The 288,358-nt window shown below is 29.8% G+C and overlaps 19 protein-coding genes and 3 long non-coding RNA genes across 44 annotated transcripts in view; 12 read left to right on the top strand and 10 right to left on the bottom strand.

The window, feature by feature from the left end:
• Positions 1 to 2,125, bottom strand: part of LOC107065834 (Kinesin heavy chain 73) — a 136,767-nt gene extending 134,642 nt beyond the window's left edge. For all 8 annotated transcript variants that reach the window (XM_015319870.2, XM_015319876.2, XM_015319873.2 and 5 more), the window contains exon 1: positions 1,628 to 2,125. In XM_015319870.2, coding sequence (XP_015175356.1) covers positions 1,628 to 1,682 — 55 coding nt within the window. In that variant the 5' untranslated portion in view covers positions 1,683 to 2,125. The remainder of the gene's footprint in view (positions 1 to 1,627) is intronic.
• Positions 2,126 to 2,318: 193 nt separating this feature from the next.
• XRCC1 (DNA repair protein XRCC1) lies at positions 2,319 to 4,278 on the top strand. The gene is made up of 3 exons (XM_015319869.2): positions 2,319 to 2,489; positions 2,588 to 4,039; positions 4,120 to 4,278. The coding sequence occupies exons 2-3, from the start codon at positions 2,730 to 2,732 to the stop codon at positions 4,256 to 4,258; spliced, it is 1,449 nt and encodes a 482-aa protein (XP_015175355.2). The 5' UTR covers positions 2,319 to 2,489; positions 2,588 to 2,729; the 3' UTR covers positions 4,259 to 4,278.
• A 634-nt stretch (positions 4,279 to 4,912) lies between these two features.
• tank (EI24 domain-containing protein tank) lies at positions 4,913 to 7,244 on the bottom strand. 2 transcript variants are annotated; one of them, XM_015319921.2, is made up of 7 exons: positions 7,085 to 7,244; positions 6,907 to 6,976; positions 6,569 to 6,744; positions 6,224 to 6,479; positions 5,787 to 6,130; positions 5,634 to 5,708; positions 4,913 to 5,549 (listed from the first exon to the last, which is right to left on the bottom strand). In XM_015319921.2, exons 2-7 carry the CDS (start codon positions 6,922 to 6,924, stop codon positions 5,471 to 5,473), a joined length of 948 nt encoding a protein of 315 aa, XP_015175407.1. In that variant the 5' UTR covers positions 6,925 to 6,976; positions 7,085 to 7,244; the 3' UTR covers positions 4,913 to 5,470. The 2 variants fall into 2 exon arrangements, with proteins under 2 accessions (XP_015175407.1, XP_015175408.1); XM_015319922.2 differs by having other exon boundaries at positions 6,907 to 6,973.
• Positions 7,245 to 7,430: 186 nt separating this feature from the next.
• LOC149031478 (uncharacterized) lies at positions 7,431 to 11,516 on the top strand. 6 transcript variants are annotated; one of them, XR_016177726.1, is made up of 5 exons: positions 7,431 to 7,656; positions 9,337 to 9,497; positions 9,578 to 9,698; positions 10,416 to 10,480; positions 10,555 to 11,516. It is a non-coding gene; the product is annotated as an uncharacterized LOC149031478 (long non-coding RNA). The 6 variants fall into 6 exon arrangements; XR_016177727.1 differs by lacking the exon at positions 7,431 to 7,656 and adding an exon at positions 7,666 to 8,554; XR_016177725.1 differs by lacking the exon at positions 7,431 to 7,656 and adding an exon at positions 7,666 to 8,721.
• A 122-nt stretch (positions 11,517 to 11,638) lies between these two features.
• LOC107065855 (uncharacterized) lies at positions 11,639 to 12,853 on the bottom strand. Its single transcript, XM_015319908.2, has 4 exons — positions 12,500 to 12,853; positions 12,280 to 12,426; positions 11,986 to 12,135; positions 11,639 to 11,898 (listed from the first exon to the last, which is right to left on the bottom strand). Exons 1-4 carry the CDS (start codon positions 12,560 to 12,562, stop codon positions 11,767 to 11,769), a joined length of 492 nt encoding a protein of 163 aa, XP_015175394.2. The 5' UTR covers positions 12,563 to 12,853; the 3' UTR covers positions 11,639 to 11,766.
• A 1,594-nt stretch (positions 12,854 to 14,447) lies between these two features.
• On the top strand, positions 14,448 to 18,087 carry LOC107065854 (uncharacterized). Of its 2 annotated transcripts, none has more exons than XM_015319907.2 (5): positions 14,448 to 14,829; positions 15,203 to 15,507; positions 15,583 to 15,648; positions 15,801 to 16,061; positions 16,154 to 18,087. In XM_015319907.2, the coding sequence occupies exons 2-5, from the start codon at positions 15,312 to 15,314 to the stop codon at positions 16,348 to 16,350; spliced, it is 720 nt and encodes a 239-aa protein (XP_015175393.1). In that variant the 5' UTR covers positions 14,448 to 14,829; positions 15,203 to 15,311; the 3' UTR covers positions 16,351 to 18,087. The 2 variants fall into 2 exon arrangements, with proteins under 2 accessions (XP_015175393.1, XP_015175391.1); XM_015319905.2 differs by having other exon boundaries at positions 14,450 to 14,829; positions 15,583 to 15,696.
• A 251-nt stretch (positions 18,088 to 18,338) lies between these two features.
• Positions 18,339 to 22,589, bottom strand: LOC107065781 (radial spoke head 1 homolog). Its single transcript, XM_015319763.2, has 6 exons — positions 21,882 to 22,589; positions 21,547 to 21,766; positions 20,668 to 20,894; positions 20,472 to 20,588; positions 20,225 to 20,410; positions 18,339 to 19,340 (listed from the first exon to the last, which is right to left on the bottom strand). The coding sequence occupies exons 1-6, from the start codon at positions 21,939 to 21,941 to the stop codon at positions 19,176 to 19,178; spliced, it is 975 nt and encodes a 324-aa protein (XP_015175249.2). The 5' UTR covers positions 21,942 to 22,589; the 3' UTR covers positions 18,339 to 19,175.
• A 5-nt stretch (positions 22,590 to 22,594) lies between these two features.
• Positions 22,595 to 32,772, bottom strand: LOC107065861 (uncharacterized). Its single transcript, XM_089175878.1, is given in 6 exon segments — positions 22,595 to 22,721; positions 31,475 to 31,669; positions 31,773 to 31,847; positions 31,850 to 32,146; positions 32,234 to 32,472; positions 32,596 to 32,772. Coding segments are annotated over 6 exon segments (972 nt in total). The 5' UTR covers positions 32,637 to 32,772; the 3' UTR covers positions 22,595 to 22,596.
• Positions 27,715 to 31,469, top strand: LOC107065862 (uncharacterized). Its single transcript, XM_015319917.2, has 4 exons — positions 27,715 to 28,550; positions 29,820 to 30,146; positions 30,611 to 30,855; positions 30,920 to 31,469. Exons 2-4 carry the CDS (start codon positions 29,917 to 29,919, stop codon positions 31,090 to 31,092), a joined length of 648 nt encoding a protein of 215 aa, XP_015175403.1. The 5' UTR covers positions 27,715 to 28,550; positions 29,820 to 29,916; the 3' UTR covers positions 31,093 to 31,469.
• A 611-nt stretch (positions 32,773 to 33,383) lies between the features above and the next one.
• On the top strand, positions 33,384 to 34,813 carry EMC7 (ER membrane protein complex subunit 7). Its single transcript, XM_015319915.2, has 4 exons — positions 33,384 to 33,625; positions 33,756 to 34,014; positions 34,097 to 34,171; positions 34,567 to 34,813. Exons 1-4 carry the CDS (start codon positions 33,417 to 33,419, stop codon positions 34,693 to 34,695), a joined length of 672 nt encoding a protein of 223 aa, XP_015175401.1. The 5' UTR covers positions 33,384 to 33,416; the 3' UTR covers positions 34,696 to 34,813.
• Positions 34,814 to 35,049: 236 nt separating this feature from the next.
• LOC107065858 (DNA-binding protein D-ETS-6) lies at positions 35,050 to 42,403 on the top strand. Of its 2 annotated transcripts, none has more exons than XM_015319914.2 (5): positions 35,050 to 36,023; positions 36,409 to 37,156; positions 37,247 to 37,492; positions 41,381 to 41,645; positions 41,822 to 42,403. In XM_015319914.2, exons 2-5 carry the CDS (start codon positions 36,805 to 36,807, stop codon positions 42,126 to 42,128), a joined length of 1,170 nt encoding a protein of 389 aa, XP_015175400.1. In that variant the 5' UTR covers positions 35,050 to 36,023; positions 36,409 to 36,804; the 3' UTR covers positions 42,129 to 42,403. The 2 variants fall into 2 exon arrangements, with proteins under 2 accessions (XP_015175400.1, XP_089031900.1); XM_089175774.1 differs by having other exon boundaries at positions 35,050 to 36,528; positions 36,635 to 37,156.
• A 290-nt stretch (positions 42,404 to 42,693) lies between these two features.
• On the top strand, positions 42,694 to 44,079 carry RpS12 (ribosomal protein S12). 2 transcript variants are annotated; one of them, XM_015319888.2, is made up of 5 exons: positions 42,694 to 42,816; positions 42,901 to 42,937; positions 43,222 to 43,356; positions 43,560 to 43,764; positions 43,980 to 44,079. In XM_015319888.2, exons 2-5 carry the CDS (start codon positions 42,921 to 42,923, stop codon positions 44,046 to 44,048), a joined length of 426 nt encoding a protein of 141 aa, XP_015175374.1. In that variant the 5' UTR covers positions 42,694 to 42,816; positions 42,901 to 42,920; the 3' UTR covers positions 44,049 to 44,079. The 2 variants fall into 2 exon arrangements, with proteins under 2 accessions (XP_015175374.1, XP_015175375.1); XM_015319889.2 differs by having other exon boundaries at positions 42,737 to 42,816; positions 42,901 to 42,946.
• Positions 44,080 to 44,084: 5 nt separating this feature from the next.
• Zmynd10 (zinc finger MYND-type containing 10) lies at positions 44,085 to 46,199 on the bottom strand. The gene is made up of 8 exons (XM_089175772.1): positions 45,940 to 46,199; positions 45,748 to 45,856; positions 45,381 to 45,667; positions 45,108 to 45,313; positions 44,870 to 45,033; positions 44,661 to 44,798; positions 44,305 to 44,537; positions 44,085 to 44,225 (listed from the first exon to the last, which is right to left on the bottom strand). The coding sequence occupies exons 1-8, from the start codon at positions 46,035 to 46,037 to the stop codon at positions 44,150 to 44,152; spliced, it is 1,311 nt and encodes a 436-aa protein (XP_089031898.1). The 5' UTR covers positions 46,038 to 46,199; the 3' UTR covers positions 44,085 to 44,149.
• A 590-nt stretch (positions 46,200 to 46,789) lies between these two features.
• Positions 46,790 to 49,056, top strand: LOC107065839 (serine/threonine-protein phosphatase 2A regulatory subunit B'' subunit gamma). Its single transcript, XM_015319887.2, has 7 exons — positions 46,790 to 46,950; positions 47,049 to 47,179; positions 47,264 to 47,650; positions 47,724 to 48,049; positions 48,124 to 48,337; positions 48,414 to 48,541; positions 48,641 to 49,056. Exons 1-7 carry the CDS (start codon positions 46,905 to 46,907, stop codon positions 48,750 to 48,752), a joined length of 1,344 nt encoding a protein of 447 aa, XP_015175373.1. The 5' UTR covers positions 46,790 to 46,904; the 3' UTR covers positions 48,753 to 49,056.
• A 405-nt stretch (positions 49,057 to 49,461) lies between these two features.
• LOC107065838 (anillin) lies at positions 49,462 to 58,353 on the top strand. Of its 3 annotated transcripts, XM_089175905.1 has the most exons (18): positions 49,462 to 49,949; positions 50,120 to 50,142; positions 50,505 to 50,631; positions 50,715 to 50,915; positions 51,212 to 51,384; positions 51,474 to 51,650; positions 51,882 to 52,431; positions 52,512 to 52,795; positions 53,118 to 53,211; positions 53,311 to 53,534; positions 53,615 to 53,731; positions 53,877 to 54,079; positions 54,156 to 54,285; positions 54,377 to 54,623; positions 54,714 to 54,878; positions 54,952 to 55,370; positions 55,461 to 55,683; positions 55,928 to 58,353. In XM_089175905.1, the coding sequence occupies exons 3-18, from the start codon at positions 50,508 to 50,510 to the stop codon at positions 56,176 to 56,178; spliced, it is 3,582 nt and encodes a 1,193-aa protein (XP_089032031.1). In that variant the 5' UTR covers positions 49,462 to 49,949; positions 50,120 to 50,142; positions 50,505 to 50,507; the 3' UTR covers positions 56,179 to 58,353. The 3 variants fall into 3 exon arrangements, with proteins under 3 accessions (XP_089032031.1, XP_015175371.2, XP_089032030.1); XM_015319885.2 differs by lacking the exon at positions 50,120 to 50,142 and having other exon boundaries at positions 51,951 to 52,431; XM_089175904.1 differs by lacking the exon at positions 50,120 to 50,142.
• Positions 57,724 to 60,143, bottom strand: CPR28 (cuticular protein 28). The gene is made up of 3 exons (XM_015319904.2): positions 59,988 to 60,143; positions 58,856 to 59,103; positions 57,724 to 58,760 (listed from the first exon to the last, which is right to left on the bottom strand). The coding sequence occupies exons 1-3, from the start codon at positions 59,994 to 59,996 to the stop codon at positions 58,700 to 58,702; spliced, it is 318 nt and encodes a 105-aa protein (XP_015175390.2). The 5' UTR covers positions 59,997 to 60,143; the 3' UTR covers positions 57,724 to 58,699.
• Positions 60,144 to 77,346: 17,203 nt separating this feature from the next.
• Positions 77,347 to 78,723, top strand: LOC107065852 (endocuticle structural protein SgAbd-6-like). The gene is made up of 2 exons (XM_015319903.2): positions 77,347 to 77,541; positions 78,064 to 78,723. The coding sequence occupies exons 1-2, from the start codon at positions 77,533 to 77,535 to the stop codon at positions 78,376 to 78,378; spliced, it is 324 nt and encodes a 107-aa protein (XP_015175389.1). The 5' UTR covers positions 77,347 to 77,532; the 3' UTR covers positions 78,379 to 78,723.
• Positions 78,724 to 81,663: 2,940 nt separating this feature from the next.
• Positions 81,664 to 84,464, top strand: LOC107065813 (endocuticle structural protein SgAbd-6). Its single transcript, XM_089175902.1, has one exon. It carries the CDS (start codon positions 82,693 to 82,695, stop codon positions 83,038 to 83,040), a length of 348 nt encoding a protein of 115 aa, XP_089032028.1. The 5' UTR covers positions 81,664 to 82,692; the 3' UTR covers positions 83,041 to 84,464.
• Positions 84,465 to 89,403: 4,939 nt separating this feature from the next.
• Positions 89,404 to 104,110, bottom strand: LOC107065812 (ubiquitin carboxyl-terminal hydrolase 3). Of its 3 annotated transcripts, none has more exons than XM_089175901.1 (7): positions 101,898 to 104,110; positions 94,333 to 94,483; positions 93,389 to 94,181; positions 92,871 to 93,113; positions 92,547 to 92,740; positions 92,269 to 92,338; positions 89,404 to 89,885 (listed from the first exon to the last, which is right to left on the bottom strand). In XM_089175901.1, exons 1-7 carry the CDS (start codon positions 101,986 to 101,988, stop codon positions 89,844 to 89,846), a joined length of 1,584 nt encoding a protein of 527 aa, XP_089032027.1. In that variant the 5' UTR covers positions 101,989 to 104,110; the 3' UTR covers positions 89,404 to 89,843. The 3 variants fall into 3 exon arrangements, with proteins under 3 accessions (XP_089032027.1, XP_015175293.1, XP_015175292.1); XM_015319807.2 differs by lacking the exon at positions 89,404 to 89,885 and adding an exon at positions 90,487 to 92,144; XM_015319806.2 differs by lacking the exon at positions 89,404 to 89,885 and having other exon boundaries at positions 90,487 to 92,338; positions 101,898 to 102,077; positions 102,153 to 104,110.
• LOC149031477 (uncharacterized) lies at positions 94,761 to 101,459 on the bottom strand. The gene is made up of 2 exons (XR_016177738.1): positions 101,327 to 101,459; positions 94,761 to 100,900 (listed from the first exon to the last, which is right to left on the bottom strand). It is a non-coding gene; the product is annotated as an uncharacterized LOC149031477 (long non-coding RNA).
• A 151-nt stretch (positions 104,111 to 104,261) lies between the features above and the next one.
• Positions 104,262 to 105,197, bottom strand: RpS17 (ribosomal protein S17). Its single transcript, XM_015319811.2, has 3 exons — positions 105,109 to 105,197; positions 104,674 to 104,825; positions 104,262 to 104,571 (listed from the first exon to the last, which is right to left on the bottom strand). Exons 1-3 carry the CDS (start codon positions 105,109 to 105,111, stop codon positions 104,334 to 104,336), a joined length of 393 nt encoding a protein of 130 aa, XP_015175297.1. The 5' UTR covers positions 105,112 to 105,197; the 3' UTR covers positions 104,262 to 104,333.
• A 655-nt stretch (positions 105,198 to 105,852) lies between these two features.
• LOC107065811 (uncharacterized) lies at positions 105,853 to 287,830 on the top strand. Of its 3 annotated transcripts, none has more exons than XR_001475646.2 (3): positions 105,853 to 106,048; positions 106,115 to 107,149; positions 125,571 to 126,772. It is a non-coding gene; the product is annotated as an uncharacterized LOC107065811 (long non-coding RNA). The 3 variants fall into 3 exon arrangements; XR_016177736.1 differs by adding an exon at positions 287,765 to 287,830 and having other exon boundaries at positions 105,872 to 107,149; positions 125,571 to 126,771; XR_016177737.1 differs by adding an exon at positions 209,869 to 209,931 and having other exon boundaries at positions 105,873 to 107,149; positions 125,571 to 126,771.
• The last annotated feature ends 528 nt before the right edge of the window (positions 287,831 to 288,358 follow it).

Raw genomic sequence — 288,358 nt, 5'->3', positions numbered from 1 at the left:
AACAAACAAAACCTGTATATAAATATATCTTTTTTTTTTTTTGCACTTGATAACACGAACTTTATATTTAACCTTGATGAAAATGTTTCGTCGAATGCATTGGCGTATTTTAACAAAGCTAATATCGGGGGGTACGAGGAAAAAAGTCTTTTGCAATTGTGTTGGAAGAAATAAATCGTGTAAAAAGAAAGAACGGTTTGTTTTGTTCCTTTCTTTCTTCTATTTCAAAATGTTACAATTGAAAAATAGTGAAGAAATACAAAAAAAAAAAAAAAATTAGGTTGAACACATGCAAGTAGATCTTATTTATCTTGATAAATATTAATAAAATCAAATTTCTAAATTTCACTGTGTATTTTTCATTTTTCTAATAATTAAAATTTCATTTGACTTTAATTATAAGATTCAAATATACTTCTTATGTATCTATTTATCTTTTTAATCTATCCTTGCATTGATAAATGTTATTTAAAATCAACATTTCGAAATTTCACTGTACATAAAACCTTTAAGTTTCTTATTTGAAAGAAATAGAGTACAAAGTGCCATTTTGAAAAAAGTCAAATTAAATTGAACACAAACAAATTATTACAAAAGACAATTCCAACACACATTTAAATATTTATCTTATATATATATATATACATATGTGAATACATTTAATAGTAGATTATAACGCAAGAAGTATCTCAGCAAGTTCGAATCTATTTTTCGAACAAAGAACCGCCAGGCTATGGGATTTGCTCTGTGTAAACACGGAATCCATTCTTCTTAGTGCATACTTGCAACAACACAAGTTACATAGTTACACAGTTACTAACATATAATAAAAAGATTATAAATTCCTAACAATTAATGTTTTACCAATACGATAATGCACAGTATAAAAAAAATCGTAATAAACATAATCTTCCATTGAAAAAAGAAAAGGAACAAAATAGTAAACAAATTTTTAGACGAAAACATCGACGATAATTTTACTTAAAAAAAGAAAAACGTTTAACGTCAAACTTCTCTCTCTCTCTCTCTCTCTCTCTCTCTCTCTCTCTCTCTCTCTTTTCTCACTGTCATTTTAACGCACGCGTTCGGAGCCCGTTTGTTCCGCTCTTTAATACTTCGGAACGATCGAATCGGAAAATGGAGAGTAGGGGAATAAGTAAAAGAGAAAGAGAATATAATAAATTGTAAGAAAGAAAGATAAAGAGGGGGGAGGGGGAGATAGAGAGTTAAAGGTAAAAAGAGAAGGTTTGTAAAGAGAGACGTCGACGTGGATCAGGTGAGCAAGCGGTCAAAGATAAAAGTGTCATTCGTCATAATCATACTAACTCCAATCAAGAGAAATCGAAGGTCGATCGTTCCGAGACTACTCTACGATCATTAAATAAAGAAAGAATGCAGGTATGAAAAAAAGAATGAAAAGGAAGGAAGGAAGGAAGAAAGTAAAAAAGGAAGGAAGGAAGGAAGAACGACGCATCGTCGTACCTCGTCATCTTGACGTCTTCCCTCAAAAAAAAAAAAATAATTAAAAAATAATACTGTACCTAACGAATTCATTCGATTCCATACGATTAATTGACATAATTAAAAATATATGTATATGAATATATATGATCTTTGTAAAACATACCTCTTCGATTAAACGGCCGGACCCGAACGGCGACCTTTATCTTATCCGTGGCCATTTCGTGTATATGTATGTATACGTGTGTGTATTTAAATGTATGCGTGTGATGCGTGCAGTGCTACGCGCGTGTACTCAATGTATATATGATATATGTATGAACTATGTATGTGTATGTATGTGTAAGTGTGTGGGTGAGTGTTTTCACACCGGTAACAACGCGCACACCGTCGTGTCGTATAACCTGATCACTCGTAACGGCTCGTTTCAGCTAACGCGCGCGCACAATTTCGACTTTCACAGGAACCTCATAACGCTAGATTATCTTCAACCCATACCGCGAACCTTTCATCTTTCAAACGGCACTACGTCTCACCGAGCCCATGACACACTTCGCCATATTGCTCGTAACTCGTCGTGCACCGCCGGACGACGATGATCGTCCTCTTACTATCGAGTGAACGTACTTACGAAGACTGCCGCCAGGAACGCTTCTCGCGATTTCCAACGGCCTTCGATTACTCTCGGATTAATTCGGTTCTCTCCGCTATGACGTCACGACTACCTGCATGCACCATCTAGTAAAATGCAATTGTACTAAGCGTGTCAAAAGTACGAGCGATCGATAGCGCTACCATCGCATGGCGCGAATCTTTAAACTGTTTTTATTGATTTGTTTATTTTTCTTCACTCCTTTGTTAACTATCGTTCGATTCAATTACCGAATCGCAATTGCTACAGATTTGTTGATTTTTAATTCATTTGTAATTTGGATTATTTCAATGAAAAAATTTATGCTTCTTGTTTAGGTTATTTGAAATTGTCACGTTTCTCCAATTTGTATATAAAAAGATACGAGTTGGCACTGGTAAGGTTATGTTATACTACATTTGACGTTATGATTAAATTACATTGCTTTAATATTGTCTTATTACTTTGACATATCGTGTTATTTATTATTTTTAGATATTAACTAAATGAAAGGAACGAATTTATCTGAAAGTATATCTTATACAATATTTAATTGTCTAAAAGCTATATGTAAAAATTAAAATATTGAGAATAAGACAGAATCTAACATTTAAAGAATTAATCAAAGATTTTCAAAATGATCATTAAATTTACAAAAATAATTCACTGCTCATCTGAACATCCATCTTATCCTGCTTCTAATCTATTGGATCACCGTAAAAACACTTCATGGAGATGTGCAAAGCCTGGAGAAATGTTAGCAACGGTTACCTTTCAATTAGCTGAACCTTCTACTATAACAGGAATTGATATTGGTAATTATCGGTCTTGTGTGGTTATTGTTACTGCATCTACATCTACAGATCCAGACACTTGGCTTCCTATCGTACAACATCAATTCATGAATAACGATGAGGCTGCGAATGGTAAATTCAAAGATCAAGTACAGTTGTTCACTAAAAAGGAATTAAATCCAGATAAAATAAAAACAAAATTTGACCGAATTAAAGTTACTTGTATGCAGTCAGCTAACTTGAAGGAATTATTTGGTCTAATGTTTTTCATAGCAAAAACAGAAGTAATGGTTGATTTAGGGCTAGACGTTTTTGGGCGATTCAAATTAAAACAAAAAGAAGAAAATGATGGCAAACCTCCGATAGATGAATTCAAAGAGAAATATCTTAAAATGATGGCGAAGAAGAAAACGGAACTAAATCTTAAGGATGATTTACTTAAAAAAGCTAAAGAAAGTGGTATAATGGCTTTCTCTAAACGCCAAGAAGAAAATAGGGAACCAATGAAAAGACCATTATTGGAAAAATTAGAGGCTGGTAAGACTGAAGAAGTATTTGGAAATCAAAATAAAACTCCTCCATCAAATAAATATGAATTAACTACAGATATAGCAATAGCTAATGCGACAGAGATGAAGGATAAACAAAATGAAAATATTATGCGTACTCCATTTGGAGACATAATACCTTCTTCAAATTCAAAGAGAAATAGTATTGATAATGTAGAATCTAAAAAACGTCCTTTGACTTCGGAGGAAAAGAATATACAGAAAAAAGTGAAAAAGGAATGTCCAAAATGTACGATAGAATCAGATGATAAACCATGTGCACAGTGTGGACGCTTGGCACAACCTGTACCACTTTCTCCTTCTATTACTAAAGTTACCAAAAATAAACCTAAGAAATTATTTTCTCAACTTTTTCAAGATATAACTTTTTCTCTTAGTGGATATGTTAATCCTCAAAGGGACGAAATAAGAAGAAAGGCAATTAAAATGGGTGCCACATATATTGCTAATCCAAACACTACTAATAATTTATGTACACACTTAATCTGTGCTTTTACTAATACACCAAAATTTCAACAACTGAAGAATCATTCTAAAATAGTATCACATAAATTTATCGAAGATTGTTATAATGAAAGAAAAAGGTATTTTACAAATTACATAAATATTTATTATACTATAAATTATCTATCTTTTAAATGAATAATTTTATTGTTAATTATAGATTACCATGGAGAAGGTATGCTATGGATAATAAAGAGAAAAAGAAACCTGAAAGCGAAGATGAAATTGAAGCTGATGAATCTCCACAAGGAACACCTAATCCATTCGAAGAGGACACAGATTCTGAAACCTATTATTAATTAAAAATAGAGATAACAAATCGTTTTTTATAAAAAAAATATTGAAAGTAAATTAACTATAGTTTATCTTAGTACATCACAATAAAAAGAATTTTAATTATTTAACTAACAATAAGAAAATTCTATTTACTGATGTACTGTATTTAGTATGTATAGAAGGGCTGAAAAGTTGAGAATTTTCAAAACACAAACTTTTAGTTCTACAAGATTTACTGTCATGAGATTCACTCTCATTCTAAGATAAAACTAATTTATTTTAATTATTCATTTGATAATTCTGTAGATTTTTATTTACTTTTCAAATTTAAACCTACAGATATTATAAATATTTTCTTGGACACAAATATCTTTTTATATTGTCTAACAAAACTTAACTACATAAAAATATACTAAAAAGATGTATCATTATATTTGATCTGTATAATATTCTATATTGTACATTCTATATATTCTTATATATTTTATTCGAAATAAAAATTATTTTTTTCTAATTTTTTTTCATTTTACTTTGTTCAGGATAGAGGATTAATTTTTTAATATACATGTTTGGATCGGTTTTTAAATATCTTTGATATATATATATATATATATATATTATACATTATAATATATATTGTTTATATTTATTTTATTTTGCATAATATAATTACTGACTTAATATACTAAATTGCATAATTTATTTATCATAATCGAATATCTATACAAAAAGTATAAAATTTTTGCTTCTATCTTATTTCATAAGATAATGTACAATTATATTATATTATGTGCATCAAAGTGTAAAAATTTTTTTTAAATAATTACTAAATATCTAAAACAATTATATTACTTTTTTTTCTCGTCTCTTTCTTTTTTTTTTTTTTAAAGGGAGTAATTTATATTATATTAATTTATATAATTTTATTATGAACATTTGATAATTTTCTGACAATCACAGTTTCTATATATTGTTAATTGATATTTTTAATATTTACAATTGCAATAAAATATTATATCTCAGTAAGAGTACAACTTACTTACTCTTTACTTTTATGAATATTTTATATATTCAAAACAATTGAGATATCACAAAATACTATAGGACAAAAGTTTAACCTCATTTTATATAACGTTCTGCATAAAAGCCTTAAAAAAATTAAATATCAAATCCCAATGATATTTTAAATTCAAGAATTATAGTCAAATGTTTAATATTTTCTCTTGATATTGCAATTAACGAGCCCCGATGGTTTTATTAAAAAGAGTATTAGCAATAGCAATAACTGGAGAGAACAATTTTAATGGATAATTGCTGCAAAGTATTCAATAAATATTAGATTAAAATGAAAATATAATAGTAATTATATACAAGTATAAAAATAAGAAAAAGACATACCCAACTCCAGTTACAGGTTCTGCTTCGATTCCACTTATAATAAAAAATGGAAATAGAACAGAAAAAAAGCAGCCACTGTGAAAAAAAAGAAAGAATTGTTTTTATATAACAAAAGACAATGATTATTTTATTTTATTTTATTTTATATCTTACCTCATTACATATGATGTAAACATTCGAATAGTTAGTGCTAATGGTAATCCAAAGCCCAAAAAATATGGCCAATTTTCTTCTATAAAAGTCAGTCGTCTATGCAATTCCCAACCCATATTGTACCATTTGTATTCAAAAGCATAAAGAGCATATAAAAGGCACGTATGTACAAGGGAAAGTATATCACCTAATAAAGGTAATGGCATTTTGGATACTAGCGTTGATTGTCCTAGAAATAAAGTTGCCACTAATAAACTGAAAAGATAGTCTGCTACCAATTTGGCCCAATTGGGTGGATTTGATGGTTTTCCTTGTCTATACCTATACGCACTATCAGCTATATCCTAAATTGATAATAATAATAATAATAATAATAATATGAAATATAAAAAATGAATATGTTCATAGTTATAGATTAAATTAGAATTGATTTTTACCTGAAACCAAAAACTGCTGACTATGCGACTCAGTAGAAAAAATGGTAATACCCAAACAGTTTCAAAAGTAAAAGATAAAAATGGTTGTGTCCAGGACCATACTGTTGCTGCCATATCAGGCGAATGGCCAAATATAATTGTCAGTAAATACTTAATGAATGGAAGAAGTCCACTTTCAAAAATTGTTATACTGACCCAAAAGACCATGCCATTTAGTACGCAGCATTCAATTGTGCGTTTTAACACTGTAGACCCTCTATTACATATAAACTTATTATTATATTTTGGTTAATTAAATTAATTCAATGATCATTAATCAATCTCAATTTGAATGTAATAACATACTGTTGTTGATTAGAATGTATTGCAGAGCTACGTGTAGGAGTACTTCTTTTGTGTTTGTCAGTTTTGGAAGGTTGTCTATTAATTAATCTTTCATTAATTTGTCTTTGTATATGAAAAAGAACGATAGCTCCTTTCAAACTGTCTATAAATCCTTTGCACACAGCATGGATTATCCCCTAAAACAATAATTTTAATTTAAAAAAAGAAAACCTATACATTGCCAACTTAAATACATGTATGTCAAAGAGAATACATATCAAACAGAAGAACAAAGCAATTGTTAATAGGTAAAATAATCATTTTGAAAATAATGAATTACAATTACAACTATTACTTACAGTTAGGTTATCCATCATGTTATGCCGAATTTGTGGATTAATCTATTGTCTAAGTGCATGGAGTGATCTGCTAAAATAATATTACTCAATATTTATATCTGACATGACAATAGAATTGGAAGAAAAGATAATTCATATATAATAAAGGAGAGAATAAGTTAGTGATTACAATACTTACATAGATGATATGAAAACTATTACGTTTATCAAATTTCTAATTAAAAATGTACTACAAATTTCCATCATAATCAAAAGTTAAATAAGATAAATCTTACAAAATCTATAAGTTTATTTTTTTCGATCAATTGTAACGAGTAAAAGTGGGAGAAGAAACAATTGCAACGATATACATCTGTTTGCAATAACTGTTTAGTTGTATAAATTCTGACCAGAGGTCGCGCATATATCAATGAGAGTTAAAAGATCATGGCTATCTTTGATCTTATTTTGTTTTTCTTTGTAGAAAGTAGAAATTAAAATCCAATTATAAATAAAATTAAAATATATCAGATAATGAAACTTGTATAATTTTTATTTTGATTATTAACGAGTATTATTTAAATAATCCATTATTCCACCACATTGCTACTAATAATTGTGCTTTGTTAGATAAACATTTTCAAAATTGTGAATAAGTTCTATACGCAATTTAAATATTAAATAAAATGACAATCGCTTTATATAATCGATCAAATGTTTCATCTTTATTTGCATAAAGAATTAATTCTTTTGAATTAATTAACCTATTATGTATGTATAGATTTGCATAATATAATCAGTATAATCATCAAGTCACGTTCGTTGAATCTATTCATTGTTAGGATTGGTATGCAAATATTAGTCCAATGAAACGTAAGATTTATATTGTTAGAAATAGAGAAACAATTTAATACTAAAATATATAGATATTTAAATATGACTCTTGCCAATCTTTTGCGATAACCTTCTATATATATAGATATAGATATATTCATACATATATTTCATAATTTACAATTCAAAGTATATAAATACTTGTACATACGTTAAAAATAAATCTTGGGAAATTGAACTCAGAAACTTTTCAACAATTTCTTTTATAAAGAAACATTTTTAGACAAATTTCTTTTATAAATCTTTACGTTCCTAGATACAATTCCAATTATGTTTTTCTTTTTTTTTTATACAGTTTCAAAATAATACAGTTTAAGAAAAACCATTCCATTATTTACAAAGTTTATTTCATTTAACGCAATTTTAATATTATTAGGTCGAGTCATAAGTAACTTCTGATGCGGCTATGTAACACATGGGCTGAGAAGTACCAGGCCTAACAAAGACAACACGGTTTTTTTTTTCGTTCAAAATTGGCTTTATTCATCAATATAATCTCTATCAAGAGCAACACAATCATTCCAAGGCCGCTCTAACATTTCAATACCACTTTTGTAGAACGATTTATCTTTTGCCTATCTTAAAATAGGTCTCAGTTTCAGCAATAACTTCTTCATCAGTGCTGAATTTTTTTTCAGCGAGCACTCTTTTGAGATCTGTAAATAGGAAAAAGTTCACTGACGGCCAGATCTGGAAAATACGGTAGATGGGAAAGCAATTCGAAGAACTCATAGCCCAATTCATAGAACTTTGCCATCGTTTTTTTGGATCAATTGTGAGCACGCGCGGCATCCACTTTGCACACAGCTTTCGCATGTTCAAGTATTCATGTATTAATGTCCTACACGTTCCTTTGATATCTTTAGAGTCTCAGCTAACTCAATCAACTTTATTTTACGCTTATTTCAAATTATTTTGTCGACTTTCTTGATGTTTTCATCGGTAACAGCCTCTTTCGATCGTCCGCTGAGCTCATCATCTTCGACGCTCATTTTGCCTCGTTTAAACTTAGCAAACCACTTCTCAACGATTGATTTTCCTGGTGCAGAGTCCGAATAATGTTTATCAAGTCAAGCTTTGGTTTCAATAATATTTTTTGTCAATAAAAACCAATGTTTTATTAACACACAAAAATCTTTTTTCTGTATCTTTTTGAAACTAACAAAAGCTGCTTCACTCAAAATGTTATATCTCACGAACCAACTATTCGACAGTTGGGAAATTTATACACATATCTTTTGAAGGTTAGTACTTACTAAAAATGAGATGAATGCAATAAAACTAGCGCCATTTATGTGTTAGGCCCGGGACTTCTCAGCCCATGTGTTAGAATCTATTTTTCGTATTTACCTACTATAAGTCACTGAAACAAACGGATTTTCGATATCACTATATAGATGAGGATTCAGTTAGTCTTCTGTTAACTTTTTTATGCAATCAATGTTACATTGTCTTGCACTTATCAGTCACAGAAACGCCATTCTTTGTCTCGTAAAAAACGGAAGTTATTTATGACTCGACCTAATATTTTCATTCTAATGTAATAATCTTTTTTAGGCAATCATTATTACGAAAAGATATCAACGAGAAAGAATAGATCGATTAATAAACAAAAATACAATATTGGAATTTCACGTGTGCCATTGACTGACGTTCAAGAAATTACCGAATACGAAGATTCCACGGACAATTATTTTACATCAATAAATAAATCAAAGGTACAAAGATAAACTATTTTATTTTTTAACAAATTCTATATCGATATATATAAGCATTAATATCTTTTACAAATTTTTAGGAAATTATATCGAAGAATGAAAAACTTGGATGCAATACTTTGTTAAAAAAGAAATTATTCGACAAAGGAAAGAAAAATCAGATTATTAGGAAAATAGAATCATCTAAATCTTCGATTGATAGTAAGATTTTATCCGATCATTTTCCAATTTTTAACCCTTTGCACTTTGCTGTCTCACCGTATGAGACATTAAAGTTTATTAGTGATTACGAGGAATGAAGTTATTTCAGCACAACTTTTTGAGACATGCATGTTTCCCTGATGTTTTCTCTTAAAATAGCACAAGACAATGAATCAAAATATAGTCAAATAACAAAGATATATATAAAAGAAATGTCAGCGTGTTTTGTGTTCTAAGAAAATGCGAGACGCGTGCTCACGACGGTTCGAGAACTTTTTGGCGAAACTTGAGAAGAGCGATAAGAAGAATTTGTAGAAGAAAGGTTTTTATAAGAGCATATCTCGCATTTTATAATGAGATTTATAATGTATAAAAAAATATTATCAAATAGTGTCACATTTCAAATACAATGGAACGCGCTCGCTTTTTGTTCAATTGCAACGCTATTACACATATACATTCTCTTGGTAAATAAGATCTTTTGGTAAAAGTTCTTTAAGTAAATATGTTCCTTGATGTCTACAGATTAATATAAGTCCAATATCATTAGAATCCGTTACATGGTTCCAAAGTTATACTAAATAATACGAGGTTCTGTAAATGTGCCGTTTCTGCCTCGAAGTCGCGCGGAGTTGCTGCTACCCAGCATCAAAAGTTGTACAGAGTGCAAAGGGTTAATTATTATTTTTAGATAATCTAAATCCCATTATATTACAGGTTCATCCAGTACAAAATTATCTATACGTTTACGTGGTGGTACAGATTTTCTTCAATCTCAATCAGTAAGTGAATGATTGTACCAAAAAATTCACATATATACACAATTACTGTTAAATAATTATTGTATGCATTATAGAAAACAAAAACGATTCTCGATGATTATAAAGATCGTTTTCTTCGAACGAAAAATATTCAGAAACCAATCGTAACAAGAAAACAAAGTGAATTCAATGATCGTAAGATTTACCAGCATAATTTCGATTAATTATACAAATTATACAGATGATTTGTTAATAATACAAATATTTGTATATTTACATAGAAAAATTTGTCTATGGTAAAGCAAAAGAATAAATCATCATTAAAGTTGTCAAGTTTCCAGAAAGAAAGACAAAGTGTTGAACAAACGAAGACATTAAAAAACGTCAGTAAACTAACAGTTCTTCTCTTATATCTTCACTTTTTATTATCATATTACTTATCTTTTTCTAAAAGTCAACGATTTCAAGAAATGTTGGAAATGTGTTAAAAACTAAATACAAATAAATGATTACAGCTTTATTAAGAGCTTAATTAACAATAATAATAATATAGAAATTATAAATACATTGATTTAACCCTTTCATTATAACATAATTTATACGACCAGTATATGGATTGCTGATAACGAAAGGGTTAAGTTATTATATAATTCGAGTTAGAAGTTGGTTCTTGTTAAATGAAATAAATAAAAGGATTAGGTAGTGAGGTTAGGTAACCAAATATCGGAAGATTTTAATATCCATTGCGGGTTAAAACAAGGCAACGCATTGTCACCCCTTTTGTTCAATTTAGTACTGGAATTCGCTGTCAAAGAACTACAGAAAAGTAAAGATGGTCTACAATTGAACGAGACAACACAATTGACATACGCGGACGATATTGCTTTATTAGGGAACAATGAAGAGTCATTAATTAATAACGCAAAAATATTAATAGATAGTACTAAAAACGAAGGGCGCACAAAATATTGGTCGGTATACCAAACAGGAAAAGACCACTAGGTAGACCAAGACGTAGATGGGAGAATAATATTAGAAGAGACCTGAAAGAAATAGGATACGAAGACCGCGAATGGAAGGATCGCGTTCAGGGACGGGAACAATGGCGGGATTTGGTATTTGTGGTAATGAACTTTCAAGTTCCTAATGCCAGTTAATAATAATAATAATAATGAAGAATTAATCATGCATCAAAATATAATATAATAAGTAAATAATTACATAATTAAAAATGAAGCGTGCTATAATAATATAGCTGAAATGTTATTATGCATTATTTTCTACAAGTAACAATTATATATTTTATACTAAGCGATTTCAACATTACATTGTACACGGAATATCATACTTGGCCCATCTAATATTTCGAAAATACCCGAATATTCTCCTTCAGGTGGATCATCAATTTCCACATCAAATTGACCTGACCCATAAGTACCCTAGAAAATGTTCGATCGATAAAATTATTACGTAAAGAATTTAAATGATAATGACACAATCATTGAAATTAATTCTTTAATACTTACAGCAGGTATTGGACAATTTCCTTCATTAAAATCAGGATCATCGAACGATAAGAAATAACCTTTGAATATGTCGCTCGAACTCATACTACATAAATCAACATTTTGTTCCATCATTGAATTGCCATCTTCATCGTTTATTATAACGTGCACCTACAATGATATTAAATTTATTTATTATTATTCGTTCGTTAAAAAAAAAAAAAAATCGAAATAATTTGAATAGAAATTTTTTCTTTATTACAAATTACTAAAAAAAAAAACAATATTAAAAGATATTTATATAAATGAAAATACCGCTACAGTACTCGGACTCAGTTCAGAATTAAAAGTCAATTTTGAATTCGTTACTCCTTTATCGGATACATTTAATTCGTCTAATGATAATTGTCCTGGAGCTAAGTTTTCTATGTTACAACTTTTTATTTTTAGTTCTGTTGCTTCCTGTAAACATGATAAACAATTATTGAACTATATTTATTGATCATATTTATATATATGTGAAAAAGAAACTCACAACGTAATATGGAAGTAATAGAGCGCACAATATCGAAACTGAAAATGCAAAATACATTTTCATTATTATTCACTTTTCGAGAAAGAATATTATTTCGTTGGTACTGACTAACTTCTCACGTTCCTTTAAAAAAATCTTTTTATATAGTCGTTGATGGATGTGCGTGCATAGTTCTAATAAAATGATTAAAGGATACCTAATCTATAAAAGATCTTTTTTTTTATTCATAACTTCACTACTACTATTATATATTTATATTATACGTTCGAATAATTGAAAGCGTGAGAACAGGAAATAACAAAAATAAGACAATAAAAGTAATTTAATTATTTTCCAGAATTCAGATACATTTATTGTCAAGGAATAATATTTATTTGTGACATTGCACGTTTGTGACGTTACTTGTTATCAAATGGTGAGAAAAAAATAATATATATATATATATATATATATATATATATATGTTACGATTAATTATTTCTATCAAGTTAAAAGTAATGCGTAATATTTATTCTATCTTTCCTGTTACGATAATAAAAAAAAAATGTTATTCGGTTGATACGTGAGAAATGAAGAATTAAAATGAGATTAAATATTAAAATAAAAATTCGAGTATAGTGCTACTCAGTATATTCAGTATATTCTATATTCATTCGAGTATAGTCGAGTATAGGCGAGTATAAGAGAGTATAGTCGAGTATAGACGAGTATAATAGAGTATAGTCGAGTATAGACGAGTATAATAGAGTATAGTCGAGTATAGACGAGTATAATAGAGTATAGTCGAGTATAATAGAGTATAGTCGAGTATAGTCGAGTATAATAGAGTATAATAGAGTATAGTCGAGTATAGACGAGTATAGACGAATATAATAGAGTATAGTCGAGTATAGTCGAGTATAGACGAGTATAATAGAGTATAGTCGAGTATAATAGAGTATAGTCGAGTATAGTCGAGTATAATAGAGTATAATAGAGTATAGTCGAGTATAGACGAGTATAGACGAATATAATAGAGTATAGTCGAGTATAGTCGAGTATAGACGAGTATAATAGAGTATAGTCGAGTATAATAGAGTATAGTCGAGTATAGTCGAGTATAATGGAGTATAATAGAGTATAGTCGAGTATAGACGAGTATAATAGAGTATAGTCGAGTATAGACGAGTATAATAGAGTATAGTCGAGTATAGACGAGTATAATAGAGTATAGTCGAGTATAATAGAGTATAGTCGAGTATAGTCGAGTATAATAGAGTATAATAGAGTATAGTCGAGTATAGACGAGTATAGACGAATATAATAGAGTATAGTCGAGTATAGACGAGTATAATAGAGTATAGTCGAGTATAGACGAGTATAATAGAGTATAGTCGAGTATAGTCGAGTATAATAGAGTATAGTCGAGAATAGTCGAGTATAATAGATTATAGTAAAGTACAGTCGAGTATAGTCGAGTATAGTCGAATATAGTCGAGTATTTTTGACCGGGACTACCGGTTGACCTTAAAGATGCTTTAACTGTGCACTCTCCGCCCTCTATCTCGAAAACGATTCAACGTATAAAAAAACTTTTTAAACAAAAGTTGTAAGGAATTTAATCCTCTAAAATATTGATAATAAATACAAATAGCGAAAAACCCACAGGAAACGAGATATTTGCAAAAAAATCGATTTTTGTGACTTTTGACCTTAGATTTTAATAGTCGCGTACACCCTATAATATGTAGGTTTTGAGATAACATTTAAAATGTCAAAATAAAAGTTTATACAAGTTTATAGCTTGGTATTTCCAATTTCGAGATTTTTTCCTAATTTGACTGGACTATTCACACGAGCTCTTGTTCTATTACATTTGTAATCTTTCGAGATAAGATTGTTATCGATATTTTTAAAGTATCTATATCCTTTATCGATAATATCGATTGGTCGAAGTTATGCTTCAAGTTCGATTGGTGTACTGCACATGGTTCATCATGGCGCATGAGTAAATGTTATCGTCGGATAATAATCATTTCGTGCTGATTAATTAAAAGGAAAAAGAAAGAAATAAAGAATTTATTTATAACGTTTATAAAGTGAAACAATTGGATGAAGTTAATTGAATCAAAGTTAAAGTTTGAGATGTGATTGATTGTTTTGCCCAGTTTGACAGCGGGGGTGTGACGACTTAAAGGGCCATCTCTTAAAATTCATTTCTTTTATAAATTAGTATTAAATTGTATTATTAATAGAGTGCTCTTGTTCGTGCCTTTTATAGTTTTACTCAAATTTTGATTTGTATTACTTTCATCTTTCTACGTTACTCTGTTCAAAAATAACAATTCTACGTAAGTACAAAAAAAAGTCAAACAAACATTCACATTATTTTAAATCGTAAATTACTTCTCTTACTTCAATTGTTATAAATTTGTATTCTTTTCAATTATTGAATTATTCATTTATACGATTTTAATGTTATTCTTGTAATATTCATTGTCAATCAAATTTGTATTATTAATTTTATGACGTTTAAGTCCAATATATTACATATACGTTTTTAGGTTAATTTTGTTTTTTAACTATGATACATATATTATGCATAATGTATAAAGTACATATAGTATAAGATACATATATTATGCATAATGTATAAAGTTTGATAAAGATTTAATGTACAAAGTTAACTATAAATATTAATATTTAAAATGTCTTTGTTTTTAGGTTATTATACAAGCATTTGTTATTATTAATCTTTGGTACAATTGCATTGTCAAGTATTATTAAATGCAAAGTATTGTGCTGAAATCACGTGTCAAATATTAAGATAGAAATGCCGTTGAGTCCAATGAATCATAATACAGCAACAATGGATGTTAGAGAAGGTGCTGGTGCATCTGTTCATGTAACCACTACTTCCTGTACTCCACCTCCATCATATAACATTAATGTACCTCTTGAACATCCTTGTACGATACCCAGAGACTGTGGTGCGCCACCTTCTTATCAGGAAGCCATAAATAACTATGGTAAGTACAATTAAATGTTAATATTACAAAATATTTCATTGAAATGTTTAAACAATAAAAGTACTTTTCTTTCAGTACCTCCTCCTCCTTCATATGATTCTTTGTTTGGTCGAATAAGAGAGGTACGAAAAGTCTCCAAAGGTATATTTGATTTCATCAAAAATATTATCATTCTACTCATTTGTACAAGTACGTGATTAATTATATTATTTTAAATAACAATACGTTTAAAATTAATTTCTTTATATCATATAATATATATATATATATGTGTGTTTTTCATTTTGTTTCAGTTGGATTCACTATTATATTTGTTATGACAATTGCAGTTCCAATATCCATGGTTATTATTGGAGGGATGTATCTATACAAGTGTCCGCAGGGTGAATACATACCTGTTTATTTATTAGTAGGTGGAATAATTGGCATATTTAAACAATTATTACATTTATCTGCATATGTGAGACGACGAGAACAAAGAGATGAAGAAAGGATTAGGCAATCAACAACGCAAACAGTTATTAATTGCTTCATGCTTGCCTGGCTTATAATTGGTAAATAAATTTATCATAATGTTTAATTGTCCAATATATTAAGTCAATTTTGACAAGTTTATATTATCGTTATTTCTTGTACTATTTGTCAGGTACTACATGGGTGTACCAGGCATACGAACCAAATTATGACTCATCCAAGGCGTTATATTGTAACAAAACTTTATATTTATTTGCATTTTGGTTGATAAACTCTATTTATATATGTTTTGGTATTTATATAGCAGGTTATTGCATTTTTACAATAGCTAGTATTGCGTTTCAAAGGCCACTACCTAATTTCATGTAAAAGACAATTGAAGTCATTTGAAATAAGAAAAAAAAAGAACCATTGTTAAATATTTTGGCTTTTTGGGAGCAAAAAAAGAAATGAGAAAAAAGGCATTTATGACGTGAGTCACTCGATATTGGGGCACAAAAAATTCGTCCACGTTTATGTACCTGAGATACTTAAACGACAATTTATGCACAGATTATTTGCGTGTTAGAAATACCACTAAAACACTTATATGTCTCATACTTATGAACTTAAGGTTGGTTATGAACAAATTTTTCATACTTATTGATACATTTATTTATAATCATTAAAAATAATACTCATTCTTTCTAATTTGTAATCGGTTTACAAAACTTTAATCGATAATGATGTAAAAGAAGTACTCATTCCTAATTTGTCAGTGGCTGAATGACTTTTATCTGAGAAAAGAAAAAAAAAAGGATGCTTTAATCACTTTAGGCTGTGGATATTTCGTGATAAACACGGATCTTAATCTTGTGCCAAGAGAAAGCAAGGTCGTAGGAGAAAACTATTTTGTTACTGCAGTATTGAATACAAGAAAAAACAAATGTCGAATGCAATTCGTATTTGTGTGTACGTAAAATTGATATTTACAATTTGGCATTACGTCGCATATATGCTTTGACTTTAAAAATTCGATCTCTCATCTCTCGAATAAACGTTTTTTTTTTTAATTAGTATTAAAAATATCTTATGAATAACAACACTGTTATAACTTTTGTAACAACAAAAATAATAGCTGTTCTTAAACCCATCATAAAATAATTGTAAATGATCAAAGATCATCTCTTTCACTTAGATGTGAAAAGAGTATTTATTACTTATGGTAAACAAGACTGCGATATTTCGCGTTAACTTAACATTATTTTGCCCTCTTATTCGTCCTTTTAAGCCTTTAATCACCTCCAGTAGGCCTTCATTGTTAATATGATAAAATCTGATCTTATACAGTTATCTTTATTGTATAATCTCTGTATCATGCGCTTGAAGATTTCCAATTTTTGAAAATATTATATTGTAATATTAAAATACCTTTTTTCTTTCGATATTTCGAGTTATACGACACAATCATTATAAAGGCTGTAGTTATTCAAGACCATAATATTTTGAAAATAAGTACAGTATATTCAATTGGTATAAACATTTGATATACAGTGGAGGAATATTAATTTAAGAATAATGTATTATAAACATAATGTTGTAACATTTTTTTCCACTTTCATACATTTTTAGCTACTTTGTCTTCCTATTAAGTAAGTTATCAAATTAACTTTTCTACAAATGTGTGTATGTGTGTGTGTCTATAATAATCTCATTACTGTATATCGATTGACTAACACGCGCTTGCATTATGCTGCATTTATGAATGTTGAGAGCAAGCTTGTGCTTTTCAATATAAAATCAAGTATATTGTCGGTATAAAAAAACTTGATGTTGAAACAAGTTCAATAATAGATTTGTACATATATATACATATATATATATATAAAATGTGATTTTAATGCACGTTTATTATAAATGAGTATATTACTCGTATTGCATTTATCGCTAATTAAATAACATTATACTATATTAATTATCCTAGTAAAACACATATTTAATGCAAAAGCAGTGTGTATCTGTAAAAAAAAAAAAAAACAATTCCTCAATCATATTATGTGCATTATTGTCTATGCACTTACGTACATTTCTTATTACAATTTTCTAAATAAACGGCTTAAAATTTCCCATTTGTATTATCTCTTCAACATGAAACGATAAATGTTCTTACTTTTGTAATGTATTATTTGCAATCTCAAAGTTCATTAAGTCTTTTTTTTATTGTGTTATATTTGTAATCATTAAAATCTTATAATTTCTAGAAATGTTTGTTAATTACTATAGAGATAAATATTTAATAAATCAAATGCACTTAAATATATTAAGTTACATTAATATGTATTGTAAATATTTCTAAATAGATTTATTATAATCTAATAACTTATTATATTATGCTACTACTATGTTATATTACGTTAATATTAACTCTTTCGTTATGGTATGCGTCATTACAAAGTGTAACTCCATACTGATAGCTAATAACGAAAGGGTTAATACGTAGGTTGGAACTTAAATAGTGGCAACCTATTTATTCACAACCGATACAAAAGAGTTACATGTTTGCACCTGTTACTGTCCTTCAAAGTAGTCACCAGCGATGTGGAAGGCGTAAAATACCGTCAGCAGAGTTTGTTCTGTTGATGGTGCGAATGGAGCTGTCTACTGCCATGTCTCATCCCGTGTTACGATACGGCGTAATAAGAAAGCCTCTCTTTGGAGCTCATAGCGCTCCAAGTGCGTCTGAGCAGCTTTGTAACGCATCCATTTCTGCATTTCCGTCAATTCATGCGGAACCCATCGTGGCATTCGCTTCAGAACTGTTCCAGGGATTCGACAGGCAGTAGACCACTCCATTCGCACCATCAACAGAACAGGCTCTGCTAACGGTATACTACACCTTCCAAATCGCTGGCAACGGGTTCTACACAACGCTGGTGACTACTTTGAAGGACAGTAACAGGTGTAAACATGTAACTCTTCTTTTGTATCGGTTGTGAATAAATAGGTTGCCACTATTTAAGTTCCAACCTACGTATAATAAATTTAATAAAATATGATAAGCATAATATAACAAGTAAAAAAAGAAAAGAAAATGACCGTTGTTATACTCAATTTTTTTTTTTTAAATATTATGTACTCAGTATTCAATAACTTGTCTGAAACATTTCAAATAAAATAAGCAAATGAGAAATAATTTGAAAGAGCAAACGTATATTTTATGTATCTTCTAGGTGAGTAATGAAATCGGATGGTGGCCTTGGGGAAAAATGTTCTGCATTTTCGTAATCTTCGTAATCGTGTAAATGATACTTTAAATATTCTTCCGGTTCCATCCAAGGCTCGTCATCGAGACACTTATCTGTTAAAGACTGCAACGATACCTGGAAGATAAGAAGGAATGAATAAATTTGAAACAAGGATGGAAAGAAAGAAGGAAACACAGATTTGAAATCTTAGAAATGTACCGGATATACATCGAATGTAATCAACGACAACTTAAAACAAATCGAAATGATGATCGAACGGAACACTCGACCCGGATATCGTGATTCTATTAATGAACATCCGAGTTGAATTGTCTGGCAAAAAGGACGAAAATAGAAAGCCGGAAATTCTCGTTAATATGAGAACAATCGAATAAGTTTCAGACGACCGTTTACAGTACTACTTTACTTCCGCTTTCTCCATTTTCAGACATCGAAAAGTATCCGTAATATATTTTCGTATTTTTTAAAATAATATTTGAATGATTTATAAAAAAAAAAAAAAGAATATATTAGGTCGAGTCATAAGTAACTTCCAATGCGGCTATGTAGAATCTATTTTTCGTATTTACGTACTCTAAGTTACTGAAACAAACGGATTTTTGATATCACTATATAGATGAGGATTCAGTTAGTCTTCTGTTAACTTTTTTATGCAGGATAGTAAAAAGTGCATATTCGACATGTAATGCTTTAAGAATTGAAACAAAGCAATAACACTAAAGTGGCAACTGATAACTGATAGGGTAGACAGAAATTGGTTTGTAAAATTCCGTTCTGGAGATACGATCTTAAAAGATGAACCGAGTGTAGGACGTATTTCCGACCTTGATGAACCTTTTCAAGGTAATATTGGAACAAAATCCAATAGATACGTTGAACAATTGCAAAGAGTGCAAAAAAAACTCATAAAAGGGTCAGTAAAGCCACTCTTTGTCTCATAAAAAATGGAAGTTATTTATAACTCGACCTAATAATTATGATTTTTTAGAATAAAATACCTCTTCCTGCAAAGGTACAGCTTCAGGTGGTAATAAATTAGGATTATATGGAGTTATGCAACGTGCACGCCATACAGGTAGAATACCCTTTTTCAATGGAACGGGTTGTTGTTCATCAAGAGGTATTCCTTCTGCAGGTTTATCTACGATCGTTTCTTCTTCTGTCTTTGTATCTGCTTCCGTAGCCTTATCAAATATGCATATTTTTTTATGGATTAATGTTTGAGAATATTTAAAAATGACTTACAGTATCAAAATCTTTTATTTCTTCCTTAGTTTCCTCATAATCAGGATCTCGTAGATGTACGTAATGTCCATGTTGCATGCACGCGTTTTCAAAGGTAAAACAACCGCGTCCTAATGGCTAAGATATATAGCAGAAGGTATAATATTAGAATAAGAAAAATGACCATTTCTTTGTCAATTCGATTTACGTGAGTTACCAAATTTAATTCCCAAAATCCATGATATCGATGACGTGGGTATACAATTTGACCGGGTCCTTGCATGCGATCTTTTATCCAAGTACCCATAAATTTAGTCCCAGTTGCGGCGTAGAGATACGTTCCCAAACCATGACGAAGATTCTTTTTCCAGGAACCTTCGTAAACGTCGTTATTCTCGTAGAAATATACACCAAATCCATACTTAGTATCACGCTTCCATTCGCCTGTTTTTAACGACATTCTTTTAGAAAGGTTTTTATCATTCATTTTCTTCTTCCTTTCTTTCTTTCTTTCTTTCTTACCACCCCTCCTTCTACGTTTTGATCTATCATCCTACGTAATATTTATAAAAATATCAGACACTATAATTACAGATTTACGTAATCGAGATATCAACAGACTGTTTTTTTCCTTGGAATATCTTCTAACTTGTTATTAGAAATAAAAAAAAAAAAAAACACCTTCATTCTATTATGTCTCGGATCTCTCAGGAGGAGGAGGAGGAAGTGTCAATGGTCGGCTCGTAATATAATATCGTATTATATTTAGCAACGATGAATAAAAGTTTGATATCTAGTCGAACTACTTTCTTTCTTTCTTTCTTTCTTTCTATTTTCTTCCAATTAATCAAATATTATTGTACCACTTATGTAGAAGAAATAATAAAGTTACACGCATATCGTGTAAGTATACGTGCACATGTGTGTTTGTGTGTATACGTAACGTACGTTCGTTGATGATTTGGAAAAATATTTCTTCGAATTTCTAAGGTACGAAACAAAAATAATTGTGTGGATACACGTGTTGAGTGTCGACCCACGTCAAGTGGCTTCTTTGAATCTGAATCGGATCCTATTTTCGTACATTCTTCCGTACCTTCGTATCGCGTTCCATCGGGGTACCAAAAAATCCCTTGGCCGTATTTAAGTCCCTGTCTCCATTCTCCGTCGTATCGAGCACCATTCTTGAATACATAGATACCTTTGCCATTTCTTAGTCCTTCGCAATATTGACCAACGTACATGTCTCCATTGGGTAACAAAGTTTTACCGAAACCGTGTCGACTACCTTGCTCATTTCTCTCCCCTTCGTACAACTAAAATTACAAATACATTTTCTACGAATTTTCTATTAACGAATTAACATTCAAAGATAAATCGTGTATATATATTTCTTGTTGAATTCCATTAAAATAATAAAAAATTAATTACGCCGAGAGGATTTTCTTCAACTTCTCCGTATTCGCCGGGAGTCAGCAGAGGTTCTGTCATTTTTTACTAACACAAAAACAAACTATTATATTATAATTATCGAAACTTACATAAACGATTCTAATTTGTTTTTTTTTGCAATAAAATATACTAGATTAATGTAATGACGCCTTTACGTCATCATTGTCAATGTAATAGCATGAAAGGTGCTCTCATTGCTTTTATAAATAGAATAACATATATTAGAATGATATAAAAATATAAAAATCAAATAAAATAATAGTTAAGAAGAAATACTTTTTCTTCACGTTCTATTTTGCGTGGGTACAAAATATTTCTTTTTAAATTTAATTAGCATCTACAGGTTTTACTTGTTTGATCTCTGATATTTTTCTCTCTTATGAGCTTTTATTTTTATTTTTTTGTTTTAATTACTCGCTAATAAATTAATCTTATTTCTTAATTTTTATCAAATAAAATCATACAAAACAAGGTATCAAAAGATAAACACGAATTTGACGTATATTTAAGGGTATATTTTTTGTTTGATTATTTTCTTCTTATTCTTTTTTCTTTTTTTTTTTTTTTTATACAGACACTAACAATAATAAGATATTATAAACATAGTTGTACAATAAATTCATTCTTTCAATTTTCTTAGTATATTCTTTTAATAACACAGAAAAATTCTCACAATTGTACTCTCCTCAATACGTCACCGACCGGTTAACAAACCAATCAAAGCTTGCTTCTCTTTTTCCTTTTTTCGTACAGTTTCCAAATTTCGTTGCTTCCATGAACTTTTTCGTAATTTTATTGGCCGAGATCCCACGTATCGTCCTTAAATAGAAAAGGATATGATTAAACATGTTATTATCATAATTAACAACTAATTATGTGTTAAATAATATAATTTAAGTGAAAACTTCTTTAAAATGGGTGTGATTTGAAAAAATGTAACGGAGCGGTAGGCGGCGATGTAACGGAGCGGTAGGCGGCGGTGTAACAGAGCAGCGGGCGTCTATGAAACGATCAAGATACTAAATAAGAAGAGAAAAAGAGACAAACATATCGGATTAAACCTGCGAGAGAATGAGACAGAATATAGCTATACACTTTTTCCTATTCTCGGTCTTTGACTCGTAGTTCGCACCGCACCGCATTCCGCATATATATACATATACATATATCCCTCCAACAACACGGCTTCTCCTAACATGGTTTCGCAATTACACGATTTACAATTTGCGGCAATCCTCCTACAACACGGCATTGATATATATATATAATGATATATAATATATGATTTATATCAATATGATGATATAATAATATAATTAATGATATTAATAAAAAAGGTTGGAGTACGCTTAACCCAAAACGCGAAACACGAAACTTGTAATACTAGTACTTAGTATACTAGTATACTATTACTTAGTTAAGTTTTATTTGTTAGTATTAGTATTACTATACTTAGTATACTAGTACTTAGTATACTACTATACTATCACTTAGTTAAGTTTTATTTAGTAGTATTAGTATTACTGTACTTAGTATACTAGTATACTATTACTTAGTTAAGTTTTATTTAGTAGTATTAGTATTACTATACTTAGTATACTAGTACTTAGTATACTACTATACTATCACTTAGTTAAGTTTTATTTATTAGTATTAGTATTACTGTACTTAGTATACTAGTATACTATTACTTAGTTAAGTTTTATTTATTAGTATTAGTATTACTATACTTAGTATACTAGTATAATAATACTTTGTGTAAATATATCTACAATTAATAAAATAAACGAGAGATAATAGTTAGATAAAAATAATGTTAATAAATAAATCATTGAAATGTTAATAATATCAATAAAGTTGAAATGATATTATTTCGTACAATTGTATATTATTAAATGAAGAATTTAATAATGTGATATTATTTATCTATAAAAGTATAATAAAATTAATTAAATGCAATAAACTTTTGAAATTTTGCACGATCAAAGAGAATGAATAGAATGAAACACAGAGAATATAATGGTGAAATCAAAATTTAATATATGTTTTTGTTTGAATAAAATTTTATCTGTAAACATTCTTGAAAAGAACAAATAAACTATGTCACTTAAGAAGAGAGAGAAAGAGAGAGAAAGAGAGAAAAAGAAAACATTCTAGCAGCAACAGGTGATAACTACGACGTATCTATTTCATATTTTCATCTTTCATTCTCAATTATATATTTCAATAGAAATTTTATATTGTAAAAAAGTCTTTTATAAACGTCCCCCACACGTATCTGCATGTCTAAAGGAGAATATTTCTGAAGCATCCATTTACTGCGACATATTTTCTACTTTTATATAGCAATTTTGATCATATATTCTACGACATCCTTGATATTCTTTTATATACAAATTTACCTTGAAAAGAATTTTATTTATTTCCTTTTTTTTTTTTTTTTTTTTTTTTTAACAATTTACAATGGAGGAAGGTGGAAAAAGAATTGATTGATTCGAAACTACTCTCTCTTACTCGATAAAACACGTACAAGCACATCATTGTACATTTTTTTTTTTTTATTATTATTTTTATTTTTTTTTTTTATAAAAATCTAAAGAAGAAAAAGAATATTTGTTAAATTGACCACATACCAATGTAATAGAAAAAGACAAAATTAATAATACGTGTTTCGAATATAAAAGTACGATGTGATATTTTTTTTTTTTTTTAGATAAAAATCTTTCCTGAAATCAATAATTTTGATTTAAGTTAAAAACAAGTCTCATATTTTCGTTCTAACGTTAATAACAAATAATTTAATCGAACAATATTTCGTAAGAAAAGAAGAAAATGTAAGAAGGTTGTTGAAACATTTGTTAAATAGAAAAGTTCGTTAATTAAATTCAACCTTCTGAACTTGATACTACGAACTCGGCTGACCCGAAGAGGATGATCTGGTTGTTCAGATTAGAGGAGGGTTCAAGAACAAGAAGAAAGAAGAAAGAAGAAAGAAGAAGAAGAAGAAGGAAAAAAGGGACACGAGATATGACGACAACGGGTCTGCGTGAAAAAGAATTTGTGCGATGCCAACGCAACTTGGTTAAAAAAAAGTCTCGAGATCCGAAAATACACAGCTTCGCAGAGTCATCAATGAGAATTCCCTCAATTTAACACACCCATACTTTTCTCTCTCTCTCTCTCTCACCCCTTCTATATTTGTCTTTCGTTTTAGAACAAACAAAAAATAACAAGATAAGAGTTTTACGACACCTACAACAGTTCACTAAGAAATGAACAATGACAAATTCGTGTTAACTTTTCTCCCTTATCATAAAATAATCAAACAAACAAATACTTTCTTTTTTAACTAACTTTTTACAAGATCTTCATTTAATTATTAGAAAAAAAAAGAAAGAAAATAAATACAAGATCGAGAACACAGATCAGAGATGTGTGTGTAAATTGTTGTAATCAATGATGCGCAAGGTTTCACCCAGGACTATAAAACAAATTCATTCCACGTTGGTACCTCAAACGCATTTCAAATATCCATTCAAAATTCATCATTTCTGTATCTCGATCTGATTTATATATTGTTTATTATATAATTATATATTATATGTTTATGGTCTTATATTTTTTTATTTTTATGTATATTATATATTTTATTTTTTTTTTAAATGTATTTATATATTCTTTATTATATGTTTTGGGATTATATGGGGTATATACATAATATAATAACTATATATCATAAAATAATACATATATTGGATATTATATGTTTATGGCATATGGTATTATATATATATATATATATGTTTATGATAATCTAAGGTTAAAAAATACAAATGATGGAGAATGAGAGAAAAGTGTTAAAAGTATTCATTAAAAATCGCTTACCAATGAGGTAACCAATATGAGATGTAAATAGGTCAGGGTATGATGTGACCCATGGTCACGTATTCCATTAAGTAAGGAAGATGTAATTAATTTAATCGTGAAAAGGACTGCTTAAAAACGACAGACCCATGAAACGTGTCCTTTCCTTGTTTGGTGTCAGCCGATAAAAGGGTAAAGAAAATAGAGAGAGAGAGAGAGAGAAAGAGAGAAACAAGGAGGGTTAGAAAGTAATTAGTTCAGATATTCGTAAATAAGAAAGTATCTTAACTCCAATTGATTATTTCGAAAACTAATCATCATCATCATCATTGAAGAAGAAAAAACATTGAACATTTGTCTACTTCTAGGATTGTCTGTTTTTCTTCTAATCGATGACACACATTGGCAATATTCGATCATCATCATTGAAGAAGAAAAAAACATTGAACATTTGTCTACTTCTAGGATTGTCTGTTTTTCTTCTAATCGATGACACACATTGACAATATTCGATATTTTTTAATATCAAATCTATAATAATCTATCGTGATAATAATGGCGATGATAAAGAAGACGACGATATCTCGTGTCGCGTTTATATTTTATAATACTTCCTGTGGTTGTGGATCGATAAATAGTAGATAAAAGTACACGTTAAACGTTTAATATTGAACGATATTACCGGAAAACGGGATATTTTGATGATTGAATTGAACAAATGTATTAGCATAATTTAAACGATCCTTTTGATACACGAACGACGATAATTTGAAAAGAAATTGTGGATTATTTTTTTTTCTTGTTCGCGTGTCTTTTTATTTTCTTACTTTCTTTCTTACTTTCTTATACTTTCTTTCTTTTTTTGATTCGTTGTACGAAATAATCAAATATGTTTTCTATATTTTACATTCGAGAAATCTTACGTCGCCCACGCAATTTCAAATTCCTTTCTAAATTCTTCTTCGAATTCCAAGAATAATCTGGGCTGTTACATTCCTCACCCCCCTCAGTTTATTATATGAAAACTTCTGTCAACGGCAACGAATGTTACAAACATTCAAAGATTCATACGTGCCAACGTGTGGCATCAGTATTTCTTCCTTCTTAAAGATCTTGGTAATAGGTGCGAGAGACAACACATCGTCGTTTTAAAATAAATCATGTTACTCGAATTGTTTATATTCTTTGCTCGGAAAAATAGACTCCCGATGAAAAAGAGAAAAAAAGAAAAATAGCGAAAGAAACACACACACACACAATGAGAGAAAGAAAGAGAACAATATCTTCTTTCTATTTTAAAATACATTCGATTGTAATTTTAATTAATTGTAAATAATTTTAATTAAATTTCACTTACGATTAAAAATTCATTTTAAAAATCTTACGAATGATGATGATCTTTTCACGTAGATATTTATAATATTAAAATTACAACAATCGAAGATAAATTTAGAAGAAATAAATTATAAAAGGATCTCTCTGTCTCTGTCTCTCTCTCTCTCTCTCTGTGTGTGTGCGAAACCGTCCGATCGTACGATCACTCGAACTACTTGTTGCGTCTGACTAATATCGGAATGTACCACTTAGCATAGGATACTAGAAATACGTGACTTCAGTTTTTTTTTTTTTTTTTTTTTCGTTATTTTTTTTCTTCTATTTTTTATTTTTTCATACGCCCACGATGATATATATATATCGAAAGAAAGTTCCCTAGAACGATCTCTCCCTTTCTCTCTCTCTCTTTCTCTCTTTCTCTCTCTGTGTTTTTACAACGAATCCAAAGTTTATTTATTGTTCCTGTTCGAATCGAGATTATTACGAAATATAGTTGACACGTAACAATAATAAAAGTTTTTGATGAACTTAGACTTAGTTTAGTTTGCAAAAGAGAAAGAGAAAGAGAGAGAGAGAGAGAGAGAGAGAGAAAATGTTAATATATTTTGCGTGAACAATTGTTATCAAAGAATATAAACAGATATTATTTGTTGTTATTTGAAAAATGAACGATTTATTGAACGATCATTAAATAATTATTGAATTGATTTGAATTTAACCGAGGAATGACAATTTGTATGAAAAAAAAAAAAAACAAGGAAATTAATAATTCGAAAAAAAATGTTAGACATTCTTGTTGACAGAAGAAGAAGCTAGGAATATATATTCGTACGTCATTGAACTCTTAAGTAGAGTAAATGAGATCCTAGAGAATAAGATATCGCGTCGCAATAAGTTCCATGACGGTTAATAAAGATTTCTACGGACATCCGCAAGTTTATTTCGTGTTGCGAGTGGCAAAGCATGGGAGAGATAGAGATGATCTGATTCATTCGATGGCCGCAAACAAGAAGATGAAGTGGAGGATACACGTCGTTCGTTGTAGTTGTGTTGCCTCTTTCGAAACTTGACAAAATGAGAGACAAAAAGGAAAAGAAATCAAATCGAAAAAATGAAAAAATATCAGAAGAGAGAAAACGGCGGCAAACGGGCAACACTTCAATGTGATTGGCTAGAAGTTGATAGGGTGGGAGGTACGAAGGCGATATCCGAAGGGTAGGGGTTGTTGAATGAGTACCACAGGACGCTCGACGTCGCGATGCATTCCGTCGAAGTTACCCTGACACGATATCATCGGTATCTCTGGGATGACTGAATTATCCCACGGGACGGAAACGAAACGAGTTCGACTAATTAACGACGAGTAAAAAGAATTTGTTCTTGAGAATTATTACTTTTACCTAAGACGATCGAACGAACGACCAACCGACCGGTACTCTGTTTCCAAAGGTACGATTATTATTACTTTATTTACTTTTTTTTTGATTCATTATTAAAACCACTTTTTCAAGAATACTGCTATTATACGTGGATGGGTTGACAAGTTATGTGAGCTCACTTTTATTTGAAGAATAAAATGACATATTTTTTCGTTGCGACTCAAATGACTTTTTAACTCATTCTTGTATATTCAAATTTATATACTAACATTTTGTTTATCATTAAAACCTTTTAAAGAAACCAACATGTATGTTTATGTTAAAATTATTCTATGGGGACATAGTTTAGTCCTTTTGTTAAATTGGTTTTCAAAAATTCATCCCCTAATAGGCCCAACAAATTTGTTTCTTCTTCTTCTTCTTCTCTTTTATCATTCTTATATCTTTTCGTTGCAGCTCAAATGATTTTTCAACTCTTTTTCGTATATTAAAATTTATACACTAACGTTTTTTTTTTAATTATTAAAACCTCTTAAAGGAAACCAACATGAACAAAATTTACTCTCTTTGTTAAATTGGTTTTCAAAAATTCATCCCTTAATAGGTCCAACAAATTTGTTTGATCTTTTTCTTTTCTTTTTTCTTCATCTTCTTCTTTTTCTTCTCTTTTATCACTTTCTAATAATTTCATTTATTCTATTTTTTTCTTCTAAGTGTTCTTCCTGTAATCCAAGAAACTGGAAACTTCAATAATCTCGTTCATATAAATCGATATGAATTATTTAAAAAATTCTAATCATTTAAATGGATTTTATATTGCCGTAGGGATAACAAAATATCCTAGTTTCATTCCGAGTATTACAAATTGCATCGAGATATTTCTTCTTTCGTGGAAATTCAAGCATCAAATATGGAAAATAAAATGTAAATCATATAAATCGATTAGGACTGATGATTGAGTTACGCGATGCGTGATCGTATAAAAGTTCCATCGTATAATTCGCGTTCGTATAATTTATCGACAAACGTATAATAACTCCACGTATTCGCATAATCAAAAATTGTATCCCTTTTTTTCTTTTTCTTATTCTTTTTTTTTTTTTATATCGTAAATTCATGCGTTTGTTTACTCTGTGATTGAGAAACACACGAATATAAACTTACTAAAATTAGAAAGAATTTCTTATAAATAGAATGCTCATTACTGAAATATCATGAAAACGTAAACAACATTTATCTTCATCGTTGACAGATATTTTTTAATCATTTAATTAATTAATTGTTCAGCGTATTTTTATTTGACGAAATGAAATCACGCAAAATTTTTTAATTATTGCAGAGAGACATAACCGAGGAAAGTTTTAAGCACTGATTTTTCTGATTAACAACTAAATATTCTTAACGATTTTCCAAAACGAGAAACGAACAACGAGATAATGAGAACAATAGAGGATATCTTTCTTATCTTAGGACTGAATATATTTCGGTTGCTAACGATTTATGGTGCACCCTTATCAAACCCAAAAATTGATTGGGAAAAAGGAGACAATTTGACACCTGTTATCACAACTGATTGCGCGACAAATCTACGATGCTTGGAAGTGTTACCACTTGAACCAGTTTCTAGCGATGCGATCATTATTCCCGAGGATATATCAGAGACAAGGTATTTTAACAAATGTTTAAATTAAAAACATGATTCATTAAAGTAAAATCTCCCCGAGATGTTTCGAAATAAATTGCTTCGATAATAAATGAACTGAAAGTAAAATAATTTGACTGTGTTCTAAAACAACAACAACAACAACAACAATAACAGTTGCATCGATAACAATCTCGTAAAATCTTTGATTTGAACAAAAAAAAAAAGAAAAAAAAAATAAGAACACACCACTTTTCAGCGAGTACGTAACGAATTATTTTTAATTCGGTTGGTATCACGAAATCGATATGGAATTTACAAAACAGGTCAATAAAAATGTTTCAACTGATAGACGGTCTTAAGTAATTGCACAAATGCAATGTGTGAATGTATTCAAGAGCGCATATATTTGATTATAATGACAGCCTGATATACCCACGCACGATCTTTCCTATGCCAATGAAATAACTACTCTATGACATTTTCAGATTACCAACTAGACGACAGATTACAAATGCAGGAACTGACTCAGTATTACAATCATGGAAAGACAGTGCTCCTATTTTGGAGAACGAATCTCGGCCATTATTACCGGTTAAACGAGTCTCAAATAAAATGATTAAAAAGGATTCATTGTTGTCACATGGTTGGGGTGCGGGTGGTATGCCATTTTCTGTTCTTTACATGACACCACATGGATCTAGGCTCAATCATGGTAGCAACACCGCAACGGGTAAGATATTGAAGTATAAAAGACTATTGTGACATATTTGAATATATTGTTTTGTAAATTGTAGGAACGAGTCATCAACAAGATGTTGGAAAAACTATTGAAAATCCTACAGTGCCTTTAGTACAACCCAATTATCGAGTCGTTTCTAGAAATGGACCATCTGTGCAATCGAGACGACAATATCCGATAATACCTCAGCTCTTTATATCATACGGATGGGGATCACTTGGAAAATAGACGACATAGACTCTCTTGACGATTTAATAGATAATTCTGAAGAACAAGACTATGATCTCATTACATTTTAAAATCATTCTGCGATCGCTTTATATTTAGAAAACATTGTGCCGATTTCATTCTAATTCTATATCATAAATATATTTATAGATATAAATATATATAACATATATATATATATAGATAATCGTTATAGCTGAGAATAATTGCTAATAGTCGATTTAATTTATGTTACACCTAATTCTTTGTAGATAAATACGTTAGAATGATTTAAAGAGATGTAATACATTTTTCCAAACCTCATATATCGTAGAATTCAAATAAAAGATAACATTATAAGATATTCCTCGATTAAAATAAAATCATTTTTGGTTGTACTCACCATTCATTTCTTTCATAGCTTTGATAAAATCTTGTGGATCTTTAAAAGACACAAATCCAAAACCTTTAGTCTTGTTTGTTCGTTTGTCTCTAACTACTTTTGCTTTTTGAAAACTAGGATATTTGCCAAATACCCTTACAAGCATTTCATCAGTAACATCATTTCCCAAATCACCACAAAATATTCTGAAGTCATCTAAATATAATTAAAAAAAAAAAAAACAAACGACAAAAATTAGAAATGATTGCACACACATGTTTTTTTTTTTTTTTTGTTAATAAATATTTCAAACACCTACCTTCGTCCCATTCTAATAAAGAAGGATCTTCCCAAGTTTGTCCACCAGCCATCCTGATAATTTTTTTATTTTTTTTCCTTTACCTTTAGGATGACTTTCCTCGGCACTAGCGTTTGCCATAATGGAACTAGCCTTTCCTTGACTAATGGCCAATTCTGCCGCCGTACTGACTCCTTTAACCTTTGGTTTCTTTTTACCTTCATCTTCTGGTATCTTTGTATTGATAATCTGTTCAATAATTTCTGGATGAATCATGGGTGCAGACGTAGATTCGTAAGTTTTTGGAGTTGCACTTAAACACGGATCCACCATATTTGGTAAATACGGATTACTTATCTGTGCAGGTGAAGAATATGTTGTGATAGGAACCGTACCTGTAAATAGAAGAAGTTAATGTTAAATAGAATCATCTCTATGAACAAAGAAATTTGCATATATTTAACAATGTTTAATATATTTACCTTGTCTAGCAACTTGTTGTGGTATTAACATTGGCGGTGGTGGAGGTGGTGGTGGCGGTGGAGGTGGTGGAGGAAAACCTATCATCGGTGGAAATGCTAACGTTGCTGCAGCTGCTGCAACAACCGGTGTTGGAAGTTCATGTTGTTCTAATTGACGAGCTACCTGATTATATGTATTGGCTCCTATTACAGGTCTAACCATTGGAGTAACCAACTGTCCACCAATTTCAGCTTCAAACCTATGGATTTTGATTTATTAAATATTTTCATTTACAAAATCAAATGAAAAAGTTTCACACACATATCTTTGAAAATGATCTGAGGTTAAGTTAAATGATGTATGTCTTTCTCATTTTTATTACCTGCTCATTTCATCTTCCATTTGTCTGAGTTTGTCTTCCATTTTTATAAAATTTCTTCTACACTTTTTGCACAAAAAATGTTCTGAAAAACTTTTAAAACTTTAATTAAATATAAATTAACAAGTAAACTTAAGGGAATAACGTGAAGTAGAATATAAATGCCGTTTGGCTTGAAGTTGGTTTCAATAAGGGTTCTCAACCGTTTGATTTTAAAATTACCATTGCGACAAAAGCGCCAGCTAGTAGTAGAGTCAAGAACTAATATTAAATGAAATTGTGTGTTTTATACATAAAGATACTATACATAGTGCAGCAAGCCAGCATAAAACCTGTCAGTGAAATAAAAAGAGATAGAACATGAGAGGTTGATGTTGTCTCTCTCTAACTTGCGCTGAGCGGTACATGCGCATTAGTCTGCTAATAGAGGTAAGGTAGCTGGTATCGTATACATACGTTATAGTCTAATGCGTATGCGCCGATACCGCATGAGTTAGAGAGAGACAACATCAACCTTTCGTGTTTTGCTACTATATTCATACAGAGACATTTCCACTTACACAACCGCCTATGGTTTATCTACTCTATCTGTAATATCTCTATGGTTTTATTGAAATCAAACAATTATTTCAACTATTACGTGATTGTAACCCAAAAGCATTAAAAAATTAATTTATCTGTAAAAAATATTATAGAATATTTTGAATTATATCAACTGTTGCTTGAAGTTATAGGAAATATTAAAATTACTAGAAATTTGATTGGTAATACTGAGATCAGCTGATAAAACAGTAACAAACTTCAGTAGACATAAAAGAAGAAACATGAATTCTTCGTTGAAATTAGTTTCAGTTATTTTTATAATTATTAATTTAATTAGCGATCATATTAATGCAGAACATGATGAGGATCAATCAACCGATCTTTATGTCATCGAAGGGAAAGTATTCCCATGGGAAAACACTGCTTCAAGTGGTTGGCAGTTAATGACTCATGTTATGGCTAACGGCGGTGAACATTATGGATTTTTAAGGTAAATAATAATAATGTATTTATATAAAATATAAAATTAATAATTAAATATTTACATTTTACATTTAATGTTGTCCATGTAAATTTGCAATCTTAATTAATTCATTTAATAATGCAATACATTTTTTCAGGGAAGATGGAACATTTGTCATTTCTAACGTGCCATCAGGTTCATATATAGTAGAAGTTGTCAATCCTAATTACTTTTATGAGCCTGTCAGAGTAGAAATTAATTCCAAAGGAAAATTCAGGGCACGTAAAGTTAATTTAATTCAAACTTCGCAAATCATTCAAGTACCATATCCATTAAAAATGAGACCACTTTCTCCGTTCCGTTATTTCCAAGTTAGGGAGCAATGGAGAGTAACAGATTTCTTATTTAATCCAATGGTAATTGTCAATAACATTCTGATTAGATTTATGTTTAATGTAACATTATAATTTTTTTACCTATTAACTATATTTGTTTTAGGTTTTGATGATGATCTTACCATTGGTTCTAGTTATGATTATACCAAAAATTATAAATGATCCAGAAACTAGAAAGGTTTGTTAAACACGAATTATAAAATTGTGTACAGTAGATTCCTATATAACATGATTAACCTTTGCTTACCACCCTTCCTGGAGTAACACGCTTACCACACCCGGGACCAAAGGACCCGGGCAAGGAAAATCATTATAAAAAAGAAACTATTGCATAGATTTACTTCAACATTTTTTTGATACTTCTTTAATACTTATTTAAAAAGACTATACAGGTTTTATAGCTTTAAATTAAATTTAAATATGTTTTAAAAAAATTACCAAAGTTGAGTACAATTGAGAAAAATGACTCAAGTTGCAAAAAAGGTCTGGGTCCTTTCGGACCAAGTGTGGTAAGCAAAGGTTAATATGTTAAGCTTCGTATGAATATAATCTATTTTTTTTATCTATTTTTAGGATATGGAACAACTAAATAATTTAACAATTTATAACATGCCTGAAATGTCAGAAGTAATAACGTCATTTTTATCTGGTGGAGAAAAACCAAAACCAAAGGCAGTGAAAGCGGCTAAGAAAAGACAATAATGAAATAAGAAAATTAGTAATAAATATATTTATACCTTTTTTTTTTTTTTTAGTCTTCAAATTTTCAATGTTTCATAAAATTGATTTTTAAAAGAAAAAAAAACAAAAACAAAAATAACACACTTAAATACACATTTGTAATCAAAGCCAGCAATGAATGTGGGTTACAGAGAAAATTGTGCATTGTTGATATATTAAAAATTTCACCAAAAATGTATATTTAATTATAGGGTTAAATATTTCTACGTTATATTTATTTGTGATATGTTTTTTTCTTTTCACATTTATCTTGTTTATTTATAATATTCTATTAGATAAAAAAACTATATCCTAATATTTTCTCAATTATATATACATTCTTTCATGATAAAAGTATGAATCATAGTGACACGAATATCGAATCCGGAAAGAAATTGATTACAAAAAAGTTCAGCTGTCTTTCTTGGAATTTTACTAAAGATACAGACAAAAACTATTCACTAAGGATGACACATTAATGTTATCGGATGTGAACAAAAATAAATCTTTACTATACTTAAGTAAAATTTAATATATATATATTAAGTCTTGTATACAAGATCATCTACCATAAAATGACGTGAAATATGAGACGGTTAATATTAAGATATTCCAGATGTTACTATACCACACGTTTATTAATAAATAATTAAACTAAAAAAGGACTCTTCGTTATACCCAAAGAAACAAATTCTGTAATAAACAGAACAAAAAAGTGAATTATAAAATTATTTTATTTTTACGAACTATGAATAATAATCGATGTACAAATATTTACACAAAAAGGTTTAAACATAAAACATTAAAATTAATATTAAATTATTGCATCTAACAATAGTTGAAATAATTTATAAGTAAATATAAATAATTAGAAGATGTTTGTATTCACCTACGCGTTTTGAATTAATCCTTTCTTATTACAAATATTTATCGTTAGAGTAGTTACAACATCGGACGATGATCGTATACATATTCAGGCGGATCTGAAAGCCCGAAGGTGAAAAAAAATGGGTAAAGATGGCTGGTCTTGACTGTGATTCAGCGTTGGACGATGCGAGCTCCGAAACCCGCCGGTCTCTCCTTCTTCCTTCCAGGAATTCGTACACTGCCAATTGAGAGAACCTTCGGCATCACGACTTCATTCAACAAGAGTAACCCATACGTGATACGGTTCGACAAGCCTATCCAAACTATAACTGTATTTTAATACTTGTGAATACGCACACGCACCAAATAAACTATAATCGAAAATTCTACGATTTATTATTGCTTAAAACAATTCATTGATAAGAACATTATTATTTAGTTCAGTACGTATTCTCTTTGTATATTTTTAACATACGTTTAAATAATTATACTAAGAGATATAATTTCGTTAAGACGTAAGCAAGTAAATAATACGTTTATCAATTTTTCAAAAATAATTTCGATACGTTTGATATAATTTAGTTTAGTTTAGATCAAAACTTGTTATACATTATATTCATTTTTTTTAAATGTCATAACAAATATATCGATGAGTGTATAATTCTATCGTCGCACAGTTACACACAAATTAATAAAACTAAATTCTATTATTTACACATTTTTTTAGTTACTCCCGGAAGTAGAAATTTTCCTTCGCCAAATTATACGTTTACTGATAACATAATCGTGTTTTAATGTTGACTAATTAAAAATTGTAATTTTTTACAGTATTAACAAAAAGGAAAAGAAACAAACACAACGAATGGGTTGAAAATCTTTCAGTTGCCGACGATCAGTCGAACGAATCTGATCAATCTCAAGTGTTCCAAAATCCAATAAATCACAAAGGTAAAGAAGAAGGAGGATTGAGGAAGCTCAAACTCTTTCACTTAGTCACTTTCCACATCGACTGCACCGAACTGAATCCGTGAGAAACCTGTGTTCTTCAAACTAGGAAGAGCTTGATGACGCACGCAAATTACCAGGAAGAAATCGTCTTGTAAGTCGAAAGATACGCGACGACGAGTCAGCCGATGCGTGTGTCGTTGGGATACAACACACGATTCCTCGTTTTTCTTCTCGTCCAAATTATTCAAGTCGTCTTTGTGATTGTTTTTATCGTTGATGTCAATGTCCATGAATCATTTGCGATCTACCACCAATGCAAAGATCAAGATCGAAGATCGAGAACGTTACTCAACATCAAACAAGACGGTACAAATCACCCGATTAATCCTCAAAAACGAAGATCGGAAAAAGATAAGCGAATTGACGAAAAACAAGGATGAAAAAACAAATCATGACATTAGTACAAAGCTCGAAACACTTCGAGTATCTACGGAAAACTCTACAGAAGAGATCTCGAAAAAGAAGATTGTACGTCGTACTGATGATTCTCAAGAAAATGACGTGGATAAACAATTGGAATTAGAGGAAGGAGGATCGACTGATTCAAGTCCTGTTATGGTTCCATATGGCAAGTATTTTGTTTATCAAAATTGTGTTGCATTTTGATTAAACAAATTATTATTTCTATCAGAATTTCCAAAAATGTTGATCTTTTCAGATCCATCCGAATGGAATTCGAATCACGTAGCATCGTGGATTTCATGGTGCTGTCGAGCATTTGCTATAAAACAACCACCGATACCGAAGACTCTTCCATCAACCGGAAAAGAGTTGCTGAAGTTGTCATTGGAGGATTGGCAAGGTATTCCGGGTGGTCGAATTTTGGCGAGGCATTTGGGTTACCTGCGTTTACAGGCAACCGGTGTGCACAGTCCGGCATTGCTTCAAGATGAGAAAGTGGAAGGTGAGTCAGATGTGCTCGCAAATGCATGTTGCGTAATCAAATTACACGAATCGATTGAAAGTTTTTTAAATCTATCTTCTCTCTCTCTCTCTCTCTCTTTCTCTCTTTCTAAAAAAGAAGAAGAAAAAAAAATACCTGTCACGTAACAGGAGAATCGACGGCAAGTAATTTCGTTATATTCCGGAATTATCCTCAAACATTTCTCATTGAAAATTATAAAACAAAATAAACGATTCCTTCTAAATGAAAAAAAAAAAATAAATAAATAGTCTTTTAAGTTGTAAACGATTATTCGATTCGTTTATTTTATTCTTAATGCATTTCCCAATGTAAAGAAACTTCAACGATGGGAGCATTAACACGTTCCATGCAATAAATCTAAATGGCACAGGGTTGGTAGAGTTCAGGAGGGGTTAATAAGAGTTTCGATTCGGACCAAGAGTGACCGGAAGAGGTTAACCGTTCCCCAGGGGTTGGTTCTGAGCTCTCAATGACCTTATCTGAACTCTTAACGAGGGCGCGATCTATTAGAGATAAAACCGGTCCAGCGGAAAAGTAAATATGGAGGGAGATAATGGTTTTATATCCGTCCGTTTCCATTCACACCCTCAAACTAAATTCGATCAAAAGGGAAAAGACTTATGTCGATCGTTTGTACGTTTGTGACTGTGACTTTGAAATTCATTACAATCGATAAAAGACCGTTCAATGAGATAAATAAAAAGATAGACGTGAAGAAAGACAAGAAAACATTCATTTGAGAGAAAAATAAAAGATTGAAATACTATCAATAAGAAAAAGGAATTTACGAAGAAGATATCAAAGACAAACGGCATAGGAGATTTCATTCAATGATTTGTAAATGGATCAATTAATAACCAAATAATTTATCTTAAGATAATTACAATAATAATACAATATTCTAACCATTCCAATAAGACAATTCAATCGAAATTTTTAACATACTTAAAATATAACACAAGTGACATAAAAAGTAACATAAAAAAATACTATAAGCAGATAGTAACTCAAAGTATAGTCAAAGTTAGGAACATGGAAATATAGACTCATAAGAGGAGTCGAAGGGGGTGACCTAAGTCAAAAGGTATTCCAGAAAGACGAAAAGTTCAAGCTTTAGTTGTTGAAAAAGGAAAAGAATAGAATAGAAAAAGAGAAGGAAGAGAAGAAGAAGCAGCAGCAGCAGTAATCTTGGCATGGTAAGCCCAAGAGATATATCGTCCGTTTGAATAACGTTGTACGTTCACGTTGAGAGTGAAAGAGAAAGAGAGAGAGAGAGACAGAGAGACAGAGAGAGGTACCCGTTTATTAAACGAATCAGTGTTATCGCGGTGAGAGTGTCCTCATGAATAAACCATCGAGTGTTTAGGGCGGTGGAAAGATGGTGCCATGAGGGGTTACGGCCTTACGGGGCAAACTGAACCCCTACCTCTCTAACTTCTCTTCTGCTCTTTCCTTCCTCTTCTTACCATCATTTCATTCTCTCTCACTTCACCACCACCCACTCTCTATCTTTCTTTATTTCTCTTTCCCTCTCCCTTACACTCAGAACCTGGGGAAATTTTGCGGACTTGGGGGTTGACGCTAAGCTCGCCACAGGACGCGACTATATTGTTTTCTTGATGAGCGCGAAACATCCCTCTTTGGTCTTCGACGTATGTGAAATGATTTTATGCCACGTGAGAACTTCGCGAGAATTTTTACTTCCGCTAAATGAACGCATAGATTCTTAACTTTCATCTCATTTGCATTTTCTCTCTATTCGATTCTTATAAAAAGAAAACATTATTTGTTCTCATTGAAATTCAGAAATTCACTTAATCAATTCAACTTTTCATTAAGGATGTTTGACCTCTTTTCGAGCTTTAAGCATTTTTTAAATATTGTATAATATAAGTATAATCAACCCCTAAATTATTTCTACGTGTATGCAACATTTAGATGCAAATATTTTATAAGCACACCAATTGATCGATCATCTTTTTGAATAACAAAAAATATAAGAGAAACAATTTGATTATGAGTATCTTTTTATCAAACGATGAATCATCTCAGGTACCAAAAAAAAAACTTAAATCAATTGTACATTTCTTGTTTCTTTTTTTGGAGTATGAAAGGTCACGAAAAGGAAGTTGAATGGCGATGGGGGTTGAAGAGAAAAAAAAGGAAACAAAAAAAAAAGAATACGCGAAGGAAAGTCTGAACGCGTGGGCTGGCAGTCTGAAGTTCGGGGGGTGACAATAGTCCTCATGACGATGCAGGAGGGGGCGTAGAGGGTGGAGACAGTTTCGCTATGTATATACGTGGAGAGAAGTGCAAAGGTATTTTCAGAGAGTGGGGACGATAAGGGCTGAAATCAGAAGGGGGCATAGGTCTCTCAGTCTCATTCTATCCACCGACTAACGTGTCCGATTTCACTGATATTTTCCATTCATTTTCAACTTTTCCTTATAATCGTTTACTTCCAATTTGACGATTTTTCCGAATATATACCACTAGGATTTATTTAATATTAAAGTTTGCTTTTATTTGTGAAATGTGAGTTGTTCATTAGTTTTGTATTTTTTTCCTGTGAAAAAATTACAAACAATTGTTGTCTGTTTCAAATGGAAAATTTAGAAATACATTTAAAAGAACCCCCCAACCATTGAATAATATGAATTGTTGAAATTATTTATTAAACAAAAGCTATGGGTGATGCAATTAGTGCTTTTCGTTATGTTTTATTATATGCATTTTAAATGATGTACTAAGAAATTACTATTCTCGTAGTGTCATTTTCTCATAACTTGTGATGTTTAATAATAACTATGAGAATGAGTTTCCGTCTTACAAAAACGTCCATTTATTCAGGGAATATTATAATAAAAAACAAAAGGTTCTATAAACTGCCTATTAATTTTTGAAACTAGAACATGGTGCATAAGTTGTTGGATTGAGAAGTGTTAAGCCTAACTTAGAAACAATTTTTCATTTTCCTACATCTCTAATCTTTCAGGTAAACATTAAAAAACATTTGTGTCCTAAAAAAACAAACAACATTTGTTTACATATTTCTTGTATTGTGTCTATCATTTTACTTATCACTTGTTTTCCTGGTTAAGCGTAAGATTGAAACTTCGTACATGGTAAACATTTTAACAGATTACTAATATAAAAAACATTCAAGTCAAATTGGAAGAAATTAATTTCAAAGGAACATCAATCGATGTATTTAAAAGGAAAAGAACGATGGGCCTATCATCCAGTGGTGTTTACAAGGTGAATGATTAGGCAAACGTAATGTGGAGGATTCAGACTCACCCGCTGCGTCTTGAGCAGGACAGTGGATTACATCCTTCGGCAGCTGCACTTATTTATAATGGTACATCATTTGATATAGTCGTCTTGAGTGTTTTCTGATTTATTACTGAAACAAAAAAGATAAAAAAGGAAAGACAAAACCACAGAGTACGATCTCTTGCCGTCGATTCTTACACATCATTTCGAGGAATACATTTATTATACATAAGATAGATCGATGAGTCGTTTCCGTTTTTTCATATAAATTCTAAGAGTCCCGATCTTCTCTTACCCTTTGACCACCTCATCTTTCTCTACAATTTATTTTCTTCTCGGTTATTATAATCGGGACATGTTTGATACTCAATGACGTAAGTTTTTCAATGTATTAATAGGAAAGTTAGCATAGAAGAGAATGAGATAGAAAAAGAGGAAGAGGTGGAAGAGAAGAAAAAGAGATAATGATAAAGATAAAGATAAAAAAGGGATGAGAGATCCGACATGGCACTTGTAACGAATTTAACAACTCGACCTCGGACTCAAGGAGAAATATCAGATCGCATGCGTATTTCTGTTTCCTTCTCGTAGAAAGGTTCGGCCTCCTACAACGGACTTGCTCGCTGATTGGATCGACAGCTGGAACCGGGGCTTCCGGGGCGGTCGGAGGCGGACAGGTTCAACTCTGGCAATTCCTGCTGGAGCTACTCTCGGATTCGTCCAATTCTTCCTGCATAGCGTGGGAGGGATCTGACGGGGAATTCAAGCTCACCGATCCGGACGAAGTCGCTAGAAGATGGGGAGAACGCAAAAGCAAACCTAATATGAACTATGACAAACTTTCGCGGGCACTCAGGTATTATCTAAATATCATTTTATTCTTTTCTAATAACAAATATCTAATTCGTTAATAATCCTTATCATTTTAAGTAAAAATAGTCAACAAGTGCGTGGGCAATATAGTTGGTTTTAGAAATGCAAATAATTAAATATGTTCAATTGTTTCAATACTTGATTAATTTTTTGTTACAGGTATTACTATGATAAAAACATTATGACAAAGGTGCATGGGAAACGTTACGCGTACAAATTCGACTTTCATGGTCTAATGATAGCGTGCCAAGCACAAGCGGGAATTTCGATGGAACCACCCGTGTCTTCTCGAGGAACTGGACCAAATTGTCATCCTCATCATACGCATCATACTCATCATCTTTATTCAACAGGAAGTACAACCGGAACTCAACATCATTCTATACCACCGCCTCCTCCTCTACCACCTCCACCACCACCACCACATTATTGTTGGCCATATCATCGATATTCGCCACCAACGTAACGCCAACTCTTATTATTCCTCGAATTTATGAAGAACAACGTGAATCTTTACAGAACTTTTTAACGAATCGAAGGAAACGTGTTTGATCATTGTTGTTAAATAAACATAAAGGGAATAACTCTTAATTCAATTTGATATGAACGCAATTATTGTGTTCAAGTTCGCATGTACAATTTTGGTGTATATTTTGTAAAACTCTACTTTCTATATCTAATAAAAATCAACTTGTGATCAAGTAATGCAATACGTATGTGTAAGGCTAAGGTATAATAAATAATAAGAAACTAAAATGTCAGCGGTTTTCTATTTAAAATCTTATTAACAAAATGTTTAATGATAATTAATGTTTAATTTAATTAATAATTTTTACTTTCTTTAATATTTTAAATATTATTTTTTGAGGAAAAATAAAATCGATGTTAATAATTTCATTTTTTCAAATTTAAATTTAAACTGCATTATCGACTATCGAATAGGTAGATAGCATACAAGTTAAATACTAATAGTTAGTTCTACTTTACTACATGTAGATGTCCACCCATTCTTAAAATCTAAAGGCGAATCTACAAGTCGATGACATGAAGCGACAGTTTATCTAATTGTAAAGAAGATCTTTCTTTTTCTGTAAACGTAGAAATCGAATGAAGGCACGCTGAAATTAGGTGCTTGAAAAATCGTTTTTACTAAGGTATCATCGTTTAGTTTTTGTTATAAAAAAATATCAAACTATAACCGATAATGTAAAAATATTAATATTTTATATTTATTTCAGCTTTTTTAATAAATAAAAACATGTCGGACGTTGAAACGTAAGTGTGGTTAGTTGTACATAAATAATTACATTCTTAAAATGTTTAGGTTAATATTTTACGAATAAAAGTGAGTAATTATTAATTTGTGATTCATGTTTTTTTTATAATTCTGTGTTGTAAGGAAATTAATTATAATAGTTACATAGAGATTTCTTAAAGCGTTAACCTTAACCTAACTTTTTCTTGAGTCAACAATGTACGGCTTTTTGTTAGATAAACTTATTTCAAATTATTTCATTATTTATTTTTACATTTTATTAATTATCGAATATAATTTACAGGAATGATGGGCCCTCCCCAATTACAGCAGGAGGTCCCATGGATGTAAATACCGCTTTGCAAGAAGTATTAAAAAATGCCCTAATTCACGATGGAGTCGTTCATGGTCTCCATGAAGCAGCAAAGGCCCTTGATAAGTAAGTTTAATGCAATTATTACTTGTACAAAATTTGAGAAACAATGAATGATGATATTTATGGCTCCCTCTTCTGAGAAGAACCCATATAAAATATCCATGCTGTTTCATGGCTTTGATTTCTGATAAAACAGTAAAAAAAATAATTTCATTTTAAAATTGATTAAGTCCATTGTTTAATTAATGTTTCCTTTTACTTAATAGGAGGCAAGCAATGCTATGCATTTTAGCTGACAATTGTGACGAACCAATGTACAAGAAACTTGTCCAAGCTCTTTGTAATGAACACCAAATTCCACTTATAAAAGTAGATAATAATAAGAAATTGGGTGAATGGGCTGGTTTATGTAAAATCGACAGTGCCGGTAAAGCCCGCAAAGTTGTTGGATGTTCTTGTGTTGTTATCAAGGTAAATATTAATAATGTTACTTATATTTAGAAATAACTTGAAATATTAATTGTTAAACAATTTTATATGATGATAATTATGGCTCCCTCTACTGAGTAGAACCCGTAATATTAAATTGCAATGCTGTGAATCATGCCTTTCTGATATGTTATAATAATTGTTACACTTTTATTAAAGAAATAGATCAAACGTTTACAAAAGTTTAACATTTGCAGGACTTTGGCGAAGACACACCAGCCAAAGATGTTCTTATGGAATATTTGAAGCAAAGTTCTGTACATTAAAACATTTTTAATAAAATATTAAAAGATATAATCGTGGATCATTTATCATTCATATCATAATAGGTATGAATTATTAAATTATACTTTTCTTAATCTCAATCTTAATTATCACCTCTACCATTAGTAATTTTCTCACAAATATCTTTATGATTAGACCAATCTTTTACTTGACATTCTCTGCAAAGAATATTCAATTTTCAATTTAATCATTTAAGTATTCAAATATACTTTGCTTTAATCAATCATTAAAAATTACCGTCCACAGTACCACGCCTCTTTGCATTTGGAACAACGTTTTTTAGCTTGCTCTTGACAAGAGAAACATTTTTTAACATCAATACAATCCAATTTATCCAGATCATAAGCATCGCTTAAAATTTGTGCTGAGTTTTTAATATAATCTGTGTCTTTGGTAAATATTGACTTAGCTTGATGTTTGGCTAATTTCTTCCACTTTTTATTATATTTTTTTAAGATCATCTCTTTCATCTACAATACAATTAAATTGATAAATGTAAATTGGTAAATTGAAAAAGTTTGCTTCGTACTTTATCAATAAATAACTTCAAGATTACTGAACTTTGGTAATATTAATCGGAACGATATTTTTACCTGAGGAATTACTTCAACATAAATAGGACGAGATGTGGTTGACGAAGTTGATGACATACTTAAATAACTTAACCATCTCTTAAGATCAATTAGAGGTGCAATTTGATCCAATACGATTTCGTGCAAATATTTTTGTAACTGAAAGACAATAAGATTGTTATGTTATAATTAAATCTATGTCATTTATAAATATGGGATAAACAAAATACCTTCAGTAAATTCGATAATCTGTATTCAGTAATTTCATAATATGGAGCACATTTAGGATTGAGAAGTAATTCACGCAAACCAAACCATATTTGTGCTTCTATTTTTGAAATTTTACCTTCATCTTTAACTTTGTTCCATTTTCCATCGTATAACAGAACATTTCCTGTAAAAAGTAATATAAAATAATTAATTAATTTCATGTAATAACAACACTTAACTTGCATGGAAAATAATTACCTTCAGAATCATTTTTTGACCAGGGATGATTTTCTATTAATTGAACAAGTAAATAAGGAATATCATGTATGGATAACATTCGTAAAATTGCACTAAGTGGTAAACTATCTAAATATTCAGCTAAATATCGTAAAATTGAAATGCATCTCATTCCAATGTCAAATTCAAGTTCTCTTTTCTTTTCTAATATTTCTTCTAAACAAGAACTAAAACAAAACGATTAACATAATGACCTTGATGTTGTAATTAAATGATTATGTTTTTTTAATTTACCTAGAATCTTTTAAATTTTCATATATTTCAACGTCATTTCTATTAAGAAGAACAGTCACACATTTAACTGCATAATCAATTAGATCAAGAACTGTATCATCCATCGTAATTGCACTCTCACAATGAAATAAAACATTTTCTAATAATGAAGCTGCTACATCCTCATGATAGAATACGCTAAATAACATGAATGTATTTTCTGGTTCGTTGTTTAATTCAATTAAAATTGGAAATACTTTGTGTTTCCATATATCTATTTGAATTGCTTCGTAAATTAAAATTGGTATCTAAGAAGATAATAATATTGAGATAAATTAATTTATAATTTTATAATTTTTAATACATTGTTTCCAAAATAATTGTTTACCTTTTTTAAACAAACAAACCATTCTTTGATGCTCTCCTCTCGAAATTCATTAATTTCAAGAACACTTTGTTGATTTAATAGGATCAATCTTTTATGAAATTCAAACCATCTAAAAACATCATGTAAATGTTAATTAGATCAAGAAATACGTATGACATATTTATTGATAAATTAAAAAATAGTGTTATTTACTTTTTTGTACAAATATCATGCAAATCCGTCATTTCTAAACTTTGTACATAAGTTTCTGCTTCCCATGGTGCAATTATGTATTCACTAGTTAATGACATTATAAAATTATTTTAATTCAATGATTTTTAACAATTGATACTTGTGTATCAATATCGTTATAAACTGTAAACCATTTGTAAATAATTTTGTACATTTCTGTAACCCTGGCAATGCACATTGATTGATCAATAACTAAAACAAATTTTTATTTCTGTACTTTATTTGTTTTATTTATAAAAAAAATTAATTATATAAATGTTAAAAAAAAAATTGTTAATATCTCCAATTTAAAGTTCAAAATATTATTCAAAAATTATATATCCTAAGATAACTATCGGTAATATGTTACCATAAGTCAAGATTCCTGCCATCTAGCGTTGTATGTAGGAACTAGTTACTGAATATAAGGAGTAAAATGTGTTATCAGTGCTCACTAATACCACTAGATTAAAGATATACAAAATGATTAACGTGTATAGATAACTTTATTGATAAATCTGCATTTTTAATATGTATAACAAGTAGTTAAATTCAGTCTTAAAAACATGTGGTAAGTACAATGCGTTGTGTGTTGTGTAGTGTGTATACGCCATTAACTATTGTTCTTTTTGTTTTATATGTTTATTGGTCTGTTTTATCATTTAAGGTATAGTTGTATAAGCGGCCTGTAGAGGCGTGACTGTAGATACGTGTCTGTCTCAAAAAAATTAATTCTCCTACCATCTAGCGTTAAAAGAGATAGATGTAATATAATATAGTGTAATATCATGTAATGTATGTATATAAATATGCATTTGTATGCAGTCTTCTGAATGGTAATGTAGGAAACTATTTTATCACATTGGATTTTCTTTTTAAAGGATTTCTGTACACAGTCAAAATATTATGATTTCTTCTATTTAAACAATATTATATATTATGTTACAATGGAATTAGAGACGTTGTTGCGAAAAAGTGCCTTAACAGATAAAAGTAAGTATTAAAAAGAAATAAACAATTATATTTTGATTATATATTTTATTATTTAAAATGTATTACATTAATATCACTTTATTTATATTCTTTTACAGCTGAAACTAACCTGGAAGAGAGTGAAAAAATAGAGGATGAATATTTTCAAGAGATTTATGATCAATGGAAAGGAACTAAAGCAAAAGATAAAGACTTAACCTATAAAGTGATACCTAAGTTTTATTTTAAGGTATATAGTTTAATAAAATTATGATAAATATAATAAACCATAATGAATAGTTTAATAAAAGAAAAAAAATATGTGCATGCATAGTTACCTAAAGAAGATGAGATACTACCACAAAAATTAAGAGAAGAAACACGTGCATTATTTTTACAAAGACGTTCACGTCAATTATTAGATAATAATGAATTAAAAGCACTATGGGTCTTGTTAGACAAATATCATAGTCCACCATTGTCAGGAGAAGAACAATTGATTAATTATGAGGATTTTAAAAAAGTTGGACAATTGGCTGGTACCAAATGTAGTCCTTACTTTACTGCAGTAGTTTTTGCTAAACTTCAACAAGGTGATCAACATGGAAGAATAAGTATAATGGCATTATTTAATTATGTCATGAGAAAAGTTTGGTTACATCAAACACGTATTGGTCTTTCATTATACGATGTCACAGGACAAGGATACCTCAGAGAATCTGTAATTTCAATATTGTATTTTATCATTCACAAACTTGCCCTTTCTCTTTTTTATACATTTCTCTTTTATACAGGATCTGGAGAATTATATTTTAGAACTTATACCAACACTGCCACAATTAGAAGGTCTAGAAAAATCATTCCATTCATTTTACGTGTGTACAGCTGTTAGAAAATTTTTATTCTTTTTGGATCCTCTTAGAACTGGAAGAGTTCGCATTCAAGATATTCTAGCATGCAGTTTTCTCGACGACCTATTAGAATTACGAGACGAAGATTTACCTAAAGATTTACAAGAAGCTAATTGGTTTTCAGCACCGTCTGCACTTAAAGTTTATGGACAGTATTTAAACCTTGATAGGGACCATAATGGAATGCTCAATAAAGAAGAACTTGCTGGGTACAATTTTATAACATTTATTTCACGCTTGTCTTGTTTTAATGGATAATAAAATAATTTCATTTATTTTGTAGATATGGAACAGGTACTTTAACCGGTGTATTTTTAGAAAGAGTATTTCAAGAATGTTTAACATACGAAGGAGAAATGGATTACAAAACTTATTTAGATTTTGTCTTGGCTTTGGAAAATCGTCACGAACCACAAAGCTTGCATTATCTCTTTCGAATATTAGATATTAATAATCGTGGTTATCTCGATACATTTTGTCTTAATTATTTTTTCCGAGTAAGTTTGTAATTGATTGTTACTTTAACAAAATGATTAATTTATTAATAGTAATAATAATATTCTTAATTAATAGGCAATACAAGAACAAATGACAACGCATGGTCAAGAACCAGTAAGTTTTGAAGATGTAAAGGATGAAATATTTGATATGGTTAAACCAGCTAATCCATGTAAAATTACACTGAAAGATTTATTATCTTGGTAAGAGATAAAGTTATGTTCAATTTTGCATGGAAGATTCATGTAATAATGAAAAGATTTTAATTCATTTTTAAATTATGCTTTTACATTCTTTTTTAGTGGTCAAGGTGATACAATGGTGAGCATTTTAATAGAATTTCATGGTTTTTGGGCTTATGAAAATCGTGAAGCTATGGCTGCTGACACAGGAGATGAGTCATCTCATGTTTGATAAATTAGAAATATGAAAAAAAAAATATGTTAATCTGTAATCAAAGTTCCTTTATGACTTTGCTTCAGTAAAAGTGATAATATAGTATGATTGATATCATATCAGGGATGATATTGTACTATAACTATGCAGACTATATCCTAAAGTCTCTCAAATTTTAAGGGAGCATACTTAAAGTCTGTACTTTGACAAAACTATATAATATAAATACTAATTTTCGAATATATTATTCCAATATTATTCTAATAAATGCAAGACTATATTATATAAATGATATATAAATAAAGTTATTTTTATAAAATTACTTTATCTACTTTTGTCACACATATAAATCAATTGTTAATATAAAAAATATGAAATCTCAAATTCTATTATGTTACCATTCTTATATATCAATTATATTACAATTTTTAAGTATAGAAATGTATATGTGAAGAATTATTTAATTTAAATAAGATCAATCAATTGTTTTCATTGATAAATTTGTTTACTACTTCGTTTAACTATGAATGAATTTACTACGATGGTCAAAATGATTTACACTCGATTGTATTACACACACTCATTTATTTAATGTTGAATCGTGTTTGATTCAAAATATTTTAGCCAATCAGAAGAGTCAATTTTAAATGCCGACTAGTTGAATACAGCGCCACTCTACGTTGCTTGAGGAAATCAGTTAGGGCGTCGCAGTCTCTCAAATGCGATTGAACGTATCAGTTGTGTGTTTGTCGACGGACGCTAGTTCAAATATTTAAATATTTTTAACAATTTAATTCGTTCGGCACGTGTTTTTTTTTGTGATCGTTAATTTTACGCATATTCGAGTTATCAAGAATAATCTTTTAGTTTTTTTACTATCGACGTAATTGTGAAATAAATAATATCATTTAATTTTTGAATTGACAAATTCTTTTTAATAGTTTTTGACGAGCGTCGTATTACAGTATGGCGGTCGCGTTTAAATGCAACGGTCAAAAATAACGAATTGTTGTGTGTAAAGTATTACGTGTTATACATTAATTTGTTAAACATTTATTAATTTTGTTTGTTAAAATATTAGAAGCAAATAAATATAAGAAATAGGTTATTTCAAGTATTAGTACCACGTTTCTCTATTTTGGAAATAACTCTTGGTCATTCATCCATAAAAAGGACTAAAAGAGAAAGTCACGAACAATGGACCCTTGGATTCAGGTAAAAATTTACAATAGAATATAAAGTGTCTTTGCTGTCTAATACAATAGATACCAACACGTGTAAATTTAAAAAAAAACAATTAACCTTAGAATTTTCTATTTCCTATTCCAGTGTGTATTGTTAATATTTTTATGAATTCTTTTTTAATTTTCATTCCTGCTGTACAGGAATCTTAGAACTTTGAATTCAGGTAAAAATTTACAATAGAATATAAAGTGTCTTTGCTTTCTAATACAATAGATACCAACACGTATAAATTTAAAAAAAAACAATTAACCTTAAAACTTTCTATATCCTGTTTCAGTGTGTATTGTTAATATTTTTATGAATCCTGCTGTGCAGGAATTTTAAAACTTTCCTTAGCATTTTACAATTCTACTAAAAATTCTTTTTCTAGTTTTGTAGAATTCTTTTGTATTTGATTTCTAAATTGGTTTCCCCCCCCCCACAAAAATATTCTGTCAATTATTATAACCGTACAATTCAAATTCACATTGAAATATCTTTCGTGTTTACACTTTTATTCATATTTTTCTATTAAATTATTTCTAGAGAATGTTAGAACGTGCTAAAGCAAGAGGAGAAAAATTGAATATGCAATTGTCCAATGCTGGCCATGATGTTAGAAGACGACGAAGTCCTTTAAAAGATGCCAATGCAATAATAGCACAAGCAGCAGGTATATTCTTTTATTACAATAATTACATTGATCTTAATTATTATTTTACAATTGAGTTATTTTTAATGTTTGATATTTAATAGTAAACAATAATAAAAGTCCTGCAAAATCTCCAATAAAATCGAAGAATGAAGAATCTCCTAAAAAATCAGCAAGGAAGTGTAGTCCTCAGAAAGAAACAGTCGAAGATGAAAAAGAAGCGAAACAAATTGATAAAGAAAATGGTGAAATAGGTATAAGCAATGTTAAGTCGAAGCTACAAAGACTGGGCAAGCTGTATTCTGGTAAGCATGAACGTATAAACACCACCCACACAGTTCCTTTAAAACCGGTTTCTGATACCATCTCATTGTGTTTGTATATATGGTATCTGTGGTTAATGCACACAATATAACTCTTTTCATTTGATTTGTTTCCTGTAGCATGAGAAACTCCCTACAATATTATCAAATAATTTGAATCATTGAAGTCTTTTTTTTACATTACAGCATCACACATTTTTTATTTACTTAATTTTGAATTTTGTTTTTTTTTGTTTATTAAGAAATTATTTTACTATACATTTATTTGTTATATTTAGAAGACACTTGTGAATTAAGTTCACCAATTCACAAGACAGAAGAGAAATTTTATGCTGAAGAAAATAATCAAACAGAATTGAAATCAGCCAAAAAAGGTGCCAGACTCGACAGATTGGCAGCTCTTGCTTCGACCATTAATAATTGGGAAGATGATTTGTCACATCCAGTTATTGTAAATATAATTAATTTTATTAATATTTATTATATACAAACATACAATATATTTAATAAAAATTTATATTTTTTTTTTTTTTTTTTAAGGCAAAAACATCGTCTAACAAGGCAGAACAAATACAAGCTAAATTTAATGATAAAGTGAAGAATACGACAGAACCACAGCCAAGTACAAGTGGATGCAGTAAATGGAATAGTGGTAATAATTCTGAAGGAAGTTCGACCAAACAATTGAAGTGGGACAAATCTGTTTTACAGAGCTTGGTAAGTTTTGCTTTTTTTTTTCTTTTCTTATTATTATATTAAAAAATAAAAACTTAAAAAAATAGTATAATGATCTTATAAAAATAAAAAATGACTAAAGCTTTAGAAGGTTTTTCTGTGAAATATATAAATGCATATTATCTTTTATTACAAATATATGTATATATATATAGAACATAATTATAGATGCAATAAAAAAAGATATTAGATTTATTAGATGGATATTTACAGGAGGCTCAAGGCTTTAGTCGTACGAAAAGCAATTGTCGTCTAGTGTATGACTTTAAGAGTTGTTCTCAGGAAACCGGAGGAGGATCGTCAAGTTCTTCACCCAAAAAAGAGAAAAATATATCAAGTTCGAAACTAAACGTTGTATTAGAAGGCAAGGTGACGAATGATGACAATGTGCATAAAAGTGCAAATAGGACAACTAAGGAGAATGCAAATTCAAATACACCAGAAAAGACAGTAAGAACTACAAATGCAAATACAAACAATTCTAGAATAACATCTAGACTTGGTTTTAATGGTTCACCCAAGAGTCCGATATCTGGTTCATCACCTGGTTCTGTATTGAGTAAAGCTTCCATGTTTGAATCACGAAATAATGATACTAAGGTAAAAGATCCAGCACAGATGAGCCTTTCTGAAAGAAAAGCTCTTTTCGAGAAGAACAAAGATGAAGCTCCGTTAATCCCAAAAGCACCACTTACTATGTCTATACCACCCAGTAAATTACACGAAAAAGAGACATCTAATTCGCCACATGGACATGGCGCAGGTATGTTATATAAATATTATTTAATATTTTAAATAAAATACCATTTATTATATATTTTTTTTTATTTATTTATATTATAGATCCGTCAGCAAATAATCGTAAAGTTGAAAATTCGAATAGAGTCGTAACTCAGCGTGCAATATTTGAACATGGTCACACACAAGAATTGGAAAACAATATATTGCGTTCTGCACAAATTGAAAGACAAAAAGAATTAGATATGTTACGTTCACGTTTCAATACCAATAAAGAAATAGCACAAGCAGCTGCTGGTTCCTGTATCAGAACAAGCGAAAGTAGCGAAGGGAAATCTAATTCACCAAAGAATTCTCCTATTTGTCCAGTTAAACCTACACCAGCACTCGTAAATATATTTTCATTTTTTACATTACCTTAAGATTTATACATAAATTAGTATAGTGGTTCACAATCAGTCCGATACACACGTCTTTAAGTCAACTAATTACTTTATACCGCCATTTGTTAGAATCTTATCGAACTAAATTAAGATATAAACTATCCTATCTTTCAAGTTGAATGAAACTGCACAAAGTTTGCAAAATTTGATTAAAATCTGTTCAGTAGTTTAGGAGTCCATTGCGGACAAACAACGTGACACATAATTTATATATAATAAGAAGAAGTTCATAAGTTATTAACTATAATAGAATAATGTTATTCCACAGCCACCTCCACCACCACCACCTCTTCCACAATCATCAAATTCGAATCAGAAACATCATTCAGAGCAAGAAAAATCTTCACCAGTTAAACGACAAGGTAAATGAGTAATTAATTTTCCATCATTTTTTTCTTTTTTTTTTTAATACAGTTAATTTTTCAAACTAATGAAAATACATGATGTATATTAAATTACAGGAAATTTGCCAAAAGTAGCACAAAATGTGACTTTATCGGATGTTAAACGCATACGTGTATCCCCTCCGAAACCTGGACACCTATATCCTTCACTTTCAGATATTGAAAGCAGTACAGAAACGGAGACAGAGTACACCGTTGATAGCACAGAACCAATAACCGCTACTTTAGATGAAAACACTACTGAGAGTGAATCAGTTACGGAAGCTGAATATTATATTGAAGTATGACACTATAATGCAAAAAAAAGAAACTATACAATTAAAAAAATAAAAGTATACTAATACTGTAAAACTTTTTTTAGAGCAACGAAACCCAGTTAGATAGCGAAGATGAAATCGAAGATGAAGTCGAAGATGTAAATACTAGCTTGGGAAGAAGCATTTTACATGAAGTTAATCGAAAAATAATAAGAAACAAGGTACTATTAATATTAATTAATTGAACCCTTTCGTACACGCACATTCTTTCATGGGTCACTAGCAACTAAAGGATTAATAAAATAAAATTTTGTTATTTTTGAAAAGTATGATAGAAATTTTGATGATTGCATGTCGTATTTGTAGAAGAGATCGATTGAACCTGATCCAGATAGTACGACATCTGATATATCTGTATTGGATGAAATGGATGAATATTTGGACGAATGTCTTGCGGCGCAAGATAGAAATGCGAAAAATTATTGTCAAGATGGACCAACACCACCAAAACTAAATAGAGGTGACAAAAATCTCGGAGCTTCTTGTGATAGTTTCCAATATACCCGAGGGTAAGATTTTCATTGCAATAAATAATCGTTATTTTCGTGATTACGTATTCAATTAAATTAATCTTATTATTTTTAGATCGTTGTATCGTTCTCCTATCGTTAAACCAGTGACTCCAGAAAAAAGTGAACAACCATACATTGTAGAAGGTGATCAGCATACTCCCTTGTTACGCACTGTCAGCAGCTATAGGCGTCAACAATCAGAAGTGAGTAAATAATATTGCAAGTTTAAGTCATTCATTTATACATACATTCATTTCTTTAATTAATTCGCATGTATTTTATTCAAAATTATAGTTACGAACACCGAAAGGTAACCTTCTTTCGGTATCCAAAGTTATAGAATCTTCTTCCGATTCTATGGAACCTTCGAAGGATGAAACAATTTTGGTACAAGAAAAAGTGAAACATTTATTGGACGAAGTTAGCAAGCAGCAAACGATCATTGGTCAAGCTAGTCAAGCTTTAAATTTATGCAGTTCTACGATCGAATTTAATGAATCACAGGAACAAGTTGAAGTAGAAAAACTTCTACTAGTTGCCAGTAATTTCATCATTTTATTATATATTATTTAAATAGAAATTTTGTATTATTTTAATTCTCCTTGTAATCGAAATATGATTTTTAAAACAGCTCACAGAAGACAAGCTGCTATAAACGAGATTCAAAGATTAAAAATCCAGGGTACATTGAGACCTTCTGCACCAGGTTCTCCGGAAATAGATGATACTGGATCACTTACAATATCAGCCATTACATTACCATTGAGACGTGAATACTTAAGAAGTATTGCTCCAAGTGAGTATCAATAATTGTTTAACTTTGAGTATATTTTTCTGAGTAATAAATTTAAACATACAAATTTTTCTAGCTACTTGTCTTCATTTCGTCTGTTTGGTACTGCATTTGGATGAAGTATTAGCAACTCCCGTGGTTGTTGCTGAATCTGGCGATTCTTGTCTACGTTTTCCTTCGACATTAAAATTACAGAATTTATATAGCGATTTTAAAATAACCGTTGAAATTTATTCCCTACGAACACAAGCCGAAATGCTTCCCCATGAAGTTAAATATCACATTCATAATAATGGTAATGGACATAATGGTAATAACGGCAAAGATAAGAAGAAAACACCGAAAAAGTGTTCGAAATTTGATAATCGTTTAGTGATGCCAAGTGTTCAAAGTCCTGCAGGACCTTCTGCAATTCAGTCTTCTGCTTTTCAACTATCTGGTTATATTGTTTTCAGTCTTAAAGAAATAAACCGTCAACAGTTCACTTTAAATAAGGTACGTAAAAACATTTGAAATTTACATTCTCAAGAACAGAAGAATGTGTTTTATTTTTAGTGTTCTTACTGTACTTCAATTGTATTACAGGTTCCACAGCAATCTCCATTGGAGGGCAGGTTGCAGATGCACATGTCTTGTGAACCATCAATAACAGTGGAATATCGTAATTTCTTAACAATATTTGAATATGTCTCTGGTTTTGGCATCTGGCAAAGAAGATGGATGGTGCTTAAAGGAACTACATTATCTTACTACAAGTATCCTCATCACGAGGGTAAAAAGACTCCTTTAGGAAGCCTTGATTTGCGTGGTAATTATTATTTCTCAGTCATTATAATTATGTATTGTGGGGACGAGCGCGCCTCCATGCCAAACTTATCGGGTATTCGTGAGAAGGATTGATCGGTGGGCCCTGGATAGCTCAATTGGTTAAAGAAAGATCCATGGTTCGAGTCCCGGTTCAGTCAGTCCAGCGGTCCAATTTTTTTCACCAATCCCACATTATTGAATTGTATGGAAAGTAATTTCGTTTGTTTGTTTTTTTGTTATCGTAGGTGTTTCTACAAAAATAGTAGATTTAGCACCTTTTAGTATTTGTATGCGTGCCAATACGGTTTTACTTGAATCAAAAAGAGCAGCACAACCTGGGGATACCGATAGTCTCATCATGGTTACAAATGGATCTGAAACAACAATTAGACATCTTTACTCGGCCGATACAAAAGAAGATAGATTGGAATGGTGTTCAAAACTTAACAAAGTATTACATATATTACAAGTCTGGGGTAATAGCTCTGGAATGTAATACTGTATAAAATAATGAATGTGTTGTTACGTTGTAAGGTATATTTAATCATTATTTTTAGTTAAATGCAATTAGTCTTATTTTAATGTGCGTATGCATTTGAAAATAATGCAATAAATAGTTAAATTCTATTATCATTTGTTACAAAATAGTAATTATTTTTTAACAATTTTTAAATATTACAACTTTCTCTTAGATCACATTGATGAAACATTGATATATATATATACATATACATATAACATTTAAATTACAAAAATAATGTATTATTTAAACATGACTTAACGTGCATTAATTATTTCGTTGGTGTCTTTTAAGCTTTACAATGTTGTGTTCATTTATTATTGCATAAAATATAAATAAAAATCATAACGAGTTCTTGTTGTATAAGAAAATCTTGCTGTTGATAAAATAATACAATATATATTTTATATGATATTAAAAAAATAATATAATTTTTTAAAATAGAACTCTTGCCAACTCACACGTAATAAACGAATATCATATGAATATATATATATATATATATATTGCACGAATAAAACAAATTTTTCTTTGCATTCAAAATGACTTCGTAACGTTCTTAACAATTTGATTTTTATTTTATTTTATGCAAATTAATTTTTTCAACTTTATTTGTATCAAACAAATGTAACATTACACGTGTTAGCTAAAGACACCTATTCTATCAATTTTTAAGCGTATTCAAAAATTACGCTATTATTATGCTGCTCTCTCTCTTTTTTTTTTTATAATGTTTTCGAACAAACGTAACGCGTTAAAATTTTATATTAATTATTTTACTTAACGTATATTTGTAAATAATCAAATTAAAAATGATTTATAATGTAGTATAGTAATTACTATTTATATATATATATAATACATATATTATAATATATCTATACACATATATGTATTTATTATATTTCATGTATATGTGTATAGATATGAATGTAATTACATATATTCATAAATATTGACATACTTTATAATTTTTTATGTAATCTCACAAATTTTTGTACCTACGCCTTTACAAGTGTACACAGATTTTTTTTTATTACAAATGTTAGATATAAGCATATATATATATATATATATATATATATATTTTACTTTTATATTCACGACTAAGTTAGTGCTTGTTTTTTTTTTTTTTTTTTTTAAATGAGATTAATTAAATATTGTTGTAAACGAGTTGTTTTTTTTGGTGTATAATAATATTAGCAATGAAAAAAAAAATAATTGGATTTTTGTAACCCTTTTGTTACAGGTGCTTTGCGCACAAGTATCTTCCCTTATTAATTTACTTTTACATGCAAATTGTGTTGTAACGAAAGGGTTAATATAAATAATATAAATAATTATGATCTACCCTTATTAATTTGCTTTTACATGCAAATTGTGTTGTAACGAAAGGGTTTAATATATAATAATACAAATAATGATGATCTTATTTTTAAGAAATTTAGGAAGGACAACTGCAATATATATATATATATATACATACATACATATATAATATAAATAAAAGTGAATAACATATACAAGTTTATATGCATTTACTGCATTGTTTATTATAGATACAACAAGTTGGTTGTAGGTGTGTGTGTGTGTGTGTGTGTAAAAAAAAAAAGAAAGAAGTAAGGTATCTCTCTTAGTAGATGTAATTTAATCTGCGACGTTGTAATGAACATTACGCCGTCGTCGTCTCGCGCTTGGTTTTGTTGCTTAGAACGAACTCTTCATTGATGATGTGTCTTTCTCTCTCGTTCAAAATGTGTTTCTGTCTGTCTGTCTGTCTGTCTGTTGTTTGTTTGCTGCTGGCAGTTTATAAGTATTACATCATGTATTATATCTGCGGAATGGACACGTTTTTCGCGAGAAGCACGTGACCCGTGTTAGATCTCGTAAGACAACATTTGCATAGAACTACTACTACCATGCTTCTTTACACGAAATAACTCAAATGTTATTCGTGAAAAGTTAATCTTCTTAAATTTAATAATACCATCGAGAAATTATCGGAATTTTTACTATCATTCATTATTCTTTCTTTTCTTTTTTTTTCTTTGTCAGAGGAGGAGGTGGAGGAGGAGGAAGAAAAAAAAAGAAAAAATAGAAATCGTCGAGATCTCTCGATCGTTGATTAAATAATCTTCTGCAAGTGAAAATTAAATCCTAAACAAAAAATAAGAAGAAGAAGAAGAAGAAGAAGAGTAATGAGAAGAGTGAAGAAGAAAAAGAAAGAGAGCAAATTTGTAATCGAAAGTAACAACGACTTTTTACGAAGCCTTAAATAAGAAGAAAAACTTAACACGTTTTGAGTTTAAAACCGAGTTGTGTCTCATCCGCAGCGTGAATACATGAGAAACAAACGTTACATGTTAAGACGAAATTATTGTTTATGATGCGCTTTTATCTATGCGAAGTTTGTCGAAAAATCCTAAGTGACGTGTTCTTGTAGTTTAGCGTAAGATTCCTTCGGCTTCTTGAGTAATATTAAGTCGTCCTTTTGAATTTATTTCGATACGAGCTGAATGTTAGGATGGAAACCGTCCTTGTCGGCAGTGTAATCAACCCTTAAAATCAAAATCAAATTGTATTTTTATCTCAATTCTTTATTGTCAGGTATTTAGATTGATTTTTCAATCGAATATAATGCAATTTATTTTACCTGTACGTATGACCATCCGGAGAGATGAATGAAAAACTACCCGTGACGGCTAATTCTTCATCGTCAGTACCCTCGTTTTTCAATTCGGCAGTTTCGTCTCTTTTCTGTCCATCGCTTTGTTCGTAACTGAAGTGATATCCACCAACCCCGATATTGTTAACTTCCTCCTGCTTTACAATGGTGATGTCATTGGGATTACCTTGCGGTTTACCAAAAGTTACGACTAAAAGAGCCGCCAGTACAAATACCTGCGTATTAAAAGACCAATTATCAAAATTTGTTGTTTCTTTTCTTCGTTTAGAAGAATTGTATTAATTAATTATCAATCGAATTCACTTAATCAGTCCCAAGGGGAAAACAAAGTAAGAAGAAAAAAAATAAATAAATAAATTCCTTCGCGAAGAAGTTCTTGGTCAAAATGGTGTCGTCGGTGGTTTACGGTAGAAAGATTGATCGATCGAAGATGATTTTCACCGAGAGAATTTGATAAGAGGCTATTAAAAAAAAAAGAAGAAAAAAATTTATCTCTCTCTCTTTCTCTTTCTCTTTCTCTTTCTCTCTCCTTTTTCGAATGTCTGGGATTACACGAGAGAAGAGCTCATGTCCGCCCGCCCGCCCGCACGCACAGAACGAACGTCACAGATCCTCTCTTCACTTTCACTGTTGCGTAAAAAAATAAAAAAGAAAAAAAAATAACAAGGTAGAAAAAAAAAGAATAATAATAATAATAATAATAATAAAAATTTTAGATGCTTGGTGCTTCGGATAACCGAAATCGAAAATCGTCTTCTCGCGTCTTGTATTTGTTTGTTATGTGTTATGTGTGTGGTGTTGTAGGTAATAGTAGTAGTAGTAGTGCCTGCGGTTTTCGTTCCCACGACTAATTTTTTCTTTTTTTTTTTCCTAAATTTTTTTCTTTTTTTTTTTCTAGACACACGATCCATAAAATTTTTTAACTTCTCTAATGGAATATATTATATAATGATTTTTTTTTTTATGCAAATGTCTTCTCTTCTTTTAAATTTGATTTTTATCTCAATCGTATTTGAATTTTGTATATTATTTTGTCCTGTGTTTAAAAAAAAATAAAAATAAAAAAAAGATAATTTTTCTGATTCGTAATGGCACGCACCGTCTTCATGATGATAGATTTAGTTGTTTTAAAAGTGTTCGTAAGCGAATGTGTTTTCCTTGCACCCTTTCGTCCTTTAACGATGAACTGATACGTGATATACCAGGGATGTGCAGTACATCTGCCTTTATATAGTCGGAAAAACCCAATAGATGCATACCCCCCTCCACTCATCGGATAGTCTTCGAGATTCATTTGATCATGTTACCCTCCCCCTCGTACTTCTTACTCTCTCACTCGTTTATGCGCCCAGGATGCATCCGCGATGCACCAACACTGATGCTGCATCACTATGCAATGCTGCCGCGTTCGTTCATTCGTTCCTTCGTTCGTCGATGTTACAAACATCGTTTGTTTTATCTTCTTCCTTAAATCCTCTTGTATTTTTTTGAAGTGAAGAAAACTTCTTTAGAATCAGGGTGATTTGAATATCGTGAAACGGAAAAACGTGAAACGGAAGAAACCGTGAAACCGATGAAACAAAAATAATTCATTAATTAATCAAATTCAATATATTATTTAATTCTATATATTAATTAATTAATTAATAAAATTCTGTATATAAAAATTCAGTGTCACAATATGTTTGTCCACTAATAATTGCGAAACTACTCAACTTATTTTAATGAAATTAATTTTATTTCAAGTTCATTTTTCCAACTTAGCAAATAGCACAATTTTTATCGCGACTTTTTTTATTATTATTATTTTTTTTTATTACTAATTTAAAGATTTTTATGTAGAGGTTATCTAGGTTTTCTAAAGTTCTTTCAATAGATGGCACTGTATTACAATTCAATTATTTCGATATATTCACGTCTCGAAACTTGGTTTTTTTTGAAGGTTTCACTTCTACCGTGTGTGATTTGCACACATCTATTTTTTTTTTATTATTTTTTGTTACTAATTTAAAGATTTTTATTTAGAGGTTATTTAGGTTCTGTAAGGTTCTTTCAATAGATGGCGCTGTATTACAATTCAATTATTTCGAAGCTTGGTTTTTTTTGAAACTTTGTGTGATCTGCACACATCTGTTTTTTTTTCTAATTTATCATCAATTTTTATCATCATTGTTTTTCATGTGTACTTGCATCGATTATTATTATCAAATTAAAAAAAAAGGTAATAACAATGGGGTGACCTCAATTGAAATGTTTAATCACAGAAGAGTTTATCACGAGAAGTGTGTAATTTGAAATAAAAATTCCTTTTTCTTCTATCGTGAATATTTAAATAAAACAATTTGTGTTATCTAATATTTAATAATAATACGTATTTATGAGTAACAAGTTGGCATAAGCTTAATATTAATATTCACATTATTGTCATTAAAAATAAAATAAATAATTGATTATTTTATGAATTACAACAGTGTAAGGAAATGAAGGAACACGTCAGGAGGTTTATAAAAAAAAACAAAAAACGTCCTTCAACTTTTCAATCGAATAAGAGAAAAGAAATTCGTGATATAAACGAATGCCAGTTGCATTAGGGGGTTAAAATGTCAATGCACTTGTTCGTCCTTAAAAAAAAAAAAAAAAAATCCTTCGAACGTACTCCATATAGATGAAATGTCGAGATAACGAGCAACCTCCTCATGAGGTGGTGGTGGTTACGAGCCTAAGAGCTATGGAAGAGAACTATGATGCAACTGCAGTGTTATTACCGGCTGCCAATGATACCTCTTTTGATTTGTATTATTAATTGATCAGAAAATAAATAAATGAAAGATTTCAAACATTGGTAGAATATAAAAATAACCAGGACAGAATTATATGGATGATTTGTACTGTAATTTTTCGATTGCAAAGTCACCCACCACCCCCTTGTTTCAAATTTAGTTTATCGAAAGCGGTAATAATACTCGCACACACCAATTTACGTTCTCGAACGTCCTTGGTTATTGTGACATTTAGTTTTCTCTCTCGACGTAGTAAAGTACGTTTACGTAGATGTTGAGGAAAGTTAATGACGTAACACTACCGGTGACCTTGCCATTTCCGAAGATGCGCTGCTGTAGCTGCTGTAGCTGCTGTTGCTGCTGCTGCTGCCGTTGACGAGGACGCCTCCGGCTACCGTGTTTCTCATCTTCAACTATCTCTCCTTCCCCATATTTAAACGACCTATCGTAGGATGATCCACTTATTTTATTTATCTCTATGTGATGATCTCTCCAATGAAAAAATGAATCATTCATCATAGGTGTCAAAAAGGATTAACGATATTTAAAAATATACCAAACAGTTATATAATTGATCCCTGATTTTATCAATGATTAAATAAAAAAAAGCAAATAAATGTTAATCTTGTTATCAGTGTATACAAATTAGATCAAAAATATTTTCTAATTTTATGAGATGAATTTATTGGATTGTTCGGAATGTAATTTCGTTTTTTTCCTCACACAATTTTGGTATTAATTGAATGCAAACTGGTAAATAACAACACATGAGATCGATGAGAGGTTAAATTTATCAAATTAAACTGTTAATGCCCATTTGAGAGGCCTAGGTTTAATCTCGAAGTGAAAATTGTCTTAATTTTTACAAAAAAAAAAAACGAAATTACTTTCTGAACAACAGAATATTTACGATTCTCAACATTGAAATTCAGTAAATCATTTATTTGGACCTAACAATAAGATATTCTCAGATTTTTTCCACTTCCTAGACACGGTAATGTGTACTTACAAAACATGATGATAAAATTAATAACAGTTTTATCTAGGATAGATACATAAATATATCTTATTAAACTTCACGAACCCATTAATTTCGAATAATTAGTTAAGACTTATGAGTTACCACCCACTTATTTTCTATCTTTTTCTTCTCGCTAAGAGTATCTTACTTATTTCTTTTTTTTTTCTTCTTCTTCTCGTCTAGTCAAACGAGGAGCCAATAAGCAAACATAAACGTGAAAGCGTACACGAACGAAGAAAGGTTGACAGTCTTCTGAGATCGTAAATGGAAAGAGAAATAATACTTGTCGAAAATAAACTTATCTCGATTGTGCAAGAATCGAAATAAGATTCGTCAATGATGGTTGCAGGATCGTCAACATCATAATCAATTTATTGAAGTGAAAATTTCTTTAGAATTAGGGTGATTTGAAAATCGTGAAACGGAAGAAACCGTGAAACCGATGAAACAAAAATAATTCGTTAATTAATCAAATTCAATATATTATTTAATTCTATATATTAATTAATTAATTAATAAAATTTTATATATAAAAATTAAGTGTCACAATATGTTTGTCCACTAATAATTCCAAAACTACTTAACTTATTTTAATGAAATTTATTTTATTTCATGTGTTTTTTTCCAACTTAGCACATAGCATAATTTTTATCGCGATTTTTTTATTATTATTATTATTTTTTATTACTAATTTAAAGATTTTTATTTAGAGATTATCTAGGTTCTGTAAAGTTCTTTCAATAGATGGCACTGTATTACAATTCAATTATTTCGAAGCTTGGTTACTTTGAAGGTTTTATTTCTACCGTGTGGGATTTGCACACATCTATTTTTCTTAATTATTTTTTATTACTAATTTAAAGATTTTTATTTAGAGGTTATCTAGGCTCTGTAAAGTTCTTTCAATAGATGGCGCTGTATTACAATTCAATTATTTCAATATATTCACGTCGAAGCTTGGTTTTCTTTGAAGGTTTCACTTCTACCGTGTGGGATTTGCACACATCTATTTTTTTAAATTCTTTTTTATTACTAATTTAAGATTTTTGTTTAGAGATTATCTAGGTTCTGTAAGATTCTTTCAATAGATGGCACTGTATTACAATTTAATTGTTTCGATATATTAACGTCTCGAAGCTTGTTTTTTATTCTCGTTTATGTTCAAACCCAATCTCTCTTCCCGTTTCTTCGAGGACACATTTTGGTTCGTTTCACTTTTACCATATTTTTTAATCTAAATATAACCAAAAAAAAAAGAAAAATAAAATCTTTTTCAATAGTAAGTAATTTTTTTGTTGATTGAAAACAAACATCAAAAGAAATATTTAATCGATTATAAAAGCATGGTCATCGGTAATGTGCACATTCATACGTCTAACGAATTCACATTTTTATTGCAGTCGTGGAGAATGGATGATGATTTATTGTGTATACATCGGTTATGTAGTCTGGTAGCAATGTTCTTATGTGTGTGTCAGGTAACGTCGACGACGATAATTAGAAAACGAAAACTTCACCATCTACGTTTGCTTTTTTTTTTTTATCTTTTCTTCGCATAAACGAAGATATGTATGTGTGTGTGTGCATGCTTTGGAATATTCGAATGATAGGATATTATGAAGTATCGAAGTACATCGTAAAATTTATGTAACAAAATCATTTCGAAATCTAGCAATTTAAAGTTTGATAAATCTTACACCGTGATAAAGTAATCAATTTTCCCTATAGAAATATTTGTATTTTTTTTTAATTTTCATATTCATTCGAGAATCATCATCATCATCATCATCATCATCATCATCATCATCATTATCATCATGATTATTTGTGTATTATCTTTCATCAATATTTTTACAAATATTTCTTCTCTATTAAAATCAAAATGTATAATCCTAGTAAAATCAAAAAAACACCTTTCTTATAATGAAGACATCAAAATGCAACTGGTGTTTGATCTATGATCTATCCATCGATCACATTTTCATTTTTGTTATTATGAATAAAACGATTCATCAAGAAACAAAAAATTTCGTCGTTCATTTAAACGAATGTTTCAAATTAATTTGTATTAATTATTCTTACGTACCACATGGCAGACATTTCTTTCGTAATCCTTTAGATAACACAATAAAATATTGTGCATTAAATAAAGAAGTTGTTATGGGGGTGGAGGGGGAGAATTATGGTGGCACTTGATAAGCGCGAAAGTGAGTAAATGTCAACCACAATGTCTCATCTCCCTCAAACCACCTCCACCCACCCTTTCTATCGTCAATTCATCTTCTGGTATTACACTGGGTTAGCAAATGTAACGAGCTACGTACGCCAGCAATATGTTCGATATGCCAGATGTGCAATTACCTTCACGTCTCATGATAATCTCTACTTGCATTTTCAACACCGTAAAGGGAACTTTAATGAAATATATTACCGACTAACTTTATTTTTTTTTTGCTTATTCTTCTTCTTCTTTTTCTTCTTCTTGTTCTTTAACTTTAATTCCACCCTTTTACTTTTTCGGTCTCTTTCTTTCCGTCTTTTCTTGACATTTACTTACACTGTAAACTATCCGTTAGATCTTCGAGATTTTCTACATGTTTTTTTTTTTTTAAACTAATAAGGTGTATTTCTTTCTCTTCATGACGTCATAGTTAAAAGAAAAAAAAATCGTATTGGGATCTCTAGTAGGGATCCTATAGGAGGGATGTGCCATGTACATTGCTGGGGGACCGGAACTTGATTTTGCGCGCGAATGATTCAAACATTGAAATAATTATGAAATAATGAATTGCATCAAATACGGAAAAAAAATGAACTATATTTAATGATAATTAAAAATTTATATTAAAATAGAATAGGTTACAGGAAAATATTATTATAAATTCAAGCGGTCCCCCAAAATTTTCAGCCAATGGCACATGAGCTGAATATGAATGGCGCATCCCTCCTACAGGATCCCTAATCTCTAGCACTTGAATACGCTATCTGGTGACTAAATTCAGAACTAGAGCAGTTAGGAGGAATTGCTGACAACTGATTTAAACTACACGATATTTATGTGGAAATATTTATATTTTTAATTTTATGTGACTTGCTTATTTTTTATTGAAAGAAGAATTGAAAATAACTAGTATCGTTAAACTAAAAAGTTGTTGCAAAGAATTTTTCTTCTTTTTTGTTATGGAGTTCCTAGCAAAAATACAAAAAATACAAGTAAAGTGTATTGCTGTGTATTTGGTTGTACAAGCATAGCTTGTCGTGATGAAAAAATTAGGTTTCTTTTTTTCAAATTCCACCTCGTAAAAAACAATTTGTTTATCGAATAAACAAATTTGGTGATAAAGAAATAATTGATAGGACAACAACAACATGTTTACAAATATTATTTAAACCAGCCTTGCATGAACAACTCATTCTAATTATTCGACCATTTTTTAATATTTCACCAGTTATTTCATGTGGATTATCTTTAACATGTGATGTTTGTAAACAAAAAGCTAAAATAAGTAATGCACAGCATCATCCAGTCTTTAGTTCATATTTTTGCCGCTAGGGTAAGCCACGACCCTTCCAGAGATCCTAATAGGTGAAAAAACAATTTTTATTTTATAACAGATTGAAGTATTCGAGAGGTGTACTGTAAAGGGGTGTCATTTGATAATGAAATAATTAATTGATCTATTTGTTTTTAATTATTTCTACAAATAAGGTGTCCTAGTAACTTTTTGTTACAATATTGTAATTGGGAAAATATTTTATTTGAATTGATATTGAATATTATTGAAAATAAAAATAAAAACTAAATTGAAAATCCTTAACAGGAAAACTTATTAAGTTATTGTACATCTTTCTTCAAGTTGCACGGTTTTGTTACAAAAGTCTTACGGTGTATTCCGTCTACATAAAAAAAAAAAAATAAAGAGAAAGAAAGAGAAAAGGTAACAAGAAGAAGAAGAGACTGTATATGTCGTAATAAAGGACTCGACAAGAGTCACGAGCGGTCAATAAGGCTGCACTCTCGAATTGAAATGCCGCACTCGATCGAAATCTTATTTCCTCGAACTACTATAGTCTTCAAATATTCAGGAAGACAATGAATCCTATTCTATGTTTTCCATATTAACAATTTTTTTGTTCTATTGGGTTATTCGAAAAGTAATTTCGTTTTTCTTTTTTGAAAATGAAGACAATTTTCACTTTGAGGTTAAACCTAGGATTTTTCAAGTGGGCATAAATAGTTAAATTTGATAAATTTAACCTCTCACCGATCTCATGTTTCGTTATTTGCTGGTTTACATCAATTAATGTCAAAATTGTGTCAAGAGAAAACGAAATTACTTTTCGAACAATCCAATATATATTTTTTATTATTTTTTTAATATAATTTGGAATCCTTGAACTTGACCAAGAACTGTCCACAATATTTTACATTTAAAATGATATTATAATATACTAGTAACTCCGTCTAGTTAATAATTAGATATCTAGATAATAACTAGTTGGTCCCAAGCCCAGATAAAGGAGGAGGGTTCAAGGGCGAGGCTAGCAACCTAACCTTATTAAAAAAATATCAATTGCTCCCAGAATTAACTTCATAACCTTTTTAGGCTAAAGAGGCTATGAAGTTTGGGATAACAGGACCTAGTCCTAAAAAGAAGAAGAAAAAGAAGAATATAAGAGTATAGAATTATTAAGTTTACCAGAAAATTCTGTCCGTTCAAACAAACATTAGTTCAATTTTTCGTCACTAGGGGGTAAGGCTCCATTTCATACAAATTGCCACCATGTTGACAAGAGTTTTAAAAGTAATTCAATTAATTAATTGTTCAAATTATGAATAATTTATTTTCAAAATGGACAGAATTTTTCTGATAGACCTAATATTTATATTTTATCTTAGATTATGCGAAAAATAATACAAAATAAAATATCAAATGACAAAAAAGATATCCTAACACTAACGCTCATTAACGTGTCAAATTAGTTCTCGATTAATGAGTATCGAGATAATGTTCTCGACTACGTCAGGATAATCCCTGACCTCTCGCACATCGTCCACGACCATCTCTTACCAATCGTGCATGTCCTTTTATTCTATTCGTAAGAATGATGACGACCGACCGCTGAACCCGGATCCTTCACTTGACTTCCGATCATTTTAAAATCGTCATTTCCATTAAACAAGTTTTTTCACATCTATCTGATTCATTTTAATTCAATATAACTTATCAGGATAAATTCTTTTAATAAAAAATTAATGAAGATTCGTAGTTATTTTATTTCTGAATAAAAAAAAAAAATACTTTGGGACAAGTTTATGGCTTCATCTTTATTTCTTGTTTTGCTATCTCTCGTTCTATAAAAAAATAATCTTACACAATATTGGGATCTCTGGCAGGGACGTGGCGTAGCAATTCGACCTATCTATTCTAATTTTGAATTTAGCCACCAGATAGCGTATTCAAGTGCTAGAGATCCCACGTGACGTAGCAATTCGACTAATCTACTCTAATTTTGAATTTAGCCACCAGATAGCGTATTCAAGTGCTGGAGATCCCACGTGGCGTAGCAATTCGACTAATCTACTCTAATTTTGAATTTAGCCACCAGATAGCGTATTCAAGTGCTAGAGATCCCAATATTGGGTTGACAAGTAATTTTGGTTTTCTAATATGAAATAAAACTCAATTGTTTCTAAACCAACAATTGTAAACTAAATTACATGGAATTTATTTCTATAGCAACCTAAAAGTGTCAACTACCAAACCTCAAAAGAAAAAAATACCAACAAAAGAACACGATATTTAACAAATTATTTAATTAACAAAACATTTAATTAAATTAATGTATTTTCAATTTAACAAAAGAATAACGAAACAAACATAACCTTATCTATTGGTGCAAGCCGAAATTACTTTCTTGCCAACCCAATAGATGCATTTATATCTCTTATATTAGATGTTTTATCTATGTAACAAGATACACATTAAAAAAAGAATTATTATTCTCTTCTAAATGAAATGGACATTTTATCAAATGATTATCATGTCAACAGCTTTGAACTTCTAATTGGCTTAGGAAAATTATAGAAGGTTACATCCTGTTACTGTAATTATCTTATCGCACTTATGTCATTTGTTCGAAGAGTAGGTGAGTAGGTGAGCCCTAGTGAGTTACGAATCAAGTTAAGTTATATACGTAAATGCTTAGACTCATGTGGCCTCAGCCTTCCCACCCCTCCCGTCATTCAATTCCTCATGCATCCTCTACAACCGCGGTATTTTGCTATCTGACTAGAAAATAAATCAATCCGACTATCCACGTATATAGTCATACTTTGCTACGTGGTTTTCTTAACCGATTAACTATATATACACTTCAGTATTACTGGTTCTATCTATGGACGAGAGAACGGAATGATTCTTTAACGAGAAAGAAAGAGAAAGATATGACAAAGTTCAAAGCTAAGATCTTCTTCCTTTTCAATTCTATTCGACCTGCATTTATACAAAAAAAAAAAAAAAAAAGAAAAAAAACTATTAAATGCATTGAGACATTTCGTTTCTAAATCAAGTTACTCAAAAACTGTGCACAGAAATTTGTTTCAAGACAAAAAAAAAAAGAACTCCTTTACGAGAATACTCGTCCTTATACATGTATAAAAAGTAATTACTACATACGTTTTATTACATTTCATAAGTATCATTTAATAATCAGTAATTATTTCTTAAATATTATTGGCATAATCGATTAGAACGATTTGTAGTAATTATAAGGTCGATTCAAAGGAATACAGGATAATGGTTAAAAGAAATTTCTTGATATCATCCACCTGTCTGTCTGATCATACAACACACATAAAACATACATATACCATATACTTAATTTATACTTACACATACGCGTAATTCTTACAAGTTTCCTCTTTTAACGAGCTTTAACGGCATGCATTATTTTCTCAATGTAAATTGAGTTAGTGTGCGAGATTGTAAATTGTTTGTATGAGTTAGGTGTAGGAGTGGAGTAGGGGCATTACACATATGTGTGTTGTGTGTGTTGCTGTTGTCTGCCGACAGCAACGTGGTGGCATTTAACCGATCCCTGCCATCGTGCTTGGTGGTTACATTACGCAAGATGAGCCTTTAAGCCGACTATGACGACGACCTCGTGCGGTCCAGCTCCAGGATTCTTGCGAAATTCTTAACTCGAGTGTGCGAGTTCCTCGTTGAAAAGCAACCAAAGAAGCACATATATACAGTCCTATACATACATAGTACTATCTTCTATGTGACTCCTCTTATTCTTGTTCATTTTATTTCTTTACTGGATGACTAGTACATATGATGAGTAAACACTCTACTCGTATCCACTTTCGAACGTTCCGACATCAATCAAAAAATCGATGATACTCATATGAGAAAATGTATGTACATTTACTTACACACTCACAACCTATACACATTTTTATAAGAATTTGTATTGTGCGTAAAAAAATCCCGAATTGAAGTAATTATCTTAAAGAATGTATGCCATCGAAAAGAAAACCGGAAGGAAACACTTTCTACGAAAATATCTGATCACTCTCAGTTCAATGCTACTTATGAATCATTCTGTACTAAGAAAAAGAATGTGTACCTGAAAGATATATCTGAAAGAAAGTTGAGGGATCATCTTTTAAAATAAATAGCTCACCCACACAAATATTATATTTTTGAGTGGTGTATGTCATAAATTAGAATAATGGGAGAGAATAAAGGGTTTTATTAATCGTAATGATTTCTTAAAAAAATAAAATATCATGTGGGCAGATCACACGTGTTAGAAGTGAAACCTTCGAAAAACTAAGTTTCGAGAGAATGAGACGACTGCAGAATATCAGGAGTAGGATAATTGTTGGGTTTTTTTGTAATATTATTATTATTATTATTATATTATTGTTATCACATTCAAAAATTATTATATGTTTTATTGAAAACATATATAAATAGATAACATATTACACAGCAAGCAAGTTCTCAATTCAAAGAAATGAGACGAGTTGCTTCTGGTAACTAAAAAATGCATGGTAACTAAACAACTCTGTTAGTGTAGTAAACACCACTATAGTAAGGTTTTTTTCGAAAAGTAGTGAGGTTTTTTCCGTAGGGTCTTTCCGATAAGTCCGTAGGGTCTTTCTGATAAGTCCGTAGGGTCTTTCCGATAAGTCCGTATGGTCTTTCCGATAAGTCCGTAGGGTCTTTCCGATAAGTGCGTATGTAAGTCGTACGTAAGTCCGATGTAGCTTCGTTACATAGCTCCGTTTCCGTTTATTTACTTTTCAGATCACTCCCATTCTAAAGAAGTTTTCACTTCAAAAAAAAACCACGATTTTATCTTCATGGTTCTATTGGACACATCATCAATTGAACATAGACAGGAAGATACAATCGATTGGTTAAAAAATCGATACATTTACATAACGTATCATCGAATAAATAGTTGCATCTACTTGTGCTTGTATTCTATTCAATTTTTAATATTATCTTGTTCTTTCATTCTCTCTCTCTATCTCTATCTATCTCTTTAAGTTATTTCTTGTGTACAATTGATTATACAATATCGTCGCGCCTATTCGTCGTTAAACCGCGCAAAAAGGAAAAGCCGCGCGACCTGCAAAGGTGATGCACGATGGTTCACTTCGAAACCTAACCGGTTATCTAACTCTTTACGATACTCGGCATATCTACGACATAGTAACGAATAGGGAAACGAAACCTGAGGGATTGAATACCTGTTTAAAGGGAAAGAAGAAGAAGAAGAAGAAGAAGAAGAAGAAGGAAGAAGAAGAAGAATGACACAACGTTTAGGTTTCTTCGTTTTAAACCTTCGTGTTATTCCATGTTGTCTCATTCCATGGAATATATAAATTTGATATTCTTAACATTTTATAAATCACCATAATTAACTTTAAAGTATAGAAATAAGTAAAGATAATCGTGAATTAGACAAATTTTTATTCGTATCTTTCCTTTTTTTTTTATTGCTTATTTGCTGTTGCATACTTCGTGCATTGCATTGCATTCTTCTACGTCATGCACATGTGTACACACACACACAGGTTGTAAAGCGTGTATATTGATGCATATAAAATGTGTACATTATCAATTTATTTCATATAAAAATAAAAAATTACAGATGTGATTTAATGAAGATAAAATAAAACTAAAGTAAGAACAATTTTTGAAATGCCATTGCATCGATTTCACAAGTGTGTTGAGAAGTTTGGATCTCGAATATTTGTAAAAAAAAAAAAAAAAAAAAAAAACAGATATGTGCAGATCACACACGGTAAAAGTAAAACTTTCAAAAAAAACCAAGTTCCGAGACGTGAATATATCGAAATAATTGAATTGTAATACAGCGCCATCTATTGAAAGAACTTTAGAAAACCTAGATAACCTCTACATAAAAATCTTTAAATTAGTAATAAAAAAAAATAATAATAATAAAAAAAGTCGCGATAAAAATTGTGCTATTTGCTAAGTTGGAAAAATGAACTTGAAATAAAATTAATTTCATTAAAATAAGTTGAGTAGTTTCGCAATTATTAGTGGACAAACATATTGTGACACTGAATTTTTATATACAGAATTTTATTAATTAATTAATTAATTAATATATAAAATTAAATTATATATTGAATTTTATTAATTAATTAATTATTTTTGTTTCATCGGTTTCACGGTTTCTTCCGTTTCACGATTTTCAAATCACCCTGATTTTAAAGAAGTTTTCACTTCAAAAATCATCAAGTAGGGTTGATTTAATTCAATTACTATAATTCTTATTATTTATAAATTTGATAAAATATTTTTCTCTTTTTTATTTTTAGTGAGATGTTAAATAAGACGATCGAAAATGTATGTCAGAAACATTGACATCGATACTCTCTATCTCTCGAAAAAGATGAGATTCTCTTCTCTCGATATCTCTTGAATTATTCTTTGATAGAGAAAAGAAGAAGAACCCTAAGTGACTGTATATATATATGTGTGTGTGTGTGTGTGTGTGTGGCGTCATTAACATACGACACGTTTCTTATGTAAGCATCGTATTCACTTTCTTTTCAAAGAGATTAACGCATATATATATATATATATCTCTTTTCCCCACCTTAGTCACGCAACATTCGAATCTTTCTCTATATTATATTTCATTTATATTTTTTCATTTATAGTTTATAGTTTCTAAGAATGACAAAGACAATTTATTATTTTTTATCTAACATTGATCACACACATGTGAGCATTTGACAATCTACCGAAGTTAAACGACGAACATCTAAATTCTAACCTAACCAACTATCTGTTTTCATTTTTTATTTTTTTTTTCATACCCCTTCCATCTACTCATCACCCCTTCCCCCACTCTACCCTTTCTACGGTTTCTTTCACATAGCACATCATTTCTAGTCAATCACTTAAACGTTATTAACTTATCTGAAAACGTTTTTAAAGTATAAAGTGTGCTGATGATTTTAATTTTCTATACTTCGTTGTTGTTGTCTAATGTCATAACTCGTTTTCTCTTATATTATGTTTTAATAGTTACATACTTTTAAACCGTACATATACCTGTTGTGTAGTTTGCATTTAACCAATGTACTTTACGTTTCACTCGAATTTAAAGAAAGAAAAAACAAAATGAGATAATTACGAACGTCTTCTTTTTTCTTTTTTTTTTTTTATTATTCGACTTTACGAACAAAGATAAAATGGATATTCATCTCTATTATACCGATGACATAAGTGATGTCGAAAAAATTGTATGTTCTTCTTTTTGTTCTCTCTCTCTCTCTTTCAAAATTAGCACGTGTTTCACTCGTTGCGAAGAAAGATTATTATAATAATATATTTAAAAAAAAAAATAAAAAGATATTTTTTTGATCGTTGATTATGATAAGAAGAGAAGGATTGAAAAGTGTTGAAGTATTCTTTCTGTCGGTACTACAATGGTGGTATAATCTTAAGAACATCTTTAACAAGTTGACAGACTGTCCTTTCCTTTCTACTTGTATTAGATATTATCATACTTTGATAGATCCTGTGATTACGTTACCACACGCAACTGCTTGTTGTTTCGTTATATATATATATATATTATCTTGTTATCCTGTAGTAATAGGAATTTTGATATTTAACCATTTGACCTATTATAACGTACACCATACGTCGTGATGTTTCTGTCCTAAAACTGAAAAACGACGTACACCATACGTCGTGATATTTCTGTCCCAAAACTGAAAAACGATGTACACCATACGTCCAGACGTTTCTGTCCTAAAACTGAAAGTGACGTATGCTAAACGTCCTAAGAACACGCTGAAATGCTTGACTGCCCAACTACGAGATATCTCGTAATGTGTGCTGCTGCAATTTCAGATTAATTACAAATGATTATTTACATTAAGAATTATTAAAAAGGTTGAATAAAATATTTATATGGTGTAGAAAACATGAATTATCAATTATTGTAAATACCATTATAATATTATATCAGTAACTTAATATTATTATATTTTTAAAAATTTAAGGCAAGTCGCTCTAAATATGTCTGGCAGTCAATGAGTTAAAGGAGTAACACCACTCTAAAATTGTTAAAAAATTGATTATTTTTTTGTAGCTTAAAGTGTACTTTAGATGTCTAAAAACAATATGCACTTGGTTCCGAAACAAACAAGATTTTAAACATGTCAAAATCTTGGTTTTACCGAAGCGCTTCGAAGTGCGAGAATGGGACACTGTAGGCGCTGGTTTAACATCGTTCGTCGCTCGGCCCGTTTTGGTTGAGTTTTTCGCCAGGCCCAAAATTTGACTGTCGGCGCATCGTAACGTAAAGAAGCGATAAGTAGAAATATCAACAATTTGACCCAAGTATTATGGTTATATTAGATTATTATTATATTTTATTTATTGAAAATAATAAAATGTAAAACTATTGTTTATTTACTGAAAATAATTTTGTTTCGAAATGGAAAATGTGATAAGTTGTTCCAACTAAAAAATACTATAACTTCAAGAAGAAGAGCGTCACCGTATACGGTGACGGGGTCCCTAGGGGAGCATGCCCGTCACCGATATACGGTGTCATGGCGACAAACGTGTTAAAGCGTAGCGCAAGACACTGCCACCGTGAAGTTAGCGTGTAGGTCAAATGTTTAAGATTTATTTTCTACTTCTTAACAATTTAAACAAAACAAAAAAATATATATATTACTTTAAACGAGAACAATGAATAAATCTCAACGAATACAAATTGTATTTCATGATTCTTATTAATTATGGTTAGCTGAAGATCTAGCTGACTGGGAACATATTTAATAACTCGTTTTAATTGAGCAACGAAATTATGCAAAATTTGACATTGAAATTCCCTTTCCTTTTCTTTTTATTTTTTTCTATACAGAATATTTTATCCACGTTTCTTTTTATCTATTTCTTCGTTCATATAAATACTATAATTTATTACTTGAGTTAACATAAAAATAAATATTGTATATCTTTCCATTGAGAAGTATATATTTATATTTAAATGGAATATTAATAAGAAGGTCATTGAAATATGAGAATGTTTTTTATAGACAAGAGATAATATTCAACTTCGATATACAGGTTTTAAAAAAAACCAAGCTCCGAGACGTGAATATATCGAAATAATTGAATTGTAATACAGCGCCATCTATTGAAAGAATCTTACAGAACCTAGATAACCTCTAAACAAAAATCTTTAAATTAGTAATAAAAAAGAATTAAAAAAAATAGATGTGTGCAAATCACACACGGTAGAAGTGAAACCTTCAAAGAAAACCAAGCTTCGAAATAATTGAATTGTAATACAGCGCCATCTATTGAAAGAACCCTACAAAACCTAGATAACCTCTAAATAAAAATCTTTAAATTATTAATAAAAAATAATTAAAAAAAATAGATGTGTGCAAATCACACACGGTAGAAATTAAACCTTCAAAGAAAACCAAGATTCGAAATAATTGAATTGTAATACAGTGCCATCTATTGAAAGAACTTTACAGAACCTAGATAATCTCTAAACAAAAATCTTTAAATTAGTAATAAAAAATAATTAAAAAAAATAAAAAATTGTGCTATGTGCTAAGTTGGAAAAAATCACGTGAAATAAAATAAATTTCATTAAAATAAGTTAAGTAGTTTTGAAATTATTAGTGGACAAACATATTGTGACACTAAATTTTTATATATAGAATTTTATTAATTAATTAATATATAGAAATAAATTATATATTGAATTTTATTAATTAATTAATTATTTTTATTTCATCGGTTTAACGTTCTTCCATTTCACGATTTTCAAATCACCCTGATTCTAAAGTTTTCACTTTAAAAAAAAATCTACAATCGGATTCGCGATAGTTTCGGACTGCTGAACTTTCATCGCGTGTTTAGAATGTCGCAATAATAGAAACAGCATGGAATAGAGCAAAAAGAAGATGATCATTGCTACCTATCTTCGTTTATTCGAATTTAATTGGCACACTATATGTTCACTAAACTTTTATACAGTTAAGTAGTAAGTATTACTTACATATTCTAACGTTTAGGTATATAATACATTTTTTTTTTTTAGTAATTAAATAGATTTCACCTTATTACACAATTCTTAACGAAGTTAGTCCCAAAGTTAAATTTCTTTGAACGAGAAGAAAAAAAGAAGAAGAAGAGAAGGAGGAGAAGGAGGAGTAAAAGAAGAGAAGGATCAATGAATGAAGAAGATCAACGAGAATCGGTAAAAAACCTGACTAACCTTTTAAACGTGAGCTGATCATCTTTCCAAAGTGCATTTTAAATTGCTTTGAGCTTTCTAGTAACGTTAAGTCGAATCCTCGTAAACGTAAAACGTAATTGTGAAATCTTAGAACAGAGACAACTGACTTATCATTATAAAGAGATTGAACAAAACACCGATAAGTCATATAAAATAAAATAAACAAAGTATAATACCCAAATCGGATTAAAGTTTTAATTGTTTTGATTTGATGTCAAGCTTCTTTTAGGTTTAGGGGATCATTTTCTATCGATCAATGTTTAATATAAAATCAAATATATAACTTAGGAAGGGAAGCAACGAAATCTTCACGAGAAAGTCAAAAAAAAAAAAAAAACCTTTGAACTTTCGATCAATGTGTGTGTGTGTGTGTGTCGAGTCAGTTCCACTTTCTTTCATATCCGTGAATCTAAAGTCCTCGTATTTATCTTTAGATATTAAATACGAATCTAATCGACAAGTAGATAATTGGTATACCATTGTTTAAAGATTATCTACCGTAGACCATCTCACCTAGTTGAACAAAGGACACCACAGGTAGAACTGATGATGAGATTATGGTTTCTAACATCGATGTTTCTCTCCTCTTTCTTTGTCCTACCTTGAAAACCTATATCCATCATTTAAACCTGAACGTTCTCATTCTTTAGTTCAACCTTTCTTTTTGTTGGTCTTCTCATGGTCCAATATACACAGGTAACAGGTATTGTATCTTCCTAAACAACACATGTACGGTACCATCACCGAGATGGACCAATGCCGTTCTTCCAGTAAAAAGATTTCGACACACGACCAAAATTTCAGCACCGAGAGAGATCTTTCTTTTTTTTCGGTAGTGGTAAGGGTGGGGGTGGGTAGTGGGGGTTTAATCGTAACACTAAATCCGCCTATATATTAAGCCGTGGGTTCATCTTTCGAATCAGTACAGTAACACAACTCACATCTAAGAATTACATTTCTTTTCGACGTTTAAGAAAGACGATAAACGAATTATTTCATCCAAGATGAAACTGGTGCGTGTGTTTAATTTTTTTTTGATTTTTTTTTGGTTTTTTTTTTTTTTTAAAGAAAATACATTGGATATATTTTCTCATCTTTTTGTGTACTATGGAAATTGTTTTTATTTCTTTTTTTTTTTTTTTATATATATATAAAATATGACAATAATTTACTAACAAGTGTAAAATTGATTAAACGCATACTTAAACGTTTTTCATTAAATTTACAAGATTTTTTCTTGATCAAAATTAACGTACAACTCGTGTCATTGGAAATCTTGAAAATGTTGATAAATACGTCGTAAAAAGCGTTTAATAATTTTTATTTTTTTTTTATTTTTCTCTCAATTATATCTCACTGCGATAACGAGTATCGATAACGTCAATTAATTGCAAATGAACCAACGTAATCGATTTTCCAACTGGTTCGATAATTGTTTTCCTATTTCGAGAAAATATTGACATCATCGTTTACAATCATTTCTAAATATAAATGAGATAATAAGAAAAAATTGAATTGTTTTTCTTTTTTATTAGATCATAGTAGCATTCGTCGCCCTATTAGCTGTCGCCCTTGCTCTACCACAACCACAGCAAGAAGTTGTACTAGTTAAGGAAACACCCTCTGACAATATTGGTGTTGGTGGTTACAACTTTGGTTATGAACTTTCAAATGGTCAACACCATCAAGAATCCGCCGAATTGAAAAATGCTGGAAGTGAAGATGAAGCACTCGTTGTTAGGGGTTCCTTCAGTTGGGTTGACCCAGTTACCAATCAACGATACGACGTCTCATACGTTGCCGATGAAAATGGTTTCCAACCACAAGGCGAACATCTTCCAAAAGCTTGATTTCATTATTACCAATATAAAAATAGGATTGTATAGTTATAATAATAAAATTATTTTATAATCAATTATCATACAATATTCATCCTTTTTATTTCCAATTACATCTTATGCCATTTCTTCTTCTTCTTATTATTATTATTATTATTCATAATAGTTTAAAGATACTTTCTAAATAATAAATCATTTTTAATATATATATATACATGTGATTTATGATTGAAGAAAATTTCATTTTGATTTCAAGAAGAATTATACTCAATTCTGTTGTAGGACGACACGTGTTACGTTCGTACTACTTAAAAGAACAATCTTACGCATTGCACCACCTGCAAATGTTATTTAAATGTTAATTAGTCATTATTCAATATTTTAATATAAGTATTTTACCATTGCATTGAAATCGATACTACATTCATTTGAAACATATCTGAAATATTTATTTATTTAAAAAAAAAAAATACAAAAATACTAAAGAATAAGATTAAATTTTTATTGTTATTGATATTGAATGCACGCACAATCTAAGATAAATAAATATAATAAATTATAAAATAAAGTAACGTAATATTTCTTCTTTTTTTTTTACAAATATTATATATTACTGAATGCAATGTGATATTTCTTATGCACATGCATTACATCTGTCCTTTTTCTTCCTTCAAACACATTTTTACGTAACAATTTATATCCTTATGCTATGTTAAACATAATACTCGTTAGTTATAATACATATAGGTATATAGTACACCTATATTAATTAATTATTATTATTATTATTAATTGGCATTAGGAATTCGAAAGTTCATTGCCACAAATACCAAATCCCGCCATTGTTCCCGTCCCTGAACGCGATCCTTCCATTCGCGGTCCTCCTATCCTATTTCTATTTCTTTCAGGTCCCATATATTAATTAATATAAACAATAATTAATATTTTTATTTAATAAAATACAAATTTCTCAATCTCAAACAAAATAAACTCATTTCACATAATATTTTATTAAGTATATTCGTTAATTAAATAAATATGTTAAACTGTGGGGGTCTTCGTTTGAGAACACACATCGTTTTATGTTGCCAGAATCAAACTATGACAAGTATACTCGTCAATACACAAAATTGTGCCACTTCTATATGTATTACTGAATGCAATGTGATATTTCTTATGCATACGCATTACATCTATCCTTTTTCTTCCTTCAAATACTTTTTTACGTAACAATTCATATCCTTATGCTATGTTAAACATAATACTCGTTAGTTATAATACATACAGGTATATAATACACCTATATTAATTAATATAAACAATAAACAATATTTTTTCATTTAATAAAATACAAATTTATCTCAAACTTATTTCACATAATATTTTATTAAGTCTATTCGTTAATTAAATAAAAATGTTAAACTGTGGGGGGGCCCTCGTTTGAAAGCATACACCGTTTTGTATCGTCAGAATCTAACACATGACAAGTATACTCGTCAATACACAATTAACTAATTAATATACGTTCATAAACATTTATTAATTGTTACAAATAATATTAATAATAATACTAATAACTGTTTATAATAAAATAAAAATGTTAAACTATGGGGGCCCTTGTTTGAGAGCACACACCGTTTTGTATCGTCAGAATCTAGCACGTGACAAGTATACTCGTCAATACACAAAATCGTGCTACTTTTCTATGACGAGTATACTCGTCAATAAACAAAATCGTGCTACTTTTCTATGACGAGTATACTTGTCAATAAACAAAATCGTGCCATTTTTCTATGACGAGTATACTCGTCAATACACAATTAACTCATTAATATATGTTCATAAACATTTATCAATTGTTACGAATAATATTAATAATTTTTTATAATAAAATACAATGAAAATAAAATAAATATTCATGGTATGATCTTTGCAACATATTAAAGTTAATCATGCGTGTTTGACATTGAAGATCGTCCTCGACATAAAAAAAATTGATTTTTAATTTCGATCAATTTTTTGATAATAATAATAATAATAATAATAGTAATAAAAATAAAAAAATAAATAATAACAGGATGAATATGAGCATGGTTTCGTTCGTTCGTTCGTTCGTTCGTTCGTTCGTTCGTTCGTTAGTTTGTAAGGTCACGAAGATGATAGCCAATTGCGTAAGAATAAAATACCGCATAAAAGTTCGACGGATATCATAAGACCAGTTTTCCTTGATCGATCCATCCGTGGGATTATTCAAGTGTATAGTAGTTTATTATTCGTGGATAGGTTGTTTCCGATGTATCCAAGGTTTTCAAAGATTGACACCACTTATATTAGTTTTTGGTACTTTGAATAATGAAATACTTTTTCCTTTGTAATAGATTCGCATTTTATTGAATCAATGAATCCTCTCTATGATTGCCTAAGGCAAATTCATCGAAATTATTTTGCTATGGTGTCCTTCGCATATATATATATATATATTTTTTTTTTTTTTGAATATGGGTTTAGTGAATTGTATTGGATATCATTAATAATTTCAATCTAGTCAAAGGTTGTACACATTTTTATTAATTAGTCATCGATATCTTGCATAATTCATTAAAACTAGACTGTTTGTACTTGAATTGTTAAATTTAAAATTATTACTATTATTACTATTATTATTAGGACGATGAACAACATTTTAGAAGAATTTCTAAACATCGTTTCAAATTCTTAGGAAGTAGATAAGTTGTTTCCGATGTATCCAAGGTTTTCAAAGATTGACACCACTTATTTTAGTTTTTGGTACTTTGAATAATAAAATTCTTTTTCCTTTGTAATAGATTCGCATTTTATTGAATCAATGAATCCTCTCTATGATTGCCTAAGGCAAATTCTTAGAGATTATTTTGCTATGGTGTCCTTCGCATATATATTTATTTTGAATATAGGTTTACCTATTGGTAAATACTAAATTATATTGGATATCATTAATAATTTCAATCTAGTCGAAGGTCGTACACAGTTTTATTAACTAGTCATCGATATCTTGCATAATTCATTAAAACTAGATTGTTTGTATTTGAATTGTCCAATTTAAAATTATTATTATTATTATTATTATTAGGATGATGAACAACATCTTAGAAGAATTTCTAAAGAACGTTTCAAATTCTTAAGAAAGTTTTCTTTTTTATAATTTACACGCATTTAGAAAGTATTTTTGGGGAATTAAGAAGGAAAGTTTTGTGACAATTACAATTAGTATGAATATTTAATCGAAAATAAAGTTTTTTTTTTTTTTTTTTTAATTCATCGATCCTTCAAACGACTAAGCTTCTTTAAAATTTTTATTCGAAATATTTGATCTTTAACGATATCTTTTATTCATAAATAGAAATTCTATGAAATAGTCTTTCACGTTGAATGAGAAAAAGAGAAAGAGAGAAAGAGAGACAGAGAAAGAGAGAGAGAGAATTTCTCGTAGTATTCAGGTGTATTTGCTATGACTATTCTTATACAATGGCAGATAATTGAGATATGAAGTACGTGACAAGTAAAGTATAATCGTGAAATCCTTTATAAAGGAGTTATTTGTATGATAAACATTGTTACTATCTTAAACGTATAATAATCATTGCACATTTAATGTGTATATTTTAATATAAACGTTCAAAGATGTTCGTGTAATTTTTATTTATAAATGCGGTCTTTAAGAAAATTTGCTTCTTTTTCTTTTTTTTTTATTATCTGATCACGAATAAGATAATATCGAAATAAAAATTCATTTCCAAAAATACGTAATTACGATTTAATTACAGTAATTAAATACAATTACGTATTACCAATCACTGTAATATTAATATAAAATTCATTATATGGAAGACATACGTGTAAGGTAAGATAACAGGTAATTTTTTAATGATGTATATGTATTCAAAAAAAAAAAAAAAAAAAAAAGAAAAGAAAAATTCAAAAATTGATAATATTGGAAACGTAAACCAGTAGGAAGGTCAAAATATCAGAGATGGCAAGCGGGCGTGTGCTCATCATTGGTAAAGTGGACAAAAAGTGAAAGGTGAAATTCAATGGTGGTGTAACAAAATTTTGGCAGTAGGAGGACCAGTATAAAATGACCGTAAGCATCCTCAAAGTTACCACAGTCGTATCCAGTCGTCTTCTCATTCAAACGAGACACCAAATTCGATTAGTAATCATGAAGATGGTAGGTATACAATGAATTAACATTGAAAATAAATATTCTAACAATTTCATCAAAATCTGTATTGTTATTGACAAGATTTAACAAACAATATTATTATTATTATTATTATTCATGAAATTATGTTAAATTTAATTATTTTATTTCAGATCATAATCTTGTTCGCCGTCATGGTTGTTGCATATGCACTACCAGCTCCACAAACTGTTCAACACGATGAAGTTGCGCTCGTTAAGGAAACACCCTCTGACAATATTGGTCTTGGTGGTTACAATTATGGTTATGAACTTTCAAATGGTCAACACCATCAAGAATCCGCCGAATTGAAAAATGCTGGAAGTGAAGATGAAGCACTCGTTGTTAGGGGTACCTTCGGTTGGGTTGATCCAGTTACCAATCAACGATACGACGTCTCATATGTTGCTGATGAAAATGGTTTCCACCCACAAGGAGAACATCTTCCATCATAAATTTGGTTTTCCTTATCTACGAACAATTCGCTAAACAATTTTAGGACCTGAACAAAATAATTCGAATTAGAAGATGATGAAGAAGAAAAAGAAAAAGAAGAAGAAGGTGGATCGTGAGATTATTCAATTTGAAATTTCTTAGTTACCTGATTATTCACTTTTTTATTATTTCTATTACTACTACTCTCTCTCTCTCTTTCTTTATCTAAGGACTGACTTTTCAACAAACATGTACAAAAGTTATATACATATATTATTTCATGAATAATAATCGTTGAAACAATTTAAATGAAAAGTTCTGTATTAGTAAATTTCCAACCCTTGTTTATCGAATGGTAACTCTGTACATATTGAAATTAAAGTAAACAAAAAGTAAACAAGCATTTCTAATCTCTTAATAATATTTTTTTATTTTTTTGCAAATACACCTGTGCAACACTACAGTCTTTTCCTTACGTTAGAAGACAAATAGTGGTTCAAGCATATAATAGCATAGATTACAAAATATAAATGGCAATTCTATTCCTGGAGAATAACTAATACTTTAGAGATGAAATCGTCTGTAAAACTTGTAGAATGCCGATATCGGGGACAAGGATCTTCTTCCCGCCCCCCTCCTCCTCCTCCTCAACCCTACTACCACCTACCCCGATGAATATAATTCCTCAAAAGGAAAGGCACTTCGAAATGTTAATGTTCATTTCACGCATTATCTTTTTTATTTTGTTTTTATACTTTTATCATTTTTTTTTTTTTAAGTAAAAATTTTTTAAAATGGGGAAAGGGGTGATTTGAAAAAAGGGATGAGACGAAAAAAGGGACAGGTAGCGATAAACAAAATAAATCAACTCGATGAAACGAAAAAAAATGGCTAAGTTAGTAAAAACAAGTATTTTTCTATCAAATTTTTTGTGGTGTTCTTCGTAATCCCAACTTCTGGCTACTAAGTGTTTTATATGTGTGTGTGCGACTGTATACTATGAAACGTATTAATTACAAAATTAAACTTTAATTTTTATCATTATTTAAAAAAATATTGCGCCTGTATGCATGCAACCCTCCAGACACACTTGAAAATATTGCTTGCAAGTGCCATCTATTGGGACGGAATTTTTTTCCTGCTCGAATGATAGGCAACCCGTAGTACACACGTGTATAAACAGTTTGGGCTGAAAAAAATTTGCGTCCCAACAGATGGCGCTCGTAAGCAACATTTTCATGTGTGTCCGGAGGGTTGCATGCATACAGGCGCACATTTTTTCTAATTATTAAATAAATAATTAGAATAAAAAGTTAAAATAATATTATAATAATGTTATGTAATGAATTATATTTAATTATATATTTAAATATTGAATTTTTTAAACGATCGATAAAAATGAAAAACACACTAGTGACATCTTACGTTAGAATAGACAAATTAACTACCATAATCCTGTTTATTAAGTTTTAATACCAACTTTTGATCACCAGATAGCATTTTTTAATGTCTAGGAAAAAATTGTATAAAATATAAACAACATTGGCGTATCTTTATTTAAATAATTAAAAGGAAAAATAAAAAGAAAAAAGATTGTCACGTATAGAATTAGAATAAAACGTTCAAATTACATATATTTTAAATAAAAGTAATTTATTTACAAAAAAAAGAAAAAATCCTCATATAAAAAAAAAACCCCATGTACGTTCTTATGTTTTTATATCTTTAAGTAAATGACAATTGCAATTAAAAGTTTGTTAAAGTAAAAATTCTTAAACTAACAACACAGTCTTTTGAGATCAACGATTAATTGAACGATATGAACAACGATGAAGTCATCGATGAAAATGAAGTTCAAGTAAAAACTTCGTTAGATCATTCAAGTAATATATAATCGTATATATAATTATTATTAATTTATTAATATAACCTTTTTGTTTCTAAACAAAATCATTATGTATATATATATATATATATATATATATATTATAAACAGAACTACCGATTAAAATAAACGAAGAAAATGATAAAAATGATGAAGAAAGTTCCGATGGTAGTTCACCATCAGCATTGAAAAAACGTTTACAGGATTTATCATCAACTTACGATAATCCATTAACACCTCTTCTTAGTCATCGAATTCCAATAATTAATCGATCGGACAAAGAAGATCATCAAAATTCAAATCTTCTTGATGAAAGTTCAACTAAATCTAATTCGTTGCAAGGTGCACGTGCACGTAGACGTGCCAAAATTCGTTCAGAAATTTTAAACGAAATCGATCAATCTTTGTCTATGACAAATTCTACAATAACGACAGATTTGTTTAATATTTTAACTCAATCAGAAAATTCAAATAAATTGAATGACGAAAGTTCGATGGAATCATCATTGACACAAATTTACGATGACAATGATTCGTCAAAGTTTCGTTTTAAAGCAAATACATTTACGGGTTCTATGACGTCACGAAGTTATTATTGCAAGCATGACGATGATGACGATGATAATAAAAAATCTGATTTAATTAAACGTCAATCTAAATCAGCTAACGACGATCGTATAAATAAATGTAACAAATTATTAACAAATAAAACGAAACTCAATCCCATTTCACATTTATCTACAAACAATGTGCGTCCAATTAAATGTGGAGGATACAGACCGAACACTGGTGTTATCTTCAAAAATTTAAGTTCAAGTAGTGAATCTGAAAGTATTAATGAACCAACAACATCCAATTGTTTATTTAAAAAAATCAATAGTCCAATAACAAATACGGAATTATCATCACCAGTTTCTAAAACTACGTTAGACGAAAGAATATCCAACGTTTTATCATCAAGAAGTGAAGATAATCAAGCGTTATCTTCATTCCGATCATTTCAAGAGTTATCTCGAAATAAACTAGTTAATAATAATAATAATAATAATAATAATAATGATTTGATAACTGTGCCATCAAAATCAGGTGTTTTGATTTCCTCACGTTCAGAAAACGTAAAACAGAAAAATGATTTATCTGATGAATCTAACATTAATTCTATCAATTTGTCTAAACATCTGAAAGGTAAAATGATCGAACACTTGTCATGTCCATCTTCAGCAAAAAATTGTATAGAAAGGGAAGAATTTCTCGTATCAAGGACGAATATTGCGAGATATTTTAGTGAAGATCATTCTTTGTATGAAAATAATCCAGAAAAAATGTCTTCGTTTCTTAATGTAGGATTAAACGATGATTTGGAAACATTTAATGCATCTGATAATGAAAGACAAGACAATAACATAACCAGTGTTCCAAGTTTACGATTATATTCTGAAGATGTTTCGTGTTCTACGTCAGCTGGTAGCAAAACTTACACGCAAAATCGTTCATTGGATAGCAGTGTATTATCAAATGCTTTATCAAATGTTTGTTCAACGTTAAATACCAAAGATAAAGAAAATAATTCAACGAGAACTCGATACAGATCTTACGATGACAGCGAAAATTTCGACACTTCGGAATCGTCTGATCAAAATTTGATTTTGATTAAAACACATGAAGAACCAATGGTAACCACTGAATCCAAAAATTATGATGAATTTGATATCATCGATGAATCACGTAGAGCATTTTCAGCACCTCATTCAAAATTACCTACGAAACGTTTGGTACGTTTGATTTGTTTTTTGTTTTTTTTTTTTGCAATGAAAAGAACAAATCACGATGTTTAATTTATAAAAAAAAAAACACACAATTTATTTTTACAGGTAGACGATAGGAGGTGTAAATCGGTTGATCTATCGAATCATGAAATGATCTACGTTAAAGAAAATCATCAATATCCCGAATCATTGTATTCAAATTTAAGTAAAACAAATTTGTCGGAAAGTATTGGATCATTGAACTTTACCGAAGATTATCATCAAACGTTAAAAGAACCAATTGAAATGTCATATTTACAGGAAGATAAATATAATCCGTATAATTCGGAATATACGATGTATCCAAGACAAAGTCATCTTTCCATTTTGCAAGAAGAATCAGAAACGAAACTCGAAGAATATGATTTATCCGAATCATCAACGTTTGAAAATAAGGAATCACCTACTGTAAATATCGATCAAGAAAATTCTGTTAAATTGAATGAAACTAATTTGATACAAAATACGATTGAAAATTCAACGGATGTTACAAAACAATCCAATCGTACAAATTTCATTTCTGCATTACCTTTAAATAATAAACAGGATGATCAAATAAATGATTATTACGAAAAGGGTGATAACGAGTACAAAAAAATGGAAGAAAAATCATTGGACGATAAACTCGATAAGAATAATCAGTCAGAAATGAAAACAATGTCTGTTGAAGCGGATACAACGATGTTAATAATAAAAAATATTCACGAAACGTGTACATGCGTTTCACCAAAGGTTTCTTCTTCAACATCGAGATTACTTTGTACGTTTGAACATAATAATAATAATAATAAAAAATCACCGCGTATTAAAAATAAAACTAATAAAAAAAGTCAAGAACGTTTTCCATTTACCATATCAGAAACTGAGAGTACAATTGTAGAAACTAGACAAAACGTTGGACGTTGTAACAATGTTACCAACAAATCAAGATCATTGGAAACGTTTCGTGAATTAACATATCCAGGTATAATTGAATTTTTTAATTCATCTATCGAATGTTATGCTTACAATAACGAACGTCAACGTGATCAACGAAATATTTTACCAAAGATGAAAGGATTTGTACGTAGATTTTCAAATAAATTGAAATCATCTCGTAAACAAAACAACACTGATCATCGTAAGGAAATATCAACTAAGATAATTTATCAAAATCAAGAATGTCAAATAGATTCGATTCCGGAATCGTGTTCGGACGAATCAACCATCGAACAATCACAATTGATTGAACCAAAATCAGGTAATACAAGATCATCGATCATTTCTAGTGGTAAATCGTTGAAAAAGACAATGAGTTTAGAAAATTTGACACTTTGCAAAGAATATCCACGTAGACGATACGATCGTGATGATAAATGGGTCAAAGAATTTGAAGAATGTTCATCGCAACGTACAACAACCAGAACAACATCGTCCAATAAACATTTATCAATGTTTACTTCTAAAAGTGAAAATAGTTCATTGGTCGAAGATTTGTCCAAAGAATCGTTGATAATTGATGAAAATAATATTCAAAGTGATACTCGTCAAAATGAAGTAGATTCAATGACAAACGTATCAACCTCATTCGTATTACCAAATTCAAAAGAAACTAAAGTCAACGTTCAAAATGATCAACAAAATCCCGACACTGATGAACTTAGTATTAACATGGAAAATAATGGCTGTATTTGTTTAAAATTCTATCGAATGTTAACTTGTTCTTACATCTTAACAACGAAGAAACATCGAAGTTCGATCATCAAACCTAACACATTGATTGAAATGAAGAAAAAGATCAGGAAAAAGACATTTGGTTTATCATCGAAATGATTTCATTGTTTAAGGGATGATTGATTATTTTCTTCGTTTCATTTAACACATCCATAAGAATATTTTACCACTTGTTTGTTTCTTCTTGTTATTGTTGTTATTTTTTTGTTTTTTTTTTTTTTTTCATGGGTCAGAATACTTCGTTTATAATTGAATTACGCTACACACATGAAAACTCGTACGTAATAATAATGGATGTGTATTATTAATAGCGATATATTTTCATTTCATTAATAGCCGATTTAATAATAGGTACTAATAATTAACCCTTTCGTTACAATTAACATGAATCGATGATACACAAAGGTTCATCATATGAACGATGATGATACAATTCATCCAAGTAACAAAAGGGTTAACACGTTTTATTCATTTTTTCATCGAGAAAGCCAAAAAAAAGGCACGCACCGATCGACACCGAGTAAATATTGTGTTTAAAACACACCCTATCCTCCCCCACCCCAAAACACACACACACAATTGTGTAAAAACTTAAAATATGTATTTAGTATGTCGTCGTTCGTCCTTGTTATTATTGTTTTTTTTTTAATTTATTTTTGTGTCTTTCGTTTATTTTATTTTGTCCGTATATTCGTACATAATGTCCATCATCACACTTTGATTTTGGTTTATTTTTTTTTCCAACCCATGATGCGACGTGAAGATTTTCTTTTTTTTTAATCGACAGAATACAATATTATTATTATTATTATTATCGAATTTTTTTTTTTTATCGCTTTAATAATAAAACGTTTCCTTCGCTACGCTTCGTTTCTTTTACATTTTTTTTTTTTTAACTTATTATCGTTATTATCGTTATAGAAAAAATAAGTCTTTAAATAATCACATAAGAGTCGTCGAGCCTTTTTCTTTTTTTTCAATTCATTTTTTTTTTTTTTTTTTTTTTTTTTAATAAATCGTTGAATAGAAAGAAGGGTTTGAAAGGATAGGAGAAGAGGACGGTGGAAAAGGAAAAAAGGGATTTGAAAATTCGAAGGGAAAAACATTCGTACAAGGGTTGTAAATGCATCCGTACGCGCGTGTTTTTTTTTGTACACACAAATAACTGTGTAATGTGTATATGTATATTATATATATATATATGTGTGTTTGTGTGTATCCTTTGTGTATCTATGGGTTGAAATAGAAAATTCATATTTCTCTCGTTTAATAATAAAAATGTGTCGATTAACGTGTGTCATATTGAAATTCGCGACAATTCGGTGTGTTTTAAATAGGCTGCTTTTAATTTGTTTATGCATTTTTGTTTTTTATTAATTTTTTTTTCTTTTTTTTTTTCTTATCATTTTTGTCTTTTCTTTCATTGAAAATTGATCTTCACGAAAAAACAGCTCTCTAACGTCTGTAAAAGAGATATTATTTATTAATATTATTAATATTATTATTATTAATATTATTATTATTATTATTAATATTATTATTATAATTATTATTATTATTATTATAATTATTAATATTATTATATTAATATTATCATCTAATAAATCGATCGCGAATAAATCGTGTATCTCTTGTTAAACAATAAACACTAGATTCTCGATAATCGTATTCGATCGATCGATCGATCAATCGATTGACGGTACGGATTATGACCGTAAATATATCTGGTGATCATAAAGTAAGAAAAAAATCGACTTCGCTAAAAATGGAGAATATGCAATCTCTCTTTCTCTCTCTCTCTCTCACTCTCTCATTCGAGTTTGTTTATTGTTTCCATTTATTTTCTTTTCTTCTTCTTCCTTCGACGTCCCTGAGAAAGGAAAGGGAGAGGCTTATTTTAAACGGGTCGTTTTTTTTCTTGTTTTTTCTTTCGTTTTCTTTTTGCAAAAACAACACCGCACCAATTACAATTTAATAAACCTTGAATTAATCGCAAATTCACACTCGTCGGATTAAATTGATGATGATGATGATGATGATGATTTTAAACGATAGAAACGTAATCAATTGAAACAAATTGTTTTACACCATTATAGGATAATACATATATATATTACACAGGTACGGATTTATTTCTTTTTTCTTTTCATGCTTCCGAAACACACCACGCCATTTTTCTTCTAACCAACGATTAATATTCTTAATTTTATTTTTATTTTGTTTCAATGAAATCTCTTCATTTCGTATTTCGTTTTCTTCCGTAGATTCGTTCTCGCTTTATATTATTTTATTTAAAATGAGGGTGTGGAGGAGGGGAGGAAGAAGAAGGGGTTGCGAGCGTCATCATCCACCGCAGGCGCAGGGCTGTATCGATCCTCCACCTCCTCCTCCTTCTCCTCCTGGCGATGCTTTTTTAGTCTACGCAAGTACGGTTTTAGTTTTTTTTTTTTTAATTTTATTTTAGCAGTGACTACTACTACCTATGTGATGGATTATTATTACGCGAGAATAACATTTATTTTTCCTTTCGAAAACGACGAAACATTCTCTCTCTCTCTCTCTCTCTTTTTGTCCTTTTTTTTTTTTTTAACAAGTTCGGCAAAAATTCGACTTACGCGCGGATAGTTTTTTTGAGATATTAGAGGAAACCTGGGGGTTGGGTTGGGGTGATTGGTATGATAGAAATACGGTAAAATCTGGCACGATTGATTAACTTTTTAGAAATATTTAGCTGCTATCTTTTGTATATTTTGGCTTTTTTGTTTTTTTGTTTCTTTTAATAAAATGAATAATAATAATAATAATCTCGTGTATCGTTAATAAAGCGATGCGTACGATTCCACGCCGTGCTAATTCATTTTCTCGTACGGGTGTGGCCGTTCGCATATATAAGTCAGTCACAAAAAGGACAACCTACATCACGACGACGACGACGACAATGACGATGACAATATTATATAATTCCTAATTTAAAATCATCTAAACTCGTTGTACGCGTTTCATCGACTCTCCCCTTTCATTCTTTCTTTCTTTCTTTCTTTTTTTCTTCTTCTTTCCATTTGACTTCGTTTTATTTGAATCACCTTTTATGTTTCTTTTCATATTATTCATTAACTAATGACGAAATTATGACGACCGACGAGTATACTATTTGCGAAGTTATTTTTTCTTTTATTTTATTATTTGTTTTTCGTCATTTTTTTTTTTTTTAGGGATGACGATGACGATGACAATGATAAACCAAGACGAACGAGAACGAGACCGAGAGATGGCGTTTATTTGCTTTTCTTTTTTTTCGTTTGTTTATTTGTTTTTAAAGCTCGAATAAATTCGTTAAGAAGAATCAGGGGGTGTGTATAGAAATGGTGTTTAGTGGTAGTGGTGATAATGGGTGGAGGTAGGGGGTTGAATAAGGACGTCGTTTGTTTCCTTATTTTTTTTTTCTTTTTTTTTCCTTTTTTTTTTTTTACGGTTGACAACAACACTCCCCGCTTTTTCGTGCTACTACTCTTCTTGGTTATATTCTTTTTTTACTTTTCTTTCCTTTCTTCGTGGGTACGTTTACAAAATCAATTTTGTATTCGTTTTGTAGGCGGCGGTGTTCATCGATCACGGGACACCACCTCCTCTTCCTCTTCCTCCTCGTCATCGAGCAAGCTTGTCTTTCGTTGCTGCTGCTCCTTTTGTGTTGTTTTTAACGTTTCTTCGTCATGACACGTATCTTCCGTACGAGATTTGTCAGTTAAATTATGTCACAACGGTGGAGGAATGGAAAATTCCTTTCTTACATAAAACAGAATATAAGGCTTGCACTTAGCAACTGCGTCGGTGCTAGCTGGACGTACCGAACTGTCGTTGAAGTGGAACCATTGACCGTCGTGTACGGCAAATGCGGTGTAATGTCCAGTACCAGCACTGCAAAACATCAAATAACATCACATTTTACTTTCTGATTATCATCTTTCATTGATTGATTTGATCATGTTTCATTTTAATTGAACTTTGTCGTTAATGGTATTAAGATAATCACACGTTTTTATCTTATATTATTGAAGATGATGCAATCTTTTTAAATATTAGAAAAATATGTTTGTTTTATTTTTCTTAAAATGACGAATCTTACCCAGAACCATGATGAACAATGACAGCGGCCAAATCGTAAAGATGACTATTTTGGGTCCCCAATTTCATTCCGGTCATACCTCGTACCGTAAATGCCGACATATCCAGAGATTCCATAGGAAAGTCAACCTGCGTGTCCACCTTCGAACGATAGGAATTACACCACCTAAATCTTTTAATGTGAAGGCACAACACCTACAAACAATACAAATAAATTAGATCCGATTTATCATTATCTTTGGGAAAGAGATAGATTGTTATGAACAAAGAAAATGAATTAGACAAAATAATGATACTTTATTTTTGTTATTTCCCAAATACTAACGTTAGGCAGCCTATGAATCCAGAACCTCTTGGTGGACCGTTGTTTCCCCATACAATTATCGCAAAAGTATAGTTCGCTGTCAGCCAATTCCTCGACTTTGAAGAATCTCGTTAGACTATAGGTGAGACTACAGACCTCTTCCTGTTCCTTCGTACGTCTTTGCAGTCTATCCGGTATATCCAAGGAAAGATCCTGGAAGGGTTCGTGGGTCTTCGAGTCCGTACGGCAGTTCATGCAGTGAACCTGCGCGAGGAAACGCGATCCATAATTCGTCCGCGCTTCTCCCCGAACAAGAGAAAACGAAGAGGATGACTTTTGTCGAAGAGTCTCGCTGAGAGCGTTGCGAGAGGAATTTTATAGGGCTTTTTGTTCTTTTTTTTTTGGGGGGGGATTTTCTTTTTATATCGCGAACACGCGTTCAAAGATAGATTTTCAGACAATGATGAATTATAAAAGAGTAAGAGAAAAGAAATGGATAAAGATATCTAAGTAGCAAGCTCGCAACGAGCTCGACTTACCACGCTGAGTAGAGTGCCACCAAAAACGGCGGTGACGATGCTCTGCTTTCCACGCAAACCAAGTGGTTCATGTCCAAGCCTAGGTAATAATTGTAACAACTCCGTGTGCAATCTATCTAACATGTAGGTGAGAAATTCGTGAGCGTCCTGTTGTTGATAACCCCTGAATCTCGGTACAACCTTCCATATTACGAGGAAGAGACATTCCGGGGAAATGGCTTGACCGTTGGAACCACCAAGACTCAAACCGAGAAGTACCTTTCTTAGTTCCTCGGCTAATAGGGCATCGCTCATAAGTTCTTTTGCTCTTCCTGGTGTTACGATGCGACCTCTGTGAGTCGGTGGTTCCGATGGGTCAAAAGCTATACCCTCGAGGCACGGCATTTGTGTTAGGTATTCGCAAAAGTGGCTTATGTTGTTAAACGATTGTAGTACAACGTTCATGAAACAAGTATTCCCAAGATTCCTCAGGCCGACGACCTTTTTCTCTTTGGTTATCTTCGAGCTTCTACGTTTGGTAGCTGGCCTATTGTCCCCGCTAGTACCGTCCAACGAATGCAACCTTTTCCTCGCCGTTCTTGGTCGTAAATTTCTCACAACAACCTCGGCCTTCCATAAAGCGTCAGCATCGTTGTCCTCGCTACTCTCCCGCCTAGATGACGGTGTAGTCGTGCTAGTTGTACTCCAACTTTCGTCGTTCTCCTTATGCTCGTCTTTACCACATATTATTTGTCTTATCTTTTCTATTTGACCACCTGTCGTATCGTTTATCACGTATTCGTCGCACGTGTAACTGCGAACACACAAAATATATCATTTCAATATGTTATCAACATCTTTTTGTTCATTGGTTCGATCATTTTTTATTTCAATTTGATACAATTACGAACAATTCAATATTTATATATTTTCTTTGAAAAATTCCGAGTATTTTCATAACTCACCAAAAGACAGAGAGGTTCTCACAATCGATGCACACACAATGTTGAGTATTATTCTTCTCGTGATGCTGCAACGCGTGTCCTGACTCGTACCTTCCACAATGAACTGCTCCGCAATGCAAACATAACCAGGTACTTTTCTCTGTACCGCATACTGTGATGTTGTAGGTGGATCGTTCCAAAAAAAAAAATAAAAAACAGAAACAAGAAAAACTATAGTTAGACATGATAAACATGGAATAAAATCAACACACATTACATAAATTTATTTAATCCAACATCTTGGTATTAATAGAAACCACTTTTTAACCGCTAAACCATAAGTGTTGTATCCTGTTGATAAAATTTATATTTTTATTTTATTTTTAGAATCGTTGACAATGTCTCAACCCAACCATCCAGTCGCAGAAATGCAATATATCTGGTGATTGATAGAAAAAAAAAAAAAAAACATCGTGTTTGGTTCCCTCCCTCTTCGTGTTGCGTAATTGCGAAATAAAATATGGAAATGGAGGGTGGGAGTGGGATAGGGGTTGCAGAGAAAAAGAGAGTTGAAATAAGAAAGAGAAGAAGAGGAGTAGTAGAAGGGGTGGTTTGACACACCCCCTTCGCAACAGGACTGGCCGATCGATCGCGAAATGCCTTGGAAATTTGTCTCGTTTTTATTATAATTCCATTTTTTTTTCTCATTACATTAAAAAGAAAAAGATTCTCACACCCTTTTCGATGAAACTTTTGATATCTAATCAAAGACGGTGAGAGTAAGAAAAAAAAAAAGGAATGGAAAATATCCAAAAGTCTTAATTAAAGGAGAAACTTGAGACGGTGTTAGCACGAAATCGTTGCTGTGAAAAACAAAAAAAAAAGAAGAAAATAAAACCGGGTGGTGTAGCACGGTAGGATGATAGGAATAGGGTGGAGGAGAGGGTTTCAAGAACAGCACCGAACGAAAGGGGAAGCGAGAACCGAGACGAGATGTTCACTCGCGCGAGAATTTCTACGATGAGGTAATCTGATATGTTCCAAGTCAAGGTCGTTCCCAGGTGGACACTCTCTCGTCTCTCTTGGTCTACCACCCACCTCACATATAGAAGGAATACACAGATATGTATATATGCACATGTGTGCATCACATCTCCCATAACAAACTGCATTGTACTACGAATCTTTACTGAAATATTTCTACTCGTTGTTAGTAATAATTATTTGTTTGTAATGCAATAATTTGTTTTATTATTTAAAAAAAAAATGAACGTTTTTAAATTAATTATTTTACTTTGTATATAAAGTAATTGTATTGACTTAAAGAAAATTGCACTATTTGAGACAATACAATACTTTTTTTGGTTACATTCTAATATTATGAACAGTATTAACAATATTATAATAATATAAATCTTATCTTAATATATATAAATTGCGTGTCACGTTGTTTGTCTGCAATGGACTCCTAAACTACGGAACCGATTTTAATCAAATTTTGCACACTGTGTGCAGTTTCATCCAACTTGAAAGATAGGATAGTTTATATCTCAATTTATAATCGCAATATTATTTGTTTATTAACAAAGAGTCATGATTATCTCTGTTAGTTCGATAAGATTCTAACAGATGGCGATATAAGGTAATTCGTTGCTGATTGTGAGCCACAGCAACGCGTGGCGGGGCACCCCTAGTTGTAAATATAATTAATTTAACTTAAAAAAAAAAGGATAGTAATTTGATCGTGTGCGAATGCAAAATTTGATTTCTCGAAAGAAACTTTGAAGTAAATGTTATATGCTAATTTTTCATAATTTTTTTTTTTTAAATATCATACATTTATATCTATATTTCCTTACATATGATAAAATATGATATATTATATTTTTTCTGCGAATGATATAAAATATGTAGAAAGGAAAAAAGTTTCAACGTTGCATATTAAAAAGTCATACACACACAATCATCGTAACCTTGTAGAAAAAAAATAAATAAATGTATATAATAAAGAAAGAGAAATTTTCTACATTGGAAATTAAATTGACATCATTGGTCACGCATACGTAAATATAAATAATGATTTATTCTTTATTTTTGTTTAATATATATATATATATATATATAAAAGAGGTAAAAGAAAAAAAGAAGAAGAATCAAAGTCCAAACTTTCCAATATAATTAACAACGGTATCTAAAATGACGAAGAGAGAAACTGAGAGAAAGAGAGAGAACGGGTTATGTGAAGACGAGTCTCTGTTGACCAAAGAATTTGACACTGGCATGAAACGAACGTCAAACTCGAGGCATACTTTTCGAACTATTATTGCATGCATGCATACATACAACACACACACATACACAACGATCTATATTCGAATGCTTGCGTCGTAACCGGTGGTCGTGGTGCGTGCAACGAGTGTATATAGGATCGAAAAAATCAAATAAAAAAAATCAAATCTAAAAAGAAAAATATAAGCAACATGATATATATATATATTCTCATATCGCATTCCGGTTCGATAAGACAAGAAGAAAATCGATTGTTTCTACGTTTGTTGTACTTTACTTAAACCACTTTTTACGATAACTACGAATGCATTTTCAATTGCAGCATAAATTACCTTATACCGCTGTCTGTTAGAATCTTATCGAACTAACAGAGATAATCATGACTCTATGTTAATAAACAAATAATATTGCGATTATAAATTGAGATATAAACTATCCTATCTTTCAAGTTGGATAAAATTGCACACAGTGTGCAAAATTTGATTTAAATCGGTTTAGTAGTTTAGGATTCCATTGCGGACAAACAACGTGACACGTAATTTATATATATTAAGATAATAAATTTAAAATGTCGTGCTCTTTCATAACTTTTCAGGTTTTTTTTAGCAAAAAAGCATTAAATAAACCATCTATCGAAAATTGGCACGAATTTTTCGGACAACTCAATACATTCAAGAATTCACATACAAAAATACATAGATTCCTTTATACGTAACCATGATAAAAAGTATCATTTGTCTCACATAATACAAGAAAACAATTCTTGACGCATCAAATTCGCAGACTGTTATTCGAAACGTATTAATAAATGCAACATCGAATTGAAAATTCGTTGCATTCGGAGTCATCGTATCGTGCTTACGTCAGATAGTTTCTTTTTATTCAACAACAACGTTCCAAAATCAATTTCCTTCGTTGTGTTAGATGCCTATATCGATGGAATTACAAAAGCATTGTATTGATGGTGGTGGTAGTGGTGGTGTATCGAACGACAGCCATGTATAGAACAGAAACGTTCATTCAATATCGTGCTACTCAATGAAATTACCACATGTAATACTCGGGCGTGTCGAATGTGTTTAACCTATTCGAATATCGAATAGTTCCAAATCAAAAAACCCTATATAAGTGTATAATGACCTATGTATCTATTAACACGTTGAATACCACATGAATTCTTAGGGAAATTCCCGTCAGGCCACAGACGTTACCTTGTATTATAAAAATAGTTAAACGTGTCAGTCACATGTGACAGACGCGGCCTAAACGAAGAGTCTAGTGTCAACCACCGATGACTGACGTGGCGCTCAACGTAAATAAGATTCGAATGAAACGATTGGGTATTGGTTAGCAGCTTAAGAGGAACGAATCTCTCTCGTGGAAGGTTTCTTTAACGAAATTCGATATGTTTGAGAATTCAAGGATTGGCGTGGGCGTGAAAGAAGTAAACTCGTCGACGACTCGATTTCGTCGTCGTGTTGTGTAAGTACCGTTTTGGTAAAAGGACAAATCTAAGAGAATTAGAATAGAAATAGAATGATAAGAAAAAGACATAGATAAAAAAAGAAAGATAGAAAGAGAATCCTAGTTTTGTCTTTTAACTCTGTGAGAGAGGTGTTCGCCACGCCTTCCTTGAATGCGTTCTCGTGGAAAACTCTTTGGCGAGCGATCGTCTCTTGCGATCGATAAATCGACGCTGTGCGGTAGCGGAAAAGAGGAGGAAGAGAAGAAGAAGAAGGAAGAGGAGGAGGAGAAAGAGGAGGATGGTGTTGCAACGGGACACGAAAGAGGAAGAAGAAGAAGGTAAAACTTGTTCTTGCGAGTACGACGGACTGCACTCTCGCATCCTATTAAATGCTGCTAGCAGAGGCAGGCAGCAGCAAAATCAGAAGCAGTAGCAGCAGCAGCAGCAACAGCAGCAGCAGCAGCAGCAGAGCGTGCCGTTATCGATTTTGCAACGTCGTCGTACTCGAAGCAGTCTGCGGAGAGAGCTACAACAGGAAAAGAGCTGGTGGTGGGGTAGTTGGTGGTGGTAGTAATAGTAGTAGTTGGTTGGTAGTAGTCCATAGCAGTAGTAGTAGTACTTCCAGTGATAATGATAATGATGATGATGATGATGCTGATGCTGATGGCAGCAAGATTGAGACCTTTTATCGTGTCTATGAAGGGACCATCTTTTTTCTCACGACGACGACAACAACGACGACGACGTTGATGATGAAGATGATGATGATGATGATGATGATTATGGTGAGGATGAAATGTCAAAAAGACTTGAAGAATCATCGAAGAGGCATTATCATCGATCCTGTCTCACATGCGTTACGATTCGTCGAGCGTGCAACGACGATCGTTCTCAGTCAGTCGACTCCGAATGCATCAGAGAGAAACAGGGGGAGATAAAGAGAGAAAGAGAGAGATAGATAGATAGACGGAGAGAGGGAGTTGCAACGAACACCGTTCCATGCGATCCCCCACGTGTTTCTGAATCGTCCTACTCGTCGAGATTCGATCGTGTGTTGACCGACTAGACGGTCGTTGGAAAAACAAGCTTTCGTACTCGTCTACACACACATGTATATATGTGTGGGTGTATACATATATGTGTACGTGTAAGGAGAAGGGAGTTTGACTCATCGTTCGTCCCATTCTCTCTCTCTTTCTCTTTCTATCCTTCTTGCTATACCTACATGACGCTTCGTTTCTTTTCCTCCCTATCCCCCACCACTTCTCTCTCCCTTTCTCCTACCCTTTTACCCTTTCCTTCGTAACCTCGGAGGAAGAAACACCTTCCATCGTTTTCTACGCCGTAAGATTATTGCGTTCGATGAAATAAAATAAATAAATTATTCATTTCGAACGATCATCGTTGTTATTCTCGAAATGAAATCATTTTTTCGATTTTTTTGGTTAGGTCATATATTTTGAGAAAATCATATTATTATTATTATTAGGTTATTGTTTTTAAGTTTTTTTTTTGTTTTTATTCTCGTAATGTTTATGTTATATGTTTTTTAGTTTCTTTTTTTTCGTGATAAATTTGAAACTTATGTTCGATCATTCGTACCAAAGAGGAAATCTCGCGAAATCGCTGGGAGAGCTTCTCCCAGTTCGCTTCAATGCACCACACCACCATTACTACTACTACTACTACTACTATACCATAACCATTATACCATAACCATTATACCATCACCACCACCATCGCGGTGATTCTTTCAAGAATCCCTCCCCACGTACCCCTGGGCAACCATAAAAGGTTCTCCCGCTAGAAGAAAGAAGTAACGTTGCGGCTTTGAGAGTTGTTCGTTCAAAGTAAGACAACGACGACGACGACGACGACGACGACGATAAGGAAGAGGAGGACACACAACTTTACCTGCCCTACCTTACCCCTATAACGAAAAACTCGAGAATCGAGCTTTGACCTGGTAAATCTAGATCTCCTTAAGAAGGATTGCCAACGAAGAATCTAACAGGATTGATTATAATCAAGGTAAGGACTGAGTTAACAAGAGATAAAGGACTAAATTCTAAGAGAAAATGAAACGAGAGAGAGAGAGAGAGAGAGAGGGATGGTTGTACTTCAAAAAATGGAGTTTAAAAAGATTCCTTATAAAAAGAAATAAAAGAAAGAAACATACTGGAGGAGAGAAGAACTGTGCTGCGCACGTTTTTCACGAAGTAAATATAGTTTCGAGGTCGTGCCAAAGAGAAAGGAAAGGGTGGAGTATACGAAATGAGGACCTTCCCTCCAGCAAAAAAAAAAAAGGGGTGGATGGTGGATGTACATAGAATTGTAGCAAAATTGAAAAATACAATGAGGCATATCGTTTTTAGGTAACATTGTCTACCTGTGATATTTAAATGTCGCAAACGATACGAGGAAATAATCTTTGATAAAAACAAATCAATCAAAGTAGAATAATCCTGAAATGCAATAAGATTAAAAAAAAAAAAAACACGAAAGGTAGGACATATAATCATAGAAGAAAAAAAAAAGTCAATTAATCAGTTGCGTCTTACGAGCAAAACAAGATGACCACCCCCAAAGTAAAAAGAAAAAGATGGACATAGATATAATTGATAGAAAAAAAAATTAGCATATTCCCCATCCCCATTCGTTTAAATGAATTCCAACAAGATTAGTTGACGTCTTATTATTTGTACCTGGGCCCGATGGTGGTGGTGTTGTGTTCAGCGTGTCTCGTGCGTATACGAACAACGTTAAAGAAGAAGTGAGATGGATAGAGGAAGGGGAGATGCATCATTGCTGGTGCTCGGGGAGTAGAAGAAAAACCTGGTCGTCGTCGTTAAAAAGAGAAAGAAATATATATATATATATATATAGAGAGAGAGAGAGAGAGAGAGAAGAAGTAAAGGGAGAGGATACATCGGTCGTGTGCTACCGAAACGACGCGATCTCGAGCCAGCTGATTAGTGCCGTCTGGTATTGATTTTCCAATGACGGCCGCGGCGCATACCGAGAACTCTTAGCTAGGAGTACGCATACGCGCGCGCTGGGACCTATCTATCTTTCTTTTTTTTGCTTTCTTTCTTTTTTTCTTTCTCTCTTTTACCTTCCCTATCTCTCTCTCTCTCTCTCTCTCTCTCTCTCTCTTTCTCTTTCACCCGTACGAGAGAGAAGAACAAGCATTCACACATCTATAACTATTGTACAAACGTGTTCTCTCTTTACGCACATACACATCCATATATATTATACCTGTACAGACGACACACCTGTGTGTGTGTGTGTGTTTGTCGAATGACGTGTAAGAAAAGAAAAAGGTGTTACACTGACAAATAATAACACGAGAGACCCTATCACCGTCGGTGGTTAGGTGAACGGACCGAACAATCTGATCTCTCCCACGTTCGGTTCTTTTACAAAGAGAAAGAGATACGTAAAGAAGGGAAGAGGGAGAGGTAGCAAGGGTGTGAGGGAGGGGGAGGGGGGGTGGGAAATTAATCTTTAAAGAGCGTGTTTCTCGCTAAAGGGAAATGGTAGCTGATGATCGCGCTTCGTCTCGTTGCCATCACGACGACAACTCAAGGCCGCGAGAGGAACGGCCTGGGCCTGGGTCATGGTGCAAAAGAAGGAAACGGATATAAAGTTAACCGGAAATATGTAGAAAAAAAAGAGAGAGAAAGAGAGAGAGAGAGAGAGAGAGAAAGAGACCTATAGTCTCTAAATGATAAGAAGAGATAAAGAAGATGAAAAAAAGGGCCTGAGGTTGAAGAGGCAGGGTTGGAATGGAATATATATTTGGTATATAAATGAAAGAATTTCTTACCTGCGCAAACGAACGGCAAATCCTTCGTGCAGGTCGTTTCAACGTCGTTAGTATCGAGTCGGACGCTTTGAGCGAGGTGCGGGCACTCCATCTTTCGTTGGCTCCACGATTTCAAACGGGGCCCCCTCGTGGACCCCCGTTCGTTCCTCTTCCCCTCAGTGCTGCTTGCTTGCTTGCTTGCTGCGTGCGTGCGTGCGTACGTAAGTGCGTGCTCGTGGCGTGTACCGAGCTTTCCTTACGATAATAAATGCTTACGAGACGAGATGAAACTACTCTGCACTAGTAGTAGTAGTAGTAGTAGTGTAGTAGTAGTAATATTCTTTCTATCTTCTTTCCTCTCGCTCGTTTATACACGAAGCCGACTCACGCTCGACCTATCTCTCTCTCTCTCTCTCTCTCGTCTCGCACGCGCACGTCTTAGCCACTACCACACTAAAGCAGCATGTACCAACCACACGCACTCTAAGGAATGAACGAACGCGACGAGCGAACTAACTAACTAACGAAAGAACGCACGCACGCACGCACACGCACGCACATAACATAACATACACATATACACGATCTCCTCTCTCCTTCTGTCACTCTCTTTTTCGCACGACCGACTGCCTCCGTGGAGAGATGGGTATAACGAGATGGGGCAGGGGGAGAGGGGCAAATGAGCAAGAGAGAGAAAAAGAGGATAGGAAGGGAGTAATAATATATAGCGGGCGGGGTACACACCAAGTGCCCCGTGATATCCGTCACATAGCGAGGTGGGGATTTTTGCCGGGTGTGCGATCGGAAAAAGAAAGGGGAGTCGGGTGTACGAGTGCGCAGATCGAGAGGATCGACTGACAGACGACAACGATGACGACAACGATGACGACGACTACGGTGGAGCGAAAAAGAGAGAAGAAAAGTCCTCTTCACGAAGGAGGTCGAGAAAGAGAGAGACTATGAGACTACGGTATAAAACTTCAGGCGGAACGAATAATAAACGAACAAAAAATAAGCACGCTGACGATAATTCCTCGACGGACAACTGGGCCCGACTGCCAACCGAGCGCGACCGAGCTGCGTGGAGCTCGGTTCACCGGTGGTCGGCCCACCTCCAGACTCACAGACCACCAATAGCCGACTGACTCGGCCCGACTCGGCGCCGTTCGATTATGCTCGCTTTAAGATTCATTTTCTCTTTCTCTCTTACACGGTTAGACTTAAACTCTCTTCTACCCTTTCCTTCCTTCCTTTCTCTCATTCTTTTTCTCTTACATCCCACGCTCTTGAGCGTCGCCGCCATCTTTTTTAATGCTGAACTTATACCTTTGATAAAAAAGAAAAGATAAGAGAATAGATGATGTTAGGCTCATTCTCTTCTACTACTAATATTACTAGTCTCTCTACTTACTACCAGTATAGGTCTCTTCATTCGCAAATTCTTCTCGTGCGCAGCCTCCAAATAAATATCGGGCAGGCCTGGCTCGAGAGCGTAGGCGAGGAGGGTGCATGCTGAAGGGCCATGCCATAATGCGACGCCTGATTATCGAACGAATGCGTCTCGGCCTTCGCGAACTTTCCTTTACCATTCTTTTGCTCTCTCTCTCTCTCTTTCTATATCGCTTTCATATTTATTTTTTTGTTTCATGGCAAACGTTCCTAGTCTTTTACATCGATTCATAAACGTTTCATAGAACAATACTTTGTGCACATGCTTACAAGGAACATTTGATTCGAGAAACGTTCATACAAAATTGTTTTACACTGTTCTTTGACCATGTTAACTTATCTCCTATAAATATAGCGAATTTGATAAACCAGTTGTTAAAGATACCATCATGTTTTTGTAGAATGATGAAATAGTTTTGAATTACTAAAAAAAAATCGATAGGCATTCCTTTCATACATGGTCTATTTACGATTGGTACGGAAAAATCACACGAGTCTTATTCACATGTAAAAAAATAACGTCAGTCGATTCTATGCGAGGTCATATAAAGAAAGAAATATTGATAGAATGCTATCCAAAGAAGGTCAGATACCTTGCTTACTTCCTAGACGATAATAAAACTTATAAATGTGGTAGTATAGATTTCCGTATGTAATAATGCGTCATTCGTAGTACGGTACTGTAGCTATTGTGTTATTCAACAATGCGCATGTGTAAAACACTTCACAAGTTATTGCATATATGATGTACATAGTTCATAATTAATTTACTGAAATATTATTAGATTGTTCTATCCAAATGAATTCGATTTGTAAATTTTTAGATTTGTATAATAATTTAGACTAACTTCTAATCCTGAACACAATTCACAGAGTATAAAAGAAACGAGTTAGTACAATCATACAACGAATAAAAACAAAAAAAAGGCAACGTCCTTAGATTGTCAGCATGCAATTTTATTTAAAAATGCAAGACCAACAATTTTATTTTAAGTAAAAAGAAATATTTTAAGAACGTCTACTAAATTGTGTAACGGGTTGAGTTAATTGTAATCCAGTAATGTTGTTGAATTCTAACATCTTCAACATTTCCTTGGTTTCTGGATCAACTTCGATGATATCGTGTTCCAAAGCAGAAACTTCTGGAACATAGTTGTCTCTGCGTTCCCTTTCTTCTTCCTGAAGTTTAATAGAAATACCACGGACCTGGCTGTGTTTCAATCGCTTCATCAAGTGAGTGACGAATCTATAAAGTAAATATTTTGTATTCAACTATCGTTTTTCTTAAAAAGATCTTTTTTTGCACAAAGTTTTTAATAAAAAGTAAACAAATTATTTAAAATCATACCCAGCAATTTTATTTCGTAGAGATTTGCTAGGAATTATAGCAATTTCTTCGCATATCCTCTTATTCGTGTGAAAATCCAAGGTTAGGCGATGATGATATTTTTCAATGATCATCTTCGCCGCCTTTTTGACGGTCTTCGTACGAACACGACTCTGTAATCACACATTGAATACACATTACAATTATCTTGTTAATTAATAATACGTAGAATTGCAATTATTTATAATTATTGTATGGAACAACACTGCAGTACATAACCTCCACCTTTTTTAAACACACGCGCTTCGAATCACATTATCTTTAACCTCAAGTTCATGCGTTTTCACCGAAATAAAAATATAATAACTGGATATCACAATATTTTTTCACGATATTTTTATAGATGCAATTTATTTTTTTGGATTAATATTAGAGTGTACAAAAATAAATACCTACCATGTTGTGTACTATCCGGAAAAGGTACGAGCGAAAAGAACGATACAAATGAAAATGGCCGACTGTAGTATTTCGGGCGCCGTGGCAGATTTAGAAACTACATTCATTCTGCTTTAGAAAGTTATACTAGCGACGTCTATTAAGTACGAGTATATTCCGTCAGTAATAATCTGCTTTATCTACAAAAATTAATTGAATATATTTCAAAAGCTATATTAATTTCATTATTTAAAAATATAATATTATACAAAAACTATATTGTTGAATCTATCGAAAGATAAATTTAATTTCAATTGCAATCGTTTCATTCTTATCGATTGAGTAGATAGAACCAATGAATATAGAATTATATGGAAGATCAAAAGTCCACTTTTCGTGTACAAATTCATCTTAGTTAGCACTGGGACCACCAGTGGGCGATAGTAGGTACATAATGCGATGAAAGTACAATATTATCAAAAAATACAGTATTCTATTTTCTATTGTCCACTGGTGGTTCCGGTGCTAACTAAGATAATAGTTGCTCTGTTGAATAAATAAATTTACGAATGTATTAATAGTTTTTTAATTGTGTATTTTCTGTGCTATTTAAATGTAAATCATGTTTTTTTTTGGAAATAAGATAATCAAAAATATTAAAAATTTTCAGTTACAACCACATCAAGATCTTTATTAACGAAAGAGCAAAATTAAAGAAGATAATTCAAGAAAAGCCCGCGAGAGATCGCAAGAATCGTCCGTGAGATGGTGCTATCGACGACGAATCAGCGGCGAGAACGCAGAGCGTCGTCGGCTCAAAACATGATGCACAGTAGTTAGTGTATTCGAGAAAGAGGTTAGGGTGAATAATACGATACAGTTAATCCCATCACGAGTGACAATTCTTTTGGGACGTATCACGAAAGGGTTTGTTGACCACGGATTGAGGGACGTTATCGAAGTAGGTAAAAAAATTGCGAAAGATCTACATTTATCAATGATAAGCATGAATGTTGTGTTTGAACAGTGGTGAACGCGTCATTCAGTAGCAGAGAAGCGGTACTATTGATAAGAGTGGAAGAGAGATAGCGATAGAGATAGAAAAAGCGTGGTGGGGACGGTAGCGCCGCGCGCGCACGATTTTGCAAGTACGAGGAAGAGTTGCGAAGGAGTAGGAGGAGTGGGAGGTGTATGGTGTCGTGGGGGGGTAGTTGCAATGTGGAAGGTGGTGGGGAGAAAAAGGAGGAGAAGAGCCGGTGGCGACGGGAGCGTGCGAGAGAGTGGAGTGGGGCTCGAGGGAGGGGCGGAGAGGAGGCGAGTTTGTTTATCGCCTTGGTGAACGGTGCGAGAAGTAGTCGTCAGTCAGTGCGGTGCTACACTTGGCCTGCGGTGGTCGGAGTGTTCGGTAGAGTCCTGCTTTTCCGTCTTCGCGTCTCTTTCGCTCTCGCGTGTCCTCGTTCTAACTTTTTTTTTTATGTTTCCTTTTGACACTCTTGGTTTCTCTACTTCGGGTGAGTGCGTATGGCTAATGCTCTCGTGCTTCGTTTTATCGAATAAGGAAGGAAGAAAATTCGTGTGAAAAATTTCAGTGAGATATTATCAACGATAAACAAACGCAAGAAAAAAAGAAAGAGAGAGAGAGAAAATAAAATATACGCGTGTACACATAACATATATACACACAACACACGCATATACATGTGTTGTTGTTGCTGTCATCGTCGACATCCGTGTAAAAAAAATCGTGTTCGGATTTGAAGAAGAGACGAGAGAACAAGGTCATAATACGCAAAACATGCCACGAAGAAACAACGCTGAGGGATAGGATCTCTCAAATCTTGCACGCATACAAATTTATCACATATATAAATATATACACACTTACACATATACGTACGTTGGTTTTTTTTCTTCTTCTTCTTCTTCTTCTTCTCTTGAATTTTTACCTTCTATTTCTCTCTCTTTCTCTCCACGTATATTTTGTTCTGAAGTACCTCTCGACCGATGTGAAATTCGCCGTGGGATACGTCCACTACAATCTCGCACGAACTATATCAAAGAGGTAAGTTCGTTCATGTCACGATTTAACCTCCTTTTCTTTCCTTCACTTCTCCACTTTCGTGCCTTCCACGTTTTTTCTTCTTTTCTTCTTCTTTTTCTTTCCACCTCTCTGTTCCTTTCCAATATACTTCCGTTTATTCATCTTCTTTTCGTATAATTTTAGTTTCTATTTTAACTGTGCATATTATATGTGTAAAGCAAAACCAATACGTTTTATTACAATCACGTTTTTTATTCTCTCACCAATTCTAAGTACTATAATTCGATACGATGACTTTCTCTTTTATATATATGTATACGATTGGAATCGTATTAAATACGTTCACAATACTTGTATATTACTTATACATGCACATTTATACTTAGGTAACTTAATGGATTATCATCGATGTGAGATAAAAGTTACTTTCCCCTCAAATAACTTTAAAGAAACTATTTTTCTTTTTATTTATTTATTTATTTATTTATTTATTTGTGTTTAACCTTTTTTTAATATTAATTTTCTACACTTACACTTGTTGTTCACATAAATTGTTTTAATTGATGATAATTAATTAGATTTTAAGTCAATTACTTAAGTCGTTTAAAAAGTAGATATACCACCATTTTCTACCACACTAGTCAAAATGATTGATGTATAAAAAAAAAAATGCTTTTTAAAGGCTTCTAGTTTTTATTTACTCTTAAAAAATTATAAAAAAATGTTTAAAAATAATTTTAATAGATAAATGTGGATTTATAGATGTTTTTAAATAAAAAAAAACGCTTAATTATTTACAAAAATCGAAGTAGAAATTTTGAATTAAAATGGCCCGACCAGACAAAATGACTGGTCTGGTATATCTAATGTTAATTGATAATTTAAAAAAATGATGAAACATTATTGAAGGTGTTGATGTTTAACATACTCGAATGACTTGTAACTTTTATAATTCATTCAAATCTTATGATATTTTTGTGCAATTACTTTTATCTCACGTTGTATATAAAAAAGATTTGGAGATTAAAATTTCCCTTGTATGAAGACTCGTTAGAAAGGAGAAAGAAACACAGAGAGACAGAGAGACAGAGAGAGAGAGAGAGAGACAGAGAGAGAGAGAGGAGCATGAGTTTGATGAAAAGAGAAAGATAGATGACATGTTCCATTAATCGCAAGTAAATACGCGTACCGATAAAATAATCTCAAATTTCTCTTCGTCGAAAGGTCACGTCGTTCTCGATCTTTCCCTTTTCATTAGAAATCATCTTGTCAACAAATATGATTTAGATATTAATTCTATTTCATTCGTTTTATCTTTCGTCCAATTAATATCACGTTTCCCTCGCAAAATTAGTTCGCATTTTTTAAATTAAATTCTTCATTTGTGTGGCGCGAAATTTGAACGTAAGAAAGTGTTTTTCATCTTTTTTTTCGATGTATTGATCGATTTTTTTTTTGTTTATTAAAAATTAATATTGTCTCAATGATTATTTTGGTTTATTCAAAAATTAGTAAAAATAGAAATTTTGTTTATTAAAAAGATATTATTATTATTAAGTAATAATTAAGAAAATATGGATCAAATGAATGATGATAAAAAAAATGTATATTATATATATATAATATTATTATTATTATTATTAATTAATAAAAATATTATTAATAATATTATAATAATATTATTATTTATAATATACATAATATAATATAATATATAATATAATATATATTTTATATTTATTATTAATATTATTATTAATATTATTATTTTTATCTGTATCAGTTAACTGGTATTAGTAAAAAAAAAAAAAAAAAAAAAATTAAAATACGTAAATCTCAGAACTGTCGACAACAGTTTTTATGTTTCAACAATTTGTCGAGAGAACGTTAAATTTTATTCAAACAGTTTAAAATTATTATCCATTTAAATTAAACATTTAAAAAGTTTGAAAGATAGACGACACGAGAAAAAGGTTAATGAACGATAGGAGGGAAAGGGGCGGGGGAGGAAGAAAAAAAGGAAATGTGACGCGTGGTGCGTGCGTGTTCACATGAGTGCCGACGACTATGATGATGATCATGATGATGATGATGATGATGATGATGATGATGATGATGATGATGATGATGATGATGATGATGATGATGATGACTATGACGATGATTTTTTTAAGAGCAGTCACGCGTTTACGCGTATGACAGAGAAACACGTATGGTATACAAGAAGAGAATATGCACGTATGTGCATAGATGTATATATATATATATGCACAAATACATATAACGCATATACAAAAGAAGAACAAGTCGATGCAACAAGTTTTCCTCTCGGTTACATACACGAATAAATAATAAATACGTTCGATCTTCTTTTATATAAAGAGAGACTTTATTTCTATTTTTTTTTTTCTATTTTTTTTTTCTATCTCTTTTATAACGATGATCTATGAGATGGTCATTAAAAATGAAAAAGAATTGTCGAACACATCTCTCAAGTTATACTCTTATATATTTTAAATATACGACTTTTAAACTCGTTGCAGTTTATCTATGACATTAAATTTTTATACGATTATTATTATACTTTATCTTCCTTGTTTTTTTTTTATGTATTTAATTTGTTCATTTGTTCGATAAATAATAATCATCTTTGTTTAAGATTAAAGATACTTTTGATTGTAAGTATGATCAAAAAAAGGAAATAAAAAAAAATAAAACAATTCTTTTATCATTGAGAAAACTTTAGTTTTATCGCATTAAATATTTGCATTAATTCTTTGGGTAAAGATTTGTTCAAAAATTATTTTGAAATATTATAATAATTTAAATTTTAACCCTTTGCACTTTGCACGACTTTCGACGCTGGTTAGCAGCAACTTTGCGCGACTTCGCGGCAAAAACGGCACATTTACAGACCCTCGTATTATTTCGTATAACTTTGGAACCAAGTAACAGATTCTAATGATATTGAACTTATATTAATCTGTAGACATCAAGGAACATATTTACCTAAAGAACTTTTATCAAAAGAACTTATTTACCAAGAGAATGTATGTGTGTAATAGCGTTGCAATTGAACAAAAAGCGAACACGTTCCCCATTGTATTTGAAATGTGTTACTATTTGATAATATTTCTTTGTACATTATAAATCTCACTATAAAAATGCGAGATATGTTTCTATAAAAACCTTTCTTCTACAAATTCTTCTTATCGTTCTTCTCAAGTTTCGCCAAAAAGTTTTCGGACCGTCGTAAGCACGCGTCTCGTATTCTCTTAGAACACAAAACCCGTTGACATTTTTTTTCATATATCTTTGTTATTTGATTATATTTTGATTCGATGTCTTGTGCTATTTTAAGAGAAAACATCAGGTAAACATGCATGTCAGCAAAAAGTTGTGCTGAAATAATTTCATTCCTCGTAATCACTAATAAACTTTGATGTCTCATACGGTGAGACAACCGAGTGCAAAGGGTTAATATTACATATATAATAATATTAAAATTACTTATATATTACTTTGAAATAAACCAGAGAATGAACTAATTAATCCTCGTCTCAGTTTCAATGACGTATCAGAACGTCATGTGAATCTTTACCTAAACAAATACAGGACGTACTAATACGTCAAATGTAACCAAAGGGTTAAGAATTCAAATATTTTATAATTGATTGTAAGTATGACCAAAAAAAAACCAATCATTTTATCATTGAGAAAATAGTCGATTACTTTTTGAGTAAATGTTAATGTCTTTGATCAATTGCTAGAAAATGTTTAGTCATGTTAATGTAATTTTTGAAACTTTCAGTCTCTATATGTCTCTCTTTTTTTCTCTAACTCTCTCTCTGTTTCATTTATGTTATTTTCCTCCCCATTGAAACCTCCTCACAACAACGTGACTTGTGATATACGTAATTACGCTTTACAATGTAGGAAACGGAATTTCTCGATTTAGCCTCTCACGTTCTAACGTGTTATATATATTTACCTAATTTCTCTTACTATCCTTTGTTAAATTCACTCTCTCTCTCTCTGACTGTCTCATTCCTTTCTCTTTCTTTTTTAAAAATAATAACTGTTATTAATTGGCATTAGGAACTCGAAAGTTCATTAGCCGCAAATACCAAATCCCGCCAGTGTTCTCAGTCCCTGAGCTTGACCCCGTCCATTCGCGGCCTTCGTAGCCCATTTTCTTTAAGATCCCGAAATAATATTGTCCTCCCATCTACGTCTCGGTCTACCCAGTGGTCTTTTCCCGTTCGGTATATCGATCAGTATTTTATGCACCGTTCGATCCACCCCCATGCACCCAACGTGACCTGCCCATCTTACGACGTTAATGATGTTCGGTTTTGTTGTACAATCGGTGTACTTCTACGTTATCGGGGGTTTTTCTCCATTCATCCGTTTCCTCATCGCGTTTTGCATCGAACATTTTACGAAACAACTTTATTTTCGAAAAGCCCTCAATTTCTTTTGGGCCCGTAACGTAAGTGACACCACGTTTCGATACCATAAAGGACTACTGGTAGGATGATTGTCCTGTATATCCTAATTTTGAAGCACCTAGACAGCAACCTGAGTAATTTATTGACATTGGCTAAATTGATTCTTTTCTTAAATTCTTCGTTTATTTCATTCCTCTGGTTTATGATTGATCCTAAATATATACCTAAAGTTATTGACCCCTTCCCATAATTTTATTCCGGACGACCAAAGTTCTTCCAGTATTAGGCACATTCTGAATTCTAGTAGAAAAATAATAATAATAATAAAAAATACAGAAGAAAAAGCAGCATGCTGCGAAAGTGTTGGATGTAGTATAAAATAGAAAGAGAAAGGGGTGAGTGGGATGGTGGAGAGTAAGAGCGAGTTTATGGTCGAGTTTAACACGACACCACCGTGGCCAACACTACTAGCCATATGTTTTTTTTTCCGTATATTCAAGGCAATGTTACGCGTCGTTTATCCACCTCCCACCTCATTCCACCACCCCCTACTGTCGGATAAATTAGATAATTTATCTGTGATTTTTCGCCAAACTACCTCGCTCGTTCGTTCATTCGTTCGGACACAATTTTTTTTTTTGTGCACATTTTTTTTATTCATGTTTTTGTTTTTAATGTTGTATTCTAGTTCTTTTACAGTCTTCAGCGTTAAACTCGCATAAAAATCATCGATCTTTGGCACTGAAATATTTAGAAACAAATCTTTTCTCTCCTTTTTTAATTTATTTTTATTTTATTTAATTTTATTGATTCTCTTTTGAAAGAAGAAGATACATTTACGAAATAATGAATCCAATAATTATACGATATCATAGTTCGATTTCGAAATTCTTTCGTATAACTTTCACCGAAAATATTTACAACGAATTTAGTTGTCTTTAAACTGTATGCCATATTTGTATATGATATTTGTATATGATAAATATTAATAAGTTATTAGAATAACGATACGATTTGATTAATTATGTTATACAGCAATACGAATGAAGAATATTGTTTAATACATAATAAATATATTAAAGTAAAAAGAATATTAGTTCTGGGTTTTTTTTTTTTTTATTTGCCGTGTATGTGTATTTCATTATAAAACAAGTATTTTATTATTCATAGATCATCAAAATATATAATATGTTATTATAATTATTATTTGTCTGGAGGACATATTAAATGAGGAATTAAAAGATGAAACGAATTTTATTTATAGCATATACACATGTGTTGTAACGTTTCACTTCCTAGATTGTAACAGACAAAAATATACGTGTACATGAGTTAGTTTGTATGTATGGTATCATGCATATTTATTAGTTTAATGTATATATAATTATACTATATATATTCATCAATTTATATACAATTGAACTACACATATATATATAAACTAAATATCAAACTTATATTTATATTTTTTTTATTTATATTTTAATCATATATAATAATAAATAGAAAATATTATTTTATATTTAAAATAAAATAAAATAAATAAAGTAAACAAAAAAATTAAATATTTTATATATAATCTAAATATATAAACTATATTTATATTATTTATATTTATATTTATATTATACTTATATTATATTATATATAAACTAAAATATATATATGTATATATAATATAACCCTTAAAGAGTGTGTATGTGTGCACATGGGTTGTTTAACACCTTAACAAATTTTTGATTTCTCGAAAACGATACTGAATTCGAAAAAATGGGTTATTTGTCTAGTGCCATCTAGTGTTAATTCAGATGGATATATAAAACCTATTCTATTTTAAAAAGATGTATCAAAGTACTTTTAAAAAAATTGCGAGCTCTAAATATTAAATAGCGGCTTCAGGAGACGCGTTCAAACACGTTGGGGTGTCAAACACCCACACTACACTTTAACTAACTTTTACCAAGTGTGCACTTTAAGGGATAAAATAAAATGTAATATAAATATATTAATGTAAATTATATACACTTTTGTTTAATTAAACATTTAGATATATTTAATTTTTATTTTCTTTTCTTTTTCTTTTTTTTTTTTTTTGAGGTAAATTTTCCAATTAATTATACAAATCTATCAATTGTACCAGGATATTTTTATTTGATTATTTATCATCATTATTATTATCATTATTATCATCATGATAATCGTTGAATCGTTAATTCATTTCGGATAACAACTAAAACGAGGACGAAAACGAAAACGAGGATGAGTCTGAGTCTGAAGATGAGGATAAGGATGAGGATGAGGATGAAGAAGAAAATTCGACTGGCACGTGCGCTGAAGCATCCTCCCTCTCTCTCTCTCTCTCTTGCTCTCTCTCAAAAGTTTTTCCGACTAGGACGAGAAGTGATTTTATATATCGTTAAAGTGCTCTTAACTTTCTTCTCCGCTTCCTCCGTTCTCTCTCTCTCTCTCTCTCTTTTTTTTTTTTCTTATTTTTTTCCCCCTTTTTTACCCTTCCGGAAGTTTTGAAGAAGAAGCGAATTTTTCGCCAACGGAATACATACTCGCATCATTTTATTCGGTGAACTGAAGAAGAACCAATATTAAAAGTCGATTGTTCAAGAGTTAGATAGAGAGAGAGAGAGAGAAAGAGAGAGAGAGAGAGAATATATGTAAATCCTTATATATTATATTTCCTCAAGTCATTCTTCAGTAATTTGTCTCCTTACATATAAGAAAAAAGAAGGAGAAGTAAAAAAAGGTCTTTACGAAAACTAGGGGTACTTTTCTTACATTCTACCAATTTTTTAATTTTTCTTTTTTTTGTTGTTTCATTTCCTAATTGACGATCTGTTTCATGAAAAAAAAAAAGAATAAAAAATGTGTGCAGATCACACGTGTTAGAAGTGAAACCTTCTTAAAACCTTCGCTTCGAGAGAATGAGTCAAATGCAGAGTATCAGGAGTAAGATAATTGTAGGGTTTATTTATTATAAAAAAAAAACAGCTTTGCTTGTGAGAAATGTGGATAGTCTAGTGGCCAGTCGAAGAACTAACTTATATTGAAGTGAAAACTTCTTTAGAATGGGTGTTATTTGAAAAAATGTAACGGAGCGGTAGGCGGCTATGTAACGGAGCGGTGGGAGGCGATGAAACGGCCGCGATACTAAATAAGAAGAGAATACAATTATCCTACACCAGATATTTTTTTATTCGTCTCATTCTCTCGAAACTTAGTTTTTGAATATGTAGGATTGAGTTAAGATGAGTCTACGTTTCGTAGTATGCAGTCGCACACAAACACACACATATACAACACTTAGTAGCCAGGAGTGGGGACTACGAAGCAGCGCATAAAGAGGAAACCGAGATAATAAGAAACAAATGCATACTGTCATCTATCTCATTCTCTCTTAGGCTAAATCCTATAGATGTGCATATGTCTGTCTCGTTTTCTCTTTTTAGTACCGCAACCGTTTCATCGTTTCGTTGCCCGTTACCATGGATTTTCGTTCGCTTTTTTCAAATCATCTCCCGTTCTAAAGAAGTTTTCACTTCAAAAATTACAACAGGTGTAGGAGCATGATTATCAAAGATTATTTTAATCATTGAAAGAACTACTCATCCATTTCACTCGTTGAAATCTATAAAAACGTATGGCACCCATGAATATTTCGTATATATATATATATATGTTCACGTACCACTTAGGTTGTAAACGTAAATTGCATTAGGAAAGAGAGTGCATCATCATCTTCGTAAAGAAATCTCTTTTTACGAGTTTATCCTTGTTCGTCATTTTCTGCTGTATATATATATATATATATATATATATATATATCTATATATATGTCTGTTAAATCGATCTTGCAGTACAACTGTAAAATGTTAGGAAACTTTTCTATTAACTCAATTTGCAATACTCTTTAAAATTCAGCTCACATATCTCAACCCGTTTATCGTTTATCGTTCTTATCCTAGTTTGATTATTTATTAGGAAAGTAGTAATAAACTTATCGATTGAAATTACATTAGATTACGAAGAAATTATGAATGAATTAATAAAATAATATTAAATTATGTTTTTGTATGGAAATAATATATACATAATATATACAATAAAATATACAATAAAATAAATATAAATATAATTGTATAAAATAATAATATACAATAAATATAAAATATAAAATATAAAATAAATATAAATATAATTGTATAAAATAATAATATATTTACAATAAAATAAATATAAATATAATTATATAAAAAATAATACACACACACACACACACATAATAAAAATAATATTCAAATTTTATGTTTTATATAGAAACATTAAAAAAAAATTATATTAAAATTATTAAATATTAATTATAAAATGAATGCAATGCAATTAACATTTCTTTTGGTTATACAACGCCAATTTTAATTTACAAACGATATGTTTAACTTATAAAAATAATATTCCAATTAATTCTTTAATAATCTAACCCCCTAATATATGAGTAGCATATATGCACCCTTTTATATATATTTCTGATTCATTTTAATTTTTACTTTTTATTTTTAGTTTCAGTCCTACAATTTGTACAATTATGTATCCCCCTCCATCCTCACCCCTTCATATTCCATGTGTTTCCAAAATTTATTATATTTTTTTGTTCTGCTTTTATCCAAATTCCTTTAAACAATGGGAACAATGAAAAGATCGGAAATGAAAGAAAATGGAATGAAAATAAAAAGAAAAAGTATATGGGTAGGTATAGAATATCCAGTCCAGTTCAGGATCACAAAGGGATTAGCCTAGCCCTTCTACCCCTACCTTTGAGTAGAAGAAAAAAGAGAGAGAAAATAGGGGAAAAAAGTATAGTTAGCGTTCGTATAAAAGTATCATCCCTTATTCGCGGATTTTCACTGGTTTTCCACGTAATCACGCTTACTAATTGGGCCATCGAGAATGGCCATCCCAAATTACTATTACAACTACTATTACTCGGACCTACAGACAAAAAGGCCGATTACCGAAAGATCCCTGAGATTTTCTACTAACCCCCTCCACCCCTTTCGTAGTGGTGTGGTGGTGGCTCTTTCTTTAATTAATAATCCTAATTAGGGGTGGGGTGGGGGGTTTAGTTAAAAGAAACTTTGTCGAAGCAATTCGCAGCACGACGATATGCACGACGATTATTATTAATTAGTTAACAGTTAGCCGAATAATCTCGTGGGAAAAAACCCCAAATGTTAATGGCTAAACGGTGGATGAAGAAAAAAAAATCAAGTTAAAAAAAAAGAAAAATTACAAATAACTTTAACACTTTTATCAAGTGAGAATGGGGTTGTGTTAACGCAACCATTTGATCCTTTTTCATTCTTTTCATTAGTTTCATTAGTTTAATATATTCTTCTATGGTTATATCATTTATTATAAACAAATTAATTTTATTCTTATTATTAAATGTTTGTAATTATTATTAATATTTATACGAAACACTTTGATTAAGTGTGGGAGGTTATGTTAACGCAACCATTTTATTCTTTTTACTCTTTTCATTAGTTCCAACTAGTTTAATATATTTTGCTATAATTATCATCTATATTATAAAACAATTTATGTTATTCTAATTAATAAATTAAATTATTAATAAATAAAAACAGCTTTAACACTTCAACCAAGTTTATGAGGTTTAGGTTAAGGCCACCATTTTATTATTTTCCTCTTTTTATTAGTTTAAATTAATTTAATATATACTACTATAATTATCATCTATATTATAAAACAATTTATGTTATTCTAATTAATAAATTAAATTATTAATAAATAAAAACAGCTTTAACACTTCAACCAAGTTTATGAGGGTTAGGTTAACGCAACCATTTTATTATTTTCCCTCTCTTTTCATTAGTTTAAATTAGTTTAATATATTTTATTATAGTTATCACACATCTAGTATATTATCTATTATAGTTATCATTTTATTTACACATTTTTCCAATTATTATTATTATTATTATTATTATTTATACAATTATATTTTATTGTATTATTTATTTGATCAATATTTTTACATACATTTTTTTTCTACCATTAATATTATTTCCTATAAATATTCATAATTTTTATTTTTAAAAACACTATAAAACCATAAAACTTAAATACCAATCCCCCACAAAAATTCCAACTTCATTTTTAAAAAGAATTTTATACCATTACAATTCGAAATAATCTCAACAAAAAAAAAAAAAAAAGGTTCTTTACGATTTCTCTTTAAAATGGCCTCGAAATTTGCTATGCTAATTTAGTCGACTTGCCCATAACCAGCCAGCCCCCCTTCCCTCTTCCAGTCGTCCAGGAGGGGTTTTATAATTTCGGTAAGGTATGCCCATCCCATTCCATCCCATCTCACCGACCAACCAACCGTATGGGTTATTGCGAGTTGGATGGCACGTGACAGAAATTCTCATGGTCCACGTGTCACACCGTAAATGGTAGATAACGCGTTTTATTCGAATATACATATATATATACTACTCGCTTCGTTTCATGACGTACGACAAGAGTTTATTCACCTCTCTCTCTCTCTCTCTCTCTTTCTCTCTCTCTTTCTCTCTCATTCTCATTCTCATTCTCTTTTGCTAATGTTTTATACGTTCAAACGGAAATTCGCACAATTTCTGAACCGAGAAGGACGGTTATTCAAACTTTTTGCACATTGAAACGCTGCGCAATTTCTTCTTATCATCCCCTCCACCTTCCTACCTCGTTCTCTCCCTTTCATATACTCTCTCTCTCTCTCTCTCTTTCTTTCTCTATCCTGTATCTATTTATCTATCTCTTTTTTCACCATATACATATATATATATATATGTCTCATGTTTCCTAGCCACGACAAATACGAAATTATCAACAATTCGCATAACGTCTAAACTAAAAATAACCTTTGAGGTCGTTCTGACGTCATCAATATCAAGTGTGATATAGTAGTCTATTAACAGAAAGAGTGTCTATTAAATAGCACTGCGTAACTGTACTTATGTCAGCTAATCTCTCTCTCGTACTTTCTTCTTCTTCTTCTTCTTCTTCTTTTATTGTATCTTTTATCCGTTTTTTATTCATCTATCTCTCACATTCTCATTTTTTCTCTCTTGGTTTTTTTCTCTGTATGGTTTTTCTCGTTCGTTATCGTATATCATACGTTATATCATGTTTCTTCTTTGAAGTTACACATCGTCGAACTTTAATAGCTGCTCGAGTAAGTAAGTAAAGTGTATACACGTCACTCAAAACCGTTTAATTAAGCAGACTACACGCACGACTTTTCTTTTATTTTTCTTTTTTCTTTTTTTCTTCTTCTTATTCTTCTTCTTCTTCTTCTGTTGCTGCTGCTGCTTCTTGTACACCCTTTATAATTAAGAAAAAAAGTAGAAGGAGTTTTGGAATGTATAACACGGAGTTCTTTTGTATTAGATTGTACTCTGAAGTTCGTGGTGATTTTCGGTAGATGGCGTAAAGTTCTTTTGGTTAAAAAAAAAAAACCTGAAAAAATTAGCATAAATGAAATTCTTTAAGTTAACTGTGTGGGGTTTCACAGACAGAGAGAAATATAAAACTGAAGATGATATAATATAGTTTATTAAATTATGATTATATGATTTCGAGCGGTATTTACCTAAGTTTACAAAAAGTTACGTGGTTACGAAAGTACAGAATACAAAAGGGTTACAAATATAAGACCGACTGATTGATTTGCAGAATAACAGATAACACACAGACAGATACAGACGGACTAAATGAGGACTGAAGACTAAGGACAGATACAGACTGAGCCCTAAGGACATTTTCTTACTTCTTTCTACATATTTATATTAGAATTTAGCTACACCTTTTTGGGGAGGGAAGGGGATTACGAATCCTTTTGACCAGTAGCAAAAGGGTACAACCCCTATAGTCAACCGTTGGGGACAGCCTATGTTTTTTTTTGGTAGTGGAAACTTGATCTAGAACATCGGAAGTTAACTCTTTTTATGGTATATCGCATATGTTTACATAGAAATCCGAAATTCTTCAAAGGGTCCCGACACTGCACAAAGGATCTTTATTGCACCAATATTTCCCGATAATTCTTAGGTTTGTTTGTGGTTTTATGGGCCTTCCTAATCTTTTCTTGTATTCCCTGAATAGAGTTTTCCTTTCCAGAAAATAAAATATAACGAAAAGAATTGAATACTTGTTTTTTTTCCTACATAACCTTAAAAATGCAATGTTTATGTTATGTTACTCCTAAAAAAGATTGATATTTATATATAATGATACTTATATATAATTTATATAAGTTTATATAAGTTTATATATTAGGTCATTAAATATGAAATGTCTGATTTCGAGATGAAAATAATCCGAGTAATCAGACATTTCACAGTTACTAACCTAATACAATTAATTATTTCATTATTATTAATATTATTATATAATTTAATAAATATATACCAAAAAAAACAGCTTAAATGCGTTTCATTTCATATTAAAATCAGCAAAAACTTCTCGGAAAATCCTGACGCAACTCTGACACAACCCTAGATTGATGTAATTAATTCGTTACGATATTTTTTCTTCTTTTTCTTTGTATTCATATAAAAGATAGAAATATCCTCGAAAACGACTCAATTAAAATAAACGTTGGAAAATTTTCAATGAACATTTTTATCTTCAACGTGTTCAATCATCTACTATCATTACTTTAGCAAATCTTTTTTTTCGATTAAAAAATTCATCCTAACCGTTCGTATTATATTATAATTAATGCGAATCTTACGAATGATTTATCAGCTAATTAGAATTCCTTTTCAATAAATGTCTATTCCTATTCGTTTATCTTCAATTAATGCAACGTAGATATTGTCAATACCTTAAAGAGAGAAAGAGAGAGAGAGACAGACAGAGATTCCGATGATTCCGATGATTCCGAGAGATTTCCGATTTTGAATAGTTCAATGTGTGTGTGATATCAGGAACATAATATCTTCATTTCCTAACATTTAAAGTCAAACGAATGAATGAACGAACGAACGAACGAACGAACGAACAGGCTGTTGACGGGTTTGTCGTTTCGATTTCTACCTAGAAAACGTTGTTCTATCCCTTTAATACCTTTTTCAAATATATGTTAACGAAATTCCTCTAGGATAACACCCACTCTTTTATTCGTTCCAGGAAAAGATTTACTTTTGACTTTTTTTTTCCCTACAGATGGTGGGGGGGATATCAATTTATCGTTTTCGCGAAGTTACACGTTTTATACGCGTTTACAAATGCGCCAGCTCAAATAACATAAATGCATATGTAATATTACATTGTGTCTCTGTGTGTGTGTGTGTGTGTGTGTGTGTGTGTATGTGAGAGAGAGAAAGAGAGAAAATTACATGTAAATAAAAATACACGCATAGGGGTGTACACACGTTTTGGTCGAGTTGAAAAGTTTTTCAGCGTAACGTTGAAAAAAAAAAAAGAATTCTACTTTTTCTTTTTTTATGTTACCTCGGTCACACTTGTTTTTTTCTTTTTTTTTTTTTTTTATTTATTTTTCGACGTAACCATGCAAATAAAAATTGCGACATCTTGCTCTCTGGGAAATAGGTTTTAAACCCTTTCGTAATTGCCGACTCGGTGGTTCGTTCAACTGCGTCCGTCTATCGTTGATTTTCTATATTCGTATATTTGGTTAGGTAATTGAATGATGAAAAAAAGAAATAAAAAAAAAAAAATAGAAGAGTAGGAGGATAAATAAAAGAAGTTTATTGTAGATCGAACACATATTTCCGGTTGTTCGATGTAACAATTGTGTATTTTTGTTTTGTTTTGTTTAAATTTGCCTAGTTCGTTACGGGGTAATATATATATATGTATGTATAGGTAGTTTGCAAAAGGAACGGTAGTTTTGCATGTTAGGCCGATTTTACGGGGAAAGTTTCAACTAATTCGAGATAGGCTGGGTTTGGTTGGGATGGGTGTACTCGTCCGATGGTACATTCATACCTAAGTACTCGCCTCGAGTAGCTTTTTGCCTGTTTTTCACCAACCATTGACCTCCTTTCACTCGAGAATCCCCAATATGCCGTTCAAATTGATCGCATTAAATCGAATATTGTTCTTTCCTCTTTTGTTTTTTTCTCCCGAAAAATTTAATTAAGAGTCATTGACAAAATTGTGTTTTTTTTTGTCTTTTTCCGTGAGCTTTTATATTTTAAATTGGATGTAACATCGGTGAATAAACAAATATATATAACAATTTCGATCAATGATTTGTTTCACGCGTGTTTACATAGATTAGTTGAAATAAGATTTGGCGCCAATCATCGTTGAAAATAAATTGCGCGATTTAATTTCGGGGGGAAAAATAACAAAAATGTGTGATCGTAGCAAAAAAAGTATTGAAAATAATTTAACATTAAAAAAAAAAAAAAAAAAAAGAAACAAATATGAATCAAAAAATTGTCTGCAAGTTTGGCGTTAAAAAAAAAAAACAAGCGGGAAACCTTTCCCCCTCTTCACCGTTTTTTCTCCCCTCCACTGTGCTATTTCTCCCCACCACTTCGCTCTTCCTCCCCACTACTCTCAAATGGTAATATTTATCTTTCAATCATCGTGGTTATATTTAAATTATGACATTTCAAACGAGACGAAAACTCACTTTAATTGACCGTATACTACGTTTATGTGTAAATGGTTACACATACGTAACGTTTAATAACTATTGATGAGAAAAATAACTGTAAATCGTTCCCAATGAAATTCGATATCACATCCAGTATAAAACGTTCAAAATGACGGTCATGTATTAATCGATGAGAAATATATATATATATATATATTGAAAAACGATGTCAAACGTTTATCCAATTGATTGAAATATTCTATTAACGAATCGATACTAACTATGTATATGTATGATACTACTCCTACTCCCCTCCTCCCCCCCCATTCCACCCTACCCCTTCCTTTTCACATGTCGAACGAAAAATGATGAACCATCGAGAGTGATACGAGAGTTGAACTTGTTCGTACTCATTTAAATGTTATTCCTCCGTCAAAATGTAATCTAAAAATAAACTTATAAATATTTAACTTTGGTATATAAAAGGATTTTTTTTTTGCGTTTTAATATACAGGGTGTCTCAAAATATTATTGCGAATAATCTTATAACTCGTGTTTGTGTGTTGAATATTTTTAACTGTAATGTTGAATTGTAAGGATGCAATTATTTATTATTAATGCAACTGTTTTAGATTAATTGATATTATTAATTAATGGTTTTGTATCTTTTATATAATTTTTATATGATAAAATTAAAATCAATGATCAATATGGAAACCAAGTTTTAACGAAAGCAAATATATGCGTTCATAGCAATCAAATGTTTAAAAATAATTGTCCTGATGTCATTTAACCAAACTCAGGCAACCAACCAACCGACTCACCCACTCACCTAGGCAACCAATCATATTACGTTCACGTATTTGGAAAGATCTTGTATAATAATATAAATATGTATCCAACGTTTCGGGTAGAAAGATGATGTTTGATTATAGGATTTGCTATAATCTCGGTTGTTTCGCTATATCAACGTAATTCATTATCAGGAATGACATCTCTGCTTGCGTTCATTTAGCTGCCTCTTTATCTTCCATACACGAATCAAGGGGGAAATCGTGAAACTTTGAAGAGGAAGGAAATACGTATATTGCATCTAGCATGGAGAGAGTTTGTCTCTCATTTGATCGAAAACTGGATCATCTCGAGCTTACATTGGTAAGCAACATATATACACATTTACACACACACACATATCATACATATCATACATATCATATGTACTATATTCGTACGCGTCTCGTTTGATGCTTTCCCAGAGTTTCGACGAGTGCATTAAAACCCTTTCTCTCTTTCTCTCTCTCTCTCTCTCTCACCCTTTAGTTTCTACCTTCTCACATTTTCCATCTCTCTTTCTCTTTATCTATAACCATCTATCGATCTATCTATCTATCTATCTATCTATCTATCTATCTATCTATCTATCTATCTATCTATCTATCTATCTATCTATCTATCTATCTATCCGTGTATCTATCCAGCTCGTTTCCTACTGACTCCATTAAACTTCCTCCTCCCCTTTTCTGTTTTACGCCAGAGATCCCTTTCCCCGATCGTCGAAAGTACGAGTGCGTTAAGCCGTGGGTGGTCGTGGTGGTGGTGGTGGGGGTAGTGTGGGAGTGGTGGGGATGGTTCTGTACTTTGCTACGAATTCTGAACTATCAGGCTTATCGTTTATTTTCACACATATGCACATACACACGATCGGATGATTATCAACCACGAAACCAATGATTTATACATCGAAAGCTATTAATTAACCTAGGAGAACGTTGTAACTATCGAAAATCAGTGATTATGATGATGATGATGATGATGATGGTGATGGTGATGAGACAAGAGAGTATGAGAGAGAAAGATTAGCATATGCCTAAGCTATTCCAAGTACGGTACAACATTTCGGTAAATACAGAGAAAATGGGAACGGAATACATTATGAAATGCGTTGGGTGACGAGTTTATACCCGTGGATCGAACACTACTGCAGTCTCCACAACCAATGGTTTACCAAGGTTTATTTTCCTCTCTCTCTACCCCTCCTCTAACCTCCCACGTTTCCATATAAGTGTTACGTATTCGTGTGTGCATGTGTAGATTTATGCGTGGATGTATGTGTGTTTGTCAGAGCGAGAAACTGAGAGAATGGACATTTGAAAATTTAATCTTAACTATCAACAACGCACACATATATATATATATAGGCCTCGATGATTGTTAACACGTTACATTATTAGCAAACATTTATTACTGTCTTCCTATTGCATATGTGTCCTCCAATAGAACTTGTAAACCTTCCTTCGTACACTTCTGTCATTGCTAATTAAACTTGCATCTACGTATGAGATTACGTTTTAATCATGTTTTTATAATATCAAGGTAGTTGGATTCAATGTTAACGTTTCATGTCATAAAAATAAAACTCCTAAGAATTTTGATCTCTAATTGGATCGAGTCCTATTTTTTACGACCCTGTAAACAACTTTCATCTGCATGTGTGTGTATTTCATCGTCATCCTGTTAGATTCATCTGCAATTTTTTTGTTTTTTTCATCAAATTAATATCATCGAAGTGTCATTCGCGAGAAAAGGTTGTACGTAAATTTTAATACTCACACGTAACGTTTCTATTTTTTTTTTTGGAAGGGTGGGACATACGAAGGTATGAGGGTAGGGGTAGAGAGAAGGGGGAAATAACATACGAACGACACGTCGAAAAACTCAATTTATACAAGCCGTCAAGCTTGTGCCAGGAGGAACGAATGTTTGATAGGGAGGGGGTTGGTTGGTTGGTTGTGGAAGAGTGAGGGGTAGAGAAAAAATATGTTGGGTATTTTTATTAATTTCTTTTTATATTGGTTTAAAGTTTATTTGTGATTTTTTTTCTTTTTGTTTAAATAAACGAACAGGGGCGAACACGCCCGAAATTTAGCGGATATTTCCTTTTATCATTCGAATTTGTTAAAAGGAAGGAATAGTACGTTGAAAACGTAATAATAAATATTAAAACAACGACAAAATCTTATTCGACGAATGAACGAACAGCCAAGGGAAGGGGAAATGCCAGTGGAAGGGGAGGAATTGGAAGTAGAAGGGGAAATGAAAGAGGAAGTGGAAGGGGAATGGGAGTGTGATTTAGGATATAAACAAATAATAAAATGAATGAATATTGAAATATTATTGATATAAATAAAAGAAATAAACAATTATGCGTTTCTCATTCTTAAAAAAAAAAAACGAACAAAAAATTGCTAAATAGAAATCGAGTGCTATCTTCTTGATTTTCATGTTGCGGTTTTTCAAGAGTTTACATCGCTAATCTGCGGTTTTCCTTCGTTTCCTGTTTCAGATAAGCCGTTGAAAAAGAACCCGACACCCCACCAAAAACAAGGAAAAGAAGAATACACAGGAAGGAAGAAACACGCGCGTGTTATCAAAATCTTTCGACGGAGTAATTTTTCAATTCGTTCGAGTTTTTTTTTTTTTGGAATAAATAAATATATCTTCTCCTCACTAAGAAGAAAAATAACGTCGGGATAACACATATATACATCTATTGATTATTCAATATTTTATTACCATCCATCAACGAATCACAATCTCTCAAGGAGACATCTTTACGTCAACGTTGAAGAAATTGAAGAAATTTGTTGTTTAAAGAAACAACAACAAAACAACAACAACAAACCAAAAGATCGTCATCGTCATCGAGTGTTGTTTTTTTATTCGCGTGTCACGTGAAAAAAGAAAGAAAAAGTAAATTAAAGTTATCGTAATTTCGTTTGTTACAAACTTAAAAAAAAAAAAAACCGTGTGTGTGTCGATCCTTGAAACAATTTCGATAATATCGAAATTGAAAATATCTCGGGGTTGTGTGACAAAGATAGATAGAGTGGTAAACGAAAGAGAGAGGGAGAGAGAGAGAGAGAGACAGATATAGAAATAGAGATAGATATTTGAGGAGTGGAGAGAAAATCAAGTTGTTTCTCTCTCTCTCTCTCTCTCTCTCCCCCCTCAATTCGGGTATATTTTCTGTCTCACTCATACACTCTTTTTGAGCCAGTTTTCTGACTGACCGTCTGTCTGTCTGGTTGACTCAACCAATCCCTTCCCAACCAACCCATCCTCTCTCTCTTTCTCGCCTTCTCTCTCTCTCTCTTTGTCTTTATCCAACTAGTGTGAGTCGGTCGTCGTGTTACTCTCGTAATTGTCCCTTGTCCGTGTCCGGCGGCGTGTCGCGCGGTTAGTTCCTCTCGTACGTCAACGGTTAAACAACCAACAACGACGACGACGACAACGACGAGGACAACTACGACGACGAGATGATCGTCAGAGTGACCTTGGTGTGTTTCCTGCTGGTGGTGGTCGGTTTACCGATAAAGTCAAAAGCAGAAGCAGATGCCTCCCCCAATCCTCATCCTCAGCCCCAGCCACGTCCTCGTGCAAGGCCCGTGCCAATTTACTCGAATCAGTTCGCGGTTCACATACCGGAAGGATCCGATGCTGCTGCTGAGATTGCTGAGAAACATGGATTTGATAATCATGGACAGGTTAGTCACAATAATTGTCTTTTTTATCTTTCAGCATTGACAATCTTACAATTTGTCTTGTTAAAGTGATACCTGTGATGGTATGTGTGTTTGCACGTATGTGACACACATTTACGTGAGGTTTAGCGATTCGAAGGTCATCGAGAATGTTGGATCTATACGCGTGTTCTTTTTTTTTTCTTTGTTACGTTTTAGAACATTTTTATATCTTTTTAGGTTAAATTCTTTCAGGCAAGGTTTCATCAAAACTGTCCTTGCTTGCCATAGTTTTGATGCACCGTAAATGCACATGTTGGGATAGTTTTTATTCCCATCTTAAAATATTGCAATAATTGCATACGTATATTTATAGGTTTATATTTCCATTTTATTTAGGTGAATAAAACAGTTGGGATAAAATGTTCAATAAATGGTTACACTAATGTAATTAAATTATTATTTTTATTTTTTTTTACATAGTGTGATATGTTTGTTAATAAAAATAGTTTCATTTATAAACACGTTGTAATATAAACAATTAATAATTATTTTGATTTGCTTACGTTGTAATGATTACGCTAGATGATTTATTATTATGATCATCAATCTCTCAGAGATGACATATTATCCTAAATGGCATTTATTGATTCATTTAAGTAATTTAAGTAATCAACGAGAGAATGAGTAAGTGTAGGTAGATATAGAATTATAAAAGAAGATTTATAAACATGTTTAAGATAATTAAAATCAATAAATTTGTCTTAAACATGTCCCCTCCTCAATTACATTTAACACGTTAACCATGTTTAGGTTAAATTGATTTAAAAAAAAAAACACATCGATGACTTAAATAATAGTAAATCATAAGGAGTAACTAAAAACTTGTAGAGTTTTAGATTAAATAGTTCCATTATTTTCTTAAACTATCGATCCGTTTAATGGTGGACACTAAATTAAGGTTATGGGAATGCGATATAGGGGGTTTGCTACTTGCTGCTGGTGCTGTTACTTGGTAAAAGATATAAAATACTACTGCTAAACTTTTCTTTCATTTTTATTTTGTTTTTTAAACCATCATTTCCTCTCTTCTTCTGACTTCGCGGCTTTTCTTTCGGCACGGTAGCAGAGAATCTGGAAAGTTTCTACAGTAACGACGTAATTTCGTAGAACATATGATAGTTTCAAGTCTAAAAATGATGTATCGAGTTGCCACGGTGGTGCATGCCAAGGTGGGGTTTGCAGTAATAGTAATAATAATAATAATAATAATAATAGTAGTAGTAGCTTCTTTTAAAAGAAGACTATAATAATGGCGGCTACGCGGGAGTATATTCTAAGTAATTAGCTACATTTCTTTCTTTCAAGAACAACCCCTTCGTAATATTTTATCCCCCACAGCCTCCTACCCTCTGCCCCTTGCTCTCGTGTCCTCTTTTTTTTTATTCTTTCATTTTCTTTTCTATTTTTTTTCTTTCTTATTCTGGAAGATTTCTCTCTTGTAGGTGTTAAATAGCGCAATCAGGATAGTTTTTATCATAGATACTGGTTCCTTTCTTTATTTCTTTCTTTTATTTGTCGCGAATAAAAGTGTTCCCACGAATTATAACTTATAACACTTGAAAACTTCGTTAATTTGAACCTCATTTGTTATAACACCTTTATTTCGATTTTTTTCGATTTTTTTTTTAGGTTAGGATCGAAATCCAACGCGTGTAATGTTTTCAAAAACATACAAGACATATATACACACATAGAGGAATACAAATTTTAACGAAATATCAACTTTATTGTCTTTTTATTTGTTTTTTGTCTTTTATTTTTCTGCTAACCAATTCCATTACCCCTTTTTATTCATCTAGCAACGTTCATAGTATTTTTTCGTTGATGTGTGCTATGTGTGTTAGGGTTTTAGATGAATCGGGTATTACACATAATCGTCGTAGTCGTCCGAAATTATTACTTGGGTATTATGAAGAAAAATCTGGATAGGAGGATGAGGGGAAGGGGGAGGAGGAGCATGGTCACGATTCTAACGCACCACGGATTTATCATCAACACGTTTAAAAACACCTAATATTTCTTTATATCCCGTTTAAACGTTTTTTCTGCTACTGCTGCTGCTGCGCTATACTACCCCCTCCCTTTTTTAGTTTTTTTTTCTATTTATTTCACACGTATTCTTTCAATTAACGCGCGTATCTTTCGCATTTATTTTTACCAACTTATTTTTCTTTTCATTTTTCTACTTGGTATCGTTGCGTTGCGTTTAAAAAAAGAAGCGTTAAAAAGAAAAACAAATCTGCCATTCGTTTAGATCAATTAATCATTTTTTGTATTTAGAATTTTTTTTAGGATTCTACCACGTGACGTGAGAACTACTCGTCTGTGGTTTTTTTATTTTTATTTATAATTACAATTTTTTTTTGGTTCTATTTTTTCTTGTTCTATTCATAATATATATATTATATAATTATTAATATTAGCATATAAATAATTATAATGTTTGATATATATATATTATAATATAGTATATATAATTATTAATATTAGTATATAAATAATTATAATATAATTATTATGTTTGATATATATATAATTATAATATAGTATATATAATTATTAACATTAGTATATCGCAATAATTATAATATATTATGTTATATATTTATAATATAATTATATTAATTTATTTAATTATTAACCTTATATATATATTAATTATAATATATTATTTATAATAATATTAATATATTGTATATAATTATATAATAAAAATATAATATAAGTATTATAAGAGATCAAAACAACAAACAACCACGGCAGGTCACCCATCCATTTATTGATCATAATCAGAACCTGCTTGACTTCGATGATCGGACGAGAAACAAAAACTCGACGTAACCAGACTCTTGATCAAATATAATATATATATATATATTATATTATGGCATATCTTGTTTTAATATTAAGCAATTCTAAATAAATATTTAATAAATTTTAAATTAATATTATTATAAATTTAAATATATAATTAATATTAAATTTTTTTTAATATGATGTATTTTATAAATTAATATTATTTAATTATATTTATATTATTTATTGATTTTATTATACATACATTTTTTTCAATGTAATAAATGTGCACCTCTCGAATCATTTATTTATTTAATATACGTTGTTATCCGTTATATTACGGATTAAAAAGATGATACTATCTTTTATTTTAATCTATTTTTAATCGAGATACATTCTTACCCATTGGAGTTTGAGTTAAATGTTGTAAACGTCGTATATATCAGCTTCGTCATCGTAATAATCAAACGATTCGAGGAAGAGGATAAAAGTAAGAGAAAAGCTGTGTAATCATTTTTGAAATACACACATTCACACACATACGCGTTGTTCGTAGTATTTGTTCTTGCGGAAACGATCATCTGACATTTTCCTCTTATGTTGGTTTTTTATTTCTTTTTTTTGTTTTCTTTATCTCTTTATTTTATTTTTTTTTTATTTATTATAGATCTCACGTTCCATCCAAACAGGAAAAGAGAAAAATACGTTTTTAATCGCGTTTGCGTTTTCCGTTTTGTCATGACAGATAGGTACAACGAAATAACGTAATGTTTTTTATTAAATATTTTTTTTCTTTTATTTTATTTTTTTTTCCATTGTTTCATACAACAAAGTTTTTCAATTGAAACGTTTTATACAGAACTTTGAAGATAAATAGTACTCGATTACAAATTACAGGGTTGGGGAGGGGATTCATTTTTTTTTCTATCTCATTACACTATTGCAAATTTTTACTCATCACTCCCATCCCAAACCTTATTCTGTAAAACATTTAACAATTTGTGAGTTTAACAATTGCTTGGGTTGTTTACTTTGCTTTTTTGAAGTGAGAACTTCTTAAGAATGGGGGTGATTTGAAAAAATGTAACGCGGCAATGTAACGCGGCGATGAAACAGTCACGTTTCAAAAAGAGACAAACATATTGGATTGAGCCTGCGAGAGAATGAGACAGATAGCTATTGAGTGTGTTAGAATGTAGCTATATGTGTGTACAGAATATAGCTATATGTGTCTGTATATGTGGGTGACTGCATACTACGAAGCGTTGACTTACATCATCTCGATACTACACCTGTCTAGTGTTGACCAGTCTAGTGTAAAAACTTATGTTTTTAAGTTAGTTCTTTGACTGGCCGCTAGATTACTCACTTTTCTCACAAGCAAAGCTGTTGATTTCACTTTTAACACGTGTGATCTGCACATATATTTCTTTTTTTTTAATTCACAAATACAAACGTTTCTATGCACTTGCTGAGAAATGTCTTATTGTTTGGTTTTATTCATTTTTCTTTTTAATTATTATACATATATAAAGAAACAAATTTAACCAAGGTCCGACAACTTTTGAAAACGACCGTGAAAGGCATTCTGCGTGCATGCATGTTGTATGCATGTGTTATATGCGTGCATGTGTATTATGCATGTGTAGTATGCATGTATAGTATGCATGTATAGTATGCATGTATAGTATGCATGTGATGTGTGTATGTATTATGTGCAAGTGTTGTGTGCATGTGTTTATGCATACACATAAACTTGACTGCTTATATATTGCAAGCAATAATTTACATTTTGTTTTTTTATCTTTTTCTATTTTTCTTTTTGTTGTTGGTTGTAAAGTAAAAGAGCAAAGTGATATTTTCTCGGCATGCGTTTTTTACTTAGGAAAAATTTTCTATTCGTTAAGAGAGAGAACGAACGGAGTTAAGGTACGAGACGAGACGAAAACGGTACGTGTACTTTTGTAATGTAAAAATTTCTATGCGACAAACAAGGTAGAAAGAGGATTCCTACAGTTAAGAGGAGAAGCAAGGGGTGTGGGGGAGGGGGTGGAGATCTCTTAGAGAGTTGATTCTTTAAAAGTGCATAACATGTATATATATACAGGACGTATTATTTTCAGGGTCTTTTTAAATTACGTTTATTATATTATACTTATACATGCATACACATATACACATAGATACAGAGATAAACATGCATATTATAATATGTATGCAATCTTTTTTAGAAAACAAATTTTTCTGAAACGACAAGACGAGACGAGACATGCCAGTTGTAAAGTCTGTTAGTTTGTTTGCTTCAACTAATTTCTAAACTCATCTAAACGCATGAAGAGTAGTAGTAGTAGTAGTAGTAGTAGTAGTAGTAGTAGTAAGAGCCCTAACGTTCAGATGTTGCATATATAACATCCCTTAATGTATATACATCATCTATATATATATATGTATAAAGCTTTACCATTTTCCTTATATTTCAACTAATTTCTCGTCGACTTATTATTATTTTTTTTATAAACATTATTTAACCCTTTTTCGTATTTGACCCTCGTCCCATTTGCTTTCCTGTATATCTAATTTAAGATAAACATAATAAGCACAAAATTGTAATATATATTAAATGTACAACTTTGCTTCCGTTATGTTCCTACAGATGGCTTATAGAAAAAATTGCGGAAGCAAAGTTGTACATCTGTTATATATCATTTGAAATATCATTGAAACGATTTATCTTTAAATGTCTGGTTTTTTATTTTTCATTTCGTCGTTTCTAGAAAAAAAAAAGAAGAGGAAAAAAAAAGGAACGAGGACGTACATTATAAGATCGTCGATTTATTCGAATAAAAATGAAACCTGGGTTATACGAGGTTATGTTTTTTTTTTTTTAAACGAGAAAGAAGCAACCATTCTGTTTTTTTTTTTCAATTTTTTTCCTGTGCACGTTATGAAATATTTATTAATTTTTATTTTTTTTTAATTTTTTGTCGAAATAAACGAGATCATCTTAAACATCGTCGTAAATATGTGGATAGTAGTTTGATCTATAATACGAATATATATACATATATACACGAATACATGAATAGTTGTATGTGTGAGTGAGCGAATGAACGAGAGAATCAAATGGAAGAAGAAAAAGGGGTCCGCAAGCGGGCCAAGGTGATTCTGATTCCAGTTGACTTCGGCCGACACGCTCGATTTCATAGGAAAGCAAACCTCACTTGAACGATCATTATCGATATACATATATAGTAGATACCAACATGTATCTGTGTGTGTGTGTATATATATATATACTCTGTATAAACTTCAAACGAATGCTTTGATAATAGTTGGGAACCGATATTGCTTCACAAGTTTGCGTTTCTTGCGCGTTGCATACCAATGGTCATCATTCGTATGTACACTAACACACACGTTAGTTTTTTTTTTATTGAGTATGTTTTTCCAGATTTGCGTAACGATTACTGTTACTGTTGCTGTTGCTGTATTAACATGTATATTTATATTTCAGTCACTATAAGTCAAAACTTGAACGTTTTCGTTATTTATCGATGCATACTTTTATTTCGATATTAATATTAATACGTATACTACGTTTTTATGCTTATACATATCATATCTAAGATATACTATTCATTGTTGTATAAATTTTCAATTTGACTCTGGTAGTACACGTACCGAAACCATTATCGATAATAATGTACTATAACAACACATAAAACATATTTGAATATAAACAAAAAGCATAGAATTATTGTTAAATTATTTATTTAACTAATTTAAGGATTTATTATTTAGAGGTTATCTAAGTCTTTAGGGTCTGTATAATTCGATAGATGGTGCAGCATTATAATTCAATTATTTTGCTATATTCACGTCATACGTATTTTTCAGATTTACATTTATACAGACATAACCTTGTTTTTTTTTTTATATATTTTTTGCTGTAATATTATATTTAATGTATTTTATTATAATTGTGGTATTATTTTGTGTGCTGTTATAATTTACTAAATAGTTTAGAATTAATATTAAATCAACATATTATCTAAATCTCGAGGTTCTGTAAGTTTTCAACAGATGACACTGCATTACAATTCAATTATGTTGCTATATTCACGTGTAACATAACTAACCTTACTTTTTATATTTTTTTCTGTATTACTATTTTATATATAATCCATTCCAATTGTGTTATTATAATTAACTAAATAGTTTAGAATTATTAATAATTTATAAACTAATATTAACATTAGTTAAACACATACACATATATAAATTATCACGCACATGACGCACGGAGGTTCTGAGATTATATTTAACGAGAGGTAACAAGGGAAAACGTCGTTATGAATATGCGTGTTGGTCATCGATAATATTGGAACCGGACCCCCATGAATTAAGGCAATTTTCCTCTTTCACGTCGCGTAACCTGCCCATACGACATGATGATACCGCAAACGACGTAGTTACAAATCCGTCGACGTATCGAGTGATATTAAAGCGGAATAAAATTTGCATAATGCTTGTGTTTCATTAGTGGTACGTACTCAACTCACGTATCTACCCCGATGATACGCGCCTCGTGGCCTCCTGAAAATTTTGATTCCGCGCATCCACTACCCCCCCCCCCCTTCTCACCTCCCCCTCCCTCTCACCCCACAGACCATGTAATTTCCCTCACCCCTCGCCTTCCCAGTCTAGAACCATACGAACGCAGCTAGGCGATTACGTTCAACAAGCTTTTCCAACCAACATACGAACGAACCTTCTGTGGCCCAATAAAATAAAAAAAATCCATATTTTGCAATAACTATTTGAACAAACGTTACATAGTAAATGAAAATAATAATAATATTTAATTAATAAGGGAAAATGTACGATTAAAATATGTGCAATAATTTACATAAAAAATAAAAAAAAGTGTCATAATTGATAGATTGACATTATACAGTTGGTAGATTTATAATGGAACAATAGAATTCTAAAATGGAACAATAGAAAAGCTGACTAGATTTATTCTGCTGACAACCATCAACAATACTGACATATTATTATTATTATTATTATCGTTATCTATAAAAGAATATCGAAAAGGAAAGATAATAAAAAAAAAAGAAATTCGATCAAAACTGGTTTATAATAATATCAATCGATATTTCGATAAAAATAATAATAATAATAATACATTTCGTTTCAATGTTTCTATTCTATCGAATAGTATCTGGTTACTATAATAAAAGTTTGCAAAAGGTAAAGAATAGATAGTAGAAAGATAGATACATGAATAGATAGAACAATCGTCAAAGTTCCGGCCAATAAAGTGAGATGAAAAAAGGAAAAATGATGAAAAAAGGGTTTATAAAAACTTAATAGAACGATCAGAGTATACTCGCATCCGGGTTGCGTCAGAGTTGCATCAGGGGTTTCTAAATTGAAAGAAAACTATGAGAACGAATAACGTCGAACAAACAAAGAAAAAAAAACAACAACATAGAAAATGAAATAAATTGTCTAGGGTGTATTTAAAGTGACAGTTTTAAGTGTTTAACAGACGATGGATGACGTCTGATGGACATTGGACCATCAGTCGGAGAATTCGTTAACGTTCCAAACTTGACGAGGAGAAAAGGCAACAACGAAACAAGTTCGAACCCTTTCCCCCTATTTTTGAAGTATCCCCTTGTTTAAACCCTTGTCGGTCAAAAGTTAAATTATTAACGTGACTCCCGAGAGACTGTGTATGTTTGCGTGTGTCTAACTAACATCCTACTACCATCCTACTTCATCCCTACGAGAAAAGAGTGATAGTTTAAACTAACATAAGTTTCGTGTTGTCGTCGTACGTTTTCTAAACTATGTGCACTGTTACCCCTATTCGTTCGTTTATTCGTTCGTTTATTCGTTCGTGCCTAAGAATGATGACTCTTCTAAACTTTTTATCGTGACCCAGTTTAATGAAACTTTACCTTGGTATTCGTTAATGACCTCTCTCTCTCTCTCTCTCTCTCTCTCTCTCTCTCTCTTTCTCTTTCTTTTACTCTTTAATATCCTTTCTCTTGAACTGATTTAACCCTTATCGATCGTAAGTCACGTGGAAAGTAACATACAAATCAAAATATATTATTGTTAATTAAATAATTATTAATTTCATATACACTAGGATGTTTTTTATGTGACTTTGTTATAAAATGTTGAAAAAATATAAAAAGTAAGGTTAGTTATGTCATATATCGAAATAATTGAATTGTAATGCAGTACCATCTGTTGAAAACTTACACAACCTAGAGACTTAGATAAAATGTTAATTTAATATAACTCTAACAATACACAAAATAATATTAAAATTATAATAAAATACATAAAATAATAATACACGAAAAAATATAAAAAGTAAGGTTAGTTATGTCAAATGTAAATCTGAAAAAACACGTGAAATAATTCAATTGTAATGCATCACCATCTATTGAAAACTTACAGTACCTAAAGACTTACATAACCTTTAAATGATTAGCAGTAAAATAATACAAAATAAAAAGATAATTCAATACTCTAATACATTTTATTTATATTTAAGATTGTTTAAACACATATACATTGTTTTAATAATTAAATACCTCTATTAACATACTTTAAATATTAAATAATTTCAATCTGATATTGTATTAGATAAAAATTTGGACTATCGAAGTAATCACTGAACAGGAAACGTTAAAACAAATCTAAGATTAAAAGAATATAACAAAACAGAACGTTTCAATCTTAAATTCGCTTTATTACGAATATTATTACCGTTGTACACATGTGTAACATTCGAAAAGTCATATAAACAACATTGTCTAAAAGGATTTTCATAGAGGACAACGTCACAGTTCGAAGGTGAATTTCGAGTAAGACGGTACTCCTAACATATATTTCTTAGTTTTAAACATTAATAGACACTCTTATCGATTGATTAACAATTAATTAAGGTATATCTAACACAGTATTACTCTCTACATATACTATTGCATAAACATGTATATATATATATTTGTTTATAAAGAATTACATACCTAATCATTTAAGATATTAATATCATCACATCGTAATATATTTTATTAATATTTAGTATTATTTAAATAAAATAAGAACAACATATGTGTTTTAAGCTTCCTCGTTCACTGATTAATTTCGAATTTAATATGAGCCTTTTAAAAATATTTAATACACATATTAGATTAAAATTTTTGTTTTTTATTTATATATGTATATATTTAAAGTATGTATTAATAGATGTATAATTTTTTAATGTATTCATGTTGGAATGGTATTATATATATTTTATTCTTTTTAAATACATTCGTGCAAGCGCATTCTTTCTCTTTCTCTTTTTTTTTCTCTTTCTTTCTGCTCTAGTAAAGTTCATAGACACAATCCGAAGGTGTGTATATGTGTGTGTGTGTTGGGTGTTCCGAGTCGAGGCCATTCAAACGGAGAAAGGATTTTGTTCGCGAGTGAATTGCAACGTTTCTAGCGAATAGAGAAAACTCTTTCCCACGTGCTTTTTGCTTGTGTTCTCATAAGATCTCTACAAACTGTAGACTAGATTCTTATTCCTTCAAGTAACCTCTATCTTTATCTTTATCTTTATCTTTATCTTTATCTCTTTATCTTTTTATATCTTTATCTTTCAGTCTTTTTCACGATACGAGACACGTTACTTTTGAGTTATTTTGTTTCTTGTCAATGTTACGAGATTTACACAATTTTTTTCTTTTTGTTCATAAATATATCCACGTTACAATTTTTATTTTATTTTATTCCAATTTTTTATTTTTATTTTTTTATTATTTTATTTTTTATTTTTATTTTTTTTTAAATAAAAATACGAGGGAGGATTTATATATTATATCATATATATTATATTTTATTATATATTTATAATATATAAAATATTTATATTATAATATAAATATAATATATATATATAAAATATAAATATATATTTATTATTTAATATATTAATATTAATTATTAATTATTATATATATTATATATAAAATTTTATTATATTATAGAATTATATAAAATATAATTATATATATTATAGAATTATTCGTATCTTCTTTGAATTTTTTCTTGAATAATATATATATATGTATATATATGTGTGTGTGTGTGATCTGTAAAAATCGGTCATCCCTTTTCTTAAACGATGAATTTAACGTTGGATCCGAAATAGAAGAAAGTGTACTAAAGAAAGAAGACAAAAAAATTAAAAGAAAAAAGGAAAAGGATTGAAAAAAATATCCCTGAACGTAACTTACCCACCCACTCACTCACTAACTCACTCACTCACTCACTCACTCACTCACTCACTCACTCACTCACTCACTCACTCACTCCTTTTCTTTCCTTTCCTTCCTTCCTTCCTTCTCAACAAAGAAGAGAAAGAAAGAGAAGAAGAAGAAGAAAAAGAGATTACTTTCCGGTCGAAAGGATTCTTCTCTCCCTGCATGTGAAATCTTCTCGTGAATCGTCCTAGTCGCAGCTGCACCGAGTTTAAAAATATTTTTACTGCTAGGGCGTGGAAAAACCGAAAGATAGTATCATCCACGTATCTATATATGTATATATGTATGTGCCATCTATGTATGTATGTATATAGAGAAGGTAGGTTACTGTGAAAAGATCAGCCGATCGGGATGAGAGAATGCACCACCACCACCACCACCACCACCACACAACCACCCACCCTTCGTTCGTGATGGTTCGTCTCACTCATCCGGTACCGTACGGTACGATACGGTACGGTAAGGGTGGTTTGGTATTATAATCCTCCTCTCTCTTGCATCCTCTTCTTCATCCTCCTCCTCCTCTTTCTCTTCTTCCTCATCCTCAATTTCCGCGAATCGTTTCACCCTCGGCAGACCGTGGTAAAATCAGCTTCCTTCCGCGTCGTGGGGACATTTTCCCGTGAAAACTTCTCAAAGTTTTGTTGAAATCCTTTTTTTTTTTTTTTTTTTTTTTTTATCTAAGGCTCTACTATGTTTTTTCTCTTTTATTTATTTAAAAATCTTTAAATTTTTTTCCCCTATGTTTTTTTTTTATATTTATAAATAAATTTGAAAATATTTAAAAAAATATATTGAATGTATATATATATGTATTTTTATTTTTGGGTATTTTTCTATTTTTCTTATTTTCGTTCTTTGTACGTGTCCAATACTTAGGTACCTATCTAGTTACTTTTCCTAGTTACATACTATCTAGTGATCTAGTTATTTACCTACTTATCTACTAACCTACCTAATACAATAATACCTACTTACCTATACTACCTATCTATCTACCTGTACCTAATTACTTATCTACCTAGCTAGTTACCTGTTTCTCAGTTTCCCCCACCCCCCATCAACATCCCTATCCTCCCTTCACTGTTTCTATTCCTTTTTATTTTCCTTTCTCATTATCTACGTGCTTTATTTCTTCAACCCTTTTTAAATTTAACTAGTTCTCGAATAGACCACGTCTATTTCTTTTTTCCCCTCCCTGCCTTCCCCCTCTCTCTCTCTTCATCCCTTTCTCCTCCCATGTTTTTATCTTTCCTTCTTCATTTTATTTTAATTTTTTCTTTTTTAGTTTTCTTTGTGCATATTTGATTGTTTTGTATCATTTTTCTTAATGACTTGAATCAAATAATTACTTAGTAATAAATTAATATTATTATTGTTTATTATTATTTATTGTTATTATATTCGAATGAAATGATTCTAATCATACGAAAAAATTATGTGAAGTTTCTAAAGCAGGGAAACTTCAATAGGAAGAGAAATATTTTATTATTTTATATATAACATTCATTCGGTGTACTTGTATGTGTTTGTGTTTGTGTGCGTGTGCATGTGCGTGTCGTGTGTATGTGACTTAATAGCTTGCAATGTTATATTGATTAAAACTAGGAGGAATAATTCAAAATTTCGTTCATATATCTATATTTAAAATACGTATGAATGCAAAATACGTTAACGTATAATATAAATGTAGAAATATGAACGTAATTGTATGTATATATGTATGTATATATGTATGTATATATAATAATAATAAATTTTATTTAAATAGCTAAATCTGCCATTGACGTATTCCTTCATTAAATTGTTTTCACGTGAAATGTAATTTCAATGAATCTTCACATTTTACCATTGTACGAATTTATTGTTTAATGACACGAGTTGAACATTTTCAACTAAAACGTCGAAGTAACAAAAATGATTTGATTATTAATATTTTGCGGTAACAATGATTTGTTTTTTTTTTGTTTATTATATTTATAAGTGTAATAATTTTGTTCCCTTTTTCAATACTAAATAAAAGAATGATCTTTTTCTTTTTTTATCATTGAAATCAATCAATGCATCTATTTCATCATATAATCTAAAAACGTCGTGTGGTGCATCTTTAAATGCAACGAAAATTTGGAAAATTAATAAGCTTTTCTTTTTTAAGTAAAAAAAAAAAAAATGTATGACAGTAATGTTATTTATCATTGATTTTTTTTTTCATATTTTTGATACGACTTTATAAAAAAACAATGCTACTTGATGGATGGAAACAGAAATAGGTGATTCTCAATAATATTTGTTATCTTTGATTGTTCATATTTGATACAACGTTATAAAAAAAGGATACTTGATGGATAGAAATAAAAGAAGAAGGTTTTCTAAATAATATTTGTTATCCTTGATTTTTTTTTTATGGTTGAAATCAATAAATGCATCTATTTTACCACATAACCTATAAAAATGTAGTGCAGTGCATCTTTAAAATGTACGACAATTACCTGAAGGAAATCTCGAAACCTAATGAGCTTTTTTTTAAATTAAAAAATGTAAAATATAACAGCAATATTATCATTGATTTTTTTTTAATATTTGATGCAACGTTATAAACAAAAATGTTACTTGACGGATAGAAACACAAGAAGATAGTTCTAAATAATATTTGTTATCATTGATTGTTCATATTTGAGATGGAACGTTATAAGAAAAAAGATATTTTACGGATCAGAACAAAAGAAGGTGTTCTAAATAATATTTGAAATGTCCTGTCGTTGAACAAAATTACTTTTCAAAGTGATCAAAATTTATATCCTTTTTTATCATACCTAAGTTATCTCGAGTCCTATTTGTTTCCAACATTCTCTTAAACGCGCTATCCTTTTATCGTCTGCGGTATTCTTATATTTATTATATATATATATGTATATATATATTACAGTCTCCGTTATGTCACTTTTAGAGGACGCTATTTCAATATATAGTGATATATATATATATATATTACCTTACCACTTCTCGTCTTATTCTACATATTTCTTGGTTTCTTGCTGTCTCAGCGTGTATGCAGAAAAATTCTTGATTCCTCGTAACTTTCCTTCTGACAGAGTCGGATGAATTCTTTATCTTGGAATTCGAAATACATAGATGATACGAAACAAGAGAGAGAGATAGAGAAAGAGAAAGAGAAAGAGAAAGAGTTGTCCATGTCCGAGATGACTGACAAAAATGCAAAAACTTGCATGCCGTGTTATGTTACGTTACGTGCACGTGTATTTGTTCTTCCAAATTTTTTGATTCCTATATTTTGATACCTTTTCTTTATCTCTTACATACACACATATACATACATACATACATACGCACAAATATACAGATATACATTTTATTTTTTTTATTTTTATTCTTGTTGTTGTATATTCGTATTGTCATATTGACAGATAGAAGTAAGCGAATTGTTTTCCGAACAAAACGGAATGGAATATGGTAATAATCTCACGAACGTGAGAAATCTTCACGAATATGAGACATCTAGTAAAAAAGAGAGAGAAAAAGAAAGAGAGAGAAAGAGAAAGAGAAAGAGAGAGAGAGAGAGAGAGAGAGAGAGAGAGAGTAGCTCGTGTTTTCGTGTTTCGTCGTCCTTCGGATCGTGCATGAAATATGGATTTGATTCGATACGGATTTTGAAATGCAAAGGACACAACACACGGCTTGCAGTCTTTTCTACGAGACTTTTCGTGTTGAATCTTTGGCATTCCCTTAGGCGTTACTAGGAAATAGTTTTTGCCTTCCTAGGTTTCTTACTTCATCTTCACTCACACTTTCTTTCTCTCTTACTTTGTACCAAACTATTTCTTTTACTTTTTATATTTATATTTCTATTCGTTGCTCGTGTCTCATTCCAGTGTTTTTTTTGTTCAAAGATCAAGGTTAGAAAGAAATTGGTGTTTGGTAATAGTGATGGTGGTGATGGTGGTAATGGTGATGTTTGGTAGTGGTAGTAGTAGTAGTAATGTTGATGTTTGGTAGTGCTAGTTAGTAGATGTGGTGTTTGGTAGTGCTAGTTAGTAGATGTGGTGTTTGGTAGTGCTAGTTAGTGATGTGGTGTTTGGTAGTGGTATTTGATAGAGGTATTTAATAATGATTTTAGTAATGTGTGTTGTATTTTGTAGTGGTAATGTTTAGTAGTGGTGGTAGTAGTAGTGATGTTAGTGATGTTGGTGATGGTGGTGTTTGGTAGTGATAATGTTTAGTAGTGGTAGTAGTAGTAGTTGTAATGTTGGTGTTTGGTAGTGGTAATGCTTGGTAGTGGTAGTAGTAGTAGTAGTAGTAATGTTGGTGTTTGGTAGTGGTGTTTAGTAGAGATGGTAGTAATAGTGATGGTGGTAGTAGTGGTGTTTAGTAGAGATGGTGGTAGTAGTGGTGTTTGGTAGTGGTAGTAGTAGTAGTAATGTTGGTGTTTGGTAATGGTGGTTGTAGTAGTGATGCTAGTGATGATGGTGTTTAGTAATAGTGTTTGGTAGTGACTGTAGTAATAGTGATGCTTGTTACTGTTCTGTTTGTTAGTGGTGGTATTTTATTGTTCAGAAAATAATTTCATTTTTTCCTGATACAATAAAAACATTACTTGATGCAAACCATCAAATAACAACACGTGAGACCAGTAACACTTTAAATTTATCAAATTCAACTGTTTATGCTCACTTGAAAATCCTAGGTTTAACTTTAAAACGACAATTGTCTTCATTTTCATAATTAAAACAATCGAAATTACTTTCTAAACAACCCAATAGTAGGAGTAGTGATATTATTAGTGGTAATGGTGTTTGGTGATGGTGATGATACTTCATGGAAAAAATGTTTATTGAGATTTTACAAAAGAGGGATAGATACCTTAGAGAAATTTGTAGATATGATGACAAGCATGATACGTTGATATCTTCCCCTAGGAAAATCTAGGAACCTTCTTTCTCCAAACCCCATCCCAACTCTTCCCCATTCTCGTGATTCTCCATCAACTTTATACTCGACACCAGGATGGAATAATAAACCAGAGAAGGATACCCCATGCAAGATAAAAAGAGAGAGAGAGAGAGAGATAGAAAAATAGAGAAATAAAGATATATCGAAGTCTGATAGTAATTTCGTAAAGCTTTTTATCGCAAAAGAAAAACCCTTCCTCCCCTCCTCAAATATATATATATGGAAAATGGTATATAAAAGGATAGAGAAAGAGAGCAAAAAAGAAAAACGTAGTTTGGCTTTTATAAAATCTCTCTTTCTCTCTCTCTCTCTCTCATGATTCGACGATCGAACTTATTTCCTTTTTTTACTCTCTCTCTCTTTCTATTGGTGCATTTAATCCGGAAACAAAAGCTGAGCCGATGGTGATCCCGAAATTCGTTTAATTCGTTACGGAATTGGTACAGGACGGTGGGAGGGGGTAGGAGAAAGAATTCTTTACCCTGAACCATGTTGTGTACACCCCCTTCCCCTACTCTTCAACCTTTTTCCTCCCTACAACCCTTTCCTATCGTTTGTTCAATAAATTTACAAGAAACCACGCGATTTAATTGTTTCAATGTTGAGAATATCCCAAAACTGGTATGTTTAGTGGTGGTTTATGGTGGTACATTTGTTCATTCCTTTCGAATGTGAAAGAGAGAGAGAAAGTTATGGTATGTAGCATGAGTCAGAGATCCCCCTCTCTCTACTCCTCATGTTCCCCTTCTGGTTGTTGGTTTCTTCAGTTCCGCGAGAACGGTTTTCTCTTGGTACTGGCACAAGGTATATTGTGGACCGTGGGTACCACCACCACCCTAGTCCACCCAACCTAACCCTACCACCTTATCCCATTCCATCCCACCATGACGTTTGAACCAAGTTGGTACACGGCGTGACAGGTAAACCTGTTTAGTAGAGAAAGAGGCTGGAGGTGGAAGAGATGGTTTTTCTGAGTGAGTGAGGGTGTCAGTGTTAGTGTTAGTGTGTTGGTAGAAAAGAGAATGGGTAACGCGTTGCAGAGAGAGACAGATGCGTCCAGGTTCTGGATAAAGCGTGCCACCGCGTTGCTCCGTTTTGTTCTTTCGGTTAGAAAGAAATAAAAACAAAAAGGCGTAGAGAAAGGAAGGATAGTAAAAGGGTTGTGTTGGATAGGAAGGGTCGTCTGTGTATATATATATTTCTTCTTTCTCTCTTTTACCGTCGTCTAGAGAGTAGTCTTTCTGGTTGATGCTACACCATCACCACCACCACCCCTCACCCTTTTTTTTTTCTCTCTCCGATCTCTTTTCGCTCTTCTGCGTTCACATGTAGCTTTGACTCACTCTCTCTCTCTTTCTCTCTCTTTTTTTGTGTCTCTCTCTTTCTTTTTTTTTTCCTTTATTTTTCTCTGTCTTTCCTTCTTCGCAAACTGACAGTGTCGTAACGAGACAGGTCGTGTCCCGCTCGGGGACGTTCGTATGTGTATCTGTGTGTGTGTTTGTGTGTGTGTGTTCATGGGAACAAAAGATACCTCTATGCGAAAAGGAGAAAAAAAAGGGAAAAGAAGTGGAAGAAGAAAGGGATAAAAAAGAAAGAAAGAATAAAAAAAGGATTTTTCAAAGAACGAAAAAGGAAAACGCAACCATGACGCAACCCTCAGTCCCCCCACTCTTCTCCTCATTCTCTCACTTCTCGTTGAAGAAGAAAATTTACAGCAAAATTCGTACAATAATATTTTAGTTTTGTCTTGTTGTTGCATTTTTTTTTTTTATAGGATTTTATTCTTAAAGGGTGAATAGTACCCTTATCTTACATCCCCACTTCACGATTTATACACACAGCAAAGTTGCATTAATATTCGTGCAATAATATTTCAGTTTAGTTTAGTTTTGTTTTGTTATTTTATTTTATTTCATTTTTTTATAGGATTTAATTCACCCTTTAGGGTGTTAATTATCACCTTTATCTTACAACCCCATCTCACGGTTTATACACACACTCACTCCTTCACCATCCACTTCTTTTTGCAGAAGACAAGTTGCAACAAAATTCGTGCAATAATATTTTAGTTTATTTTCTTTTCGTTTTATTATTATTTTTTTATATGATTTTATTTTTAAAGAATGAAAAGTACTACCCTTATCCTATATCCCCACCCCACGCGTGTAGTAACCAATTGGAATCTCGATTACTCGAGAATATCTCTTGTGTCAAAGTTACAATCGTAGATTGATACTTTGTTACCAACGGTTACTTGATTACAAGAGAATGAGGGTGATAAAGAAAGAAAGAGAGAGACAGAGAGAGACCGAGAGAGAGAGAGAGAGAGAGAGAGAGAGAGAGAGAGAGACAGAGAAAGGGAGAGAGAGTGTGTGTGAGAGAGAGAAGGTAAAAGATTTTATCTCTAGGTCGTTCAATCTCTATTCATCCCTTTTACGTTGAAATCGATTGAAATTGTACGATGCTTAATTTAGTTTAAGTAGGCAAACCTATGTATATAGGTCCTATATATATATATATATATATATATCGTTAATTGGGTCAATACCGTTACTCACAATCAATTACGTATTTATGTTGAATGATCTATTATAGATTAGATTTAATTGAAAGGATTTTATTTATCACATTTTTTTTGTTGGTTTCTTCATAAAATGTATTATATTTGATTCATAAAATTCTAAATATGTCCATTGAATTTATTTTCTTTTTTTATATGTTTTTTTTTAATAATAAATGAACAAAGATGCATATGTATCGATCTAGGTATATATAATAATATATAGAAGATTTGGAACATTGATAATTGAGGTATAAATAACAAAAATATTATTATATATATATGTAGTGTTTCGAAGAACTACGTGTTTTTGAGGTTATGTCATTTTTGTATTTTATAGTTGCTAAAGAAGTCCTAATTTTTATTAGAACGAAACATTTAACAGGATTAAAACAATATGTTTTGATTTTTTTAACTGTAAAACTGCCCTATAATACAAAGTTTGTATAAATTACAAGATTTGCACAATTAAAAATATTTAATTACTAATTTTTCAATAAAATAGTAACTTCTTTTAAATAGAAGAAACTTGACGCATGTTCTGTACAAAACAAAAAAATAAAATAAAATACACTATATTTTTGCTATTAAACTTGCAGTCAAAAAATAACAAAATAACTTACTGTAAAAATATAAAAAAATAGTATTATAATAATATTATTATATAATTAATTATCCTACTCCTAATACTCACGTTCTGTAAAAAAAAAAAATAAAATAAAATACACCATACTTTTGCTATTAAATTTCCAATTAAAAAATAACAAAATAACTTACTGTAAAAATATAAAAAAATAATATTATAATAATATTATTATATAATAAATTATCCTACTCTATTAATACTCACGTCCTGTAAAAGAAAATATACCATATTTTTGCTATTATATTTCCAGTCAAAAAATAACAAAATAAATTACTGTAAAAAGTATACTAAAAGTATACTAAAAGTATACTGTAAATAAAATACTGTAAAAACAACTCTTCTGATACTCTCTCTCTCTCTCTTTCTGCATTCGTCTAATTCTCTCGAAACTTGCTTTTATTTATTTTTGAAAGTTTCACTTCTCTATTATATTATTATCAATTATTACAGTAGTCATCTTTATTTATAACAATTAAATTCACTCATGCAATTTTGTTTTAGTATCGTTATCAAATTGTTTTTATCCTGTGATTATCCTTCTAGTCTTTGTTTGTACGTCTTCGAATTTACGTTTACGATAGTTTTCGAAGCTCATACACACACACACACACACACAAATACATACATACGATGCGTTCGAATAAAGCTAAAGCTTTAGAAGCTTAGCAATCCGATGGGATTGTTAACCGATTACGAACTTTATATATGTACATATATACACCTATACTACTCTAAATATTAGGATTCACCATATTAGGTACCTTCGATATTGCGAACGTACCTTTAACACAATTGTTTATCTTTACAGTTATGGTTATCATGTAAAATCCATAGGAAATCTTTTGATTACTTCACCATTCTATATTTCATTCTCTCTTACTCTCTCTCTCTCTCACTCTCTTATTCTTTCATCTTTAATCCTATCGATGATTCGAGAAATCGTTTCAAAGAAAAAGATTAAAATCAAAAGAACGTTTGATTTTACATACTGATATTAAAATGACGCCATTTTTTTATCGTTAACTTTGTTTAATGTGGTTAATACGAAGATTTAAAATATACACACAAGTTTTTTTTTATTATTTTTCTCGTACATTTACATACATTGCGTGTTAATGTGTTCATTAACATATTATATACATACGTAGAAACAATCATAAACGAATTCGATTATGAGAAAGAGAGAGAATAAGATATTACAAGATAATAGATAACGATAATAGATACGTACGTTTAATTATTCGTGTTGTTTAACCGATTACGTATTAAGTTGTTTATTGCTTTTTTTTTTTTTAATATACAGCTTGCTTGGAAGTCATTACATTAACGTTAATTAACATATTGGTATTATAATGTAAAAGATAATTATCTGTTTAGGTAGGTGTATAACAATGAATTAATTAGATAATTAAACATGTTATATTGTATTATTATTATTACCATTGTATATTTACCATTTGTGGTTAAAATAAATCGATAAATTATTATTATGTAATATGTGCGGTAATAGTAATAAATAATAGAAATAATTAATATGTATAATACAGGTATCTATTAATTTAAAAAATAGAATAGTTCATTTAGTGATTTTTAATATTATTATTGTCAATTTAGGGATATATTATTTAAGGTTATCTTAGTCTTTAGGTTACGTTAGTATACAGTAGATTGCGCTGCATTACTATTTAATAAATTCTAATTTATTTATCGTACAAGTTTGTTTTTTTATTAATTTTAGTTACAAAAAAGTATTATTGAATTTTAACAAATAATACAAAACAATTAGAACAAAATTTGTGTGCTCAGAAGTGTGCTCTTGTTTCTTTTTCTCATTTTATAGGTTAGAAGATCAAAAAATATCTATTTTTGGATTAAATTTAGATAATTATATTAATATAAAATTAAAAAACAATCATATAGAATGTTGCCCTAGGTTTATGTCTAATTTCTACTCTCAGAAAATTATTGTGAATTATATTTTTACTTTATTAAAAAAATAGTTATGATTTATTGAGTTCGCAAATAAATCATGGCTGATTTTAAAATGCCACCTATCGACAAAACCCACAATCATTTACTTGCCAACCCAATATATTACATAATATTATTTTTTTTAGCTAACTTTATTTGTCCGCGATAAACTTCGAAACTACTTAACCGATCTAAATAAAAATTGTTTTATTTTATTGTATTTTCTCAAACATAAAAGATAGAATAGTTCATTCAGCCATTATTAATATTTTTATTATCAATTTAAGGATATATTATTTAATGTAATCTTAGTCCTCTAATTGTGTTAGTATTCCATAGAATTTTATTGAATAAAAATAAAAAAAAAATACACTTATATATATATATATATTTCTAAGGTACACTTTTTAAATCCGGTTAACTCGACATTTCCTCTCGTTTTAGTTTCAATTTCTTTTCTTTTTTTTATCAATGAAAGAGACAAAGAAGACGTTCCTTGACGAGAAAAGACGTTTTTACACTTTTTCTTCCAGTTTTATTCGATTTCCTACTACGAAACGAGAAGAATTCCATCGTCGTAAGTGATTTCCTTCCGAAAACGAAATCTGTGCGAGTAGTACATCTTCGAAATCGAGGATATTTTCTGCAAGTGGGGGTGGATGGGGAAGAAGAACCAATAGAAAGAGAAAAGAATGAAAAGAAATCAAACTATTCGATTCCAAACGTGAATCTTTGTATGTACATATATATGTATATGTATGTGTTTGTATGTAACAAATGTAGTAGTAGTAGTAGTAGTAGTAGTAGTAGTCTGAAAATGACTTTCACCTCGTGCTTGAAACCACCTCTTATTTTAGCTGATCTGTTCTTATGGTATAGCAATCGAGACTGTACTATATATTTACTTATGCATTACACACACACACACACATATATATGTATATACATGTACGTATATACGTATTTATATTTACATGTGTATATTCTCTTGCGTTTTCTATTGTATTGGGGGTACATTTCTAACGTTGCAACTAGGACACGTGAGAAATTCGTTTCGTTTTTCAATAAAAGAGAGAGAGAGAGAGAAACCTAAAAAAAAAAAAAAAGAAAAAAAAGAAAATGTGCATACGTCTGGTCGTCGTCTTGAGCTGACAAACACACCTTTAGCTCGTTCTACATTTTCAGTATTCTTGCGTAGTCTCAAGGGGAAAGAAAAATATAAAAAAAAAAAATAATAAAAAGGAGGAGGAGGAGGATAAATTCGTAGGTGTGTCTGTCACTCTGTCCTTGTATGTGTCTGTACGTGTGTGAGAGAAAAATAGTGATAGAAATAAAGAGATAAGAAGAAAAGGAGTAACTGTGAAGAAAAGAGGGATGAAGGAAGGGATGGTGGTGATGGTGGTGGTGGTTTTGTGCATCCGTAAGCATGATCTTTCTTCTATCTCTTTTCTTTCTGTTATTTCCTACTCTCTCTTACACCGTTTTTTATTTTTATTTTTTTCTTATACGAAATAAATCGATCACTTGTAGAAAAGACACGAATTTTTCTTTTTCAATACTATTACATATATATATATATATATATATATATATATATATATATATATATATATATATTTTACTGTATATATTATAACATTACTTATATATATATATATATATATATATATATATATATATATATATATATATATATATATATATATTGTTTATATAAATACTATAGTAATATAATGAGTAATAATATATGTTATACTAAGATATAAATACATAATATAATACTACTGTATATATATAATAATATAATATATAATACACAATAATATAATAATATATACATAATATAATGCTACTATATATATATATATAGTATAATAATATATATAGTATAATAATATAATAATATAATAATATATACATAATATAATAATACAGGAAAAAAATATAAAAAGTAAGGTTAGTTATGTCATATATCGAAATAGTTGAATTGTAATGCAGTGACATCTGTTGAAAACTTACACAACCTAGAGACTCAGATAAAAAGTTAATTTAATATAACTCTAACAATACACAAAATAATATTAAAATTATAATAAAATACATAAAATAATAATACACGAAAAAATATAAAAAGTAAGGTTAGTTATGTCAAATGTAAATCTGAAAAAACACGTGAAATAATTCAATTGTAATGCATCACCATCTATTGAAAACTTACAGTACCTAAAGACTTACATAACCTTTAAATGATTAGCAGTAAAATAATACAAAATAAAAAGATAATTCAATACTCTAATACATTTTATTTATATTTAAGATTGTTTAAACACATATACATTGTTTTAATAATTAAATACCTCTATTAACATACTTTAAATATTAAATAATTTCAATCTGATATTGTATTAGATAAAAATTTGGACTATCGAAGTAATCACTGAACAGGAAACGTTAAAACAAATCTAAGATTAAAAGAATATAACAAAACAGAACGTTTCAATCTTCAATTCGCTTTATTACGAATATTATTATTGTTGTACACATGCGTAACATTCGAAAAGTCATAAACAACATTGTCTAAAAGGATTTTCATAGAGGACAACGTCATAGTTCGAAGGTGAATTTCGAGTAAGACGGTACTCCTAACATATATTTCTTGGTTTTAAACATTAATACACACTCTTATCGATTAATTAACAATTAATTAAGGTATATCTAACACAGTATTACTCTCTACATATACTATTGCATAAACATGTATATATATATATTTGTTTATAAAGAATTACATACCTAATCATTTAAGATATTAATATCATCACATCGTAATATATTTTATTAATATTTAGTATTATTTAAATAAAATAAGAACAACATATGTTTTAAGCTTCCTCGTTCACTGATTAATTTCGAATTTAATATGAGCCTTTTAAAAATATTTAATACACATATTTGATTTAAATTTTATTACATATATATTTAAAGTATGCATTAATAGAATAAATAAATCGATAATTGACATCTTGGAAGGTAATTGAAGGGAATAAAATAAAAAATGAAAAGGAAAGAATAATAAAAATGGAAGCACACCCTTATCAATCTACTATGTGTCGCATTAACGAAGAATACTTGCATACTTTTGAGTATCTCTGTTTGTCATATTTCTTAATGCACTTTTCTTAACACGTTTGAGTAAAGAAAAGAAAAAAAAACAAACAGGAAAAAGTAGAATAACCTCGTTTCCCTTTTTTTTCTTTTTCTTATCCTTACACCACCATATCTTTTTATGTCTTTCTTTTAAAGAATTGAAGAAAAATGATCATGTACACTATCTTTTGAAAGATAAGAAGAAAATGACTATATTTCATGATAATCCTATCCGTATGATTATTCCTTTTAACATTTGTATAATTAATGACGAATTATGGTTAAGTTGGTTGAAAGAAATGTGTGTAGAATAGGTGAAAGTGGGTGAGGAAGGAGGAGGATAAAAAAAAGGGATGAAATTAGGAATAAGATAGGTTGGGGTTGGTGTGAAGGGTAGAAAGGCGCTTAGAAAGTAATCAGAACGAAAAGCCAAACTCTTTCTATCTTTTTCACTTCTTTTCATTCTTTCATTCGTTCATTTTTTTCTTTTCTTTCTCTCTCTCTCTCTCTCTCTCTCTTGGTTTGAAGATTTGTTAGAGGCACCTTAATTGCTACTTTTTTCTTTCATTTCTTTTCTTTTCTTTTCTTTCCTTTCTTTCTTTCTTTCTTTCTTTCTTTTTTTAACGTGCAAAACATTTCTGTTAACCGACGAATCGTGAACTCGTTAGGTGAAAGAACTGTGTGAAAGTTGGTAGGTTAGTAAGATAGGTTTGGTAGGTGTAAACGAGAAGGTAGTAGAAGTAGAGGGACGTTTAGAAAATAATCTGAAGGAGAAAAACACGAGTTTTCCCTTTTTCTTTTTTTTTTCCCCTAACCCCACCCTTCACTCTTTTCACCTTTAGGTTGTAAAGGGTTCCAAGATTTGTTAGAGCCAACCTAATTGCTACGTTTCTTGTTTAATCGGGTGAATCGGTGTGATTTGCTTTAGTTTTGTCGTTTACATTCTCTTCACTGGTGTATATATAATTCTTCTTCTTTATTATTTTTCTTTTCTTTTCTTTTCTTTTTATTTGCTACCCTTTTTATCTTTCTACGTATGTTTCCAAGAGTATGTCTTCTATTTACTTGTCTGTGTATTTTCTTCCTTTTGATCTCTCTCTCTTTCTCTCTTTCTCTCTCTTTCTCTCTTCAGTTTTAATTCTTTTTCCATGAGATCGTAGGATGAAACACGACCTACCAACACCAACCACACCCACTCAACCACCTTCGATCGTAACTGGGATTTTTCCAATCCAACAAAATTGTCACGTCTCGTTGTGGTCGTTGTTGTCCTCGTGCTTCAGTTTTTATTATTTTTATTTTTTATTATTATTTTTATTTTTATTTTTTTCTGTTTTACCACCTTTACCACTCCCCTCTTGCTCTACTACCCTCACTGTTTAGATTTACTCTTCTTCTTTATCTTATTTTTTGTTTTTCTTTTCTTTTCTTTTCCTTTTCTTTTTCTTTTTAGTCTTCGTTTTTATAGGCAAAGAAATAATTTTGGGTTAACAGTATTTTTATCGTAAATTTAAAAAAAAAAAAAAAATAAAAAACAGAGAAAACAACATACGGGTTCTTAAGATTTATTCGCGAGCAAAAAAATAAAACAACAAAAATATTTATACAACTTTGTAATATTAATATAATTATAAAATTATATAATTATACAATAAGACAATTTTTATTTAAAATTATATTAAATATAATTAATAATATAATTACATTAATATAATAATAATATAATAATAAAATAATATTAAATATTTATATAAATTATTACAAAATAAATATGTAATTTATGTATAATAAATTATAATATATAAATGTAATATATTTTATTTTATATAAATTATAAATGTACAATTAATTTTCTCTTGTTTTTTCTGTCAAATTTATTTAAACAATAATTATGTATTAAATATAAATATTATATTATTTTTATTTTCTGCTACACGCACACACATGTGATGATGGTGGTAGTGGTAGTGGTTGTGGTGATGGTGGTACGTGTCATTTAAAGCAAAACGATACGACAAAAATTTTAAACGAAGCAAGCACGTACGAAATTGCACAGGTATGAATTGGAGGAGAGTGGGGGAGGAAGGAGAGGTAGGAAAGGGTGTGAGGAAAAGAAAATTGCTTTTCGATTTCTCGTGTGGGCCTGGCTCTGCTGCTGTTGCTGTTGCTGATGCTGTTGCTGTTGCTGTTGAGTATTGGTGCAAAGTTAACGTCTGGTCTAACGCCAGGAAAAGCTCGTTAATCGAAATCTCGAACGTTGTTGGTTGAATCACGCTTTTCTACTGGTTTTGTATACGTTTCCGGATTTCTGGTTTCGTTTGGTTTGGTTTGGTTGCTGGGTACCTGCCTGCTGCCTTTGCTGCTAGAAAAATTTTCTTTTCATTTCTTTTATTTTTCTATTAATATTATTATTATTATTTATTGGCATTAGGAACTGGAAAGTTCATTGCCACAAATACTAAATCCTGCCAGTGTTCTCAGTCCCTGAGCTTGACCCCGTCCATTTGCAGTCTTCGTAGCCCACTTCTTTAAGATCCCGAAATAATATTGTCCTCCCTTTTACGTCTCGGTCTACCCAGTGGTCTTTTCCCGTTCGGTATATCGATCAGTATTTTATGCACCGTTCGATCCACCCCCATGCACCCCACGTGACCTGCCCATCTTACGACGTTAATGATGTTCGGTTTTGTTGTACAATCGGTGTACTTCTACGTTATCGGGGGTTTTTCTCCATTCATCCGTTTCCTCATCGCGTTTTGCATCGAACATTTTACGAAACAACTTTATTTCCGAAAAGCCCTCAATTTCTTTTGGGCCTGTAACGTAAGTGACACCACGTTTCGATACCATAAAGGACTACCGGTAGGATGATTGTCCTGTGTATCCTGATTTTGAAGAGCCTAGACAGCAACCACGAGCTGAGTAATTTATTGACATTGCCTAAATTGATTCTTTTCTTAAGTTCTTCGTTTATTTCGTTCGTCTGGTTTATGATCGATTCTAAATTGACCCGTTCCAAAATTTTATCCCGGACGACCAAAGTCCCAGCATTACGCACATTCTAAATTCTATCAGTGACCATTAGGGTGGGTCAAAAAAATGACTTATTTTTTTTCTTCAAGTGCCACGGAAAAATGGGTTGCTAGACACCTTAAAAGAATTCTCACCAAATATGAGCTCTTAATTGTAATAGGAAGATCCTCCGCATCGCAGTTTTTTATTTTTATTTTTTTTTTCAGTCTTATAGATTAAAATTCATACCTCATTATTTATTGATTGTAGAGAAAAATGTTCAAGACGAATTTTGTAGGAAATTGAATGCTCTACAAAAATGGTGTCTTATGATTTGGCGATTAAATTAAGCGTTCAAAAGATATTCTCATCATCAAACTTTCATGTGTACTGATTTTTGTCTCTGAATATCTTTTGAACGTTTAATTTAATTGCCAAAACATAAGACACCATTTTTATAGAGCAGTTAATAGTCTAGCAACCCATTTTTTCGTGGCACTTGAAGAAAAAAAAAATAGTCATTTTTTTGATCCACCTTAGTGACCATATATTTGGTTTTTTGCAGTCCCAGTTGTTTTTTTTTGTATTATCTATCAGAAAAACAAAGTAATATATAATACAATTTTGTATTATCCTAGATTGAATCTTGTTCGCATATCGTTAGAAAATATTTATGAGAATACTCGCGTTTCATTTTGGTACTAGTAAAGTTAACGTTAACGTAAGAACAAAAGTAACATCTCACTATTTCTTTCTATTTCTTTCTCTTTCTTTCTCACATGATTGCAATTGTAAATTTGAGCAAATGTCTCGTAGTAAAGATCTAACTACCAACCAGCTCAATTTCTTCGGTTTGGTATAAGCGAGAAAGCGTTTCTCCGCAAACGGGCGTTATAGAAAACGATTATGGGTTAGAACCACCACCACCACCACCACCACAACTAGGGGGTTTCTTCTGTGGTATATGAAAGAAAGAAAGGTAAAAAAATAAAAGGGGAGAAAAAGAATAGAATGGAAACGTCGTAGTTTCGTTAACTTTTTGCTTTTTCTTCTCGTTTTGTTTGTCTTTCTTTATTTTCTAACGAAATGTAAGCAGCTGTTTCTTTCTTTCTTTTTTTTTTTTCGTTCATATTATTTGTTTAATATAAGCAAAAAGTATTTAATCTTAAAGAGAAATTCAAACAGAACACTCTATATATATATATATATATAATTATTATAATATAAAAATATAAAAATTATTTGAGAAAAAAACTACTTTACGTATTTAAAAAATTTTTTTTTTATATATACTAAAATTAAACAAATTATTGTTATATTTTTGTTTTGTTTTATATAGAAAAGTCAAACAAATTTTTCTCAAATTTTTTTTTTTTTTTGATACAAAAAAGTCAAACAAATTATTGTCATATTTTAAAAAATTTTTAAATAACCATCTTTCATTTGATTATTTAAAATAAATTGTTTAATAACATTTTGTTAATATTTTACTTATTAAATACACTTGATGATTATTTACATCGGTATTTTAATTATCATAATCAAAATTTATGCGATCTTTAATAAATTAACGGGAGAAAATACTACATAAGTAAAAGTAAATGTATACACATACTACTATGATGACTCATGCAAGCAGAAAGTTATATGTATAGTATAAATAAATAAAAAAAAAGAAGAAAAAAGATTGCTTTCGTGATTCCTCAATGCTTTTACTTTAACCAATTATCGTAACCGGTATCTGTTTAAAAAGCACGTGCGGTCGAATGACTTTATCAGTGAAAGTTCAAGGAAATTGTTGTTGTGTTGTACCATTCACGATCAGTATAACCAAACCCATGAAGAAATATCATACTATCTTTTTTTCTTTTAAACAACGTGCGTGAAAATGAGATAATAAAACATCCATATAGAGAGACATACACAACACACGTACGCATGCACATAGTTAGGTGTGGTAGTAAAAACACCTTCTCTTTCCTTCGGCTGTATAATAAATCTTTGATTATAAAGTGAATCGGCTAAGTAAGCGGTTAAATTATGCGTGCGTATATGTATATGTATGTATATATATATATATATATATATAACGTAATGCAAGATATTGTATCTTGCATTGAATTTCTCGGGGCCCCACCGTTATCGAGAAAAGATCGTAACGTTCGTTTTACTTTCATTATTTTTTTTTTACTTTTATCTTCTTATTTTTCTCTCAGTTAAACCTGAGAGAAGGTAACAAACCATTCTCGTTATTGTCTAATTATAAAACCATGAATGATCGTATATCACGTTTATGATAAAAAGGGAAAATACTTCCTATTTATTTCTCACACTTTATATATATATATATAATTTTATTTTCTAATATAAATATAATTTTATTTTTAAAATAATAATAAGTTTAATTAATATTTATTATTAATAATTTATTTAATATTATTATTTTATTATTAAATACATATTATATTTCTTAAATTATAATATTTAATAATAAAATAATTATTATTAAAATAATTTTATTTTTTAATATATTTAATAGTTACTCAATATATATATATATATATATATATATATATATACACATATATATAATATATATACACATTTATATTATAACATAATATAATAGTATATACTACAATATTATATTAATTATTATATAAATTGTATATAACATCTAATGTATAATTATATAAATTACACAAAATATATATTATAATCATAATATAAATTATACACACACACACACACACTCACACATAACATACAGTATAATATAATAATATAATATATTAGTATAGTACATAGTATATAGTTCATAGCACATAGTAACTATGTACTATATAGTACAGTAGAACTGTATAGTACATAGTATAGTATAGTACACATAAGTTGATTCGTACAATTTCTTTTTTAAATGTAATTATTCAATGAAATCATTTTTTTTTTTATTATTATTTATTAGTTTAAACGTTTATTCATTAATTTTTTGTTTTACCATATTAATAAATTGAAACACCATTAAGATACTACAGCCAGCATTTAAAAGACTCCATCAATTATTGATAATGTACAATTTATACTTACTTTTTAATTACTTTTTCTTCTTCTTCACTTCTTCTTCTTCTTCTTATTCTTTTTATTCTTTTTCTCCCATTTCATATTTCTTTAATATTTATTATCTCAACGTGTAAGATAAAAGATAGTAAAAATCGTTATTATATCACAGGTGCGTATTATACTCCGTTATAAAATCCACCTTAAAAAGGATGAAGTGTGTTAGTGGTGGTTGTAATGGTGGTGGGGAGAAGGTTGAATTCACTGACACACACACACATATATATATATAACAATCGTTGTAAAATCTTTCCCCCACTTGTACATTTTCATCCCTTTTTAGTATCAACCACTCCTAACGCTATTTCTAAGGAAATTCAATATGGCATGAAACAAATACAGCTTTACGAGATAGGACAAATTCAGAGAGATATGCAATGTGAATTCTGGGGTGGGGGTGAGGCTGAGGGGTGGCTGAGGGGTGGCTGAGGGGTGGCTGAGGTAGGTCTCAGGTGCAATCACTAATTCCATCTCACTTTTCTTTCTCTTTGCTTAACTGGAATCAGGTGAAAACCTTGAATGTTTGTTACCAACGTTTATGTACCACTGTATGTATCTATATATATGTGTGTGTGTGTGTACGATATGTATACTCGTGTATAACTCGTTATACTACAAACTGCAACAAATTTTCCTTACTTCTCATTGATTTCCTATTTCTTTTTTTTTATTTTTTTTATTTAACGATTTCTTTGAATCGTCATTGAATGGTAAGTTTCACGGTTAACGAACCCTGATCTGTTTGAAAGAAAACTCGTTTGAAGAATTTTATAAACTGGTAATGCTGCATTTTGTGTACCCACGCTTACTTAGATCTCTCTCTTTTTTTTTTTTTTTTTTTATGGTCTTCTAAACAAGGTTTTGTGGGGTTCTTGATCTTTAAAACAAATTCCAATTCATGGTTGGTTAGATACATTTATTATTTATTTTATATTTCGATTAGCATTTACTTTCATCATCATCATCATCATCATCAGATTTGATGACAAATAAAAATTAAACGATCATAATATTTTTTTTTATTATTTATACATTAATTTTTTTCTATTTTTTTCTATTTTTTCTATTTTTTCTATTTTTTTGTTCTTTAAATTCCAATTCATGGTTGGTTATATCAATTTCTGAATTATTTATAATATATTATTATATATAATATATTTCTAATAATTAGATAAAAATTAATTGATTGTAGTATTTTTTTTATATTATTTATACATAAATGTTTCCTATTTTTTATATTCTTTCATATTTTTTTTATTATTCTTCATCTTCTTCTTTCCTTTTTCTTTTTTTTTGATTTTTTGATTTCTTGAACGTGTTTTAATGTTTAATTATCTTTTGTTAAAAGTAGGTACACATATGTGGCATGAATATATATATAAATGTGTGAGTATGTGTATGTTAGTTACTAAATCATCATTAACCCTTTTTCGAATAGAAAAACAGGTTTAATTTTTCACAGAGTTGTTGATTTTTCGTTGTGGTTTGACGAGCACGCCCTTAATGATAGATCCAATTTATCAACGACGAATTATTCCAAAGGGTTGCTTCCCTTTTTTATTATATTTTACCTTTTTTTATCAACTATAAATATCATTCCAAATTATTTTTATTTAATTTATTGTTTATTTAATATATATATATTTTTTTTTATATATATATATATATTTTTTATCCAATAAAAAAAAAAAGAAAAAAAAAGAGAGAACAGATAATGGTCGTTAAGGTTAGTTTGAGATTAGTTTAAGGTTAATTTAAGGTTAATTTAAGATTAGTTTAAGGTAAACGAATAATAATTAATTAATTTATTTAATTATTTATTTATTTATTTATTTTCTTATCTTTTTTACAAATCATTTTATCGAACATTAAATTCTCGTAGTTTCCTTTTTTTTAATTTTAATTACAACTCAACACATTTAAACGATCTCATAGTTATCATCGTACTCTAAAACGTTAGTACTGAAGTGGGAGGAGGAGTCATAGTGGGAGTGAGAGAAGGGGAGGAAGAGGAGGAGGAGGAGGAGGAGGAGATGGGTGCTTTTCCACAAATTAAATTAAAGAGACAGGTATTTGTTCGTGAATTCAAAGCTTACCAAGTGGACAACAAGAGAGTCCACTGGTTTGTTGCGGTAAAGCCGTGCACGAAAAGTGCATAGGTGGGGACAAATAGGAATGAGGGGATGAAAGTGAGGGGTGGGGTGGGGGTGGGGTGTTGGATACGCGTGTAAAACTTTGTACGAGAAAATTTAGTACGAGACCCATTCGGTACACCGAATTAAGCGAATCCCTCTCGTTGACGCACAATAATAATACCCTAATTTTACCGTGAAACATTTCCAACTAACCATCTCATTTCTTTTTTTTTCCCCCCTTTTTTCTGATTTCCCCTATGAAATTAATTGAAGTTTCTACAATTTCTCGTAATCTCGTATTATGGTTTTGTTTTTTTTTTCTTGGTTTTTTGAAATGAAATGAAATACGATACATGAAAAGTTTCGTTAAAAGACACGCATAATAAACAAAATTAATAATATTACATTAATAACATTAATTATATATTATAATAAATTACATGAAATTTTTGTAGGGTCCACCCTATATAAATATCACCTTTACTATTATGTCATATTATTATTATTATTTCTTTTTTTTTTAAATAAAATACAATAGAGATCAGAAGTTTCGTTAAAAGACACGCATAATAAACAACGTTAATATAATAAATTATATGAAATTTTTTAGGGTCCACTCTATATAATTATTACCTTTATTATTTCTTCATATTATTTTTATTTTCTTTTTTTTTTATTGAATGAAGTACGGTAGATTGAATGTTTTGTTAAAAGACACGCATAATAAACAACATTAATGATATAACACATTAATAACATTAATTATATATTATAATAAATTACATGAAATTTTTTAGGGTCCACCCTATATAAATATCACGTTTATTATTGCTTCATATTATTTTCTTTTTCTTTTTCTTCCTTTTTTATTGAATGAAGTACGGTAGATTGAATGTTTCGTTAAAAATACACGTATAATAAACAACATATTAAATTATATAAAAATTTTGTTTCTACCACCCTATATAAATATCACATTAACCATTCCGTCATATTATTTTCTTTTTCTATTTCTTTTCTGTTAATCGTTTATTCGATCGAAGAATATGATATGTCAATTTGATTGACTATAGGGCAGAGATATGGCAAAGCACAGTTGAAAATAGGACAATACATTTGCGAGTAGTGGTGCCTCACTCACACCATGACCACCATCACCATCATCACCACTACCAATCTCTGGCAATTACTACGGAATAGGGTCACTTTGAAATCGTACAGCTAAACGATTTATCGTCCTTGCCATCCTTCTCCTCTAAACTGCACTTTCTCTTTCTCTCTCTCTCTTTCTCTCTCTTTCTCTCTCTCTCACTCTGACTCTATTTCTCTCTTTCTCTTTCTGTCTCTTTTTCTCTCGTTCTATCTACGTTAGCACCTAACGAATCGCATTGGCATATAAACGACTCTACTTATTGCTTTTCAAATTATCCCTTTTGCGAAATTCGATTTCTCTGTTACCAACACATCAATGAAGTTGCATGAATGTATGCAATGTATATTTGCATGTGTGTATGCAGGCAAGCAAGCAAGCAAGCAAGCTTAGGGGTACCCGTCAAATTAAACAAACCTAATTAACCCTATATGCGATGTATGTAATATGCTTTTTACATCGTTGATTATACCGAACGATTTGTATGTTTGTTTGTTTGATTGTTTTTTTTGTTTTGTTTATACGTACGCTAGTCTATTAGGTTCCTTTTATTTTTTATTTTCTTTTTTTGAACGATCATTTCTTCATTCTCTTCCCTTTCTTCATTTTTTGTTATATTACATTTGTAATAAAATTTTCATTTGTAATTCTCGTTTGTATTCAAAGTATCGAATAGAAAAAAATACTTGTTCAATTAATGGTCTTTTTATTTTACAAACGAGAGACCATTGATAGGTTTATTTTTATTATAAATAAATCACACGTTACGATTTATATTAAATATTTTTAAATGAAATTAGGCTGACCTAAATGATGTTTTAAAAATATAATATTAATCTTTATTGTATTATTTAATGTACGGATTTTTCTATGTGTTAGGAGTATGTTTTTCTTTTTTTTTTCATAAGAGATAAATTACCTGTTATTTTTCTACACAACACATTTTATAAACATGAGGCGTATAAGTAGTTTTACGACTGTACGAAGAACGAAACTATTTTGTTGTTTTTTTTTGTTATTCTTTCGTACGCGTAATGTAAACAAAGTTTATTCCTTACTCGAATAAAGAGTTCGTTTACTTTCGGTAATTATCGTGATCGACGAGATCATTTGACTTCTAAACGATTAGTATCGTATCGGTCGTCATGCGGGAACGTTCAACGTCTTAGTTTAGTTAATGTGTTTTACATTATTTTTTGTTATTAACAAATTGAACTAAAAAGTGATCGGATATATGTGATAATGCAACGAGTGTTCAATACGTTTAGTGTATTCGGTGTTATATTAATTAGTGTACTTACAGTTTTCGATATTTTTTATTAACAAATTTAGAAAAGTTGATTGGATACCGATTGTGCATTTATATAGCGTGTGTTAAAAAAAAACAATCAGTGTATTTGGTGTTATAATTATTTAGTATTATACTTTGTGTACAAGTGTCTGAAAAAATTCGTCCAGTGGAATAATATAGCAATCATGGAAAAATACAGTTTTGAAGCTGTATATGTGAAAGGAACAATCGTAACATGTGAATTTTATTACATTAATTTGTTTTATTTTATTAGATTGCAATAATAATTCTAATCGATCGTAGTAAATGAGAAAGAAATAGAATCATTCAAACGAAGTAACGTATATTTGTATATATAAAAATACAGTGTCATGTTGTTGGTTTTCAATGAAGTTTAAAACTACTGAATTTTTTGAAATTTTTCTTTTATTTTGTGTAAGTTTCTTTCAGCTTAGAATATAGAATTATTTTTTACTTTTTATTGTTAATTTAAAGGATTTATTATTTAAAAGTTGTGTAAGTTTCTTGGTTCTGTAAGTATTTAATAGATGGTGATGTATTTCAATTGAATTATTTCAATTTACATACGACATAACCTTACTTTTTCTATTTTTTCGTGTATTATTATTTTATGTATTCTATGATAATTGTGGTATTAATTTGTGTGTTATTATAATTTAGTAAATAATTTATAATTCATATTAAAAATCAAAATTTTATCTAAGTCATTAGGTCTTATAAGTTTTTAACAGATGGCACTGTATTACAATTCAATTAATTCGATATGCGACATAACTAAACCTTACTTTTTATATTTTTTCTTGTATTATTATTATTATTTTATTTAGTTCAGTATAATTGTAATATTATTTTGTGTGATGTTATAATTTATTAAATAATTTATAATTCATATTAAAAATCAAAATTTTATCTAAGTCATTAGGTTTTATAAGTTTTCAACAGATGGCACTGTATTATAATTCAATTAATTCGATATGCGACATAACTAAACCTTACTTTTTATATTTTTTCTTGTATTATTATTATTATTTTATTTAGTTCAGTATAATTGTAATATTATTCTGTGTGATATTATAATTTGCTAAATAATTTAAAATTAATATTAAATTAACATTTTATAACAAAACCACAGCAACGCGTGTCCAGAACATCCTAGTATAGTATATATATATATATTATTTCGTTGTATAATTACAATATCATGATCTATATCGTAAAAAAAAAGAACGAGAAAGGAATAAGAAAATATTTCCTTATCTTTTTTATTCATGAGAGTAAGAAAAGAAAGGGACGTGTGTGTTTGATCCATTTTGATTTCGAGTCAAGATTTTTCACGTCACGTACGTGTCGTCTCTTCTAAACAAATACGTTTACATATATAACGTACTTATACTATCCTCCACATCTTTTTCTTTTACAATATATTTTTCTTGTTCTTTTTTTACGACGAAGACAAAGACGAAGAAGAAGACGAAGAAGAAGAAGAAGAAACAAACGGAATCAAAACGATAGGGGTCTATAGGAAGAAGGGTGGGGACAGTTTTTACACGAAATGCATGATTCCCATACACGTATACTATACACTGTGTATATATATATACACACACAAACAGACACATGTATATAAAAATAGAAAGAGAAAGATAGATATGATTTATATCGGTTGACTCGTAAATCTTTCAATGTGTACAATCGCAGCGGTGTATTCCTCGATTCGTTGTGCCAACTGCCCGCGAAGAAACGTGACGGTTTTTCGTATACGATCTGTATTACGATATAAAGTATCCATGTGTACAATCGGAGATGGGAGGGGGATGGGAAAAGGGATAAAAGTATTCGTATAATAAGTATGTGTGAAAAGAAATAAAGATTTGTATTTTATTTATTTATTTTTGTTTTTTTACATTATCAATTGCAATACAATATACATACATATACATATACATGTTATGCATTAAAATTAGTAACAATATAAATAATAATATTTATTATAATAATTTAATTAATATTATATATAAAGAATTAATTATAGTATATAATATATATGTATATATAATTAATAATAATGTAATATAATAAATATATAAATTATTAGTAATATGAATAAATTAAAATTAATTGTAGTATTTTATAATTTAATTAATAATTATTTATTGTAATAATTTAGTTAATATTATAATATAATAATATTATATATATTATTTAATAAATTATTAATAATATAACAAAATTAAAAAATTAATTATAGTATTTCATAATTTACAAAATTTGAATATTGGTGAAACTTCATCAAGATATAAATATTCTTACATCGTTAATTAATTAATATAAATATAATTGTTAATAAGTTCATTTAGTATTTGATTTATTGTTAAGAATTATAACAACTGCACATTTATTTTAATTCATAAATGTAATTACTGTACAAATACTTCCTATGTGTGCATAGATATTGGAATCATGGTAAAATAGATAAAAAATGGTCTAAATAATATATATGTATGTATATGTGTATGTATATATGTAAAATTGGCAAGTGTGTTGGTAAGAGTCGATAGTACAATCTCTGGACAACTTGTAGAAGTTAATCGGTGCCAAGGCTCGCATAAATTTCATAGTTGGAAAGGAAGGGATCTTTAGATGATGTGTCCTTATATATTATAATTATTACTCTAACTATGTTTCCTCCTCTTATGATGATTTACCACTCACCTGGTACCTTCTTCTCCTCTTCCTCTTTCACCTCTCTTCCTCCTTCTCCTTCTCCTCTTATTTGCTTCCTTCTGGTCAAGTTCTTAGTTAACTTGTTAATTACTACCTTATCGTTTAATAGATGACATCCTTGACACACACTTTTATCAGGTCAATGATAATACTACATTTATTATTATTATTATTATTATTATTATTATTATTATTATTATTATTATTATTATTATTATTATTATTATTATTATTATTCTTATTATTAATCTTATTATTGAAACTTTTATGTTTTTATGTTCTGTTTTATTTTCTTTGTAATTAAATTAATTTCATATCTCATTTTCTTTAAATTTGTTTGTGTTAAAAACTTAAAAGATTGAACAGAAGAAAGATTTTTATAGTTTACAATTATTATTTAATTTATTAGATTACCAAATTATTTTATATTATTATTATTAATATTATAATCTTATTATTGAAACTTGTATTTTTGTGTTTTATTTTTTTTTGTAATTAAATATTAATTTTTATATCTCTTTTTTCTTGTAATTTGTTTGTGTTGAAAACTTAAAAGATTTCATAGAAGAAAATTTTTTTTATAGTTTTATTACTATTATTTAATTTATTAAGTTTTTTTTTTTAGTTATTGTTTAAAAAGAAAATAAATGATTAAGGATTTTGTTTGTTATTTGAATTATCATCTAACACTTTTTTTTTATTTATTGTAAAGTCTTTTTATTTCTTTTCTTTGTTTTTTTTTTTTCTTTCAATGTACAATATTTCGTATTCGTCGAAAAGTTTTCACGTTGATTTTAGCTTTAAAGTGGGCCACGATTCCACCTCTTCCTCCCTTATCCTCCTACATCCTCCCACATCCTCCCACATCCTCCCTATCCTTCTCCTACCCCTCTTCACGTAGAATCTTTCCAAGAAACGATTTAGACATTTAAACATTCTCCTTCTAAGTTTTCTCTTTGAATCTTCGAAGAAAATAATAAAATAGAAGTTTGAAAATGGGGATAATAAAGCGACAAAGTGAGTGAATGGGGTGAGGGGGGGCGGGGGTGGTTGGGTTTAGAAAAGGGGATAAAGTGTAGAGAAGAAAAGGAGGTTGGTTGGTTGATTGGGGTTGATGACTGGAAGAGAGAAAGAGATAGAAGATAATGGCAGAATCTAAGATAGAAGAAACTACTTTTAGCAGTGGGGATGAAAGGTAGGGTAAGGGGTAGTTGTAGGAATATAGAGGGGTAATTTTATGCGCCTGGGCTCTCTTAATTTGTTATATTACGAGGTAAAATCTTGGAAGGGTAGTGGCAATTAGCTTTGACGATCTTTCTTAGAACTAACTAACGAAGGAACAATTTTATTCCATTTCCTTTTCGTGTACTTCTCCCCACTCCAGTCTCCTTGTCCCCTCCATAGTCTCCCTTATCCCCTCCCCAGACTTACAGCTTCCCCACCACTTCCTTTTTCTTTCTTTCTTTTTTAAGAAGCTTATATTATTCTCGTTTAGTTAATAAATATTGTATATAAATATCAAATTTCGTAATTAAATTTGAAAGAAAAACATATAAATAAATAAATAAATAAATAAATAAATAAAATAAGAAGGAATATATAATTTTGTATAAATGAGAATAGAAAAAAGTTTTGTATTTGTGAAAAAGAAGATAACAAAAAAAAAAAAATATTTTCTTATTTGATGCAATGTAAAAGGTTTGGATGGAGGGTGGTGGTTGAGTGGGGTGAGGGTTGTAGAAAACGAGGGATTGGTAATGGGAACATGTACTATTCAAAATAAGAATTTTCTTCTGCAATTTTTTGTAATTTTTTCTTGCTTCGTTTCGTTTCGTTTCGTTTCGTTTCGTTCAGGTTTAGAAAGTACGCGACGGCCCTTTTAATAGTTCACGTAATTGGTATTTGCTCAGACAGATACGAAATAACGTCGGGTTGAATGTGTTGGAATAGGGGGGTGAGGTAGAGGTGGAGGGTGGAGGGTGGAGGAATGAGAAACATATACACAAGAAGAAGGCAAATTCCCTTAGGACGAATTTTCATTTTCTCGAGTACTTCTTCTTATTCCGCTTAGTATAGTTGAAATCTTTGTAAATGATTTCGCAAAAGATGCGAAAAAAGGATCGTGTCGTTTCGTGTCTTGTCGTGTCTTGTCGTGTCGTGTCGTGTAGTTGTTAATGTCAACCTCTTAAAGGAGGAAAAAACTTATTTCACGAAATGCTTGGCAAGTATTTTGCGAGGACAATACCGATAAAATGAAAGAGAGTGAGAGAAATAGAAATAGAATGAAAGAGACAAAATAAAAGTTTCGAATTACACTGGGTGGGTTTTTCTTGCAAAAAAGAAATTAGACGTTTATATTGTAAGATAATTTTTGGTAATACACAAAATAATTAATTGGTGTTAGTAGGAGATGATAAATTATAAATAAATATATTTTTCTACGATGTGTTATAATTTTTTTTTGATAATAAATTTGTTATCAAATTATTATTATGTATTTAATAAATAAATTAAATAAATATTCTTTTACAATATAAATTTTTAAAAATTAAATTTGATAAATACAGTGTCATCTTTTGATAATAAATTTGTTATCAAATTTATTTATTACATATAATTATTATAATAATTAAAAATACATTTCCAACATAATTATTTACATTATTTATATAAATGTAGGTTTTCAAATTATTTCTAATTATTTATACTATTTATATAAATGTAAATTCGAAATAGATAAATTAAATAAAATATTATTTTTCTACAATGTCATTTTTTAATAATAAATTTTGTTTTAAATAAGTTTATGTTAATTAATTAATTTTGTTAATTTAAAATTAACGGTAAGCAGAAAAAATTAAATACACACGTACGTTCAAAATTAATTTAAGATACTTGATATTTAAAATAAATTATAAAATAATTAAAAATCTTCATTTAAAATAAATGATAAGAATATCAAATTTAAACAAATGTTATATTTTAAAATTTATTTAATTTCTTTTTATTCTCTCCTTCTCTTTCTTTCTTTTTTTCTTGAACAAGTTCAAAGGAAAGAAGCTAATTTATCGATCGTTTAAACTCAATCGTGAATTGAGAGCATTCGAATCTAAAGACTGCCCATTGGATTTAATCGTAGAACACCTTAGAGTCATTAATTCCCATTCAACTTGATTACAAATTTTATCTCTTAAAAAACAAAAAGTTATTCAATATCGAATAAAATCAAAATTGTGTTCCACGTTTGAAAAAAAAACAACCATACGTTACGTTGCTTCATATTGTTTTCACATTGTGAAGATATTCTTACCTAATTTTATAAAAAAAAATAAAAAATTGTCATGAGTGATATTAACATTTAGGGAATAAAATAAAAAAATGAAAAAATTTGTCCAAAGTACGACATGCCACCATAAAAATATTTTTTAAAATTATTTATTACTAGAATATAAATTAAAAAAAATAAAATAAAATGAGAAGAAAAAAACCATTTTAATTATTATATAATTAATTTATTTATTTATTGTATTAATATATAAATTATTTATTAAATAATATATATTATTTAATTAAAATAATTCAATTATTATTTGATTACAATTAATTATAATATAACATTTATTAATTTATTTATTATAATAATTTAGTAACATATAATTTATTTATTTACTATATTAATATATAAATTATTTATTAAATTATTATTTAATTACAACTAATTCAAATATAATATTTATTAATTTATTTATTATAATAATTTATTAATATATAATTTATTTATTTACTATATTAATATATAAATTATTTATGAAATAATATATATTATTTATTTAAATTAATTTAATTAATTATTACGTACAATTATTACGTACAATTAATTAAAATAAATATTACATTAATATAAATTATATATTTAGTACATAATTAATATATAAATAATTTAACATAAAATTAATTGATGATTTTAGTATTAAACTACCCTAGTCAATTGAGTATATTTTTTTCCTATTAACTTAAAGTTACCCTTCCAATAAAATCTTTACATGTATGAGGATTGGGGGATGTATAGGGTTGGTTGTGGTGGTGGTACTAGAAGTATGGAAGGTTCATTGGTAGATAGATAGATAGAGGATAGAACCCTTCCTACGGAAATAGGTTCTCAGGGTATGGACCAATGGTCGGCAAGTTAAATTGGAACGTTTCAGGGAAGGGGATTAACTTGACCCAACCAAACGAAAGGGGGTCTGCTGAAGCCGAAGGGAAAACTTTACTAATGTGTGCCTTCGTACTTAGGCGCGAAAGGACGCAGGTAACTGCCGTAATTACTTTGCCATAGTCTCTGTTGTTAATCAAGGCTTTCGTGATGGTCGTCGTCCACTCTTTGCGTGTCTCTTTTTTTTTTTTATACTCTTTCATTTACTATACTTACGAATAATATGCATTTAACTATACGTAACTTGACCCAAAAAAAAAAAGAAAAAAAAATAAACGTCTCATTTTAATTATATTTTATTCTCCGAATAATCATTAAACATAATAATTGTATCTTTTATATGTTACATGTATTGGTATGTTTGTGTGTGCGTGTGTGTGTGTCATATGTAATACTTTCGTGTTAAGTGTAATTTTGTTTTTTTTTTTTTCTTAATTGAGGTAGAACATCAAATGTTAATTACAAGGTTGTGGAATAATTAAATCCATATTAATTTTTTCTAAGTACAATGTATAACATTGATAATAATTGTCATATATATTTTAATCGGGTAATTTGTTATTATATATAATTATATAATTATTGTATTTTTAAGGGAAGATAGAATACATATATATATATATTTATTTTGTATAGTATAGTGTATATATATATTTTATACTGAAATATATATTTATATTATAATTTATTACAATAATATATTATTAATACTTTATTATTTACAATAATAATATATTATTACAATATATATATATATAAATATAATATATATTTACAATATAATTATTACAATAATTTATTATTATAAATACAATAATTAATATATTATTAATTACAATAATATATTATATTTTATTATAATAATTAATACTGTATAGTATTATATAATATTACTTATAATAATTATATATATATAATATTATTATATAATTACTTTTTTTTACTTTAATATAATTACTTATATAATTATATATATATATATATATATTTACAATATAATTATTACAATAATTTATTATTATAAATACAATAATTAATATATTATTAATTACAATAATATATTATATTTTATTATAATAATTAATACTATATAGTATTATATAATATTACTTATAATAATTATTAATTATATTATTACACTTATATATTATTATAATTATATAATTATACTTATAATAATATATATATTTATTTGTTCATTATTATATTTATTTATTTTTATTTATTTATTATTATTTTTTATTATATATTATTATTATTATTATTATTATTTAGATTTGTGTAAATTAATTAATCATCTTGTGGGGTTATAAATTATAATAAAACTATAATTATATAAGAAAATAATTTTTAAAAACAATTTGTAGATTTCAATAGAACTATTTATTGTATGTAAATATAAATGAATGTTATAACAGCATTGTTTCTCTGCGACAACACAATGTTTCTAGAAATATATAACGTTGGATTTGTGTGGAATTAAAGTGGTTTGTATCCTGTGTCCAGCAAATCGTAGCTTTACGATTCTAGCATACCTAAATTTAGAGAAATTTAGGAGAGCCTATCAAGTAACTGGTTTGTTATAGGTACTTTTATGTTTACGATAATAATTACAGTATGTACAATATTTAGATAATTATTAGACAATTTTTTTTAAACATAAAAGATTTATACTATTAATTTTTTTCATATTATTTCTCATATTTGTTTATGGTAAATTTATATAATTTTTGTTTTCCTGTTTTTTTCTCTTCTTTTCATTTCATCTCTTTGATTGAAATATTTTTTATTCCATTAAATTTTAAAGTTATTATATATTTTAATTTATTACTATTATTATTATTATTTGTTTAGAACATTTATCAAATAATATTTTATACAATTTTAACATTTATTAATTCAAAAAAGAACAAAATATCATTAGAAATGATTTTCTTGCAATGTTACGCAGATATTAAACCGAAATATAGCATAGTTAAAACATCTTTCGCATAATATTAAGATATTGTAGGACAAATAATAAACTAGAGAGTGTAAACCAACGCGGTATAGGAAATCCTGCAACGGTTTCCATTATTTTCCTTAACAGGAAAACGTTATTGTTGTATACGGAGAAGTATGGTGTCTAGAAGCAACCAAGCAAGCAACCATCCCTCGGTGTGTTTTACCAAAACTTTTTATCAAGTGAAACTTCTCATTGTATTCGTTCGTTGCTGTTGTTGTTGTTGTTGTTGTTGTTTATAATGAATATTTGATCGTTACAAAACAAAACAAAAAGTATGTGAACGGATTTTATTAGTTTTCTTTTATATACCAGTTAACACCCCAGTTCAAAACCACTTGCACACCGTGTGTAAAATTGTAGTTCTTGCATTACAACAAGTATGGTAATACTTGTTTACAAAATACATTCTATATTTTATACTTAACTTGATTAATTATTTTGAATAAAGTATTTAAAAAAATAAGACTTTGTTTTGGCATAAATTATATCTTCAAAATATAGAAAAACAAATGTTGATCATTGTAAAATTACCAATGTAATAAAAAGAAAAGAAATGGCTCTCGTTGAGCAAAAGTTGTATTCTTGAATTCTCTGAATGTGTTAAAACATTTCTGATGATTATACAATCAAAGATTATTTTATTTTTCTATCAAGATCACGTGTTTTTAACCCTTTCACTTTGAGCACCGGATATATCCGGCATCTACATGACGACCTGTGCGTACGACTGCCGGATATATCCGGCATCTACGTGGCTACCTGTGAGTACGAGTGTCGGATATATCCGGCATCCATATGATGTCTATACAAGTACCATCTGTGTTCAATGACAAATTCTAACTAATTTGTGTTACATTATTAATATTAATAAACGTTCAATGGTAAAGTCATGTAAATATGTAAATACCTAAAAATATGTCAACTGTAAATTGGTTTAATGTCTTTAGAGTAACTAATATAATTTTTTTATAAGTGTTTTTATATTAAAAATGTGAAGAATACGTGCTTTATGTGAGCAACAATTGTTTTATTAAGCATAGTAATTATTTAGGACTTAAAAAACGTATATATATATATATATACTGTGCACATTTCTGGCACGTGCTTCGGCAGTCTGATGACATTTCGGCAGACTGGATTCCTATAACGAAAGGGTTAAACGTTCAAAATTTAGAAAAGTAACTAAGTAAGTAACTAAATAAGTAAAGTAAGTCAGTAAAATCAGTCAGTTAGAGTTAAGTCGGTTGGTCAGTTTAAATAAACATTGTTTTAAAGCTGTGTTGCAAGTAACGTTTGTCCTTGAAAGACGCCAATGTAAACCCTTAGAAGTTGTTGCAGGAAAACCTCTTTGCCCAGTGGTACCCTGTGTGACTATTGTCAAAAGATCTTAACCAAACTAAAGGGTTAGAAGACTAAAGGTAGGAAGAGGGGACTGGGCTTGGGATGGGGTTGGGTTAGGGGTGGTTGGTAACAAACGGGTTGTAAACCGACATATTCATGTATGCATGTATATATGTGTATACATATATATGCTTTTACTACCACAACGTGTTACTTACTAGTCGTCTATAACCGAGCATTTGAGTGTGTACTTTATCTAGTTTGTACACGTTAGTTACAAGTGGATTTCTCGCACTACCCCCTACCCCCATCCCCCGCGTTCTACTCCTCTTCCTATTCCTCTTCATCCTTTTCCTTTTCCTATTGCACCACCACTAAGGATTGTTCCTGTCATATTCCTGTAAATCGTTGTTTAACTTTAACTTGCTGTTGGGATATAGAACTGAACGGGGGTTGTTGCGCGTTACAAGTTTAGTTCGCCAGATAAATGGCGAAACGAGATGAAATTGCGTTTACCGACGAATCACACAGATTTTAACTAAGGGTTGTTGGGGTTTGTGGGGATTGGGGGGGGGGGAGATGGAAATCTATCTTTGTTATAGAATTTATTCGTTTGGAATTAAAATAATTTTTGTTTTTTAGGTAATGTTTTTAATCTTAATGTTAGACTTACGTATTGAGTTAATTTGATTCATTTCAAATTTTGTTTTTTTTTGTTACATATATATATATATATATATATATATATATATATATATATATATATATATATATATATATATTTGTATATTTAAATTCTTAAGTAGAAAATATTGAAGAAACATGAACGAGACCTAAGATACTACAAGTATGGTGTTTGTATGTGTGTAAATATTTTTGTATGTATTTTTGTAAAGTGAAGAGTATGTAAGTAAAGTATATATATATTTAAGTATATAAGGTAAAAAGTTAGGTTGGATTAGGGATCGACCCTAGGACGTGGGAAAGACTTTGGAAAGTGCATATTGCACTTCCTACTCGTTGCAGATGGTTCGCGACGTACCTCGCACGGTTTACGTTGCGTTCTTTTACTAACAAAACTTTTCGACAAAGTGTGTTTGTATATATGTATGTATGTGTGTGTGTACTTCTTCAGTACACGTGGTGTACGAGAAAGTTAGACTTATGATTAGTATGAGATTGAGAAAGAGAAAGAGAGTGAGTTAATAAATACCATAAAATATCGAACAGTATACGTGGTAATTAAAAAACTAGGTTGCGTCAAGGTTGCGTCAAGGTTTCGTCAAGGTTTCGTCAGGGTTCCATCAGAATTTCATCAGAGTTGTATCAAGGTTTCTTCAGGGTTTCTTCAGGGCTTGTCAGGATTGCGTCAGGGTTTGTCAGGGTATTGTCATGGTTGCGTCAGTTTTTGTCAGGGTATTGTCAGGGTTGCGTCAGGGTTTGTCAGGGTATTGCCAAGGTTGCGTCAGGGTTGTGTCACATGATGCATAATTTAAACATTTTTTTTTTCCTTTTACACTTGGTTTTTTTTTATTGTACTTTTCCTTATTTTATTTTCCTTTTTTCTAATCGTTTACTGCAGTAGTTTACAAAGAGGAAAATAATAATTGGAATGTCGTATTAAAAGTTGATAAAACTTATTATCATCCTTTCTTTTATTTTATTTTAATTGTTTTTTTTTTTTATTTTTATTTCTATTTCATTGTAAGAATGAGGTTCGTTAAGTAAAAATTTATTTTACTTGTTTGATTTAATTGCATTTTTTTATTCTTTTTTTTTTGTCTTTCGTTTTTATTTTCTTTTTTAGTATTTTTATTCATTTAGTTAACACACGTTCACGTCTTTTTTAATCCTCCCGAAATTTTTTTTTTTCTATTTGCTGAAAACCTCTCGACCCACACACACGGGGTAAAGGAATCAGATTGGAGAAGATTGAAGTTTTATTCATTTAAACTACGTCGATAGATGTACTGCCTGTACTCAGCCCTTCGAATTCACCGGTTGTTACCAGTTACCTCTTTATTTAGGACATTTTCCATCCAGATTTGTTTCACACCTTTGTCACACACTTTTTCTCCTATTTCTTTTTCTCCTTCTATCAAAAAAAAAAAAAAAAAAATCATTTTTTTTCTTCCCCTTGTTTTCTGTTTGTTTTTTATTTCATTTTTCAATTGTTTATTTTCGTTCGTAAGTTTTTTTTCTTTCACAGGATAAAAAAAATCTTGAATTTATTTTTATTATTTCATTTTATTACAAATTTTTATTTATATTTATAATTTAATGGTAAATTTTATTCTATTATATAATCCCAATTGCACAAGGGGAACAATTTTGATCTTTTTAACGTAACGATACGTGGGTATAATATCCATATATGTATGTTTATGTGTGTATTACGTTTGTAATAGTGAGTTAATCGTTTAGTGGATTTCTAACGAGTTAATGGTGTAATTTATGTTGTTTAAAATGAAACCCTAACAGGAATGGGGGATTAACAATAGCGTTTAACACAAAACCATTTTCGAAAACTACGAACGTACGTAACATTCGTCGAATTTTGTATCGGTCGATTTTAGGTGGTGATAGTGGTAGTAGTATTGGTGTTGGTAGGTATGTATGGTGCATTCATATATATATATATACGTGTAGTATTCGTTCGCAAGTTGATTTTCCTTTCCATTCACGTTTTCAACGTTTCGATATTCCAACCGTGAAATTTGTCTTTCGATATTGACTCGTCCTAAAGAATTTATTCCTTACGATCTCAACGTTTTCCTATTCGGTAAATCGAAAGTATAAAAAATAAAAAAAAAATAAAAATTTGTAATTTTTTTTCAAAGAACAATATATAAAAATCTTGCTTTATTATACGTACGTCATGGATTTTATTATTAAATTAAATGCAAAATCAAGTATCGTTATACTACGAGTTGATTTTTAATGGACAGTTAACTTTAAATAATTTTCTAATTATCTATTAAATATATTTTATTTAAAATTGTTTTTTTTTTTGTTAGTTTCATTCGAAAAATGGACAGAACTTTCCAGTAGACCTAATACTTTGCGTAAAATATATAGACGAATAAAACAGAATAAGTTCTCCAAAATAATTCCCCGAAAGTTTTATCGTTGATCGAAAATGTTGAAAAAATTGTTGAAAAAAATCGTTGAAGGGTTTCATCTTATCCTTAAACCTTAAACTTCTATCCACATCAGTTATATATATATATATGCCACTTTTGGTCAAGCAACGGATTCTCAACGGTTATGAAGTGATAGTGGTATTCGAACTTTTATACTGGTTCGCACATTTTTTTTTTTTTATTTTTTTTTTTTTTCAAATAAACTAGGTCGAGACTCGCGAACGATTTTTCCGACGACACGAGCACGAAAGGGGGTGGTTTAGAGAAGGGAAACGGTGGGACGTAGGAAGGGGGTGAGGATGCATGCGAGTGTTTCAAACATACAGAAACACACACACATTCACGCATGTATATACACACATGGGAATGTACAAACATCCCTTACACGTACACACATACATACATACATGCATGCACACATACGCACACACGTATACAAAGCTTAGGGATGGGGTGAGTAAACACGAGGGTCAAGATTATCCTCGAGGAGACTACTGAGTGAGTGAACCGCGGGGCAGCGCACACATACGGGATTTTCTCCGATTTTTCCCACCCCCTACCCCTCCTTTTACCCTCCTGCACCGAAGTACAAACTTTTTTCGAGCAGTTGCGTTGCTGCAAACAAACAAACAAACAAACAAACAAACAAACAAACAAACAAACAAACAAACAAACGTTATTAGACTTCATTAATTTTTTCGCGTTTAAGTATATAAAATGTCAGGAGGATCCCTGAACAAATGTGGTGGGAGTAAAAGAAAAATGAACGAAGTACTAGAAAGAAAATAAAAAAAATAATAGTAATAATAATAATAATAATAATAAAACGTTCCAGGCATTCAGAGTCTTCATCGTTTTATCGTTTTGAAAGAAAACTTTTCAACATTTCAAGCTTAGTTCAATCATTTAAATTCTTTTAAGTCTTGTTATTTATCTTTAAAATAATATTTGTGTAGTAAACATTTATATTATTATATTGATATTTAAAAAATATTTGTATAGTAAGTATTTATATTATTATATTTATATGAAAAAAATATTTATAATATTAAGTTTATATTAAAAAAATTTTTACAATATATTAAATATTTTTATTATTATATTTATTATTATTTTTATTTATTATTTTTATTATTTTAATTATTAATATATATATTTTTTATTCTATATAAATAATATTATTTTATTATTTTTATATATATATATATTTTATTTATTACTTTTATAATTTTTATTTATATGTAATTTATTATTATTTATTATTATATTTATATATTAAATATTTATATTATTATATTTATTTAAAAAAATATTTATAGTAAATTAAATATTTATATATTAAATACTTATATTATTAACTTTACATTAAAATTAAATTTATAATATATTAAATATTATTATTGTTATTGTTATTGTTATTAATTGGCATTAGGTACTCAAAAATTCATTACCACAAATACTAAATCAGTGTATGTTCCCAATGTATATTATTATATTTATATTAAATATTCATGCGTGTTTTAAACCATGTTGAGTAATGAGTGAGGATGGGTAGAAGAAAGTGACTTTAGAAAAAAAAAAAAAAAATAGTAAAAATTCTTAACAGAAATTTCAAGTACACCATTACGTTTATGGCACACCATACGAGATGTTATATCTTTACAAAGTAAACATAACTTTTCGATCAGGATTGCCCATGTTTTTCGAATCTTTTTCTTAATGAAATTATATATTGCTGCATGGTAATAAAAGTCGATGGGGATATGTAATAAATTTTTTATGGCATTTGAAAGCAACGGCCTTTCTCAACAGCAGCATCAGCATCAGCATCATCAGATGCAGAAGCAGCCAGAAGCAGCAACTGCAGTTGAAGCAGAAGCAGCAGCAGCAGCAGCAGCAGCAGCAGCAGCGGTTTTATCGCGTTTGCATAATAAACTCGGATTTTACGCATAATTTATCACCATGTTGAATTTTCTTCCTACGTACTTATCATCGACGCCGAGTCGGTGTTCTGGGTGTTCAACGGTCTCTTCTCTTTTCTACAGGACCACCCACATCCATCCCACCCAATTTCCACCCCCTTTTTCTTCATCCCTTCTACTTCTTCTTCTTCTTCTTCTTCTTCTCTTTCTGCTTCTTCCTTACATTTACCTCTCATCTTTTCACTATAGTCGCGATGCAGATGTAATTTCGTGCCGCTACTAAGGAAACGAGCCAAAATTTTCCTTTTATGCGTAATTTATCATCGTTTAAAAACGATGCTGCATTTTGTGCTTTTTTCTTTCTTCTTCTTCTTCTATTTTCTTTATCCTTTTTCAAAATGCTACTTTACTATCCTTAACTCGAACGATATTTTGTACTTTATATATTTTTTATATGAAATATTGATTGAAAAATTTTGATCTTTAACAAAAAGAAATTAAAACTAAACTATCCGCCATTTCTGGTAATTTTTAATTAAACCCAAAAAACATTTCAACAACAATCAACAACAATAACAACCATTGGTGTGCATCAATTCTCAACGGGATAACCAATTGTTTCTGATTCGAATAAACGCTAAAAAAAATATATATCATCATCATCATGAAAAAAAAAAGAAAAAGAGAAATAGGGGTGAGAGGAGGGTGTAGGAAGAAACAAAAAAAAAACAGAACAAAACAAAATTTGTAAAAGGCGCGTAGAGATTCGTTAAAATGGCGCGTAAAACGGCTCAATCGAGCAATCAACGTGAGCTCAACGGGGGTGGTAGGGCAGGATACTGTAAGGGTAGGGGTAGAGTAGGGGTAGGCAGCAAGTGCAAATAACGCGACTAATTTGATCCTATCGTTCGAACGAAAATCACGAAAAAGTAATCCAAACGAGCTAGCGAGCAAGCTTGTCCGAGATTTTGCTTAATTATCGTTAACGATCGAGTTATTGGGCAACCCTCCCCCATCATCCCTTCACGAAATGTATGTAATTCTTTGCTCGATTTAATCGTACACCACTAACACCACTACCACCATCACGCTACCATATTTTATCCTGAAATTGTGTATAACGTTACCCAAACACTGGTGGCTGGAAAATCCACCCCCATCCTTCGATTCTTTCGATCATTTTTCATTTTTTTTTAATCATGTAAACCTGAAATTAGAAGAATATGTAAATTTATCGTATATTTTTTGTATATTACTATTACTACTACTATTATTAACCCTTTGGTTACATTTGACGTATTAGAACGGCATGTGGGTCTTTGTACGAACAAATGCATGACGTTTTAATACGTCATTTTGATAATTTTTATATTATTATAATTAATTATTACAATATTTAATATTAATTTTAATTATATTATAATATTTCAGAATAATTTTTAAATAAATGTTTATCTTTACTAACTCGAGCGGCGTTGTATCACGTTGAGCCAAAATTGTTCTTTAACAAGTTAAACAATTGATTCTAATTTAATTGAGTATCAAGTAAAAAAAAAAAAAAAGAAGAAAGTTGACGATGGATAAGGGTTAATTAATTATAACGTAGAACCGATCAAATGACTATACCACCATCATCACCACCACCACCATCATCATCGTTGGTTTACGTTAACGGTGAGATATCACAGCGTGCAAACTACGACGTTTACTTAATGCGATCATATTCGTCGATTTCTCTTCTACCTATATAATTGCAGGTATCGTGTCACTTGCTCGCAAATCAATTCGTGTGAGAGAATTTGTATGATAGAAAGAGACAGCGAGTGTGAGAGAGAGTGAGAGAGAGAGAGATATCAACATTTCGCACGTTGAATCGAGAGTACTCTATTTGCGGTCATTTGATACTCTAATTTGTTCGCACAATGTTAAATACACATGTTCTATATACTAAATAAACGATCCTCAAATTAGCCAAACTAGATTGACGATGAATTTGAGATACGAATGGGATCCATTGTGAGGAATGTCCTTCTCGATCGATAGTGCAAACCTATACCTTCAATACGTATCTAGTAAGTACTTATGTATATATAGGTAGTTACGTAGTACCCTATACTACCCTATTCGTACTATTTGTATTGTATCTAGTTAATTTCTAGTATTGTTACGTATTGTTATTTATGCTTATGAGATACCACTATGATACTAATTGCTTCTAATAATAATAATAGAATTCAGAATGTGTCGAATACTGGCACATGGTCAGCAACGTTAGGTATTTAGGATCGATCATAAACCAGACGAACGAAATAAACGAAGAACTTAAGAAAAGAATCAATTTCGTTAATGTCAATAAATTACCCAGCTCGCGGTTCGCTTCAAAATCAGAATATACAGGACAATCATCCTACCGGTAGTCCTTTATGGTAGCAAAAGCGTGGTGTCACTTACGTTCGGTGCAAAACGCGATGAGGAAACGGGTAAATGGAGAAAACCCCCATAACGTAGAAGTACACCGAGTGTACAACAAAACCGGACATCATTAACGTCGTAAAATCACGCCGATTAAGATGGGCAGGTCACGTGGCGCGCATGGGGGTGGATCGAACGGTGCATAAAATACTGATCGGTATACCAACGGGAAAAGACCACTGGGTAGACCGAGACGTAGATGGGAGGACAATATTATTTTGGGATCTTAAAGAAATGGGCTACGAAGGCCGCGAATGGACGGGGTCAAGCTCAGGGACTGAGAACACTGGCGGGATTTGGTATTTGCGGCTAATGAATTTTCGAGTTCCTAATACGAATTAATAATAATAATAATGATAATAATAGTACTCGTGTTATCTTATGGGTTCTAATTTTATTTTTAGAAATGTAATTTTGTTATTTTTGAATAATAAGGGTTTAAACGTGAAAAACACAAAGTTGAAAGACTTTCGTTGTAAAATCGTGTAGCTAAATGAAATTAATGTAGGTAAGATGAGAATAGGTAGAAAAAGGGTTGGGTGGGTGGTTGGGGGAATAGATGACACTTATATACATTTTGGCTCAAGTTTACTATAGTTACTTTTGATCCATCCGGTTGTCGTCATAGTTGTCGTCTTCGTTGCTGCTGCAGCTGCTTTTAATCTAGGCCAAAAGTTTACCGTACATTTGTACCCACGAATTTTCTTATACGAATAATAACACATTTATTTTCATTTGCTACGAAATTATAATACCAATATATATATATATATGTCAATTGATGTTAACTTTTCAATTGGGATCAAATTTCGAAATAATTCTACCTTTTCGTTTACATATTCTAATTGTATAATAATAATAATATTAATAATAATAATAATAATAATCGATTATATATTCTTCTATTAATAAAACAAAAAACAATAAATTATTCTTCTATATATATATATATATATTTAACAAATTAAATTTAATAATTCGTTATTTCAAATTTTCTTCAATTATTTTTGTATTTATAATTTTATAAACGTTTATCTTAGAAGAAAATTATATTCAATAATATTCGTTTATAAAATATTCTTTAATTTATTTTTGAATAATTAACAAAATTATATATTTAAAAATATCTTACAGCTGTGTTACCTTTTTACATAACATCGTCAACATATCATTATACATTAAGTTTAATTAAAATTGCTGATCAAATAAATATAGAATTATTTATTTCTATATTAGAACATATATATCAATCCATGTACCAATTCATTCATCCATCCATCTATCGATTCATTCACCTATCGATTCATCTTCATGGTCCGTTCTTCGTTACGTGTCAGGAGGAAGTAGAGAGACTCGATCTCACGAACGATGGCATTTCCGGATGTATCGTATAGGGCCAATATAGGGATGGGTCTTGCTGTCACATCCTCTTGTCTTAGATTACAACAAGTTCTCTCTCACTCACTCTCATTCACTCACTCTCTCATTCTCTTTCCCATCGACCTAGGAAGAAGACGTGTGCATATATATATGTACACATACTTAACACACTCACGTTAGATGCAACTACGTGATTGTAGGTGTAGAACCTTCACTTAATTTCAGCATCAAGAAGGACGTCCTATCACTCTCTCACTCTTACTCGTTCACACACACATACACACACATACACATACATATACATATACACATACTCTCTATCTACTTCATTACCTCTTTGTCTATCACTCTATCCATCTCTGGTAACCGAAATCCCTCTGCTTTTACCCATGATTGTGAACAGTTCGTAGTAACCCAGGTATGGGTGGTTCTGGTGGTGGTTAATCGTGAAACGAAGATTGATAATACTTTTTTTTATATTAATAATATTATAAAGATCTTAATTTTTTATTATAATCGTAAAGAAGCTTTTTGATCATATGCAAAACAAAAATTAAAATAAATTAGAATGATTTGTTGAATTTTTAATTTAATTAACTTAATTAATTGATATAAATGTTATATTATCTTTACATTAATATAATTAAAAAACACCACGTATATATGCGTCCATAGCATACAAAAAAGAAATTAATCATTTATTTTATTTTGACATTAATAATATTAACAATTTAATTAATTAATTTAATAATAAGTTACATTATATTTTAACATTAATATTATCAACAAACACCACGTGTTATTAATAATATGTATGTGTCGATAGATCACTCTGGTCATTTTTACCAAACGCATATATACGTTCGTAGTACTCAAAGGTGCTTAATCATTAATCTTATTTTTACATTAATATTATTAATAAACACCACGTATATATACATCAGTAGATTACTTTGGTAATTTTTATCAAACGCATATATGCGTCTATAACACTCTATCCTATTCTTTTCCTATCACCCAGTAAACGTTGAGTTGTCGGTGCTTTCGATGCACTTTGAAAACCCACCACCACTGTTACTATTACTAGCACCACTACAATCAAAACTACGACAACGACAAGGACAAGGAGGATAAGAAAGAGGAGAAGGAGGAGGAGGAGGAGGAGGAGGAGGAGGAGGAGGAGGAGGAGGAGGAGGATCACCGAAGCGGAAAGGCGGCCGGTGAATTATCGAACGGGTTCCTACCGTTAGCTGCTACTACTATGAAGCTCTCGATTCTCGAGGTCACGTAAATGGATTGCGAAAACTTTGACTGCCTGGTTGGTTGGTTGGTGGTCCCACGTATCGGTGGTCCTAGGGAATTCTTATTACTGCTTGTGCACGTTTCGCGAAACGGCTTCTGGAGTGGGTCAAATGGCACCACCACCATCACCTCTAGCACTATCACCACACAAGAAAAAGAAATATACACATACACACAGACACAGACACATAGAAATAGAGAACTTTAAACGTTTCTCAAGATATATATATATATATAATGTTTGAATCCTTTTAAATATTAATCTTCGTTTGTTCGACATATATATGGTGAGTTCACGTAACGCTGGATGGTTCCTAGCACTGAACATTCATATTATCTCAAAAAATGATAACGTAAACGATCCATAAACGGGTGAAAGGGATGCAGGGGTCCGTAGTGGTACAGCATCGTAAGACCCAGTTTATCAGTGACGCTCGAGGCAACATCGGAAGCGGTCGATTTCGATTTTTGGCGGAATAATACTACGTCACCTAAGATTCAAGTTCAATGTTACAGCTAAATTTCTGTGTTTTAAGTCTTTATGATATTTGTTAATTGGTGGACTCATGAAACATGTGCAGACATTCCTGAATGTTCAGGTGTCTGAATATATGTATTCAATGGCGGATTTTTGAAAAATTTCTGATGCTAGTAATTCGAAATGAAATCTGTCCGGTACTAGGATGCCACTTCCAACGATTGTATTTTTTTACAGCAAAGTTTAATTCTTATTTTTAATTATGTTTATTGCAGAAGTTGTATATTTGTTAATTTATGCTGATTTCACTAATTATTAACTAAAGTTACATCATTAAAGTGTATATTGGAATAAGTTAAGGGATGATTTTGATATTGGTGACGAAGTAAAGAAGTGGTGGTGAGGCTAGTAATATTGGTTGGAGGGAGAGGGGATTTGGGGTGGTCTCGATCGATCGGTTTAAATGAAAATACCAATTTTGCAAAAGTGGGGTGAGGGGGATGACCAGTTGTGTAGCGTTAAAATTAACCGATAAATTTTCCTATGTCGTTGAAACACAAACGATATTTATCTATCTTAGTTTCTTCCTTTCTAAATTTGCAATTGTAAAAAATACTAAAAAAAAAAAAAGAAAAAAAACCAAGTAAATTAAAATTAATATAAATAAAAAAGGAAAGAACTAAAATAATAATAAATAATAATTATAATAAGCTTAGAATTTATTTATGTAATAATATTTATTATATTTATTAATAATTTTATATTTGTGAATTTTAATGTTAATAAATATATTATATTTAAATTGTATTAATAAATAATATATAATATATAGTATATTATTAATATTATAATATAATACAATAATTATATTTGGATTATTAATAAATAATATACATATGGTATATAATATTTATAATATTATTATTAATATAATATTTTTTATAATAAATTTATAATATAATAGTGTTTAATTTTTTAATAATAATTTAATGCTATATTATAATATTTATTACTAATAGTAATAATAAACTTAGTTTAATTATTTACACATAGAATAATGAGTAAATAATTATTGCAATAACTGCAACAATTTATTTTATTTTATTTTATTTTTTTTTATTACATATAATAACTATGATCAAATATTTAGTCTATTTTATAACCAATTGTTTTTTTTTATTAACTTTTTAGAATATTTTACTTCGACGAATAGGAAAACGTTTTTATTTCTTGTTCCCTTCCCCCTCTTCTTCTTCTTCTATTCCCACCGAGAAATGTTTCAAGAGATTATTCCCACTCCTTTACCTCTTTCTCTCTTTTTTTCTCTTTCCTTTCACTCCCACCCACCCTCTCACCCTCCCTTCATTTCTTCTTACCCCACGGACTAAGAGAATCACTATAATTTCGCAGTGCTGTTTAATAAACGACTAGAGAATCGGAATACGACGCAAGACGTCGCGTAGAAGCTTATTACTTCTCCGACTTGTATTCTTATTCTTACTTTTTTTTTTTTTCGTCTTCTTTACTTTTTTTTTCTCGCAATAAGGAAAGAATACCTACGACGTTATTTCGCAAAGATAGTTTGGTAGGAGGAGGAGGAGGAGGAGGAGGGGGTGGGAGTGGAGGGACTAAGGAAAGATCGCGTTTGTCCGTATTTTATTTCTTCTTCTATTTCTTAACCACCCCTTCGTCCACCATTACTACGAATGACATTATCAATTTCGAAGGATTATTCTACGGAATTTGTTCCATCCACCCCACCCCATCAGCACCCCTTGAACCAAAAGACAATTATTCTTTTCCAATTTTATTCAAGATTTACCATTCGTCTGATTTTGGGACCATTTTGTTCTTGTATTTGTATTGGGTTGTCCGAGTGTAGAAAACTGTAGGAATTTTCATTCGATTTCGTATCAATCGTTTATTCTAATTGTTTACTTTCTATTTTTAATGATAATTATTATTATTATTATTATTATTGTTATTGTTATTATAGTAGTTGATCGTAGTAAACCTGCAGGGTACGAGTTCGATTAGAATGTTTTAAGAATCGAGAAGTAAGATCTTAACGAATTCGGACACCCTACTCTTCTGAGAGGAGGGGGTGAGGATTGTAGGTGTTAGGAGTGCAGAATAAAGAGTACTTCTCTTAATGATCATGGTAAATGAGAATGAGAATGGCAATTAAAGTGCAATCGTTAGCATTAGGTTTGGAAAAGGTAGTAAAAGTAAGTACTTAACTATTATACATACTTATACTTATCTAACTAATTAACTTACTAACGATAAGATTACTATCGTTACGATTTTATGTAATATATTATTAGTTTTCTTAAGATATCTTTTAATGACTTAATATTTGTTACTTGATTTTTACATATGCCCCATTAGAATAAAATAAAATAAATTGTCCAAATTGATATTTATTTTCTATTTGTTTGTTTGACATTTTATATTTGTTTATGTTAGTGCAAAAATTGACTTGATGTTTGGTTTTTCTTTCTTCATTTTTTGTTTGTTTTATTTAAACTCGTTAACTCTTTGGAATATACGATTATAGAAAAACAATATAAAAGATATATATAATAATAATACAAATAATAAATTAGTAATACTTACATATATATTTATATATATATATATTTATATAAGTAAACTAATTAATATATAATTTTACATTTATTGTAATAAACTAATTAAAATAACGTTATAACTATAATATATTTTTCCTAGTATTATTACATCCCTATCTCTGTATCTTAAAAAAAATTATTAAATATTTCCAAATAAGTTAGAACAAAAAAATAAATAAAAATGATCAAACTATAATCCCTTATAGTTGCCTATATAATTATTCTCATACAATTTAAACATTTGGTGTTTAAAACCCACCCAGCCAAATTTACTTTTAGCCAATAATTCTTTATGACTCATTTCCACAATAAAAAAAAAAAAAATAAAAAAAACAAAGAGAGAAACATGAACAGAAATAGAGAAAGAGAACGAAAGAGAGTAAAAAGGAAAGTAAGTTATAAAAAGATCAAATGATCAATAATCCTAGGAAAACGCAGCCAACACCTGTTCGTCTCAAAGAGAACATACACACTTATTTAGACACACATAACACATAGAAAGAGGTTAAGAATGTAGGTGTTAAAATAAAGCGTCAGTGACCGAGTGTTTTAACGCGGTTACGTCAAATTAGAACGGTTAATCTAGTGCGTACGCTCGTGAAGCATGAGGTCGTGGTGTTGGTAGCACTGGTGGTGGAGTTAGGATAGTTAGGTAGGTATACTGACCTCAATTGAAATTGTACATGTAAGAGACAGACAATGATAGGATAGACATAGGAGACAGATAGAGAATTCGAATCTAGGAAATGGATACCGAAATAGCAGAGGACCGTACAAATAGATACAAACACACTGAACAGGCCTCCTTACCCCACCCCACGTAACCCCACTTTACTCTACCCTACCCTACCCCCATATACCAAAGTGTTCACGTTTGCCAAGTGAAAGCGATTCGCGCTTGTGTAATTCGCGGCTCGTTCCTGCTTGCTTGCTTACTTGCTTGCTTACTTGGTTGGTTGGTTGGTCTGAGAGAACGTGAGCTCAACACATACCTATATCCGCACCCATGCTGAGATACGGCTGGACAACGCGTGAATTCAATGACACACTGGCTTATCAGACCCATTTTAGATATATGTGTATATGTTTAGGCATGTGTTTGTTATATATATACACATGCAATGTGTCATTATCCGTTACATATACAAGAGAAGACACGTACATATATGTATGCAGATTAATATACAAGTTATATATGTATATATGTCAACGATACAGACAAACAGTAGGTGATTTAGGTGATGATGATGATACTTCGTTTATTACAAAAGGGATTTTGGTTATAACTTGGTCAACTCTTGAATTTTAGGATACCATTAGATAACAGGAACACAGGGTTTTGATATCTACTAGGAAGATAATGTTAGATGAGATTTCTTGAGAGTTAAGATTGCGCACGAACGATTTTCAACGTGCAAGGTCGACGATTTGGAATTTGTACGTGACCCTACGTGCAACGAATAACCCACCACTACCATCATGACGAGTTTCCGATCTTCTGTCTACTAAAACTCAGCCCATTCTCTCATACCACCCCATACCAACCCAATTGATCAGGTATACTCTTCCAATGAAGATTATGGATCCTTCTTCGTTTTTTTTTTTTTTACTTTTTCTTCCTTCACCTATCTTTCATACTACTCTCGAATAGGTTATCTTATCATTTTTCTTCATTCCTACGTTTTTTCCATACGAAATTATTCTAAGCGATTTGGTAGATAAATTCGGTGAAAGAAAAAAGATTAAAAAAAAAATGAAATGTTTGTTTTTTAGGATTGAAGACAAATTTTTCGAAGGATTTATTTGCAATATTAATTTGATAATTATTTTGCGTGTGTTTTGCACGATTTTACAAATAAAAAAATGATGAATTAAATCATTATTATATATATATTTATTATAATATTATATATATATATATATATATATATATATATATATATATATATATATATATATATATATATATATATGATATTGTATTATATTATAATATTAATTCATTATATAATGTTACATTATTATAAATAATATTATATTATATTATTAATTGAATATATATATAAATATATATATATATTTAATATCATTATATATAATAATATTATATATATTATAATATTTAATATTATTATATAATAATAATAATAATAATAAATATAAAAATATTATTATATAATTTATTAGTATTACTAATAAAATTATTATTATATTACTAATAATATAAATAATAACTAGTAACAATTTACTAGTATAAATATATTTGCATTTATTATTATTATATATTTTCTATTTATATTAATTTATATTTGTTTACTAATATAAATATAACTTTATTTAAATATATATTAATAAATTTAATATATATGTATTAAGTATTTTATTTTTATTAGTATTTTTATTATATTTATATATATATATTAAATTTATTATATTTATATTTTTTTATAATAATAAATATAATAATTTATTACATTTATATTTTTTTATATAAAGTTATTATATTTAATAATATTTTAATATATATTAAATATATTATAATTATATATTATAATATATTAAATATAATATATATTTTAATAATAATATATATTATTAGTCTACTAAAGTAAAAATAACTTTATTAAAAAAATTATTAATAATTAATTTACTTATTATTATTATATTAGTTTACTTATTTTCTAATTTACTTTTCTCAAGGATTAGCTACTTTTTCTTCATAAATAAATCTGTCCATTCATAGCACATGTACACACACATTCACATACATACATATATACTATACTATATATATATATCATTTTTTTTTCTTTCTTTTGATAAACACATGACCATATTTACGTTACTTTTTATTCCATAGTTAGTTCAGAATAACGCGTACCGCGTGAACGACATTAACAATACCATTTTCTTTTTTCCACCCCCTTCCCATAGTCCGCTCACCTTAACCCACTCAACCCTTCGTTGAAGAGACAAAGCGGGAAACAATTGAGTCGACATAAAAGAAATTAAAAAAAAAAAAAAAGAACAAAAAATACAAAAAGAAAGAGTTAAGAGAAAGAAGAAATAAACAATGACAGTTTGTTGTTGTTTTCTACTTTTCCTTTTTCTTTTTTTTTTTTTGTTTATCTTTCCACCCTCAATAGGTGGTTTGTTTTGTTTTTTCATTCCACTATTATTCCTGGATTCATTTTTAAGACTTTATGTCACTTATTTGCATAGTTAATTATTATTTATTTATAAAAAAAAATTGATTTATATATATTTTATTAATCATTTATTGGTTTATTTTTATTATTTTATTTATATTATTATTCACAAAAACTTGGGAGTGGGGTGGTGACACAAGACAAGAAACATAGAAAAATTGCTAGAGATTTAAATAATATTAATTTATAAATAATATATGATACTTACATAATATATTAAATAATATATAATATTAAAAAACAAAATAAATTATTATTTATTTGTTATACTGTCAATATAATTATATTATTTATAACTATAATACTATATTATACTATTTACTACTATAATATAATATAAATATATTATTTAATTATTATTATAATTTTTTTTTTCTTGAGGTTTGTTAATCCGGGCGCTCAGTCTCTGGACCATTGTGTCCGGGCCCCTAACGGGGAGAAACCTATCATCGTGGCGGTCCCGCGGGTAGCCCCAACTCCCTTGCAAAGCGCAGCAGTCTGGGCGCCCCTGAGACCACCAGGTCGAAAATGTTGTTGGCGGTGGTCCCAAGGACATCATTTCTGACGTCCGTGAGCCCAACGCATTGAATTATGAGATGGAGGGGGGTATCCTCCCCTTCGCCGCACCTGCCGCAGACCGAGTCCTGTGCTAGGCCCATTCGTGTGAGGTGCTTTCCAAAGTGCCAGTGCCCGGTGACCAATCCCACAACCAGCCTTAATTGGGCTCGGTCTAGGCTGATCAACTCGGTACCTAGCTTCTCTGAGGGCTCTGAGAACAGAGCCTTCATGTGCCTCATGCCAGGGCCTTGCACCCAGAGATCCCTGAAGCGGTCCGTGTCTCACTTCGTAGTCCTCCTCCGCATAAGCTCCTATGGCATGCTGACATGGCACCGATTTGCCGGATCGTGCCGTGAAGCTCCAAGTCTGGCAAGCTCGTGCGCCCTTTCGTTGCCCTGAACGCCACTGTGACCCGGCACCCAGAGCAACTTTATTCTGTTGACACTGCCTAGCCGTGTCAACAAGTCGACACAGTCCCTCACCAGCCCTGACTTGACCACGGTGCTGTGTACAAGTCTGAGCGCGGTGTGGCTGTCACTACAGATGTAGATATGATATATGTGTATATAATTTATAAATATTATTTAGAAAATATTATTATTTAGAATTTCAAAATTCATTACAAATTCTACACACATATATTTAGTTAGATTTGTATAAATTGTTTAATGATAGAAAAAATTGTTAGAAATTTAAATAACATATTTTATCTAAATAATAATAATGAAAATTAAAACTGTTAATTACACTAAATAATTACACCAGGAAGGGATCGTATTTTATACTTAATTGCTTTTTGTACGAGTCACTGTACATTATTGTTTCAACAACGATTTGCAATACAACATTTAATTCACGCTAACGTGAACAACCTTACAACCTTATGCTTGGTTTCCCTACTCGTTGGGAATTATAAAATAAAATATAAAAAAATAGAATGGAAAACGAGAGAATAAAAAAATAAAACTAAGGGAAAGCTTGAAGTAAATAAATAACTGAATAAACAAAGAATTTTTTTTATAAAACAAAATAAAAATCGAATAAAAAAAAAGACGAAAGAAAGAAAAAATCATTTAATAAATGTTGCTTGTGTTTACGCGCATGAAAACGAACTAAAGTTGCTTGAATTCGACTTACGTGATGTATATACGTTATTTGATAAAACAAATCAAAAAAAAGAAAAAAAAACAAACAAAATATAGCCGGTGTTTTACGGAAATACGTGATTCATCGTCATCGTGTAGTACTGTAGCACATATATGCGATATGCATTGCAAATAAAAAAAAAAATAAAAAGAAAAAATATCCCAGGCTGCTGAATTCGTTTGACTGCCTTCCCTTTGACACGTAGTAATCGAAATTTTCTTTTAGGAAAAATATTATGAAATGTGAAATGAAGAAATATTTTTACACCTGAATGAATTACTTCCATATTTCTTTTTTTTTTTCAATAATTTGAAGCCATTTTTTTCAAATGTATTGGGTTGTCCGGAAAGTTCGTGCTGATTTTGGGTAGGTAGCACATAGAGTTTTTGTTAAGTTTTTTTTTTGCTAAAAAATGTGAGAAATTTTGCAAGAACGAAATTTTCCAAGTTACCCATAAAGATGGAGGATACTTATATTATATACTTATAAAATAGTTAAATAATAAAATAAAATAAATAGTTTAATAATATTAAATACTGATGATATCTAAAAAATTATATAATAAATTATAATAAATAAATGTATAAAAAAAAATATAATACTTATATTGGATTAGCAAATAAAAATTTTAAAATCTTTAATATCAAATTATATCATATTTGGAATTTTTGATTGATTATCCAAATTTATTAATAAATAAAATTATAGCTGATAAGTAAAAAAGTCAAAAATTGCATTGTACATTTTTAATGTTATTATTTTTTAATAATTATTCACCAATTATAATTATATATTGTTAAATATGCTTGAAGAAATATAATGGAACGTTAGGATTGCACAAACTGTAGTATTATTCGTTTATTGGAGTGGGGGAAAAAGTTGTTGAGTGGGGGAAGAGAAATGACGAGTCACGTGCCATTGTAGAATTCCACAAGTGAGTTCCACTCGAAGCGTTAACGTTCTTCACGATCTTTGAAGAACAAACCTAAACGAGCTCGTGTTCCTATAGCATTTACGTTGATCTCTCAAAAATTCCACAAGTTTTTCGATCTTGTCAAGAAATAAGAGAAAAAATAATATAAAAAGCAAAAAAAAAAACAAGTACAATAAAAGAAATAAGAAAAAAAAAAAAGAAGATAAAGAAGTATGGCAAAATTCAACTTACACATTATTTATACAGTATTATTATACATGGTGATCAAAAAATAGTGATACAAGCGAAAAAAAAGTTATTATACATGAAAAAATAAATCGAAAATATAAAATGAAATTTTTGTGTTTAAGGCTTTGTTTACGAAAAAATCGACCTTGCATTTTCGTAAAGTACGCGTGCACTTGGTCATATCTCGTTATACCAGACCTACTGACTTTTCGGAAATACCCTAAGGACTTTTCGGAAATACCCTAAGGACTTTTCGGAAATACCCTACGGACTTTTCAGAAATAGACCACGAACTTTTCGGAAATACCCTACGGACTTTTTGGAAATACCCTACGGACTTTTCGGAAATAATCTACAAACTTTTCGGAAATACCCTACGGGCATATCGAAAAAACCTCACTACTTTTCGGAAAAAACCTCACTACTTTTTGGAAAAAACCTCACTACATTTCGGAAAAAACCTCACTACTTTTCGGAAAAAACCTTTTACGTGACTCTTCTACGAGGTTCTTTTACGAGGCTTTTTATGGAGGCTTTTTTTACCAGGTCCTTTTACGAGTTTCTTTCTCGGGGCTTTTTTGCGAGGCTCGTTTAGGAGGCTTGTTTACGAGGCTCGTTCACGAGGCTCTTCTACTAGGCTCTTCTACTAAGCTCTTTTACGAGGCTCGTTCGCGAGGGTCGTTTACGAGTTTCGTTCATGCTTCTTTTTTACTACGCTCGTCTAGGAGGCTCGTGTACGTGGCTCGTTCACGAGGCTATTTTACAAAGCTCGTTTACGAGGCTATTTTACAAAGCTCGTTTACGAGGCTGTTTTACAAGGCTCGTTTTCGAGGTTTATCTACGATGCTCATTCGCAAGGCTTGTTTTCGAGGTTTGTCTACGACGCTCATTCGCAAGGCTTGTTCACGAGGCTCTTTTACGAGTCTTGTTCACGACGTCTTTTGCGAAAATTCAAAGTCGATTTTCTTGAAAACAAAGCGTTCAACGAAAAAATTTTATTCCATATTTTCGATTTATTTTTTCATCTAGAATCACCCTCTTTTTACTTGTACTACTAGTTACAGATCACCCTGTATCTTATTAATATATAATATATCATTATTGTTAATGTTACTAAATTTAATACTTACTAAAATCAATCAATGAAACCTAACCACACTAATACTGAACTATTGCATTACTTTACGAAATCCCAATACTTTAGCTGAAATAAAGAAGGAAAGCAAAATTCAATTTACATTATCAGTACATTATTATTATTATTATATATTAGTAAATATTAATAATATATAATTATTATATATGTAGCTGACTAAATTAAATTAACAAAACCAACCAATTATTTTAATACCAAACTACTTCATCCTTATACAAAACATATAAACTAAAAGTATTTACCACTAAAAGTATCAATAAACATGATTCTCTTAAAAAAATAAACAAAATAAAATAAAAAAACGAATTTTTACTAACAAATTTCGTAAGAAAACGAAATATACTCATTAGAGTAAATAGGATTTGTTTGTGTTACGTTTCTACATTGCATTTTGCCGCAATCTTGTGAGAATGTTTTATTAGAAGAAAGAAAAGGGTAGGAAATAGACGAGACGAGACGAAACGAAACGAGACGAAGTGAAGGGGTAGGAAGAGGGGATAGAGATAGAACGGAAGATAGTATAGGCATGGGTTAGGTGGGGGTGTAAAGAGGGCGGAAATACGAAAGCGAGGGAGCGAAATTACCTGCAGTTTGGTCGTGGCAAACTTTGGAAGTAGTTTGCATCTTAATTAAGCAATGATATCGTGTTAAGGACAGTCAGTGGGGAGCACACGATTTGCTGTGTGGTCCAGCACCCTTCTCCACCCTTCTGCAACCTTCTTCAACCTCCTTATCATCCCCCCTTTACACTGTTCTCACCCTTTCTATTCTTTTACTCAACACCCTTTGTTGTTTGTTTTCTTTTTTTTTTTTTTAACAAAATTAATTTTATTAATAAAAATATTATAAATTAATAATAATAAATTATATAAATTTTTTAATATAAATTAATATTAATTAATATATATAATATTATAAAATATATATTATTAAAATATAATATATTTAATATTATTTAATATTAATTATATATATATTATTTATATTAAATATAAATAATATTCATAATATAAAATTTATTTTATATAAAATAAATAATATAAATAATTTATATAAATATATTTTAAATTTAATATAATTTAATGTTAATTTTAATATAATTTAAATATAAATATATAAAATATTTTTTAATTTTTAATTTTATTTGCAACAAATGTTTCTAATATCTCATCGAGAGACGATTGTAAACGCTTTTGTTGCAATTTAGTTTCTAATAATAATTACACACACACACATTTGTTATTTATGAAAATTTGTTATAATTTTATTGTTTTTATTGTCAGGTACAAATATTCAATGATATTTATATGTTGAAATTAGAAAAATATCATTGCATATTCTAATAGAAGTTTAAAAAAGACTATTATTTACTGGACATATGCAACGAGTAGTTGCAAATGCAATTTCACGATGCTTTCGTATTGCAACTAATAATTTGCAAGTATGTATAAGCATTTGTTTCATAAGTAATAATCGATAAATATATATATATGGTCACATAAACATATTCCATGGGTTTAAAGTGTTATATTTTTTTTTATTTTTTTTTTTTTGGGGAGAAAATTTTGTGAAGGTTTTTTTTTGAGTTTTGAAGAAATATGCATCCATGATACCCGTTGCATCGAAGTTGGCATGTTGGATCCACTTCGTCGAATAAATTTACATTGCTGTATTATAGCTGAGAGTTTAAATTTGACTGTGAGAACTAATTTTCTTGGATTAAAATACGTTTAAGAGTACAAATCCAAAACCTATATGTGTTTGCCAGGATCATCTTCTCCATGTGCGGGGGATATGTACGACGATTATCGGATTTAAAAACTGATTATTTCGCAATTCTGTGTTTTCTTGGATCTTTTTACTTCCATTTTGTTCTATTTATTTTCCTTTTTTTTCTTTCTTCGCTATCTCCTTCAATTATTTTTTTTTTCTTCCTACGTTTCTCTTTTTATTTCTTATCAGGAGACTTCGTAGAAATTTTATCATAACTCGTAGAAGGGTCATAGTATTTTTGATGAATTAATTTATTTGATGATACGTAGATTCTTGTAGTATCTTTTTTCTTTTATAATTATTATTCTTTATAATATTATATTTAATATTATTAATAATAAATATTATTAAATGTTATTATTATAATACTACTAAATGTAATATATGTTATATATATTATATATTTAAATAAGTTTAAATTATTTAATAATAATTAATATAATATATATAAAATATATAACATATATTATATTTAGTAGTATTATAATAATAAAATTATACATTAATAGATTTTTTTATATATTAATAAATAATATATAATAAATATAATATAACATATATAAGATAATATAAAATTAATAATTCATTTTATATCAAATAAATTATATACAAAATTTATATAAATATATGTATATAAATTTTATTTATTATTATTTTATATTAATTAATAATATTTATTTTATATAATATTATTTTTAATATTAATTAATATATTAAATTTTATAAAATATAATTTTAATATTTTTTAAAAATAATTATTAAAAAGTTAATAGTTTTGTAATATTTGCCATTAACGTAGAATATTTTAAGAATGATATCAACGAGTGTTTTACTTTGTAATACGTAAAAGATCACGATTTCCATTATTCTTGATAAATCGTAGTTATTTCTCGTAACTATCTTTCGCTTCCACGGGATTACGATTCAAAAGTTAATTTCTCTTGGGAATCGTCGGTACGATACTTAATTTAGTCTCGTTTAGCTTAATTAGCTTTGATATAATACGAAATACGGTTTAGCGACTCCTACGTTATATTCTGGACGCAAACTCAGTTTATTGTTTTATTTCCTGCTAACTTTTCTGTATTTTATTTTTCTTTTTTTTTTCTTTTCCCAAAATTTTGCTTTTCGAGAATATGCAAATTCGACGATTACACGTACCAGACGATAGTGTAATATCAGTGTGTGCGTTTGTGTGTATGTTTTTTTTAACCTCTCTTTTATTTTTATTTTTGTATTCTTTTTTTTTTCACGTCCAGTTACGAAACTGTCCCGGATATTTAGATTTGTCATCGAAAACAACGTTAACGAAGTCTTTTGCAAGTGTTCGCAATTTTTTTTCTTTTTTTGTATTTTTTTATTTTAATTCGCGAAACAATTTTTAAACACGTTTACAACGTTACTGATCAAGGTGTTTGAAATACGAACACAAGAAAAAAAAAGATTCTTCCTTAAAGTCTTGTCTTTTTTTATTCTTCTTTTCTCATGCGAATAGAAACGATTTCATTTGAAATGGGTTACGAATTGAAAAACAAGTTAAATGTTGGTATATATGAAAGAAAATAAGAAGATATAAAAAAGAGTCATAAGAATGATGATGGTAATGGTGGTGGTGGTGGTTTGGGTTCTCTTTCGAAAAGAAATCTTTTTAAACATCGTAGATTCCTCGAAAGTGAAACGAACCGTTTGAATTCGTATTTGAAGTTCATCGATCTGCTTAATTCCAAGATGAATGTACTCGGCAAAGCTTGCGGAGTATACTCCATTCTCGGAAGTTGAACTTTTGAACTTGAACCCGTGCTGAAAAGTTTCTTTTACGATTCTAAGACGTTATCAATAGTTCCTTTAGAAAAGTTCTTCTTCAATAGTATAAATCGAGTTGACTACATTGCTCATGGAAAATTTCATTCGTATCCTTATCCCATCATCGATCGAATTGTTCAAATGTCCATAAAAAACGTATGCTTTCAATATTGTTTATTAAGAATAATCTTTTATTATATATCATGAAATATATGAAAGTGTACGAATTTGGATTGGGAAATAATTGTGCATATATTATTGAATCATCTCAAAAGGGGATAAAAAATTTTGATTATTTTTTTTTACACAATCTTATTAGAACAATAATTTTTTGTTTAATAAATAAATGTGATTAAATATAATCAATTAAAGTTATAAAGTAAAATGACTTGCGTACAATCTAATAACAAAAATATTCAATATAAAATATTATGGGTGTTAAATTTATTTTGAAAAATAAGATGATTTTACAATAGATACTTTTGGGACGATTTAAAGTATTATTAAATACAGAATTTTAACTATGTATATATATGTTACAGTGAAAGGTTTAAATTTGAAAATTTCAAGATTAACATGGTCATTTAGTGTTCGTTCGAAATATTACTGTATAAGAATAAAAACCCAAATTTTCGGTCCTACCCCGCCGACATGTTTGGTATTCGTCCGAAATATTACTGTATAAGAATAAACCCAAATTTTCGGTCCTACCCCGCCGACATGTTTGGTATTCGTCCGAAATATTACTGTATAAGAATAAACCCAAATTTTTGGTCCTACCCCGCCATATTTGATATGTGTTGACCATACTAGGTCAAATTTTGTTTTGTGCCATGCTTTATAACCCTCTGACACTACGTCATATCGTGGCAAAGTAAATTTAAATAAAATTTGGATTTTTATTTTCGCGATTGGTAGGATTCGAGCCCAACGCTACTAGAGGGTTGTTATTTTGCAGGTGACTTTAAGCTATTAATACTCTTTATTACGAATGATTAAAAACTTGTATTTATATTTTAAAATTGATAATGGTTAAAAATAATATCTAGAAGGGATGCGGCTATTATTCGCACATGACATTATTCCTTAAAAAATATGTTTGCGACCGAGGGGATTCGATCTTACGCTACCACGGTTGAGATAAGCCAGTGTAGTGCCCCTACCCACTTAGCTATCATTGATATTTCAATTAATATAATTAGAACTGATATTAATGAGTTTAGTTTTGTAATAAGAAAATAACTTATTTTGATGTTGCACTCCTCTGTAATTTGTGTTCTGTTCACATGTTTAGATTTTTGATTTAAGAATTGTTTTAACATTTTAATTAATTATTTGATTCAATATAAATATATTCATTAGTTTCAATCTCACACAGAAAGCTTCTTTTTACATTTCTTTAGTATGAATCCGATTTTTAAGATAGATTCAGATTTAATTTACAAAAAATAAACAAAAAAACGTAGTGCATTCTTCTCAAGCTCCTATTGTACCCTGATAATCCGTTGGATATTTGATGATTATCCTTCTTGTATCAGGAAACTTTTGAGAGTACTATAATATAATGGGAATTGGATACTTTTCCAATTTATTCCAACATTATGAGTGTTGAGTTTTACATCATGATTATTTCCTTACTTAAACAAAATAAATAGAATTATTATTTATTTGTTATAAAAATGTACTGTGTCTAGTACGTATAGAAGAACTGAAAAATCCTGATTCTTGCATATGAAAGGCTGAAAAGTTCAGAGCCTATCAGGCAGAGGTTGTGTTAATTTTCATCATGAATTTTTCAAACTTGTGTCAAGATTTTTTTATACTTACATGTTACAAATGAAAGTTATATTTATATAAAACAGAAATTTAATGTGTCTAATAGGTAAAAGAGGTCTACAAAGTTCAGAATGTAGCATGTGAATGTATTGTACAAAACAGAATAATTCAACATGGTCAACACTTACCAAATACTTTTGGGAAAGACTGAACGTTTGGTTTTATTCTCAAATATTAATATTTTGGACAAATACTAAGAGACTATGTGTGAATCTTGACATTTTCAAATTTCAATCTATATATATATATCTAACTATATACACTTAATCCTTGGAAGATTGTTAAACTCGTCGTCAAAGTAGGAAATCCTTAGGATAGATTGTGCATACCGTATCGTACAAAAGCTCATCCTGATTAGATCGAGTCCATAACAAACGTGCTTCTGTGAGGCCAAATAGCTCATACATCGTTATCATCGAAATTCCTCTAATTGTTTCGAACATCGATTTGTTATCCTATTGAATCGGAAACTCTATCGCGTCTTACGGTCATCTATTCGAGATCGATCGATCGTAAATTCAACCAACGTCGGAATAATAATGCTTAAGAATTTTATTATACGATTAACCTAAAAGATAGACTTTAAAGATGGTCTAAAATTTAAATGGTGGAACAAAATTTATTCGTTTGTTAATAATTTAAACGTGACACTAATTGTCATATTAAAGTTTTTCATTTCATTCACTTATTTCAAACATTTTACATCTTAGAATTTATTTTACATGTACATACCTTGTTTGTATTGCACTTGATATACTTTATTATCGTAAAAGTTTAATTATGAAAAGCCGTAACATTGAACGCAGAATTTTAATTAGAAAATTTACAACCTGTTTTCGTATTATAACAATAGTAGTAGTAGTAGTAGTAGTAGTAGTAGTAGTAGTAGTACGTTTAATATCAGTCTCATTTCGTCGATGGATATTAAAGTTATACATTTTAATAATAATAATAATAATAATTAAATGTACCTTAGGATATACAATTATTTTTGTGTTGTCTTGTTATTTAAAATTCAAAAAAAAAAAAAAAGAAAAATAAAATCTCTAACAAAAATGTTTCTAGTACTTTAAGTAAAAGATACTCAAAGTATTTTGGACAATTTTGTGTGTCTATCCGCAAGAGAATAAGAATAAAGGATAGAAGCGGTTAACCGAAAGCATCTTCCCTGGTTAAACCTTTTCGAGTCCCAAGAGAAAGGAAGGAAGGAAGGAAGAAAGGATGGGGAAGGTTATATTGGGGGTTAGGGGTTAGGGGTTGTAGAAAGGGGAATAGAGAGTCGAGGGGTTGAAAGTACGATACTCGTTGCCAGTGGAGTGGAGATCTCAGGTGGTTGCTCAACGCGAGATAGCTAACTCGAGGGCTCGTTTAAGGTGAAGCAAGGTTCGCACCGTTATCGTACGTACTGTAACCTACCGGAAGATCAGACTTGCTTGCGGCTTCTGTCAAGATTAGTTTACCGGGCCTTGCCGGTTCTGGTGGTGCTAGTGGTGATGGTAGTGGTGATTTGTAACTGTATTCTCAAAAAAGATAGGACATATTGAAAATATATATTTGTATTTGAATATATAAATATATTCGGTTGGAAAGTAAGTGATTGTGGATTTTGTCGATAGATGGCTTTATAAAATATATATTTAGTGTCCCATCTTTGGTTTTTTATGGACTTTGAAACTACCCACTAAACTTAATGAAATTGTTTTTATTTTGTGTGATTTTTTCCAACTTAGAATTTAGGATAGTTTTTTATTTTTTATTGGTAATTTAAGGATTTATTATTTAGAAGTTATGTAAGTCTTTAGGTGTTCTAAGTTTCCGATAGATGGCTTTGTATTACAATTCAATTATTTTGCTATGTTCACATCATACATTGTTTTCTTTTTTCAGATTAATATATAACATAACTATAATTATTTTATAATTATAACAATCTTTAATATTTTAATTATTGGATAATAATTTATTTTATAGTTATAACAATTTTTATAAAGAATACGAATAGTTATTGTTAATTATTTGCAATAGAATAATTTTTGTATCAAATTAATCTCTCATTTCAATGAATTCCATTTTAATATAACTTTTTTTTTATAATTAAACTTAATAAAACGATTAAATATTCATAATTAATCCAGGAAATGAATTTACAATAATACGTTCTATTATTTTTTTCTTGTTAATCAAATAAAGTACTCTAATGTTTTCTGTAAAATGTAAAAATAAACCTTTCCGTAACATTTTGTCTATTTTCTATCACGTGATTATATCCAATAACCAAAAGGAGTTATAAAACAATTGAAAATAATTGTTATTGATCACATTAAAACAGTTATTTTCAACAACGATATTCGATATCATTGAATAATCTTTCCCTTCTAACCGACGGGGCTAATCCAGTGGGATTTCTTATCGAGCTTTCGATCTAGCAGGGGGTTGAAGGGTGGTTGGAGGATGGAATTCTGAGTTCGCGCGCGCGCGTCTATCGATTTGAAAGTATAAAGACAGGAAGAAAGGAAGGAAGGAAGGAAGGAAGGAAGGAAGGAAGGAAGGAAGGAAACTTGGTTGGGTTGGTTGGGTGAAATAATAAGAAAAAGTAAATGAAAGAAAAAAAGAAATTATGGGGGAGAGCACACAGACGTTAAGGCTCTCTTTAATTCGAGTTCGGTTAATGAAGCGTATGAAGAATTCTAATGAACGTTGAAAATAGGATTATGTACGAACGATAAAATCGACGATTAGTGTCTCGTGCTTAACGAACTCTCTCTGTCTTTCTCTTTCTCTTTCTCTTTCCCTTAACCCCCTTTTTCTATTTCTATCTGTTCAAAGAATTCTATTCAAGGATTTAGTTCGCAAAATGATAGAAATAGTAACTTAACACGTTTCTGTTATTTTTTTAAATTTATACAAAATTATACCAATACTTTTTTAATTTATATATTATTATTTTTATAATATTTAATTAATGTTATTCAAAATATCTTACAAATCTTAAATAACATTAAGATTATTGACCGATAAAACCTGTTTTTATACAGTTGCATTTATTTAAAAAAAAAAAAAAAAAATAAAACATGCTAGTATATGTTCGTAAAGTTAATAACAATTGATCTGTTTTCTATTTTTGTGCTTTAACTACCTTTTCGAATGTTATTATCAACGGTAATACAATTTATGATAATTATACGAACGATAATGCACAATTTGTGTAATTCGCATTGTTAAATTCTAACCGCAATATCGAAAGATATTATTAACTCCATCCTTCCGTGATGGACTAAACTATAATATGTATGTATATGTCTATACGTGAGAGATAGAGATAGATATACAACAATGTATGTATTTTAATTGCAAAATATTATTGGACTAGTAGTCTCGCGTTATCGTTCACTGATTTATCAGGTCAATTTTAAACTTATTATTACTGTACATCACATCCAACTGATTCCAATTATTTTCTAAAACTGTTATTACATATATATATATATATAAGTAAAAACAGGTCAATAAATTACTGCGATTCAAAATCAGGATATACAGGACAATCATCCTACCGGTAGTCCTTTATGGTATTGAAACGTGGTGTCACTTACGTTACGGGCCCAAAAGAAATTGAGGGCTTTTCGAAAATAAAGTTGTTTCGTAAAATGTTCGGTGCAAAACGCGATGAGGAAACGGGTGAATGGAGAAAACCCCCATAGCGTAGAAGTACACCGATTGTACAACATAACCGGACATCATTAACATCGTAAAATCACGCCAATTAAGATGGGCAGGTGTCACGTGGCGTGCATGGGAGTGGATTGAACGGTGCATAAAATACTGATCGATATACCGAACGGGAAAAGACCACTGGGTAGATCGAGACGTTGATGGGAGGACAATATTATTTTGGGATCTTAAAGAAGTGGGCTATGAAGACCGCGAATGGACGGGGTCAAGCTCAGGGACTGAGAACACTGGCGGGATTTGGTATTTGCGGCTAATGAACTTTCGAATTCCTAATGCTAATGAATAAATTGATGCAAATAAGAATAATTATAGTTAATGGTATGGTTTGTAATGAGATAACCATAACGTACATGTGCCTATCGCAGAGTAATTGTAAGACAATTACCAGAACGGTCCGTATGTTTGTGACCTAGATGGCGCTACTCTACGCCTTTCTACTATTTTGGCGGGAATAATAACTCGCTCACAATAATAATAATAATAAAAAGAGTCGTTTGGGAAAATAAAATAGACAAATGATAAGAATGATAAGAAAGGATAAGAGTAATGTATATAAAGATAAAATCAAAAGTTCTTTTTTTGATATTCGATAGGGAAAACGAGCACGAAACGATGACGTTTAAAAAGCAGAAAAATCTTTAGAAACTTCGTCGTTAGTTACGTCCTAGTGGGTAAGCCAATTTATAGAGAAGGAGGAGAAAGAGAAGGAAGAAAAGTAGCAGGAAGAAGAAGAAGAAGAAGAAGAAGAAGAAGAAGAAGAAGAAGAAGAAGAAGAAGAAGAAAAAAGAAGAGGAGGAGGAAACTTAGCAAAGCGAAACGATGTTGGCTGCGTTTTAAAAAGAACCTGGTTGACTATACCAACCCCATTTGAGCAAAAACAGGACAGAAGTGATTTCTGTTCTCGTCCTCGTCGTTCGACAAGTAACTCGGGCTGTGGGTGGGGCAGAGGGGAAGATATCTGCTATTTAAGGTTCGAGATTTTGAAACTAAAGTGTAGGTTTTTTTTTAATGGAAAGTCCAGTCGTACTAGTATTAGTATTAGTATTAGTACTAGTAGTAGTAGTAGTAGTAGTAATAGTAGGAAATGTAGAAACAGGATTATTCGGATTTTGGTTATAATGAGAAAAAAGTAGTCTTCGAGAAAAAGATACTTATCTAGTTCAATATATATATAATACTTTACTATAATATACTAAATACTATACTATAATAAATTACAATACTATAATTATATATATAATAAATTCATTTACTTTTTTTAAATATAATTTATTGGTGTACATTACGTAATTTTTTGTTTCATCTTCTTCTTCGAATTTTGAGATTAACTAAAAAAAAAAAATTGAATGAATGATCAAAGTATTAATAATTTATCATAAAAAAAAGAATAAAATAATATTTCCTTGCTTTGATAGAAAACCCCAAGGTTACTTGTTACGTTGATTAATATTCTTGAATGAATGCATTTCATTTTTTTTTGTTTTTTTTTTTTGAACGTTATGAAAAAAGAAAAACGTTATTCGTAGTGATTTTCAAGAATCTTGTTCTTTTCTCATGAAAGAAAGAGCCCGGAGGTAAAAGTCACCTGGAACACTCGACCCGATAACCGGTCTTTTATGAAACAAGCTAGTTTGAGAGTCACCTTTCTTCCCTCCTCCTTCTCAACCTCCTCCTCAATCTCCTCCTTTTTTTCCCTACAAACGAATAAGGATAACTTTGATATATACGGTTAAGTGAATAAAGTCGTGAAACGAGCGTGTTAAACATTCGACTACGACGACGAATGCAACCAACCAACCAACCAACCAACCAACCAACCAACGAACCACCACCATCACCACTACTACTACCATCAACCTACCTAAATCGAAATCAACTTCGAAACTAACACAACCGGTGTGTTGTAGTAGTAGAACCCAGAACCCACGTTTGTCATTTGTTAAAACGAGTACTTTACTCAAAACGTAAGGAAAGAGATTGGTATCTGAATCAAGTCATGACTTGATTTTTTTACCTTACTTTAGTTTCCTGTTTTATCTTTATTTATCTTATTTATCTGAATTCGATTTTCTATGCCAAGGCTACAATGAATTATTTATTCAACCAATTATGTATAATATTATTAGTTTATTTTTGAATGTTACGTGGTAAGTTCATTAATATTCAAATCAAGATATTGAAATATCTTTGGATGGTGAGTTTAAAGTTGGTTTTATAATTTAAAAATATATATAACAGATGATATCATAATTTTTTCAGGTTAGAATTTGTTATATTCTCTTATTATATTTAATAAATTATTATTATTATTATTTTTATTATTTTCATACGTAATATTATTGTTTATTAAATATTATTATGTTATTTTATAATAATGGTTCATTGGCTGCACTTCTTCCTTTTTTTTTCTTTCTTATTATTTTCATAAAGTTTAATGGTCGTGGGGATAATTAATTGGTCCAACTGTTTTTTAACTTCGTATAATTAATTACTGCTAATTGAATAAATTTTATAACAAATCTCTCTTTCTCTCTTTCTCTCTCTCTCACGTTTCATTTTCTTGTTCTATTTTTTTTTTTTTTTAATATTTCGCGTAGGTTTCTTTTTTCAAATAGATAGAACACGTGTTAAACGTAAGTAACCTATTGGTATTAAATAGAGTTAGTTCGAGAACGTTGAACGGAACTGAGGGGTGAGAAAAGGAGGGGGGTTAGTCGAAACGATCAGCGAGAAGAAGTTTCCAATTACGAGGAGGGTGTTATCCCCGTTTTCGGTTCATTGGATTTGTTCTTCAATCGACGACAAGAATCAATCGGTTTGACCTCGACTTGTGACAATCGATTTCACCTCGATGAAATATATATATATATATATATATACATATATATATATATATATATATATATATTATCTTTAGATGAACATTTTATTTGACATGGTGTTTCTTTTACTTTATTACTGACTCTGGCCGATTGACATAACGACTATGAAAAGCCCAATAGTCCCAGTATATTTTTTTATTGGGGGTTCTTTTTTTCCAATTCCTTTTCTCACAGTTGTTTTTTTTTTTTCAATTAACACGTTGAGCGCCATGCGAATTTTTACAGAAATCTTCGTCAAGCCACGTACGGCAGAATGAAAAGTTTAGTGTCAGTCATCGGCATCTGACATGGCCTGAACGGGAGATCAGTGTCAGTCACATATGACTGACGTGGCACTCAACGTGTTAAATTTAACATATACACAAACACACAGGCCCAAACAGGCCCACACAGGCCCAAACATGCCCACACAGGCCCACACAGGCCCACACAGGCCCACACAGGCCCACACAGGCCCACACAGGCCCACGTAGGCCCATACAGGCTCACATAGGCCCTTACAGGCACCCATTTCTTTTACATTATACTTCAACTTAACAAGTATACATTGTGTGTATATATATATTATATATATTATATTTTACTATAAGAATGTAAAGTAAATTCATTTATATTTACTATTTACTTAACGTTTAATTATAATAATTAAAAATTTAAAATATATTATACAAGGAAATACGTTGTACTATATTGTCGTAGTATTCACGTATTAACTTTACATTTAATATTCATACTTCGTTTAAATATCAATCGACCCTTTTTATTTTTTTATTTTTGCAACGGAATAATAATTTATAATTGAAGATCATAGTCTCCCCTTCAATTCCCCCCTTCCCTTTCCGTCCACGTTCACCGCTCTCCTTGAAACCGATAATCCATAGTAAAATCAGGAAGTAAGTTCGTATAATCGATATGCAATTATAGACTCGATCCTTGAAACTAGGTAGGAGTAATTACTAACCGATTACCTTGTATATACCTACTATCTTGAGGATTTCCCCCCCCCACCCCCCTTTCCACCTCTACCCCTACCCCTCTCGTTATTATATATATATATATATGTATATTAAGGTGAAGCAAAAGTTCTTCGTGCGTTTATTATGTTGAAACTTTACTTTGAAACAGTATAATGGTATTGTTTTTACAAAATTTACTTTGGAAAAGGGTTGAATGGGTGGTAAAGGGAGGAAATATTAATTTAAAAAGAAAACTCGCGAACTTTTAAGATCATCCTAATAGATAATATATTTTAAGATTAAAGTTTACTTCAATTTCATTTGATTCGATTCGATACGATTTGATTTGTTCGATGCGACACGACATGAAACGAAACGAAACGACACGACACGACACGACACGGTTCGTTGTACCTAGGCGAAAATTGTTCGCGTTACGGTCTTTTGCTCGTAGTCAAATCGAATGGGTCAGTACACAGGTGATAGACAGAACAAAAAAATACAGAAAGAGGGAAAGAGAGAGAGAGAGCAAAAAAAATGGGCCGGAAGGATAAAAACGAACGCGTTACGTGAAAACTGGCTTTTACATCGATAGGTTTCTCCCTATACCCTTCTACCCAAACCTTTCCCTCATCCCAACACCCAATACCTAGCCCTGTGTTCCTAGTTTTTCGTAATTATTCAAGGGAAAAACGAACGTCACAGGTTCTGCCTCGTGCTTTCTCTCTCTCTCTCTCTCTCTCTCACACTCTTTCTCTTTCTTCTTTGTGTTTTTTTTTTATAAATATTTTTCGTATCAACAAAAATTTCGTACCAAATTTTCTCTGTTCGTTCGTTTCTCGTCGTTTATTTTTCTAAAAAGCAATTTTTTGTTTGTGAATGAGATATAATTATAAGGATTTCGTATTAAAAGGTTATGTAGGTTTTTAGGTACTCTAAGATTTCAATAGATGGCACTGTATTACAACTTAATTATTTCACGATTTTTTCAGATTTACATATGACATAACTAACCTTACTTTTTATATTTTTTTAGTGTATTATTATTTTAATATGTTCCATTGCAATTGTGGTATCATTTTGTGTGTTGTTATAATTTACTAAATAGTTTAGAAGTATATTAAATAGTTAGTATAATATATTAATGCTAATTACTATAGTATTACAGTATAATATGATATAATACTCTCTAATACAGTATAATATAAAATATTATATTATACTGTACTCTCTCTCTCTCTCTCTCTAATAATATTATATATTATACTGTATTAATACTATATAGTATAATATATATAATACTATGTATTATACTATATAATAATATAATAGATTAGGTTTTCATTTAAATTACTATAGTATTACAGTATAATATAATTATAATACTAATACAGTATGATATATAATATTATATTATACTATACTAATATACTATATAGTATAATATATCTAATACTATATTACACTATATAATAATATAATAGATTAGGTCTTCATTTTATAATATAATATAATACAATAATATAATATAGTATAATATATACGTTAATCAATACTATTAATCTTTATATTATTTAAAGGTTATCTACGTTTCTAAGTAGTGTAAATTTTCAATAGATGACACTGTATCACAATTCAATTATTAGGTTATTAACTATCAAATGTCTGATTACTGTTCGTATTATTTTTACATCAAAATCAGACATTCATTTCATATTAAATGACCTAATATTTCAATTTATATACGACATAACCTTACTTTTTCTATTTTCACTTGCAATATTATTTTATATATTCCATTTAAATTATGACATTATTTTGTATGGGTGTTTATAGTTTATTAAATAATTTAGAATTATTATTAAATCATGATTTTATATTAAAGCCACAATAATGCCTATATATGTATATCGTATTAACTCGTAGCCTATAAATTGGCAAGTTAGTGAAAAACGATGAAAAAAAAGAAAAAGAAAGAAAGGAAGGGGAAGAGAAAGTAAAGGATGATGGGGTTTGGAGGAAAGCAGCGTTTTGCTTTCGGAATGACGACTACGACGACATACGGGAAAAGGAGACTCATTTTTGAGGCCATCGTGTGCAAGCTCTTTAACGTTCCGTTGTAGACAAAAGTGCTTTTAAAGCTTTAACGAGCGACAGTTCGTGGCATTGTTCGCCTATCTGTGCGGAATGGAACGCGGAATGGTTTTTTTTTCTTTTCCTTTTTTTATTTTTTTATTTTTCCAACCTTCTCTCTCTCTTTCATTTTGTTTTTTTACTTTATCCATTACTAGCGGGATTCTCTTTCCAAAAGAGATTTTTCTTCAGTATCATTCGAGACTAATAGTATAAGTTTCTTTGTGTTTTTACAACTTTTTTATTTTTTATTACAGTGAGCTCATATTTTAATTCGATTCTAACGATATCAAAAAAAAAAAAAAAAAATCAAAGAAAAAAAGAAAAAAAATGCATATTGGATCTAGAAATTCACATCGTGTTACAAAATTGTAAAAAAGGTTATTGAATAATTGAATAATTTTATATATTTTTATTAATTAATTAATATAAATTAATATTTTATTATATATTTTATATATTATTTGCAATAAATAATATTTTATTTATTTAACTAAATTTTATTTATTATTATTTTATATTATATAATATATTATAAATAGTTATTATATATATATAATAACGATTGGAAAACTACGTTTTAAAATGTAAATTAAATAATACGCATATCTTTAAATATAATAAATAATAAATAATAATAAAAACAGCTAACAAAGATTTATAAAACAACATTCTAACAATAAGATAGTAACATAACAACAACGTACGATTACGAATTTATCCTAAAACTGTATACTCCTGTGAGGGAGCATCCTAAAGGAAGAGAGTAGGAGGAGTAGGAATAGGAGGAGGAGGAGTAGGAAGAGGATCCTTTGACCGATCCCTAAGGACATACTAGAGTTGCATATATAGATATACAACAAGGAACAATCAGATATCGTTGTATATGGTTTAACACGCGTGCATAAGAGAGTGAGTAGATAGAGATAGAGAAATTCAGTAACCATCATCTACGCATTAGAGTTCAACGTTCCCTTAATCATCCGTTACATACGTACGCTGATCCTTGTTATCGAGTGTACAATCCTGTTTGCGTATAGTTCACTGAGAATAATCCAATATGCGGCCAGCCGTTGTCGTAATCCTTCTCATGAATGTCACCAAGCAAGTACGTTCCGCATGCATTCGCGTTCGCCACATGATCGGCATCTCTCCATCCATTTCTACACTACACCTCTCCCCAACCCTCAACCCCCAATAGTACCCTCTTTCCCTCTAAAATCCCTCTTTCTCTTCCTCATCCTCCTATCACCCCTTTATCCACCATTTCCTTCTCTATCTTCCTATTTCTGTTTGCCGATAAATCGATGGATCACCACCAACCCCCAAACCTCACCAACACGCTGATATCAAACCTCGTCTCGCTAATGTCCGACAGACGCCATTAACGTCATTTATTTGGATTACGAATGGGCAGGACGACGATCATACGGGGTATGCTGATGGCGCTGGTGGTGGTGATTTTAGGTTATGTTTACTATAAGAAATAATGTGTACTGTGTGTGTGGGGTTGTGTTTATATGTGAGTTTTCATTTTTGTTTATTTTTTTGTATCTTTTTTATATCCTTTCGTTATGGATGCCGATTATACTCGGCACCTATGAACAATGTTGATTGGACTTGTTTATACGAGTATGCTAATAATTAAATTATTAGCTTCATTGGATTATTATATTAGCTTAATTATATATAGTAATCTATTATTATCTTTGAGATTATTTTTAGATTTTTAAAATCAATCCTTTGAAATGAATCGTCTAAAATTTATTTAATCAATATTTGATTTCTTTATTTACCCATAAAAGAGATTTCTGTTTTGTCTCATGATGGAATAATCTTCCAATGTGTGATACAAATCAGACAAGTTAATAATTCAATATGTATTCGATATGTAATCGTAAACTAGACTTTATTATTAATTAAGAATTTTAATTTTGTTGTTTCAGGTAAGAAGCGTAAGAAGAAACAAACGATGGGTGGGAAACATTACGTAACATCTTGCTTGTATTGTATGTTTTCAAGGAACACATTACCAGATCTGATAAGGTGACGTTGAAACAACAATCATTAATTTTATCTCTCATCATTTATTATCACCATTACTTCATTATTTTTTTCTTAGTAACATAATTATCTTTCATCGTTCGTATGATAACAAATAAGAAGCATGTAAAATAATTACACAAAAAAAGAAATACAAAACATGTATAAACGCTCTGGCATAAAAATGAGAAATTTGTGCCCACTTTTTTTTCAGACACCTTTTTTTTGACAGAAAAAGTTGATTTTAACAAAAAAAAAAAAAAAACGTAATATTATATTAACGTAACAAAAAACGTATTGGTAACGTTAAAGAAAGATATAAATCGTATCCGATTTGCCATGTTTTAGAGAGACGACATGTTCGTGAATCGTAGAAACCAGAGCTTATTTCGATTCTTTCTCGAATCGAATGCAACCGTTCAATCGATCGAATCGAGAAAGAATTGATTCAAGTCAAACTATTAAAGTGCAGTGTATCGAAGAAGAAAAAGGTTTTAGCGGTGAATGTATCTACGAATTGTGGTGGGGGTTTGGATTATAGTGGGGGGGGGGCAGTTGAGAACAGTGGGGGACGGGGAATGGTGGGGATGTAGGAAACAAATCATTTTAAGTTCAGTGTTTCATATACGAAAGGTAGAGAACGATAAAACTGTAACAGGGTGAGTTTATCAATCGATTGAAGAACAATATACATTCAATCCTAAGTAAAAGGGTTGACCACCATTATTTTAACCCATTTTTATTCAATCTTATTAGATTATTTAATAAATTTGTAACGTTATCGTTTTGTTTAAGTTTTTATTTCTTAAAATTACTTGTTTTATTTTTTGAAACCTTTTTACTTTATCTTATTTATATGTGTGTGTGTGTGTGTTTATACATAGATTCATAGTGAGTTTGTAATAGGAATATAAAATGTGCAAGAAGAAATTTGCGTTGCATCGTCGAATCGCTTTTTTACACCTGACAGGTATCTCAATTTTCGTAGTGTGTTTGTATCGTATACATTTTTCCAATACAACTTGTTATTTCGAAAAACATTTACGAATGATAGGACGAATTTTGTTTGTTTGTTTGTTTTTTTGTCGATATATAGATAGGAGTGCATAGATTTCCTTGTATGTGTTATTTTGTTTTTTAGAAATAACATTTTATTTATTTTTTTTTTATTATCGAAACGTAAATATAGTGGATAGAAAGAGAGAGATAGAGAGATGGGTACAAAAGTATTTTTGAAATAAAATTTACGAATAACAATTTGTATATTTTGTTATCAAATATCGAACGAATCATTTTCATCATTGATTTCATCGTCAACAAAAAAAAAAAAAAAATCGATCAGAAGCAAAAGTTGCTAGCAGTTTATCGAATTCGAACGGTTTCTGTCAATCGGAAATCGTTAAATTCGAGAAAGTTTCTTTGAATTACCCTTTAAGTAGTTTCTACGATGCCCCAATTTAGCGAACTAAATTGACGAGTTCTTTGCCAAAGGGCTAACTTTTTTTATGCCCTTAACTCCACCCTTATATTCCGTTTTTTCCTAAACAAATAGAAGAATCGTGGTTAGTTTGTTTCTCATTTTTTGTATGCTCTCGTGTGTTTTTATTTTATTTTTATTTTAATTTAATTTTAATTGGTTTGATTTGATTTGATTTTTGTTTATTTAATTTTATTTTATTTTATTTTAGTTTAGTTTAGTTTATTTTTATTTATCTTATTTTGTTTTGCTACATTTTATTTAATTTTATTTTGCACGTTTTTTTAGTTTATTTGATTTGACTTGATTTTATTTTTGTTTATTTTATTTTATTTTAGTTTATTTATTATTTTTTTTTTTAATTTTATTTTGCACGAGACAAATTTTAAAGGAAAGAAAAAGAAATTAGAAAAACTCATCTTTTACGTATTTCGATTTGATTCGATTCCAACAATTTTTTCTTCCTTTTTTTCTTCCCTTTTTTTCTTCCCTTTTTTCTTTCTGTTTTTTTTTTGTTCTCTTTCTCCATCTCTTTTTCTTGAAGCTTCGAAGGTCTATCGAAACATTTCTCATAAAGGGTGACTAACGCTGGTAGGGTACTGTATCCAGTTCGCAGAAAAGCGAAAAACTTCTTAATTAAATTTTCTGAGTTAAGATCGTGATTTTGTAACAAAATGTCGCATTTCTTTCCACGATTGGCATCTTCAACATTCGTTTTTCAGTTTAAACTTTTCTTTTTTTTCCAAAGTAACTTAAGGCGAAAGAAGAGGGTGGGTAGAAGGGAAAAAAAGAAGGAAACTATTTCTTCTTCTTCTTTTACTTTACGGGGAATACTTTTAACTCGACTTTGACAAAACTTACTGTTGCGTGGATTAAATAATTAGCATATACAGGATGACTTATATATATATATATATCTGTATATATAATCAGGTTTGAAAAATAAATGTTTCTTTTCTTATTTTCTTTCTTCAAGTACCCAATTATAATAAATATCCTATGATTAACATTAACCAGAGTTGTACGATATTAAATCTCATTTAAAAAGAAGAAAAGAAGAAAAGAAATATAATTGAATGTCAATGATTGTATTAATAAAATATCATGTGTGTAGATCACACGTGTTAGAAGTGAAACCTTCTTAAAACCTTCGCTTCGAGAGAATGAGTCAAATGCAGAGTATCAGGAGTAAGATAATTGTAGGGTTTATTTATCATAAATAAAAACAGCTTTGCTTGTGAAAAACGTGGATAATCTAGTGGCCAGTAGAAGAACTAACTTATATTGAAGTGAAAACTTCTTTAGAATGGGTGTGATTTGAAAAAATGTAACGGATCGGTAGGCGGCTATGTAACGGAGCGGCGGGAGGCGATGAAACGGCCGCAATACTAAATAAGAAGAGAATACAATTATCCTACACCAGATATTTTGTATTCGTCTCATTCTCTCGAAACTTAGTTTTTAAATGTGTGGGATTGAGTTAATATGAGTCTACGCTTCGTAGTATGTAGTTGCACACAAACACACACATATACAACACTTAGTAGCTAGGAGTGGGGACTACGAAGCAGTGCATAAAGAGGAGACCGAGATAATAAGAAACAAATGCATACTGTCATCTATCTCATTCTCTCTTAGGCTAAATCCTATAGATGTGCATATGTCTGTCTCGTTTTCTCTTTTTAGTACCGTAACCGTTTCATCGTTTCGTTGCCGTTACCATGGATTTTCGTTCGCTTTTTTCAAATCATCTCCCATTCTAAAGAAGTTTTCACTTCAAAAATTACAACAGGTGTACGAGCATGATTATCAAGGATTATTTTAATCATTGAAAGAACTACTCATTCATTTCACTATTTGAAATCTATAAAAATCGAATAAAATAATTCATGGCATTTTTAATAATATAAAATTAATCATTACAAACATTTCTACTTTTTTATATCATTCAAAGGTCATACAATTTCTTAATGATATCTCTGATATCACATGAGAAGGATCATAATCCAATTATATTTTTAAAGTACATTATCAAAGACTTACTGTGAGATAGAGAGAAGAGGCTTGAGAAGGATAGAAGAGGGGGGTGGGGGTGAGGCTTTTGATAATATCCTATCTCTTAGGCCGAATAGGCGACGTTGTGCGTTCAGCCCCATAAAGGGAATTAATACTCGTGGCAAAAGCGAATACTAACACCTCATACTGAAGCACCACCCCTTTGAACGTGGATAAGCGGAAGAGGATGACTTTGGAGTCTCTGTCTCTCCCTGTCTCTTTATGTATGTATGTGTGTATGTATCTGTATATATATATGTGTACTATCTTGCTACAAAATTATACATATAATGTTGTACTTCACTGTATACTACTCAGATGATAGTATTGGATTGACGAATGTGTAGCCATGTATTTGTGTGTGTCTGTGTGATTTTTGGGTCTGTGTATGTGTATGTGTGTGTAGGTGGTAGCAGAGAAATACCTCGGCAGCTGAGAGCAATTAGTACCAAGGACTAGCATAACTCGCGTTTTACATTTCTATTCACGTAAAGGAGAAAATCTTTAAAGTAGATGAAAGATGAAAGATGATGATGATGATGATGATGATTATGAAGATGTCTTATTTTACAAATATTACTTAGGTATCAACGAATTCATCAAGATGATCATTTCTAATATTTTCTTTTTTAATTTTTCATTTTTGTTTCCTTTTCATAAATTCATTTATAAACGTAATCATAATTTATGCATTAATTATAATTGAGTACATTTTGTATATTTTTTAATATTTTCTAATTTTATTTTGTGACACTAAGATCTATTTAATTATGTGATAAATTTTTAGTTACAAAATTCTTTTTTCTATGCAAATAATTCAATTTTTATTTATTTATAATAAAATATAAGAATATATCCTAAAAATACATTTGTAATTTAAATCTGTTGTAAAAATTACTTGCCTGTTAAAACATTCAACTGTACTTCTATGCCATGCAATTTTATTTTATTATTTTTTATTTTATATTTTAATATTTTTTCTTTCTTCTTTCCTTTTCTTTTTATATTTTTCTCTTTTTTCTTATTCTTCTATTGAAAGGACTCAGAAAATGCGGTGGACTTCTCTAGATCTTCCTTTCTCTTTCTCTTCAAACCCTTTTTTTTTTTATTCCGTTATAGTCGTCGTCGTCCTACTACAACTCCCTTTTGGAGTAGTTCGTAGCAAAAGGGATGAAAATAATTTGCATAGGCGCATTCAGTAAGAGCTATGGTACAGTACGGTACCGAGGAAAATGGAAAATATTTTATTTTACTGAAAGGGAGAAAGAGAGAGAGAGAGAGAGAAAAGAACGGTAGTGGGGTGGGGGCAAAGTGAATGGGAGAAACAGAAAAACAGTAAGAGAAAGAGAAAGAGTAAGAAAAGTGGGGAGAGTAGGAAGAGTGGGGAGAGTAAGAAGAGTGGGGAGAGTAAGAGGAGTGGGGATAAAGCAAAAGGGGCCGTCTAAAGGCAGTTCGTTAATACATTCGAAAGTATAGTCCGTTCTGTGTTATAGTATTAGCATAATTGTGGTTAGTAATAGTAATAGTAGTAGTGGTAGTAGTATTTTTAGCTATTCATGTAGAGAAATCACCATTCTTAATGACAATTTTCATAATTTTCAAGCGGGTTTCCAAATCGCCGCAATTGTATGCAGATTTTCATTAGGGAATTGTCTACCGTGCACGGAATTATAACTGTAAGGGCGACGTCGTCGTCGTAGTCATAGTTGTCGTCGTCGTTTGCGTCGTCTGCGTCGTCGTCGGAAGCTTTTAAATACTCCTCCTTGTATTCAGGACGCGTTGTTAACGATTATAGCGCCCTTTTGCATCTTCATCGTTAAAAATATAGAAAGAGAAAGAGAGAGAGAGAAAATCATCTTGGAAAGAACACCCTTACGATATTTAGTACCAGAACATTCTATGAATGGTCCATTATATTACATATATAAATATAAATATTATTTTAATAATTTATTTCAATATTTTCAATTTTATTTAATATAATAATTTTAATATTATTTAATTTATTATTTTTATATAATTTAAAAATATATACATTATGTATATCAAATTAAAAAAAAAAGTATTATTTTAATAATGTATTTTAATTCAGTTAATTTATTAATTTAATATAATTTTAAAATATATAAAATTAAAAAAAAAAAAAAACTTCTGAAAAATTAGTTTTTGTATTTACTAAATTATATACTGTATTTTTTATTTTCTTTAATTTTTTTATTTTTTATTTTAAATCGGCTGAACCACCACGTCTTTTGAAAGATCTTCCATTTTATCGTTATAAAGCTTTGACGATGTTCGATTAAACAACTAAAGAGAGACAGAGATAAAGAAAAAGTAAGAAAAAGAGAGAGAGAGAGAGAGAGAGAGAGAGAGAGAGAAAGAAGATGGCGTTAAAACCAAAGTTTCGAACCTTGGGATTAGAAAGTAATGCTTTACGAGCGATCAACCGTTTCAACGTAACTTTTCTTTCTATTCCTTATTCACTCTATCTTTCTCTTTATCGCGAATTAAAACTTTAAATTTGACTAACGATCTTCAGTAACGTAAAGTAGGCGGATTTACGAAAAGATTGAAATGAACGGTTAGGTCCTCACTTTTAAAATATACTTTTTCCTTTTTCTTCATAACATTTTCGTTTTATTTTTAGATCTTATCTCGAAGAAGATATTTTTTTTACGATTTTTAATATATAGATTTCATGAAAAAAAAAAAAAAGAAAAAGATTAACCTTTTGAGCGCCATTTTACGAGTATACGTGTTTGTCAATATAAATGCAAATAAATTTAATTGATTACTAAAATTATTTTTTTATTATTTAATTTTTTTTTACGGTGATAAAGCCATTAACATGAAATTTACGAAAAAGATTTCAAGTTAAAAAAAAAAAAAAAAAATAAAAACGATAAAGATGGCTACAGAACAATTGGTTGTTTTGAAAACGAATCACGTAGTATTTTTGTATTTTTTGTTTGATCGAACAGAATTAGTTTATTAGATAATCTCAAGATTATGTAAGAAACAAAAATACTTGAATTATTAAATACAATTTTATATTAAATTAAACGAATTATTTGAATAAAATCAATCAACTTAATTTTGAAAATTAAGGTTATGTTCAATCACACCATTTACATAAATTATTCCACCTACTAAACTTCACTTCTTCTAATGATAGTATTCAACACACTCAAAGGGTTAATGAATAAAAAAAAAAAAGAAAAGAAGAAAGAAAAAACATAACGATGAATCATTTATCGATATTACAGGTATTATTATAGGTGTTTACACGTTTTCTCAATTATATATTTTACAGTTAGTTTGAAAGATCATTACGATAAATATAAAACAACGTATACACTCTCGTTTCATATTTTCTCTCTTGTTCAAATCGTTAAACGTTCTAATGGAGAAAGTACACTGGTCGGTTGTTACACATTTAACAATCGCATAGTAGCTTGTTTGTTGGAACACGCGAGGAAGATGGGTATCGGTTATGTTTGTGAAATCGTGAAAATTATTTCTCACTCCTTATTATTTCTATTTCTATATTTCTTCTTTCTCATTTCATCAAGAATCTCACTCTAATATTTTTCCTGATCTAATTAACCTTATAATTATATTTATATATATACATAGTTTTGTACGAACCATTGACAAAGTTTAATTAGTCATTGTGTGTGATATATTTTATGTTTTATTTTATTTTGCATAAAATATAGAATTTTATTTATAAATTTTAAATAACAAAGTTTAATTATTCATTGTATGATATATTTTATTATTTATAAAATACTAGCTGATGTGTGTTGTTGTATATATAAAAGGTTAGGTTATGTAAAAGATGTTTCCCGTCATTCACTTAAATCTATGACCAATAGATGGTGTTGGACTTACCTGTATCTTTTTCTTTAATTTTTTTTTTAAATTAATTAATTATTTTATAAATAAATTAATGTAATACAAACCTAACTGTATGCGAATGCAACGTTGTGTCAAAATTTTAAAACAATTAATAAAGTACGTTTGAAGATTATCGGTTAGGAACAAATGAAGTCTACATTTCTATATATATATATATAAAAATAGAATCTTATCTATAAATTTTATAATACAAAAATATATATTATTACAAATTTAAATAATTTATTATATAATTATATTATATATTATATTATAGATTAATTAATTTTTTAAATTACAAAAACCTTAACGATTCGATTGATCAACGATCAACTTGTTAGTTCATATAAATTTGTGAAATTTAAATTGACGTTATTAAATCTATCATTATTATTATTATTATTTTTATTATTATTATTACTATTATTATTATTATTTTAATTATTATTTGAATATCATAGTATACTCTTTGAAGCTTTCGTATATTTTGGATTCTTAACGAACGATGCTTGTAAAAACTCGTTGACCTTAAAAAAAAATAAAAAAAAAAATATATATATATATATAATGTCTTTTTGCAGGGTATAAAAAAGAGACAAAGACGAAAAACGTGAGGGGTTGGGGAAGGGGGTGAGGGTAGGTATAGATACTTTGTGAAGAAGCACCACCCCTTTTTTCTCCTCAGTTTATCTTTCATCGTATATAAAGAGAGAGAAAGAGAGAAAGACAGAGAGAGAGAGAGAGAGAGAGAGAGAGAGAGAGAGAGAGAGAGAGAGAGATAAAGAGTGAGATAGAAGGAAAAATAGAGTTTAATATCGAAACTCGATCTCGATCTCGTTAAAGTGACTTATAATAATCTTTATCCTTTGTTATATCCCTCGTTTGTCTTTAACAGCACGAAAGACAAATTTGAACGTCTTTTATTTCGAATAGAAAGAATAACTAGGGGAATCGTTAAAAACTATTACTATCAAATAATAACAATAATAATAATAATTATTTAAGATAATTGTAATGTATACCTTTAAAAAAAAAAAAACTAAAAAATAAAATGAATGTTTTATTCTTTTCATTAAATGGCGGAACCGTGTCTTTTTCCTTTTTTTCTTCTCTTTCTATCTTTCTTTCTTTATTTATTTCTCTCTCTCTCTCTCTCTCTCTCTTTCTCACTCTCTTTCTATTTTTTTTTTAATTTTATTTTATTCGACACATTTTCTCGATCGTAGGTTTTCAATAGGGTAAAAGCAAATACTTTTACGATCGTTACGATCGTAAGCATAAATTATTGCGAACTGGTTGGTCCTTGCCATTGACGTTTCCACAATGGAAAATCCCATAAGATAAAGGGAAAGAGAATGAAAGAAAGTAAGAGAGAGAGAGAGAGAGAAAGAGAGAGAAAAGCTTGGTTTTCAAATGGATGTCGTAAGAATCGTTTATTTCGACGAATAACTATGCGAACTTTACGAAGATTACGTTTTAGAAGACAAAACTCGTTTTAGTTCGATCGACGACACATATTCATCTTACTCTTTACATTTTATCCTTTTAATCTTAACTATTATTCTTCTTTTGAAGAAGTTTATCGAAAATCTAGGACAAAAATAATAGAAACACTTTATTTTAATTTTATATATATATATATATATATATGTATATATGAGTCAGTATATATGTGAACTTCGTAAAAACGTTTGACAAGGTTTTATTATTCATTGTGTGATATATAATAATTTTCGTTTTATTTTATTTTTATTTTATAAAATATATAATCTTATCTATTAATCTTATAATAAAATAATATATATATATATATATATATATATATATATATATATATATATATATATATATATATATTTATATAAATATATTATATAAAAATATTTATATAATATATTTATATAAATATTTAATTATATAATATTATATAAATATTTTTTTATCTATTTATATGTTATTCTATATACTTTAATTTTATTTATTTATATATTTATATATTTTATATATAATTATAATAAAAACGATATATATATATATATATATATATATATAAGATAATATCTAATACAATATAAATTATATTAGTTAGTATAATTATATATATATAGTGTATTATATTAATTAGTATAATTATATACATAGTATAGTATATTAGTTAGTATATTATATATTGTACTATATATATATAATACTATATTTTATATTAACTATTTAATATAATTGTTAACTATTTAGTAAATTATAACAAAACACAAAATAATACCACAATTACAATGGAATACATAAATTAATAATACACAAAAGAATAGAAAAAACGTATGATGTGAATATAGCCAAATAATTGAATTGTAATGAAGTGCCACCTATTGAAAATCTTACAGAACCTACAGACTAATATAACCTCTAAATAATATAAAGATTTATTATATATATTATACTATATTATATATATTATTGTATTATATTATAAAATGAAAACCTAAAGTATTATATTATTATATAGTATAATATAATATTATATATATACTTTTCATGTTACGATAATCTCAATATTCTTAGATATTCAACGATATTCCTGATTTTATGTTACTCGTTATCAAGAAAAATTTAGTTATTACATTTCTCATTTATCAGATCCCATTATTTACCCCTTTTTAGCAAAAAAAAAAAAAAATAAAAATCACGAGATTATCAACGACAACGTGACGTGCTTTGCTAAAGAATGGGACAGGGGTGGTCGAGAAACAAAACAAAAAAAAATAACAAAGAAAGAAAAATAGATGGATGGATGGATGGATGGATAGATGGATGGATAGATGGGATAGATGGGATAGAGATAGGAATAGATTCGAAATAATCGATCTTACTTTCCTCTAGAAAAACGATGGTGGTGGCCCTATCAAATTTCTTTCCCTTCTGTCTTATTTAAAACCGAATAAGAGTCAGGACGAAAAAAAAAAGAAGAAGAAAAAAAAGAGAGAGAATGATACTTAGAAACTAAAACGACGGCGAACTATCATCACGCAACCTTCTCGAATGTAAAAGAAAGAGAAAGAGAAAGAGATAGAGATAGAAAGAAAAGGGGGAGGGAAAAATACCACAGACTGGGAGGGGGGGGGTCAAAGAGAGATAAAACGATCGTTTTTCGGTTCGTCGAGTGAAGAGAGAAGAAGAAGCTCCGATATCTTCTGCGGTAGACACTGGAGGGTGCTTTCGATTAAGCGGGTAATTAGCCACGGGAGATGGATGGATATCTCACTCACCCTTCTTCTTCTTCTTCTTCTTCTTCTTCCTCAATCCCTTTCCCCTTCCCTTTCCCCTTTCCCTTCCCCAAAACCACCACTCTTGAATCTCGACCAAGATGCCAAACAGATTTCTCTTTTAAACGCGAAAACCCCTAACTAACGCCGTTTCCCGTCATAATTTATTAAATATATTTCTTTTTCTAACCCCCACCACCATGCCCTCTCCCTTTTCCTATATTTTTCTTTCTTTTTTTTTTTTCTCAGCTTTATCTTCATCAATTGTGTTAAATTCGTTCGTAACAATGTATGTAAATGTTGTGTATAATAATTCATAAAAATATTAATAGTTAATATTAATGTTTATGATCAAATTAACGTATTTTCTGTAATTTACTTCGTAATTTTGTAATTATTATTACATATATATTAGTTATGTCATATATAAATTTGAAAAAAAAAACGTATGATGACGTAAATATAGCAAATTAATTGAATTGTAATACAGTGTCATCTATTGAAAAACTTACAGAACCTAGAGACTTAGATAACCTCTAAGTTATGTTATATGTAATATATAATATAAATTATTATATTTAAAATATTAATTATATAATATTATATATTATACTGTATAATAATATAATACATTAGTTTTTCATTTTATAATATATATATATATATATAGTATAAACGTTAATTAATACTATAAATCTTTATATTTTTTAGATTTTACCTAAGTCTGTAGATTCTGTAAGTTTTTCAATAGATGGCACTGTATTACAATTCAATTATTTTGCTATATTCACATTATACATTTTTTTGTTTTCAGATTTACATATGACGTAACTAACCTTACATTTGATATATTTTTGTTTATTATTATTTTATACATTATATTATGTATTATATTAAGTATTATATATATATACAAATGGATTTACTTTTCGATTTAATCTATTTCATCCTGTCTCTCGTTGGCAATGAACGTTTTCGAAATCCTTTTTAACCGAAAACCAAGCTTTCTATCTTTCTTTCTTTCTTTTACATGAAAAAGAAGAGAGAAATGTGCACGAAAACGTAACTAGCGAGTTAGAGAGAGAGAGAGAGAGAGAAAGAGAATCTTAGGGTAAAGGGAAAAAGGGATTCTTCCTTTCAAGAAGACGAACGTACGACGATAACACTGCCGACCGAGTGGGATTTAGTTGACGTGCTAGAAACAGAGTGCTTCCAATCACCAGGGGAAAGGGAAAGTAGAAGGGGATGAGAATGGGGATGGGGATGGGGATGGGGATGGATTTTTTTCTTTTTTTTTTTTTTAGCGGTTTTCCACGGTTACCAAACTCTACGTAAATCTTGATAATCCTTTTTCCGTCTATTTAAATGGCCTCTTTCTTCTTCTATCCGCCATGAAAATCGAACTATGATTTGTTAATTTGTCAAGATTTGTATTATTTTTTTTGTTTTGTTTTTATTATTTTTAATCCCATGATTTAATTAATTAATCATCAATGACACACACACATACATACAACGATAATCGTACGTTTACACGTAGAATTACACAAGTTTTCAAATAAAATATATAATAGTTTGTACAAATTTGATGCGATTGTGAAAAATGAAATGTAATTTGAATCATCTTGAGGTATAAGCAGTTTATTTAAACACGTGTGCCCATATAAATGCATACGGAAGATATTCTGGAACGTCTCTTAGCACGTTCTCATACGTTTTTATGTATGCATATTTCTCTCTCTCTCTCTCTCTCTTTCTCTTTTTTCTTTCTTTTTTTTTTTTTTACTTTATTCTCTTCCATTATAAAAATACGGCGAAGTTTGCACCACTCAGCATTTTTATTTTATAAGAAATCATGAGACAGAAAGAGAAGATCTCTCCGTTAGAAAATTTATACACACTTTTCTGTCCTCGGATATTTTCTATTGCTCTGAGGACTAGTGTGTGTAATTCTCCTTCATATTTCTATCATACATATACATATACATATTTATATATTATTTAATACTTCAAAGCATTGTAATAACAATAAATATTCTCTATTTTTATTCTCGTGGTAATAATGTGACATTTTTAAATCATAAACGTAATGCTTTTCAACCAAATTCAAAACTTCATTAAAATTATTCATTATTCATTATTGTTATTATTATTATTATTAATAATTTTGTTTATTACATTTACATATATATAGCTAGATACATTCTATACATTACAAATTATATAGTTATACATATTACGTATATACATAATATATAAACTCGTACTCGCTTACGTGTGTATATATATGTATGTATATATGTATATATATATATACGTGAAACTATTCGTAGAGATAGGAAAAGATAGAAAATAATACAGATAGAATGGAATCGATAATATTAAGAGCAAAACGATATTGGATATGATCGGATTTCGTAAAACCACTAGTGTGCACGAAAATCTATGCTTGGATTTCGATGATAGTATGAAACAGAGACAGAGTGACATAGAAAAAGTTGTGGTGGTGGGGGGAGGATGAGGAGGATGGGAAAACGGATGTAGGCAAAGAGAACAAATTCTTTTTTCCTTTTTTTTTTTCTCTCAACATCTCGGTTTAACCCATTTGATTGTTACAAACGCATATATGCGTTTGGTAAAAGTTGTCCCTGTGGACTATACGTGTTTGTCAATATTAATGTAAAATAATGTAATGTTGATATTCCATATTGATATTATATTGTTTCGGGTCTCGTGTCGTATGAAAATTATTATATTAATTAACTTAAACTTTAATTATTAAATATTATATTATAATATATTATATAAATAATTATATATATATATATAAATATTAAATTCGTGGCTTTGTAAATATGATTTGTGAACCTCTTTTTTGTTCTTTTTAGCAAAGGTAGATTGCTAGCCTTCGTTGCTTGGGGTTGAGACTAATTAGGTGTTATCAAGGATAGTAAATATTTTATAGTAAATAATTTAATAATAAAAATATAAATAATTAAATATTTTAATTATATATATCAAAATCAACTAAAACAATTTCATACTAAACATAAACACTATTCCACATCTTGACAAAATACATTTTCATCTAAAATTATCCAGTACCATAGTAATCCCCAAATGGGTTAATTGTAATCGTTATGATGGTCCCCATGGTTGTTGAAGAAGAGAAATCTGGTGTTGTTATCGATATCGTAGAATCCGTTGGGTTCATCGTGACCGTAGGATTATCACATTCGTATAGGAAGAGGAGGGAGGGGCGAGAGGGAGGGGTGGGGACGGGGAGGAGGGTGGTTCACTATCATAGGAAATTCGCAAAACGAGCGTTAAGCTAATGGGCCGTGTGTGTGTATGTGTCGGGGAGCCCCTGAGTTCCGTGTAAACGGATACGCGTTGAAATGATTCGCTCGCATGACCGTCGTCGTTCTCCGGATGGATGGGGATGCATGCATGCATGCATACTCGGGGATACGTTCAAACGCATACAATGGATAGTAGCGCGTATCGGATGACGTCATTATCCGCGAGCTGGCTTATCAATCGAACAAGGATTCTACTTCCGTTTACGACCATGTTGTCGTTGTCCTGTTTATTTTCCTACCAAAGATACGTCTACTCATAAACTTCCCGAACAACAGAGTGAAAGAGAGAGAGAGAGAGAGAGAGAGATAATGCACTCAGGGTTGATAACAGTAAAAAGGGTTGACCTTATTAATATACACTTGTTTGTGTATAGTTTGATAAAAAATGTAATCAGATATATCTCGGTAATAGTGTCCTTTTTATAACAAAAAAAATATCTTATATTTGTACTATATATATATACTAGTATAGTATACTAGTTATCTATATAGTATACTATAAATATTATATACTATATATAGTATAGTATAGTATATAGTATATACTATAGTATACTAATTAGTATACTATATTAGTACAATATAGTAACATATATATATTGAAATTAGATAATGTCAAAGATTCGCATGGTGTTTAATGTTAGCACCGTATTACCAATACGTTAATTAAAGATCGAATGTATTTAGGTTTTTTTTTATTTATAAATATTTTTTACATCACCCAATTTCGATTTTCTTTCACTATTAACATATATATAAACAAAAAGAAAGACAACTTAAAAGTTTGCAATACATAGTAGAAGAAAAAAGGGTTATCAAAAATTACATAACAAAAAATATGCTAGTAAAATAACGTCAAGGTGTGTGTGAGTGTCATGTGTCATTACTTGTTTCTGACTTGAGTGTACGAGTTGTGTCAGGGTACAAGTCGTGATACGTTAGAGAGTCTGACGGTATGATTCGAATGAAACGATCGTCGAACACAACAACTATTGTACGATCAATATATATATATATATATATAGATCTATCGATGTCACGCCTCGATTCGAAACGTAAAACGTGCGAAAATTCAAACGCGTGTGTTTGGACCGAACATTTATCCTCCCTCGGTTCGGGAATGGGGTTGAGGGGGGTGGACGGGTGCGTAACTCTCAACGCGTGCAAACGTATTCGTCTCCTATATGACGTCCCTTTTACACATCCTGTGGTGTTCAGGATTGGTGAGAGAGGAGTTGGGTTGGGGTTGGTGAGTTGGGGGTGTTAGCTCGCTTGGTTCCTGGCTTGTGTACTTCATCCCTTTCTCTCTCGCTCTTTATCTACGGTCATGCGGTACGAAGGGGTCGAGCACAACAGTGTTGTGAAATGAATTGCCCGCAGCGAAATAATAAGCCAATTCGCGCGTGCATATACAACCGAGCAGAGCTTATAACGTGATACGCGAACGTGCGCGCGCGAACCGGAATAATAAATTCGATGGCTGAAAATTACAGTGGGATAATAATTCCCTTTTATGCAAATGCACGTGTGTGTCAATCTCTTTTAGGTAATGTAATCTCTTTCTCTCTTCTTTTTGTCTTTTTTTATTATCGTTTACTCTTTCTCCGTACAGAAACAACAGGAGTGGGGATAGTAGTAGGAGTGGGGATAGTTGTAGGGGTGGGGATAAGCAAAACACGCTTATTATTGGTTAACTCGTCAAGAATTATTTTATTCACCATATATTAAATTATACAACAACAACACCCCTTCCCTCTTTTACACACACACACACACACAAGTCTTACGAAAGATGATTTTCCATTTGAAAACATATTTTTATAACGTCATCGTTGCAATTGCAAATTTATGGCTGCAATTGCAACGGGCAATAACATAGGTTGCGTTATTCAACGAATAACCGAAATTAAGCGGAAAAACGCGGATCGTTTGTTCGTAATATTTTTGTCGGACCTCTCCCCTCCCTCCTTCCCACTCCTTGTCGAATGGCAACGGAACCGCCAAACGATCTCCGCCCATGTCCCCTTCTCTACCCTTTCTGTCACCTCAATCCTGATTTTACGACCGATCTTTCTGAATATACCTAAAGAGATTTACTGCTAACCGTTACTGGAAATATCGAGTTGGTGCAAGAGAGTAAGAGAGAGAGAGAGAGAGTTGATAGTGGAGAGAAGTATGGTGGTTAGCAGATAACGTAAACGGTACGATTTTTCTTATTTTTTTTTTTTTTTATTCTAATCGATTAATAGTAGTCTTCCTTATATTTTTGTATTTTTGTTTAAACATTCATGTCACGGTTGCGTCAGGATTGCGTCAGGATTGCGTCAGGGTTGCGACACGGTCAAAAAAATGAAAATTTAGTTAGGTGGAAATTATTTTTTGAACATTTTGTCATTTCCTGATGAAAATTGGTATAAAAAATGGTTAATAATATTAAAAGAATTTAATGCATGTGAATATTATCGGCATCATCATTATTATCATTGTCATTGTCATCATCGTATCACGCGTGAACGAAAATTCTTATTAACAATTTTAATGCAACGATAGTGACTATTTCGGCACAAAGGGGTCCATTGTCATTGTTAAAGCAGCCACCGGCCGGATACAATGCACACGCTAAATTACCTCCTTTATTAGTTACTATAATGTATTCGAACGATAAATAAATGGTAGAATGGGGGTTACGAAGACCGGGTATAACGAAACAGCTATTCATTGTCTCCAATGTAACATAACTTTTTACATGTTCTTTTTGTTTTTTTTTTTTTTTCACTTTTTCTTTCCTTTCTCTCACCCTTTCTCTCTCTCTCTCTCTCTCTCTCTCTCTCTCTCTCCCGTGGTTTTTCGTATTTTTACGTTTTTACAATTTTTACTATTTTTATATCTTTTTTTTTCTTTTTTTTTTTAAACCATTAACGTTGGTACTCAACAATATATTTTATTACGTTCAATAATTTATAACTTTTGCAAAAATTCAATTCAATTCTTGTTACATTTATTTTGAAACGCGACATTAATAATTTTTCTTTTTATTGTCTTTCGTTTCTGTTTTTCTCTTCCCCTTTCTACCTTTTACGTTTAATGTTTTAAATGTTTAATAATTTTTTAATTATTTTTCGTTTTTCTTTCTGCATTCTCATTTAGTAATCGTATTCGTCAATAAGGTTACATGGTTCGTTCGTTCGTTTGTTCGTTCGTATGTACAAAATTACTTTCGGGCTTTTAAAATCGAATAAGAAAATGTGGTAATGCGTCTCACATGACGTGAGGAGGCACTCTTAAGGGTTCGCGTGCATTGCAACAATAAAACATGCTTTGCTGCATGACGAAACGTTTTTCTGCAACGACGTTCTCTTCCTGCCTAGCGATAATATCCGACCTATGGATAATAATAACCCTTTATAGTCTGTACTTACATGTATGTAAGAATTTAGAAACCTTCATGATGGATTGTGCCTTTTAATATTTGGCAATATTCGTTATTCACAATGTTACCTCACTTTTAACTGAATTTATTTTTTCATTCATTATTAAACAACCAAATCTTTGAAAACAGTATGTAATTATTATAGGCATTATTAATAACATAATTAAATAGTGTTGAAATAAAGAACCTTTTAGGCACTGTTGAGTTTTAAGCGGAGTTGTTTCTTTGTACGGCAGGGTGCAACAAACAATGTTGTTTTCTACAAAAGTACATTGAAATAAAATATTTAATAATTAAATATATTACAATTTTTCTTCAAAATATATTCCATATACTTTAACTTTAACAATTTATATTAATAATTATTAATACAATTAGGTATTAAATATATTTCAACACGTTAAGTGCCACGCGAATTCTTAGGGAAATTCCCGTCAGGCCACAGGCCTTACTTTGTATTGAAAAATAGCTGAACGTGTCAATCACCCGTGACGGACGCGGCCTAAACGGAAAGTTTAGTGTCAACCACCGATGACTGACGTGGCGCTCAATGTGTTAAAAGAAATCATCTGCAAAAGCCACTATAGTGGCGCGTTGTACCGAAAAATGGCATCCACAAAAATCACTATAGTAACGCGTCATATCGAAAGATGGCATCCACTATAATGGCGAGTAATGTCTAAGACGTTAATGAAGATTGACAAAATTAAAATGCATATCGAATAGTACTAATGACTAAATAATAAATTGACTATTTTTAGGCATTCAAAAGCGCGAATTTTGGAGTTTTACAAACGCTTTTTATGGTGGTGTAAAAATTTCCGCTTGTCCAGCATATTTGTCTCTTCGTAAAACGCAACTTTAGTATCTTTATCTCTCACCATTTTGTACGGAATCCTGGAACGGAGTTGAAGGCGGATAAAGATGAACACACACACACACATATTTATCTATATATGTATATATAATGGTAGAGAGAAAGAGATAGAGATTTAGAACAAGCCAAACTACGGACAATGCTAGTTTTCTCTTTTCTTCTCATACAACAGGAATTGGATCTACATTATTGCCCCCAACTACGAGCTTTTCGTTTCCGCTTTGTAACGCGCGTATTTTCAAGGCCCGTTATGAACGGTCCAATGAAAATAGGAAGAGGATGTTGAGCTTTTATTGTAAACCACAGTTTTGTATCTCTTTTCCTCCCATTTGTTTCATTATAATATCCTTCTGTCTGTCCGTCTGTCTGTCTGTCTCTTTTTCTTCTACTTCGTACACTTTTCTCCCACTCTCAATCCCAATTTGTTTCATCCTAATGAAAAATCGTTTAAAAAAAAAAAAAAACAATTTTACGAATTATTTGATTATTTTTCTCGGGGTTTGTTTTTTTTCTTTCTTTCATTTGATATTTTTCTTTTTCGTTTTGTACGTTTGCCCCCTTCTTTCCAATTGCCATTCGTAAAGTGTTTTTTTGTTGTTCTTCTTCTTTCATTATTAATTCAACAATTTGTATCTTTCAAAGTTTAATTAAAACTAAAGATTGAGTAACTATACTTTCATTGGGTTAAAATGTAAAATTTCATAAATTCCTCTTTCTATGGATAATAACTTTTTTTTTTTTTTTTTTTGACTGTCTTTTCTCTGATTACAAAAGTCCTCATTGTTTTCTTTGTTAATGTGAACAAAATTTTCACGATATGATAAAATATATTTATTTGGATCAATGATATTAAATAAATGGAATAATTTGATATATTTGTATGAATACATCATTGACGAATCAATTTTTATAAAATAATTATATAAATTTGTCTTATATTTCTTGTTTATTTGTATTATATCTGTAATCTTAAATGGGTTATTTAAAAAGTTCAATGAACCATACGAATATGATATATATATATATAAATATATATATGTGTGTGTGTGTGTCTGGTAATCAAAGTCTTTTTACGAACGTACTAGAGTCTCGTTAGTTTTAAAATTGCATATATACACGTATACGTAAATTTGTATATATGTATATGTATATGTATATGTATATGTGTGTGTATGTATTTTTGACAGCGATTTATATCTCGTGCGGGGTACTTTGCTTAACACGGAACGCGGAGAGATGATTGATCACGCGCATTAATGAATTCGCGATTACGCCAATTTCAGGTGTAAGAATTTAAAATACGTCTACGTTGAGATATTTCGAAAACGTCCTATTATTATTATTATTATTATTATTATTATTATTATTATTATTATTATTATTATTATTATTAGTCGTAAAAAAAGAAACGATCGTTCAAAGTGAGATAAATTTACAATTGTAGAAAATTTGTCAAGATTTTAAGATTTGCTTAAATTAATTACAGAGTTTTGAATCATTTTGAAATTGAATTACGAGTGTTTCCAATTTGTGATTTTGGTCTAAATTCAACACAAAAACGTTTTTTTGTTTTTTTGTTATTTTTTTTTTTTTTTCCATGAATATTTCGTTTCTGTTAAGTTACAGAGTTCAGTGGAAAAAGAAGAATAAAAATAGAAAAAGTGAATAAGAAGTGAAACGAAGTCAACCGTCTTGTTTTTGAACTCGGATAATTGCATCAAAGCAAAAGAACAACCGGAGATAGATATAAGTTAGACGAAAGGGACAATTTTGAAAGCTTCTTCTTCTTCTTCTTCCTTTTCTTCTTCTTCTTCTTTATCGTTATAATCATTATCATCATCACCGCGAACTTGGCCGCGTAGGAAAATTGCGTTTACTCCAAGAACGGAAAAGTGGTCGTCGAAAAGTGAGTTTTGGTTTTCTTTACTACTTCTATTCGTTAAACGAGAAAAGCGTACAGTTATCGCGTTTTCTTCAATCGCATTTTCTGTTCTCGTTTATCTCTTCAAAATAATTCCCTAAAGCATCAACTTCTTCTTCTTCTTCTTCTTCTTCTTCTAACGTTAAAATACGTTTGGAAAAGCTGGTACATTTCTTTCCTTTTTATTTCTTATTCTTTTAACTATTAGAGTGCTCTAGACGTATATATGCGTTTAGTACAAATTACCAGAGTGATATATTAAAACATATACGTGTTTTTTAATAATAATGTAAAATAATGTAATATGTTGATATTAATTAACATTATGACGTTCGGTGGCTCCACGTTGGTGCCATTCGGAAATTATCATGCAAGTGGCAAGAAATATCATGTGGACAGCATAGTGTTAATTAAATTATATTCAGAAACAAAAACTTTCATTATTAAATATAATTTATTATTAATAAATTATTCCGTGTTCTTACAAAACATTTCAGTTAAAAGTATTCAGCACTTCAAAGGGTTAATTGTAATCTTCCTCCCATTTTATTTTCCAACATCAACTTCGAATAATCCAAAATAATATTTATCGATAATTTATTTTTACAAAATTATCAATATTCACATTTCTTTTAATTATATTAATTAAAATTCGACAAATAAAATTAAAAAAAGATTTCATTTATTACATTAATGTATTATGTTGACTAATTGAATTGAATTTAAATTAAATTTCACGTATGATTCGAAATCAATATTGTTTAAATTCGATAAAAATCTTCTTAACTCGTTCGTTATTCGTAATATTTCAAACGAAGAAACTAAAAAGTTTATTTGCGTGTACAAAACACATATACACACACACATATATATATACACATATTTAGCAACGTATTATCTCGCGTTTTGCTTGGTTTTAAACGTTGCCGTTTAAAACCGCAGGTGATATTCGAGAAGTTTTGCGGTGACTTTACCGTGTTACGAGAGAAAGAGAAAGACAGGAGAGAGAGGAGAGAGAGGAGAGGGTATGGGGGTTGGTTAGGAGTTGAGAAGGGGGTGGTGGTAGTTCGTTCATAGAAGTTGAAGCATAGTGTACCGAGAAAGAGATAGAAAACACGTCGACGATTACGAATGGGGTAGGAAGAGTTGGTGACTGGAAGAGAAAGTAAAAGACTAAGTGGGGGTTGGGGGATGAAGAAAGGGGGAATGAGGGTAGAAGAAAAAGACACTAATGCGAGAAGTCAGCGATAAATCGTACACTGCGATAGAGAAAGAGAGAGAGAGAATATCTGTAGACTCGCATTGCACAGCTTTACTTTACTAGCCAGCTTGTCGCTTTCTTGTTACAACCAAGGGTTTCTATCTATCCCTTGTGGTCGGTTCCACTTCCAATTCCAACCATCAACGATGCTAAATCTTCCCTCGGCCCTACGAACGAATGACTTTTACGACGCCTTTTATTCTCTAAATCGTCGATACCTTAACGTCTAACTTCTTTCCCAATTCCATTTCTTATTTTATCCTAGTTTGTTCATTTATTTTTCTCTATTTCTTTAATCTACTAATTGGATCAACAATTTTTATTTGTTTGAAATTAAATGTATTTTTTATTCAATAATTTCTTAATTCTAAATTCTATTTCAACATTTGAAGAAGTATATATTTATTTATATTATTTTTATTATTTAATTGAAAAACAAAACAACAACAACAACAACATATGTGTATCTTAAATATAAAATGTGATTTTTAGTCAATTGGATATAATTAACAAAATATGTCTTTTGTTTTGTTTTGTTTTGTTTTAATTAGAAACATTTACACATACATTTCTATATGTATGTTTTTTATATTTTTGATAGATTGCCCGGCTTACATTTTTTTTTTTTTTTTTTTTATCTTTCTACTCTATTTCATCCAAAGTCAAACAAAAAGCTACGACAGGAAATCGTTGAACGACCCCAAAAAACCAAAAAAAAAACCAAAAAAATAAAAAAGGGTAGAAGTTGTATTCACCCAGCTATACCGGGTGATACAATTGCTCTATATATCGGCAATGTATTTCATGATATTGCTCGTGAATAGTGTTCTGCTTTCTACGATAGGGAGGGAGGGACGGGGGGAGGGGAGGGGGGGGAGGGTTTCGCTTTTATATTACCGAAAATATAGAACTCATTTCAATATAGTTTCCAAATGGGGATCCATTATGATATTTCATCAATGAACAATATTTTCTGTATTATCACATAATTTAAGATAACTGATGTATATCTTATCATTTTCTGACATTTATATTTTGGATAAAGTAAAGTAGAAAAATATCAAAACGTATCAGTACAATTTGTTTCAATTTATATGAAGTATCATATATTGTGAGTTAGTTTTTTTTTATTTTTTTTTTATTAATGTTGGAATCTTTACTACAAACAATTATTTAAGATCTTTAACATTATTTATAATTACAATAAATGTAATAAATATAAGTATAAAGTAGTAGTAAAACTTCTAATATTTTATAATATTATTAGAAGTATTATATATACAGTTAATATAAGTATTAATACATTATCTTAATATATATATATATATATATATATATATAAATTACGTGTCACGTTGTTTGTCTGCAATACAAATAATTATTAACAATTATTCAAATATAAAAAAGTTTTCATTTAAATACCTTACGTTTCTATAAAGCTGACTGATTTGCGCATGCGCGTTGGGTATCCCCTTCTACTTTCATAACCTGGGACTTTTTCTAGTAAACTTACTAGTCAAATGAATATCTATATATATATATGTAGATATAAAATGTATGTATGTACGCATGTTTATAATAATGATTGAGAAAAGCTTGAGCTGATTTGTTTATTCGCTTAGGATAAAAACGTAAACACGTTCTTCATATTACAATAACTGACTTTAAAGAAGGTTAATCCATTAGTGTTGCCGTCGTCTTAGGAATAACATCTAAGACGTATTATATTTCGAATTTGGTGAGAATATATTTCTTATTTAATATAATTAATTATTTTAACAAATTGTTTATAATTTGACGATTAATTTGGACACAATTTTTATATAATTCCAAATTAAATTACATCGTATTATATTTCGAATTTGGTGAGAACATATTTTTTATTTAATATAATTAATTATTTTAACAAATTGTTTAACATTTGACGATAAATTTGGACACAATTTTTACGTAATTCCAAATCAAATTTCAATCTTTCTTTTTAATCTTGCACATTAATTTTAATTCTTTTTTTTATTTTTACTAGTAAATAGATAACATCAAATCGAGATGACATTTGAAACAATTTAAATAATCATTGTTATTTCGCTTAAATATTATTTAGCCAATCAAAATTAATGCGTATAATATCCCGAGACTACTCTTATTATAAAATCACGCATTAGCTTGTCTAAATTTATACACAATTTACATAGATAGTTTAACTATGAGTTTATATAACGTGTTATCTTTTAATATATATATATATCGAATACATTCGGATATAATTTAGAATAAATTCGAACGAATTCACGTTAAAATCAATACACACAAATTTAATATCTATCCATCTATGGATACATGAATGGATTTGTAAGAAATGATGTTTCAGAAAAATAGAATTTAGAAGAAAACTAGATTTACAGGTTCCTGAATGTGAAAGCTATTTCGATGATTGTGTTTGAGAAACAAAAATTTCTTCGTAAATTTTATTGTCTTTGATTTACATGGTTTGCGAATCGCATGATTTTAGTTTAACGTTGTCACAGATATACTGTAAATAATATTACATTTTTATTAATAAGATTTATTTTATTTATTACATAAATATATATAGGTGTATACAAAAATTATTGGAATTTCTTTTAAGTATCGAACTGTTCATTATTGATTTCTTTTGCAACCACGTTTGATTTATTTTAACAATGGCTATTATTAAATTATTATTTACAGTAATTGAAATAACATTAACAAACCCAATTCTATTTACGTATATCAAAATTAATATTTAAACGTACCGAGATTAATTATTATACTTACATGTGTTTGATAAAAGTTGCTAGGAATGGGGCTTGTCGACACATATACGTTTTTGTCAATATTAAATGTAAAGTAATGTTGATTTGTTTATTGATTATTATTTCAATATCAGGTGAAAATTATTTTAACACTTTGATTACTATAAACGCATATATGCGTTTGGTAATAGTTCCCAGAGTGGATCATTGTAACGCATATAAGTTTTTGTCAATATAAATTGCAAATAATAATTAATATTTCAATAAATTTCTTTTCTTTCAATTCCACACTTAAAAATTTCGATAATATTACGAATCTACTGTAAAATTCTGTCTGTTTAAACAAACATTAGTTCTATTTTTCGTCACTAGGGGGTAAGGCTCCATTTCATACAAATTGCCATCATGTTAGTAAGAGTTCAAAAGTAATTCAATTAATTAACTGTTTAAATTATGAATAATTTATTATTTTATTTTATTTAAAAAATTGACAGAATTTTTACGATAGTCCTACTATATTTGTTTTTTTTTTTAGTTAAAGTAAATTAACATTTTTAAAAACACTGATGTGGGAAGAAGATTAATTGGAAGTGCAAAGGGGTTTGAAAAAAAAAAACAAAAACATACTTTTAAATAAAAAACAATATCCTAGATAACATTACAAATATTACATGAATCAAAGACATTTCTGTAACGGTGTTCTACCTTGAATATAATCGTCGTGATAGTAGTGCTGTCAACGCTTAGCTTCGTGTCCCTTCGATTTCAAACTCGGCCAACATCCAAGTCACGTACGAACATATGTAAGTATGTAAAGGGATAATATAAAAATTAAATATATACTTTGAAATAAAATAAAAATATACTTAATAACATTATGAATATATAGATAAATCGAAGACAGAATTTCTGTAACGGTGTTCTACCTTGAATATAATCGTCGTGATGGTGGTGCTGTCAACGCTTAGCTTCGTGTCCCTTCGATTTCAAACTCGGCCGACATCCAGGTCACGTACGTACCTACGTACCTACGTATGTACGTATGTAAAGGGATAGGATAGGATAGGATGAGATGGGACGAGATGGGATGGGGTAGGATGGGATGGGATGAATGTGTGAGCAGAGGAGTAGGAAGGGAATGGCAAAGGGTGGGATGGGATAGGATGGTTCGAGGAGATCGAGGCACATCCAGCCTCGTTATGCGGATGGGTTAGGTCGTACGTCGCTTCGTACATTCCAGCTATTATTTGCGAGATCGATAACGGTTACCTAGGGGTAGGTACCCCGCGTACATCGAACACAGGAAGAGAGAGAGAAATTACAATCGTGCGATGCATATCGCCTAGAGGTGCCAAAGATACGCCTACGAGTGAGTGAGATCCAGTTATACTACATGGGATTCCAACCACGATTATGTTCTCTCTCTATCTACCTTTCTCTTTCTATCTCTTTCTATATAGATATATATAGATCACACTCTCACTCTCAATTATTGTTGTGTTATGTATTGTAACATTTCTCGCATGCTGCATCCGAACGGACTAGCTAATTTATGTATTCCCTTTATATGTATATTCTATATTCTATATACTACATATATATACGTCAAGATTCTCATATTTCTCTATACAAACGTGAACTCGTACCTTGGATGTTCAGTTTCAGAAGGTAGCACCTACATTTGTATGCTTGATATTGTTATTGTTTCGTTATAGAAAATAGTATATATATATAGTAAGTATAAGCATAAGTATATATATATATGTAATTAGTATACGAGTGTTAACGATTTCATTTTATGTTAGGTTTTCATTGTAAAATGATAGATTTTATATTTGCAATTTAAACAAAAAAAGAAATAGTAGTCAGAGTCTTTTGATTTAATTCTTTCATTGAGAAGCAAAAATAAATATAAAAAATGAACTTTAATAGATCCGTTATTAAATTGTCCACGATGTATTTTAATTATGACTCTGCATTCTATAAAAATAAGAGTATAGTAATATATATATATAAAAGTAATATTGATTGTATTTTTATGTATAAGTTGATATTACATTTCCTTTTTTTTTTTTAATTTTGGTAGAAATCTATTTATTTTTATTTTTAGATATTTAAATTCTGTGTATTTGTGATTAATTAAAAAAGAAAAAGAAGAATAAAAGAAAAAGGTTGGTTCATATTTAAAATTAAAAAAAAAAGGAAAATTATTTCCATTAGAATTATTAAAAAAAAAAAAAAAAGAAATAAAAACGTTCGTTCATATTTCAATTAAAAAAAGAAAATTATTTCCATTAACATCATTTAAAAAAAAAAAAGAAAGAAAAACGTTTGGTCATATTTAAAATAAAAAGAAAGAAAAAATGATTTCCATTAACATTATTTAGTAATATTTATTTTATTTTTTTATTTTTTTTTTTTGCAAAAAAATTGTGGTACAAATCTATTCTTATTTTTAGATATTTAAATCCTGTGTATTTGTGATCAATTAAAAAAAAAAAAAAAAAACAAAAGAAAGAAAAGAGAAACGTTCGTTCATATTTAAAATCAAAAAGAAAGAAAAAATGATTTCCATTAACATTATTTTATAATATAACAATACAACGAATTTATAATGGTGTGTGTGTGTGTGTATTTGTTGAGTTTGAAAAATACGTTTAGAGAGGATGGGTTTTATTACGACAGAATGCAACACAACGACATCCAAGGTAGATAAAGTTAGTTTTGAAGGATTACAAGTATAATATAGACATCGAACTCGTTCGTAAGTTAACATTATAAGGTTGGTAGGAATTTGCCTGTAAGTGACTAAGCATCTCTTACCTCTCTCCTCTCTCTCTCTCTCTCTCTCTCTCTCTTACTCTCTCAGGTGATCTTTGGAGCTTTCGTTCACGTTTATACGTCATGGTAAGTTTAGTATATCGATGTTATCGATCGAAAAGTCCTTCTAAAGGTGAAGAGAACTTTGTAAACTCGTGACATCGACGATCGACAGTTTAATGACGAGAGATATCGTTTAAGAGGTAAACGGATTTATCTACGTGATCCCATGCTAAAAGGATAATCTTGAAATTGACAAAATTGCAACACTCTTTTTATATATATATATATTTTTTATTATTATTGTTATTGAATTTAATATACGTTAATCATTCTATTCTTTTATTTTCTCTCATGAATTTACAAATTTAATGGATAATATTTTTTCGGTTTTTTTTTTTTTATTCATCGTTTATAATTCGATTAAACGTTCGTTAACAAAACGTTTTAATATATATACATATGTGTGTGTTTGTATGTGTGTGTATTATTTTAAAGTACTATTTAAAAGAATATTTTATTTTCGTAGAACGACGACCTCGTTTTTCTTTTTTTCATTTTTTTTTTTGCTACGTTAAAACGAGAACTATCGTAAAAATAAATGCGAAGTAAAAGTAAAATATAACATTCCACTCTTAAACTCGTTGTCTATTTGTGTAATTTCATTATTCATTTAAATTTTATTATATTTAGATTGATTTTTGTTTTCTTTTAATTGAACAATGTTAAAAATTGCTCGTTCTTTCCTATTTTTATTTTTTGTTTATTTTTATTTGCACTTTTTTTCAAATAATAAATATAATTTCTGGTTAAATGAGTCGTTGAGATTATTTTTGTGTTTCGATTTGCATGTCGATTTTTTTTTCTTTTTTTACAACGTAACAGTAGCCTTTCTCACTAAATATGTGTATGTGTATGTATGTGTGTGTGTGTATAATATAATGTTACTCTCTTGGGAACGTAGATAAAATCGTAGAATCTTATACTCGGTTATTAAACGAACGTTATTAAACAAGGATCGAGAAAATAGCTTCACACTCTGAACAACCATCGTGATGGTTTATTGTTTCTAAAGTTACGATAGCTAGTTGGGAATAGTACGCAGATTCTCACCAACCAACGATTATAAAATACTTGATATCTCTGGGATAAAATACTTGATATCTCTGGGAAAAAGAAATAAACCTTCAAGAGTTTCAAATTATTTTTTCTATTTCTTCTTTTTAACTAACTATAAGTGTTTCAAGCGTCGTGTATATATCGATTTTCTTTTAATAAATATTATATTTGTCTTTTTAACAATTCCACAACGTTTGCTACTACGAATAAAATAAGAAGGAGGAAGAAATCTTCTTTCGTGTATATTTTTGAAGTGAAAATTTCTTTAGAATGGGGAATGATTTGAAAAAAGCGAACGAAAATCCATGGTAACGTGCAACGAAACGATGAAACGGTTACGGTACTTAAAAGAGAAAACGAGACAAACATATGCACATCTATAAGATTTAGCTTAAGAGAGAATGAGATAGAAGACAGTATTCATTTGTTTCTTATTATCTCGGTTTCCTCTTTATGCGCTGTTTCGTAGTCCCCACTCCTAGCTACTAAGTGTTGTATATGTGTGTATTTGTGTGTGACTGTATACTACGAAGCGTAGACTCATATTAACTCAATCCCACACATTTAAAAACTAAGTTTCGAGAGAATGAGACGAATACTAAATATCTGGTGTAGGATAATTGTATTCTCTTCTTATTTAGTATCGCGGCCGTTTCATCGCCTCCCACCGCTCCGTTACATAGCCGCCTACCGATCCGTTACATTTTTTCAAATCACACCCATTCTAAAGAAGTTTTCATTTCAATATAAGTTAGTTCTTCGACTGGCCACTAGACTATCCTTATTTCTCACAAGCAAAGCTGTTTTTTGTTATAATAAATAAAGCCTACAATTATCTTACTTCTTATACTCTGCATTTGACTCATTCTCTCGAAACGAAGGTTTCACTTCTAACACGTGTGATCTACACACGTGATATTTTTTTATCTATCTCTCGATAAATCGTTGAATAAAAATATCAGGAATTATTGTTAATTCAGTTACGGCTTGTGATATTATTCTGTTGACGTGATAATTTGCTTGAAATCAATTATCCTTGGCTAACGTTATTTATAGAAGCGTTAACACATTATTCAAAGTAGGTGGATCGATAAATCATAAAATAATTTCCATAGAATACATTAATCAATAAATTAGGAAGAAAATAAATAAAGAAAAAGAAAACAAACCAAATACAATTAAGCCGTTTATTTTGAAAATGGCTTAACTCCATTTATGTTCGAATCAAGATATTGAAAGGTTTGCGTTTCAATGCAATTAAAAATATACGTACAGGATACTAACGAGTCAACTTAAGTGTATCTAAGGGTTTTAAACTTATAGTTCCTATTAAAATAGTGCCAATTATTACGTGAATAATATACGTTTTCCTATCACGAATAGAGTTAGGCCACTTACAAAATAAACGGCTCATATAATTGAGTAGGTTGAATCATAAGTAACCTCACTATATAGATGAAGATTCAGTTAGTCTTCTTTCAACTTTTTTAAGTAATGAATTACATTTGATTATGCAGTTACATTTAATAGTATTTGTTAACCTCTGAAATGAATAGTAAAAAGTGTATATTTGACATATAATATTTTAGGAATTTAAACAAGACACACAATAGCACTAAGGTGGCAACTGAAAAAATATGCAGCGTATACAGTGCAGGATGAATAACTGATAGGACAGTCAGAAATTGGTTTGTTAAATTTCGTTCTAGAGATACGACTTTAAAAGACGAACCTAGTGCAGGACGTTTTTCCAATTATGACGAACCTTTGAAAAGTAATATTGAAACAAAATCCAATAAATACATTCAACAGATGCAAAGAGTTCAACAAAAATTCCATAAAAAGTATCCTGTAGTTATCAGTCTCAAAAACACCATTTTTTGTCTCATAAAAAATGGAAGTTATTTATGACTCAACCTAATAGATTTAACATCGTTTTCTTTTTTAGATTAGATAATTTCTATGAGATGATTTCATATGTTCGTAGTAGATAATAATGTTGTAAGGGTGTAACGTTAGTTTGTAGAAATTGTCTATTACTTGGTCAAGTCAATCAGTGTTTGTAATTATGTTTACGAGACTCAACCTCGACGTAATGTAAACGCGAATAACTAAACGCGTAGCAAGAGAAAGAGAGAGAGAGAGAGAGAGTTAGAGTGGATGAGGTTGAGAGAGAGAGAGAGTGAGATTCTCTTCGTAGCAATTGCGAGTAAATAGAAGCCGAAGCTATGTAATGCAGTTTAATCAGGTCCAACCTCTGCGAATGCGGTTGATGGTTTGTGTCGGTAAATTTCATTACGTTTCTAGTCTTCATTCGTTCGAAGGTGACGATACACTGACCATCACGTTGTTGTCCGCCATTCAATCGTTCGTACGTTCGTTCGTTCATTTTGTTTTCTATTCTTAAAACGCGAATTTGTTATTTCTCATCTACGTATTAGTTTCGTTATCATTTTATTCGTATATCATTTTATATTTTGTATTCATTATTTCGTTTTCAATAGATGGCATTGTATTGCAATTCAATTTTTACATAACTAACCTTACTTTTTATATCATATTATATTATTTTATTTTATTTTATTTTATAATATTTATATATTTATATTAACCTTATTCTTTCTGTATTATTATTTTAATTGTAATTGTGGTGTTGTTTTGTGTGTATTGTTATAATTTACTAAATAGTTTCAAATTAATATTAAATTAAAAATTTTTATAACAAACCCACATCACACAAACACGTGGTCAGCACTACCATCCTAGTTATTAAATATAATATACAAAACAATTTTATATATTAGTATACTATATTATTATTAATAATAGTTCTACAATTGTTCATTTTTTTCTTCTCAATATCGTTTAAAAACTTTACCCAGGTATAATCAAATATTAATACAAAATCTAACGAGACAATCAATAATTATAATTAAGTTTATGATTTCAACATGAAGACATTTACTTATGCGTTTATGTGTTAGGAAAATGGCATAATTTGCAAGCAGGCAGGCATGCAGTCAGGCAGGGGTCGAACGTCCGTAAACGCAAACGTGCAAACGGAACGATGCTCGGGGTTTGTCTCTTGTTTGGACGCGATCGAGCGAACGTGTCAGTTCCTCCTCATCCTCATCCTCATCCTCCTCCTCCTCCTCTTCCTCTTCCTCTTCCTCTTTATTCTCCACATAGTACAGTGGAACAAAACAACGCGTATACAGAAGCAGCGCGTGCGCCTATTCGCTTTGCACCCCCCATCTCCAATCACCGTTTAGGTTTATGCGTTCGCATTTAAACCACTGCACCAAATTCTAACCGATCGAACCTAATATCGATCTAACGATCGATCTATTCATCGACAACGACAACGACAACGACGACGATACACATTAAAAGCACGCATGTATGACAGTGGGCGAGCGGGCGGGGGTGAGGGTGGGGGAAAGGAGGGGAGAAAGCTTTCTGATAGTCGATGTGTGTTCATCTTACCGGAGATAACCGATTTCATAGCATTTCAGATTATTTGACGGCAGCTAGACCATCCCCCCTCCTCCTCCTCACCTCCACCTTTCACCCATTCACCCCCTTCACCACCTTCGTCACGACCTCGCATTGCTAGCATCGAGATAATTGCGCTTTCATTAATGAGCCATTCCTCCCACCCCTAAACCAAGCCTGGTCAACTGTCCGCTGCTAATTCGTCCCGTACGTCGACGTTCGTTTTCTCTGCTAACAGCACGATGATGTTATCGAATATATATATATATACGAATAAAATCGGTGTTAACGTTTATTCGTTAACTTTTTGATTTTGGAATATGAGAGAGAGAAAGAGAGAGAGAGAGTGTGTGTGAGTTAGTATATGTGTGTGAGAAAGATAGAAAGTTTAGGTACTTAAAAAAAGATCAAAATATATTGGTGCAGTATGATGAGAGTTTGTGGAATGGTGAAATCATCGTTATACATACATTTATTCGCAAATTAAATTGCAATTGTTTCATTTATTATCTATCAAAAGGATTTATATTTTAATTGCCAGCTTGAGGTAATGTTGAAAATAATTTAATGATTAATTTCACTTTGCTATATATATATGTAAATGTGTATTTGAAATATTTTCATGTGTACTACTACTATTACTATTATTACCACTTTTAATCGTCGAATAATAATTTTATTGAATTAATTATTCATACGTAAAGAATGACGAATAAATTAGCTTGTAAAAGTTACTTATAATAATAATAATAATAATAACAATTATAATGGGTAATTATTACGAGTAAAAATTTAGTTTCTTTTTTAACTATTAACATATTCATTTTATCCTGTAAAAAGTGAAAGTTATTTGTGTTTAATGGGATAGAAATTATGGTATTGAAGAAAACACGTGAATTTAACACGTTGAGTGCTACGTCAGTCACAAATGACTGACACTGAATTTTACGTTGAAGCCGTGTCATGGTTGCGTCAGGATTGCATCAGGGTTTTGTCAAAGTTGCATCAGGGCTGCGTCAGGGTGGCGTCAGGGTGGCGTCACGTTGAGTGTAACGTCAGTCATAAATGGCTGACACTAAACTTAACGTTAAGGGCATGTCAGGCACTGATGCCTGACGTTCCACCTTCGTTTTATCTTGCGTTGTGCTCAACGTGTTAAAAAAGGACTTTGTTCTGTTTTTGCAAATGAAAAAGTGTTTTTTCACGCTTTAGGCTATGTTTAGTTAATCATAGTTAAGATTTCTTTTTATTATGATCTCGTTCGTTCATTGGTTTGTTCTTGGTCGTTGAAGTTTTTTGATTGGAGTTTTCATTTGAAGCTCTGTTACGTTTTAATCTTTGTTGAACTGATCATCGATAGTAAAAGAATATCATCTCGTCTTTGTGTCGATAAGTATGTAAGTATGAAAGTTAACTTACTTTTGTATTTCATATTTTTCTCTATTAATCCATCTTTGAGTTATGAAATAGAAAAAGAGTAAAGAAAAGAAACAAAAGATAGAACAAAAGTAGAAAAGGGTAGTCTGAATAGGGGATGGATATTATTTTAACAACGTGTAAAAAGCTCATCGAGATATAGGTTAAATAATATTTCTATACTTTCCTATGTATGTGTGAATGTGTGTGTGTGTGTGTGTGTTTGTAGAGTTGAAATCGAAAGGTGTGGGGTAAAGTCTGGTTATATTTTTGTTTGGGCCTAGTTCCCCTATTTTCTTTTTCTCTCTCTCTCTTTCTCTCTCATCGTTTGGCAAAGTTATCGAGGTGAAAAATAAGGGAAACTGAACTTCGAAGTGGAAAGAAAAGAGAAAAAAAAACAAAAAAACAAAAAGAATAAAAAGGAAAGAGAAATAAAAGAGTGAAAAAGAGAAAGGAAGGAAGAAGAGAGTACCTATAGTTATTCCGGAAACTGATGAACGGCCGTCCAGTGTATCTCGATATTGGTTGGTTCGTTGGTTCTTTCTCTCTCTCTCTTTCTCTATCTCTCTTTGAAACCACTCTTCTTCTATCTTTTTTTTACCCTTCGATGTATTTCCATTGTTAGATAGAACAGTAATTGGAACTAGTATGAGACTCTACCTACGATAGTCGTTTTCAGTGTATCATGAAAACTACCGTCTCCTAGATTCTAATAAAAAAATCTAAGGGTACTTTTTTTTCATTCTTTTATATTCATTCGACCATTCTTTTTCTAGGGATTGTTTTTTCTATTTTTTTTTCGTACCGAATATTACTCTCAGTTTCATAAACATTAATATTTTAGATAGTGTTGGACAAGAAATTGATTATCGTGTGTATGAAAATTAATATAAATTGTTAATGAAAATATATAATATATAAAAAATATTATAAAAATGTATAATATATTATATATATATATATTAATAAATTGTAATATATAATTATAATATATTAATATTATTATAATATGTAATTACAATATAATAATATATATTAATATATAATAAAATATTTAATAAAAAAATATTAATATATATAATATAAATATTTTTTTTGTATATTTAATTTTTTATTTATATATTATATATTTATTTTATATTTTTTAATAATATATAAATATATATATATATATATATATATATATATATATATATATATATATATATATATATATATATATATAATATCAATATATTTTATTAATTATAATTATTAATATTATTATTTTATTATTGGATTTAATTTATCTCAATATTTATTATATTATTAATTTTAATAATTTATAAAATTAAATGACATTTAATTATTTATATCCATCAATCAATAATTTCATTTGTTGATCTATCTAAGGCCCCTATTTCTTTTTCTTTCTCTTTTTTTTTTTTTCTTTTTGATTTGAAATTCGATGGCGCCGGAAAAGCTAAGAAAAGAAACTTTGACTACAACGTCGGATTGGCTTTTCCCTTAGACGCGAAAAAGCGTCGCGACGCGGATATTGTTTTCGTTCTCGCGCCTTAACTCACACTTTCCACTCACCCCCCACTTTCTTATCTTCGAGTACTATCATTTCGTAGCTGTGTTGTCAGTGGTGATGGTGATGGTGATGGTGATGGTAGTGGTGATGGTGGTGGTGTACACCTTTCGAATATACTTTCCTATTTTTTTTTTTTATTTTTTTTTACCCTTTTACCATTTCTTCTTCTTCTTTCATGTTACTTCTTTATCCTGATCGTACGAACATGCACTACCGATCTATTTTTTCTTTTCTTCTTCTTCTTTCTACTTTTTTCTTTCTTTTTTCTTTCTTTTTCTACTTCGATGAAACGAGACTGTCGAAAGTTATCTCTGAAGACGAATAAAATTTCGTACGCGTGTTGTCTACTGCTTTCTTATTCTTATTTTTCTTGCAAATTATTTTTTGTTCTTTTCTTTTTTGATTTTTCTTTTTTTTTTTTTTATCGAACCTTCATCATAAAACTATTTAATAAAAAAATTCGACGTTAGAATTAAATTTACATATTTTAATAATTAACAAAAGGTTGATATTACATAATAGATTACGAATTTATAATAATAAAAAATAATAATAATAATAATAACAATTGATTTATTTGTAATTTTGAAAATACAAAATGATTTTTACGATTTCTTGGTTTCGTTTCCAAATCGGCTGGACGTAATAGAAAAAATTGGCAAATATTTTTCAACAACACCAACGTGTATCTCGTTTTTTGTTCGAAACATATTGAACAAATATTTGTATAATATGATAAAAAAAAAAAAACCAAAATGAATTTACTTCAATTCAAGCCTTTTTATTTTTAATGCTCACTTAACTCTTTGGGGTACAGTGGGATTAAAAGTGTCTCACCTTTTTGATACACCGTAATGCACGGTGGGACATTTTTAGTCCCACCTCGAAATATTATTGCAATAGCTACACATGCTCATAAGTTTATATTTCATCTTATTTACGCAACACAATTGGTTATTAACTCTTGTTTTTTATATTTTTATATTATTACATTATGTAATACATTTATTATTAAAAATATACCAATTTTGTTTAATTTAAAACGTAATCAAATTTCTCTATGCAACATGGGGCTATTTTATTATCTGAAATTCTATGCCGCAAAGAGTTAAAATTAAAGTTAACAATATTAGCGATGAAAAAAGATAAAAATACTAAAAAGATAGAAAACGTAAAAAGAAATTATTCAGATATATATATATATATATATATATATATATAGAATATATCATCTTTCGTGAGATGTAGTAGTCGTGTAGTTTATCGTTTCTTTTGGTGACTTTTAAAACTCGCCTATCAAACTTCAATTTGTACGACGTTAGTCGCGATAAACTTCTTGCCAAGTTGGATCTCTCGGCAAGCAAGGAAAGGAAAAGCAAGGAAAGGAAAGGCAATACCTCGTGCGTCCGTTTCGAGAATTTTAAACGGACCCGTTTAAATGTAATTTCCATCGTGGTGCCAAGATAACTTTTCCAGCAGATAAGTTTATATCAATTTGTTGCTTCTTCAACTTTTTTTTTTTTGGGCACCACCACGACGCCGCCATTATAGAAGTGGCGTTGACATCTTTTCCAATTGTATCATAACTTATTCTATTATTTTAATTATAATTATATAAATTGTTAAAGTATGTGCAAATATATTTTTACGAAAAAAAAAAAACATGATTTAATTCATAGTCAAGTCTCGTCAAGTTTTTCTATCGATGATGTTCTCATTAATTGTAGGTTAGAATTGGTTATGATAAATTTGCAACAAAATTGTTCGGTATTACTAAGTAATAATTCATTATTTATTAGAAATTATGTATTTTTTCTTTTTTTGGAAGAGTAAACTACAAATATATAAAATTAATTAATTATTTAATTTATTAACCAGTTAATTGTGTTTCTATAGATGGCACTACGTCGCGGTTACATCTTTTCAAATTGTATCCTAACCAATTGTATTATTTAAATTGTTAAAGTATGTGCTATATATTTTTAAGTAAAAAAAACAAAATTATAATTTAACCCTTTATTGGGGATCTCGTTTTGTTTTTATATCGATGATTCTTTCACTAATCGTAGGTTAGAATTGGTTATGATAAACATGCAACAAAATTGTTCGGTATTACTAAGTAATAATTCATTATTTATTAGAAATTATGTATTTTTTCTTTTTTTTAAAGTACTATATTACAAATATATAAAATTAATTAATTATTTAATTTATTAACCAGTTAATTGTGTTGCTATAGATGGCACTACGTCGCGGTTGACATCATTTCAAATTGTATCATAATCAATTGTATTATTTTAAATATAATTATATAAATTGTTAAAGTTAAAGTACTTGCAAATATATTTTAAAGAAAAAAAACATAATTTAATCCTTATCCAGGTCTTATCAGGTTCTTATATCAAGGACTCTTTCATTAATTGTAGGTTAGAATTGGTTACGATAAACATGCAACAAAATTGTTCGGTATTACTAAGTAATAATTTGTTATTTATTAGAAATTATGTATTTTTTCTTTTTTTTAAAGTACTATACTACAAATATATAAAATTAATTAATTATTTAATTGATTAACAAGTCACTTGCAGCATCGTAAAACGGATTTTGAAAGTAGCCACCGCTGTGTGTCGCTAAAATCCTCCCGATGACTAGTTTTGAGGTTAAAATTGCTCATTTATGAAGACAAAATGAACTCTAAAGATAAAAAGAAAAAAAAAAATCTTGAATTTCGTCTTAATAATCTTCAAATTTAAGATTATGTTTCGTTATTTTTTACAATAATTGCAACATTCAATTGTTTCTAAGATGTTAAATGATTATATAAACATGTATATCGAATATGTGTCAAACGAAACGAGATGGAGAATTCGAAGAAAATAGAAATAGAAGAAGAAAAAAAATATTAGTTCATTTTTTAGTAAGCTTCTTTTTCTTTCGAAGAATGGTGGGGGGGACTTGTGGGAACGAGAAGGGGAAGAGGAGGGATGGGGAAGGGGATGAGATTGGCGAATCGATCACTCCTTCTGTTTCTAAAAGCAACAGTTTGAGTTAATTTTTAATCGAATTGCCATTTGAATTTCGTTTCGATTCGTTTCGTTGGAAATAGAAGAATAATTCAGTCGGGCAATATTTCTTTCATCGTTTGCGGCCTTTTTACGGGGACAGTCGCGAAAAGGTCGTGCCAGATAAATTTTCATTCCTGGTGCATATTCGATGTATATTCCTGTATATCTATGTCTATATAGACGATAACCAATCGATGTAGTTCGAAATACCGAAACGAAGGAATGAGAGAGAAAAAGAGTGAGAGATACATGGGTAAAAGGGTGAGAATGAAATAGGTTGAACTAATCAACGATATACCCTGATAAAATCGTTACATAGGTTTTAAATTGAGATATCTGTAAATAGGTACACGTGTTCATTTCAGATTTGTTTTTTTTTTTTTTTTTATTAACTTCCTTCATCTCTTTTTGTTTACAAATTTAACTTGCTATTTTGTTGTTGTTTGCGATTGTCTGATTTAGGCAATTGGAATTTGTCAAATGATAAATATAATTAAAATATTATAATAATTAATTATAATTGTTTAATGTTTTAATTGACAATAGGTAAATTCGTTTATTTCATTTGTATATATATTTTTTTATATTTTATATTTTAATTTTATGTTACTTTAATTAATATATTTTTTAATATTATATTATTATTTTATATATTATTATATATAATTGTATATATATATATATATATATATATATATATATATATATATATATATATATATATATATATATATATATATTATTTGAATTTTAGTAATATATTATTTTATATAAATATTTATCACATTTGTATTTTAGTTATATATTATTTTACAAATCTAACTTGTTATTTTTTCCCTTTCACAATTATTTATTAGATTTAGTCCATGGCATATTTTTTTTTTTTTACAAAATCATACCCCATATAATTAATTAAAATGTAATAAAATAAATATAATTATTATTTATTGTAATTATTTTAATATACAATTCTACAAACAAACATTCCTTGAATGTAAATCCGTTTTTCTTCATATTATTATTATTTTATTATTATTATTATTATAGATTCATCGATATTATTAAAAATTCTTTTGCACAAACGATCAAAAGAAGAAGAAAATAAAGAAAAATAAGAAAAGATTGGATGTGTACTTTTGAGGTTAGAAAAAAATATTCTCCTTGAAAGTTGGTTTCTTTAATATTTTTTTTTTTTTTTCATATAGAAAAAAAGAAAGTTGCACAAAGATTGGACAGATTTTACTCAGTTACTCTTTCCTCTTGTTCCCTCCAAAAAAATCTCGGAAATATAACCGAAGTGGAAGAAAATAAGACCTTTTTTTTTTATTGAGGTTAGGACACGATAGTGGGGGGAAAGAAAAAAAAGAGTGGTAAATGATTGTTTGAAACTTTAGCTCACGTTACGTGAACGGATGGGGGTATGTAAGGAGAAAACTAAAAAGAAAAAAGATGGAGGATTCTGTGTGTATGGCAGTCCAAGAAGAAGAAGAAGAAGAAGAAGAAGAAGAGGACTTTGAGAAAGCAGTATTGTCCTTTCCCTTATTCCTTCTTTCTCTTTCTATCTTTCTATCTTTCTGTTTTCTTTTTTGCTTAATCCAAGCCACTCTCTCTCTATATATATATGTATATGGTAAGAAAAGGTTTCTAGTTGGATAGAAGAAACCATACGCCCGGATACTCTTTTCGGTACGGTAACAAAGTTCCCGAGAGTGTACAGTGATAGTACATATAGTAGTAGCATTCCCTTTTTATTCCTTAGGGCAATGAAAAACAAAAGGAGAGAAGTACAACACGGACCACCACCACCATCACGTCGATGGTGGGAAAGAATAAAAAGAATAAGAAAAAATAAAGAAAAATAAGAGAAAATAGGGCTTGGGGGATGGGGTGGTGGGGGTTTGGTTTGATAGAAGAAGATGAAAAAGAATAAGTGAATATGTGTGTGTGTGTGTATGTGTGTGTGGGTTATATCGTTGGTAACGTTTCGTCGCATGCCATATTTCCTTCCTTTTCCTATATTTTGATTTGATTTGATTTTATTTTATTTTTGGGGGTGAGGGGGTAGGCGAGGAGAAAAGATTTTTATTATTATTATTGTTTTTACTATCCTTCCATTTTTTTTTCTATTTATATATATATATTTTTGGTATTTCAAAAAGATACAAGAGACATACATAACCTAAAAAAGACAAGAATTTTGTTCTATTGTTTTTAATGAAACAAAGATTTATTTCACTAATTTTACAAAAAGACACCAATAAGGGTTTTTATTTTATTTTTTATTTTATTATTTATTGAATAAAATTTATAGCAAAAAAAAAAAAAAAGAAGAAACATAACCTAAAAAGGACAAGAATTTTTTTTAATTTTTTTTTTTTTTTAACTAAACTAAGATTATTTTCCCTCCTTACGAAGAGACACCAATCGGGTTTTTTATTTTATTTTTTATTATTGTTTTTATTAAACCTCGTTAAAACGTCAACGTATTATTATCGTCGTACTATTAAAAGTAAATAAATAAATAAATAAACATACATTGTGTTATATTTGTGTGTGTATGATGAACTACATTTACTAACTATTATTACTATATATATATGTATATAAATATATAGATGTGTATATAATATATTAGCTGACTCAGCTATCCATGTTTTCAGTTCTTCCTCGTCATCCACCACCTCCGTCCACCTCCTCCTACACCTCCTCGTTATCATAGTCGCCATTGTGTCGTTTAATAGAGAACCATTGAATCGACTAGAAATAAACGCGTTCTGTTGTAAACTCTGCCATATTCTCTCTTTTTCACTTCTAACTAATACAAACTCAAGATACAACTAAAACTAAAAAAAGAGAAAGAGAACGAGAGAGAGAGAGAGAGAGAGAGAAAAAGAAAATGTCGTAGAAAACCTCTGGATATTCATGGGGACATTTTCCGTTGGATTTTCTTCTTACGGTTGAGCGAATTTCAACGGGACCATTCACTCACTCATACACACACACACACACACACACACACACACATTACTCACTCAGGGGGTACACGTTAGCGAGAACAAAATCCAATGGTACTGGAGGAAACATCTATGACGTTTTCAACGATGAAGGGTAGAAAAGAAGAGTGTGTGGGTGGGGGGTGTTGAGACTTGAGAGGGTGGGACAAAAAGGGGGAGATTGAAGTGAACGTGGTGGAGTGGGGTGGGGGTGGGGTGGGGTGGGGGGAGAGGGGAGAGGGGAGGGGATAGTAGTAGTAGTATCGAGAACGAATGTAAAAGCATACCGTGTAGAAAACGGAAACGGTATGGGTATATGCATGCGTGCATGCATGCATCCATGGACGGATGGACGGACGGACGGACGACAGCCGTTATACGAGGCGAGAAAATATAATCGAGACGTTTTCTCTTCTTCGGTTAGAGAAGAGCTTTTCTCTCTCATGTATATACACATACACACACACACACACACATTTTTCTTTTTATTTGTGTATTTCTATATCTATCCTTCTTTCTGTCTTTCTATTTTCCTCAGAGAAAAGAAAAGTCGATATCCGACGAGCAGTCATCGTTTGTTCGTTCATTTCGTTGTGTGGAGGAGTCAGATGTGTGTCTTCTTCTTCTTCTTCTTTAATATTGCCATTTAAAGTATACCTGTGTGTGTGTGTGTGTTTTTTTTCTTTCTTTTACTGTATTTTATACGTATGTGTATGAGTGTACGAAGTGTTTTTTTTTTTTTATCTATTCATTTATGTAGAACGTTTTGTAGGGTGTTAGACAATGGTGAATTTGAAAATTTGATAATCAAATTTGTTTCGTTTCTTTCTTTTTCTTTTTATTCTTTTTGTTTTCTTTTTTTGTTTTTGTTTTTTTAGACTGTCATTGATGTGTTCAAATTTAAAATTGTTTTCATTTTCGATCATTATTTTTGCTTCCTGTGATTTTTCTTTTTTTTTGTTTCTTTTTTATTTTAAATTTTCATCGATGTGTTGTTTCAATTAGAAAATCTTTAAATGTCTTTGATAATTTTTTTCAAAGGGTTATTTTTTTTTATTTTAAATTCCCATCGATGTGTTGTTTTAATTGAAAAATCTTTAAATGTCTTTGATTATTTTTTTCAAAGGGGGTTTTTATTTTATTTTAAATTCCTATCGATGTGTTGTTTCAATTAGAAAATGTTTATAATGTCTTTGATAATTTTTTTCAAAGGGTTATTTTTTTTTATTTTAAATTCCCATCGATGTGTTGTTTAAATTAAAAAATATTTATACTGTCTTTGATAATTTTTTTCGGGATTTTTTCTCTTTTTTTTTTTTTTTAATTCTTATCGTTGCGTGGTTCCAACACATGTTAGAAATGTTTATAACGTCTTTGATTATTTTTTTTTCGTTTATTTTTTTTTATTATTAAATGTAATAAATGTTATAAATGTTACAAATGTTTATTACGTTCTCATTATTTTTTTTTGGGGGGGGGGATTGTGATTTTGTTGTTGTAATTATACTTGTTTGTTCGTAATGAAAAAAAAGCAACATGTGTGCAGATCACACGTGTTAGAAGTAAAACTTTGAAAAATCTAAGTTTCGAGAGAATAAGACGAATGCACAGTTTCAAGAGTAAGATAATTGTAGGATTTATTTATTATAATATTATTGCCATATTTAATAAAGGTCACTGGTAAGGTCTCTGGGTGAAATAGCTGATAAAAAGTACACTTTTCCAAATTCAAGCAATAAAAGACGTGGCCCTTGCATAGTTGCCCGTCGCTCCGTTGCCTATCCGTATACAGGCTCCGTTGCCTATCCGTATACAGACTCCGTTGCCTCGCCATCTACCGCTTCGTTACCTGAACCAGCGTTTCATTTTTTTCAAATCACTCCCTATTCTAAAAAATGTTTTCACTTCAAAAATTTCTGCTTAGTTGCAAAAATTGAAATCTTCGTGTAACAAGTACACACTCACACACATACAATCATATATATATATATAAATTACGGATTTTGAAGATACGCGGTTTTTTTGCGATTTCTCTTTCTATTCTACGTATGTGTGTGTGGGTGCGTAACAGTAATAGTAATAGTAGTAGTAGACGGTAGAAAAGAAAAGACCCCCGTGGGCTGAAAAAAAGAGCCGCATACGCGGAATTTTCATTAATTCCATTATTTATTCATTGGATGCACTTTTTTATTTTTTTCTTCTTTTTTTTTTTTTTTTTTAGAAATTAATTCCAAAGAATTTCACGCGCAGACGAACATTTGAAATGCAAATACGTTTTTACCTGACATGTGTGTTACACACATACGCGTACACATATGTATACACGCATGTTGGAATTATCTACGAGAGACTTTTTACATTTTTCAGATGTATGTAATTTTTGTTCTTCTTCTTCTTCATCTGATTTTTTACGTTAGACTAAGGAGAATTACTTTTTACGAGCCCTTAAATAACCCTTAACCCTTCATCGATCGTAAGTCACCTCTCACGTGACATAAAACATGGAAGATTGTAAAAAATTTTGATTGAAAAACAATTAGCCCAAGCTTTGACTTTTTGGTAAATTCATGGTGGTTCAATTTGTTTTAATATTCACTTTGTGAATTACCAACCCTTAAACAACCCTTATATTCGTCATATCAGTAAAAAAACTAATCTAATATTGATAACAATTTCTTGTTAATGGATAGAACAAAAGTGGTTAATTTATTACAGTAACAGTATTTCTGTGTTGCTTAAATTAATGGAAATAATTTATAAATAAATTTTTTAGAAAAATAATATATGAATAATTTTATATATGACTATTGAAAATATTAAATTTAAAAAATATAAATTTAATTAAAGTTGAAAATTTACGTATACGAACTTTTCAATTAAATTCAAAGAATATAACTCGATGGAAAAATTTCAATCCAAAATTTAATTATTATCTTTAAATTCAAATAAAATATTAAGTTTTAGTTCGATTATAGGAAAACAATTAAAAAATGTTTGATTTATATTAAAAATAGCATAAAATATTAATCTTAAAATTCAATTGTGCAACAAAAACCAAAATCAATTGAGAAGGTAAATTAATTTTGAGGTTAGTATATTAAATAATAACATAATTGGTAGACATACGAAAGAAAGAAAAAGTCAAATAAAATAATAATTCCTAGTTCGATTGTAAGAAGACAAGGATTATGTTAGGTTATGTTAAAATTAGAATAGAATTATGATATAATAGGAATGTTAGGTTAGGTTTTGTTTCTTTTTCAAGTAGAGGCTTTGATTTATATTAAAATTAGCATAAATTATTAATCTTAAAATCCAATGGTGCAATAAAAGGAAAACCAATCGGTAAAGTAGATTAATTTTGAGGTTAGTATTAGATAATAACATAATTCGTAGAGACACGAAAATAAAACATTTGGGTTTTAACAAAATTAACAAAAAATTAATTATTATCTTTAAATTCGAATAAAATATTAATTACTAGTTCTATTATAAGAAAACAAGGTTTATATTAGGTTATGTTTTGGTTTACATTAAAATTAGAATATTATAGAATTCTAATATAATAAAAATGTTAGGTTAGGTTTTGTTTCTTTTTCAAGTAGGGGCTTTGATTTATATTAAAATTAGCATAAAATATTACTCTTTAAACTCAATGGTGCAACAAAAAGAAAAACCAATCGGAATTGTGGATTAATTTTGAAATTACTATTAGGTGTACTAGCATAATTTGTAGAAATAGGAAAGAAAGAAAATGTCAAATAAAACATTCGACTTTTAACAAATTAAATAAAAATGTAATTATTATTTTTGAATTCGAATAAAATATTAAATCTTAGTTCTATTATAAGAAAACAAGGTTTATATTAGGTTATGTTTTGGTTTACATTACAATTAGAATAGAATTCTGATATATTAGGAATGTTAGGTTAGGTTTTGTTTCTTTTTCAAGTATGGAGGGTTCGATCTATATTAAAATTAGCATATTAATCCTAAAAGTCCAATGATAAAACAAAAAGAAAAACCAATTAATAATGTAGATTAATTTTGAAGTTAATATTAAGTAATAACATAATTCGCAGAAATACTAAAGAAAGAAATAGTCAAATAAAAAAGGTCGTGTTTCTTTTTCTTTTTCTTTTTAGGATACTCGTATCTATGTTAAATCTAGTAGATAGGTGGTGTTGGTGATAGTGGTGGTATTGTAGAAACTAACAGAACCACTCGAGCCTCTTCTTTCGTTTTGTGTTCAGGTAAAGTTCGTACGACTGACAGAATAATGGCGTCGACGGAAGTGAGCGTGGATCGAAAGAAGGATCGGATGTCGTGCAAGGCGACGGAAATTCGAAGAAAAGAAAAGAAGAACTTCGTTATCCACAGAAATAGCTTCGAAACGTCTGCTTTTATTTTTTTTTTACCTTTTTTCCCTTATTTCTATTTCTATTTCTCTTTCTATCTACTACTACTACTACTAGTTCTTTTTTCTTTTTCTCTACTTTTCTTTTCTTTTTTCTTTTTCTTTTCTCTTCAAGAAGGTACGAACAATTCACAGGAAGAATTTACGATAGGTGCACTTGGTTTCGACTTTGCTTTCGCACACGATCGACAGGAAAAGGACGAACCTCCTTGGCAATTTTCACGAAAAAGTCTTGACGTTTAAACGTCGATCTTTCACCATTTTCTTTTCTTTACTCTTTATTTTGTTTCTGTTTTTTTTTTCTTTTTTTTTTTTTCACCTCTCTTTTATCTCTTTTATTTTTCTTTCTTTTTATATCATCTCTCAACCCTTCTCTTTTTCTTTTTTTTCGCATACATACCTTAAAAAGAATAAAACGTCACGTAAAAGGAATGGCAACGCAAGCGAATATTTGGGAACGTTTATTTTTCAAAGTGCTTTTTTTTTGAGTATTTTCTTTATTTTTTTTTTTTTTTTATTAAACCTTTGACTTATATGAACGCATATATGCGTTTGGTAAAAGTTGTGTAGTGTGGTTTATATCGCAGGTGTGTTTTAATATAAATAATATTAATAATATATTTAATAATTTTATTTTATCATTTAATAACATAAATAATATTATATATTTTAATATTAATTTTTTTTATAATTTAATAATATAAATAATATTAATATATGTAATATTAATTTTACTTAGTATATTTTAATTATTTTATTTAAATTATTATATATTATTATATCTTTTAAATATTACTTTTTCTTTTATAATTTAATAATAAAAATAATATTAATATATATAATATTTACTTCATATAATATACTAATATTATATATAAATTAAATTATTATTAAATAATTATTAATTAATATATTATTAAATATAATTTATTATTAAATTTGGTAAAAGTTGTTTCATTTACTATAAAACTTATTGTTCTATGTATCAATTATTAAAACTTTATATATAATTATCACCTAATATAATTATATATAATTATTACTAAATATAATTAAATATAACTTAATATTAAATTTGATTAAAAATAATGATCAATGAAGCACAGTACTAATAAAATATTTCATTCTTATTAAACACTTTAGTTTATAGCAATCAACATTCCAAAAATTACAATAACTTATCCATATAATTTCTGATTAATTTAATATTGAAACTTTTTAATAGTTACTAGTAATCATTTACAACCCTTAATTATATATTAAGTTATTGAAATTATATTTGTGCACGAAACTTTCGAAATAAACGTTCCATTTATTTATTTTTTGTGTTCTTCTATTTTTTGGGGAATTTTTTTCTCTCTCTCTCTCTCTCTCTCTCTCTCTTCTCTATTCTTGAAAAGAATTTCGTTGAATCGTAAGCTCATTTATTATCTTGAATTGAAGGGAAACTAATTCAACGTTACGTTGAGTATATTCATTCATTCATTCATTCATTCATTCATTCATTCATTCATTCATTTATTCATTCATTTATTCTTTCGTTCATTTGTTCACGTATGTGAATTTTATTTCTCGTCCAGTTGGAAAATTTGTTAAAATCTAATCAAATTTTTTTTTTTTTTACCAAGTTAACAAAATATTTCAAATTTTCTTTTCTGTTCTATTCAAAAAATAATTTGAAACTTTTTTGATATAATATTTCGTATTTTTTTATTCGATACGATTTTTCATTAGTACTTTTGTTAAATTAATTTCTCTTCTTTTATTTTTTCTTCTTCTTCTTTCTTTTTTTCTTATTTCAATCTAAATTAATTTTACTAAATTAAACAAGACTGCAAAGTAGAAAAAGAAAAAGAAAAAGAAGAAGAAGAAGAAGAAGTAGTAGAAAATAGAGGTAGAAGTATAAGAAAAGAAAATTCATTGTGTTCTATGATTAATTTCTCTAAATTCATTTTCCATTCATTCTCGTTCATGTTTTCTCGTTCAAAAATATGTTCTTCTCCATTGTATTGAAATAATTAATAAAAAAAAAAAAAAAAAAAAAAACAACAAATAATAATTAACATCATTTATTTTTCATTAAACAAAACAAACTTTATATCCTAATAACGAGTTCTTAAAAATTGTTAAATATTTATGAGACAGACAACAACAAATATGGTGAGTTCACATAATAGCTCCTAGTACCGGACACTCATATTATCTCAAAAAATGATAACATAAACCATCCAAAAATGGGTGAAAGGGGTGCGGGGGGCCGTAGTGGTACAGGGTCTTAAGACCCAGTTTATCAGTGACGCTCAAGGCAATATCGGAAGAGGTCGATTTCGATTTTTGACGGAATAACACTGCATCAGCTAAGATTCAGGTTCAATGTTACAGCTAAACTTCTGTGTCTGAAGTTTTTATGATATTTGTTAATTGGTGGACTCAAGAAACATGTGCAGACATTCCTAAATGTTCAGGTGTCTGAATATATGTATTCAATGTCGGATTTTTGAAAAATTTCTGGTGCTAGTTGTTCGAAGTGAAATCTGTCCGATACTAGGTTGCCACTTGCAACGATTGTATTTTTTTTTACAGCAAAGTTGAATTCTTATTTTTTTAATAATGTTTATTGCAAAAGTTGTATTTTTGTGAATTGATGTTGATTCTGTAGTTTGTTGATTTCACTAATTATTTAATAAAGTTACATTTTTCGATATAGTTTTTATTTTATATCCGAAAAATCTTAGTATCTGCCACTAGGCGACTTTCCCCCTAATTAATTCGTACGTAACGTTTTAATTTGTATTTGTTCTTGTATTGCATATATCTGCACGTTTTTTTTTTATTTTTATTTTTCGTGGTTACTTCAGGAACTTAATAGAGAAGTACATGAAGAAGAAATAATATGGTAGTAGTATTCTTGACATAGAAAACGTTAAATCGTTTTGTAACTATAATAGGAGAAATGTTCGTAGGTACGTACGTACGTACGAATAAACGAATAAATGTACGATAAAACACGTTTCACTTTCTACGACGATAGGTACATTTTTCTAGGTATATGCAAGCCGCATGTATGCACGCATGCACGCACTTGGAGAAAGTACACGTGCTATATATATATAAACGTGTTAGTATATATGTTAGTATACGTGTTAGAATATACATGCTATGTATATATGTATGTTTGATTTTATTAGTATTGGTAAACGTTCTCTGGTAAAAGCTTACGTATATACTATACTGTATATACAGTATATACTATAGTGTACTATAGTAAACGCTTATGTTCGATAATATCGTAGCGTTTCGAGATCTATCGAATGGAACGGAGCTCGTTTTTTTATCACGTTTCAGGATCTATTCGATTTATCGTAATTCTACAAACGGGGATTCTCTCACTTACGCGTTTTGTTGGAAAGTTATCGATTTTCTTTTTTTGGTTTTCTTTTTTTTTCAGTTGAAAATATAACATATATATATATATATATATATAGAAAAGGTAGAATGTTTTATAAAAAAAAGAAAAACATTCTTTTATTTTTAATATCTTTGTTATAAATAATAATCACACGTTACGCGTAAATAAAATTGACACATTTGTTCGTAAAAAATATAAAATGTTTATTTTTTTATTTTTTATAATTCTATATTCTGTTTAGTTTTTTTTTTATTTTTACGTGTGATCTTAAAAACAAATATTATACAAAAAATCAAACTCGTTAAAATGATTTATAGAATAAAATAAAACAATTATACAAAAAATATAATCTTTTCAAATATACAAACTTATAAATCGTGTGACTATTTGCGTGATTTCACACATACGGGATTAGTATATATATATTAATCTAATTTAAGTAATAAATAAATATACTATTATATTAGTATATAATACAGTCTATTTAGTATATGTATTATAACTAAAATATGTGCTAAACTAATCTAACTAATATATAAATAATATATACTAGTATAGGTGTACTAGTATAGATAGGTATATATAATATACAGTAATCTAATCTAACTAATAAATAAATAAATTATTATATTAGTATAAAATAAAATATATATTTAGTATATATATTATAACTAAAATATGTACTAAACTAATCTCACTAATAAATAAATAATATATACTAGTATAGATGTACTAGTATAAATATACTAGTATATATATATAATATACACTAATCTAATCTAACTATTAAATAAATAAATTATTATATTGGTATATAATATAGTATATTTAGTATATATATTATAACTAATATATATACTAAACTAATTTAACTAATAAATAAATAATATATACTAGTATAGATGTACTAGTATAGATGCACTAGTATAGATGTACTAGTATAGATATATATATATATATATATATATATAGATACTATTAACTACAAATAAAAATATTTTAGAACAACAATTCATCAAATTCTTACAGAGTCTTACTCTGTATCATCAACTTTATAAATTTATTCGCAATTTTTGAAGAAAAAAACAAAAACAAAATATCGATTGCAAAAATACTTTGAATCATAAAACAAAAAACAAAAAAGAAATAAACGAACGAAAGATCGAGCGATAAAGTTATAATTTTTTGTAATCCTTTTTTTCCACTTTTTATTTTGTTTCAAGATCAATGTGATAAATCAGCCAAGTTGGGAAGAGTGAGGAGTATGGGGTAGCTTTTAGAATAGCACCATAACGTTTAACATCTTCCCGAAGCGTAAACTACTCGCTCTTAAAAAGAAAAAAATGAATCTTTTTTTCAATCGGGGGACCGGGTGGTGGTGGAGGGGGGATGGTATCACCGTGTGTTAAAAAAAAGAAATAAAAATTCGACGCGTTTGGCGGAAAGCAGCAAGTGAGAGGCACCTATTTGCTCATACACACCAGGTAGTATTTACTTGACGAGATTTTCGCACGAAGTTTCTTTCTTTACGTTCACCGATGCATATGCTAGAAAGAAAAAGAGAGAGAGAGAGAGAGAGGAAAAAAAAAGAAAAATTGTAAGTTTGTGTGTGTGTGTGTGTGTGTATGTATATGTGTATGTGTGAGTGAGAGAGAAAGAGAGAGGAAAGAAATTTTTATCCCAGCGTGTAAAAGGAAAAGCTTTTTCTACGTTGCTAGAGAGCTAACGTTAGGTATATTTTTTTGCCCAGCTTTTATAGAAGAAATTCGTGCGAAACGAAGTGGAGATGGGTGAGAGATGGTTGGATGGATGGTTGGATGGATGGTTGGATGGATGGATGGATGGATGGATGGATGGATGGATGAATATCTGACGGTCGCTTCTTCTACCATCGCACAACTATACCACCACCTATACCTACTGTTAGTATATACTATATATATACTATATATATAAAAAAAGGAAATCACATAAATCCGACGCATAGTTGGACCCGTTGAATTTAATACAACCAAAATTTGCCGTTCTCGCGAATGTAATAAAAAAAAAAAACAAAAGGATAGAAAAAAAAGGGTTCAGCCTTGATACACCTCTATGCTAATTGATTTTCTATTTGAATACTTTCTATCCCTTTTTTCTTTCTTGTTTTTTTTTTTCATTTTCTTTTCTTTCCTCTTCAACGATTTTAACTTCATTTAATTTTTCTCTTGTTGTATATATATGTATAAAAATAAACAGATGTTAATATATATCAATTTTTGTATTGCTAATATTAAGATTTATTATTTTGAGGTTATCTAAGTCCTTAGGTTCAGAATTCGACAGATGGCACTGTATTACAATTCGATTATTTTGCTATATTCACATCATACTTTTTTTTCAGGTTCATATGTGACATAACTAACCTTACTTTTTATATTTTTTACTGTATTATTATTTACTTTATGTTGTTTTATGTCTAATTTGAATTCCCATAAATTATTAGTGAATATTAATTGAACAAATTAGGTATTTTTTATTTCTACTTTACAGATTTATTATTTAGAAGTTATCTAGGTGTCTAGGTATTGTAAGTTTTCAACAGATGGCACTGTATTACAATTCAATTATGTTGCTATATTCACGTATGACATAACTAACCTTACTTTTTATATTTTTTATGTATTCCGTTAACGATTGTGATATTTTGTGTGTTGTTACAATTTATTAAATAGTTTAGAATAATATTAAATAATTAGTATAATATATTATACTGTATAATAATATAATGTAGTATAATATATACGTTAATTAATACTATAAATCTTTAAATTAATTTAAATATTTATTATTTCGAAGTTATCTAAGTTCCTAGTTTTTATCAGCATTCGATAGATGGCATTGTATTACAATTCAATTATTTTCAGATTCACATATGACACAACTTGCATAAAATGCTCAAGAAACAGTATAAAATGTTATTATAGATATATAATATATTTTTATTACACGATGAATGATATATAACGTTCTTATAATTATACCATTTGTCTGAAAAGTCAAAATTTAAAAATAAAATTACTTTATCGGGTCATTTCACGCCATATTATTTTTAATTAAACACAATTATAATTAAATGTATATTTTAACAGATATTGTTAAAAATAAATCAGTCTGGTAGTTGTTTTAAATTTATTTTAAATTCTATTAAATCTTTTAAATGTAATTGTCTTAAAATATCTTCAATCAAAAGATTAATGTATGACTTAAATCATTTTCATAATTATGATCACATATATACATATATACACACGTGTGTGTTAAAATTATACATTAAATGTAAACTAAAGAAGAAAAATAGAAAAAAAATAATAAAAAGTTAATATCGTTTTCCATAACACTTGCAGATAAGAATTCTTGTTTAAAAAAATAATACGAACTTTGATAAATTGACTTTCATTACGTCGTAATACTAACAATAATAATAGTTACAGTATTATATATATATATACATGTGTGTGTGTATGTATATATATAATGTATTTATACACGTCTTCATGCTAAGTAGTAGTAAAACAAGAATTAAAAAAAAATATAGATAAAAAGGGGTGTTTCCATTACAAAGGCATCTACCTACCAACCTACGAACCCTACAAACCCTACCAACCTTACACCAACCTGCCGTTTCGCGATGCGTGACAATCGCCGGTGTTTCCTACATTTTTGCTTCAACTCGTGCGACGTTTCAACGAAATTAATGACCCATCTACCTTCCCTTGTCTCCTTGCCCCTCCCTCCCTCATCTCATCCTATTTCTCTCTCTCAATTTTCATCCTCCTCTCTCTCTCTCTCCCTCTCTCTCTCTCTCTCTCTCTCTCTCTCTCTCTCTCTCTCTCTCTCGTTTGCACGTTCATAGGGTCATTAATTTTCTTCTAGCGGGAGCTAAGGCGAAATAAAAGCTCGGTGATACCGGATAGCAATTAAAAGGGTACCCGCTATATTCCACTACCTCTCTCTCTCTCCTTCTCTCTCTCTCTCTCTCTCTCTCTCTCTCTCTCTTACCCTTCTCTCATTCGTCCTCCTTCGTCTCCTCCTCCTCCCTCTCCTCCTCCTTTGCTATTTTCTCATCGTTCTTCTTCGGGGTACTGCTTCCGTCCATTCTTTTCATTCTTCCTGTACTGTTTATACGTTAGACCCATCTCCCTACTTTTTATTATCTTGCAAGAAGGAATAGGAATATTTTGAGGATTTTTTTTTTTTTTTTTTGAGCAACGAATAAATAAAACTGTGACGAACATTATTCGTTTATATTCGTAAAAAAGAATTTTATTATTGTACATAGGATTGCGTTGGTATACGAATAAATGTGCATATATATAATAAAACTGCAGTAACGTGTGGCCAGGGATAATTAATTTTGTAGTAAATTATATAAAAAAATACAAAATAATAGTAAAATTGTATTGAAATAGAATAAAATACTAATATGTGAAATATATATGAAAAGGATGGTTAATTGTGTTGTATGTAAACCTGAAAAAAACGTGAAGTAATTGAATTGCAATGCAATGCCATCTATCAGAATGCTGACCGAACTTAGGGTCTTTGATAACCTCTAAATAATAAATATTTAAATTAGCAGTAAAAAATAAAACGTAATCGGTGATAAAAACTATTCTATGTTCCAAATTAGGAAAAATTTATACAAAATAAACGAAAATAATTTCATCAAAAACACCAATCATCATGGGTCGTTAAAAAATAATTTTTAAACCAACAATGTGACACTAAATATTAATATACAGGGTGATTCTTGGAACGGGTAATAACTAATTGTATTATTAATTATTAAAGTAAATTGTTAAAGTTAAAGTATATATGTAGAAAAATTGTGATTTAATTATTAAATATTTTATTTCAATGTACTATTGGGATCTCTAGCAGTTGAATACGCTAACTGGCGGCTAAACTCAAAATTAGAGTAGATAGGTCGAATTGCTACACCACGTGGGATCTCTAGCACTTGAATACGCTAACTGGCGGCTAAACTCAAAATTAGAGTAGATAGGTCGAATTGCTACGCCACGTGGGATCTCCAGCACTTAAATACGCTAACTGGTGTCTAAATTCAAAATTAGAGTAGATAGGTCGAGTTTTGCTACGTCACGCCCTCTGCCACAGATCCCAATATATATAAATTCAGTGTCACAATGTTTGTCCACTAATAATTCAGAAATTACTGAACCGATTTTAATGAAATTTTCTTTATAAATATTTAAAATATATTCCTATTATAACCCTTGTTTAATATTTTAAACGTACTATTATAAAAAATTGTTATCTTCATTTTACTAATAGTTATTATGTAACATATATATATTTTTATATATGTGTGTCATAAGAATTTTTATTGTATAATTTATCCATATAGAGTTTACGTATGATAGGAAATGTAGTATAAAGATTTATCATGAAGATGGCAATTGCAATGCACTTATCGTTATCGTTTGGTTTGGCTAAAGTCAGTCGAATCTCGTTCTAACCTACAAGGCAGATGGCACTATCCATTTTAGAGTCCATAAAAAGGACCTTTAAAGTAACGAGAATGGTAAAACATCGATCTTTTCCTACGACCAATATCCGCCATATTATTATTATTATTATCATCATCATCATTATTATTATTATTATTATTATTATTATTATTATTATTATTATTATTATTATTATTATTATTATTATTATTATTATTATTATTATTATTTACTATTATTATTATTATTATTATTTGAAAGACATCGAGTGATTCAATCAAAATCTTTCCGTTAGAAAAATTGAACGTATATTTTATATTATGATATCTGTGAGTATAAAATTAAGATAAAAAAAAAAAATAAAATAAAATAAAATGATGGAAGAATAATAATCGAAATAAATGAAAGAAAACTTTTCAATATTTTCGAATAATATTCTATCGGACTTTTTTTTTATTATATTTTTACCTTAACACTTTAATGGCCGCACGTGTACGCAGTCAAACGTCGTCAGAAGTGTGGTAATATTTTTCAAGAATTAATTTAAAAAAAAAAACTTTATTGTTATTCGCGAAAAAATTAACGTAAAACAAAAAACAATAATTTAACATTAAATTTATTTTATACATAATTTTAAATATAAATATATATAAAGTTATAAATAAAATAAAGGTAAATGTTTCGGCTATCACACACATGTTGTGTGAGCTGCCATTAAAGTGTTAAATTATTATTAATATTTTTTATTTTTATATTTATTTATGTCACATTTTTATTTTTATTTTTAATACTACTAATAATAGTAGTTTATAATATTACGTGTTTTATCTAATTATCTTAGAAATTATTTCATCAAATTTATCCCACTTTACACGAATTTCTATTATAGAATAAAATAATATTAAAAATAATTTAATAAATTCCAAGAAAATAAAGGAAATTAAATACAATCTAAAATTATTATTTTATTTATAATATTTAATTAGAATCCCATAATATATATATACATATATATATAATAATCTTATTATTATTATATAACAGTTTATTTCGATTCGTTTTATTCGTGAAATCAAATTTTCAGTTACTTTGATTTAAAATTGCTAATCTTATAAATATTTATATTAAGTATAGAAAATATATTAAATTTAAAGTATTATTTATTATTGAAATATTTCAATTATTCTTTATTCCACAGGGTGTATTTATTTAATCTATTTATTCTTTTATTCTTTCTCTTTTTAGTTCATATATATCTGATAAAAGCTTTGCTCAAAGTTTTCTCAGCACTCACGAGATGGGTGGTATGTGATGTGAGGTGAAATAGAATGAGGATGAGCTGAAAGTGGGGGGTGAGGTGGGGTGCGGGTGGGGCTGGGGGGAAATGTACGTTCGCAAAGTCATCATTTTATTTCACATATGACAGTTTTTCCTCTTTCCTGTCTTCTGTTTGGTCAATCGAGTACCCTTTTTCTCCCAGTCTTATCGTGAAACGCGTGACACTTGATTCTACGATAAAGATAAAATTTTTCCCTTTTTTTTTTTATTTTTTTCCTCTAATCTTCCCCTACTCCTAACTTCTCTTCTCGTTTCTTTTTTTCTTTTTTCTTTCTCTACCTTTTTTATGTCTCTTTCTAGGGTAAATGTCGAGCTAGTAGAAGAAGATGAAGAACAATGGACAGTTTTATCAGAACAGGTTTTTTCTCTTTCATCTTGTCTTTTTTTTTTTTTTTTTTTTTCAATGGCAGACTTCATCGAGCCTTTCATGTCAATAATAATACTCTTTTTGACGAAAGAAAGAAGAATATGTGCGTTTTATAGTTCTTGCATATATATTTTTTTCCAACCCTAACACAACACAACACCCAACAACACCCAACAACAAAACGTATGCACATAATTCCAGAAGATCATGCAACTTTGATATTTGAACTAAGAATATATCGTATAAATAATCTTATTTGAAAAAAAAAAATAATCAAAATATCGTTTCATAGTTTAATTATTTTAAATATTTTTTTTATATTTTTTTTTACACAAAAAACAAAAATTAAATACAAATAATAAATAAAAAAACAAGGTAAGATGTTTGTATGTCTTTTTATATATTATTTATTATATATCTTTTAATATTTAATATAATATATATTTATATATTTTAATAATATATTATTTATTATATATTATTATATAATTAATATATATATAATTTTTATATAATTTTTCAATAATTAAATATGATATATTTAATATTTAATTATATTTATATAATCTTATATATTAATGTGGGACGAACGCCTCCATGCCAAACTTGTTAAGCATTCGTGGAAGGGAACTAGTCGGTGGGCCCTGGATAGCTCAATTGGTTAAAAAGAGCAGTCGCCCGGAAAGCGAAAGATCCGTGGTTCGAGTCCCGGTCCAGTCAGTCCAGCGGTTCAGTTTTTTTTCACGAATCTTACATTAATATAAATTAAAAAATAATTTATATAATTTAATATGTTATATTTATTATATTATATTATACTGTGCTTACTATATACCTTTTAATATTTAATATAATATATTTATATATTATACCATTTAATATATTATTAACTATATAATATATTATTATAATATAATTATAATATAATTTGTTATATAAAAATATAATATATACTTATTATAGAATATTGTATAATATATTATTATATAATTAATATATATATATATATATATATATATATATATATATATATATATATATATATATATATATTATTCAATTACAAAATAATAAAATATAATATATTAAATATTTAATTATATTTATATAATTTGATATATTATATTTAATATATTATATTACGCTATAATATATTATTATTCTATAATACATTATTATTATTATACTTAATAAATAATATATATTAATATATTATATATCTTATTTAGATATTAATATAATAAATATACAATAAATTATATACTAATATTTATTATTTATTAAGTATAATATTAAGTAATATAGTAATATAGTAACATTATAATATATTGTAGTATAGAATAATATAGTAACTTTGTAATATATTATGCTAATATAGTAAAGAATAATATATATATATATTATTTATTAAATACAATAATATTATTATGTAAATTATTAATTATTATATTAACTATGTGCGTGTGTGTGATCGTTTATTAAGGTTAATTCAATTTACAATCCACGTAATATATTATTATATCCTTTTCTTATTATTTTTCATTCCAATTATTATATCCAACACTTGTATGTTTGATCATTTATTTTATTATTTTTCTTTTTTTTTTTTTTTTAATCAAAGTTTTTACGCGTTATTTTCATTATTTTCTTGGAAATAAACTTAAGAAGTTTCATCTTCCCTCTCTCTTTCTTTCTCTTGTTCTCTCTCTCTCTCTCTCTCTCTCTCTCTTTCTTTCTCTGTCTCTTCTCTCTTACATTAGTATTTTATATTCATTGCTATTCTTGGGAATTGTGTGTATATATCTTTCTCATTCTTTTCGTAATTTTCTTTTTCTTCTTTTTTATTTTTTTTCTTCTTTTTCTTTTTCTTCTTTTATCTTTGTATTATCATCATCCTTATAATTATCTGACAGAGTAATTATTATTTTTTATTTGCACTATCTCACTGCTTTCCTTTCTCTATTATTTTTATTATTATTTTTATCTGTTAGAAATAAATCGTTTGTATTCTCTTGTATTTTTTTTTTTTTTTTTGTTATTTTTTTATTATTTGTCTTTTTGTCTTTTGACACGTTTCATTAGCCAATAATTTTATCTCTCTTCTACGATTCCTCATTTTTTTATTTTACTTTTATCTTTATTTGCGTTACTTCTTCGTCTGGGTTTTTTATTTGTTTATTTCTGTTAATTATCATTATTATTATTCCTTTTTTTTCTCTTTACTCTTACGATTATTATCCGCTTGCATAATCGATTAATTTTATTTTCACACTTGACGTTTGTCTCCCTCTCTCTCTCTCTCTCTCTCTCTCTTCTTTCTCGCAGAATAAAATTTTACTGCTAAGAAATCATGTGTACATATATATTTATTTATATTTCTGTGTTTCATTTTATTTATTTATTTGTATTTTTTTTTTTTTACTTTGATGCAAAATAGTCCCCCTAAACTTATGAGTTTGTGGGTGGGGTGTCTTACCTGAGCTCGAGTTACAAAATTTTTCAGACAACACTTCTTCTTTTTCTTTTTTTTATTTGTTTATTTTTATCGTTGAAACGATTCGCTACGCATGATCAACAGAAAAAAAAAGGAAATAAAAAGAAGAAACAAAAAGGAATAATAACCGTGCAAGCTAAGAGAAGGGGGGGGGAAACCGAACGGTTAAATAGATAGAAAACGAAGTGGAAAATTAGTTTCTCTCTATCCAGGAAATCCGATTGTTACCTTCGCCCCCCTCATGCTGTATTTAAAGCCATTCGCAAGTTTTCTTTTTTTTTTTCATTTTTAAATTGGCCCAACCAGTGTCGTCGCCTTCCGCAAAATTCCGCAACGGAACCACCGTTCCGGATGATTCGCAAATTGCCTTTTTTTTTTCTAATAACCATCACCAAGGGTGGTGGAACAAGTTGGGGCAGTTGGAAAAGGGATATAGGGATGGAAGGGTTTTTATATGGGGGAACACTTCAGAAATATAAAACGCATTATATGCGAGTTTAATGAAGTTAATCGTCAGTTTTGGTGTTTTCCTTCCTTCATTCGTTCTATCTTTCCAATTTTTTTTTTCAAGTATTTTAATATATAGGGTGTTCCATATAATAACTCTTCACGATTTTATATATTTCTTTATTTAGGAATTATTTTATTTATTTATTTATTTTTAATTAATATCTTCATTTATTTCTAATTATATATAATTATATATATATATATATGGTATTAATAACCAATTATATATGGTTACAATACTATATGGTATAAATATGGTATTAATACTAATATTGTATTAATATATTATTATTATATAATATTATAATGTTATAGTATGGTATAAATACCATTTATATATGGTATTAATATATGGTATATATATATATATATAAATATTATAACCAAATATCACATTATATATTATATATATTTTATTTATATTATAACCTTATTAATTAAAATATTATTTATTTATATGATAATCCTAATAAATAAACCTAATATACTAATAATATAAACCTAAATATATAATAATATAATAACTTAATAATATAAACCTAAATATCAAATTAAATTTTAATATATTTAATATATAATCGTAGTATTATATATTATTCCGTAGTAATTATATATATTATTAATATAATTAATATAAATATAATTAATATAAATAAAATAATATAAATAATATATTATATATTGTAATATATTATAATATATATATATATATATATATATATATATATTTACGTATGATTGTTTTTAAATATTACCGCAAAAATATTTGCCATTAATTTTAATTTTTTTTTGTTCTATTTAAAATATTAAAAAATTGTGCGATAAACCGAACAACGCATAAGAGAAAATGCAACCCAAAAGGGAAGAAGACACGTTTATTGGAAATTTTATTGACGCACGCGTCGATTTTTAATTAAAATATCATTTTATGATTTTATTAACGCTTTGACGCTTTGATTAACAAAATGACTGAGATGAAATAATTTCAAAAAAAAAAAAAAAAAAATAATAATAATAAAAATAGATATCTTTTTATAGCACGGTATTTAAAACGAAAATACAACCCAAATACTTTTAATTCCTTCTCTTATTACATACATATATACATATATACCTATTTTTATTTTTTATTTTATTATATATACATTTATCTTTTCTTTTTTTTTTTAATCCACGTAATAAAAACTCATTTTAGAATTTTTTTTTTTTTTCTTTCTTACTCTCGTTTCGTTTTCTTTTTTTCTTCATCATACATACGGTTTACCTTTATATTTTCTCTTTACAATGAAACTACCGTGTAATCGTAATCACTATTTTTTCTCGTGGTCATGTAAAAATGCAACCTATTGCACTTTTCATTCCTCTCTCTCTCTTTCTCTCTCACTCTCACTCTCTTTTTTTTTATTTCATAAACATTACGTAAACATTGCATATCCTTTCTTCTTTCTACAAAATTAAAATTTCGAAAGCAACGTAAAATGTCAACACCAATAAGAGAAGGTCAAACCCATAAGAGAGAAGTGAATTCACACAAGTGAAAATTAGAAGAAACAGTGAGGGGTCTAAAAGGGGACAAAAGTGAGGTGGTTGAATGTAAAAGGAGGTGGGAGGAAGAGGAGGAGGTGGATTTCGTACGACCAAATGTTGAGATCACCGACTTGTGTGAGAAAAGGGCTCGAAGAAGAGGCGAAATTAAATTGAAATTTACTAATGATGATAGGGGTGGCTTGGGGGAGGATAGTAGGAGGAAGGGTTTGAGCTTTTTTACACCCCACCCCCACCCCAATCCTGTAATTAACATAGCTCGTGCTTCCTGCTTCGTCGGGCGAGAAAGAATGGGGTGCCGACGAATTGAAAGAGCGTGGAACTACAGAAAGAGAGAAAGAGAGTGAGAGGGCTGAAAAGTGGGGGATGCTTGGAGAAGAAAATAGACGCAAAGTTTTGTTAACGCGGTTTTCACCCCACCTACCATCCCCACCCTTCATCCTCCCATCGCCGACGCCAACGAATGAATTTATGCACCGAAAACAACGGCTCGTCGTACACCACCAATTAAAACGCAAAAAGAGGAAGAAATAAAAGATAAAAAAGTATCTGTGTGTGTGTGTGTGTGTGTGTGTGTGTGTGTGAAAAGAGAGAGAGAGAGAAAGAGAAATAAAATAAAAATAAAAAAGAAAAAAAAAGGTTTAACTCGTGGCATAGTTTTGTACACCTTTTCACCCACATTGTTTTTGTTTCTTATTGCGATATTAAATATTAGATAAAAATTAGATGCTAATAATTGTTGGACCACCCTGTATATACATGCATATGTTTATATATGGCTGTGTGTGTGTGTGTGTGTGTGTTCATGTGCAGAATGATTTCAATCCCCTCACACCCCTTATAATAATTCAAAAGTAGACGAGATGTTTTACATTTGTTTTTTTTATTTTATTTTTTTTTTTATTGTTGTTAATTTTGTTTATTCTGTTCGTTGGTTTATACTTTGTATTTGGTTTTTTTATTTTCATTTTTCGCCGTTTAAAAAAAAAAAAAAACCTTGCGAATCGATTTTCTTTGAAAATGATATTGCGATTGGCAATTTTTACAAAAAGGATATGTATATACAAAATACAATACAACCGTATACAATACAATAGACAACATTCGAGTTTCCTGTTTCATCAGACCTACCAAATATAATTCGACTGGTTCATGTTGCAAAGTTTACATTGGATCGCGTTTTATCGACCATAATAAAAGAGAGAATCTCAAATATATATATAGTTGAATATTTTCTTTTTAACGTGACACGCACAAACACATATATAAAAAAAGAATTCGTATATATATATATATACATATATAATTTTACATGTTACAAAACATATTGGAAATATGTGACAAAATTCAATGAACAAGTTTTTTTTTTTTTTGATAAAAACTATATTAAACCTTTTAATCTGTTATGAACGCATATATGCGTCCAATGAAAGCCATCTACGTATGAAATATGAACTTATATATATCTATGTGCGTTTATTAATTTTTTTTTGGCTACTTCCATCTCGTTTGACAATCTTTATTTCCTTTTCTTTTTTATTCTTTTTCTTGTTTTTTTTTTTTGTTATTCAATCTACATAGTTGAAATTATTAAATAAAAGAACAAGCAATTACAAAAAAAACTGTATATTCCTCATTCACGTGAATTGTTTTGCAGTGTGTGTTAGTATCCATCATCCATCAAAAATGATTTAAACAACTCGTTTCTTCTTTTTTATTTTTTTATATTTAAAGTACGTCAATTGAAACCTAGCTTGTCCATAATAAATTTCTTTTTTTATTTTTATTCTTTTTTGCAACATCCTGTAAACATTTCAAATGAAATAACTTAATATTCTCCAGATTTTCAATGTGTAAAATTCGACACAAAGGGATTAATGGAATTAATTTGTTTTAACGTGAAACTTTTTCTTCTTTTTTTTTTTTTTCATTTCATTTAACAAAATTATTATCTACGATGGACAAGTTAAAAGTGTCTTTTAATCGTAATTAATGAATTTATTTGACTACAAATGAGTGAGATAGAGATAGAGAGAGAGAAAGAGAGAGAGATGGGGGTAGTTACTCCCCATTACAATCCTTTTGCCGCTTATAACGAGCTATGGTAGAAAATCCGGATCATAATCGCGAGCGGATTCTCGCGTGTTTACCGTTTGTACACTTTCCTACCTGCTTTGTTGCAAAATATTCCTAAAATCCTCCCCTCCACTCTACCCTTCCCCCCTCCCTCATTCTCTTCCCCTTCTGCTATTTCTCTACTGCAAACGCAGCCATTAAAATTGAGCCGTTGTGGAAAGAGTGAAAGAGAGAGAGAGAGAGTTTAGTGATTGGTGGAATGAGATGTGTAAGAGTGGGGGGAGATTGTTGAAGGGAAGGAGAAAAGAGGAAGGGAAGGGGAAAGGGCTGACGTTCGAGGCTTTTCGATTTTATCTCGTAAATCATTGAAATTTCTCTCCTCTACGAAAATCCCGATTCGTATCTTTTCCCTACTCTTCTATTCATGAAAATAACAAATATATTTATATATATATATATATAGGATATAGTATATACATATATATAGTAGAAGGATTTGAAAATATTTATGAATAGTAGATGCTCTTTCTATCTTTTTCTCTCTGTGTGTGTGTGTGTATTCATACAATATCAACAATTATTTTTTTTTTATAATAAATTTATTTAACACATTTTTTTATTTCTTGCCACTTTTCCATATTTATTATACTTTATTTGTTATATTATTATTATTATAATTACTATTATTTTATTAGTGTCTATAAATTAATTACAATATTGCTATATTTAATATTGAATTTATATTATGTTTATATTATTATTTTTATGTATTTTTAAATATTTGTATTATTATATAATATAATTATAATATAATATATTTTATAATATATTTAATTTATATATTTGTATTATTATAATATAAATATAATATAATTTATATTTGTATTATTATACATATATACATATATATTGTATTATTTATATTTGTATTAATATATATTATATTATATTTATATTGTTGTATTTAATATTAAAATATTATTTACACCAGACGTAATTTTTACAACAAAATAAAAAACTAAATGTTTCCAAAGACGAAATAAAAAGAAAAACGGGATTATGGTGGTGGTGGTGGGGGAAGGGATTTGGTAGAGAAAGAATTGATGAGACGACATTTCATTTGCGATTTTTAAAGAATATTTTGTTGATTTTGTTTTTTTCTTCAACGAGAAGCAAACTACTCCTGTGGGAAAGTTAAACGAACAAAAAAAAATACATATATATATATAGTTTTGAACGGGGTTGGTTGTTTGGTTGGTTCGTTGGTTGGTTGGTTGGTTGATAGTAAGCAACCTAGGGCTTTCTCACGTTGAAAATAAATCTCAAGGGGTGTACCAATATATAATACGCGGTACAGTTTATAAAGTGGCAATCCTTGAGAGAAAGCGAAAGAGAAGAGAGAGAGAGAGAGAGAGAGAGAGAGAGAGAGAAAGCTGAAGATAAATTCTGAAAAAGTTAGCGTTGGAGGAGAAAGATACAGGATGAGAGGAGAGGAGAGGAGAGGAGTGGAGTGGAGTGGAGTGGAGAGGAGAGGAAAGGTTAAAGCATGCTCTAGCCATTTTTATAAAATATTTTTTTTTTCTTCCAACAATTTTTTCTTTTGTTTACATTAATCATCGCATGATAGTGTTGTTTCAGTTTGACCTAAAATCCATTTATTTTTTCTTTTATCTCTCTCTCACTCTCTCTCACTCTCTCTCTTTCTCTCTTTCTATTTCCTTCATTTTTTTCAACCCTCCCACCTCCTCTCCTCCCCTCCTCCCATTTTTAAACGCATCCACCTATCAACGTTTATTCACGAGTATTAAATAGCATCGGACGGATACGTGGGAACAATCTTTGACACGGTGGGCTTGTTGTAAAGCTCGTTTTTTTAATTCCCTCCCCCCCCCCCACCCACACTTCGTCAAAGGAGTAAAGCGCTTGCGCACGAACAATTGTAAAGACTCGAATATCCTTTTGCAAAACTATTCCAGATAAAATATAAAAATAAAAAGAATAGAGTGAGTAGGTAGAGGAGGAGGATTGTTTGAATGAAAAATGAAAGGTATTTGTGTTTTGTATGCTTTGATCGAATCGTCGTTTTATTTTTTATATTTTTTTGTTTGTTTGTTTAACTGAATATTCATCGATTTGCAGTTATAATTAATAATTATTGCTTTATCTAATCGTAATTAAATTTTACTTTTTTCTAATCGTGATTAGCCCTTTAAGGAACAATTTTGGCTCAACGTAATACAACGCCAACGTGCAACTTAAAGGGGTTAGAACTCATTGAGTTTGTACTTTTATTTTCAATTAAATTCATGTAAATATATATATGTATATGTAAATAATTTGTCAATTTTATTGGAAATTGAAATAATTTAAAAAAAAATAAAAAAGTTGTTTAAAAAGTAAAATATTATTTTAATAATTGAAACAAAGATGATAATGATAATCGTAAATAACTAATTACTAACTATCGTATACTAATTCCAATTAAATTCTATGTGCAATAATATGATACTACGACAAACACACACACACAGACACACATATATATATATATATATATATATATATATATATATATATATATATCATTGACGTTGGAAATGCAAAAGGTTGAAATTTGCAGTTGTATCGCATACCAAAACGTTCGGGAATCGTTGTTTTTGCACTCGGAGGTCTTTTCACGTATGCGTGGGCGTGGATGCAATTACTGTCAAAGTCAAAGCGTTTTCTCTCTCTCTCTCTCTCTCTCTCTTTCTCTCTATCTATCTCTATTTCTCTCTCATACATAGACACACATATATATATATATATATATACTCTCTAACAGACTCTCTTTCGTTTTCAACCCGCTTATATATCCTCTATGTCGTCTAAATCTGCCATTTGATTTCTATTCGTACCTACGTCTACCTACGAGGACAAATTTATCGGTAGAAACGTACCTTGATTCATTTGAAATTTCAATAAAGTAATACTAAATAACATCGTCAAAGATTGAAAATAATCTATCGATATTATTTATTACATTTCTATTTTTTATTTTATTGTCAAACTATTTTGTTAATTATATTACAAATATCAGATTAATTAATTAGATTTTATATACAATAATAAATATAATTATTTAATTAATAATATTAAAATACAATAAATACAAATTAACTTATATATTATTAAATAATTATTAATATTATATATATAATTAATATAATATTATCAAATTATATAACATATCTTCTTAATATATATATAAATTACGTGTCACGTTGTTTGTCCGCAATGGACTCCTAAACTACTAAACCGATTTTAATCAAATTTTGCACACTGTATGCTGTTTCATCCAACTTGAAAGATAGAATAGTTTATATCGCAATTTATAATAACAATATTATTTTATTGCGAATTATTTGTTTATTAAATGTTCGTATAGAATTTTTTGAACACAGTGAATAAAATAATAATAATAATAATAATAATAATAATAATAATAATTAGAAAATATACATTATAATTTAAATTATATTAATAAAAAACACATTTAATTATACGTTACTATAATATTACTATAATAATTGAAACAACAAAATAAAATGTAACTACACTCGAAAGGATTGTATTTATACATCGTATATTTTGTTTTCTACAAAACGTTATTAGGTATAGTAATCTCTTCTTTGTCAGTTAATTATAGTACCATGCTCAGAAATAAGTAGTCGTGATCGTGTAAGATTTATTACTGGACTGACCATTCCCTTTTCCCTATACTGCGTTGGACATGATTTATCGTTTTAATTATATTTAATTATACTTACAGTTTTAGACGTTGTATAGGTTAAAATCATTTTCGTGGAAGTAAACTTCGACGTCTCTCTTATATTTGCTTGACCTAACAATTTAAAATACATACAAACATAATTACTTTAAAATACGATCTACACGTTAACAAGTACACACACATACACACAGCCACACACAAATATAAACGTGTATGTTTACACACATTTATGAGTATTCACGATATTTGCGAACATGGATTAATTTATTACATTATTATGGTTATTTATACATTAATAAAAAATATAAAAAAAAATGCGTATTACTGTTGACAGCAAAAGTTGCGTTGACAAATTGTGTTATAAATACTGTATAATGGGAGATTATATAAAAAACACAAATTTCAAATATACGCGTGAAAAAAATATAAATCATTTAATGGAATGGAATATAAGAGGGGAATCAACAAAACAAAAAAACAAAAAATATTCGATGTGTAAATATATAGTATCGTTATAAACGAACAACAAAGAAGAAAACTTCAATGGATAAATATTGTATTCCCTGTAGGGTCGTAACGTATTCATTTTATTTTTACACCATCACCACCACCACCACCACCACCACCACTACCATCACCATCACCCAACACCTAACACTATCAGGACAATTTCAGTGGTGCACAGAAGCTAAACGAGATAAATGTACGAGAATGTGTTTGGTGTATTTCCATTCTACGAGTTTTTGACTCTTTTTTTCTCTCTCTCTATCTTTCTCTTTTTCTATTTCTCTTTCTCGTGTTAACGTTGAGAAGGTGGAAGTAAGTTAAGGTGGTTGAGAAGAGGTGGGAAATAGAACGAAGGTACATTCACCATGGCCTCCAGAGCCTCTTTATTTACACGCACCTGATTGTGCCAAATATTTGTCAGAGAAGACGAGACTCACTCTTCTACCTTTCTCTCTCTCTCTCTCTCTCTCTCTCACTCACTCTCCTTTTCTCCTACTTCTCTTCATTCTTCAACACAATCCACGATTGAACTGGAGTATTCCTTTTCTACTGAATATTTGCTAACGCGAACGGGTTTTGTTGCTTTTCAATGTTCATGAATTCACTCGATTCAACTTAGAACAATTAAGACTATAATCAGTATTACAAAGTATACGAAAAGTACAAAAAAAAAAAAATAATAATCAGCTACTACTACTCTACTTGGTATTTGTTAAAAAAAAAAAAAAAAAAACTTGTTCTTTTAGAAATCTTTGGTGACCAAAAAATAAAATGAAAACACAAAGTAGGATTAGCAAATTATTCAAGTCAATTGTACGATCAATGAGTTTGTTCCTTTTTTTTTTGAAACACCCGTATTCGTAATTTTTATATAAAAAAAAAAAAAAAGAAATATAGTCGTTTCTTATTGGACAAAATAATTTGTCGAATAATTGGACCATGTTTTATTTAACAATTGTAATCAAAGAATGAAACACAAGAGACATAACAAACTTCATGAAATTATTGTCAAATATCAATTTTAGTAAAATTAAATTATTTTAACACACTACTATGTGTATGTGTGTGTTAAAATTTACGTATTAAAAAACCACCCTCGTGCATCTTAAGGGGAGGAATATACCTGTCGTGATTTTTCATGGATTTTTCTTTTTTAAACGTTTGCCCGTTCAACAAAAAATTTCTCTCCTTGCAAATAAATGATTCTCAAGTGAGTGCGAAAGAGAGGGAGAGAGAGAGAGAGAGAGGGAGCGAGAGTGTCCCTTTTTCAGAAGTAAATTCCATTCTACCGATGTCCGTTACGTCGTTAATTTTCCTGACGGTGGTGAGATCCTTTTCCCTTTAAGGGAATAGGTGGTCTCTTTCATTCACCTATTTTCCTTTCCTTCCCCCACCATCACTATGCAACCAACCACCATTTCTTCGTTGCATTTACTCGTCCCTCTACCGTTCGAATTCCATACTAACACGTTTTTACAGTTATCATCTCGAGTTATCGACTAAAAGCTTCGCAAAATATTGCTTTTCCATAGTCAATTTTCCGTGTCATTTATTTTCTATATTTACGAGTAAAAGTTACGACGGTTACGTATTTGGTGGTGGTCGTTGTTATAAGTGTGTTGAATTGACTTGACAACTTGGTATTTCCTAACCAACAATTTTATTCCATATCAAGATGGCCGCTCAAAGTTACGGGCTTTATATTTTTCTTTTGTTTTGTTTTTTTGTTTCTTTTCGTTTTTTTTTTTCCAATATACCTTATCGAAGTTAATTAATCATTGGGAATTCGATTGTTTATTATTAAATTGTATGATTGTATAGTAGATAATATAATAATGGGACAAAAGGTTAGGTTATTTAATTATTTTAAATGGAAATTATTTAATGATATTTTGATAAGAAAAATTGATAATCGTCTCTTGTAGAAATTATATTATTTTATATGTTAAATTTTCCTAAATTTAGTGTATAATATTGTTATTATTAATTTATTGTTATTTATAAAATAATTAATTAATAATATAATAAGTAATTAAGTAAGTAATATAGTAATAATTAAGTAATATAGTAATAATTAAGTAATATAGTAATAAATAAGTAGTATAGTAAGTAATTAAGTATTGTTATTTATAAAATAATTAATTAATAATATAATTAAGTAATTAATAATATAATAATTAATAAAATAAAATAAAAAATAGAAAAATAAAACTTGTTTAAGAATTTAGTTAATTTTCAACTTTTTAACAAGAAAAATTTTATCTTTTATGTGAAATATAAAAAATCTAGTTATTTTTAAATACCAGTTAAATACTAGTTATATTGTTAATTTTTATTATATTATATTATATAATTAAGAGTATACACTAGTATAATTTAATTACAATATTGTTATTATTTTAAATACTTACAAAAATAAACAATTAATATTTTGCATAAAATAATAATTATAATAATACAATAAAATATAATGAAATTTTAAAATATATTTAAGCCAAAATTAAATATCTTTGCATTCCTAAGATTAAAGTGAACAGTTCTGCTTCACCCTCTTCCACCCTCTTCCTCCTCCTCCTCCTCCTCCTCCTCCTCCTCCTTCATCCCCTTTTACTCTTCTTCCTATCATTCATTGTAGGACAAACCGTAATAAGGAAAAATTCTATTGGCATAGAATCTCTTGTCGATAGATCGATTTATCATTTACGAGAGAGTGAGTGAGAGAGAGAGTGAGAGAGAGAGAGAGAGAGAAAATAAAATCTATTGAAATTAAGGCCATTTATTCATAGATATAAAATAGACGTTCATAATGTACAAGTACAATAGGGGGTGGAAACTCAAATTCTCGTTTAAGCAAATTTAACGAGCGATTTCGTAAGAAACGTTTGTTAAATCGAGGATATTGAAAAATCCTGAGCTATTCGTTTTTTTTTCTTTTTTTTTGAAAAACGATGAGTATCATTTAAACTGCACTATAAAAATGCTCTTTCAATTTATTAATTTATTTCGATGAACCTTTATCTTATAGATTTTACAGATTTTGAACCAATAACTCCAATTTGCTAAAAAATCTCATTCCATATTTAAGATATATATGTAATGAATTGTAATAAAATTTATTATATATTATTTAATTGTATTTATTATTATATTATTTAACTTTAATATTTACTGTATTAATAATTTCTATATTACCTAGTTGTATTAATTATTATATTATTTAATTTTAATATTTACTGTATTAATAATTTCTATATTACCTAGTTGTATTAATTATTATATTATTTAATTTTAATATTTACTGTATTAATAATTTCTATATAACCTAGTTGTATTAATTATTATATTATTAATTACTATATAACTTAATTATATTATTTATTATATTATTAATTACTATATAACTGAATTAAATAATTTATTATATTATTAATTACTATATAATTTAATTATATTAATTATTATATTATTAATTACTATATTACTTAGTTGTGTAATAATTATTATATTATTAATTATTACATTATTTAATTGTATAATATATTATATTATAGTTATTACGTTATTTAAATGTAATAATTATTATATTATTAGTTACTAAATTATTTAATTGTAATTATTATTATATTATTTAATTGTGTTAATTAGTATATTATTAATTATTTTATATTGTTTGTATTGTATCGGTGACTAAGGGTAAGTTTCTTAGTAAATATTTTAAAATAAATATCAATCGAATTAATTTATATTACAATTAATAATTTTTCTAATAAGAAAAAAGATCACTTTTTTCCTGTACGAGGGAGAGAGACAGAGAGGGGAGAGAGAGAGAGAGAGAGAGGCAGAGTGTTAGAAAAGGGTTAATTATATTCTCTATGATTCGTGATTATTCGTGGACGTAATTATCTGACGATTAATTATAGTTGGTCGAGACCCTGTTCAGGGGTTAGACGTTCTTACTTATTTGTAAGGGAAGGGGGTAGAGGGATGATTAATCATAAACCCAAAGTCCCGAACGAGAGAGAGTGCGGTAGGGTGGCAAGGACGAAGAGAAATTCGATGGTTTTCACTCCATAAACGAGGAAGGAAAAAAATCTTACGCTTACTTCGAAAAAGAGGGTTAGGGGTTGAAGGAAAGGGAGAAAGTTAAGGGTAGAAATATCGAATGAGAAAATGATAGACCTTCCCAACATGAGATACTTGTTTTAGGCTCACCAAACTTTACGAACATCGAAATCTAATTTTGATAGAGTTGAAAACATGTCCAACCCCGTCCCTTTTACTCATTTTTTTTTTTTTTTATAATATTAAGTAAAATTCATATTTAATTATGGTCATATGTATAATTTGTTTGTTATTTAATGTTTTAAAGAAAATTAATTTCTATATATATATATATATATATATATATATTTTTTATTTATTTTTTTTTTGTTTCTCTTTATGGTAAAATATGAAACTATATTTTTTGATTATTTCAAACGTCAAGGTAACGCAAATAATTCAATATGTGTGTTTTAGTAACATTTGATGTTTTTTCCTTGTTTTTGATATATTTTCTTCTTTTTTTTTTTTTTTTTTTTTTTTAATTAAATATCATCGTAAATTTATTAACACGCATTTTCCGTGGTGCATAGTATCGTTTTAATGAGAAATGTTACTCTCGTATTATACGATATTGTAATATTAAAAATAAACTCCCTTTCCTTTCTGCCCACCCCTATCATAACATGCATTATTTGTATTTATTATAACTCACCTATTCTTTCTACCCTTATCTTTCGTGCATCATCAAATGAATAAATTTTAATTTTATATTAAATTCATACAAATTGTTTATTCGGTTTTTACACATCCTACGAGTTAGCCATAAAATCTTGTACACACGTTAAACATGATATTTCATTATTATCATCATCATTATCATCATTATTATTATTGATACATTTATGATTTAAATAATAATTTGTTTTCTATAAAAAAAAAAAAAATGAAATCATTTTAAGGTAGTTGTATTTAAAATGGGATCGAATTTTTCATATTTTATGGGACGTTTTTAAGATCGAATAGGAGAGAACTATTATGAATGAATATATATATGTACATAATCTATAAAAAAAAAGTTAGCAGAGCTTTTAGTTAGTCAAAATGTTCCAAATCTTCTTCTTCTTTCTTTCAAATAGGCACAATTGCCGGTTCCTCATCGCGACTCGCCAGACGAGTCGTCGGATTCTGTGAGCCTGTTTTAGGTTTTTACGTCAGGCAGGAGGCTAAACCTACCCCATTCATAACCCTCATCCTTTATCCAGGCTTGGGACCAGCAACATAACCAAACTGAGCTACTCAATCTACCCAGTGATCATGCAGGCGGATTCCAAATCGAAATGTTATAATACATGAGAAATGATCTTGACCGATTTCGATCGATTTACGAACGATTTGGCATGGACGCTTTTATATCAATCCTCTTTTCACACTTATCTATATATATATGTACATATATGTACATGTTTTACTTGTGTGTTGATAATATCTCCTTATTGCTGAAGTATACTGTGATATTTACGCTGATGATTTATGACATTGCAGTAAAATTCATTCAAACGATGCTAAATTTTCTATTCCATTTGGTTGCACACACACACACACACACATATATACATATATATGTGTTATTTATTTTGCATTTATCCGATTTTTTCAAGGAATACACTTTTCCACTTGTTAATTCCAAACTGACCACGTCATCCTTTTGTTCATTTCCTTTTTATTCTTGTAATTGTTTTCTTTTGTTTTTTTTTTTTCAAGCAAATTTTGGACCATTTCATAATTGAAATTTTCGGTTGTAAATAAAAGACAAAAAATTGTATTTTATTTATGTAATTTATTTATAAATTGAAAACTCGTTTCTCTCTTTGTTCTTTTTTGTATTTTTTTGTTTAACCATTATAGTGCCACACAACGCGATTGCACTTTTCGTATACTGTGATGAAACGTTTTGTTAAAAACCCCTGGCATTAAAAAGGTTGAAGTAATTTAAATTCATTTTTGTAGCAACCCAAATTCTATAATCTTCAACTTAAAAATCATCTATTGTTCAGTACAGAATATCTAACTTGTTTGTATCTTCAAATCAAACAAAATTCCTCAAACCCACTTCCCTTTCTGCAAAACAGTACAACAGTACTGCAGGTTAATTGCAATTTTATTATTGAAATTTATTCAAAATAAAACAAAAAAGATTAAAATTATCAGAATAAAAAAGAAACAATTCTTCTCCACTCATTATTCTCTTTATGACGTTTATGCAAAGATGGAAGAAGAAAATAAGAAAGAAATCGTTCGAACGAAAAGCTAGGTTAGGTTAGGTTAGGTTAGGTTAGGTGAAGGTAACACCACAATGAATAAAAAAAAAATAAAATAAAAGAGGTGTTTCAGAGCAATTTTATTTTCGATTTATTGTAAAAAGTGTGTGTGTGTGTAATCGAGTATATGAGAGAATGGAAATCATAGGATATCGTTGGGCGTTAAATATTATTCTTGTTATCAAGTCCATTGGCGAATATCATAGTGATCGACGGTTTGTTGGTAGTGGTGGTGACTTTGTTTGATGCGCAAACTACGCTCGAAGGGATTGAAAAATAACGCGGCAGGATGAAACTGATTGTTTGGCCCAGGTATGAAAAATATATATACATATATATATAATATGCAAAGTGAAAAATAACAATCGTTTTATATTGGGTGAGAAAAAAAAACGAGCTTCAAGGATCGATCCTATTTTTTAAAATTGATATATATATATATATTTCTTTTACTATCTCTCTACCAAGGATAAAAAAGAAAAACAGGGAAAAAAGCAAACCTAAACATAACCTAAACAATTTCCTGAGATATATAATTTTTCAATTATTTTATAATATTCGAAATAAATTCCGAATTAATTATAGAATTTTGTGTTAATATACCAAATGGATTCTAAAATATACTTTAAAAAACGAAATAAAATAATTAATTGCAAGATAAACCAGTGTTTTCAGCTTATTGAGTTAGCAAACTAAGTCATTTTTGATTTTAAAAAGCCATCTATCGACAAAATCTGCAATCACTTATGGTTAGTTGCTAATGAATAATTTTATTTGTGTTAATATACCAAATGGATTCTATAATATACTTTAAAAACGAAATAAAATCATTAATTGTAAGAGAAACCAGTGTTCGTAAATTATTTGGTTAGCAAACTAAGTCATTTTGGATTTTAAAAAGCCATCTATCGACAAAATCCGCAATCACTTATGATTAGTTTAAATTAGTTGCAAATAATATTCATATTTATTTTTTCCCTCCTCCTTCTCCTATAAATTTTTCAACAATTTAATTTATTTCAATAAATCATTGTTACGTTAATGAGTTAATCAAAAGTTGGAAAGAAAGAAAGGATGCCCCCCCCCACCCTTTCAAAAAAAAATGAAAAAAAGAGAATACCTAACGAAGAACAAAGAGGTGGTGTGTTCCCCCGTTTTATCTCACTTTAAAACTCGTGCATCCTTAACGAGAACACACCTATACACATACACATACACACAGTAGGAACACGCAAACGTCCGGTTTGGTTGAACGAACGTTCGTCGTCGTTAATCAAAGCGGCATGTGTACGTACGACGTACGTTTGAAAGTTGTGTCAGGGTGAATCGCTTTCGTGACGTTCTAGACTAAGGACTTTACCCTAACTAGTTAGGGTAAAAGGCTTTTCTATTGGGTGATAGAAGTACACCACCCCGTTTGGTGTATCGTGCTTGGCTAAGGGTCTTGGTGTCAGACATTTTAAGAGTGCATTTAGATTTTGTATTTTTATTTTTGTCGAGTGAAACACACACACGTGCGATTTTTGATGATCATTCGAGTTAAATCATTCCTTTTTCTTTTTTCTTACTGCAATTATTCTATTCTGGTAACTTTTATAGTAACTTTTCAGTGACAGTAGTAACCGGACGAGAGAGAATTCTCACGTTCGTGATTTCGTATCGTTTGTACACGCTGGAATATCCTCTCAACGTTAATAGAACACAGTACGAACCAGCTTACGTAATGGAAATAATTTCAACGTTGAAGGACAGACAGACAGACAGACTTATCCTGCAGAGAGAGAGAGAGAGAGAGAGAGAGAAAGAGAGAGGGAGCACTTGTGCGAGGTTCTGAATGACGTATGTACGTTCCCGTTTACGGTAGAGAACGTCCGGGATTCTCTTCTGTTCGCTGATCCCAGTATGGGTGTTACGCGTGAACGCAAGGGACGGATGGACGGACGGATGGACGACACGTGGACTGCAGAAACCGGTACACTAACGGTTGACGTTACCTTGCTAACGCATCCATCTGTCTTTTATTGTAGCTATGCTTTCCAATTTACTAAAAATGTAATTAAATGCAACTACGGTTTGTGCTACTTTGTTTTTATTTGCTTTTTCTTTTAAACAAATTTATCTTTTCTAAGAAGAAAAAAGTATTAGTGTCAGATGGTTGAATGATTATGCAATATTTAAAACTTCGAGTGTTGAATACTTTTTATCTAAACATGTTTTTTTGTTTAGGAACGGAATAATTTAATAATTTAATTTTATTATATTTAATAATTATTTTACATTAATATTATTAACAAAAAGCAAATCTTTATTACATATTTTCGAGGGATTATGTACTTTTTGAGGTTAGGTAATTTTGTATTTTATAATTGCTGAAGAAATCCTAATTAAATGGATCAAAAGTTCAACAGAATCAAAACAAATATGTTCTGGTTTTTTTTTTACCTGTCAGCACAAAGTTTTTATTATTAACAAACACTTTTATATACATGCACGCTGGCAACTTTGACCAAACGCGTTTATGCGTTCATAGAACTCAAAAGGGTTAAGCAACTTTACCGCATATTTATTTTAATGTTAATATTTTACATCATGCATGATATGATAGTGGTTAGGAAAAGTTAATTGGATGAAAGTATTTTAAGATGAGTACTTAATGTAATATAGATGGCGACACGTGTGTTACCAACGTTCACGTGGTACGACAAATTTTAATTACATCAGATTTAGCTGAGCATATTTTCTTTCTATAGGGTGAGTTATAATATGTTTACCAGGTTGAACAAAATTTTGGATTTCATCTTTCATGGAAGACGTGTGATCCTGAAACACAAATCCATTTGTAGTACAAATTTATATGTGCATACGTATAGATCGCTTAGCTTCCTTACACTTCATGCACTAAACATGCATACATATATATATTCTATATATTCCTAAATATACATAATATACATACATACATATATATATTACTATGTTCTAGGAATACGTGACTCTTGCGAGTCGTAAAGGTTCATGCTAAGGTTTATAGTTTACCTACGCCTCCCATGGGAGTATTGTTTACGTTCTATAATAAGTTATAACGTGGGAAATAGTTGTTCGCGCGAGCTTGCACACATATACGTGTACCTATAAGTTATAGTAAAACGATGAAAGCATCTCGATCAGGTAGAATCACTCGTTAATTGCGAATTGTGTATTGGTTGGTAACAGTAACGTGTCAACAACGTCGACAACGACGACTGCGAAAAATGGATAACACACCTGTTCTAGGTTTTGATATCAAATATGTATCATAGGTGAAATGTTTTAAAGATGTTGTCCCACGGTTCTTTGTGTAATATGTAGATATATATGCATGTATATCGGATATACATACTATATGTATATACTACGAGCTTACAATTACACGTAATCTTCGTTTCGTAGCTGCGGGATAGAGGAATTTCATCATACACGTTTTATACTACATTGTTTAATGTATGTGTGTGGGGCCGTTGGCGACGCAGCTTTTCAAATTTCGCGGTAATAAATGTCGTACGTGCGTGCAAAAACGTTACCGTCGTTATGACGTTAAAATTTCATTTTCAAAGTTAACTATACTTCGTTAACCATCCTTTACACACCGGTTGCGTAGTGTGTGCTACACTGCTTTTATAACGGGAAATATACGTGTAGAATAATCGTCCTATCATCGTGAGAATGTCACGATTCGTGAGTTTTTTCTTTTTTTTTTCTTTTTTTTAATCCTCATCCCCATAATCATTTTCTATTTTTTTTTTTAAGCAAATATTAATTAAAATTGGTAAATTAATTTGAAAAGGTAACTGCGATATTTCAATCAGTTCAATGTATTAAATCGATTTTATTGTCACATTATATGTTATATATATATATATATATATATATATATATATATATATATATATATATATATATATATATATAATGCATTCTGTAATAAGCGTACACACATATACATGTAAATAAATTCATCATGGGTGTATAACCACGCGCATTTTATATTTCCGCAATATTTTTTCATCTGGGTGGATATCCCAACATTCGTCCGATTGGCGTTCGGATTTTTGTTTTTTTATTTTTCATTTCTTTCCTTCTATTTCTATTTCGCGTGTTGGTCCCGAGTTCTCCCTCCCCCTTAGTCCACCCCCCAAATCCTATCACGATATATCGTTATTACGTTCTATATCTTGTTACCCACACACACACGTTTGTGCCTAGAAACGTATTTCGTAGTTTTCAATCCGTCAACTGTAGCTCAACCATCACCACCACCACCACCATCAAAAACTTTTATACCAACCCCATGCAACCTTTTTACTTTACTCCTATTTCTTCCACGACATTTTTCCTTTTTGTTTCATTTTATGGTAAGCGAATCCTATCAGACATTTTGTCGCGGTTTAGATCGTGGTGGGGGTTGGGGTGGGGTGGGCACCGATTTCCGTGTCGTCATCCCTGGGACAACGAGATTAACGTTCGATGCTCGTCGGGTTTGGCCGATAAATCGGTTCGAACCGATAATGGATAAATCGTTTATCCCAGCGATAACGGCACTACCACCACCATAACTCTAACAAGTTGGTAGCACCTATACGTTGACATACGTGTGATACCACCTCGGCCCGCATATAATTAATTTCAACGTTATCTTTCTGTTTCAGGTGAGTGTCCGAACGTACGTCCTTTCGAGAAAAACATGTGTACGTGAGTAGTAACAAATCTCACACTTAAACACACACATATACGATAATTTATCAAACTTACGTTTATCAGCTTGATCAGGGTCTTCTTTCTTTGGAATTTATTTTAGTATAGGTGACCATAATTAAGAAAGTGGTATAAGAGTCAAAACAAAAACAATTAGTTTGTCAATTGTTTTATGGCAATATTATTTTTTAATGTAAATTAATTCAATGTAATTTTGACGATATTGTTCAGTAAAATGAATCTTTTGTTATTTCAATATAATATTGAATTAATTTAATGTTTTAAAATACATAATAAAATAATTAACATAATAATATAATTTTATTAATTTTTTATTGATATTGAATTCATTTAAATCTTCAAATGTGTAATCATTTAAATATTTTTAAACGGGAGATATATGATCTGAAACATTTTTTAATATGATAATTATATTAATATGTAATTATATGCATATATATATATATATATATATATATAAATTCAGTGTTACATAGTTTGTTTCCAATGAACTTCGAAACTACTGAATTATTTTGATTTTTTATTGC

Source organism: Polistes dominula, unplaced genomic scaffold, assembly GCF_049000335.1.
Source record: "Polistes dominula isolate Pdom_NZ unplaced genomic scaffold, Pdom_raw_medaka contig_19, whole genome shotgun sequence".
Classification (NCBI taxonomy): Eukaryota; Metazoa; Arthropoda; class Insecta; order Hymenoptera; family Vespidae; genus Polistes; species Polistes dominula.
This window is presented reverse-complemented; position numbering and strand designations above follow the sequence as displayed.

Excerpts from the sequence above, each read along its gene's own strand:
- LOC107065813 (XM_089175902.1), top strand. The coding sequence starts at position 82,693 with ATGTTAAATTTAATTATTTTATTTCAGATCATAATCTTGTTCGCCGTC.
- LOC107065854 (XM_015319905.2), top strand. The coding sequence starts at position 15,312 with ATGCCGTTGAGTCCAATGAATCATAATACAGCAACAATGGATGTTAGA. Across the intron at positions 15,697-15,800 it reads CATTCTACTCATTTGTACAA|TTGGATTCACTATTATATTT; the intron begins GTACGTGATTAA and ends ATTTTGTTTCAG. Across the intron at positions 16,062-16,153 it reads GCTTGCCTGGCTTATAATTG|GTACTACATGGGTGTACCAG; the intron begins GTAAATAAATTT and ends ACTATTTGTCAG.
- LOC107065781 (XM_015319763.2), bottom strand. The coding sequence starts at position 21,941 with ATGACAGAACCTCTGCTGACTCCCGGCGAATACGGAGAAGTTGAAGAA. Across the intron at positions 21,767-21,881 it reads TTGAAGAAAATCCTCTCGGC|TTGTACGAAGGGGAGAGAAA; the intron begins GTAATTAATTTT and ends TTGTAATTTTAG. Across the intron at positions 20,589-20,667 it reads GATTTTGGGAATTAAATTTG|CCATTAGGACGCGGTTGTTT; the intron begins GTAACTCACGTA and ends TATATATCTTAG.
- LOC107065858 (XM_015319914.2), top strand. The coding sequence starts at position 36,805 with ATGTCAATGTCCATGAATCATTTGCGATCTACCACCAATGCAAAGATC. Across the intron at positions 37,157-37,246 it reads TCCTGTTATGGTTCCATATG|ATCCATCCGAATGGAATTCG; the intron begins GCAAGTATTTTG and ends TGATCTTTTCAG. Across the intron at positions 41,646-41,821 it reads AAACTTTCGCGGGCACTCAG|GTATTACTATGATAAAAACA; the intron begins GTATTATCTAAA and ends TTTTTGTTACAG.
- RpS12 (XM_015319888.2), top strand. Across the intron at positions 43,357-43,559 it reads GCAGCAAAGGCCCTTGATAA|GAGGCAAGCAATGCTATGCA; the intron begins GTAAGTTTAATG and ends TTTACTTAATAG. Across the intron at positions 43,765-43,979 it reads GTTCTTGTGTTGTTATCAAG|GACTTTGGCGAAGACACACC; the intron begins GTAAATATTAAT and ends TAACATTTGCAG.
- XRCC1 (XM_015319869.2), top strand. The coding sequence starts at position 2,730 with ATGATCATTAAATTTACAAAAATAATTCACTGCTCATCTGAACATCCA. Across the intron at positions 4,040-4,119 it reads TGTTATAATGAAAGAAAAAG|ATTACCATGGAGAAGGTATG; the intron begins GTATTTTACAAA and ends TGTTAATTATAG.
- LOC107065855 (XM_015319908.2), bottom strand. The coding sequence starts at position 12,562 with ATGAAAATGTATTTTGCATTTTCAGTTTCGATATTGTGCGCTCTATTA. Across the intron at positions 12,136-12,279 it reads TGAGTCCGAGTACTGTAGCG|GTGCACGTTATAATAAACGA; the intron begins GTATTTTCATTT and ends ATATCATTGTAG. Across the intron at positions 11,899-11,985 it reads GAAATTGTCCAATACCTGCT|GGTACTTATGGGTCAGGTCA; the intron begins GTAAGTATTAAA and ends AACATTTTCTAG.
- LOC107065838 (XM_089175904.1), top strand. Across the intron at positions 52,432-52,511 it reads GCCACATGGACATGGCGCAG|ATCCGTCAGCAAATAATCGT; the intron begins GTATGTTATATA and ends TTTATATTATAG. Across the intron at positions 53,535-53,614 it reads AAGCTGAATATTATATTGAA|AGCAACGAAACCCAGTTAGA; the intron begins GTATGACACTAT and ends AACTTTTTTTAG.
- LOC107065839 (XM_015319887.2), top strand. The coding sequence starts at position 46,905 with ATGGAATTAGAGACGTTGTTGCGAAAAAGTGCCTTAACAGATAAAA. Across the intron at positions 48,338-48,413 it reads GTCTTAATTATTTTTTCCGA|GCAATACAAGAACAAATGAC; the intron begins GTAAGTTTGTAA and ends CTTAATTAATAG. Across the intron at positions 48,542-48,640 it reads CTGAAAGATTTATTATCTTG|TGGTCAAGGTGATACAATGG; the intron begins GTAAGAGATAAA and ends ATTCTTTTTTAG.
- LOC107065812 (XM_015319806.2), bottom strand. The coding sequence starts at position 101,988 with ATGGAGTGCCCGCACCTCGCTCAAAGCGTCCGACTCGATACTAACGAC. Across the intron at positions 94,484-101,897 it reads TTTGCCGTTCGTTTGCGCAG|TATGCGGTACAGAGAAAAGT; the intron begins GTAAGAAATTCT and ends ACAACATCACAG. Across the intron at positions 92,339-92,546 it reads ATTGTTCATCATGGTTCTGG|TGCTGGTACTGGACATTACA; the intron begins GTAAGATTCGTC and ends GATGTTTTGCAG.
- RpS17 (XM_015319811.2), bottom strand. Across the intron at positions 104,572-104,673 it reads CTACGAAATAAAATTGCTGG|ATTCGTCACTCACTTGATGA; the intron begins GTATGATTTTAA and ends TTTACTTTATAG.
- EMC7 (XM_015319915.2), top strand. The coding sequence starts at position 33,417 with ATGAATTCTTCGTTGAAATTAGTTTCAGTTATTTTTATAATTATTAAT. Across the intron at positions 33,626-33,755 it reads GAACATTATGGATTTTTAAG|GGAAGATGGAACATTTGTCA; the intron begins GTAAATAATAAT and ends ACATTTTTTCAG. Across the intron at positions 34,172-34,566 it reads ATGATCCAGAAACTAGAAAG|GATATGGAACAACTAAATAA; the intron begins GTTTGTTAAACA and ends ATCTATTTTTAG.
- tank (XM_015319921.2), bottom strand. Across the intron at positions 6,131-6,223 it reads TCAGCAGTTTTTGGTTTCAG|GATATAGCTGATAGTGCGTA; the intron begins GTAAAAATCAAT and ends TTATCAATTTAG. Across the intron at positions 5,550-5,633 it reads GAACCTGTAACTGGAGTTGG|CAATTATCCATTAAAATTGT; the intron begins GTATGTCTTTTT and ends AATACTTTGCAG.
- CPR28 (XM_015319904.2), bottom strand. Across the intron at positions 58,761-58,855 it reads CCGGATGGTCATACGTACAG|GGTTGATTACACTGCCGACA; the intron begins GTAAAATAAATT and ends TTTGATTTTAAG.
- LOC107065862 (XM_015319917.2), top strand. The coding sequence starts at position 29,917 with ATGAGAACAATAGAGGATATCTTTCTTATCTTAGGACTGAATATATTT. Across the intron at positions 30,147-30,610 it reads GAGGATATATCAGAGACAAG|ATTACCAACTAGACGACAGA; the intron begins GTATTTTAACAA and ends TGACATTTTCAG. Across the intron at positions 30,856-30,919 it reads TGGTAGCAACACCGCAACGG|GAACGAGTCATCAACAAGAT; the intron begins GTAAGATATTGA and ends TGTAAATTGTAG.
- Zmynd10 (XM_089175772.1), bottom strand. The coding sequence starts at position 46,037 with ATGTCATTAACTAGTGAATACATAATTGCACCATGGGAAGCAGAAACT. Across the intron at positions 45,314-45,380 it reads GAAAATTTAAAAGATTCTAG|TTCTTGTTTAGAAGAAATAT; the intron begins GTAAATTAAAAA and ends GTTTTGTTTTAG. Across the intron at positions 44,226-44,304 it reads GAGGCGTGGTACTGTGGACG|AGAATGTCAAGTAAAAGATT; the intron begins GTAATTTTTAAT and ends TATTCTTTGCAG.